This window comes from Patella vulgata, chromosome 4 (genome assembly GCF_932274485.2).
Source record: "Patella vulgata chromosome 4, xgPatVulg1.2, whole genome shotgun sequence".
Taxonomy (NCBI): Eukaryota; Metazoa; Mollusca; class Gastropoda; family Patellidae; genus Patella; species Patella vulgata.
Genome location: NC_065882.2, coordinates 61,674,984 through 61,958,254, shown reverse-complemented (window position 1 = coordinate 61,958,254; position 283,271 = coordinate 61,674,984). Strand labels below are relative to the sequence as shown.

Below are 283,271 nucleotides of genomic sequence, written 5' to 3'. Positions count from 1 at the left end.
AACCCCCAACCCCCACAACGCCTAAGAAATTCTGGGTTAACATACACTCAATGGTTATGAAGAAGTTGTTCTGAAGAAGTCGATAAAGTAAATTGTTTGATATCCATGTTGATAAGTTTGTAGCCCAACTCTGTAATAAAATATTATTAATCTAAACCTACTTTGGGGTTTTAGTAAAGACAAAGAATCTTAACACACCAGCCTGTAGAAAATAATTTTTATTACATAAATAAATATATAACAAGATATATTATCAACAATTCAAAATAAAAAAAGATAGTATTACAATCTGAATATATATGAAATAATGCTTTGTGGGGGATCTTGAATACAAAATGGAATGGAATGTATACTAGTACACACATGGAATGAATATTCCGGCACAAATATGGAATGAATATACCATTACAAATATAGAATGAATATACACAGAGAATAACATAAGGTACATACATACATTGTATGTATATGGAACAATATACTGATAAACACAAGTAGGCCTAATAAAGTACCAATTGCTAGAAACCTTTTGTATTCCAGTACTGATAAGGAATATCATACCAGTACATACCTACATGGGATAATGCGAGATATGTAGGTAGCCAAAAGTTTTATATTTATGTCCCTACATATATTCTTGTTTTAGGTTTGGGTTTATTATCTGGTTTCTTAGACATCATTGTTGCAGTGACCTAGCTGCAAGTAAAAACATGTGAGTGTCTGTATGACTTAATATAGTCAAGAATATTTTACTATGAATGTCCATTGGCTTATAAATTGTTTGGTATTTATTTTTCTCTAAAGCCACATTCTCACGAAATTTGAAAATACAAGAAAACATACAACCAAAAATTTCTAGCTTTCCTAAATGAGCTATTAATTTTGTGGATCATTCGTTAAAGATAATTTGTAATTAACTACTATGATGTTGTTTCAGTTTGTATAATATGACGTATTCTGTCAGCATCTTGTTGTAATTTTTCATTATTTCTATCTATTTTAAGAGCTGCTTCATAATCCATCAAACCTATAACACATAAAGAAACAAGTTGACATAACAATCAAACAAAACCTATAAGAATTACACAAGATATGTATATAATTATCAATTTGTCTGTGCAGATAATGCCTATCTGGATAAAATGATAATTTCTTTTCAGCGGTGTAATTGTCACTTATGCTGTTTTAGACATTTAGGTATTCGCAGTTATTCCTCTTAGCCCGAAGTCTTTTGGTTTTATGAAATCTGTAAAAGATATTCTTCAGTTACAAGGCAACTATTTGCTGAATTCTCGAATGAATTTACTCATATACAGTGATAAAGTAGTATAAAATTGAATAAACATTTCTTAACCTTTTATTTGTACACATAGTGCAAAAGAATAATAGACTTGTGAAATTGTAGATAATGATAATCTTACCTTCAACATACATCTCTAGTTCACAGAAAGCTGTTCCTCTTCTCACATGTGCTTTACATCTACTAGCAGCATTCTGTTGAACAGCAGGAGTTAATAATTCTAATGCCTGAAAAGATAACAAAACAAGATATTATTGCAACCTGAAGGCGATCAACAATTTAATTTTTCCAGGTTATCACAAAAAACACCTTTTTTTAGATAAAATAAAAGTTTGGTGGGTCGATAGATGACTTAATGGAATATGTGTATATTCATATCAGTGTGTTAATTCACTCACCTTAGAACTATCTTCTGCAGCTTTAAAAAAGTTTCTAATCTTTAAATGACATGCAGCTCTGTTAGAATATAAAGCTGGCATCTTAGGATTGAGACGTATTGCATGACTATAGGCATTGATTGCCGACTGATAATCACCCGAAGCAAAGAATGAACTGAAATGAAATATATTAATGAAGTATGAAATAAAATATGAAGGTGGGAACTGGCATTTTTTGTAATTCTATATAAAAAATATTCGGTATTAAAACGTTTCTTGATATATATTCGGTAGTGTACTGTCTAGGCACAGTTATCCAGGTACACAAGCCTGATAAATGTTATTAAGAATTATAAATGTTACTGGTCAATTGGAAATGGACTTATTCATATCAGGCAATGGCAACCATTCATTTTTCTGTTTAATTTTCAAAGATCTTTAAATGCCTTTACATGTAGATCGAGAAATAAATGACTGTATTTAGACTTTATGTGAATGGGAGATTTAAGATTTAAGATTTATACAGAACATCAAAATCTGTGTTTATGTCTGTAGACTGAGATTTGTCTGTATGGTAAATTTTAGCTAAATAACACAATAATTAGTAAATACCTATTCCTATATGATTTGTGTCACAACTCACAAGGTAAATGCAAAGATGCTAAAATCACTTTACTTTTTTTCAAACACACTCTGCAACTTACTTCCCTTTATCTCGTAACCAGACTGGATTTTTCTCTTGTTCTGATAAATCTTTATCTTCTATTTCTACAACTCGTCGTGATTCAGCTTGCTTCTTCAACCATTCATCTTCTAGTGGTGTAGTCGATTCACGAATTGGAGTAGGAAATACACGTGGTGTGAACTTGACTTCTATATGACCATTTTGTCGCACTCCTGATCTGAACATATCATCTTGTATTTCTTCATCTAAAATTAAATAAAATATTTTCATGAAAATTATCTTACTTAATAAATGACCACAAGATTGTGTTTCTCTATTTTCCATATATATAACAAATTTATCACATTTTTATTGGAAATAACCAAAATAAATATTTTCATGGAAATGCATGTTTAATCCAGGTAGCTTTAGTGTCAGTTAATTAATATCATATTTTAATGGGAATGTGTATCTAATTATACTGTTATACTGTTTTTACTGTTTTCTTTGTTATGTCTTTGTTTTGTTGTGCAGTTATCCAGTATCGTATATCAGTAAATTACAATATCTTAAATACCTTGATGTTCTTCTTTCTTGGCTTTTCTTTGAATTTTATCTTCTTTATATTTCTCTTCCAATAATCTCAACTTTTCCTGCAATTATTAGGCAAAAATGATACATGTACATTACACTCTGGGTTTAATTTTTGTTTTCATTATTGTCAGTCTGTTATACATTATAACACTATTTACAGATTACATATCAGAACCTGTGACAATTTTAGTACACCATATAAAGAATATATTTTTCAAGGAATAAATCTGACCATTAACTTGCCAAAATAGATTGAAAATAGATAATGAAAAATGAATGTATTGAAATTTCAGTCAAAATACTTTATCATTCTAAGTAAAGTTTAAAGTTTTGACACAAAAGTCTTGATTGTCAAGTTCCATTGTTAATTTTCCATTTTAACAAAGATATGAAAGACATGTATAATCCACTTAATATCTCAGCCATCCAATGGTCTAGAGCAATCTGTTTCACAGGGGTAATGTGAAAGCCCTCTTCTAACTCTGTGTAAGATGACTGAGCTTTATTATAAGTTCAAATGTCTTCTACCTGTGATGTTACATCACACAGCGTCGACCATTGGCCTCAATAGCATTTACATTGTTTAAAACAGAGTAACATAAACTAGTCCAGATAGAATGGTGCCTTTTACTTGTTTTATGCCCTTGAGTACTATTTAAAATACCCATTTACACTAAATAGGAAATATCTTTGATCCAGATATACTTTAAACACCTTTTTCAAATTTTATTTTACTAATACTTCAAACCAGCGGCTGCCAGGCAGGATACGCCCACATTTTCGAGAGATGGATAGAGAACAAGCTAACAAGAAAGTGATTTTTCCTACAATCAAGGGCCATAATTCAGGAAATTACAGTTCGATATGCGTGAATATCGAAAGGAACCGAGATCTTTGGGTTATAAACTTACATTTCAAGTTTCAACAAAATCGGATAAAAATTGTGACCTCTATAGTGTCCACAACCTTGATATACCATATTTTTACGCTATTTGAGAACGAACGGCGGCCATTTTGTCTGTCAATTTTGGACCGATTTTCACGAAATTCGAACTCAGCCGTCCTTAGGGTGTAACGGTGATATAATAATACGTTTTTTTAAATTGGATAAAAATTATGACCTCTATAGGGTCCACAAGCTAAAAACGCGATTTTTCGTACAATCAGGGGCCATAATTCAGGAAGTTACGGTCCGATATGCGCGAATATCGAAAGGAACCGAGATCTTTGGGTTATAAACTTACATTTCAAGTTTCAACAAAATCGGATAAAAATTGTGACCTCTATAGTGTCCACAACCTTGATATACCATATTTTTACGCTATTTGAGAACGAACGACGGCCATTTTGTCTGTCAATTTTGGGCCGATTTTCACGAAATTCGAACTCAGCCATCCTTAGGGTGTAACGGTGATATAATTGAACGTTTTTTTAAATCGGATAAAAATTATGACCTCTATAGGGTCCACAAGCTAAAAACACGATTTTTGGTACAATCAGGGGCCATAATTCAAGAAGTTACGGTCCGATGTGCACGAATATCGAAAGGAACCGAGATCTTTGGATTATCAACTTAGATTTCAAATTTCAACAAAATTGGATAAAAATTGCGACCTCTATAGTGTCCACAACATTGATATACCATATTTTTACGTTATTTGAGAACAAACGGCAGCCATTTTGTCTGTCAATTTCGGGCCGATTTTCACGAAATTCGTACTCAGCCATCCTTAGGGTGTAACGGTGATATACTTGAACGGTTTTTTAAATCGGATAAAAATTATGACCTCTATAGGGTCCACAAGCTAAAAACACGATTTTTGGTACAATCAGGGGCCATAATTCAGGAAGTTACGGTCCGATATGCGCGAATATCAACTTTGGATTATCAACTTAGATTTCAAGTTTCAACAAAATCGGATAAAAATTGTGACCTCTATAGTGTCCACAAGCTAAAAACGTGATTTTTCGTACAAACAGGGGCCATAATCCATGAAGTTTCGATCCGATACATGCCAATATCGAAGGGAACCAAGATCTTTCGGAGATAAACCTATATTTCAAGTTTCGTCAAAATCGGATAAGAATTGTGACCTGTAGAGTGTCCACAAACAAATTGTGGACAGGGGCGACGGCATAATACGTCCACATGAAAATGTGGGCGTATAAAAAATGTTCTAGAATTTAACTTGCAGAAGGAAAATATTATTGTAAGCCACTTAACTCGCATCTATGTCATCCCTCTCAGCGAATATTCACTGCTAATCAGTTTGGGTCTAGAGAGTTGATCATGGGCTTGTCATGTGAATAAATGTCTACATAATAATTTCTATAACATTTAAAGTCAGATTTTTTAATGGGCAGATTTAATTCTTCCACAATGTATCTTTTAATAATGCACAACTAATAGACAATCCAGAAGAACTACACAACAGAATACAGAGAAATAAAGAAATACTGTTATTAGTAGTGGAATGTCAGCAGACAAAAAAAGAGAAATTTCATTTAATTGAAATAAGATCAGCATTCATATTGGAAATCAATAGAGAGAGAGAGAAATGGTGTTGAATGCCCACTCGACACAAACTAGGTCATTTCGGGACTAAAGCATGGTTCAATTTTATTTCAATAAATCGCTTGCGCATAGGGGTCTTTAGCAGTGGGAGGAAACCGGAGAACCCGGAGAAAACCACAAGGTTGTGCAGGCGACCCTACTCCTTCTCACGTACAACTGGGGAATCGAAACCCCGCCAGTTGACTCAATGACAGACCATATGATACAGTGCGCGCGTGCTAACGATTCAAGCAATAAATCAAATACCTGTTCTGCTTGTTTCATTTGTTCTTCTTTCCACTGCTCTAATTCGTCAGTTGCTTTGTTTCTTTCTGATTGTTTTAAATGTTCAATTCTTTCTCGGTCAGTTTCCTCAATCTGAAGAAATAAACATGAAAATAATGATGTATCTCAGCAGTCGGCAAATAACCTCCTAATTTAACCAAATCAGTACATTCTGCTTTTATGCAAAACATGATTGTTTTTTGCATTTAATCATTGCTTTACGTTACTACGTCGAATGATTAATACATCGCTGTAGATTGGATATATTGCAACAGTGAGAATCTGGAACCGTTCAACTGTTTTGTGAAAATCAAACCAAAACGGTTTACCCCTCCAAAATATCAATTTACTTGGGCATCCTTTTCATTTTGTAGTCTCAACAGATTAATGTTGTTTTAATATAATGGCGGATCCACTGAAAAAATGTTCTTTTAATACAAGGCATCATGGTACATGAAATAGAGGAAAATGTCTATAAATGCATAACTGACTTGCGGCAGATAACTATAACGGTGCTTATGTGTATATAACATCATAAAAATATATACTCTGGTATATAAAAAAAAACATTACTTTGTTAGGTAAACAGTTAACGAATGGCAGCTGACAATTACACAAGAATTACCTGCATCATTTGGTTGATAGAAAATTTCTCAGTTTCACGTTTTTTCTCTTCTTTTGCTTTCTGTTTTTCCTTTGCCCTTGTTTGTGATTTTTCTAAAGCTTCTTCTCGCTTTCGTTTCATTACTTCTTTATTTACTAAAAAAAGAAAAGTTAAAAGATCAAATTATAAATATGGTAGGTGTTATTATTTACATTGACAAACAATAATATTGAATATTTCCCAAATATACTAAGAGAGAACTCCACATCATGTACACTTACTCCTTACTGTATCATGATGATTTTAATAAACATACAACATATAAAGGGAAATATAGCTAAATATAATATATGCATTTTTGAATATTTAATAAAATGCATGTCTCTTAAAATTGGTTTAGATTTTGTGTAGATTTGTTTGAGCATTACAAAAAACAAAAAAAATTAAGTAACACTCCTACTTTTCATCCAAATCAAAGAATTTTACACATGTCCTTTAAAACTGATGTTGTTATGCATGCATATAATTATAAGCTTTATTATACTTCATACCTGCATCATCTGACTGTAATTGTGGCCATTGTGAAGAATCAGTTTTCTTGAGTTTAAATACAACTGCTCCATTGCCCACCTGTGCGGTACTGGCTTCATCGTCCACTGGCTGGTTTAATAAACACTCAAATATATAGGGTGGATAACTGACCTAGAAAATGTACACAGAAATAAACTATTGGCCTACATACATGTATCTTTCTCCTTGTCTATCAATTAGTGCAACTTATTCGAAACTAAAGACAATATTGTTAGGGTAATCAGCAATTCCTAAAAACAACTACAAGTCCTACTGTCTGAGCTAATAATGAAGTCATAATTTTTTGTAAATGACACTTACTTAGTGGATTATTTCAACCAAATTTTGTTTGTGTTTTTGGATCACAAAATTTTACATGAAAATAGTGTTGGATTATTATAAATTTGTGTCGGATGTGGCAAGAAATGATTTTGACGAACAAAGAAGAATCAAGCCAAAAACTAGATGGTAAGGGATCCAAAATAGCCTTTAGAACCGAGATTGGGGAAAAGCCTTAATTTTATATTACTTGTATGATACTGTTATTATTGAATAAAGATATATTATAAAACAGTAGCCTATATTATCACTTAGTTGTGAGGCAGCAGTAGTAGCGATAAGAATCTGTTAATTAAACATACATTATGCAAGAGCTAAATCTGCCTATTGCAGGTCTTTCTTTAGGCCTGAAATGTTATATTAATATAAACTATTAATTACACATTTATTAACAAAACAAGACCATATACTCAAGATTTTAACTAGATTAAAAAAAACGGTTCGCCGTTCAAAACTACAAACAATGATAACTTGACTGAGAATGAAGTAATCTGAATGAAATTTTCAATATTTTCTTTTTTTATCATCTATTTTTGAATTATTATAGATTATACTATTGCAAAGAATGACCAACTCTTTTATAGTTTATTAAACTCTTAAAGGGACAATAACACTCTTGCTGGCTTGAAAGCTAAGTACTAGATGTGTTAGTGTCTTACCTGTTGTGTAAATTATCCATTACATCCTATTTTACTTGTCCAGAGGGTTCGAAAATATTTTTAAATGGAAGTTTCATTTGAAAAGGTTTACGTTAGGCGTTTCAAACCATTTCACACCTAATTTAAAAAATTGGAAAAATTCAACTAAATGATTTGAAAAGCCTAACGTAAAGCTTTTCAAATGTGACTTGGATTTAAAAATATTTTCGAACCCTCTGGATAAGTAAAATAGAATTTAATGGATAATTTACACAACAGGCAGGACACTTAAACATCTAGTACTTAGAATAAGGCTATTATTTAGTTTCTGGAGCTGTCAAGCCAGCAAGAGTGTTATTGTCCCTTTAATGTATCTTTAAGTACCTGTAGCTTATTTATACGGGACACAAACATTTTATTTTTTTAGTATGGCAAATAGACAGACTGTGTTAGTTGAAAGCAGATCATGTCTTTGTTGGAAAGAGTGAATGATAAATTATTAAGTATGGATGGGAATGTTATTTGAATGTAAATTCAACGGGCACCAACCTTGAGATATTCTTCTGAGGAAAAGATGTCGACTTTGTTTGTTTTTACACCTTTTAATGGAACAGTCAAATACACCAGTTTCTCGTTCTGATCCCAGGAGTAATCTTTTACAGCAATCGGCATTTTGAACGTTTAATAACTCACTAAATTACACAAAATATTAAAAAAAAATGTGCCCACTCCGAACTAGAAACATGGCCGACTGTAAACAAAGACTTCGTCCAATCAGAATTTTGCATTTACTTTTAAAGACTTATCAAATGCAAGTACTTCATTTACTCCGCACCTGCTCTGGTTGTCGATGTAAACAAATTTATTTCCGGTGGATCAAATTTACTCATTGAACTATGAAATGAAATGGGGTTTAACGCCCTACTGTTCTGCTCCGACTGGGCTAATGACAACAGGCATACACCATACCGTGTTCTATGCGGGAAATTTTGCCCGGGCAGCGGTACTATGGCCTACTCTTATTTATATCGAATTCCAACTGTCAACGAAGATGTTTTACGTGCATGTCAATTATACACGTGACCTCGGTTTTCCATTCTATCCGAACGACTAAACATATGTCCTTGTCAGGCCCTATTTCCTGCACCACTAATAAGGGGAAACCAAGTAGGAAAACATTGAACTATGATTTACTACACAAAGCAAATGAAATCCATTATAATGCACCATGTTTAAAGACAGGTCAATTCAGATAATTTGAATTGAATTTACTACATGTATTGAAATAAAAAACAATTATAAGCCAAAATATCTTGTCAATGAGTAAGAGCTAACTTCTTCTGCCACCTAGTCTATATGATTGGAAAAATCTACCGATTGATGTGATCTCCTCAAGACCCCAAATCTGTTTAAAAGTCGCTTGGAGTCATACTCATCATACTGCCCCACATTGACTCTAAAATCCAAAATGTTATTGAAAAATTATGAATTAAAAATATAATCCCTTGGGATACTCCCATTTTGACATTTCTATATCTGTTGACTAAGTGAAAATATAGGCTACTGTTTTATAATATTATATCTTTATTCAATAATAACAGTATCATTTTTACATCAAAAGAAAACAGTACATTCTGAAACAAAAATTCTTCACAGTACTGTACACAGTTTTTTTGTTTGTTTTTTTTAAATCTGACAACATAATATTAAGATCAATTAGTCCAAAGGAGAAAGTCAGAAAGATAAGGCCCTTGGATTTGTTTTTTCATATATTCTACACTTTACCTTTCCAAACATGCAGGGTTTTTGATTATTTTCACAGATTCCATCACTAAAATATATTACATTATATGTTTCCAAACATACTTCTGATCTTCCTGCAACTTATTTATTCAAAGTTGTGTACAAAACAATGGGACTAACCTTTTGCCAACATGGGCTATCAAGGTGGGTATTGTTTTGCTCACATCTACCAACATTCAAGTCACAGAAATATCTTGGATACATCTTTGGGTATTTTAATAATCAAGCTTTTGATTGATATATCATGCAATGTGATGAAAAGGGGAAGCATTGTGAAAACTGATCAAAATTCTGAACAGCCGAAGATTCAGAAAACAGAGAAGAAAAGGATCTGTCCTAGCCGCCAGTTTTTAAACAATGGCTAACAAAAAAGTCGGATATTTTGGACTAAATATCAATATGATTAAGATAAATGTGATCTATTAAGAATTATGACACAATAATTAATATATGTCACACATATTTATTTGTTTTCAAAATAAAAGATTATCTGATTTTATCAAACTATTTACAACAATCAGAACAAACTTGATCTTTAACTGGAAACATTTAACATACTTAGGTTAACATTTCAGTGTGAAAACCAGGGCCCTCAGTACATGTATTTTTACCAGTTCTGACCAACTCTCAATGAAAGGTTGGTTTTTATAACATATGAAAACTGATAAAGCATATTATTATGTTACTGATGGTTTAATATGTTTTCTGCCTTTTTCATGTTTAACTGGTGAGGTTCAAAGGACCATAATCTACTAACACTGCATGTGTACAACACCTACATGTATAACGTGTAGTAACATATAGTTAGTTTATAGATTAGGAAAATGCTAAATCAATAGCAAAAATATATCATTATTTTTTAGTGAATTATATATTCACTAATCTATCATTCTTCCCCTGATATTTCACACTTATCTTTTTTACATTGTAACATTCTATACCAAATACCTGAGTCATCTTTATATTTAAATTTTTAAGTTCTAATCAAATGAACCAACTAGGTCCAATGTAACTATCACACGATCATGTTCTATGCACATCCTGGCAATTGATTAAAGACTGTAAAGAATGTTGTACTTTCAGGATGCCCATCAATATGTTCACCTTGAATACAGTTGTTTCTATTATATAGTGGAGCGATTTTACAACAAATATAAATAATAAAGGAATGAAATTGTTTGTTATTTTTCACTATGTTTTATCTTTTGTATTAGATTTAGGATCATTTTTGTTTCGATTACCATTTGTGCTAGATGAAGGTTGTGCAACCGATGATCTTGCTTCAGGAACATCTTCATCATCTAGTCTTTCAGAAAGACTACAAATATCACTGCATACTGGAAAAAATTGGTTAAAAAATTATAATTAATTAACACTACTATATAGGCATTGTAACGGTAATCAATTATCAATTTTAGTTTATAAGTACATACTTAAAGGAGAACAATTAGTCAACCCTGACTTTTTTGTGCCACCCAAACATTGATGTCTCAAAGTATTTTGGGTAGTTTTAGTTTATATTGAAATTCTAAAACATAAATAAGGATAGCTCTAAATACTTTTAAAAAAAAGTACATTGAATTATGATGTTTCTCCTCAAAAATTAACTAATTATAATTTATAAATAAAAAGTCTATACCTGAAAATGCCTCTGGATATGTTTTTCCAAGCCTCTGCTTTAAGACCCTAAAATATAAAGCAAAAACTTTTTTCATTGAACTTCAGGCTACATACTAAGCTCTTCCATTAAACAAGACCAACCAATAACATTATTTATGAAGTTATTGATCCAATTATTGTACCTTCATCGCATGCTTGAGAAAAATGGACAATGGCGTTGAACTGTTTTCATATTAATGCTACATTAAAGCGGTGGACACACTAGCCGAATCAATCGGCGTCAAAATTCACTGTGTGTCAACTGTCATTCGGCCAAATTTCTATTCGACCGAATGATTTGCCCGAATCAAACATGTTTGATATATTCCCCTAGTGTGTCTGCTTCGCCAAAGCATTCACCCGATTGTAGAATTCATTAGCCAATCACCACTCATCATCCACTTATATCGAGACGTCACATGATTGTTTGAAGACATGGTCGCCGCCATGTTTAATCATGTGACGTGACAGGTGATGCCATCGACTGGTGAATCTGGCAAAGGATTTGTGTGTCCACCCATTCAGACAAATAAAATTTGGTGCTGATTGATTCGGCTAATGTGTCTACCGCTGAAAGGAGCAAAATCTCTAGCTCAATATTTTCCATAATATTCGAAATTAAAAACACAAATTAGAATTCTATATTGTTTAATTTCAATCAAAATTAATGTTGTTTTTTTGCTGTGAAAATATAGGATCCTAATATCCAATATTTAAGACACAATTAACATTTTATAATCAGTACACAATTAGTGTTTCGGGTGGCATTTTGTAATGAACAGATAAAAATATATCCTACAAGAAAATGTCAAAGTAATTAGTAAAGGCTGATTCACAAATGACAAAATAATAATAAAAAAAACATGCCAAATGGACTAAGAAGGCATAAATGACTGCCGTTTACTTTGAACTGTTCACATATTTCACTGAACATAAATGACTAGAACTTACAATATTTTTTTCAAACATTTAATATAAATTACTTTACATTCATTCATATTACATTTAATTAATATGTGCTTTTAGAACCATTTTCATTTATTTCAATGTTCCAAAAAATAGAGCCATGCGTCATTTTAAATTGTGCCCAATTTGGCAAAAAGAACTTAAGTATTCATTACAATCATGTGGTATCTGTGGTTGACTGGGTACAAAAAAAAACTCAATTGATTTCAATTTTTCTGGAATTAAAGTATCAAAAGATTGAAAACAATTCTATATGTATGACTGAAAGTTTGCAACTAAATTTCATAAAGTATGTTAAAGATATCTGGAATGGTTTCTGATATGTGCCACAGAACAATATTTATGTTAAAAAAAAATAAGTCAAATGTGTTGCCAACACAAAAATAATATCTTAAATGGTTTATGAGATACAACTATATGCTCTGTGCAATATAATAATTGTGTACCACAAACTAGGTCAAATTTGCTTCCATACAAACTCAAAAATTGTTAAATCTGACTAATTTTCATAAAGATATCATGAATGGTTTACAAGATACATGTATGCTTCAGAAACAAAATTGTATAACAAAAACAAACATAGGCGTACGAGGCAGGGGGGACAGCTGCCCCCCTAACTTTCGGGCAAGCTGACTTTTCGGGCAGACGGGTAAAGTGAAACAATTTTTTTATTTCATCTACTTGGCAAAATAAAGTGCCCGAAATCTAATAAAACATTAATTTTACAGGCTGGAATAGCAGTAAAACGCGTTTGCGGCCGTCAAATATTCCCAAATTTTTCTTGGGGGGTCCTTACAAGGTCAGCTTCGCTTCTTCGCCTCTCGAAGAAAACCGACGCCGCTGTCTGTAAACCTGAAATTTTTTCGGGCATTTCTAGTTTTGCTTCCCTGTCACCGAGCCCTAATAAAACACTAATTTTACTTATCTTCTAATTGAATACCAAGAATTTGTACTGAGTTGACTATGGATTAAAACATTTTGTCTGGAGCCACTCTACTTTGTACGACATTTTTCGGGCATCGATTATCATTTGTGAATGCAGCTGCAACAGTCTAATTGAATGGTTGGAATTCAAAATGGGATTTTAATTAGGTTACAAAACCATTGGATACTGTTGCGAGTTGCTTACACGGGCTAGAATAGCAGAAAACGCATATGCGGTTAAATTTTCAAAATTTTCTCCGGGAGGGTGAGGCCTCCATACTCCGCGACGATTGATTGGTTGGAATTCGGGTCAGCCAGGTGGGCTATATTGGACCAAATTGAGGCTGGAATAGCAGGAAAATGCGTTTGCAGCAGTTAAATTTTCTGCTAACGGCCCCGTCTTCGTGGACTGTAAACGATTGATCTTTTGATTGGAATTCGAGTCAGCCATCTTAATTAGGCTATAATAGACCACTTTGTTCAAGGACTGAAATAGCAGGAAAACGTGTTTGCAGCCGTCAAATATTCCAAAATTTTCATTTGGGCGGGGGTGGGGTCCATGCAAGGTAAGCTCTCGACGCCGCTGTCTGTAAACCCGAAATTTTTTCGGGCATTTCAGGTTCTGCCCCCCTAATTGTCATCGAGCCCGGACGCCTATGAAAACAAAGTCAGATTTTGAAATTTGTTTCCATGGACACACAAAATAGTTAAGCTAAAAAGAAATTTCTAATTAGAAAAGGATGGGAGGATGGATGAATGGACGAAAATCATTTCAATATCGTCCCTAATTTCTTTCAACGAGGAATAGAAATGGTATGCCAACATTAAAGGATAACATCTCATGTATTTTTATTTTGCATCTCATGTATTTTGAACAGGCAATATGCAAAAGCTACTTTTGTCATAATTGCAGGTATTTCTTTAGGCCTTAAATGTTACATTGATTAAGAAATTAATTAATTTAAAAGACCGTAATCAACACTCAATGCCATCGGATGACTCTGATATTAAAATGGATAATCTAGACTTTGTTTATTATCGTAAATAGGTATGAATGACAATCGAGGCTAGACAATAATTGTATTGCCAATAGCTAGGCTCAGAGTGAAGTAATTTGACAGAAATTTCCAACACATTCCATTTTCAGTATCTATTTTTTTTAACTATAATTGCGAGAACTATCAGCTTTTTATCTAATCTTACCTAATGTCACTTTAACGTGTTATTTTGAAAACCAAATAAGATAGTTATGACTACAACTGGCATTAATTTAGTTTTATGTGGTACATTCGTTACTGCTCGTTACTGGTGTAATTTGTATGTGCAGTTCTAATGTGAATGATGTTTCTTCCATCTCAATAGAAGCCATTACTACATCTGGAATGCATGTTAAAGATTGTACCATGTGGTATCGGAGGAACAGAATATTCTTTTTATATGGCCTAAAATAGTTACCTTATTCTTTTAAAGACAGAATCTAAATCTTTTTTCATGTCATAAAGCATAGCTGTGTGTTTTTGAAACTCTTCTGCTGTTACATTAAATCTTGATGAGGATAGCATGTTGAAATTAATCAGCATTTCATTTGTCTTTTCAAAACGTGATAACCTGAAATGAAATTAAAATTAATGACACTTATTATTGTAACTTTTATCCGTACTTCATGTAGGAGTATATTGTCATAATCATTACCCTTGTCTGACCACTATTCTAGTAAATACTTTAGTTTTTCAGATGATTTTTCAAACTTGCTGGGTTTATTCGATTTGTTGTGATTTATTAGTCTACCGTTCCTGTTGTCAAAACCTTGTAAAGTCTCTAGGTTAGAGTTCTTGAAAATTATTATTCTGCTGGTACCAAGGAGGCGAATCCTATTATAACTCAAATTTCACAGAGTAACATACTGTAGCTGACACCAAAACCTTGGAAAAAGATTGTAGTGTTTGAGAGGTTTGTTTTTCATAATGAAATTCATAGTCAGACGACTATGTCACCGAAGCATGGTTACATAGGGCAGAGCTTTTGGTCATCCAAAGACAATGACATGATGATTGGAGTTGTTAGCTGATCGATCATATCAACAGTAGGGTGCAGCTTTGAACCAAACAATGCTTTTTAATTCAGCTCTCACCCCATTTTGATCTATATTATTGGGTTATATCTCCACATTTTGCCTTTGGCATCTGACTTACATACTGGCAAACCCCCAACATTTTAAATTTGAAGTCTTTAACACATAAAAATGATAAAGGCGAGGCCTCGTGTACAATAGCCAAACAAAGTACTATACACCTTAACTATGAATGTCCGTATCAGTTTTGATAAAACCAATGCTTGATTTACTTTATTGTCAATATTTGCTAATAAATGAAAGTTGTTTCACTCAGTAAATTGGGCTGTGTATGTGTAATAATAATATGTTCTAAGTAATACTAATAGTTATAGTAATATAGTATAAAATTAATTTATTCTTAAGATGTTACATGCTTAATAAAGAAATTATGTTTGGCAGGTGAAACTAAAGGCACCCAATCTTAGCGAAAAACAAGCACATCGATCTCAACGATTTTAGCTACGATGTCGTAGTAAACTTAAAACTTGCATTGTAAAACATGGGATTCCCCATTTGAGTGAATACTGAAGTCTGAATTGTGATGTTTTGCACAACATTCATTTATTTGTGGAGATGGAACATTCATACCCATTGACTTACATCTCTCTCTGAATAACTTTCATTGATGCCACATCGTTTGGATTCACCTGGTTTGCTAAACTTTTAGCAAAAACAGTAGAAGCATCCCTTTGGGAAATATCCTGTTCAATTTTGTCTTCTTCTTCTTCCATCTTTGATAATTTTTAATAAAATATTAACTAGAGTTATTTCCCTTACAGAATAAGAAGATAATATGGAGCACCGGTGATGTAGCTCTTTAAAACGATTGGTGGCAAATTTTCTCCCAGTCGTTGTGGTAAAAACTCTAGCAACTCACCAACTGCCCACTCGGTCACTTAGTGGTGGGCCTACTGCCTGCGGAAAATAACGTATCGAGCACTGATGATAAGCCCTTTAGACTAATTGGCAGCGAATTTCCGCGCAGTGGAATTTTCACACGGTCACACTACTTGGGGAAAATTTTTGACAATTAACTACAAGCCCGGAAATGCCATTCCCAGCAATCTGACACAAGAAATATGGCAATGGAATACTCTGATTTTGTAGTGATAACTTATGATTTTCTCCTGAATGCATTACAACTCAAGACAGTTTAACGAGTTTATGATTTATGATGAAGCAAAGACAACAGACATTGAAAGATGCAACTAAAACTTTAAGATTTAAAAGAGTACGTTTTGTTTGACTTCGCGGCTTCTTATCTGCGATTTCTTAATATACTTGTGAAACTCCTGACACGAATATTTAAAGTTTAATTTGATTTGAATTTGACATCTAATAAGTTTTACTAATGACTGGTTTCTGTTGTCTCTCCAATAATTTTTCATCAGTGAAAATATGCGCTCAACATAGGCATTGCAAACAGGCATAGAAAGAAAAAAAAGGAAACTAATTTGATTAAATTTGCTGGTGTAGTGGACGATACATTTGAGGAATTAATCACTTTCATCCATTCCTCGCCAATGTGTGAGGGATCAGAAGCAATGACAGATGTTTAATAGAGGAGAATTCTTTATACAAATCATCTAAATTGATATCAGTTTTCAAACTCAGAGATATAATAATGTTTTTCAAATTGCTGTAACTCAAATTGGGATCAGTCAGAGATAGACATTCAATTTTTTAAAATAGGTTTTCATCACTGAATTGAAACTATCTTTATTTGATAGCATTGGATGGTAGATGGAAGAAGTATGCTGGTAAAATACACGATTCGGCACCACCTTCATCACCATTTTCACAATCCTTGAGATACTTCCAGACTATGTTAGGGCAATCATCCCGACCCAAAGATAGAAAGTATACCTTCACCGCGGGCCAGCATTCACTTAATCCCGACCCAAAGATAGAAAGTATGCCTTCACCGCTGGTCAGCATTCACTTAATCTAGTAAATGTAGGAAAAAGAGACAACCATCTAGTGAAATGCCTCAAAATAGGGGAATAGTCCTGGTCGACAAACTCTGACATTTGTTTCAAGGCATCAACTCTCTTGGCACATGAAGAAAAATGATTACAAATCTTAAAGTAACTATCCCGATTTGAACAGCGTCTCAAAAATAAAACTCCGAGTAAGTGTAAAATTTAAGCGCCAAAAAATAGAGGAATGGTGTATTTACCCTGTCCCAAAATTTCAGCTCAAAATATTGAGTCGTTTGGACGTGAACGTCAAAACTGCTTATCCGGACACGTAACCCTTTTAAGGTTTCGGGTCAGTTTTTTCGTTGGGTGACTCTATAATCTATCGCCGTTCCTTTGGAGGTCTATACAGTGAATGACCCATGTGCCGTACTGGATAACGAAAGGTAAATTTCACCTACACATTGTTTTTATAAAATAAAAGTCTGGTTTTATCCAGACACCGCATAATACAGCTTGGGACACCGGTTTCATTTCCAGATGAAGACTGGCGGGTGTAAGTTGTTTGAAAACATTTCACAAATATTGAATTAGTTGCTGGGTTTTAACACACAATTAAGCAGTTTTATTCTCCAAAATATTATCAGAATTGGCCCTTTAATAATTAAGGTTTCAATATCGATTTGAAGTTTGTCACCGGCATGCTTTGCACAATTATGTATGATATGGGCAGGGCCGTTTGTTTTAACAATTCGGTGATTTTGGAGTTTCAATTTTTGATACACAGAATTGTGTTTTCCATAATTAACGCAACATTATCTGCAGCATACGAAGATACAATTTGAGTGTAGATAGCCTCAGAGAATTCGTTTGAATCCTCAACGAATCTAATACCTTGTTAGATACACCTTCTAAAGGCGACCAATACATCACAGCTATAGGGAAAAGCTTGCCATGAGTCGTAGCATTTAAGGCTATAGAGAAATGTGATATCGATTCAAGATCGCGAAGTGTATCTTCAGCTGATGCTGGAGCAAGGTACTCGGTTACTAAAGCTTCAGTCTTTGTACGACCACATGACATTTTTTTTCCAATCTCACAGTCTTTAAAGATCTGACTGTTTAATTTGATCATACAGTCGAGAGATCTGTAAGACTGTTCATATTGGACAGTTCATATTGGACAGCATGATACACCTGGGACACCTCTGCAGCGGCGATATCATCAAAACCATTGTTATTTTGTGGGGTTAAAAAAGATGACATGACACGATTTTGATTTGTGTCTTTTTGACACTGTGTATGCTGAACTCCTTAAGCGGGTTTTTTGACATCCGATTTTCCACCATGAGTAGGCCTAATAGGGAACGATTTACTGATTTTGCATAACGTGCAGAGTGCCTTTTTATCATCTCCATGAACTTTGTTAATCAATTATGTTTCGGTAGCCATGCTGCTTTGAATTGGATGATTTGGAATAGTTTCAGGATAGGAAGATCGTTTTAAAGACTGGAACATTATCAATCAATAATTAATTTTTCCCTCTAAGATTTTGTATTTCCCACACTAACGGTAAACATAATCAAGATTACCTAGACACGTTTACGAACGAAGATGTGTACTATTGTAATAGGGTGAATTAAGCCCCGATAGTAAATATTTAATATGAACACAGAATTTAAAGAAAATGAGATAAAATGAAATGAGGTTTAACGTCCTACTGTTTTGCTCCGACTGTGTAAAAAAAACGGGCATACACCATACAGTGTGCTATGAGGGAAATTTTGCCCGGACAGCGGCACTACGGCCTACTCTTATATCGAATTCCAACTTCCGAGGGATCTTTTACATGCACGCCAATGTATACACGGGACCTCGGCTTTTCGTCCCATCCGAACGACTAGACAGCTGTCTTTGTCAGGTCCCCCGTCCTGCACCACTGACAAGGGAGAGTTTAAACAAACGTCATACCAATATATGTGTTAAAACGACGACTGACATCAAGTTGTCTGTAATGACAAAAAAGCTCCATACTCCAGCAAACACATGCCTTGTATCGTATTCACCATATTTTGTTTGGTTTGGGCCGAAACAATTTAAAGAGATATGTCCGTGATCTGTAATCAAAAATTTAAAAAATTCTATAGCGTAATTATTCCACATGACCAAATGTACAATACCACCAAATAGTGTCATAAATCATAAAGGTGTTACAAATTATTGCATACAAAAAAAATATATATATATTAACTAAAATATACCTAAAACTTTTTTTTTATCAAAGTTCAATAAATCCAGAAAGAATAATAAAATTTGTCCTTTGCCTTAAAGTCCTGAAGCGCTAAAATATCGAATTACTCACGGTTTTATTTAACAATTAACTCCGAAAACAAAGCCTAAATACAAACGCTAGATATTGTCCCGGCTTGGTTGGATTCAGTCGGATTTAAAGTGGGCTCATCAGGTTTCTTCATTACCCTGCCAAAGATGGCGAGCAGCATAATATATCGATGAAATTTCAATACATTTATCTTTGTAAATACTGTACGGAATTCGGCCATTTTTAAACTGATATTCCTATTATAGAATCATCTTTCACAATATTGTAGTTTTCAAGTGACTTTTATTGTTTAAAATTGCGCATCTGGACTTTAACATGTTCAACAGAAAATCTTCAAGAGTAATGTTACTCTTTGAAGAGCAAATACTTAAAAATAGTTCTTTCGGAGAAATAATATTCACATTCATATTTACAAACAGATCCACTGTGATATCAGAACAAATATCACACCCAGTTACATATATATGAAGTTCGGTTTCGACATACGACAATCACAAATAACACGAGGGTTGAATTAGGGACATACGTTTTACAGCAGCGATCGGTTTCTGTTGATACCGGAAGCACACCACATCTAAGCTTATAAATTACACTTCTTGCAGATCTGATCCACACTTCCCACCTTGACTGCTACTCACGAGCATCTGTATTCAGTTTGTAGGTTTTTTTTAAATATGACACCGATTCGGATCCATACTTTCTGACCTCTCCAATGTATGATTATGAGATGGTCGCTTTAATACCGTACATGGCCAATTAAATCCCAGTTTCCAGATGGTCCCTTAGTCGGTGGCGTGAACTCATAAATTGCCGAAGAAGAAAAGAATATGGATTTCCCCGTCTGTGCTATCATGGCAGCCGAAACACCCGTGGGTGCTGGATCTTTAGATTTGTATGGATTGTGTGAGGTCCTAGCCGATATCATAACAATTCTATTTGTTTTGTAGATCGAGTCATTATATATAATGTAAACTCCTTGATTATCATAGGTGATGTCATCTATAGCAATTGGTAGCGTTAGAAACCCCGAGAAATGCTGGGCGTATGTTTGAGTGAATAGGTGAGCCATACTTGGTAGTTGATAGGTTTTGACTTCAGAATCTTAAGAAAAGGAGAAAATAAATGGAGTAGGTATATGGCAAATTTACATTCCCGGACCTTATTAACAATAACAAGACCTGTTTAAACAGTAGTTCTATCAGGTGGGTAGAAAGTTCTAAAATGTTGATTTTCTATTGAATAAAGTCATTTGAAAATTGACTAACAATTGTTTCGTATACAATCATAGCCAAGTAAAAGGATTTTTATAGCCATAGATAGCAGTTAATTCGACAGGATAAGGGTCAAGCCTTCAAGACATCAAATCTATATCGCGTTCATTAGAAAAAATCCTTTAGAACTTTAGCGTCATGATCTTGGAAAAGGGGGCATAACTTTGGAACTAAAGGTAGTGAAACGTTGCACATTGATAGGTTTTGTCCTCGCATGACCCCAATGCCTCACACCAAATTTAAAAAACAAAACATGCCCACATTCTGCAATATGGCCGGAAAACAAGGAAAATCAATAGACGTACAGCATAATACGTCCACATAAAAACTGTAGCATATATCGCGTTCACAAGGCTTTCGAAAATGGGGGCGTGACGCCGGAACAGAAGGTCGGGGAATAATGAATATCGATAGGGTTCCTCCCTCTATGATCCAAATTAATGCATTACACTAAATGACCGCACTGATTCACGCCAAATTTGAAAGAAAATATGTTTCAAACTGTAGCCTCTTTCGCGTTTACAAGGTTTTCAGCAAAAGCGGGGTGGATAATATCGATATGGTTTAACTTATCTTGGCCCCAAGCCTTCCCAACAAATTTGAAAAACGAATTAATCAAAAATTGTATGCCTCTATTGCGTCAAGGTTTTCGGTTTAGGGGTGGGTACTGGGTCTCGACCTGAAGATAGTGGAACGCTGCATATCGAAATGTTTCATCCGCTTCACGAACATAATGTTTCCAAAATTCTTTTTTAAATTCACAAAAAAACAGGCACATCGCGTTTACAAGTCAAACCTGTAGAGACTATTGCGTTCAGAAGCTATCGTCATCTTGTATAACTGTTATCATTTCTGATATAATTGATTCAATTTAGTGTTTCAGGTTTTATTTTACTCGATTTCAATTAATCAAAACGGCAATGACGAGTAAGTTCACGCTTTTTTGGGAGCCTAATACCATTAGTTAGGATCGTTTGCACTTCCAGTTTGGGAGCATAGATTATAGTCGTTTAGCCGAGTTGGTTAATCATATATAACTAGAATTATTTACCTGTGAGAAAATAAGCAGTTGTATATAAAACATCTGTATAGGCAGCCACAATTTTGCCAGACCATCCGGGTATATACGATGATACAGGTAATGTTTGGTAAGGCCCAATCATTAATGAGTTAGTGTTATTGTAGAAATAAACTTTTGTTCCTGCATTAAAATACAAAAACAGGCGGTTTGTTTATAAACTTTCCGAGCTACCCAAAAAAAACTTTGCCTCTACTGGTCTTTAATCCACAAAATATACATAACATATACATAATGCTCGTATACGTTTAAACACAACATCAGAAAGGGGATGGAATTTAATCATTGGTAGAAATAAAAAATGTGCTCACGCACACATATTTACCTCTTTCCTATCTCGAAAGCCAAAATAATTATGGAAGTTCCTTTAAATAAGCTAAATCGCTAATATTTGGGACATAGAAATTGACACAGATGGGTCTCAATGCATATAATGATGTAACATGAATGTATATAAACTGACATCACTTGTAGAATAAGTCTAGCCTAGTTCTCCGAGTGCCTTGTTACAAATGGCTCTGAAACACATGGATATATATATATATTTCCCGGTAAGATCACAACATCAATGTTGATTTAAATTGACAAATAATTCATGTTTTCAATGTCGAAGATTTTGGGTGATATTGAGTTAGAAAATTAGCTACTTTAATAGTAAGTGCAGGAGGACCACACTACACGCAAAACAAAATATACAAGACAGAATACAGCAAGAAATAAACATGTATCAAATCAAGTGAATGGATCCGGGAATGCAATTAAGACACGAGGTCACAAAGGCTTTTCTTTTCAACATATATTGAAAATTTCTGTCAAATTACTTTATTGTGGTTTTTTTTTTACAAAATGAGGTGTAGATTATAGCAACGGTACATGAAAATCGAGACTAAGTCTCAATTATCTATTTTATCGTTAAACTGTTAAATGGCCGCGTGGTTCTAATCTACTTAAAATTGGAGCCACCCGATGGCACAGGGAGTTGATAATGGGCTTGACATGTTAATAAATGCTTAAATAATAATTATAGAACATTTGGAGCCCGAAAAAAGACCCGAAATAGGCAGATGTAACTCTTGCACAAAACATTTTTGAGAGACGTCTCTTGAAAGAGTCTATTTCGAGACGTGTTTAATTTTCAAAAAGTTGTAGTTAGCAACCGTAACGAATTAAATCGTAAAACGCACGATTTCAGTGTATATTTACATGCTTTCATGTGTTATTCAATTAAAATTTAAAATGTATGTGCTGACTGGCAGTAGGACGACAGGGTCTAATTACTGCCTATGGGTAAATCTATTTCGAAATACGGTAGGTTTTCATAATGGAGGTGGTTAAATTAAGCATTTGATAAGAGGTTGTCGTGTTGTATTTAAATCATCAATCATTAAATAGTTAAACACCTAAGTATATGTCGACTGAAAAGGGTGGGAAATTTGTTTGCATTATATCCGATAGCAGACGAAAAGTTAGTGGGGACATCGAAATAGTGTGCTCTGAGTCCGTCGACCACAAATATTCCTTGGTGTACATGGGCCCTTTAGTTTTAGCCTACCTGAAAACAGTACGAAATAGTTGGACATGGCGAATGCAGCCTCAACGCCACCCGAGGGTGGTGGCAATGGCGTTGTCAAAGCTGTAGTAGTCAACGGATCTTCAGTAATTATCACTGTCGTTTCGCTTGCGACAGACGACGTTGTTACTGCAGAGACTGTCGTTGGTTCATTCACTGCTGACGCTGAATTCCCACAGCAGTGTTTCATCTGATAAATATCTATTCCTTGCTGATCATAAACAACATGTTTAGTATCACCAAACATCAAAGAGCAAACCGCTTTGGTAATATTAAAGGACTGTTTCATCAATCCATATTGAAAGGCAATACATCCTGCCAAGGTTACACACTGGGCTGAACAAGCCAGTTTACTACGAACAGCTTGCCATGAACTTAAATCACTCGCCGTTGCTCGATTTTCGACGATTTTTCGAAATAAAAAACTATCATTATGTGTATCCACGCCCTTTAAGCACAAAATGCATCCTAAAAGAATTGATGTCCACAGGTAACTGCTTGGAACCTCCATTAAGAGATGCGAACGAATTAATCAAAGAGACTGCATCAAATCAAATTTGGTATAACAGATTCTCTTATTCGGCGACTTGAAAACGATGCTGATTTTCTGTAATAAGCTTTTTTTTTCTTAGCTTAATGATTTTTGTTGTCTTTTTTCACACGACCCACAATTTCATCTACATAAAATCACACCGTATCATTGACATATTTCAGATTCAGTTTCGATGAATGCGATGGCATCGCAAGGACATTTAATAGAAAACTCTCTTTGTTTAGTTGTCACGAACTTCAGACCACTTATTTATATTACCATTCTTATTTTCAAGTTTTTAAAGCATTTCACTAACAAACACTTGAAACACAATCTCGATGAACTAAATCAAAATGGTTTGCGTTCACATGGCATAATACACTTATGGTTTCAACTTCAAATACTATGACGGAATGTTCTCAACTGTACGTATTCCACCTATAGAACCATCTGCGTATTCTAACTGTACTTATTTCACCTAGAACCCCCCGAGGATGCTATATACTTATCCCCCTATGACCATTATTGTCAAAGAGACGTTTCCCGTCCATAAACAATAGAAAATAATTTTAAAAATGTATATCTTCAAATAAAAGAAGGTTGTCAGTCTGAGGATTCCGTGAATGTCTCTTTGTTACATCACGGTTCACTAAAGGTAGCAGATACGTTTTATAATCCTAATTAATTAACAAAGTAAAACTGTACCACAGATTCGCAATTTTAAGCATCTTTTAAATTCCACCGTTACGAATTTATACAATGCCTTCGTAGATAGTATGTCAAATAGTGTCTGCTGATGAACCCTTTGACCATTCAAAATGCCCAAAGGGTGTACGCAACAAAATCAAGCTGATCATATTATTAATCGGTTTGCATTATAATAGGCCTACACCTGTATTCTTCTATTAGTGTCACGAGAAATTTAATTTACATATCGTATGTATATAGATCTTTAAAACCGTAAATGAATATCGGATTTAAGCCAAAGGAAGTAACTATTGATTGGGATTTTGTTTAAAACAACAATTGTTTATGAATAATCCTTTCATTGTTTTGTGCGTGGAAATTAGTTTGCTAATGGATTTATATTGTCTGGAAACATTTTCACACGGGCTTAAATATTTTGTGTATACATCATTAAACTCTAATAAATCAATTTATTAAGAAAACACGCAATATTTCAAAGTAGCGGAACGGGAGAGGAGAACTGGTGATAATTCGAATGTTACAGGTGCAAGTAATCGCTAGTTCTTTAAAAGTCCATTTTGTAACCTAATCGCGTGAAATGGTGATAACCGTCATTTTGATTTCGTACGATATACATGTATTTGAATATATTTCAGGATCTCAGTCATAGAAATATACAAATTTATGAAAGAGAAAAGTTTTCGGTCATTTACGCCACTTTAGCTTATAATTAGTTTACATACTTTTTTTTATTAGGCAGTGATGTGCAGATTATTCAAAGTCGACCCCACATCAAACTACAAATACTGCAATAAAAACCTGCGATCGTGAAGTCTTTTGAAAGACTTTCATAATCGAGACTTTTGATCGACAGAAGATCAGAGGTTTTATTAAGCTGTGTTTTTTTTCCAACATAATCTTTATTAATCGGTGACCGTAACGACCCGAAACCCTAAACTCTCACTTCACCAACATTTTGTACTATTCTATTTTTGGGGGGTGTTTCCGCACTTCACTGCAGCTGTTTTTGTTTACATCCTTAATAGAATGGGTAAAGTCAAAACTAATACTATACTTATATTCATACATATTGTGTGTGACCTATGATTTGTAGTAGTCATATGTCAAGGTATTTTCTGTTTATCTTTTGTCATATCTCCTTTGTTATACTGACAGATAAGATCAGATAAGATTTTATTGTATCTAAACATAGACCGGAGGCTCAGTGCGGGGCGTGTCCATCAAATGGGCACAAAACCAGACCCAACTTTTCTATAGTAAAATTTTGCGTAGAATACGATACCGAGTGGTAATCAGTCCGTTGTTGGGGCATTTCAATATATTCGGGGTCAAATGTCAAATGAGGTCATTTGCACTGAAAGTGAATGCGCAGCCATTCTTGTGTCATGCCACTATGATGAAAATGATCGAAGGTAATCACTCTTTCAATATAACTGTAAACTTGCTAAATTCACCTTTGTTCCTAGTGCCCCCGGAGTTCAAAAGGTCAATTTTTCAGTGCACTAGAAAGATTTAAAGCAATAAAATGTCAGCGTAAAATATAAAAACTAAAGCGAAACCTGTTCTAATTAATAGTAGGAACATTTAAAACTTATCTTTAGGTGGTCTTAGCACCCTACATTTCGTTTGGAACGTCGAAAAGGATCTTGCATAACAGAACCAAAACACTTCGAATCCTGTTTCAAAAATACGTAAAAGCTGTCAAATCGAAATCTCCTCGATTTAGTTTAACAACGATTGTTATACATAACGAAACTAGTTGTCCGAAAAACAATTTAATAGTTTAATGGTTGGACTCCAGCCTGCAGGCCGCGTGGATTTCCGGGAATTCCAATCTGGGAAAACCGACGTTAATCTATGATCGGAAAACAGGGTATCTGACGACGTGATTAAAAGTTTGTAAATGTTTTATGAATTTCGCCGGAACATGGACACAGATAAAACCGACGGATGCATTGTACACAATTGCTCATGGGATATAAATGTCCTATTGGTAAATGTTAACGGGGAAAAGTTTGGCAGATGTTGTGGCGCGGCCTGCAGGCTGGAGTCCAGCTATGAAACTATTCAATTGTTTTTTTCAGACAACTAGTTTCATTATGTAAAGCATTCGCTGTGAAACTAAATCGGAGAGATTTTGATTTTACAGTTATACGTATTTTTGAAACAGGTTTCGAGGTGTTTTGGTTCTGTTACGCAAGATCTTTTTTGACGTTCTAAAGTAAAAGTCCGATGCTAAGGCCGCTAAAGATAAGTTTTAAATGTTCCTATTATCAATTTGAACAGATTCGCTTTAGTTTTTAGTTTTTACGTTCACATTTATTGCTTTAAATTTTCCTAAAACTAAAACGGAAAATTTGACCTTTTGATTTCCGGGGTCACAAAGAACAAAGGTGAATTCAGCAAGCTTACATTTTTATTGAAAGGGTTATTACTTTCGACCATTTTCAGCTTATTTTCATGATACAAAAATTGCTGCGCATTCACTTACAGTGCAAATGAACTCATTTAACCTTTGACCCCGAATATCACGAAAACGCCCCAATGGCGGACTGATTACTACTCGGCATTGTATTTTACGCAAAACTTTACTATCTAAAAGTTGGGTGTGGTTTTGTGCCCATTTGATGGACACCCCCTACCCCCGCACTGAGCCTCCAGACTATTAAAGGCAGGATAGCATACAAACAAAACAGTAGGGGAAAATCGAAGACCTCATCTTATTTTGGGGAATTTGCTGACCATCTTATTTTTGCGAATTTGCTGATGCAACAGACAGAGAACACCCAGGTTTTTTTTAGAAAGAGTTAAATACAATGTGTCGCCTATCCAAGGCTTGAGAACTGTTTTCGAAAAGAAAACGACGTGAAAAATAATAACTTTATTTATAAAATAATTAGAATGAAATTATAATACAAAAGATGACAGCACCAAAAGAGAGAGATATATTAACACATAACAAGGAAAAATTACCTATACATAATTTTTATATATGGACATAGAGGGTACAAGTATTATTCTTTGGCAGTAAGATATTTAAAAAGTTGTTTCTTGAAAGAATTTAAGTTAGTGGTCAGTTTTAAGTAAGATGGTAAAGAATTCCATAGGTTTGAGCCTTTAAACTTAACTTTTAGAAAACCTTTGAATACGGACCCAGAGGTGGACATGTAATATACAACCTTAGCAGAACACAGTTTTATGGGAAACAAGCACTGGTTTATAATATAGCATGACATTTCGATAAACATCACGAACATTAGTAAATGACACGTAAAGATTGGTATATTACCTGGTTTTGGCCATTTTCTTTTAAATCCATTCCCGTGACAACTTTCTGGGAAAAAATCACTATGCCCCTCGTGTATATTTTGAATATGGTTACATACTGAATCCCACTATGCCCACATAATAGTCCCATCTCCATCTTCAGTGGAGCCTGCTGACCCATAGAGGTGGTTTATGATGTTTTTTTTATCCACAACCCCACAACCCCACATCTTCACATTTTTTTGTCTTTTGACATTGTACCAATAACGTTTTATGTAGACCTATACAATATAAAAAATAATAAATGTAAACAATGGCCTTAACAAGGCATAGAAAGAAAGTACTTTAATAAATACTGGTTCATGTCTCACAAATCTCGCTTGATCTCAGCTGAGTATTTATCTGAAGTTTGCGGTCCTACTCATCACTGACAAGAACCAACAAGAGCATATTTTAGTCAGTAACACCCACAGTATTGCAAGGAAATATATGTTATAGATTAGCATATTCTACACATCATACCAAGAATTTAAATCATTTCATAAAAAATTGACAAAATTATGGATAATTGAAAATTTGAGACAGAGAGAGAGAAAGAGAGAGAGAGAGTTTAATGTCCACTCGACACAAACCAGGTCATTTCGGGACTATAATAGAAAATGACAAAAAATAACAAAAAAAAACAAAACATTCTTGAGTAGGACCCAAATTTTGAGCCACAATTGGATTAAAGATGGTTATGAGAGACTTTATGATACAGCGCGCGCACGCTAAACATTCAGCCCCCCCCCCCCCCAGATGGTTATGTCATAAAGTAAGTTTAAACTGTGGCTAAATTCCGTGACCTGAATTTAGATTTGTGCATTTGGGTGACAGTTAGGAGGTGCAGTGTGCTAGATTCAAATATCTTTAAAAATAATTCAACCTAATTTTTGCAAACTGTAAAAATGATAGCCTTGCTCACATGCCACACATTACAGAAATGATTTGTGCCTTCTAAATATTCTTGAGTAGGACCCAAATTTTGAGCCACAATTGGATTAAAGATGGTTATGAGAGAGAGAGAAATGGGGTTTAACGTCCACTCGACACAAACTAGGTCATTTCGGGACTAACATATTATGGTTTAATTTTATTTACATAATTCGCTTGCGCGTTGGGGTCTTTAGCAGTGGGAGGAAACCGGAGGACCCGGAGAAAACCCACGAAGTTGGACAGGCGACCCTACTCCTTGTCACGTACAACCGGGGATTCGAAACCACACCAGTCGGCTCAATGACAGACTTTATGATACAGCGCGCGCACGCTAAACATTCAGCCCCCCCCCCCCCAGATGGTTATGTCATAAAGTAAGTTTAAACTGTGGCTAAATTCCGTGACCTGAATTTAGATTTGTGCATTTGGGTGACAGTTAGGAGGTGCAGTGTGCTAGATTCAAATATCTTTAAAAATAATTCAACCTAATTTTTGCAAACTGTAAAAATGATATTAGCCTTGCTCACATGCCACACATTACAGAAATGATTTGTGCCTTCTAAATATTCTCTAACCCACTTTTCGATTTGTAGGTGTCTGTCTGATACAAATGTTCCTATATCTATATTGTAGGTTTTCAGCCAGTCAACACAGCGGATAAGTCCTTCTTTCTCCATATGTACACTGGATTTAACTTCATCACACTGAAATATAGCGATATCAAAAACAGTATAATATAGTGATATCAAAAAATTCAAATGAAAAATTCAAAATGGAAAATAAACTCAGACATAATTATCTTTATTCTGACTACATTAATTGATGTAGAATAACAGATGACCAAGATTACATCATAACACCATAATATTAAAGCATATGCAGTGCACAAAAATAATTTAAGTAAGTTGTATCAATTCTACAGCAAAGATTTTGTTCTCGTCTCGATCCATCATACAATAAGACTCATAATTTCCACTGGGTCACCCCTAACAACAATGGTACTACCTTGCTTTCTCGGTCACAGCTGCGTCTATATATATATATGGAGAACGATATGTGGTTGATGTTCATAAAATCAAAAAATCGTAAAGACTGAGTAGGTAGAGATCCCGAAAATAAAATATCACAAGACATCATCGAATTAGCTGCTGGAATAGTTATAAACATGTCAACAAAAATTGCACGCACTAACAAGTGTGACACATTTGGAAAAGCAGAAAAAATGAGGAAAATGCAACCATTACTTACTTAGACTGACTGGATCAGAAACTTTGCTGATGGACAGTGGGTGACTGAATGGAAGTAATTATAAAATGAATTGGTGTATGAATAAATGAAAGTTAACCTACCTTCCACTGCTAACATCGATTTATTCCCTTCTTCTGTAAGATTTTTATCTTATTTTGTGTCGCCGACTTGCAATACCAATACGTCTACGATATGGTTTAAAACCGTAACTGGTGCCTGTTAATAATTAAACAAATTTTGCAAATATGTTTTAATTGTAATTTAAAGTGTGATAGATCTAACACAAAATATAGACTACTTTATGATCAAAACAGTAATTTTACGATATACTGGCTCATGAATTATGAAATAATGATAATAATGGCATATTCCTGTTTGCTTATATTTACGTCCTGTATTATTTGTATATTTTCTGAGCTTTCATATTCTATGGTCATGGATGAAGCACTAATGTCACATAATAAGCTTACATTAACAGTCTCTTCTGTCACAGTATGACTTGTATTCCTTGGTGAGCCTTCTTTTAAAATCTACAATTTAAAACAAAAAGAAATTAAATAGACATTAGTCTACTTTTTAAAGATATATCAAAAGTCAATTAAAAATTTCAGGTAAAAAATAACAAAGTTATGTCCACCTCATGTCATTATATTAAACACTCTGTGACCAAAGCTTAAAGATACATTATGTAAGATTTAGATAAAGAACTAGCCAATCTTGCTATAATAGTTCGAAAGTAGGTGATGTAAAATGAATAATTTGAAAATTTCATTCAAAGTACTCTATTGCAAGCGAAGATATTAGCCTTTGAAGGTTTGACAGACGTGTGCATAATTTCAACCACCGTACTGGTTAATCGAAGCTAAGTCTCGGTCCTCCATATTTTATTAAATCAAAGTATCGCTGAACCATTCTAATCTATTTAATATCGGAGAAATCTGATGCCATCGAAAGTTGATTAAGGCCTGGGTCAGTTAATTAATGTCTAATTAATACTTTAGAAAACATTCCAGGCCTAAAGAAAGACCTACAATAGACAGATTTAGCTCTTGCATAATGCATTTTTAATATTTAATATTTAAAAATGTACATTGAAGTTAAAAGTTTTACTAGTTCCACGTTGAGAATAATTATTAGTACCGGTACTTAGTTTTTAAAGTTGTGAATATATCAGGATAATTGGTGTACGCGATACACGATTCGGGAACTTCTGGATTGGTACGGTCTTCCTGTAAATAAAAATATCAAGCCCAAGAGGAGTTATCCCTCTTTAGTGCCCAAATTTGGTTCCAGACCACCTTATTATTTACGCTCCCCAACTCTCTGCAGCATTTCCACTGGAAACCTTGCTGCTAATAATAATCACAACCGGATTAGGTTCAAAACACCAGATTCGGTTCCAGGCACCCAGATCATTCAGGCACGCACCAGATTCGGTTCGAAACACCAGGTTTTGTTGCACCAATGACTGGTTGTAATACCACTTTAGGTTCTACGGGCAAAGCTGGTTAATCAATTATATCTCAATGTTCTATATGTTAATATTGCAAAACACCTTGGCTAAAAAGGGCAAGATAGGTGTGTAAATGTATGGAGTCAAAGCCAAACGTCAACTCACAGTTAGGCTAACTGGAGGTCAAAGGACAAACAAAGTCAAAGGCACGGTAGGCCTAATAATGTCGGTAAACACCGAAATTATTATTATAAATCACAAGAAGCTTAATTAAGCTCCCCAACATGCACAGGTTAATCAACCTACTACAATCTCATAATTAATTTCTCACCACTAAAGGTGCATTGAGCCATGGCTATTTTCCGGACTCCAACAATACGTCCGTACACAATGAGTTGCGAAGGCCAACTAACTGGAATGATACGTACAGCGCGCCATATTACGTCACCAAATTTTGACGTCATATTACCCGATGACGTCTATTACCCCACAGAGTAAAAGTGTATTACCCCCATAGAGCTATAATTATATAACTCTATGATTACCCCCATCTATGATTACCCCCAACGTAGTATGGCGGACGGTTAGCTCGTCGACGTTTCAATCGAAAATACGGTAAGATTAGAGGCGGAAATATATTTATTTATATGCAGATATCGATAATTGGGTTTACTAATGTAGCCCATCGACTCATTGGTTCATGACACTCCATTTGTACGGAGCTATGAGGAGTTTTCGGCTACTTGCAGCCGGCGAAGAAAACAGCGCGGAACAAAATGGCGCAGTCGTAAAGGTAAACAAACCAGTGATCTCGTTAACAAAGAAAGGCACGTTCTGATTAAAATACTTCATAACAGTCAACAACTTATAAATTATATAATAATTTATACAACAATAAAAACAATAAATGTATGGTAGGGGTGTTCACAGGATCGTAACACTAGTAGCAAAGTTTCGCCGAAAACGCCCTCCAGTTTCCGATATTGTGAGATCCTCACGAAATGTAGCATTCAATAGTTGTTTGTAGGATTAAGTTCATATGGCTGTTGTAATGAACCATTATCGGATAGTTGAATAGTTGGTGAAGTGATGTTGTCATTACTGGACGAAGTCATAAAACAAATAGATATATTCTTTGGTGACATGCCTTCAGTATCGGAGTTGACACTAGTGTCCGCCAACTTGATTTAGGGAGAACAAAGGAAAAATATAGAAGTATCAAAAGTCCGTTATCCGGTATCACATCACAGCAGTAAATATATACACGAGATCATTTCACGTCAGTTTCATTATAGTCATAAATTTATCCATATTATCGTAAATAAAACCGGTAAACAATCATAAACCTCAGAGAAAAAATCTAAGCGACTCCAATTTGTCACGCGATGGCAACATATTCAATTCTTTAGTTATTATTATCATGTTCAATTTTTATAACTTTATTTACTGTTAGTCAATTGACACGAGGAAGTTGTCATATTTTCAAAGATACTGTGATTATCGTAGTGTGGTTATCCTCAAATTATATATTTATCAAACTGGACAATAACCTGTATATCTGCCAATGTCCGCCAATGATCGTAGCACGAACTGACATTGTTTATTTTCCTTTATTTATTTTAATCTATTGTATACATTATATACTTTTTCAATTCTTGCGGCAATTTTAATTTTTATATTATCTTGATCAATGTCCTTATTTTCACTGGTGTTTTAAAATAACGGATTGTAACTTGAGCACATCAGTTCAGGTTGCCTTAATATACGGTCTCTGATTATCTGTCAGTATCGTAAGGCGTGTGTTCATTTATTTACCGGTATTAAAGAATTGTAGAAATATTCGAAGTTTGTTGAATATGCGGGGCTTTACTAAAATAAACAAGCAACACATTATGAAGATTGCCAATATGATGCATCTCTGTCCACTTGCTGGTTTTGTGGATCGAAAGCCACGATAATTACCGTAAGGGTCAGGGTAACGGTTACGTATTGCCCAAACGCAACAGCTTGGTAAAGGTTTTCTAACCCCTTTACCGAGGGAGCCATGGATATCCTTCGATAATTTTTTATACATATTATGTCGCAGTTCTTGATTTTCTCTTTGCCCGAATTTGTTTGATTTTATCATCTCCTGCAATGTACAAATACATAGAATTAATGGTAGAACTATCTATGCACTGACATCTCCCAAAACATCTTATCATAGCTTTAAAAGATAATAATAAAACCAGAGACTGTAATGCCGGGAAAGTTGGGATATATCAGGCAGGAAACAATAAAATTATACAAAACGACCAAAGATATTTTGGTAAATAGGCAAAAAAGTGTGGGCTGTTCGCAGCCAATGGGTTTGCTTACTACTACTTGAAGAAATAATACTGGAATATTTTAATGACGACTAAAATATTAAAATGGAATAAATAACATATTTGTGCATATTTTTGCTTGATAAAGATTCGTCAAATCCGGTTAAAACGTAGCAGTGTAATAAACCATTTTGTTATCCCATAAAAATTGTGTTATTTGATTATATTATGAATTTTAACTAGACATCTGTTAATTAAATTGCCTATTTGATTTGATTTGATTTGAAGCATGGTTATCACCAGTCAGTGTTTGGTAAACAAATGGAGTTATTCGTAATTAGTTATTCGTAATTGTCTAATTATATTTATATTCGGGACATAATAATATGTCTCACATTCGGAATTCGGATATTACGAAGAATGAGAATTTCGCGGGTCAGTAAAAAGTTATAATGTATTCAAAATTTATTGCAAATGAACATTAAATGCTTAGGGCATGCTTAGTCTTTTTAGAACACCTGATTCCACTTCTCTTTTGAAGAGACCAAATAGAAGGCACTCTTTCGAAATATATTAGTAAACAAAACTGATTTTTATGGTATCCTAAAATTAATCGGTCATACGCCATACAGTGTGCTATAATTTTGCCCGGACAGAGGAATCATTTACGTGCACGCCAATGTGAACAGGGGGTCTCGGTTGTTCGCGTCATCCGAACGACGAGACAGCTGTCCTTGCCAGGCTATCCATCCTGCACCACTGACAAGGGGAAAATCAGTCTTACTGAGACACCGCAGCTCCCTCGACTTCGACGAGGTTGCCTACTAGGGTGTAGGGGGGGGGGGGTGACTATAATATGTCCTCCTTTTCTGAAAAAGTGCCCTCGAATTCATAAGAGTTTTCTTAAATACTCATAGAAAGGCCCGCGTCAATGTGTCATCATTATCCCATTGCCCTAATTCTAACATTGTGTCCTCAGTTCCTGTTGCCCTTCCTTTGTTTCGAACTGATACAGCAATACTAAAAACCAATCGCGTGCAATGTACATATACACCACCAATCAATCATCTTGCTTGTCGGCTATCAGGCCGATCAGTGGGACAGGAAACAAGTTAAGCGATTGTGGCTTGTATAAAATTTTCTTTGAAATCAGTTTCGAGTTTTAAAAAGTTTGCAGTTTGCAACCGTTTATAATCACAATTCCGAATATATTCGCTCGGCAGTAGAATTTTCAGGGGGGGGGGGGGGGCTGGGTAGCTGACTGGTTACCATGGGCCTCTATCGCAATGAAGAATAGATGTCATGGACAGAAAACGAAACTATTCTGCACCTCATTCATTTTTCTCATTGGGATTTAGGTCATTATAGCTTTCAGTGTCTGAAAACAGATGAGTAGTAAGTAGTAACTGTACTCGTTTATCGTCAGAACAACTTGCTTTAGACCAAAATATGTTTGAGTTGGGCACAAATTACTGGAGAAAACGACACGGGCTAATATTTTGTTTAGACTTCACAGTCGGATTAGATTTCACAGTTGGATTAATATATCCATAATATTCAGAATCAATGAATCTGTCTTTGCTTTATTTTTTTCGCTAAACGAACATTAGAGACTTTTGGCAAGCGAATTTTTTCCCATCCGTATCATGTCATTGTAGTTTAAGAGTTTTGGCAGATCACCATCAGTAGGCTACTAGTCAAGTGCCTAGTCTACAAATTCCTAGAGGGAGTAAAGTCGCACGACAGTCGCTGAGCTATTAAAAAACATTTAATTTCGAATATTATTAAAAATCTTAGACTTCGACTCGACAGCATTTTTTGGTTTCACTAATGTATCATTTACCATAGAATCATATCATTTAGAGATTTGCAAGGTCCCACCTCCCTAAAGTTAGCACGTGACGTAGATCAACCAGCATGCAGACAGACAGGAAAAATATGAAAATTCCCATAAAAGCTCATCAAAAATAATGATTAAGTTCCAGTCTTTATCATGGTTAAAATCACATCAAATATACACCTTTGTGTTCTAGGATACACATAGATTCATAAACACGCTATATGCCACAACATTTCAGCGTCTAAAAGTAGCAAAAAGAGGGTAAAAAGATGACGATATTACACGGACCTTTTCCGTATGAAAGCTGTTCGATACGTGCTCAGGATTTTCCGACGTGATTTCCCCTTGTCAGTGGTGCAGAACGGAGGGCCTGACAAGGACAGCTGTCTAGTCTTTCGGATGAGACGAAAAAACGAGGGCCCGTGTATATATTGGAATGCACGTAAAAGATCCCCTGGCAGTTGGAATTCGATATAAGAGTAGGCGATAGTGCCGCTGCCCGGGCAAAATTTCCAATAGCACACTGTATGGCGTATGCCAGTCTTTATTAGCCCAGTATAGAAGCAGAACAGTAGGACGTTAAACCCCATTTCATTTCGATACGTGCTGCCGTATCCGTGTGCCGTATCACGTATGAGAAAACACATACATTGATGACGTCACAAGCATAATCGATATGGATACGTGATACGGACCAGAAATTTTACGCTTGCCAAAAGTCTCTATTGTCATTTATTCTGTCTCCAGTATTTCCTTGGCCGGGCTTAAAGTAAACTTTTTTACACCGGTGTCTAAATCAGGACCATCTTCTCGTTTTTCGGACTGTGTCAGTTTACTCTTTTTAATGGTGAAGAAAACAAAAATAGTAATTTGTTAGCAATGAGTTAGTAAGGCATGTTAAAGCCAAATCTGATAAAGGAAATCCGTCAAAGCTGTAACCTCTATCGCATTATCGACCCAAAAGTTGATGAAAGGACCGACGGACAACCATGACGATATAATGCAGTCACACTGAAATGTGAACCTACAGAAATCCGTCATACCAATACCGGAGCGAAATAGCTTACCAAAGACAACGATCGGCACTCATCCCTTCCTCCGCAGCAAACCCTTTCATCCTTAGTTGGCATATTAGAACACTCACGGCAAACACACCATTCGGGAGGACAGTCTAAAAAAAATACACGTATCGTAATGATTTCTATAAAGTTTCATTCAACAACTTCAAGCTGTATATTGGTGTCTTGATTTTAATGCACAAGGAGCAATATTTAATCGACAAAACACTTTAGTAACGCCACATTCTGCCACTGGTCCTTGCGCGACTACCGCAGATCGCTACGAAATTTGACAAAAGCAAGAATAGACAAGTATAGACAGGTACATTGTATACACTATAAATGTACGTGTATGTGTATCTGTATGTGTATCGAAACGTAGCATGTTAATAAATTCAGAAGTAGTATATCCATATAAGTGTGTTTTATTTTTAGTGAAATCTATTTCTATATGTCTTATAAGGATTATACTATAAATTTTGACCAAAAATATTATCTATAAGTTGTAACATACGTCGTTATAATTGATAGATATATATTATTTATTTCTATCTTATCTTAAAGAGATCAAGTGAGAAAACAATATGATATGTACGTGTAGCCAATGGTTACTATATACACATTAGGGCACGTACACACCAATCTGATTAAAATTATTCGATATATTAACGTATAAGTATCGGACACACGAAAACACTTTAATTTTCAATTACAGCCTTAATCCGGTCAGAGGAACCACACATAGAATATACACTATTATGATCGTATCACTGTTTATACACAGCGTCAGTTGAGTAGTGTTTATTGACGGTTCGATTGTGACTGAAATATTTTAGAGTGAATTTTAAAATGCCGCATTACCATGGAAAGACATAGCCAACTTCCGCGTATTATCATGTATGTTATTGGTTTACGTGACCTTTCAGGGGTATTTCGCGCCCAAAGCAACCATTTTACTAGTTTCGTAATAAGCAGCGCCGTAGGCGATGAATTCCATGCGACAGCAAGATCGTGTGAAAGTGCCACTGCAGATATGAATTTCTGTATTGAGTCTTAAAAGACGTAGTTTCAATACGAGAAAAAGTTAAAGGTGTTAATAGGCAGCGATTCGTAGTTTCCACATGCTGTCGTTTGACTTCAAGGAGATTAAAATGTCCCACAACGCAGAAACCACGAGTTGATCACGCAGATAAAGTAGGCACATGTGGCATTTTTCTTTTGTATGTGTCGATGATTGGGCCGGCGTTATGTATTTTTTTTTTTTCGTCAAGGCCAATATAAAGACTGTACGTGCATCCATTTTTGGGTGCGGGAGGGGCCCGGAAACAACTTATTTAATTTGTATTGCCTAAAACAAAATCTAAATAGGATCTAAATTTAAAATAAACTACAAATCAAATTATCTCGTCGTGAATTGTTTTATTTAATTAGGGGATTAAGGAATCCGTCAGTCTTTAATGAGTACACATTCTGGTGTGTATACGTAATTAGGGAATAACCGTTCCTAATAATAATATGCGTTCGGTCACTGTGGCGTCACTGGCGACTGGGGGGATTAAGAGTGTTCTGATTGGCAAAGTCGTTTTTACGGGAGGTCTATATTGAGTGAAGATGGCTCAATTAATATTATTCAGATTGTTGTCAACTTGCCGTAATACGTACTTCTCTATACTGTACGTACATATAATATTGTTTTTTCACTTGATGTGTCCTTTAACGCCTAGCTCACAACCCGCCGTACGTGTTTGGACACGCACCGGTCGTATGACTTGGTAGCTCGCAGACCAGCCGGAACAAACCGGGCGAAAATTTTGCATGTGCAGGACAAAATTTCTCTACGGCCTGTCTGCGATGTTCTACTGTGCCGAACATACGCAAGTGATGCTTAAGTCTCACGCACGGGTTTACTCAAATTCTCCCGTAGGCTGCCCGTAGTAGCACATACGCCGGGTTGTGAGCTAGGCTTTAAATTTCTTATAAGCATATCCAACCTCGTGGGTTTTCTCCGGGTCCTCCGGTTTCCTCCCACAGCTAAAGACCCCTACGCGCAAGCGAATTATGGAAATAAAATTGAACCATATGTTAGTCCCGAAATGACCTAGTTTGTGTCGAGTGGACGTTAAACCCCATTTCTCTCTCTCTCTTATAAGCATAATGTCACGTATGTCACCAATGGCACGGAAAAGCTCATATATGATACTAAGTAGGCCCACTACCTTGTAACACCGTCTGCAGCCTTTCAGACCAACCAGCATCACCAGTCATCGAAATAACCTTTGTCCTGCTCCTGCTAACAATCTTAATGTATTGGTTGTCTTCGTCGTTTTCTCTTGGCTTTTCCCAAACTAATACACGAATACTCCGTCCCGTATCGTTCACAAACCGACTGTCATCAGTTCCCTGATTTAGAACACGTTCGTGACTAATTTTGAATCCGCTTATTTTCAAGTGATCCTCAATTCTTTGCCTGGTTGTGTCTTCACAAAATATCACAAAATCTTCTTTAATTGTTTCCATTGCAGAGGACTGTATCGTGTAAGACTGAGCTTGTCTCAATATGACTCAATTTATCTCCATTAATTAAATATCTATGTCACAACTGAATATACAGGTCGCTACACTCATTAACAATAGAAGAAGTCATTCGATTAGGGGTGCTTTATACCGTCTTTGATATCATAACAGCTTATCGACTATTTATATCTACAATGTAACCAATAGGCCATACAAATTTGAAATGTAAGCTTATCAGCCAGGTATACTTATAATTTAAACACCAGTTCCTTTTACAGTGGCGTATCCAGACTTGTTTGCAGGGGAAAGTCCATGTGGAGAGATAACGTCACATTTTGCATTAAGTATTGGAGATTACCCGAGAATTTTTATAAAATCGGAAGCTCCCACTGCTATATTTCTTTTAGATGTATAAATCTTTAAAATGTGATTTCTATTTATATTTTGCAGGGGCAGTGAGTTCCGCAAGTCCTTTTCAAATTTAAAGACATTGCCAGCATTTTTTCCTGGAAAGTGGTACTTTAACATGTACTCCGATTAAAAATCTTCCAAGCATATTAGGGCTAAGAACCCCAACAATCTTACAGGAAAGTCCTGACAGATCAAATATATTCCTATCCGTTCAAAGCAAAGAGACAGAGCGTGATGTTCAATCAATCTATGAAAGTATATACATTAAAGAATGTGATCACCTGTATGCGGTAAAATCTGACTACCCCGTCATATTAATGTTTATACCACTTTTTTATATGAGCCAAGCAGCAGCCCACTTGATATCCCTGTTTGGCGAACAAGACATTACTAATTCTTTGTTCTCCATCTTATACTCCAATCAAGACAAGGCGGTAATAGATACAACAATCAAGTCTTTAAAAACTGTGAATCCCAGAATTCGTTTGATTCTTACAACATCAGTTGCCGGCATGGGATTTGATCCAATGTGCGTTGTACGCACAATTATGCATGTCCACCAAGGAGTGTGTCACAATACACAATATTTGCAGGAAATTGGGCGATCTGGACGACAAGGCCAACCATCTCAAGCCATTTTATTTTATAATAACCATGACATTTCAAAAAATCTTACTGGTATCCAGCAAGACATCATAGATTACTGTAAGAATATGGACAATAAATGCTTGAGGAAACTTTTGCTAACAGTGTTTGGATTTGATAAAAACAATACTATTCTTAGTTGCAAGTGTTGTTCTGTTTGCAAGACTACATGTGTACATGCCATGTGTACATGCCATGTGTACATTGACCTCTGTAATTCAATTAGGCGGAACGTTATTGCCTCAGTTGTCATCCAATTATTCCTACGCCGTCACGAAACAAGGGTCAATGCTACTTTTAGTCTTTCTCTCCCATTCGAATCCCCCTTTTGGATGACGATCTTTGTTATGGAAGGGTATCGCTGCCAATATTAAATGCTCTGCTAAAATATCTTTTCTATTGATTACGTGTAAAAAGTACAATGAACAAAGTCTTAATACCGGTAATGATAAAGTCAAATTACCTCTAAGGCCAAAGTTAAATGTAAAACGCCAATAATGCAATGTGTCAAATGTCAATTTTTTTTATTGGAAAATGCTGTTTTTGACGTGTCTACTTTTGACATTTCCCTCATCACATTTTACATTTGCGTTCTGTCGCATCTAAATTGTCCTTCACGCTTTCTACATAACATCTTAAGCAGAAACCAAGTAAAGTTTGATATATGCAAATGTAAGATATCACGTGACTTAACATATACAGGTCACAATTCTATGGAATACAATTACTGCTTTTTACTGAGCGACGTTTCGACTAGGCTTCTCTAGTCATTATCAAGCTATGACTTAACATATACTATTCAAAAAAAGTAGGGGATATTTGATTTTGGGGGCATAATACTAAAATATGCAAATGACTACGAAAAAAGTCACTATAGAACCTAACAGAAGAAACATTTCCAGTTACATGTGACGCCCAAACGCACCAATAGCTACCGCATGGAATGCAGGTGATGCTTGGGATCATCATGGGGGTCCAACCCAAGATTTGCACGACTCTGACTTTGAATGTTACAGTCATTGTGGCATTGAATTCCAGGGTGGAAACATCAGTTTAATTGTTTTAGTGACCAGAAAACAAATTTTGATATGCGTCGGCTTACCCAAAATGAAAGGTTACGTGCCCTTGGCATGCTACAGATCGGCACAACACAGGCGGTTGTGGCGCGGACGATGAATGTTTCTCAGTCTGTCATAAGCAGGCTATGGTCCAGATACCGTGATACACAATCTGTACAGGACAGACCACGCTCAGGTCGACCAAGGGCGACAACTCAAGCCCAGGATCGATTTATCCGTACCTTGGCCTTGAGAAATCGTGTCATCACAGCAAATCAGATCAGCGCTCGTCTTCAAACAGACACTGGTGTGAGAGTGAGTGGCCAGACGATTCGGAATCGACTGCATAGGGGTCACCTTCGCGCCCGACGTCCTCGCGTGATCCCTTGTTTGAGAGATCATCACATTCAGGCAAGACGTCGTTGGTGTAGGGATCGTCAACACTGGGATAATCGACGCTGGAGCAATGTGATGTTTTCAGATGAGTCAAGGTTCACTGTTGATTTTTGGGACAGACGTAGGAGGGTGTGGCGTCGTCGAAACGAGCGCTTCCAAGACGTTAACGTCATCAGACATGATCGATTGGGGGGTGGTTCTGTTATGGTGTGGGGAGGCATCACTGTTGCTGGAAGAACGGCTTTACATGTTGTTGCAGGGCGTGTTACAGGCCAGTACTACCGGGACAACATCTTGGCAGTCCATGTTGTGCCGTTCGCACGACGTCATGGCCGCCGTTTCATCTTCCAGGATGACAACGCAAGATGTCACAGGGCCAGGATCGTTACAGGTTACCTCCAACAACAGAACATCACCACATTACCTTGGCCAGCACTGAGTCCCGACCTCTCCCCCATCGAGCATGTCTGGGACATGCTTGGACAGAGGTTACGTCAACGTCAACAACGTCCTGCCAATGTCCAAGAACTTGCTGCTGCGTTGCAACAGGAATGGGACAATCTGGACCACAATGACCTTAGACGTCTCATTAGGAGTATGCCACGTCGGATCAATGCTTGTTTGGCAAACAGAGGAGGATTTACCCGTTACTGACTTGGTTGTGATGCTGTGGTAACTTTGCTGTTTGACCCCGGGTATCATTTTACCCTTATAATGGTCAGTCTGTGCCTTACTTAGTCTAACGATCATTTGGAATAAATCGATGAATGTGAACTTCATTTCATTTTGTCATTTGTTTCTTCGTCAGTTTCATTAGGTGACTTTAATAACACTTAAAAATCAAATATCCCCTACTTTTTTTGAATAGTATATATGGAAACGAAGCCGAGTTCAAACTGGCACACTAAGCCAAGACTTTATAAGATATATGTACATTGTCTGCGATATCACCTCGGTGGAAGCAGACGTTAAATAAAGCTATTTCACACACACAAGATATTTACCCCACCATATTAAGGCAATCAACTTGGCAACATATAAGAAATTCACGGGACGACCGTACCTGCAATAAAATCACGTGATTGGTTTGGTTAAGCTAGTTTACAGTCAGACAGCGACACATTTCTTTCGACAAATCAAGGAGAACTTTTCTTTCTCTAAAGTACGTAATTATGAATGTGCCAGGAAATAACTTACATGTATAGATCAAAGAGCCATAGAAACATATACTTTCCAGTGATGTATAATACTGGAATTTCGTATTAAGACCCGTATTTTTGGCATTAACTTTAATCCAATTATTAAAAAACGTATAATCATTGTGCCCAGCAAATAATGAATATACATGTAGGCTACTTAAAGAGAGGAAACAGTATACATAAACGTGCTTTTCACTGATGTAACATGATATCGTATTATGACCCGTATTTTGACATTGCATTCCCTCCCCCTATCCGTAATCATGGTAATATAGTTTAGTACCATCCAAATTTGATCGTTTTTTTCAAGGTACCGTAAGTACATTTCTTATAGTGTGCCACCAGGTTGATTTCCCCTTATCGTGTGCTGGCGTAATAGTGTACCGGGTTGATATCGGCCTCGTTTTCGTATATGTTAATAATTCACGTGATATCCTACATTTGCATATCATACTTGCTATCTAGAATTAGAAAGCGTGAATATCAAATGAAATGCGGCAGAACGCAAATGTAAAATGTAATGAGGGAAATGTAAAATGCAGGTCTACACGCTATGCCACAACATTTCAGCGTCTAAAAGTAGCAAACAAGAGGGTAAAAAGATGACGATATTACACGGACCTTTTCCGTATGGAAGCTGTTCGATACGTGCTCAGGATTTTCCGACGTGATTTCCCCTTGTCAGTGGTGCAGAACGGAGGGCCTGACAAGGACAGCTGTCTAGTCTTTCGGATGAGACGAAAAAACGAGGGCCCGTGTATATATTGGAATGCACGTAAAAGATCCCCTGACAGTTGGAATTCGATATAAGAGTAGGCGATAGTGCCGCTGCCCGGGCAAAATTTCCAATAGCACACTGTATGGCGTATGCCAGTCTTTATTAGCCCAGTATAGGAGCAGAACAGTAGGACGTTAAACCCCATTTCATTTCATTTCATTTCGATACGTGCTGCCGTATCCGTGTGCCGTATCACGTATGAGAAAACACATACATTGATGACGTCACAAGCATAATCGATATGGATACGTGATACGGACCAGAAATTTACGCTTGCCAAAAGCCTCTATTGTCATTTATTCTGTCTCCAGTATTTCCTTGGCCGGGCTTAAAGTAAACTTTTTTACACCGGTGTCTAAATCAGGACCATCTTCTCGTTTTTCGGACTGTGTCAGTTTACTCTTTTTAATGGTGAAGAAAACAAAAATAGTAATTTGTTAGCAATGAGTTTGTAAGGCATGTTAAAGCCAAATTTGATAAAGGAAATCCGTTAAAACTGTAACCTATATCGCATTATCGACCCAAAAGTTGATGAAAGGACCGACGGACAACCATGACGATATAATGCAGTCACACTGAAATGTGAACCTACAGAAATCCGTCATACCAATACCGGAGCGAAATAGCTTACCAAAGACAACGATCGGCACTCATCCCTTCCTCCGCAGCAAACCCTTTCATCCTTAGTTGGCATATTAGAACACTCACGGCAAACACACCATTCGGGAGGACAGTCTAAAAAAAATTACACGTATCGTAATGATTTCTATAAAGTTTCATTCAACAACTTCAAGCTGTATATTGGTGTCTTGATTTTAATGCATAAGGAGCAATATTTAATCGACAAAACACTTTAGTAACGCCACATTCTGCCACTGGTCCTTCGCGCGACTACCGCAGATCGCTACGAAATTTGACAAAAGCAAGAATAGACAAGTATAGACAGGTACATTGTATACACTATAAATTTTGACCAAAAATATTATCTATAAGTTGTAACATACGTCGTTATAATTGATAGATATATATTATTTATTTCTATCTTATCTTAAAGAGATCAAGTGAGAAAACAATATGATATGTACGTATAGCCAATGGTTACTATATACACATTAGGGCACGTACACACCAATCTGATTAAAATTATTCGATATATTAACGTATAAGTATCGGACACACGAAAACACTTTAATTTTCAATTACAGCCTTAATCCGGTCAGAGGAACCACACATAGAATATACACTATTATGATCGTATCACTGTTTATACACACCGTCAGTTGAGTAGTGTTTATTGACGGTTCGATTGTGACTGAAATATTTTAGAGTGAATTTTAAAATGCCGCATTATCATGGAAAGACATAGCCAACTTCCGCGTATTACCATGTCTGTTATTGGTTTACGTGACCTTTCAGGGGTATTTCGCGCCCAAAGCAACCATTTTACTAGTTTCGTAATAAGCAGCGCCGTAGGCGATGAATTCCATGCGACAGCAAGATCGTGTGAAAGTGCCACTGCAGATATGAATTTCTGTATTGAGTATTAAAAGACGTAGTTTCAATACGAGAAAAAGTTAAAGGTGTTAATAGGCAGCGATTCGTAGTTTCCACATGCTGTCGTCTGACTTCAAGGAGATTAAAATGTCCCACAACGCAGAAACCACGAGTTGATCACGCAGATAAAGTAGGCACATGTGGCATTTTTCTTTTGTATGTGTCGATGATTGGGCCGGCGTTATGTATTTTTTTTTTTTCGTCAAGGCCAATATAAAGACTGTACGTGCATCCATTTTTGGGTGCGGGAGGGGCCCGGAAACAACTTATTTAATTTGTATTGCCTAAAACAAAATCTCAATAGGATCTAAATTTAAAATAAATTACAAATCAAATTATCTCGTCGTGAATTGTTTTATTTAATTAGGGGATTAAGGAATCCGTCAGTCTTTAATGAGTACACATTCTGGTGTGTATACGTAATTAGGGAATAACCGTTCCTAATAATAATATGCGTTCGGTCACTGTGGCGTCACTGGCGACTGGGGGGATTAAGAGTGTTCTGATTGGCAAAGTCGTTTTTACGGGAGGTCTATATTGAGTGAAGATGGCTCAATTAATATTATTCAGATTGTTGTGAACTTGCCGTAATACGTACCTCTCTATACTGTACGTACATATAATTTTGTTTTTTTCACTTGATGTGTCCTTTAACGCCTAGCTCACAACCCGCCGTACGTGTTTGGACACGTACCGGTCGTATGACTTGGTAGCTCGCAGACTAGCCGGAACAAACCGGGTGAAAATTTTGCATGTGCAGGACAAAATTTCTCTACGGCCTGTCTGCGATGTTCTACTGTGCCGAACATACGCAAGTGATGCTTAAGTCTCACGCACGGGTTTACTCAAATTCCCCCGTAGGCTGCCCGTCGTAGCACATACGCCGGGTTGTGAGCTAGGCTTTAAATTTCTTATAAGCATATCCAACCTCGTGGGTTTTCTCCGGGTCCTCCGGTTTCCTCCCACAGCTAAAGACCCCTACGCGCAAGCGAATTATGGAAATAAAATTGAACCATATGTTAGTCCCGAAATGACCTAGTTTGTGTCGAGTGGACGTTAAACCCCATTTCTCTCTCTCTCTCTCTCTCTCTCTCTCTCTCTCTCTCTCTTATAAGCATAATGTCACGTATGTCACCAATGGCACGGAAAAGCTCATATATGATACTAAGTAGGCCCACTACCTTGTAACACCGTCTGCAGCCTTTCAGACCAACCTCCATCACCAGTCATCGAAATAACCTTTGTCCTGCTCCTGCTAACAATCTTAATAGATTGGGCGTCTACGTCGTTTTCTCTTGGCTTTTCCCAAACTAATACACGAATACTCCGTCCCGTATCGTTCACAAACCGACTGTCATCAGTTCCCTGATTTAGAACACGTTCGCGACTAATTTTGAGTCCGCTTTTTTTCAAGTGATCCTCAATTCTTTGCCTGGTTGTGTCTTCACAAAATATCACAAAATCTTCTTTAATTGTTTCCATTGCAGAGGACTGTATCGTGTAAGACTGAGCTTGTCTCAATATGACTCAATTTATCTCCATTAATTAAATATCTATGTCACAACTGAATATACAGGTCGCTACACTCATTAACAATAGAAGAAGTCATTCGATTAGGGATGCTTTTTACCGCCTTTGATATCATAACAGCTTATCGACTATTTATATCTACAATGTAACCGATAGGCCATACAAATTTGAAATGTAAGCTTATCAGCCAGGTATACTTATAATTTAAACACTAGTTCCTTTTACAGTGGCGTGTCCAGACTTGTTTGCAGGGGAAAGTCCATGTGGAGAGATAACGTCACATTTTGCATTAAGTATTGGAGATTACCCGAGAATTTTTATAAAATCGGAAGCTCCCACTGCTATATTTCTTTTAGATGTATAAATCTTTAAAATGTGATTTCTATTTATATTTTGCAGGGGCAGTGAGTTCCGCAAGTCCTTTTCAAATTTAAAGACATTGCCAGCATTTTTTCCTGAAAAGTGGTACTTTAACATGTACTCCGATTAAAAATCTTCCAAGCATATTAGGGCTAAGAACCCCAACAATCTTACAGGAAAGTCCTGACAGATCAAATATATTCCTATCCGTTCAAAGCAAAGAGACAGAGCGTGATGTTCAATCAATCTATGAAAGTATATACATTAAAGAATGTGATCACCTGTATGCGGTAAAATCTGACTACCCCGTCATATTAATGTTTATACCACTTTTTTATATGAGCCAAGCAGCAGCCTACTTGATATCCCTGTTTGGCGAACAAGACATTACTAATTCTTTGTTCTCCATCTTATACTCCAATCAAGACAAGGCGGTAATAGATACAACAATCAAGTCTTTAAAAACTGTGAATCCCAGAATTCGTTTGATTCTTACAACATCAGTTGCCGGCATGGGATTTGATCCAATGTGCGTTGTACGCACAATTATGCATGTCCACCAAGGAGTGTGTTACAATACACAATATTTGCAGGAAATTGGGCGATCTGGACGACAAGGCCAACCATCTCAAGCCATTTTATTTTATAATAACCATGACATTTCAAAAAATCTTACTGGTATCCAGCAAGACATCATAGATTACTGTAAGAATATGGACAATAAATGCTTGAGGAAACTTTTGCTAACAGTGTTTGGATTTGATAAAAACAATACTATTCTTAGTTGCAAGTGTTGTTCTGTTTGCAAGACTACATGTGTACATGCCATGTGTACATGCCATGTGTACATTGACCTCTGTAATTCAATTAGGCGGAACGTTATTGCCTCAGTTGTCATCCAATTATTCCTACGCCGTCACGAAACAAGGGTCAATGCTACTTTTAGTCTTTCTCTCCCATTCGAATCCCCCTTTTGGATGACGATCTTTGTTATGGAAGGGTATCGCTGCCAATATTAAATGCTCTGCTAAAATATCTTTTCTATTGATTACGTGTAAAAAGTACAATGAACAAAGTCTTAATACCGGTAATGATAAAGTCAAATTACCTCTAAGGCCAAAGTTAAATGTAAAACGCCAATAATGCAATGTGTCAAATGTCAATTTTTTTTATTGGAAAATGCTGTTTTTGACGTGTCTACTTTTGACATTTCCCTCATCACATTTTACATTTGCGTTCTGTCGCATCTAAATTGTCCTTCACGCTTTCTACATAACATCTTAAGCAGAAACCAAGTAAAGTTTGATATATGCAAATGTAAGATATCACGTGACTTAACATATACAGGTCACAATTCTATGGAATACAATTACTGCTTTTTACTGAGCGACGTTTCGACTAGGCTTCTCTAGTCATTATCAAGCTATGACTTAACATATACTATTCAAAAAAAGTAGGGGATATTTGATTTTGGGGGCATAATACTAAAATATGCAAATGACTACGAAAAAAGTCACTATAGAACCTAACAGAAGAAACATTTCCAGTTACATGTGACGCCCAAACGCACCAATAGCTACCGCATGGAATGCAGGTGATGCTTGGGATCATCATGGGGGTCCAACCCAAGATTTGCACGACTCTGACTTTGAATGTTACAGTCATTGTGGCATTGAATTCCAGGGTGGAAACATCAGTTTAATTGTTTTAGTGACCAGAAAACAAATTTTGATATGCGTCGGCTTACCCAAAATGAAAGGTTACGTGCCCTTGGCATGCTACAGATCGGCACAACACAGGCGGTTGTGGCGCGGACGATGAATGTTTCTCAGTCTGTCATAAGCAGGCTATGGTCCAGATACCGTGATACACAATCTGTACAGGACAGACCACGCTCAGGTCGACCAAGGGCGACAACTCAAGCCCAGGATCGATTTATCCGTACCTTGGCCTTGAGAAATCGTGTCATCACAGCAAATCAGATCAGCGCTCGTCTTCAAACAGACACTGGTGTGAGAGTGAGTGGCCAGACGATTCGGAATCGACTGCATAGGGGTCACCTTCGCGCCCGACGTCCTCGCGTGATCCCTTGTTTGAGAGATCATCACATTCAGGCAAGACGTCGTTGGTGTAGGGATCGTCAACACTGGGATAATCGACGCTGGAGCAATGTGATGTTTTCAGATGAGTCAAGGTTCACTGTTGATTTTTTGGACAGACGTAGGAGGGTGTGTCGTCGTCGAAACGAGCGCTTCCAAGACGTTAACGTCATCAAACATGATCGATTTGGGGGTGGTTCTGTTATGGTGTGGGGAGGCATCACTGTTGCTGGAAGAACGGCTTTACATGTTGTTGCAGGGCGTGTTACAGGCCAGTACTACCGGGACAACATCTTGGCAGTCCATGTTGTGCCGTTCGCACGACGTCATGGCCGCCGTTTCATCTTCCAGGATGACAACGCAAGATGTCACAGGGCCAGGATCGTTACAGGTTACCTCCAACAACAGAACATCACCACATTACCTTGGCCAGCACTGAGTCCCGACCTCTCCCCCATCGAGCATGTCTGGGACATGCTTGGACAGAGGTTACGTCAACGTCAACAACGTCCTGCCAATGTCCAAGAACTTGCTGCTGCGTTGCAACAGGAATGGGACAATCTGGACCAAAATGACCTTAGACGTCTCATTAGGAGTATGCCACGTCGGATCAATGCTTGTTTGGCAAACAGAGGAGGATTTACCCGTTACTGACTTGGTTGTGATGCTGTGGTAACTTTGCTGTTTGACCCCGGGTATCATTTTACCCTTATAATGGTCAGTCTGTGCCTTACTTAGTCTAACGATCATTTGGAATAAATCGATGAATGTGAACTTCATTTCATTTTGTCATTTGTTTCTTCGTCAGTTTCATTAGGTGACTTTAATAACACTTAAAAATCAAATATCCCCTACTTTTTTTGAATAGTATATATGGAAACGAAGCCGAGTTCAAACTGGCACACTAAGCCAGCACTTTATAAGATATTTACATTGTCTGCGATATCACCTCGGTGGAAGCAGACGTTAAATAAAGCTATTTCACACACACAAGATATTTACCCCACGATATTAAGGCAATCAACTTGGCAACATATAAGAAATTCACGGGACGACCGTACCTGCAATAAAATCACGTGATTGGTTTGGTTAAGCTAGTTTACTGTCAGACAGCGACACATTTCATTCGACAAATCAAGGAGAACTTTTCTTTCTCTAAAGTACGTAATTATGAATGTGCCAGGAAATAACTTACATGTATAGATCAAAGAGCCATAGAAACATATACTTTCCAGTGATGTATAATACTGGAATTTCGTATTAAGACCCGTATTTTTGGCATTAACTTTAATCCAATTATTAAAAAACGTATAATCATTGTGCCCAACAAATAATGAATTTACATGTAGGCTACTTGAAGAGAGGAAACAGTATACATGAACGTGCTTTTCACTGATGTAACATGATATCGTATTATGACCCGTATTTTGACATTGCATTCCCTCCCCCTATCCGTAATCATGGTAATATAGTTTAGTACCATCCAAATTTGATCGTTTTTTTCAAGGTACCGTAAGTACATTTCTTATAGTGTGCCACCAGGTTGATTTCCCCTTATCGTGTGCTGGCGTAATAGTGTACCGGGTTGATATCGGCCTCGTTTTCGTATATGTTAATAATTCACGTGATATCCTACATTTGCATATCATACTTGCTATCTAGAATTAGAAAGCGTGAATATCAAATGAAATGCGGCAGAACGCAAATGTAAAATGTAATGAGGGAAATGTAAAATGCAGGTCTACACGCCAAAAACAGCCTTTTCCAATCAAACATTTGTCATTTGACACATTGCATTTGACGTTTTATATTTAACTTTGGTCTTAAAGGGAATTTGACTTTATCAATACCTGTATTAAGACTTTGTACATTGTACTTTTTACATAATCAACGGAAAAGATATTTTAGCAGAGCATTTAATATTGGCAGCGATATCCTAATTCCATATTTTGTTGATCTTTTGGTGTAGAATTGAAGAAAAGGGTTTAAATATACATTTTCTGTTAGGTTTTGGTAAATATTCATGTTTTTGAAGCGGAAGGATACACGAGTTAAAAGGTTGGTGAGGTTGAAATGTAGGGCAGAACATTGCACTACATGACATTTGTCTCTACTTTCAGTTTGTGTATCTCAAGTTTTCCAAGATGAACCTCATACGTGCTTTGGAGCAAGAAGTTGACACATGTTACTCCATAGGGGGTAGAAATTATTCTATCAAACAAAAATTTTGGAAAAAGTTACAGCTTGTCTAACAGACGAGAATTAAAACATGAAAGTCAATGGGCAAATCATTGGTGAGCTATGGCCTGCTGATCAATGTTATCTGAGAGTTGTTGCACTTGAAATAAGCGACATCAAAGATTCGACATCTTTGACGACAAAACAGATGATAGACTGACATAGTAGTAAGTGTATCTCTTATAAATTCAGATGATGATGATGAGTATATATATATATATATATAATCACACTACAACTAGTACTAATTAAACCGAAACGGTAAACTCTCCATTGGGCATTGGTAATGATTGATTTACCAGAGTTAGGCCTAATAGTTTTCTACTTCTCATAGATTAGATAGCAATGCAAAAGATTTTTTTTTAAAATTTGAATTAGACTAAAACTGAATATTTTCTAGCATTCCACCCCCCCCCCTCCCATTTAAAGGAGCTAAATCGCTAATATTTTGGACCCAGAAATTGGCACAAATGAGTCGCAACACACATATTTGTAATATCAATTTATATAAACTGTTTACATTCAATCGTGTCCGTTTTACTGTGAATTGTCATAAGTTATGTTCGGCGAAATACCCCAGAAGTCTCAACCGCAAGTCAGTTTCTAGCGTCTGGTTATTCCAGTCAACACTGATATTATTTATTGCGCATGCTCTCCAAATAAGAATATATTATCACCGTTTGACATGACTTGTGGAATATGTTTAACCTCATTCTTTTAGCACCTTGTTACACATGGCGGTGAAACGCATTATGGTACACGATTCGTGTACCAATGGTAAAATGTTTATTTTGTCTTAAATATTGGATATCAAAAGCCCATCTTTTCCAAGTAAGATCACAACACCAATGCTGATTTAAATTGCAAAAAAATTTGTGTTTTCAATGTCGAAGATTTTGGATGTTATTGAGTTACAGACTTAGCTACTTTAAAGTCTCAATACCACGTACTCTTGTTGTAACTGAATAATATGTCCCAATCTTTATTCTATATTCTGGTCAACAAATTGCACTATTTTACAATATTCCAATTTATTGATGATACAAATTTCATCTTAACACAACTAATTTTAAAAAATTGGAAAAATTCAACGAAATGATTTGAAAAGCCTGACGTAAAGCTTTTCAAATGTGACTTGGATTTAAAAATATTTTTGAACCCTCTGGACAAGTAAAATAGGATTTAATGGATAATTTACACAACAGGTAAGACACTAACACATCTAGTAGTAGTACTTTTTTTTTTTCTGGAGCTGTCAAGCCAGCAAGAGTGTTATTGTCCGTTTAAGAAACTAAAAAAAGATCAAAATCGATTAAACATATATTATTTATAATGCAAGAGCTAAATCTGCCAATGGCTATTGCAGGTCTTTCCTTAGGCCTGAAATGTTTAGACCTTAAAGTAAAGATACATTATGGGAGATTTGATAACGAGTTGGCAGTTCTCACTATAATAATAGTTAAAAACTAGATAATGTAAAGGCAATTTGCTGAAAATTTCATTCAAATTGATTCACTATGAACCGAGAACTAAGCGATTGAAAATTCGATCTCCATTACTAAAGTTAGTACGATAAACAGCTTAGATCTAGACTCGATTATCCATTTAATCATTAAATCGTGAAGGAAAGTTATGCAGTAAATCGGCACATAATCAACTAAAGATCGCAGGCTAGCGATGCCATCTAGAGTTGATTGTGGTCTGGATAGGTTAATTAATGTCTAATCAATAATTTAGATAACATTTCAGGCCTAAAGAAAATCCTGGAATAGACAGATTTAGCTCTTGCATAATTAACTTATCCAGACCATAATCAACTCACAATGTCATTGCTAGCCTGGTATATTTATTGGATTAGGATCGGATTTGCTGTTCGCCTTTCATTCATGATTTAATCATGAAATAGATAATCGAGCCTACGGTATGTTTTTTATCGTACCAACTTTAGTAATGATGATCGAAGTTAGGCCGAAAATACAATCGCTAAAATCTTGGTTCAGAGTAGTCGTCATGACACTATTTTAATACAATTTTTGAGTCAAAGAAACATTCAATAGGCAACTAAATGTGTCTAGGACACCAACAGTCCAACACTATATAGGCTACTAACCCGAAAGCGCTGCCAATTATTAGCTAGTTAACGTATATTCTGATAATACTTTATTTTAAAATTATCGCTGATAGGGACATTATCTCACGGTTTCACACGAAAATACTACGCTTTGATTACCATTATAAGGCACCAGGGGTCTGGATACTATATCACCGTTAAACCCTAAGGACGGCTGAGTTCAAATTTCGTGAAAATCGGCCCAAAACTGACAGACAAAATGGCCGCCCTTCGTTCTCAAATAGCATAAAAATAAGGTATATGAAGGTTGTGGACCCTAAAGAGGTCACAATTTTTATCCGATTTTGATGAAACTTGAAATGTCAGTAAATTTGTGTGACGTTATGGAAATATTATAAATTCCCCACCTCTCCGAAGGGCATCTACTCTGCTTTTACCCTGGACATTAACCTTGATAATACAGCAAAAAATAGCGGCATAGTATACATTTAAAGCACAAAGGCCCTGATCTCGAATGAAAATTTGAAGTCAAGGTCACAGCGATATTCACAACTGGTCAACGCCAAATACATGTACATGTAGGCCCTCGTCATTTATGGAAAATGGTGGTCTAGCGCAAAAATTAAAATATACGAAAATTGTTTAGCGTTAGGCAGGATGCTCAGTGTGTTGGAATCTGTCTTTTTACTCTTACAAGTAGTGCCTTGTTATTCAAGTCTAAATAGTCAACAAACCAAATGGCGTTTATCGCATGAACATATCTCTCGACAGAAGCTAAAAGGTTGGTAAATTGAGCAGTTATTGATCGATTAGGCTGAAATTTAGTGTGAGGTCATGACTAGTCCCCCTTAATACCTCATGAAAATTTCAAGGTTCTTCGACCACGGGAACTGGTATAGGTGTGAGAGGGCAATAGCACCTAGGTTGTCCACACGAAAAGTCTACTTCCACAAGTATCAAAATACATTGGTTGAGTCATCCACATGGAATTGGTTGAGTCGTGCACATCGGTTGACTTGTCTACATACCAATGGTGACTACTGGGCAAATGAATTAAACAAATATGCCTTAAAAATACAATGTACATGTATCACGCCGATAACTGTTTTGGTTAATTTGGTTAATATCGTAAATATACAAGTTGATTATTCATAGGAAGTAGGTACAGTAAGTTGCCATTGTGAAAATAGGCCATGGTGGCATGGAGATTGGAGACGATCCAAGCAATTAGTGCATTCAGTATCGAGTTTCTCTCCAAAACAACGATTGAGTACTGGTATTATTATTTATTACATTTCTGCCACACTTCAACTACAATGAATTAATAGTCCTACCTGACACGGGTGCAAATCATCTCTTTTACATTGAAGCAGATACCTTGTTACTATCCTAGATCAGACACTTTTTACTTTGCGTCAAGGACGTCGGGGGGAAAATACAGAATTTCTAAAAAATCTGTGTACAGTGTGTTTTTATTGGCAGTATCGATTTATGAATATACATGGCGATCACAATCATTACTAGATTAATTTAACTTTAATTGATAATTTTTGCAGTTGTGTCACTGAAATGGGTTGAGTATGTTTAATTAGTTATAATAGTATTAGTATAGCATTATCTTATTTCAAATTTGTTCCAGGCATTAATAAACAAATGAGTTTGCAAGGTGAAACTAAGGAGATCGAATCATTTTTAGCGATGTTCTCATAGCTACTCAAAGATCAGCGATTAATTAAAATTTTGTTGGTCCTTGTCAACTACTGTCTGAACCATTATAAATTTTAAACAGATTTCTTTGATCATGAACAAACTGATTATTCATGGAAATTAAAAACTTGCCTATGTGTTTGAAATCTCCGCCAGTTAAATATACATGTATATTCCAACAATTAAAAAATGCCTGTACCCATGAAATTCTCAAACAACACTGAACAATGCAATCATTTCATAATTTAATGTTTTCAGTCAAATCCTTAGAGACAGTTTTCTGCTTACAGGTTTAAGAGTTTGTCAAGATATTCATAGCCTGAAAATATGTACGACCGACCTGTAAGTCTACAGGACTGCTGTGTTGATTTCATCTGTGATAATTTAGAAGATTTATGTGATATCCAGTCATCACCTGAGAGTCCTCATCCCAAACACATACTTAAAGATCCAGATGTGTTTTTTCATACTAGTTTGTCTGAACAATTGCTCTCAACATTGAATCAAAAGGGGAAATTAAATGACAGTACTATTGGTATATTTCAACCATCACACACGTCCCTGAGAAGGGTTTCAATCAAAGATGCACAGCTCACAACAAAAGGTTTACGTGTTTTTAAATCGCATAAACTCTCTGAAGTTGAAATAACTGGACTGAAGAGCGTCACAGTGAATGATTTAATTGGTTGTCTTGGAGAATGGACGCTTGCAAATTTGCGTTTGCTAAATGTTAGTAACAGTACATTTTTGAACAGTGCAAAGTTCTGTGTTGTTGTTTCTCTTTCAAAGTTACAAACTTTACAGTTTCTAAATGTCAGTAATACAGAATTTAACAAACATGGCTTGGAGATAATAGCAGAAGATCTACCTTGTCTAGAAAGTCTGGATATTTCGGGTACCCCAATTAACGATATATCACCACTACGGAAATGTAAAGACAGATTAAAAATGTTATCGATGTATAACCTTATGATTAGTAACACAGAAGAAATGGTCTCCGTTTTATGTGAATTGTCAAAACTGGTATATTTAGACGTATCTGATAATTCATCCGCTCAGCCATTCCTGAATTACCAACAATCAAAGTTTGATATATCACAGCTTTTATGTCGTACAACGTCACATCCCAGTTTATCATCATTAGATATATCCGGTCGAGATGATGTTCCTGAAGATGTTATCAGGTAGTGTGCCATTTATTATTAGGGAGGTTGAGATTTCTCTTCCTTTAAAACTACTGTACAGGTTTATGTAATTACTTCATGTTAAGAGTACCATACACATACACATAGTATGAAGTCGAGACTCACCCTCTTTTGCCTCAATCTCGTGGAATAAAATAAATGTGGGGTGATTAAGAGACCAGAGAAAAGCAAATATCTCAGTAGATACATGTACATGTAGGCTTTAGTACACATAACTTTTGAATCTAATTGTGTTACAGTTGTAGAATTTGACATACATGTAATTACATCAATACATGTACTTAAACTAAGTCAGACATGGAAAAATGAGCATTTTCTGCTGTGAACAATACAGAGAGTTTAAGCCACTTCATGACTCGATGCTTTATAAAAAGATATTTACAAATGTTTTAAGCAATAGAAAAAGATGGGGTTTTGGGCAATATGGCACACATATTTTTTTGTTGATCTCTTGTGTTTTATAATAACCATCTCCTAATTTACTATACCGTTGGGCTGGCTGAGGCTATGTAAGCATTATCAACAGTCTGTCAAATCTTTACCAAATGTTTTATTATACTTTATATTTTTCAGGGAATATATGGAAAGTCATAGAAAATTACGATTCCTTGGTCTGGCATTGACTCATACATGTGAATATTCTATGTTTATGATGGAATCACCAGATTATAGGCCTGGTATTGTTGTAAGTAGGCCTACACATTAAGAATCGGTTGTAGAAAATCACTCCAGTAGCTCACACAGATCTTGATAATTTGTGTTGTGAACTTTGAAATGTGTAGATAAATATATATTTATCCATGACATATTTCTTGTGCATTAATTAACAACACAACTCAGTATAATATGTTGACAACTATGTGTTCAACTCAATAACACCAAATATGCTATTTTTCCGGCATGCAAAATGACCGATGGGTCAGATCTACTAGCCTCAGTCATTTTCCATAGCCCTCGATCTTGACCGGCATATACAGCGTATACTGCCGACACAGAACCTGTTGTGTGGCAGTTAGCCATTGAATACATGTGAAACTTTTTACCAGATTTTTATACTCCCACATAGAAATGTGGACGTTTATTGCCGTCCCCCCCCGCCCGTACTTCCGTCCGTCGTCCACAATTTCTTGTGAACGCTCTAACGCCAAAAGTTATGATCCAATTGTTTTAAAATTGATATATGTTGTTAACATTAGTGAAACGAAGAAGCCTATTTAATTTCAATAATATCGGTTTATAACGTCTAGAGTTATGACCCTTGTTTCACTTTGTTGAACCTTGTGAACGCTCTAATGCCAAAAGTTAACATACGATCTTTGTGAAATTTATATGCAGTATTTAAATTGGGGTAACGAAGAAGTCTATTGAATTTCAGCAATTTCCGTTTTTTACTTTTAGAGTTATGGCCCTTGTTTCACTTTGTTTAACCTTGTGAATGCTGTAACCCCAAAAATTATCATCCTATCTTTCTGAAATTTATATGCATTATTTAAATTAGTGAAACGAAGAAGCCTATTTAATTTCAGCGATTTCTGTGTATGACGTCTAGAGTTATGGCCCTTATTTCACTTTATTGAACCTTGTGAACGCTTTAACACCAAAAGTTATCATCCGATCTTTCTGAAATTTATATGCATTATTTAAATAAGTGAAATAAAGAAGCTTATTGAATTTCAGCAATTTCTGTTTATTACATCTAGAGTTATGGCCTTTCTTTCATTTTATTGAACTTTGTGAATGCTCTCTAACATCAAAAGTTATCTGCCGATCTGTATGAAATTTACATGCGTCATTTAAATTAGTAAAGAGAAGAATCCTATTGAATTTCAGAAATTTCTGTTGATTACTTCTAGAGTTATTGCCCTTGTTTAACTTTGTTCTACCTTGTTAATGCTCGATTGGTGAAAGTTATCATCCGATATGTATGAAATTTATGTACATCATTTAAATTTGTGAAACGAAAAAGCCTGTCAAATTTCAACAATTTCTGTAGATTACTTCCAGAGTTGAGACCCTTGTTTCAATTTGTAGAACCTTGTGAACTGTCTTGTAAAGGCCCCCAATTACCTGCAAAGGAATAAATATGCGACAACCCTTGTCGACCGTTCGGACGATTTAGCTGCTGTGGGCGTATGTTTCGTTGCCTGGCAACCTATCTTTAGCAGATGTTTTGTTATTTGACTTGTGGGTACATAACAATCTGCTTCAGGAATATTCTATCAGAGGTCCATTTTTATCCCCCAGGCAAAAAGTACGGGGGAATGCATCCAAATTATCCACCTTTTTGATATCGGTACTTATAAAAAATATAACATTTACTTTTCCAATCAAGGCCAAATGCTAACAAATGCTGGAGACTTCCTGTGTTGTTGAAAACTTTAAGAATAATACAGGACTAATGTGATATTATTTGTGTATTTTAGGTAACTGGAGAAGCTGATGAGACTCAGTTAAAAGAGACATTAAAACGTTATGTGTCACGTTGCATGTATATACAGAGAGCTTTGTATAGGTTATTTAGTTTCTCACAACATATGACAGAACCTAGAGAAGATATTATCAGGGTATGTATATTGTAGATAGGGCTGGCAATCGATACCGATTTTAAATATCGATATCAGCAACCATTTCGGCAATATTGATATATCGCCATCGGAAAATTTTAAGTTGAAAGAAATAACTGTTTGTATGCTAATAATGCATTTAAATATGTTATTGATCAAATAAAAAAACCTATGATCCTCAAACTATGTTTTCTTAATGTTTGCTTCGTTCACAACTTATCTGATGGTGTTATTAATAAAATAGTATTCGCAGCTTCGTGCTCGCCATCAATCACTGTTGACAATTTTCCTCGGCCGCTTATAACAATAAATAAATTTCTATTAAAATCGATTTATTTCCCATGAACAATTAATTAATTATTCATTGTCATTGTTGTAAATGACCGCAAAATTTACTGGTGCGGTTGTTGTACCTTCCCTAGTGTGCATGTTTTTATGTTTTGTGTGTTTTGAATGATATGACGGTGATTATTTGAAACAAATCATTCCGTTAATTGTATTTTATTGAAGCTCCTTTATTTTTTATACAAGTATTGATATCAAGAACTGAATATCGATATCAATATTTTCCCGTAGTCGCCGACGATTATCGGCTATATAATCGATATTTTTCGCCAGCTCTAATTGTAGATAGATTAATATTAGGGATTCAACCAGATAAATATAAAAGGGTTGCATGACCAATTATTATTTCAAAAAATAAAAAATAACAACATCCTCATTGATTACCACATGTTCTTTATTCCATCGGTAAAAGGGAGTGACTCTTTTAATGAATTCCTCTCAAAATGACAATCTATCTCTCTTAATTTTATTATACAATGTATGTATTATATGTATCAGTTGACTCACATATTTTAATACTGAATTAGTTATAAACTGAAATATTTTGTTGGTCTATTGTATTTTTTAGTTGGTTATTCCTGCAATGAAGGCTCATCCTAAACAGTTAGGTGTACAGATGGCAGCCACAGCTTGTTTGTATAATTTATCTAAGAGTGAACTCGGTCCTAAGATTCACCCTATGTGTTTAAGAGATATTGTTGAATTAACTTTAAAAGCTATGGAACAATTCCCTAGTCACCAACAGGTTAGTTCTTATACATGTTCAGTGTATATAAATTGTATCCCTTTTTAAGCCAGATTTCTCTTTGTAGGATTTCAGAAGGTCTCTTAAAGTGCAACTATACAAGGCAAGCTTAAACATAAGTCAACTGTCACATACTTTGAAATGGTCATAAATTATCACACAACCTATATATTATAAATGATAATTTGGGTCCGACAATGTCAATACATGCCAACATCATGCCACTCCTTTTGGTGTTACAAGAATAAAATATTGTTTTTTTTAGCTACAGAAGAATGCTTTGTTAACTTTATGCAGTGATAGAATGTTACAAGATGTGGTGAGTTGTTTTCTGTGATTATTATTGGTCTAAATTGATATCTATTTATCATGACCTATTCAAGGTTTATCTAAACATTTCACTGATTAGGGTCATTCATGTGACCTCTGGTTGGAAGTTCCTCTAAATGTGATCAAATATACTAAAAACAAAACCAGTTATATCTTCGATACATATTGCAGAAATTGATTTTTAATCTTGTTGTTTATGTTTTTTTTTGGTTTTTTTTAGTCGTTCGATCGTTACAGGTGTGCAAAACTAGTCATGGATTGTTTATGTGCTTTTGATGATCCTAGTATGAACCGAATGTCTGTAGCTATCTGTTCTATTTTAGCTGCTAAAGTGAGTCCATTATGATTTCTTTGTGAAGTGAATACATGTATCATGATAAGAAAAATGAATATGTGGTTATAACTTAACGGAGGTCGACAAACTTGTCGAGAAGTTGCATTCTATGTATTGGACATTGTTAAGGCTATAGTGATAGTGTGATGGACTCTTGTGACCAGAGAGTTTGGAGAAGAACTTTCTGACCCAATTCATCATTGCAGTGCTAGGATAGATCAGAAAAATCAGAGAAGAAGTCAGATTTTTTTTTATTGTTATTTAGTAGGCAATAAAAATTAAATGTCTTATCAGCTAGTTATTCAGGGGGGAGTCACGTGGCTAAGTGGGTAAGACGCTGGCTCGCTAGCCTGGAGGTCGGGTGTTCTATCTCTGCATTGGCCGAGAAAGTTCATCCAGATTTTCCGGCGTGGTTCCCCCTTGTCAGTGATACAGGACGGAGGGCCTGGCAAGGACAACTGTCTAGTCCTTCGGATGACACGAAAAACCGAGGTCCTGTGTATACATTAGAATGCATGTAAAAGATCCCTTGGCATTTGGAATTTGATATAAGAGTAGGCGATAGTGCCGCTGCCTGGGCAAAATTTCCCTCATAGCACACTGTATGGCGTATGCCCGTCTTCATTAGCCTAGCATAGGAGCACAACAGTCGGACGTTAAACCCCATTTCATTTCAGTTATTCAGGGTTCGTTTTTGGGTAGCTGTCTGTTTGTTTAGTATACTTATTGACAGAAGAACTGATCAGTAAGTGATATGTTAACTCGTTGATTAAATTTCCACCTTTATTTATTAATTACAGATATCTACAGAAGAAACTTCAGTACTCGGAGCAAAATCTAGATATATGAAGAAATTACTTGGTCTGGTTAAACAAAAAGTCGATAATCAGTTAATTGATATTACTCTCAAATTCACACTCAGTGCTCTATGGAACCTCACAGGTAAATACTCTCAAATTCACACTCAGTGCTCTATGGAACCTCACAGGTAAATACACTCAGATTTACACTCGGTGCTCTGTGGAACCTAACAGGTAAATACTATCAGATTTACACTCACAGTGTTCTATGGAACCTCACAGGTAAATACTCTAAAATTCACACTCAGTGCTCTATGAATCCTCACAGGTAAATACTCTCAGATTTACACTCGGTGCTCTATTGAACCTCACAGGTAAATACTCTTGGATTTATACTCGGTGCTCTATTGAACCTCACAGGTAAATACTCTTGGATACTCTATGAAACCTTTAGCAGAACAGTAGGACATTAAACCCCATTTCGAATATCCACTTGGTGCTCTACCTAATCTCACAGGAAAATAGTTTCAATGTCCACTCAGTGCTCTGTTAAATCTCACTAAAACTCAAATCTATACTAAGTAGCCTACTCAATGGAGCATAACAGGTAAATAGGACCTATTCTCAAATTTAAACTCAATACATTGTGGATTGTTCCATACTCATTATTTATTATCATGATAGTATGCATGTGTAGAAAGAATTATTTTTTTTGATGCTCTGTGTCATTGACTTGTATTGATCTTCTTTCTTTTTATTTTCAGATGAGTCTCCTCCAACATGTAGAGTTTTTCTTTCAGAAAAGGGCTTGGAACTGTTTATGACAACATTACAGGTATAGATGTACTATTATCTTCAATTTTAATTTTATTTTCCTTACTATATTGATGGTCAGTGTGATAATTGCATTTTTGCATATAGATTATTCAGCTGAAGTAAAACAATGTACTATTATTATAATGGTTACTTGTAACATTTTTAACAGGTTGTTGGAAATCTAGAGACAGAGAATCGAGTTCAGGTTGAAACTAAGATATTAGGATTATTGGTGAGTAACTAAACACTTTTATAGGGATATTTGCTGATCTGTTCAGCATCAATTGTCCTTTAAAACAATGAGGCTTTAATGAAAAGATGAGCTGGGTCCTATTAAAAGGGATATACACAAGTTTTTGTAGTTGAAACAGATATTGATTCCAAGTAGTACCCAGGCAAATAGTGATTTTTGGGTGTCATATATTGGATTATACCCATACTTTTTCTCGACTCTTTGATGAAAATGGGAGTATATAAACCGATACACGGCCACTTTTGAAAAGTGGCCATGTATCAGTTGAAAAGGGACAAAAATAACAAAATCATGATTTACATATTTATTTGAACATCTACAACCCGTTTTGAACATGTTATGGTAAAAAAGTCATCATTTTCAATAGTCTCAGCACTTTTCAAATGTGCGTCACTCTCAGTCAGATTCTTACATTTTGTATCACTTTTCTTTACATTTTGATATCTAGTCGCACTTTCACATTTTGTCGCACTTTCACATTTTGTCGCGGCTTATGCTCATCCTCAGCACATAATCCAAATACTTTACTATTAAATTAATCTCTTGGCATTTTCAACACTAAAAACATTCACATTTTGTCGCGGTTTAAGCTCATCCGCAGCACGTAATCCAAATATATTACTAGTATAAATTAATCCATTGGCATTTTCTACACTACAAACTTGAGAACTCTACAATTCCAACTCGTCTTCATTTAATGGCTGTTCTTGTTTTTGTCTGTCAGTGGTGGATGTCAATACCTCGCGAAGTTAATGAATTGATCTGTGCGGAAATTAGCAAATGTACCTTGCTTATCAAAAAAGTTAAAATCCAATCTTTTGTACTGATCTCGAAGTGTCACCATATTCCTATGCAATTGGTATTTTTCCTCGTGTTTGGCAGAATTAGACTCATCTGCATGGCTTTAATTTCTTGTTCTGTGAAGGATCGGGCTTCTAAATCTTCACGATCATTGAAATCTCTTGCAAAACTGATATTCTCAGTCTTAGAAATATATATCTGTGACATTATAAAGTAGGATTCTTCGACGAATTCACGCATTCATTTCTGCCAGGATGTTGGCAAAACAACAAGAAATGGCTACATGTATTGTACAAAATGATTGGATGACGTTTGCTTTTCTCAACCAATCAATATCCCTGTTATGAACATTTTCCCTGACCTGATTTAAACTGTGAAATGCACGTGCGGTGTACTGACATCATTTAGCTGAGTAGAAATAAGCGTTTGCGATGAGATAATTGGGGGGCTCTAAATGGGAAACTTTGATAAATTTGTGAAATGAAAAATGCTTTTGAAATTGGGAAAAATAGAAAAAATCTCTATTTCTCGAAAAAGTATTTAGTATAAGTCAGTTATCGCCTCGGAGCCCCACTCAAAAAAGAGACGGTGTATCAACCCATACACCTTGAAAACAAGGTATATAACTATTACATATTACTAAATCAGCATATTCACCTTTAATCAAAATATCACAAGTACTAGATTCAAATAAAGTAATCATGTAAAAAAAAAAGCATGAAATAAACCAAGTACACAATGGTTAATTGAATTCATCATGATGAAGAGTTTCTCTCTTGCAAATCAATGATTTACAGAATGGAAATTACCGGTACATAGAAAAAAGTTTCTGGTTTTAATCGATGACCACATTAACCTTAAGAGAACATGTCTTTTCAGAATAATATTGCGGAAGTTAAAGAATTAAGAAAAGCTTTGATGAGGGAAGATTTTATTATGTTAGCAAAGTAAGTTTAATACATTTTGTATTTTGAAATGTGCACTGTTCATCCAGATTTTCCGGCGTGGTTCTCCCTTATTGTTAGTGATGCAGGACAGAGGGCCTGACAAGAACAGCTGTCTAGTTGTTCGGACAGGACAAAAAAAACGAGGTCCCGAGTACACATTGGCATGCACGTAAAAGATCCCTTGACAGTTGGAAATCAATATAAGAGTAGGCTGTAGTGTCGCTGTGCAGGCAAAATTTCCCTCATAGCACACTGTGTGGTGTATGCCCGTCTTCATTAGCTCAGTTATTCAGCTAGGAATTCTGAGACTGCCAACTCTTTTAGTTCTCATACAATAATTGAGATAAAAAATTATACAAAGTTTTCAATTAATAATTTCAATCCATTTGTAACTGTACTGTTTCAGTTTATGGCAAATGGTCTAGCAATATCACAATGGGTTGGGGGGTGGAGGATGGTCTCGTGGTTTAATAAGTGCACGTGAAATCACAAGGCCTGTTATTGAGTGAAGTGGTGTGGTTTCGATTCCTGCTCGAACATGACAAGGAGTAGGGCCGCCTATATAACCTCAGGGTTTCTCTGGGCCCTCAGGCATGCTCCCACAGATAAACACCTCTCTACGCGCCAGTGAATTATTGATATAAAATTGAATCATATGTTAGTCCCAAAATAACTCAGTTTGTGTCAAATGGATGTTGAAACTCTCTCTCTCTCTCTCTCTCTCTCTCTCTCACACACTGGCTCAAGTTCAAACTCATCTATTAAAACACTCCTTTGTTACAAAATGACTGTTTCTCCTAGTCTGTGGTGCAGAAATGTAGGATGTTAAATCCCATTTCATTTATTCATTCAAAAATGACCCGTAAGTAAAGTTACCAATAATATTATCTTATGTTTGTAAGGGTTTATTTATTTCAGTCAGTTATTAGATGCTGAACATATTGATGTAAGTTATTTTGCTGCTGGTATAGTAGCTCATCTTGCCAGTGATGGAGAAGAAACATGGGTGATATCTGGTACATTACGAATAGAGGTCTTGGAAAAACTTGTAAGTTCCTTTTCATACGCCCAATTTTTAATGTGGTCACATTTTATGCTTTCAGTGTATTGTTCACATTTGTTGTTAACATAATAGAGGTTACAATAATCCATATTGAAATCGATATTGCTTGTCTGTCTCATTAACTTTCAGCAATTACAATAATAATGTCCAGATTAGATTACTTTATTATATAAAGATTTCAAATTATGATATTTCTGAAATTGACATTGGCTGCCTATCTTATAGAAAGGAAGAACATTATTTGATTTTATTCCCCCTTCTTACAAAATCTTGTTTGCCCTTTAAAGGTTTCAATTATGATTTTTCTATAAAAAAAATTATGATTCGTTTAACTCACAATGGTTTGGTTGACTTTGCTGTGCAAAATTATTTTTAGCAGAAATATTTTCTTCATTCCATTCCCAACGAAACGTAGTGTCTTCAGTCAATCGATTATGGTCTAAACCTACTTCCTTTGCTTTTTCACATGGGCTACCAAGAACCTTGAACTTGAAATCTTATGCTTCCTATTCATATTGTCACTAGATGTCCTCGCTTTTGCTTCCTTGTAAACATGTAATGTTTGCATGAGGGCGGTGCAGGGTAAAACTTGAAATAAGTTCTGTGCTGACAAATCCTTGACTGTGGTTAGATGTTGTTTATATTTTCAAATTTTGATTTTAATATTTAGATATTATTTATATTGACAGGGTCAAGTAGTTTTAAACTGGGAACAACCACAGGGTGAAATGGTAGCATATAGGTAAGATATTTTCTTTGATTGGCATTTAGTAATTGAACATATTAACACAAAGTACAATTTTATGGGTACACAATTACTGATTTTAATACAAAGCGATGTTTAAACGAGGATACTCTTCACCAGCTGCTTCCATATTTACTGCTGAACTTCTACAGGCTTTGGAGTATATCCAGTCCTCATCTATTTTAAAGGACAATATTGGTGTCAGTCATTATCACATATGTGATAGAACTAATTAAACACGTTCCAAATATAATTTTAACACAGAGATCATTGCTACGATAGCTGAGTAATACAGGTTTCCTGAATCGGAAGTGACGAACGCCAAAGGAAAACACGAGGCATCCCTCTTGAAAACTGACTGAAGTGACGAGTGATAACAGATACATGGGCGAATTTCTGCTCACTAATAATTCCTTCCAAGACCAAAAGTTGTTGTGTGAGACTGTGAGAGGATATCTGACAATTCATAAAAAGAATTGACTGCCACTAGATAAGAGAACACCAAAGAAAAACAGAAAATAGTCTGTGTATTACCATGTTTTTATAAGGTATAGAATGAATATAAACAAGGGAATGTACGGACTATTTCTATTTTCTCGTGTTCTCTGTTTGCCATTTATTACCGTAAAACCCTCAGTGTCGCATCAAGGGAAGCGGGGAAAGCCCTCGCTACAGACAACACATGGTCATAGTGGAATTCCTAATGCATCATGCTTGGCTGGAAAACAAGCCAGTCGGGATAAAGACTTTATTATCTTGGCCGGAAAACTGGCCAGTCGGGTTCAAAAAGTTAATGCTTATGATTCCTATTTCTAATCTTAATCTGCTAGTGTATATATGGTGTATTTTGTATATATTTTCAGATCATTTAGTCCATTCTTTCCCTTGTTAATTTGTTATGATCTACCATCAGTTCAACTGTGGGCAGTTTGGGCCATAAATCATGTTTGTACTAAAAATGGTAAGTGGTATTTATATTATATTAAGCACTACTTATATTTTGGTTTACTAATACTATCCTCCAGTTCTGTTATAAATAATTGGCTAAAATTGTATAGTAAAAACTCAAAAAACTGACTACAGATCAGAATAATATCATGGTGAACAATTTCCCACAACCAGTTTTATTGTACAGGATGGAAAGATACAATATAAAAAGTAAACATTATATTCAATAAAAATCAATGTTATAAACACAGCTTTGTTTGAGATAATGCTGGCACAATATATATCGTTCTCACAATTCGTGTATTGAATCTGAGTTGCTGAATCGATTTTTCACATTTCCTTTTTATGTTTTTATAGATTCAGTAATTACTCTTAATTATCCATAGGTACACAAACCCTTTTGAATTGTTTTGGTCCTCATTTTGATCCACATCACTATCATGATATAAAACAGTTTTGTTTCTTCTGTTAGTTGACATCAGGGTCATCATATATACAAAGGTCAAGGGTCATTTAAAGGTTAGGTCACCAGAGAGAAGGTCAAAAGTCGAACAAAATTTAAAGTGAAACCAGAAGTGAACAAATCGAAATTCAAAAATCGCCTCCCTAAGAATAAAAACCATTACGAAAAGTATATGTGTTTCAGACCTTCGGTCAAAACACGTAATTACAAATCTCTGTCATTCTGTTTGAAAAAAGAAAATTAATCACACCATTGAACATGCGTTGCCAAGACTAGCACAAGCTTGGACTAGAACTGATTGTTCAGATTGTACATTAAAGTTTCATTTAATCTGACTTTGGTAAGTAACACATGAATCGATGACAAAGTCTCAATTTTCATTAGTCCAGTTGGTACTGTATTTCATGACAGTTTCTTGCTTTGGTTCCATCATGTAGGAAATGAGGCAAAAACTGTCAGTTATTTCCGTTACAGATCCGAATTATAAAGTAGTTAGGGCCCTATAATGTATTTGTTAAAGGCTCAATACCACTCTTGTTGTAACTGAATAATATGTCCCAATCTTTATTCTGGTCAACAAATTGTACTATTTTAGAATATTTCAATTAATGGATGATACAAATTTCATCTTAACACACCTTATTTAAAAAAATTTGAAAAATTCAACATAATGGGGGGGGGGGGGTGGATGGCTGAATGGTTAGCGTGCGCGCGCTGTATCATAAAGTCTGTCATTGAGTAGACTGGCGTGGTTTCGAATCCCTGGTTGTACGTGACAAGGAGTAGGGTCGCCTGTCCAACCTCGTGGGTTTTCTCCGGGTCCTCCGGTTTCCTCCCACTGCTAAAGACCCCTATGCGCAAGCGAATTATTGAAATAAAATTAAACCATATGTTAGTCCCGAAATGACCTAGTTGTGTCGAGTGGACGTTAAACCCCATTCTCTCTCTCTCTCAACATAATGGTTTGAAACGTCTAACGTAAACCTTTTCAAATGAAACTTCGGTTTAAAAATATTTTCGAACCCTCTGGACAAGTAAAATAGGATGTAATGGATAATTTACACAACAGGTAGGACACTTAAACATCTAGTACTTAGATAGAGATATTATTTATTTTCTGGAGCTTTCAAGCCAGCAAGAGTGTTATTGTCCCTTTAAATGTACTTGAAAGAATATTTCTCTTTATTCGCAGAGAAACGATATTGTCCATTATTACAAGAAGAGGGAGGTGTGGAGAAACTACAAGCTCTACTAAAGAACGACACAACGCCAGAAGTACAAAAAATATCAAGGAATATTCTCGAACTTTTACACAAACATGCCAAAAGCCAGTGATATATTGTTTAAAAAAGAATATTATACACCAGTCTGATTTGTTCAGGGCCGATGTTTTCTTTATATGTCAATCTTGTTTTAAAATTGGCCAACTGTGTATGAACAACAGACATACGGCCATATAAAAAATAATATTCTCGTTCTCTGATACTACTACACCACTTAATACTGTCTTTACAACCGTTTTTATTTTAAAATGTAAAAAATATAAACATCTTTGGCTTTGATTACAACTTCCCACTGTTAAGGGAAGTAACTCTGTTAGACATGTCCAGTAGGCTGAATTATCAAGTACACAAACTTGCTAAATGTTTGGTAAATGTTATTGACAATCTTCTTTCATGGATGATAATTCTCCTGCTTACTACATCTAGTAATGAGAAGGGAATTACTCGTATTATACACCATTTTGATGGAAGGAGCAGTATTCACATTAGAAATACAAAATTTGTTCTTTCCTTCTGTAGAGAGAAATATTTACGGGTTTTAAATAGAAACCTATATTTAAAGGATTGTCTGAGAACCTGAATTTTTTTGTATGGCCTAAATTCACTTTGTTAACAGAAGCTTATGTTTAGACAATGGTTAAAAATGTCTACATTAATCTAAATGTTTACCATTTCCTAAAATAAGTTACATTCATAAAGCCATAACTCCGCTGTATTAAACCCCATTTCTGTTGTATTCACCTCCCTCCATTTGATATTTTAGTCCCCTTACTATGTTAAATTCCCAAAAATGAACAAATTTGAAGGTCAAATTCATATCTTCCTGCTTGTCACTATAAGAATGCACCAAGAGTTTTTCAGTAAAGACATTTCTAGAAAGTTAGGAACGACTCTTCTTTAGGAACTAACCATGTTTTTGGAAGAATTTCAAAAATCTAATTCACCAAGTCAATGCAGAATATTTTCCTAAGAACAAACATGCCAATTTTCATGCCGATCGGACTTGAATTGATGGAGTCTTAGGCTTTTTCGAAGAGTGTTACCCCCTCAAGTCTGGTCCCCCCCCCCCAAAATACTCTTTTACTTGTTCAGATATGAAAAATACTGACTGGATTTCAAAGCTGCTTTGCAGTTTGAAATGGAAGTATTTGAATATGTGCAAATACTGGCAAATTTTAGTATCTACTGCTGTTTAATTTATTTGACATAAGAATATAAACTAGAAATCCTAAGGAGTACTGACGTGTTTCGGTATATCAAGTCACGTCACACCATGTCACTTCAACATTCAAGTCACACCATGAATTATTGAGTATAGTAACATCCAATACCTATTAAAGTGAAAAAAAACTGTCATTTTGAACTCTTAATAAAACCAGAAGTTATACCAAACTTTTTTATATTAATTGTTAGTAGACATTAGGATCATCATACATACAAAGGTCATAGAAAGGTTAGGTCACCATCTAGATGGTGAAAAGTCGAACAAACTTCAAAGTGAAATCGGAAGTAAACAAAATCGAAATTCAAAAATCGGCTCCCTAAAGATTGTTGCGATTTGGAATAGGTTCAGTACAAAAAAAAAGTTTTCAAAAATCGGAATTAAAATGGCAGCTGAATATCGATTTGAATGTTTTTTGTAAAATCCATTATGGCGGCCAATCAGTTGAAAATGTTATCTAACAAGGTCTTTGAACATGAAGGATATTATCTGGGGCTAACACCACCATTTATATCATTTTTTGTCTATTTTTAAAATGGAGAGAACTATTCATGTTCAGGAAAAATCGGAAGGCATGGTAATTTCCAGAAGTTTCCAGAAGCCGTCACAAAATTTTTTAATATGCTATTTTGAAGGCAGATGTGTTCCTTATTCCTTATTTCAACTTGATACCTCAAATAGTGATGGAGATACGCCATCTTGAATGTCGAAAAAATGCTGAAGAAAACTTTCGCAAATCTTTGATGCTAATATTAATCAAGCAAACTTCCGAATATCAAAAAAACGTCCATCAGAGCCCATATGGGATTCATCCAAAGAAGATCCGTTAGGAAATAACTTAGATATGGGCAATCTGAGATTATTATTTGTTTCATCCGTAAAACACTTCCTGTTCATCAAAAATGACCCAATTTATATTAAATAAATAGACCCACGGAGGCCAACCACATCTACGTTGGCGGAATGTTTGCATCATGTACAGTTTTGGCTGCACAAAAACAGTCGAGACAGTCGAAACGCATTAATTTATGTTTTTTGTTAATTTGACAGTTAGTGTTATTGTCTTGAAACTTGCTATACTTTCTTTTTCCTGCCATATCAAGCTTTGTTTAAAGTGGCTGTTTTTCTTAATTCACCCTATGATTGCTTCATTATAAGCTCATTTGACTCCTATCTTGTGCTGGAGGCACAGTAACTTAATTAGTAAGATGCTGGATTTCTGTTTTCAGTGTTGACAGAGAAAGTTACTTAGGATTTACCATGTCAGTGGTGCAGGATGGCGAGTCTGGCTAGGAAAAACTTCTAATCATTTGGATGTTGATGTGAATGTAAAATAATTGTTGCCGTCCGAGCAAAATGACCATTCAAAGCACACTGCATGGTATCTACCCCTCTTTATTAGCCACTTTAGTTCATAAAAACCCATTTGTCACCTGTTTATATGGTATCAGTAAGTTTAAAAGTAATGAATGGGCACATTTTATATTTAATGAGTATAGTATGATATAGATTACTTGTAATATCATAACTTTGCAGTAGCTCAGATAAACAGTGCAATAATAACTCAATTGCTAAAATATTGCACAGTTAGGATCCAATGTTAAATATAAGCTATTTAGTGGCAGATATTATGATAAGTTATAGTAGAAAGGTTATTTGGAAATAAGAAATCAAAGGATTGTTACTATATAGATAGGTATATTTAATTTGTTATTTTTGATGTAGTTTGTTATTAATAATCTGTTTTGTTATTATTTAAGGTTTTTGTATTCTAAGAAAAATTTATATTTATCTTAAATTTATATGTCAAAGTGCTCTGTTTAATAGTTTAATAATATGAAATATGTTATATAGATATGATAAGTAAATACTGGTACAGCAACAAGAATTTTTATGTACTGGTGACAGTTCCACACAACCATGTTTTTTGTACAGTACATGGTTATTTCATCGGTTAGTGCAGTGTTGACATAAATATGGGTATGGTAGCTCCAATGCAGCTCTTTTACTTACCTGAACTATCACCTTCTCGATTTAAAAAGCATACTATTACAACACAAAAAAGTGAAATCAAAGATTTGATTATTGAGATACATTCATTTCCAAGGATTGAGGAAATCCAAATTCTTTCTTGAAATCTTGAGTTTAGGATGTTACAAATCATTGTTTTCTTGTTAAATTGTCAAATTAATTTAATGTTAAAAACAAATTGGAACTATGACAAATGGCAACTGTTTATTACAATATATCTTATTGAGGTTTTTTCTCTAAAAATAATTATTAACCTATGATTCAATAGATGTGTTTCTGACAATTAGTTAAATGTTTTTTTGGTTTTTTTTACTGGATTGTTATCAAAGTTTCCACTCATCTATAAGAATTATTAGGGTGGGGTAGTGCTAGTAGTGAACACTGTGGTACATGTATGTATACAGTAGCGGTGGTGCTAGGATTTTCACAAATTCTCACCTAAATGCACAATTTGGGGTGTGCGCTTGATAAGAAAGAAACATAAACAACAAAAATAATTGCATCTTGGGGTCGAACTAAAAGGGGGTAAATCAGTTCATGGAATCTTGATATGACTAGCTTGGAATGAATAGTACGTACTTCACTAAATTGCAAATGGTGTTTGTCAGTTAGATGGGGTTGGATGTGTGTGTGAGAGGGGAGGTGTTGGGGGGGGGGGGGGGCATTTGTTAGACATTACCTTGATGGTCATTAATATATCATATTTTATTTAACTTTTACAACTAACAATTTCATATTACAATCTGCTCACAATTGTGTGTCACTCTTTTCATTCTATCCTTTTCGTACACCAGTTTCTGTTAGAAGGAAAATGAATCATACTAATTTAGAACTCTAGATATAATAATTGAGATACAAGCCATAGAAAATAGATATATATTAATTTTCTTGATAAGGTATTAATACCTCCTAATTATCCCTGCCGAACATTATGGTATTTTATTTTCTGATTTATTAGCTTAATGTTTAACACACAGCAGCTGATTGAGGTAGGCACATGTTGTTGCACAAGCTTTACAGGGATTAGCGACCGTACATTGCCGAGGTACTGTAATAAGAGTATGCATCTTTTGACTAGTCCCATTGATACTCCAAGAAGTTGTTTTTCCTTATGCCTTCCAAACAAGTTCAAGGGCGTGGGATGGAAATGACTTGTCATCTTGTTGAAATTTAAACAATCCTAACAAACATATCAGTATTTCACGTCTAAGAATATGATTGACTTATTCATAAAACCACAACATGATAGAATCAACTTCCTCGATCAAACTTAACTTACAGCCATTTCTGTTGATTTCATATACATAAAGTAATAATAATTGTGCCATCTTTTTCGTACGAGACGGCTCGTGAAGGTTTTATTATACTAGGATGTTCTTACTGTAATAACAGTTTTTACATTAAAATATACTGAGATGCAATGAAAACGCACCACTTTTATGAATGGATGATTGTAATTCTTGTTTGTGAGATATACATTAATCTTGCAATTCTTAATGTAATATCTGATTTCGATGATAACATGTAAGAATGTTTTTATGATGGTGTTAACACACCACACACCAGTCCTCATAGGGTCTGGCGATGAGTCTAATGCTGTGGTTTGTTCTGGCAAGGAATAGGGTTACCTGCCAAACTTCGTGGATTTCCATCCACAGCTTAATACCTGTGACAATATGAATTATTGAAGTAAAATTGTGCAATAATGTTTCGAAATTACCTAGTTTGTGTTGTTGAGTGGACGTTTAACCATATTTCTCTCTCTCCTCGGCACTTTCAGTTTAATCGGCGGTGCGTTTACTTTGGGTCTCAGACTAGTATATTTGAGATAATATGTGCACGATCTGGCATAGAAGGCCTTTTATTTTGAATTTAGAACTATATAATTGGTTATTGATTCAAGACAAATTACTAACTTTTTATTATCTTGGACTGTTTAATACAGTATCATTTATAGACTATAATTAACAGGTTGTTCCCTACACGAATAGATATTATATTAAATGATATTAATAAAAAATTAGATAGACTGAATGAATAAAAGTATTATGGAACTTGCCTAGATTATTTATTGTATATTTAGATAAGTTTAAATAGGCATTTATTATACATGTATTCTATAATGGATTGTAATGTTATGTGTTAAACGGTTTATAAAATATATATTGTTATGTATACCTGTTACACATTGTTGTTTTCGTCCGTTCAGAAAAAAATAGATTTGTTTTATTACATTGAATATAATAAGTGTTGGGTTTTATTTTTTGTTACATTAAACAAGGGTCTATTTCTTGGTGGGTATTTCAATTTGTATCTTGTATGCTAAATTTCTAAATGAACTAAATAATCCAGTTGGGTATAATATGGCAAAAGAAAATCGAACTACCGATTAACAATTCAATGAAAAGTCAATCAGTTGCAGATTCTTTAGATTTTATTAATCATCTAGTATTGAAGTGGAGCTGATCGGTAACCTGGAGGTCCCAGTGTTGGCCCAGAAAGTTCCTTTGAATTTTCCGGGGTGGTTTTCACTTGTCAGTGGTACAAGGAGGGGGCCCGGACAAGGAACAACGTCAGGTATTCGGTGGGACGAAAAAAAACCCGAAGATTTGTGTACACTGTTCGGCCAAATTTTCCCTTGTAGCACACCGCATTAGCCCGGGTGGAACAAAAAAGGAGGTTGAACCCAGTTTTGTTAGGTTTTAGCCCCGTCTTCATGTCGTTAAGACGTCAAACCCATTCCATTTTAAAATGTCGGGAAAAGCCAACGTTTTACGCTTCAATTTTATAGAGATGATTTGTATCCGTGTCCGGTAGGATTATATGCTTAATTGTAGTTGGATGTGGCAAAGAAGTTATAAATAACAATAATTAATCGTTGTTTTGATGAAAAAATTAACAGTTTTGCTGTTTGAGTCCCAATGTGATCGCATTGGGGGTTTGCCAGGTAAAACTATAAGAGTACCATCTCTTATGTCGAAACACGGAGGGTTGAGAGATGAGGTTTCTTATCTACATTAGACCGGGTATGTTTAATTAGCTCTATCAGTATCAAATTAACAGATTTTTAAGATTTTACATGCATTATTAATGAAATTAAGTTTGCCACGCGAAACCAAAGGCACCCAATCGTTTTAGCTCGTAGCTAAGGGTTCTATTTTCGGAACCTTGAAATAGATGAAAATGGTTCTAAAAGCACATATTAATATTAAAAGAATGTTTTTAAAGTGATTTATATTCAATTTTTGAAAAAAATATTGTAATTTCTGATCAATTATATTCGTTCAAGTTGAACGGCATCGTTTACGCCGGCTAAGTCCGTTCTACACGTTTTTAGCTCCTTTAACCATGCTGAACCGAAAGTGCAAAACTTTTTATATTAAAATGGCGTCATATAATTATAAACAGACAAATTATAAGCAAGTTCTAAAATTGTCTTCACACAGCTGCTGCTTTTTTCCGCGTATTCTGCATTGCTGAATAATTGAAGTGTGGCTATAACAGCACCGACACATACCGGTGTTTATAAAATGACAGTTACCCCACCGTCGTTAATTTGTTAATTAATGGTTTTGAGTCGTACGTGGCTCAAACTATTTTAACACTAGATACTAAATAATTTTTAAATACTTTTAAGGCCCAAACACTACATTTACAGAGTAGAGCGGAAATACTTTAATAATAAAGGACCCCGAAAATTATGTTCTTTCGGGTAATGTTTTGCCTTTCCGGAATTACAGACTGAAATGGTGAGTGCAGATAGGCAAGAATTTGGAGATGGTTTTATGCGGTTTGATAATTATTTTAAGATTTTGTGCGTCATAAGCAATTAGCTCTATAAACCACAAATTATATCTTGTATCATTACGCGTGCTTAGAAATAACACATATCGGGTATTTATGCTAACTTGCCAGAAAACAGAATTGTGCGTGTTGCGCATTAAATTTGTGTGGATTAAAATTAAACACAATGTGCACATTTTCCTTAAATTTCCCAACAATAGGTGGAGCTGGTCAGAAACAAGAGCGGTACCTTAGTGTAACTGAGCGTCAGTGGAGGTCCGCCTAATATACTATTCAAAAAAAGTAGGGGATATTTGATGTTGGGGGCATAATACTAAAATATGCAAATGACTACGAAAAAAGTCACTATAGAACCTAACAGAAGAAACATTTCCAGTTACATGTGACGCCCAAACGCACCAATAGCTACCGCATGGAATGCAGGTGATGCTTGGGATCATCATGGGGGTCCAACCCAAGATTTGCACGACTCTGACTTTGAATGTTACAGTCATTGTGGCATTGAATTCCAGGGTGGAAACATCAGTTTAATTGTTTTAGTGACCAGAAAACAAATTTTGATATGCGTCGGCTTACCCAAAATGAAAGGTTACGTGCCCTTGGCATGCTACAGATCGGCACAACACAGGCGGTTGTGGCGCGGACGATGAATGTTTCTCAGTCTGTCATAAGCAGGCTATGGTCCAGATACCGTGATACACAATCTGTACAGGACAGACCACGCTCAGGTCGACCAAGGGCGACAACTCAAGCCCAGGATCGATTTATCCGTACCTTGGCCTTGAGAAATCGTGTCATCACAGCAAATCAGATCAGCGCTCGTCTTCAAACAGACACTGGTGTGAGAGTGAGTGGCCAGACGATTCGGAATCGACTGCATAGGGGTCACCTTCGCGCCCGACGTCCTCGCGTGATCCCTTGTTTGAGAGATCATCACATTCAGGCAAGACGTCGTTGGTGTAGGGATCGTCAACACTAAGATAATCGACGCTGGAGCAATGTGATGTTTTCAGATGAGTCAAGGTTCACTGTTGATTTTTTGGACAGACGTAGGAGGGTGTGGCGTCGTCGAAACGAGCGCTTCCAAGACGTTAACGTCATCAGACATGATCGATTTGGGGGTGGTTCTGTTATGGTGTGGGGAGGCATCACTGTTGCTGGAAGAACGGCTTTACATGTTGTTGCAGGGCGTGTTACAGGCCAGTACTACCGGGACAACATCTTGGCAGTCCATGTTGTGCCCTTCGCACGACGTCATGGCCGCCGTTTCATCTTCCAGGATGACAACGCAAGATGTCACAGGGCCAGGATCGTTACAGGTTACCTCCAACAACAGAACATCACCACATTACCTTGGCCAGCACTGAGTCCCGACCTCTCCCCCATCGAGCATGTCTGGGACATGCTTGGACAGAGGTTACGTCAACGTCAACAACGTCCTGCCAATGTCCAAGAACTTGCTGCTGCGTTGCAACAGGAATGGGACAATCTGGACCAAAATGACCTTAGACTTCTCATTAGGAGTATGCCACGTCGGATCAATGCTTGTTTGGCAAACAGAGGAGGATTTACCCGTTACTGACTTGGTTGTGATGCTGTGGTAACTTTGCTGTTTGACCCCGGGTATCATTTTACCCTTATAATGGCCAGTCTGTGCCTTACTTAGTCTAACGATCATTTGGAATAAATCGATGAATGTGAACTTCATTTCATTTTGTCATTTGTTTCTTCGTCAGTTTCATTAGGTGACTTTAATAACACTTAAAAATCAAATATCCCCTACTTTTTTTGAATAGTATAATATGATGATCACTCTTAACCATTTTCCCTAATTGTCGTACGCTATTAGCAGGAGTTTGCTGACAGTCAGGCAGACAACTAAAGACGATTAGAGACGAGCGGAGACGGAGAGACCGGCGTATGGACTCACCCGAGTTCAGCCGCTGCCTTGGCAGAGGGGCAGAATGGTGGATTTAATATAGGTGTTCCTGTATATTAGTTTAAGTTCCTGTATTGTTGTATGTATGTAACTGTAGCTGTTTTATATACCTGGTGTAAATAAATCATATATTTACCAAACTGATCTCTGTTATCACTAAGATAGTGTGACACCTACTTTTCTGCTCCCACTGGGCAATATATCAATTTGAACTATGTTTTAATTCTTTGTAAACTTACGAGTTTTCATAGATTAACTTTCTTACATGTCATCCTTCATTAAACAAAATTTATGCAAAGACGGGATGACATAATGCCGGGTCGGAAATATTCGATTATTGCTGTAAAAGTTGTACAATACAACTGGTATAATCGCTTTTGTCAGATAGGTTATTGATAAATCATCCTGTCGCGAGCTGTGTCCTTGTGGCAGTTTCGATTTAACGGTCTATTGATCCTGTCACTCAAAAGCTGGATTCAAATCCAGAATATCATGATATGTAAGTTCCTTGCCACCTTGCCGGTTACTGTAATTCGACTCAAGGCAAATAGTGACTACGATAATGAGATTTTCCTCGAACAATTGACGGGTTTAAATCCTGGTATTAAATCTGACTAGATCGTTCCCTATCTTGTGGTTAAGGACTATCTTTTATTTTTGATTCGTATTACCAGTTCCACGGAATAAAATCACACAATCTCCAAAATGGTTTAAAATCCATTTATATAATTTAGGCACGTACAATTATACAAAAGGTTGGTACAGTCTCACACACATGACAAATCTATAAAAAATAAAATACTTAAAATTTCGTACGTGCACTGCTTAATTAGCCATGTCAGATTAATTTTATTTCAAGTATTATCCTATGCTCACTCGGCAAACCTCGGCAGATTCCGTTACTCTACATCTAGCCTTGGCTGTATGACGGTAAGTGATATGTACCTACGCCTATACAATTGCGATGCAGCACCGGTTTACTTATTAGGGAAACTTGCCGCTTTTAAAAAGAAGTGTGTAGAATTTTCAGTGCAAAGTTGTCCTTGTTTGAAGAAAATCGGATAAACCTGAAAGAAAAATAGCTGCAGACTTTGAAATATTTGTATGATAAAACATTCTTCAAAGGCGTCGTCATGGGCAACGCCGTTGGTAATCCGGGAACTTGAAAGTAGTTCCAATGGCGGACTTCGTCATACAGCCGAGGCTAGATGTTTGGTACTGGAATCTACTGAGGTTTGCCGAGTCATCCTATGCAAAAGCAAAACTCATATACCGAGACCATTTAAACCTTTCTGTCAATTTGGTAATAAATGACGGGTCAGTACAGAACAAGTCAGTGTAGAAGACAAATTGGTTATAAAACCACCGAAATTAATGGCACAATTTCTGTACACATCACATAAGTTACACGCGTGTATCATTAGACAAATAGAATGTGTCAATTGAGTGATCCCGTAAATGTAGAGTAGTTTATCATTATAATTTGTTTCTTTATATAGCTTTCATGTCTTGCTACAACCACCTGCTGGTCCACGACGTCCTGACTTTTTAAACACTCCTCGGTTCTGAGGTGAATAGTTTTTAAAAAATATTAGTATAAGATGCACATAGATAATAAAATTTATCACCCAATAATACATTCTACAGTAGATATCGCTTGTGTGATAAATTTCATAATCTGTTAAAAACAAACTACTTTTTTTATTTTCAAAGAACAGTTCATTTTTGGTGGAAACACTGGTTGATTTGCTGTCAAAAAATGATGCATCACTACGCCGTAATGCAATCATGTTCAGTAAAAGTTAAATCTATAGCAAAGAATTATATTTATTTATTTGTGCATGTAACAAAGGATTGGGGGATAAATAAAATCTCCTACTCGTCTTTTTCTATATCAAAAAAGATTCGTAGGAGATTCTCTATATAAGAATGTACAAAATATATATTACAACAGATTAACAACATATATAATAATAGCAATACTTAGATATCAAACATTGAACAAGTTCACTATTTTATCACATACAGTTAAGATTATTTTTTTAAATATATCATAACCGTGGCGTTCAAACTTGTCTGATTTACGGATGTCTCGGGAACGTTATTTATGCTATTGCTCAAGGATACCAGGGCATTGGAAATATTAATTAAATTCTCGGATCTAAAAGCTTTCGGTTCCTTGCATGGTATAGTCTTGGTTTAGATCCACAGACACTAAGCTTCCTGTCTTAACTTAATATTGATTTTTAGATAAAATAAAGAATGAATTTAAACATAGTAGAGTGACCCCAACTCTATGGAACATAGGACTTCAGTATTTCTTGGGTCGTGGTGCTAAACTTAAAACTGAATCCTAGATCTTTCACCGAATTATTTTCTAAAGATAGGAAGATCGTTGGGTAGTAATAACATCTATTAGCGAAAGCGTATGAGTATGACGTCTAAAAGTTAGAAAGATCGATGAGTAGTTGTTCATGACACACCGCTTGACTGGTAAAAGAACGAAGTGCATTTAGTTTTTCTATAAATATGTACCAGTAACTAAAATTATGTCAGCGAAGAAATCCGCGTGACAAATCGCACGTCATCCCTCAATTTATTTTTAAATAAATAACATAAATATTGTCCAATAGTTATGACTCTCTGTACTGGTCATCAACCAACAAGTTGCCAAGTTTATCCAAAGGTTTCGGGCTATGAGATAGAAAGAGAAATGGGGTTTAACGTCCACTCGACACAAACTAGGTCATTTCGGACTAACATATGTTTTTTTTTTTTATTTCAATAATTTGCTTGCGCGTAGGGGTCTTTAGCAGTGGGAGGAAACCAGAGGACCCGGAGAAAACCCACGAGGTTGGACAGGCGACCCTACACCTTGTCACGTACATCCGGGGAATCGAAACCCCGCCAGTTGACTCAACGCCTCTCTGTATTCTTAAAACAATAATCGGCAATTCGAGAGAGAAAGAAAATAGAAAATAGCAACGTAAAATTGATAATGAAGTTTTTGAAACAAGTAACAAGGAAAAACAACAATTGTTCCTGTTATTTATTTCATTTAAACACACAGTGACAAGTTGAAAAGACACATTGAAACAATTAAAAACAACATTAATTACAAATTCTACGAAACACCTAAATGTATATAGGGCCTTTATAAATGTATATAGGGCCTTTGACCCACATGATCAGATAAAATACTTTTGGTTTCTCCAAATTATATCTCTAGCCGCAAATCTCAAGCCTTGAATGCAGCATTAAAATTCTTACTGTTGGCGTAAAGTGGTTCCCAGAATTTTAAAAGTACCAAAAAAAAAAAGAGAAAATTGCATCAAAGTTTGCTACCACATTTGCACTAAGTCGTGGGTTCCCAACCTTTAGGTCGCGACAGCACTTTTCGTGGGGTCGTGACGGACTTCTCTGAAACCTTTTTAAAAAAATGTCATGATTTTCATGAAAAGCATATGCCTCTCTGATCTATATACCTCTTGCAACATTGCTAATCGTCTTTCCTCAATTTTTATAAAAGTGGAAAAATGTAAACAATAAGTTGTCAAAAGTGAAACGATAATAAAAGTAAACAATGATGATGTTTCATAGTAAAAGGTGAATTTGTTCTTCGAGGGGTCGCGATCAGATGCTGGTTTCTGGAATGGGGTCGCAACCAAGATAAGGTTGGGAACCACTGAACTAAGTGAGAATATTTCTCACAAAACGTTAATTAAAAATTATTATTCGATTTTCATTTGTCATTTCATAGTACGATGCAAAGAACTACAACTAAGTATCTCGTACCCCCTTTAACAGTCACCAACGAATTGCCTATCCACTGCAATTCACCAATACACATGCACGTAACATAAACTTAGAAAGTTGAATTCGAAGACGACCAGGGGGAAATGACACTGTCCCGCAGATATTCTCTCCGAGCACAGCGCATGTGCTTGTAGTATATAACGGTATGATTGTCTCAATATGACTTCTAGTATAAAGGTTAGTGGGACGTCTGATTTTATCAGTTTCCCTGTCTTTGAACGTGAACATTTTCGCAAACTTTTCGGTCAGGACAACCATAAAACTAACTGCCTTGGATACACATTTTATAAGTTTTGTATTCTAAACTAACGTCAATGAAATAAATTTATCAGCACCATTTTTTTTAGTATCTTCATGATCGTTTTCATCCAGTCATGTAACAATGGTACTTCCGTTAGCATTACTAACAGACGTTAACGCCTCTTGATGAGTGTATGACGTCATTGGCACTGCTTCTGGTGCCGTAGAATCTGATTCTGCGTGTACACAGCAACAGCACGAGAATTTTATCTCTGTAAACAAGAACCAAATGATTGGTCGCACACCGGGTGTTGCCGATCTCAGCCAGCTCAAATTTTTCGGCAAGATGATGGTACCAGATGGTAACTGCATCACAAGGGCACAAAAACTTACAATGCACAAAGCAAGAACAATGCTGTAATGTCGCTCTCTCTGAGCACGCTGGCTAAGGCGATGCTCTTCGAAGGTTACGCTGCTGAATTCGTTGAGATTGGTCGGCATTTGATTAACAACGGTTACTAGCACTAAAACAGTTAACATAATTAATCCCATACAAGGCAAAAACAGGGCGATAACCCACGAAGCCACCATGGCGCTTTCCGTTAAAGCGTAAATGCACATAAAATGTAGCCTAATGGTGTTTACTTCACAAAATAACCATATTGGAACTATAATAATAGAACTCAAAACCCAAGGAATTGCCAGATAGATGCAGCGATGTGGTAGTTGATTAAATAATCTGTAATAGAATGATGGCCTCATGGCGAATATCAATCTGTCAAAATAAAGCAACATGATTCCCAGAAAGGCTGCAAAAGGTAACATCACATCCAGGATTAACCAGGCTTCGCACATCGTTTGTCCTAGCTTCCACTGTTCAAATTCATAATAAATAGTCAGTGTATTCACCAATGCACTTGTTAAGAGATCTATCACGGCAATGTTAGTAATCTGAATCATGACAAATTGTCTCCGAGTTCTACGAAAACATAGAATGAAGAAGATTAAGAGAAGATTAACAGCAATGTTCCACACACAGATTGAGATTCCAACTTTAGCACTATTGATAAATCCGCGCTCATGAGAACTGTTGGCATACGAACTCAGGTCGAATTCTGCCACACCAGGATCTGACTTTAACGTTTTATTCGAATTCATCATCTGAAATAAAAAGAAGAACGAGTTAGAATTACACAACCCCTCCAATAGTACTGAAAATGAAAAGCGTCGAACAGATAGGTCATCACTTTTATATGGTTCTGATTCGTATTTTAGCCCTTAGATGGCTAATCGTGCAAATTTGGAATGAAAGGAAATGGGATTTAACGTCCTACTGCTCTGATCCGACTGGGATAATGATACGCCATACAGTGTGCTAAGGGGAAATTTTGCCCTACTGCCGAGGGTTCTTTTACGCGCACGCCAATTCTTTTACGTGCACCCCAATTCTTGTACATGCCAATTTATATATACTATTCAAAAAAAGTAGGGGATATTTGATTTTGGGGGCATAATACTAAAATATGCAAATGACTACGAAAAAAGTCACTATAGAACCTAACAGAAGAAACATTTCCAGTTACATGTGACGCCCAAACGCTCCAAAAGCTACCGCATGGAATGCAGGTGATGCTTGGGATCATCATGGGGGTCCAACCCAAGATTTGCACGACTCTGACTTTGAATGTTACAGTCATTGTGGCATTGAATTCCAGGGTGGAAACATCAGTTTAATTGTTTTAGTGACCAGAAAACAAATTTTGATATGCGTCGGCTTACCCAAAATGAAAGGTTACGTGCCCTTGGCATGCTACAAATCGGCACAACACAGGCGGTTGTGGCGCGGACGATGAATGTTTCTCAGTCTGTCATAAGCAGGCTATGGTCCAGATACCGTGATACACAATCTGTACAGGACAGACCACGCTCAGGTCGACCAAGGGCGACAACTCAAGCCCAGGATCGATTTATCCGTACCTTGGCCTTGAGAAATCGTGTCATCACAGCAAATCAGATCAGCGCTCGTCTTCAAACAGACACTGGTGTGAGAGTGAGTGGCCAGACGATTCGGAATCGACTGCATAGGGGTCACCTTCGCGCCCGACGTCCTCGCGTGATCCCTTGTTTGAGAGATCATCACATTCAGGCAAGACGTCGTTGGTGTAGGGATCGTCAACACTGGGATAATCGACGCTGGAGCAATGTGATGTTTTCAGATGAGTCAAGGTTCACTGTTGATTTGTTGGACAGACGTAGGAGGGTGTGGCGTCGTCGAAACGAGCGCTTCCAAGACGTTAACGTCATCAGACATGATCGATTTGGGGGTGGTTCTGTTATGGTGTGGGGAGGCATCACTGTTGCTGGAAGAACGGCTTTACATGTTGTTGCAGGGCGTGTTACAGGCCAGTACTACCGGGACAACATCTTGGCAGTCCATGTTGTGCCGTTCGCACGACGTCATGGCCGCCGTTTCATCTTCCAGGATGACAACGCAAGATGTCACAGGGCCAGGATCGTTACAGGTTACCTCCAACAACAGAACATCACCACATTACCTTGGCCAGCACTGAGTCCCGACCTCTCCCCCATCGAGCATGTCTGGGACATGCTTGGACAGAGGTTACGTCAACGTCAACAACGTCCTGCCAATGTCCAAGAACTTGCTGCTGCGTTGCAACAGGAATGGGACAATCTGGACCAAAATGACCTTAGACGTCTCATTAGGAGTATGCCACGTCGGATCAATGCTTGTTTGGCAAACAGAGGAGGATTTACCCGTTACTGACTTGGTTGTGATGCTGTGGTAACTTTGCTGTTTGACCCCGGGTATCATTTTACCCTTATAATGGTCAGTCTGTGCCTTACTTAGTCTAACGATCATTTGGAATAAATCGATGAATGTGAACTTCATTTCATTTTGTCATTTGTTTCTTCGTCAGTTTCATTAGGTGACTTTAATAACACTTAAAAATCAAATATCCCCTACTTTTTTTGAATAGTATATCTATACAAGTGTTTTTAAGAATGGAATGTTAGATTCGTGAATTAGATAGTCAATATGTGCAGATGGTATCAGCGTTCAAACTTGAGGTAGACATTCCAAGTCTCGTTAATATTTGTTTACTTGTTATTGAGTTAAAAAAATCGATAACTGTTCGGAGGTTGTATAATGCAAAATGAATATATTGAAAATTTCATTCAAATTACTTTATTTTGAGCGACGAAGTTATCAATATTTGTAGTTTTGATAAGACGTGTGTATTGATTGTTTATTATCGTAACCATGGTGCTGGTGAGTCAGATTTAGGCTCGCTTTTCCATTCTTAAATTAAATCATTAAAATGGGCGAACCGTTCTAATCTACTTAGAATCGGAACCATCCGATGGCATCGATAGTTGATTATGGTTTTGTCATGTTAATAAATGGCTAATCAATAATCTATATAACATTTAAGGCCCAAAGACAGACATGCAATAGGCCTATGTAGCTCTTGAATAATGCCTTTTTAAGTGAATGTGATAGTCAAAGTCCATTTAATAGAGGGGGGGGGGGGCAAATGGTTAGCACGTGCGTGCTGTATCATTAGGTCTGTCATTGAGTCAACTGGCGTGGTTTCGATTCCCCAGTTGTACATGATAAGGAGTAGAGTCGCCTGTCCAATCTCGTGGGTTTTCTCCTGGTCCTCCGCCCCCCCCCCCCCCACACTGCTGAAGACCCCCTACGCGCAAGCGAATTATTGAAATAAAATTGAACCATATGTTAGTTCCGAAATGGCCTTGTTTTTGTCGAGTGCACGTTAAACCCCATTTCTCCCAACTTAAAGGAGATAAGTTTGTAACTCACTATATTCCATAATATTCGAAATTAAAAACACGTATTAGAATTCATTTTGTAATGAACAAATAAAAACATATCCTACAACTGTTACGTCACTTAAAACAAGGCCAGAAATAACCTATTCATGAAATACGCCCCGGCAGCAGAAATTATAGAAAACGTCAATGTACAATTAATAACATGATTTATTACAGTGAACGATAAACAACAATCACAAACATGGTAATACGAGAGAATCATACAAAAACATAAGTAACGGACTTGTAATGGACATTAAATATTAGACAGTATTATTAATTATATATACTATTCAAAAAAAGTAGGGGATATTTGATTTTTAAGTGTTATTAAAGTCACCTAATGAAACTGACGAAGAAACAAATGACAAAATGAAATGAAGTTCACATTCATCGATTTATTCCAAATGATCGTTAGACTAAGTAAGGCACAGACTGACCATTATAAGGGTAAAATGATACCCGGGGTCAAACAGCAAAGTTACCACAGCATCACAACCAAGTCAGTTACGGGTAAATCCTCCTCTGTTTGCCAAACAAGCATTGATCCGACGTGGCATACTCCTAATGAGACGTATAAGGTCATTTTGGTCCAGCTTGTCCCATTCCTGTTGCAACGCAGCAGCAAGTTCTTGGACATTGGCAGGACGTTGTTGACGTTGACGTAACCTCTGTCCAAGCATGTCCCAGACATGCTCGATGGGGGAGAGGTCGGGACTCAGTGCTGGCCAAGGTAATGTGGTGATGTTCTGTTGTTGGAGGTAACCTGTAACGATCCTGGCCCTGTGACATCTTGCGTTGTCATCCTGGAAGATGAAACGGCGGCCATGACGTCGTGCGAACGGCACAACATGGACTGCCAAGATGTTGTCCCGGTAGTACTGGCCTGTAACACGCCCTGCAACAACATGTAAAGCCGTTCTTCCAGCAACAGTGATGCCTCCCCACACCATAACAGAACCACCCCCAAATCGATCATGTCTGATGACGTTAACGTCTTGGAAGCGCTCGTTTCGACGACGCCACACCCTCCTACGTCTGTCCAAAAAATCAACAGTGAACCTTGACTCATCTGAAAACATCACATTGCTCCAGCGTCGATTATCCCAGTGTTGACGATCCCTACACCAACGACGTCTTGCCTGAATGTGATGATCTCTCAAACAAGGGATCACGCGAGGACGTCGGGCGCGAAAGGTGACACCTATGCAGTCGATTCCGAATCGTCTGGCCACTCACTCTCACACCAGTGTCTGTTTGAAGACGAGCGCTTACCTGATTTGCTGTGATGACACGATTTCTCAAGGCCAAGGTACGGATAAATCGATCCTGGGCTTGAGTTGTCGCCCTTGGTCGACCTGAGCGTGGTCTGTCCTGTACAGGTTGTGTATCACGGTATCTGGACCATAGCCTGCTTATGACAGACTGAGAAACATTCATCGTCCGCGCCACAACCGCCTGTGTTGTGCCGATCTGTAGCATGCAAGAGCACGTAACCTTTCATTTTTGGTAAGCCGACGCATATCAAAATTTGTTTTCTGGTCACTAAAACAATTAAACTGATGTTTCCACCCTGGAATTCAATGCCACAATGACTGTAACATTCAAAGTCAGAGTCGTGCAAATCTTGGGTTGGACCCCCATGATGATCCCAAGCATCACCTGCATTCCATGCGGTAGCTATTGGTGCGTTTGGGCGTCACATGTAACTGGAAATGTTTTTTCTGTTAGGTTCTATAGTGACTTTTTTCGTAGTCATTTGCATATTTTAGTATTATGCCCCCAAAATCAAATATCCCCTACTTTTTTTGAATAGTATATTAAAGAATCAGTTCCTAACACACATGTTTGTCAACACACATTCCGATGTCACGTGGGTCGAACTATTCTGGAATCTGCGTTGATGCTGGAATCTTCTACTCTATCGCGAATTACTTACTATAATCATGAAACGAACTTGATACGAGTTATCAACGATGATTTAGACATATTACCGAACATTCACACGGTATAAAATAATACAATAACTTATATCTAACTATGCAATGAAAGAATTTACACACGAAACTTCACAACAAATCTCCACCATGCCGCTGGTTGCCATGCCTCTGCCGCAACCCCAGCATCACGAATCACACCACAACTTTAGTAACAACAATGAACTGATTATTCATTATAATCATAGAGACAATTATACACACATAACAATATCATGTAATACATGACACCTCCCCCCTTTAAAAAAGTTTAAATGTAATGTAAACTTTAAATGTAACACGTAATTTACTCTAGATAAGGTATCAGGTATAACATTATCTCTACCTTTTATATGTTTAATAACAATGTTGTATTCTTGTAACATTAAACTCCATCTGAGCAACCTCTGGTTCTTATTTTTCATTTTATGAATAAAAGTAAGTGGGTTGTGATCTGTACATACAATTACAGGATATAAAGTTGTTCCCAAATAGAAATCAAAGTGTTGCAGAGACAGTATTAATGCCAAGCATTCTTTTTCAATGGTAGAGTAATTCTTTTGATATCTATTAAATTTCTTTGAAAAATAACATATAGGATGTTCAATGTCATTTACATCATTCTGAGACAAAACTGAACCTGCACCTGTATCACTTGCATCTACCGAAAGTTTAAACTGTTTAGTAAAATCTGGTATGATAAGAATTGGAGAGGTGATTAGTATGGCTTTAAGTTTATCAAACGCTTTCGCACATTGATTAGACCAAATAAATTTAGCATCTTTTTTTAATAAATCTGTCATGGGATTAGCAATAACTGAAAAATTTGGACAAAACTTCCGATAATAACCAGCCATACCTAAAAATCTCATCATTTCTTTCTTATTATTCGGCTGAGTAAAATTTACAATAGCTTCAACTTTTGCTTTAATAGGTTTTACTTGTCCTTGACCTACAATATGGCCTAAATATTCTACAGTAGCATGACAAAATTCACTTTTCATGAGATTTACAGTTAATGTAGCATCAGATAATTTCTTAAATAAAGCATCTGACTGATTCTTGTGCTGTTCCCATGTATCACTATAAGTAATAATGTCGTCAATATACCCCTCACAATTTTGTAAATCGGCAATAATTCCGTTAACTAATCTTTGAAAGGTAGCTGGTGCGTTTTTCATACCAAACGGCATTACTTTATACTGAAAAAGACCATCTGGTGTTACAAAAGCTGATACCCTTTTAGCCCTTTCCGTTAATGGAACCTGCCAATATCCCTTTAAAAGATCGAATCTACTAACAAATTGTGCATCACCAATTTTATCAATACAATCATCTATTCTAGGGATAGGAAATGAATCAGTTATTGAAACAGAATTAACTTTTCTAAAGTCTGTACAAAAACGATATGACTTATCAGGCTTTGGAACTAATATGCATGGTGAACTCCAGTCACTGTAACTGGGTTCAATAATGTCATTTTCCAACATATACTTAACTTCATTTCTCAAATGTTCCAATTTAAGAGGATTTAAACGGTATGGGTGTTGTTTAACAGGTACAGCCCCATCCACGTCAACATCATGATATATAGCCTCCGCTTTACTTGGAACATCAGGAAATAAATGTATGTATTTATGTATTAAAGATTTTAACTCATCTTTTTCAACATCACTTAAATGATTAAGTTTAGTATCTAAATTTGAAAGTATAACAGAATTCTTTAATTTAATATCACATTGTATAGGTTCTATAACTTCTTGTTCATCATTCGACAAAACAGCAGATAAATTAGCAAATGAAATGAAATGAAATGAAATGGGGTTTAACGTCCTACTGTTTTGCTCCGAACTGGGCTAATGAAGACGGGCATACGCCATACAGTGTGCTATGAGGGAAATTTTGCCCGGACAGCGGCACTACGGCCTACTCTTATATCGAATTCCAACTGTCAAGGGATCTTTAACGTGCACGCCAATGTGTACACGGGACCTCGGTTTTTCGTCCCATCCGAACGACTAGACAGCTGTCCTTGTCAGCCCCTCCGTCCTGCATCACAGATAAATTAGCAACAGGTCTACTGATGTTTGAAGTTTCTCTCTCAATATATGGCTTTAACATGTTAATATGACATAACTGGTTTTGTTTTCGACGACCAGGCGTTTTAATAACATAATCTAAGTCACTAACTTTAGATTCAACTTCATAAGGACCGTGATATCGGGCCTGTAGCGGACTACCAGGAATAGGTAAAAAGGCAAGCACCTTGTCACCAGATTTAAAATTACGATTCTTGGCTTTCTTGTCATACCAGTATTTCATTTTGACCTGGCTATTTTTAAGATTTTCTTTGGCAATTTCACATGCTCTTTTAAGTCTTTCTTTAAAACTAACAATATAATCTAACATATTGATATTAGTATCATCACCTAACCATTTCTCTTTAAGAAATGTAAGCGGTCCCCGCACTGAGTGGCCAAATACTAATTCGAATGGGCTGAATCCAAGGGACTCCTGAACGGCTTCTCGAGCGGCAAATAAAAGAAGATGGACGCCTTCGTCCCAATCTCTTTTGTGCTCTAAACAATATGACCGAATCATATTTTTTAAAGTTTGGTGGAAACGTTCAAGCGCCCCCTGCGATTGAGGGTGATATGCACTAGATTTAAATTGATTAATATCTAACTGATGCATGACTTGCTGAAACAAATTAGACATAAAATTAGATCCTTGATCTGACTGTATAGATTTAGGTAAACCAACTAATGTGAAAAATTTAATTAAAGCTTTCACTATATTTGGCGTTTTAATATTTCTAAGAGGAATCGCCTCTGGAAAACGAGTGGAGGCACACATAATTGTTAAAAGGTATTCATTGCCTGTTTTTGTTTTAGGAAGTGGTCCCACACAATCGATAAGTACTCTACTAAAAGGTTCTTCAAATGCTGGGATGGGATACAGAGGCGCGATAGGAATTATCTGATTAGGCTTTCCAACAACCTGACAGTTGTGACATGACTTGCACAATTCAACAACATCCTTTTTCAGATTCGGCCAATAAAAATGGTTTAAGATCCTTTGGTAGGTCTTGTTAACTCCCAAATGACCAGCCATGGGCAAATCATGGGCTAAACTTATAACCTCTTGACGATATAATTTTGGCACAACAATCTGATGAACAACCTTCCACTCATCACTAACATTCGCATCTGGCGGTCTCCATTTCCTCATCAAAACATTATCATTTTTATAAAAACAAATAGGGACATTCTCCACCTCGTCTAAAGATAAACACTGACCATAACAATTGACAAGATCAGGGTCATTTCCTTGTTCAATAATTAATTCAGAACGACTTAAAGGGTCTGGACCTAAACCTTCAAGATTATTAGGGTGAAAAGAGGTACTGTCGTGTAAAATAGGAACTTGGTCCTTATCAAATGAAGCATCAAACTGAATATCAGGAATATTCGCCATAAAAGTGTCCTCTAACACATAAGAATCTTCATTAATAGACATATCCTCATTAAGAGATTTCTTTTCAGACATCTTACTCATAGCCCTAGTAACTGCACAAGCAGGGTAAGTAAATAAATCAGAATCCTGATTATCGTGAACAGGCTTTTCAAAAGAAGGATTATTTGATAGAATCGGGTTAACAATAACTTTATCACCCGCTAAGTCATTCCCTAGTAATAAATCTATACCTTCTACAGGAAGAGTAGGTCTAATACCCACAGTAACACGCCCAGAAACTAAATCTGACTTTAAGTTAATATCATGAAGAGGTACACTAACAAAGCCCAAATCAACACCCTGAATAAGAACATTAGCATCTACAGAAGACTTTGATGAAAAGGGTAAAACTTTTTCTAACATCAAACTTTGTGAAGCTCCTGTATCACGTAATATCCTAAGGGTTTTTAAATTGGCATCGTCACCTACAAGTGACACTAATCCTTCAGACACAAAAGGCTTAAACTCCTCAATAATAAATTCAGACGCAGCATTATCAACAACCTTTTCAGGGAAGTTTAATTTAATTGGCGCTTCAGGGCTTTTTAATGAAACACAAGCACTGGATTTTAAACTAGTATTTTTATTTTATTTTCTTTGAAGAATCCAGCACTCTGAAATAATATGCCCTTTTTTATGACAATAAGAACATACAGGTATTTTATGATGATCCACCCCTTTATATGCTTCTGGCTTAGGCCTAACAGTGCTATCACTATTTGACTTGACTTTATCATAAGTTTGAGGGTTAAAGGGTGATCTACTCTGAATTACTTTATTTGGGGTATAATGAGAGGTAGCGGCATGGGGAGATTTGTCTAGCCTTTGGCTACTTTTAGTAGAAATTAAATCATGTGTGAGTGAATAGTCATCAGCCATTGTAGCTGCTTCACTTAGTGTGCTTACTTTATGTTCGTCTAGAAATGTTCTAATATCAACATGTATACAATGTTTAAATTCTTCTAGTAACATAAGTTGTCTAAGTTTACTAAAGTTTCTATTAATTTCTTTAGAATCAAGCCACCTATCAAATAAGTGTTCTTTTACTCTGGAAAATTCTACATGTGTTTGTTCATTAACTTTGATTGAATTTCTAAATTTTTGTCTATATGCCTCTGGGACTAAAGCATAGGCATTAAGAATTGCATGTTTGACTGTATCATAATTAGAACTTTGTTCAAGGGACATAGCTGAAAATATTTCTCTAGCTTTACCTAATAATACACTTTGTAATAATAGTGTCCAATTTTCTTTTGGCCATTTTAAACTAGCAGCTATCTTTTCAAAATGTAAAAAATACTGATCTATTTCCTTTTCTTGAAATTTAGGAACTAATCTGATATGCTTTGCTGCATCAAAATGATTTAATAATGACTGCTGTGTGGAGTGTGACTGATTTGCCAATTCAATTTCTTTTATCTTAATTTCCTTTTGAATTTCTAATTCTTTAATATGTACTTCTTGCCTTTGTTGTAATTCTAGTCGTTTTAACTGATGTTGAAATTCTAACTCTTTTAATTTTAAAACATCTACATCACCTGGTATCTCACTAATTAAATCTAAGGCATGTTCATCAAAAATATTATTATCAACCAAGGTTTTAAGTACTGCATTTTTAATTATGTTCTTTCTCATAGATTGATTTACTTTAACTTTGAAATGAATGGCAAGTTCTAACAATTCAACCTTCTTTAATCCGTCAAACTCCACCAGAGTTGGTTTTGACAAAAATGTTTGGACAGTAAACACCATATTGACTTTCTACTTTCTGCTGATTTATAAATATACCAAAACACAAATCTGTGTATTATAAATTTCGTTTACATAAGAAATTTAACTAATATCATAAATATATACGGATTATCCCGGACTTAAGCCCCCAATTTCTGTTACGTCACTTAAAACAAGGCCAGAAATAACCTATTCATGAAATACGCCCCGTCAGCAGAAATTATAGACAACGTCAATGTACAATTAATAACATGATTTATTACAGTGAACGGTAAACAACAATCACAAACATGGTAATACGAGAGAATCATACAAAAACATACGTAACGGACTTGTAATGGACATTAAATATTAGACAGTATTATTAATTATATATTAAAGAATCAGTTCCTGACACAAATGTTGGTCAACACACATTCCGATGTCACGTGGGTCGAACTATTCTGGAATCTGCGTTGATGCTGGAATCTTCTACTCTATCGCGAATTACTTACTATAATCATGAAACGAACTTGATACGAGTTATCAACGATGATTTAGACATATTACCGAACATTCACACGGTATAAAATAATGCAATAACTTATATCTAACTATGCAATGAAAGAATTTACACACGAAACTTCACAACAAATCTCCACCATGCCGCTGGTTCCCATGCATCTGCCGCAACCCCGGCATCACGTGGTCACCAGCACGCGCTCGTCTTGATTAAAAAGTCTCTAAATTCTGCAACAATGCTAGCAGACGAATCACACCACAACTATTATTCATTATAATCATAGAGACAATTATACACACATAACAATATCATGTAATACCTGACACAACACAATGTGGAAGTAATTAGTAAAGTCATCTCGAATTTTATCCCTTGCTTTAAGCATTTGGCAAAAAATGGAAAATTGTGACATTTTGGCCGCTATTTTTTGTGTCCTTATCGGGTTTCGGCGACCTCAAAAATCCCGCTTATGTGTCAGACGCTCTAATACACTTTTCAATTTTTCGATTACATACCTAAATACAGAATAAGGCTTATTTGTGTATCATTTTATTAGACACCAACAGTTCACAGTGTGCATGCCAGATCAATATTTAAAACATCGCTTTCTATCCGATCCCAGCAAAAAGTGACCGACATGGAAATATATGTTATAGATTTGCATGTTCTACACATCATATAGATATGTATTTTCAACGCATCACATCCAAAAATCAAATGATTTCATAAATAATTATAATAATTATGGACAATTGAAATATGGACAAAAACAATCTTAGTTATCACCGGAAAGAACTTAAAAGAATGGGGGTGGGGTTATGTATAACTCTTGTGCAATGAAAATGATGTTCGAAGATGTTAGACATTTTTACCGGTCATTTGTCGAAGAGGCAAAGTCACAGCAATAATCCAACATATTAGTATTTGATCTACCTGTTTTTCTAATACCATACTCCCATTAACATCCCGATTGTCTTTGACGATTTATTTTAGCCAACAAATTCTAGAGAATTTTACGATTTCAATGAAAACAAAAGTATGTAGTTTGGTACCAGTCTCACCATGAATGGCGGGTCTGTACAACCGTCTTTTCCGTGCCATTTGGATTGGCCTGCGTAGTGGGAAATTACAGATTTTTTCTAGGAGTTTCTTGAGTTCTATCTTTCAAATATATTTCGATTAATCTTTCACATACTGACAAAAAGGGATGCAAAAATATACGACCATATTTAAATGAGTTCAAATGCAAAATTGTATCTTAAAACATTTGTTTTGTGGACAATGTTCTGTAATATTAAGAGGATCCTAAAATTATTTTTTTTAATATCCGGCATATTGAAGAACTAAAATGCTTTGCCAATTTAATGATTCACATCTAAACACCACAATTGTTTAAAATTGTAGCGCTGTTAAGCCGGAATGAAATCCAATATATCATATGAGAATCGAATGCTTCAAGCAAATATATGTCTGACAATAGGAAATAAATGTGCAAACGTCTATAAATAGCAGAGAAAATTGTAAAATTGAATCAAATTATTCATAATATTAAATACAAATACCTTCAGCACAAACATCCTACACTTTTAATATTGCCGTTTACAATTGTCTATATATAAGAAATACAGTCGGTCTTAATCGTTAGTAAAAACGGACTGAAATGAAATGGGGTTTAGCATACCTAATTGTCAAGGATTCTATTACGTGTACGCCAATGTGTACACGGCACCTCGGTTTTTCGTCCCATCTGTGCTGCACTACTGACAAGGGGAACCACGCCGGAAAACCCAGAGGAAATTTCTCGGCAAACACCGGGATTGAATCCGGGACCTCCAGGTTAGCGAGCCAGCATCTCTTTGTCTACTACTAATTGAGTCACCACGGTTCCTATAGCCTTACTAGATAAAAAAAATCCGAAGTTTCTATGAATAGTTTATTTTGCAAAGAACTTTAGGAATATTGAATCTTCGGCCTATTCTTTAATCCCCTTGATGATGTTCCTATCATTACCATCATCATCAATATATTTACCTGTAATAAGAGGGATAAACACAGGTGCCAGAAGCTAATGATAAAGAACAAACAGGGTATGTCATTATAGATATCTTTGATGTTATTTACGGTATACCTAAATTTAATAAGATTGGGCATATCTTTGATGTCTATATAAATAACTAATGGTATTAAAGTTTAGTGAAAGAAATCGTGCCTGTAGCAAAAAATAACATGTTTATCAGTTTGAATATTTTAATGTGACTCCATACGAAATTCTTTAAACACTTTGGAACAAACGTGAAACGTAATAAGAATGTTGGGGGGGGGGCGTAATTTTGCTACGTATAGGCTTGGGGCGAGGTAGGACTATCATTACATATGGTACATTGTGATCTTTGACTTTGTTCATTAGCTTAGTTGCTCGGCGTTACATAGGTGAAAAATTTTCATTTTTCTAATATCAATAATAACCCAATAATCATTGAGGGCCATTTCATATTTCATCATTAAATACTGTACAGAATACAAAAAGTCATAAATACACAAAACTTCAACTGTTTGGTTTTCTACAGCGAACATTAATATATATGTTATAGAAAATTTATGAAGAATTCTGAGATTGCACGCCTTTATTTTCTACTCGAACACTAATAAATTACCATATGTTTTTCTGTCCATAATCTTTTACACATCGCATCTAAAATATACCAATACGTGTGGCCAATGCAGATATGAGTTTTATAAAGGGCGATTACTTCTTTTAATGTAATAACTTGTTGGATTTTTTAAACAAATAACAAAAACGAAGCCATCAAATAATGTTACTTTCATAGGGTTTTCATAAAGGCCATATTGTTGTATATTCAGTAGTAATTTATAATGCATGCGTTTTGAAAATCCACAATTAGACATCAAATTATATCAATAGTCTAACTATTCAACTATATAACTTTTGGAAATGTCTGTATTGACGACTATGCTATCTAGTAAACTTGTAACTGAAATAAAATAAATTTTAACTTTAAGAATAATACAGGACTAATGTGATATTATTTGTGTATTTTAGGTAACTGGAGAAGCTGATGAGACTCAGTTAAAAGAGACATTAAAACGTTATGTGTCACGTTGCATGTATATACAGAGAGCTTTGTATAGGTTATTTAGTTTCTCACAACATATGACAGAACCTAGAGAAGATATTATCAGGGTATGTATATTGTAGATAGGGCTGGCAATCGATACCGATTTTAAATATCGATATCAGCAACCATTTCGGCAATATTGATATATCGCCATCGGAAAATTTTAAGTTGAAAGAAATAACTGTTTGTATGCTAATAATGCATTTAAATATGTTATTGATCAAATAAAAAAAACCTATGATCCTCGAACTATGTTTTCTTAATGTTTGCTTCGTTCACAACTTATCTGATGGTGTTATTAATAAAAAAAGTATTAGCAGCTTCGTGCTCGCCATCAATCACTGTTGACAATTTTCCTCGGCCGCTTATAACAATAAATAAATTTCTATTAAAATCGATTTATTTCCCATGAACAATTAATTAATTATTCATTGCCATTGTTGTAAATGACCGCAAAATTTACTGGTGCGGTTGTTGTACCTTCCCTAGTGTGCATGTTTTTATGTTTTGTGTGTTTTGAATGATATGACGGTGATTATTTGAAACAAATCATTCCGTTAATTGTATTTTATTGAAGCTCCTTTATTTTTTATACAAGTATTGATATCAAGAACTGAATATCGATATCAATATTTTCCCGTAGTCGCCGACGATTATCGGCTATATAATCGATATTTTTCGCCAGCTCTAATTGTAGATAGATTAATATTAGGGATTCAACCAGATAAATATAAAAGGGTTGCATGACCAATTATTATTTCAAAAAATAAAAAATAACAACATCCTCATTGATTACCACATGTTCTTTATTCCATCGGTAAAAGGGAGTGACTCTTTTAATGAATTCCTCTCAAAATGACAATCTATCTCTCTTAATTTTATTATACAATGTATGTATTATATGTATCAGTTGACTCACATATTTTAATACTGAATTAGTTATAAACTGAAATATTTTGTTGGTCTATTGTATTTTTTAGTTGGTTATTTCTGCAATGAAGGCTCATCCTAAACAGTTAGGTGTACAGATGGCAGCCACAGCTTGTTTGTATAATTTATCTAAGAGTGAACTCGGTCCTAAGATTCACCCTATGTGTTTAAGAGATATTGTTGAATTAACTTTAAAAGCTTTGGAACAATTCCCTAGTCACCAACAGGTTAGTTCTTATACATGTTCAGTGTATATAAATTGTATCCCTTTTTAAGCCAGATTTCTCTTTGTAGGATTTCAGAAGGTCTCTTAAAGTGCAACTATACAAGGCAAGCTTAAACATAAGTCAACTGTCACATACTTTGAAATGGTCATAAATTATCACACAACCTATATATTATAAATGATAATTTGGGTCCGACAATGTCAATACATGCCAACATCATGCCACTCCTTTTGGTGTTACAAGAATAAAATATTGTTTTTTTAGCTACAGAAGAATGCTTTGTTAACTTTATGCAGTGATAGAATGTTACAAGATGTGGTGAGTTGTTTTCTGTGATTATTATTGGTCTAAATTGATATCTATTTATCATGACCTATTCAAGGTTTATCTAAACATTTCACTGATTAGGGTCATTCATGTGACCTCTGGTTGGAAGTTCCTCTAAATGTGATCAAATATACTAAAAACAAAATCAGTTATATCTTCGATACATATTGCAGAAACTGATTTTTAATCTTGTTGTTTATGGTTTTTTTTGGGTTTTTTTTTAGTCGTTCGATCGTTACAAGTGTGCAAAACTAGTCATGGGTTGTTTATGTGCTTTTGATGATCCTAGTATGAACCGAATGTCTGTAGCTATCTGTTCTATTTTAGCTGCTAAAGTGAGTCCATTATGATTTCTTTGTGAAGTGAATACATGTATCATGATAAGAAAAATGAATATGTGGTTATAACTTAACGGAGGTCGACAAACTTGTCGAGAAGTTGCATTCTATGTATTGGACATTGTTAAGGCTATAGTGATAGTGTGATGGACTCTTGTGACCAGAGAGTTTGGAGAAGAACTTTCTGACCCAATTCATCATTGCAGTGCTAGGATAGATCAGAAAAATCAGAGAAGAAGTCAGATTTTTTTTTTATTGTTATTTAGTAGGCAATATTAAATAATGTCTTATCAGCTAGTTATTCAGGGGGGAGTCACGTGGCTAAGTGGGTAAGACGCTGGCTCGCTAGCCTGGAGGTCGGGTGTTCTATCTCTGCATTGGCCGAGAAAGTTCATCCAGATTTTCCGGCGTGGTTCCCCCTTGTGAGTGATACAGGACGGAGGGCCTGGCAAGGACAACTGTCTAGTCCTTCGGATGACACGAAAAACCGAGGTCCTGTGTATACATTAGAATGCATGTAAAAGATCCCTTGGCATTTGGAATTCGATATAAGAGTGGGCGATAGTGCCGCTGCCCGGGCAAAATTCCCCTGATAGCACACTGTATGGCGTATGCCCGTCTTCATTAGCCCAGCATAGGAGCAGAACAGTAGGACGTTAAACCCCATTTCATTTCAGTTATTCAGGGTTCGTTTTTGGGTAGCTGTCTGTTTGTTTAGTATACTTATTGACAGAAGAACTGATCAGTAAGTGATATGTTAACTCGTTGATTAAATTTCCACCTTTATTTATTAATTACAGATATCTACAGAAGAAACTTCAGTACTCGGAGCAAAATCTAGATATATGAAGAAATTACTTGGTCTGGTTAAACAAAAAGTCGATAATCAGTTAATTGATATTACTCTCAAATTCACTCAGTGCTCTATGGAACCTCACAGGTAAATACTCTCAAATTCACACTCAGTGCTCTAGGGAACCTCACAGGTAAATACACTCAGATTTACACTCGGTGCTCTGTGGAACCTAACAGGTAAATACTATCAGATTTACACTCACAGTGGATAATCAGTTAATTGATATTACTCTCAAATTCACACTCAGTGCTCTATGGAACCTCACAGGTAAATACTCTCAAATTCACACTCAGTGCTCTATGGAACCTCACAGGTAAATACACTCAGATTTACACTCGGTGCTCTGTGGAACCTAACAGGTAAATACTATCAGATTTACACTCACAGTGTTCTATGGAACCTCACAGGTAAATACTCTAAAATTCACACTCAGTGCTCTATGAATCCTCACAGGTAAATACTCTCAGATTTACACTCGGTGCTCTATTGAACCTCACAGGTAAATACTCTTGGATTTATACTCGGTGCTCTATTGAACCTCACAGGTAAATACTCTTGGATTTATACTCGGTGCTCTATTGAACCTCACAGGTAAATACTCTTGGATACTCTATGAAACCTTTAGCAGAACAGTAGGACATTAAACCCCATTTCGAATATCCACTTGGTGCTCTACCTAATCTCACAGGAAAATAGTTTCAATGTCCACTCAGTGCTCTGTTAGATCTCACTAAAACTCAAATCTATACTAAGTAGCCTACTCAATGGAGCATAACAGGTAAATAGGACCTATTCTCAAATTTAAACTCAATACATTGTGGATTGTTCCATACTCATTATTTATTATCATGATAGTATGCATGTGTAGAAAGAATTATTTTTTTTGATGCTCTGTGTCATTGACTTGTATTGATCTTCTTTCTTTTTATTTTCAGATGAGTCTCCTCCAACATGTAGAGTTTTTCTTTCAGAAAAGGGCTTGGAACTGTTTATGACAACATTACAGGTATAGATGTACTATTATCTTCAATTTTAATTTTATTTTCCTTACTATATTGATGGTCAGTGTGATAATTGCATTTTTGCATATAGATTATTCAGCTGAAGTAAAACAATGTACTATTATTATAATGGTTACTTGTAACATTTTTAACAGGTTGTTGGAAATCTAGAGACAGAGAATCGAGTTCAGGTTGAAACTAAGATATTAGGATTATTGGTGAGTAACTAAACACTTTTATAGGGATATTTGCTGATCTGTTCAGCATCAGTTGTCCTTTAAAACAATGAGGCTTTAATGAAAAGATGAGCTGGGTCCTATTAAAAGGGATATACACAAGTTTTTGTAGTTGAACAGATATTGATTCCAAGTAGTACCCAGGCAAATAGTGATTTTTGGGTGTCATATATTGGATTATACCCATACTTTTTCTCGACTCTTTGATGAAAATGGGAGGGTATCAGTTGAAAAGTATCAGTTGAAAAGTGGCCGTGTATCAGTTGAAGAGGGACAAAAATAACAAAATCATGATTTACATATTTATTTGAACATCTACAACCCGTTTTGAACATGTTATGGTAAAAAAAGTCATCATTTTCAATAGTCTCAGCACTTTTCAAATGTGCGTCACTCTCAGTCAGATTCTTACATTTTGTATCACTTTTCTTTACATTTTGATATCTAGTCGCACTTTCACATTTTGTCGCACTTTCACATTTTGTCGCGGCTTATGCTCATCCGCAGCACATAATCCAAATACTTTACTATTATAAATTAATCTCTTGGCATTTTGAACACTATTACTAGTATAAATTAATCCATTGGCATTCGCTACACTACAAACTTGAGAACTCTACAATTCCAACTCGTCTTCATTTAATGGCTGTTCTTGTTTTTGTCTGTCAGTGGTGGATGTCAATACCTCGCGAAGTTAATGAATTGATCTGTGCGGAAATTAGCAAATGTACCTTGCTTATCAAAAAAGTTAAAATCCAATCTTTTGTACTGATCTCGAAGTGTCACCATATTCCTATGCAATTGGTATTTTTCCTCGTGTTTGGCAGAATTCGACTCATCTGCATGGCTTTAATTTCTTGTTCTGTGAAGGATCGGGCTTCTAAATCTTCGCGATCATTGAAATCTCTTGCAAAACTGATATTCTCGGTCTTAGAAATATATATCTGTGACATTATAAAGTAGGATTCTTCGACGAATTCCCGCTGTGCAGGCAAAATTTCCCTCATAGCACACTGTATGGTGTATGCCCATCTTCATTAGCTCAGTTATTCAGCTAGGAATTCTGAGACTGCCAACTCTTTTAGTTCTCATACAATAATTGAGATAAAAAATTATACAAAGTTTTCAATTAATAATTTCTATCCATTTGTAATTGTACTGTTTCAGTTTATGGCAAATGGTCTAGCAATATCACAATGGGTTGGGGGTGGAGGATGGTCTCGTGGTTTAATGAGTGCACGTGAAATCACAAGGCCTGTTATTGAGTGAAGTGGTGTGGTTTCGATTCCTGCTCGAACATGACAAGGAGTAGGGCCGCCTATATAACCTCAGGGTTTCTCCGGGCCCCCAGTCTTGCTCCCACAGATAAACACCTCTCTACGCGCCAGTGAATTACTGAAATAAAATTGAATCATATGTTAGTCCCAAAATAACTCAGTTTGTGTCAAATGGATGTTGAAACTCTCTCTCTCTCTCTCTCTCTCTCTCTCTCTCTCTCTCTCACACACACACTGGCTCAAGTTCAAACTCATCTATTAAAACACTCCTTTGTTACAAAATGACTGTTTTCCCTAGTCTGTGGTGCAGAAATGTAGGATGTTAAATCCCATTTCATTTATTCATTCAAAAATGACCCATAAGTAAAGTTACCAATAATATTATCTTATGTTTGTAAGGGTTTATTTATTTCAGTCAGTTATTAGATGCTGAACATATTGATGTAAGTTATTTTGCTGCTGGTATAGTAGCTCATCTTGCCAGTGATGGAGAAGAAACATGGGTGATATCTGGTACATTACGAATAGAGGTCTTGGAAAAACTTGTAAGTTCCTTTTCATACGCCCAATTTTTAATGTGGTCACATTTTATGCTTTCAGTGTATTGTTCACATTTGTTGTTAACATAATAGAGGTTACAATAATCCATATTGAAATCGATATTGCTTGTCTGTCTCATTAACTTTCAGCAATTACAATAATAATGTCCAGATTAGATTACATTATTATATAAAGATTTCAAATTATGATATTTCTGAAATTGACATTGGCTGCCTATCTTATAGAAAGGAAGAACATTATTTGATTTTATTCCCCCTTCTTACAAAATCTTGTTTGCCCTTTAAAGGTTTCAATTATGATTTTTCTATAAAAAAAATTATGATTCGTTTAACTCACAATGGTTTGGTTGACTTTGCTGTACAAAATTATTTTTAGCAGAAATATTTTCTTCATTCCATTCCCAACGAAACGTAGTGTCTTCAGTCAGTCGATTATGGTCTAAACCTACTTCCTTTGGTTTTTCACATGGGCTACCAAGAACCTTGAATTTGAAATCTTATCTTTCCTATTCATATTGTCACTAGATGTCCTCGCTTTTGCTTCCTTGTAAACATGTAATGTTTGCATGAGGGCGGTGCAGGGTAAAACTTGAAATAAGTTCTGTGCTGACAAATCCTTGACTGTGGTTAGATGTTGTTTATATTTTCAAATTTTGATTTTAATATTTAGATATTATTTATATTGACAGGGTCAAGTAGTTTTAAACTGGGAACAACCACAGGGTGAAATGGTAGCATATAGGTAAGATATTTTCTTTGATTGGCATTTAGTAATTGAACATATTAACACAAAGTACAATTTTATGGGTACACAATTACTGATTTTAATACAAAGCGATGTTTAAACGAGGATACTCTTCACCAGCTGCTTCCATATTTACTGCTGAACTTCTACAGGCTTTGGAGTATATCCAGTCCTCATCTATTTTAAAGGACAATATTGGTGTCAGTCATTATCACATATGTGATAGAACTAATTAAACACGTTCGAAATATAATTTTAACACAGAGATCATTGCTATGATAGCTGAGTAATACAGGTTTCCTGAATCGGAAGTGACTAACGCCAAAGGAAAACACGAGGCATCCCTCTTGAAAACTGACTGAAGTGACGAGTGATAACAGATACATGGGCGAATTTCTGCTCACTAATAATTCCTTCCAAGACCAAAAGTTGTTGTGTGAGACTGTGAGAGGATATCTGACAATTCATAAAAAGAATTGACTGCCACTAGATAAGAGAACACCAAAGAAAAACAGAAAAAAGTCTGTGCATTACCATGTTTTTATAAGGTATAGAATGAATATAAACAAGGGAATGTACGGACTATTTCTATTTTCTCGTGTTCTCTGTTTGCCATTTATTACCGTAAAACCCTCAGTGTCGCATCAAGGGAAGCGGGGAAAGCCCTCGCAACAGACAACACATGGTCATAGTGGAATTCCTAATGCATCATGCTTGGCTGGAAAACAAGCCAGTCGGGATAAAGACTTTATTATCTTGGCCGGAAAACTGGCCAGTCGGGTTCAAAAAGTTAATGCTTATGATTCCTATTTCTAATCTTAATCTGCTAGTGTATATATGGTGTATTTTGTATATATTTTCAGATCATTTAGTCCATTCTTTCCCTTGTTAATTTGTTATGATCTACCATCAGTTCAACTGTGGGCAGTTTGGGCCATAAATCATGTTTGTACTAAAAATGGTAAGTGGTATTTATATTATATTAAGCACTACTTATATTTTGGTTTACTAATACTATCCTCCAGTTCTGTTATAAATAATTGGCTAAAATTGTATAGTAAAAACTCAAAAAACTGACTACAGATTAGAATAATATCATGGTGAACAATTTCCCACAACCAGTTTTATTGTACAGGATGGAAAGATACAATATAAAAAGTAAACATTATATTCAATAAAAATCAATGTTATAAACACAGCTTTGTTTGAGATAATGCTGGCACAATATATATCGTTCTCACAATTCGTGTATTGAATCTGAGTTGCTGAATCGATTTTTCACATTTCCTTTTTATGTTTGTATAGATTCAGTAATTACTCTTAATTATCCATAGGTACACAAACCCTTTTGAATTGTTTTGGTCCTCATTTTGATCCACATCACTATCATGATATAAAACAGTTTTGTTTCTTCTGTTAGTTGACATCAGGGTCATCATATATACAAAGGTCAAGGGTCATTTAAAGGTTAGGTCACCAGAGAGAAGGTCAAAAGTCGAACAAAATTTCAAATGAAACCAGGATTGAACAAATCGAAATTCAAAAATCGCCTCCCTAAGAATAAAAACCATTACGAAAAGTATATGTGTTTCAGACCTTCGGTCAAAACACGTAATTACAAATCTCTGTCATTCTGTTTGAAAAAAGAAAATTAATCACACCATTGAACATGCGTTGCCAAGACTAGCACAAGCTTGGGCTAGAACTGATTGTTCAGATTGTACATTAAAGTTTCATTTAATCTGACTTTGGTAAGTAACACATGAATCGATGACAAAGTCTCAATTTTCATTAGTCCAGTTGGTACTGTATTTCATGACAGTTTCTTGCTTTGGTTCCATCATGTAGGAAATGAGGCAAAAACTGTCAGTTATTTCCGTTACAGATCCGAATTATAATGTAGTTAGGGCCCTATAATGTATTTGTTAAAGGCTCAATACCACACTTGTTGTAACTGAATAATATGTCCCAATCTTTATTCTGGTCAACAAATTGTACTATTTTAGAATATTTCAATTAATGGATGATACAAATTTCATCTTAACACACCTTATTTAAAAAATTTGAAAAATTCAACATAAGGGGGGGGGAGGGTGGATGGCTGAATGGTTAGCGTGCGCGCGCTGTATCATAAAGTCTGTCATTGAGTCAACTGGCGTGGTTTCGAATCCCTGGTTGTACGTGACAAGGAGTAGGGTCGCCTGTCCAACCTCGTGGGTTTTCTCCGGGTCCTCCGGTTTCCTCCCACTGCTAAAGACCCCTATGCGCAAGCGAATTATTGAAATAAAATTAAACCATATGTTAGTCCCGAAATGACCTAGTTGTGTCGAGTGGACGTTAAACCCCATTCTCTCTCTCTCTCAACATAATGGTTTGAAACGTCTAACGTAAACCTTTTCAAATGAAACTTCGGTTTAAAAATATTTTCGAACCCTCTGGACAAGTAAAATAGGATGTAATGGATAATTTACACAACAGGTAGGACACTTAAACATCTAGTACTTAGATAGAGATATTATTTATTTTCTGGAGCTTTCAAGCCAGCAAGAGTGTTATTGTCCCTTTGAATGTACTTTAAAGAATATTTCTCTTTATTCGCAGAGAAACGATATTGTCCATTATTACAAGAAGAGGGAGGTGTGGAGAAACTACAAGCTCTACTAAAGAACGACACAACGCCAGAAGTACAAAAAATATCAAGGAATATTCTCGAACTTTTACACAAACATGCCAAAAGCCAGTGATATATTGTTTAAAAAAGAATATTATACACCAGTCTGATTTGTTCAGGGCCGATGTTTTCTTTATATGTCAATCTTGTTTTAAAATTGGCCAACTGTGTATGAACAACAGACATACGGCCATATAAAAAATAATATTCTCGTTCTCTGATACTACTACACCACTTAATACTGTCTTTACAACCGTTTTTTTTTAAAATGTAAAAAATATAAACATCTTTGGCTTTGATTACAACTTCCCACTGTTAAGGGAAGTAACTCTGTTAGACATGTCCAGTAGGCTGAATTATCAAGTACACAAACTTGCTAAATGTTTGGTAAATGTTATTGACAATCTTCTTTCATGGATGATAATTCTCCTGCTTACTATATCTAGTAATGAGAAGGGAATTACTCGTATTATACACCATTTTGATGGAAGGAGCAGTATTCACATTAGAAATACAAAATTTGTTCTTTCCTTCTGTAGAGAGAAATATTTACGGGTTTTAAATAGAAACCTATATTTGAAGGATTGTCTGAGAACCAGAATTTTTTTGTATGGCCTAAATTCACTTTGTTAACAGAAGCTTATGTTTAGACACTGGTTAAAAATGTCTACATTAATCTAAATGTTTACCATTTCCTGAAATAAGTTACATTCATAAAGCCATAACTCCGCTGTATTAAACCCCATTTCTGTTGTATTCACCTCCCTCCATTGGATATTTTAGTCTCCTTACTATGTTAAATTCCCAAAAATGAACAAATTTGAAGGTCAAATTCATATCTTCCTGCTTGTCACTATAAGAATGCACCAAGAGTTTTTCAGTAAAGACATTTCTAGAAAGTTAGGAACGACTCTTCTTTAGGAACTAACCATGTTTTTGGAAGAATTTCAAAAATCTAATTCACCAAGTCAATGCAGAATATTTTCCTAAGAACAAACATGCCAATTTTCATGCCGATCGGACTTGAATTGATGGAGTCTTAGGCTTTTTCGAAGAGTGTTACCCCCTCAAGTCTGGTCCCCCCCCCCCAAAATACTCTTTTACTTGTTCAGATATGAAAAATACTGACTGGATTTCAAAGCTGCTTTGCAGTTTGAAATGGAAGTATTTGAATATGTGCAAATACTGGCAAATTTTAGTATCTACTGCTGTTTAATTTATTTGACATAAGAATATAAACTAGAAATCCTAAGGAGTACTGACGTGTTTCGGTATATCAAGTCACGTCACACCATGTCACTTCAACATTCAAGTCACACCATGAATTATTGAGTATAGTAACATCCAATACCTATTAAAGTGAAAAAAAACTGTCATTTTGAACTCTTAATAAAACCAGAAGTTATACCAAACTTTTTTATATTAATTGTTAGTAGACATTAGGATCATCATACATACAAAGGTCATAGAAAGGTTAGGTCACCATCTAGATGGTGAAAAGTCGAACAAACTTCAAAGTGAAATCGGAAGTAAACAAAATCGAAATTCAAAAATCGGCTCCCTAAAGATTGTTGCGATTTGGAATAGGTTCAGTACAAAAAAAAAGTTTTCAAAAATCGGAATTAAAATGGCAGCTGAATATCGATTTGAATGTTTTTTGTAAAATCCATTATGGCGGCCAATCAGTTGAAAATGTTATCTAACAAGGTCTTTGAACATGAAGGATATTATCTGGGGCTAACACCACCATTTATATCATTTTTTGTCTATTTTTAAAATGGAGAGAACTATTCATGTTCAGGAAAAATCGGAAGGCATGGTAATTTCCAGAAGTTTCCAGAAGCCGTCACAAAATTTTTTAATATGCTATTTTGAAGGCAGATGTGTTCCTTATTCCTTATTTCAACTTGATACCTCAAATAGTGATGGAGATACGCCATCTTGAATGTCGAAAAAATGCTGAAGAAAACTTTCGCAAATCTTTGATGCTAATATTAATCAAGCAAACTTCAGAATATCAAAAAAACGTCCATCAGAGCCCATATGGGATTCATCCAAAGAAGATCCGTTAGGAAATAACTTAGATATGGGCAATCTGAGATTATTATTTGTTTCATCCGTAAAACACTTCCTGTTCATCAAAAATGACCCAATTTATATTAAATAAATAGACCCACGGAGGCCAACCACATCTACGTTGGCGGAATGTTTGCATCATGTACAGTTTTGGCTGCACAAAAACAGTCGAGACAGTCGAAACGCATTAATTTATGTTTTTTGTTAATTTGACAGTTAGTGTTATTGTCTTGAAACTTGCTATACTTTCTTTTTCCTGCCATATCAAGCTTTGTTTAAAGTGGCTGTTTTTCTTAATTCACCCTATGATTGCTTCATTATAAGCTCATTTGACTCCTATCTTGTGCTGGAGGCACAGTAACTTAATTAGTAAGATGCTGGATTTCTGTTTTCAGTGTTGACAGAGAAAGTTACTTAGGATTTACCATGTCAGTGGTGCAGGATGGCGAGTCTGGCTAGGAAAAACTTCTAATCATTTGGATGTTGATGTGAATGTAAAATAATTGTTGCCGTCCGAGCAAAATGACCATTCAAAGCACACTGCATGGTATCTACCCCTCTTTATTAGCCACTTTAGTTCATAAAAACCCATTTGTCACCTGTTTATATGGTATCAGTAAGTTTAAAAGTAATGAATGGGCACATTTTATATTTAATGAGTATAGTATGATATAGATTACTTGTAATATCATAACTTTGCAGTAGCTCAGATAAACAGTGCAATAATAACTCAATTGCTAAAATATTGCACAGTTAGGATCCAATGTTAAATATAAGCTATTAGTGGCAGATATTATGATAAGTTATAGTAGAAAGGTTATTTGGAAATAAGAAATCAAAGGATTGTTACTATATAGATAGGTATATTTAATTTGTTATTTTTGATGTAGTTTGTTATTAATAATCTGTTTTGTTATTATTTAAGGTTTTTGTATTCTAAGAAAAATTTATATTTATCTTAAATTTATATGTCAAAGTGCTCTGTTTAATAGTTTAATAATATGAAATATGTTATATAGATATGATAAGTAAATACTGGTACAGCAACAAGAATTTTTATGTACTGGTGACAGTTCCACACAACCATGTTTTTTGTACAGTACATGGTTATTTCATCGGTTAGTGCAGTGTTGACATAAATATGGGTATGGTAGCTCCAATGCAGCTCTTTTACTTACCTGAACTATCACCTTCTCGATTTAAAAAGCATACTATTACAACACAAAAAAGTGAAATCAAAGATTTGATTATTGAGATACATTCATTTCCAAGGATTGAGGAAATCCAAATTCTTTCTTGAAATCTTGAGTTTAGGATGTTACAAATCATTGTTTTCTTGTTAAATTGTCAAATTAATTTAATGTTAAAAACAAATTGGAACTATGACAAATGGCAACTGTTTATTACAATATATCTTATTGAGGTTTTTTCTCTAAAAATAATTATTAACCTATGATTCAATAGATGTGTTTCTGACAATTAGTTAAATGTTTTTTTGGTTTTTTTTACTGGATTGTTATCAAAGTTTCCACTCATCTATAAGAATTATTAGGGTGGGGTAGTGCTAGTAGTGAACACTGTGGTACATGTATGTATACAGTAGCGGTGGTGCTAGGATTTTCACAAATTCTCACCTAAATGCACAATTTGGGGTGTGCGCTTGATAAGAAAGAAACATAAACAACAAAAATAATTGCATCTTGGGGTCGAACTAAAAGGGGGTAAATCAGTTCATGGAATCTTGATATGACTAGCTTGGAATGAATAGTACGTACTTCACTAAATTGCAAATGGTGTTTGTCAGTTAGATGGGGTTGGATGTGTGTGTGAGAGGGGAGGTGTTGGGGGGGGGGGGGCATTTGTTAGACATTACCTTGATGGTCATTAATATATCATATTTTATTTAACTTTTACAACTAACAATTTCATATTACAATCTGCTCACAATTGTGTGTCACTCTTTTCATTCTATCCTTTTCGTACACCAGTTTCTGTTAGAAGGAAAATGAATCATACTAATTTAGAACTCTAGATATAATAATTGAGATACAAGCCATAGAAAATAGATATATATTAATTTTCTTGATAAGGTATTAATACCTCCTAATTATCCCTGCCGAACATTATGGTATTTTATTTTCTGATTTATTAGCTTAATGTTTAACACACAGCAGCTGATTGAGGTAGGCACATGTTGTTGCACAAGCTTTACAGGGATTAGCGACCGTACATTGCCGAGGTACTGTAATAAGAGTATGCATCTTTTGACTAGTCCCATTGATACTCCAAGAAGTTGTTTTTCCTTATGCCTTCCAAACAAGTTCAAGGGCGTGGGATGGAAATGACTTGTCATCTTGTTGAAATTTAAACAATCCTAACAAACATATCAGTATTTCACGTCTAAGAATATGATTGACTTATTCATAAAACCACAACATGATAGAATCAACTTCCTCGATCAAACTTAACTTACAGCCATTTCTGTTGATTTCATATACATAAAGTAATAATAATTGTGCCATCTTTTTCGTACGAGACGGCTCGTGAAGGTTTTATTATACTAGGATGTTCTTACTGTAATAACAGTTTTTACATTAAAATATACTGAGATGCAATGAAAACGCACCACTTTTATGAATGGATGATTGTAATTCTTGTTTGTGAGATATACATTAATCTTGCAATTCTTAATGTAATATCTGATTTCGATGATAACATGTAAGAATGTTTTTATGATGGTGTTAACACACCACACACCAGTCCTCATAGGGTCTGGCGATGAGTCTAATGCTGTGGTTTGTTCTGGCAAGGAATAGGGTTACCTGCCAAACTTCGTGGATTTCCATCCACAGCTTAATACCTGTGACAATATGAATTATTGAAGTAAAATTGTGCAATAATGTTTCGAAATTACCTAGTTTGTGTTGTTGAGTGGACGTTTAACCATATTTCTCTCTCTCCTCGGCACTTTCAGTTTAATCGGCGGTGCGTTTACTTTGGGTCTCAGACTAGTATATTTGAGATAATATGTGCACGATCTGGCATAGAAGGCCTTTTATTTTGAATTTAGAACTATATAATTGGTTATTGATTCAAGACAAATTACTAACTTTTTATTATCTTGGACTGTTTAATACAGTATCATTTATAGACTATAATTAACAGGTTGTTCCCTACACGAATAGATATTATATTAAATGATATTAATAAAAAATTAGATAGACTGAATGAATAAAAGTATTATGGAACTTGCCTAGATTATTTATTGTATATTTAGATAAGTTTAAATAGGCATTTATTATACATGTATTCTATAATGGATTGTAATGTTATGTGTTAAACGGTTTATAAAATATATATTGTTATGTATACCTGTTACACATTGTTGTTTTCGTCCGTTCAGAAAAAAATAGATTTGTTTTATTACATTGAATATAATAAGTGTTGGGTTTTATTTTTTGTTACATTAAACAAGGGTCTATTTCTTGGTGGGTATTTCAATTTGTATCTTGTATGCTAAATTTCTAAATGAACTAAATAATCCAGTTGGGTATAATATGGCAAAAGAAAATCGAACTACCGATTAACAATTCAATGAAAAGTCAATCAGTTGCAGATTCTTTAGATTTTATTAATCATCTAGTATTGAAGTGGAGCTGATCGGTAACCTGGAGGTCCCAGTGTTGGCCCAGAAAGTTCCTTTGAATTTTCCGGGGTGGTTTTCACTTGTCAGTGGTACAAGGAGGGGGCCCGGACAAGGAACAACGTCAGGTATTCGGTGGGACGAAAAAAAACCCGAAGATTTGTGTACACTTTGGCTTGCAGGTAAAAGAGTAGGCCGTAGCAACACTGTTCGGCCAAATTTTCCCTTGTAGCACACCGCATTAGCCCGGGTGGAACAAAAAAGGAGGTTGAACCCAGTTTTGTTAGGTTTTAGCCCCGTCTTCATGTCGTTAAGACGTCAAACCCATTCCATTTTAAAATGTCGGGAAAAGCCAACGTTTTACGCTTCAATTTTATAGAGATGATTTGTATCCGTGTCCGGTAGGATTATATGCTTAATTGTAGTTGGATGTGGCAAAGAAGTTATAAATAACAATAATTAATCGTTGTTTTGATGAAAAAATTAACAGTTTTGCTGTTTGAGTCCCAATGTGATCGCATTGGGGGTTTGCCAGGTAAAACTATAAGAGTACCATCTCTTATGTCGAAACACGGAGGGTTGAGAGATGAGGTTTCTTATCTACATTAGACCGGGTATGTTTAATTAGCTCTATCAGTATCAAATTAACAGATTTTTAAGATTTTACATGCATTATTAATGAAATTAAGTTTGCCACGCGAAACCAAAGGCACCCAATCGTTTTAGCTCGTAGCTAAGGGTTCTATTTTCGGAACCTTGAAATAGATGAAAATGGTTCTAAAAGCACATATTAATATTAAAAGAATGTTTTTAAAGTGATTTATATTCAATTTTTGAAAAAAATATTGTAATTTCTGATCAATTATATTCGTTCAAGTTGAACGGCATCGTTTACGCCGGCTAAGTCCGTTCTACACGTTTTTAGCTCCTTTAACCATGCTGAACCGAAAGTGCAAAACTTTTTATATTAAAATGGCGTCATATAATTATAAACAGACAAATTATAAGCAAGTTCTAAAATTGTCTTCACACAGCTGCTGCTTTTTTCCGCGTATTCTGCATTGCTGAATAATTGAAGTGTGGCTATAACAGCACCGACACATACCGGTGTTTATAAAATGACAGTTACCCCACCGTCGTTAATTTGTTAATTAATGGTTTTGAGTCGTACGTGGCTCAAACTATTTTAACACTAGATACTAAATAATTTTTAAATACTTTTAAGGCCCAAACACTACATTTACAGAGTAGAGCGGAAATACTTTAATAATAAAGGACCCCGAAAATTATGTTCTTTCGGGTAATGTTTTGCCTTTCCGGAATTACAGACTGAAATGGTGAGTGCAGATAGGCAAGAATTTGGAGATGGTTTTATGCGGTTTGATAATTATGTTAAGATTTTTTGCGTCATAAGCAATTAGCTCTATAAACCACAAATTATATCTTGTATCATTACGCGTGCTCAGAAATAACACATATCGGGTATTTATGCTAACTTGCCAGAAAACAGAATTGTGCGTGTTGCGCATTAAATTTGTGTGGATTAAAATTAAACACAATGTGCACATTTTCCTTAAATTTCCCAACAATAGGTGGAGCTGGTCAGAAACAAGAGCGGTACCTTAGTGTAACTGAGCGTCAGTGGAGGTCCGCCTAATATACTATTCAAAAAAAGTAGGGAATATTTGATGTTGGGGGCATAATACTAAAATATGCAAATGACTACGAAAAAAGTCACTATAGAACCTAACAGAAGAAACATTTCCAGTTACATGTGACGCCCAAACGCACCAATAGCTACCGCATGGAATGCAGGTGATGCTTGGGATCATCATGGGGGTCCAACCCAAGATTTGCACGACTCTGACTTTGAATGTTACAGTCATTGTGGCATTGAATTCCAGGGTGGAAACATCAGTTTAATTGTTTTAGTGACCAGAAAACAAATTTTGATATGCGTCGGCTTACCCAAAATGAAAGGTTACGTGCCCTTGGCATGCTACAGATCGGCACAACACAGGCGGTTGTGGCGCGGACGATGAATGTTTCTCAGTCTGTCATAAGCAGGCTATGGTCCAGATACCGTGATACACAATCTGTACAGGACAGACCACGCTCAGGTCGACCAAGGGCGACAACTCAAGCCCAGGATCGATTTATCCGTACCTTGGCCTTGAGAAATCGTGTCATCACAGCAAATCAGATCAGCGCTCGTCTTCAAACAGACACTGGTGTGAGAGTGAGTGGCCAGACGATTCGGAATCGACTGCATAGGGGTCACCTTCGCGCCCGACGTCCTCGCGTGATCCCTTGTTTGAGAGATCATCACATTCAGGCAAGACGTCGTTGGTGTAGGGATCGTCAACACTAAGATAATCGACGCTGGAGCAATGTGATGTTTTCAGATGAGTCAAGGTTCACTGTTGATTTTTTGGACAGACGTAGGAGGGTGTGGCGTCGTCGAAACGAGCGCTTCCAAGACGTTAACGTCATCAGACATGATCGATTTGGGGGTGGTTCTGTTATGGTGTGGGGAGGCATCACTGTTGCTGGAAGAACGGCTTTACATGTTGTTGCAGGGCGTGTTACAGGCCAGTACTACCGGGACAACATCTTGGCAGTCCATGTTGTGCCCTTCGCACGACGTCATGGCCGCCGTTTCATCTTCCAGGATGACAACGCAAGATGTCACAGGGCCAGGATCGTTACAGGTTACCTCCAACAACAGAACATCACCACATTACCTTGGCCAGCACTGAGTCCCGACCTCTCCCCCATCGAGCATGTCTGGGACATGCTTGGACAGAGGTTACGTCAACGTCAACAACGTCCTGCCAATGTCCAAGAACTTGCTGCTGCGTTGCAACAGGAATGGGACAATCTGGACCAAAATGACCTTAGACTTCTCATTAGGAGTATGCCACGTCGGATCAATGCTTGTTTGGCAAACAGAGGAGGATTTACCCGTTACTGACTTGGTTGTGATGCTGTGGTAACTTTGCTGTTTGACCCCGGGTATCATTTTACCCTTATAATGGCCAGTCTGTGCCTTACTTAGTCTAACGATCATTTGGAATAAATCGATGAATGTGAACTTCATTTCATTTTGTCATTTGTTTCTTCGTCAGTTTCATTAGGTGACTTTAATAACACTTAAAAATCAAATATCCCCTACTTTTTTTTAATAGTATAATATGATGATCACTCTTAACCATTTTCCCTAATTGTCGTACGCTATTAGCAGGAGTTTGCTGACAGTCAGGCAGACAACTAAAGACGATTAGAGACGAGCGGAGACGGAGAGACCGGCGTATGGACTCACCCGAGTTCAGCCGCTGCCTTGGCAGAGGGGCAGAATGGTGGATTTAATATAGGTGTTCCTGTATATTAGTTTAAGTTCCTGTATTGTTGTATGTATGTAACTGTAGCTGTTTTATATACCTGGTGTAAATAAATCATATATTTACCAAACTGATCTCTGTTATCACTAAGATAGTGTGACACCTACTTTTCTGCTCCGACTGGGCAATATATCAATTTGAACTATGTTTTAATTCTTTGTAAACTTACGAGTTTTCATAGATTAACTTTCTTACATGTCATCCTTCATTAAACAAAATTTATGCAAAGACGGGATGACATAATGCCGGGTCGGAAATATTCGATTATTGCTGTAAAAGTTGTACAATACAACTGGTATAATCGCTTTTGTCAGATAGGTTATTGATAAATCATCCTGTCGCGAGCTGTGTCCTTGTGGCAGTTTCGATTTAACGGTCTATTGATCCTGTCACTCAAAAGCTGGATTCAAATCCAGAATATCATGATATGTAAGTTCCTTGCCACCTTGCCGGTTACTGTAATTCGACTCAAGGCAAATAGTGACTACGATAATGAGATTTTCCTCGAACAATTGACGGGTTTAAATCCTGGTATTAAATCTGACTAGATCGTTCCCTATCTTGTGGTTAAGGACTATCTTTTATTTTTGATTCGTATTACCAGTTCCACGGAATAAAATCACACAATCTCCAAAATGGTTTAAAATCCATTTATATAATTTAGGCACGTACAATTATACAAAAGGTTGGTACAGTCTCACACACATGACAAATCTATAAAAAATAAAATACTTAAAATTTCGTACGTGCACTGCTTAATTAGCCATGTCAGATTAATTTTATTTCAAGTATTATCCTATGCTCACTCGGCAAACCTCGGCAGATTCCGTTACTCTACATCTAGCCTTGGCTGTATGACGGTAAGTGATATGTACCTACGCCTATACAATTGCGATGCAGCACCGGTTTACTTATTAGGGAAACTTGCCGCTTTTAAAAAGAAGTGTGTAGAATTTTCAGTGCAAAGTTGTCCTTGTTTGAAGAAAATCGGATAAACCTGAAAGAAAAATAGCTGCAGACTTTGAAATATTTGTATGATAAAACATTCTTCAAAGGCGTCGTCATGGGCAACGCCGTTGGTAATCCGGGAACTTGAAAGTAGTTCCAATGGCGGACTTCGTCATACAGCCGAGGCTAGATGTTTGGTACTGGAATCTACTGAGGTTTGCCGAGTCATCCTATGCAAAAGCAAAACTCATATACCGAGACCATTTAAACCTTTCTGTCAATTTGGTAATAAATGACGGGTCAGTACAGAACAAGTCAGTGTAGAAGACAAATTGGTTATAAAACCACCGAAATTAATGGCACAATTTCTGTACACATCACATAAGTTACACGCGTGTATCATTAGACAAATAGAATGTGTCAATTGAGTGATCCCGTAAATGTAGAGTAGTTTATCATTATAATTTGTTTCTTTATATAGCTTTCATGTCTTGCTACAACCACCTGCTGGTCCACGACGTCCTGACTTTTTAAACACTCCTCGGTTCTGAGGTGAATAGTTTTTAAAAAATATTAGTATAAGATGCACATAGATAATAAAATTTATCACCCAATAATACATTCTACAGTAGATATCGCTTGTGTGATAAATTTCATAATCTGTTAAAAACAAACTACTTTTTTTATTTTCAAAGAACAGTTCATTTTTGGTGGAAACACTGGTTGATTTGCTGTCAAAAAATGATGCATCACTACGCCGTAATGCAATCATGTTCAGTAAAAGTTAAATCTATAGCAAAGAATTATATTTATTTATTTGTGCATGTAACAAAGGATTGGGGGATAAATAAAATCACCTACTCGTCTTTTTCTATATCAAAAAAGATTCGTAGGAGATTCTCTATATAAGAATGTACAAAATATATATTACAACAGATTAACAACATATATAATAATAGCAATACTTAGATATCAAACATTGAACAAGTTCACTATTTTATCACATACAGTTAAGATTATTTTTTTAAATATATCATAACCGTGGCGTTCAAACTTGTCTGATTTACGGATGTCTCGGGAACGTTATTTATGCTATTGCTCAAGGATACCAGGGCATTGGAAATATTAATTAAATTCTCGGATCTAAAAGCTTTCGGTTCCTTGCATGGTATAGTCTTGGTTTAGATCCACAGACACTAAGCTTCCTGTCTTAACTTAATATTGATTTTTAGATAAAATAAAGAATGAATTTAAACATAGTAGAGTGACCCCAACTCTATGGAACATAGGACTTCAGTATTTCTTGGGTCGTGGTGCTAAAATTAAAACTGAATCCTAGATCTTTCACCGAATTATTTTCTAAAGATAGGAAGATCGTTGGGTAGTAATAACATCTATTAGCGAAAGCGTATGAGTATGACGTCTAAAAGTTAGAAAGATCGATGAGTAGTTGTTCATGACACACCGCTTGACTGGTAAAAGAACGAAGTGCATTTAGTTTTTCTATAAATATGTACCAGTAACTAAAATTATGTCAGCGAAGAAATCCGCGTGACAAATCGCACGTCATCCCTCAATTTATTTTTAAATAAATAACATAAATATTGTCCAATAGTTATGACTCTCTGTACTGGTCATCAACCAACAAGTTGCCAAGTTTATCCAAAGGTTTCGGGCTATGAGATAGAAAGAGAAATGGGGTTTAACGTCCACTCGACACAAACTAGGTCATTTCGGACTAACATATGTTTTTTTTTTTATTTCAATAATTTGCTTGCGCGTAGGGGTCTTTAGCAGTGGGAGGAAACCAGAGGACCCGGAGAAAACCCACGAGGTTGGACAGGCGACCCTACACCTTGTCACGTACATCCGGGGAATCGAAACCCCGCCAGTTGACTCAACGCCTCTCTGTATTCTTAAAACAATAATCGGCAATTCGAGAGAGAAAGAAAATAGAAAATAGCAACGTAAAATTGATAATGAAGTTTTTGAAACAAGTAACAAGGAAAAACAACAATTGTTCCTGTTATTTATTTCATTTAAACACACAGTGACAAGTTGAAAAGACACATTGAAACAATTAAAAACAACATTAATTACAAATTCTACGAAACACCTAAATGTATATAGGGCCTTTATAAATGTATATAGGGCCTTTGACCCACATGATCAGATAAAATACTTTTGGTTTCTCCAAATTATATCTCTAGCCGCAAATCTCAAGCCTTGAATGCAGCATTAAAATTCTTACTGTTGGCGTAAAGTGGTTCCCAGAATTTTAAAAGTACCAAAAAAAAAAAGAGAAAATTGCATCAAAGTTTGCTACCACATTTGCACTAAGTCGTGGGTTCCCAACCTTTAGGTCGCGACAGCACTTTTCGTGGGGTCGTGACGGACTTCTCTGAAACCTTTTTAAAAAAATGTCATGATTTTCATGAAAAGCATATGCCTCTCTGATCTATATACCTCTTGCAACATTGCTAATCGTCTTTCCTCAATTTTTATAAAAGTGGAAAAATGTAAACAATAAGTTGTCAAAAGTGAAACGATAATAAAAGTAAACAATGGTGATGTTTCATAGTAAAAGGTGAATTTGTTCTTCGAGGGGTCGCGATCAGATGCTGGTTTCTGGAATGGGGTCGCAACCAAGATAAGGTTGGGAACCACTGAACTAAGTGAGAATATTTCTCACAAAACGTTAATTAAAAATTATTATTCGATTTTCATTTGTCATTTCATAGTACGATGCAAAGAACTACAACTAAGTATCTCGTACCCCCTTTAACAGTCACCAACGAATTGCCTATCCACTGCAATTCACCAATACACATGCACGTAACATAAACTTAGAAAGTTGAATTCGAAGACGACCAGGGGGAAATGACACTGTCCCGCAGATATTCTCTCCGAGCACAGCGCATGTGCTTGTAGTATATAACGGTATGATTGTCTCAATATGACTTCTAGTATAAAGGTTAGTGGGACGTCTGATTTTATCAGTTTCCCTGTCTTTGAACGTGAACATTTTCGCAAACTTTTCGGTCAGGACAACCATAAAACTAACTGCCTTGGATACACATTTTATAAGTTTTGTATTCTAAACTAACGTCAATGAAATAAATTTATCAGCACCATTTTTTTTAGTATCTTCATGATCGTTTTCATCCAGTCATGTAACAATGGTACTTCCGTTAGCATTACTAACAGACGTTAACGCCTCTTGATGAGTGTATGACGTCATTGGCACTGCTTCTGGTGCCGTAGAATCTGATTCTGCGTGTACACAGCAACAGCACGAGAATTTTATCTCTGTAAACAAGAACCAAATGATTGGTCGCACACCGGGTGTTGCCGATCTCAGCCAGCTCAAATTTTTCGGCAAGATGATGGTACCAGATGGTAACTGCATCACAAGGGCACAAAAACTTACAATGCACAAAGCAAGAACAATGCTGTAATGTCGCTCTCTCTGAGCACGCTGGCTAAGGCGATGCTCTTCGAAGGTTACGCTGCTGAATTCGTTGAGATTGGTCGGCATTTGATTAACAACGGTTACTAGCACTAAAACAGTTAACATAATTAATCCCATACAAGGCAAAAACAGGGCGATAACCCACGAAGCCACCATGGCGCTTTCCGTTAAAGCGTAAATGCACATAAAATGTAGCCTAATGGTGTTTACTTCACAAAATAACCATATTGGAACTATAATAATAGAACTCAAAACCCAAGGAATTGCCAGATAGATGCAGCGATGTGGTAGTTGATTAAATAATCTGTAATAGAATGATGGCCTCATGGCGAATATCAATCTGTCAAAATAAAGCAACATGATTCCCAGAAAGGCTGCAAAAGGTAACATCACATCCAGGATTAACCAGGCTTCGCACATCGTTTGTCCTAGCTTCCACTGTTCAAATTCATAATAAATAGTCAGTGTATTCACCAATGCACTTGTTAAGAGATCTATCACGGCAATGTTAGTAATCTGAATCATGACAAATTGTCTCCGAGTTCTACGAAAACATAGAATGAAGAAGATTAAGAGAAGATTAACAGCAATGTTCCACACACAGATTGAGATTCCAACTTTAGCACTATTGATAAATCCGCGCTCATGAGAACTGTTGGCATACGAACTCAGGTCGAATTCTGCCACACCAGGATCTGACTTTAACGTTTTATTCGAATTCATCATCTGAAATAAAAAGAAGAACGAGTTAGAATTACACAACCCCTCCAATAGTACTGAAAATGAAAAGCGTCGAACAGATAGGTCATCACTTTTATATGGTTCTGATTCGTATTTTAGCCCTTAGATGGCTAATCGTGCAAATTTGGAATGAAAGGAAATGGGATTTAACGTCCTACTGCTCTGATCCGACTGGGATAATGATACGCCATACAGTGTGCTAAGGGGAAATTTTGCCCTACTGCCGAGGGTTCTTTTACGCGCACGCCAATTCTTTTACGTGCACCCCAATTCTTGTACATGCCAATTTATATATACTATTCAAAAAAAGTAGGGGATATTTGATTTTGGGGGCATAATACTAAAATATGCAAATGACTACGAAAAATGTCACTATAGAACCTAACAGAAGAAACATTTCCAGTTACATGTGACGCCCAAACGCTCCAATAGCTACCGCATGGAATGCAGGTGATGCTTGGGATCATCATGGGGGTCCAACCCAAGATTTGCACGACTCTGACTTTGAATGTTACAGTCATTGTGGCATTGAATTCCAGGGTGGAAACATCAGTTTAATTGTTTTAGTGACCAGAAAACAAATTTTGATATGCGTCGGCTTACCCAAAATGAAAGGTTACGTGCCCTTGGCATGCTACAAATCGGCACAACACAGGCGGTTGTGGCGCGGACGATGAATGTTTCTCAGTCTGTCATAAGCAGGCTATGGTCCAGATACCGTGATTTTTAAGTGTTATTAAAGTCACCTAATGAAACTGACGAAGAAACAAATGACAAAATGAAATGAAGTTCACATTCATCGATTTATTCCAAATGATCGTTAGACTAAGTAAGGCACAGACTGACCATTATAAGGGTAAAATGATACCCGGGGTCAAACAGCAAAGTTACCACAGCATCACAACCAAGTCAGTAACGGGTAAATCCTCCTCTGTTTGCCAAACAAGCATTGATCCGACGTGGCATACTCCTAATGAGACGTCTAAGGTCATTTTGGTCCAGCTTGTCCCATTCCTGTTGCAACGCAGCAGCAAGTTCTTGGACATTGGCAGGACGTTGTTGACGTTGACGTAACCTCTGTCCAAGCATGTCCCAGACATGCTCGATGGGGGAGAGGTCGGGACTCAGTGCTGGCCAAGGTAATGTGGTGATGTTCTGTTGTTGGAGGTAACCTGTAACGATCCTGGCCCTGTGACATCTTGCGTTGTCATCCTGGAAGATGAAACGGCGGCCATGACGTCGTGCGAACGGCACAACATGGACTGCCAAGATGTTGTCCCGGTAGTACTGGCCTGTAACACGCCCTGCAACAACATGTAAAGCCGTTCTTCCAGCAACAGTGATGCCTCCCCACACCATAACAGAACCACCCCCAAATCGATCATGTCTGATGACGTTAACGTCTTGGAAGCGCTCGTTTCGACGACGCCACACCCTCCTACGTCTGTCCAAAAAATCAACAGTGAACCTTGACTCATCTGAAAACATCACATTGCTCCAGCGTCGATTATCCCAGTGTTGACGATCCCTACACCAACGACGTCTTGCCTGAATGTGATGATCTCTCAAACAAGGGATCACGCGAGGACGTCGGGCGCGAAAGGTGACCCCTATGCAGTCGATTCCGAATCGTCTGGCCACTCACTCTCACACCAGTGTCTGTTTGAAGACGAGCGCTTACCTGATTTGCTGTGATGACACGATTTCTCAAGGCCAAGGTACGGATAAATCGATCCTGGGCTTGAGTTGTCGCCCTTGGTCGACCTGAGCGTGGTCTGTCCTGTACAGGTTGTGTATCACGGTATCTGGACCATAGCCTGCTTATGACAGACTGAGAAACATTCATCGTCCGCGCCACAACCGCCTGTGTTGTGCCGATCTGTAGCATGCAAGAGCACGTAACCTTTCATTTTTGGTAAGCCGACGCATATCAAAATTTGTTTTCTGGTCACTAAAACAATTAAACTGATGTTTCCACCCTGGAATTCAATGCCACAATGACTGTAACATTCAAAGTCAGAGTCGTGCAAATCTTGGGTTGGACCCCCATGATGATCCCAAGCATCACCTGCATTCCATGCGGTAGCTATTGGTGCGTTTGGGCGTCACATGTAACTGGAAATGTTTTTTCTGTTAGGTTCTATAGTGACTTTTTTCGTAGTCATTTGCATATTTTAGTATTATGCCCCCAAAATCAAATATCCCCTACTTTTTTTGAATAGTATATTAAAGAATCAGTTCCTAACACACATGTTTGTCAACACACATTCCGATGTCACGTGGGTCGAACTATTCTGGAATCTGCGTTGATGCTGGAATCTTCTACTCTATCGCGAATTACTTACTATAATCATGAAACGAACTTGATACGAGTTATCAACGATGATTTAGACATATTACCGAACATTCACACGGTATAAAATAATACAATAACTTATATCTAACTATGCAATGAAAGAATTTACACACGAAACTTCACAACAAATCTCCACCATGCCGCTGGTTGCCATGCCTCTGCCGCAACCCCAGCATCACGAATCACACCACAACTTTAGTAACAACAATGAACTGATTATTCATTATAATCATAGAGACAATTATACACACATAACAATATCATGTAATACATGACACCTCCCCCCTTTAAAAAAGTTTAAATGTAATGTAAACTTTAAATGTAACACGTAATTTACTCTAGATAAGGTATCAGGTATAACATTATCTCTACCTTTTATATGTTTAATAACAATGTTGTATTCTTGTAACATTAAACTCCATCTGAGCAACCTCTGGTTCTTATTTTTCATTTTATGAATAAAAGTAAGTGGGTTGTGATCTGTACATACAATTACAGGATATAAAGTTGTTCCCAAATAGAAATCAAAGTGTTGCAGAGACAGTATTAATGCCAAGCATTCTTTTTCAATGGTAGAGTAATTCTTTTGATATCTATTAAATTTCTTTGAAAAATAACATATAGGATGTTCAATGTCATTTACATCATTCTGAGACAAAACTGAACCTGCACCTGTATCACTTGCATCTACCGAAAGTTTAAACTGTTTAGTAAAATCTGGTATGATAAGAATTGGAGAGGTGATTAGTATGGCTTTAAGTTTATCAAACGCTTTCGCACATTGATTAGACCAAATAAATTTAGCATCTTTTTTTAATAAATCTGTCATGGGATTAGCAATAACTGAAAAATTTGGACAAAACTTCCGATAATAACCAGCCATACCTAAAAATCTCATCATTTCTTTCTTATTATTCGGCTGAGTAAAATTTACAATAGCTTCAACTTTTGCTTTAATAGGTTTTACTTGTCCTTGACCTACAATATGGCCTAAATATTCTACAGTAGCATGACAAAATTCACTTTTCATGAGATTTACAGTTAATGTAGCATCAGATAATTTCTTAAATAAAGCATCTGACTGATTCTTGTGCTGTTCCCATGTATCACTATAAGTAATAATGTCGTCAATATACCCCTCACAATTTTGTAAATCGGCAATAATTCCGTTAACTAATCTTTGAAAGGTAGCTGGTGCGTTTTTCATACCAAACGGCATTACTTTATACTGAAAAAGACCATCTGGTGTTACAAAAGCTGATACCCTTTTAGCCCTTTCCGTTAATGGAACCTGCCAATATCCCTTTAAAAGATCGAATCTACTAACAAATTGTGCATCACCAATTTTATCAATACAATCATCTATTCTAGGGATAGGAAATGAATCAGTTATTGAAACAGAATTAACTTTTCTAAAGTCTGTACAAAAACGATATGACTTATCAGGCTTTGGAACTAATATGCATGGTGAACTCCAGTCACTGTAACTGGGTTCAATAATGTCATTTTCCAACATATACTTAACTTCATTTCTCAAATGTTCCAATTTAAGAGGATTTAAACGGTATGGGTGTTGTTTAACAGGTACAGCCCCATCCACGTCAACATCATGATATATAGCCTCCGTTTTACTTGGAACATCAGGAAATAAATGTATGTATTTATGTATTAAAGATTTTAACTCATCTTTTTCAACATCACTTAAATGATTAAGTTTAGTATCTAAATTTGAAAGTATAACAGAATTCTTTAATTTAATATCACATTGTATAGGTTCTATAACTTCTTGTTCATCATTCGACAAAACAGCAGATAAATTAGCAAATGAAATGAAATGAAATGAAATGGGGTTTAACGTCCTACTGTTTTGCTCCGAACTGGGCTAATGAAGACGGGCATACGCCATACAGTGTGCTATGAGGGAAATTTTGCCCGGACAGCGGCACTACGGCCTACTCTTATATCGAATTCCAACTGTCAAGGGATCTTTAACGTGCACGCCAATGTGTACACGGGACCTCGGTTTTTCGTCCCATCCGAACGACTAGACAGCTGTCCTTGTCAGCCCCTCCGTCCTGCATCACAGATAAATTAGCAACAGGTCTACTAATGTTTGAAGTTTCTCTCTCAATATATGGCTTTAACATGTTAATATGACATAACTGGTTTTGTTTTCGACGACCAGGCGTTTTAATAACATAATCTAAGTCACTAACTTTAGATTCAACTTCATAAGGACCGTGATATCGGGCCTGTAGCGGACTACCAGGAATAGGTAAAAAGGCAAGCACCTTGTCACCAGATTTAAAATTACGATTCTTGGCTTTCTTGTCATACCAGTATTTCATTTTGACCTGGCTATTTTTAAGATTTTCTTTGGCAATTTCACATGCTCTTTTAAGTCTTTCTTTAAAACTAACAACATAATCTAACATATTGATATTAGTATCATCACCTAACCATTTCTCTTTAAGAAATGTAAGCGGTCCCCGCACTGAGTGGCCAAATACTAATTCGAATGGGCTGAATCCAAGGGACTCCTGAACGGCTTCTCGAGCGGCAAATAAAAGAAGATGGACGCCTTCGTCCCAATCTCTTTTGTGCTCTAAACAATATGACCGAATCATATTTTTTAAAGTTTGGTGGAAACGTTCAAGCGCCCCCTGCGATTGAGGGTGATATGCACTAGATTTAAATTGATTAATATCTAACTGATGCATGACTTGCTGAAACAAATTAGACATAAAATTAGATCCTTGATCTGACTGTATAGATTTAGGTAAACCAACTAATGTGAAAAATTTAATTAAAGCTTTCACTATATTTGGCGTTTTAATATTTCTAAGAGGAATCGCCTCTGGAAAACGAGTGGAGGCACACATAATTGTTAAAAGGTATTCATTGCCTGTTTTTGTTTTAGGAAGTGGTCCCACACAATCGATAAGTACTCTACTAAAAGGTTCTTCAAATGCTGGGATGGGATACAGAGGCGCGATAGGAATTATCTGATTAGGCTTTCCAACAACCTGACAGTTGTGACATGACTTGCACAATTCAACAACATCCTTTTTCAGATTCGGCCAATAAAAATGGTTTAAGATCCTTTGGTAGGTCTTGTTAACTCCCAAATGACCAGCCATGGGCAAATCATGGGCTAAACTTATAACCTCTTGACGATATAATTTTGGCACAACAATCTGATGAACAACCTTCCACTCAAGATCAGGGTCATTTCCTTGTTCAATAATTAATTCAGAACGACTTAAAGGGTCTGGACCTAAACCTTCAAGATTATTAGGGTGAAAAGAGGTACTGTCGTGTAAAATAGGAACTTGGTCCTTATCAAATGAAGCATCAAACTGAATATCAGGAATATTCGCCATAAAAGTGTCCTCTAACACATAAGAATCTTCATTAATAGACATATCCTCATTAAGAGATTTCTTTTCAGACATCTTACTCATAGCCCTAGTAACTGCACAAGCAGGGTAAGTAAATAAATCAGAATCCTGATTATCGTGAACAGGCTTTTCAAAAGAAGGATTATTTGATAGAATCGGGTTAACAATAACTTTATCACCCGCTAAGTCATTCCCTAGTAATAAATCTATACCTTCTACAGGAAGAGTAGGTCTAATACCCACAGTAACACGCCCAGAAACTAAATCTGACTTTAAGTTAATATCATGAAGAGGTACACTAACAAAGCCCAAATCAACACCCTGAATAAGAACATTAGCATCTACAGAAGACTTTGATGAAAAGGGTAAAACTTTTTCTAACATCAAACTTTGTGAAGCTCCTGTATCACGTAATATCCTAAGGGTTTTTAAATTGGCATCGTCACCTACAAGTGACACTAATCCTTCAGACACAAAAGGCTTAAACTCCTCAATAATAAATTCAGACGCAGCATTATCAACAACCTTTTCAGGGAAGTTTAATTTAATTGGCGCTTCAGGGCTTTTTAATGAAACACAAGCACTGGATTTTAAACTAGTATTTTTATTTTATTTTCTTTGAAGAATCCAGCACTCTGAAATAATATGCCCTTTTTTATGACAATAAGAACATACAGGTATTTTATGATGATCCACCCCTTTATATGCTTCTGGCTTAGGCCTAACAGTGCTATCACTATTTGACTTGACTTTATCATAAGTTTGAGGGTTAAAGGGTGATCTACTCTGAATTACTTTATTTGGGGTATAATGAGAGGTAGCGGCATGGGGAGATTTGTCTAGCCTTTGGCTACTTTTAGTAGAAATTAAATCATGTGTGAGTGAATAGTCATCAGCCATTGTAGCTGCTTCACTTAGTGTGCTTACTTTATGTTCGTCTAGAAATGTTCTAATATCAACATGTATACAATGTTTAAATTCTTCTAGTAACATAAGTTGTCTAAGTTTACTAAAGTTTCTATTAATTTCTTTAGAATCAAGCCACCTATCAAATAAGTGTTCTTTTACTCTGGAAAATTCTACATGTGTTTGTTCATTAACTTTGATTGAATTTCTAAATTTTTGTCTATATGCCTCTGGGACTAAAGCATAGGCATTAAGAATTGCATGTTTGACTGTATCATAATTAGAACTTTGTTCAAGGGACATAGCTGAAAATATTTCTCTAGCTTTACCTAATAATACACTTTGTAATAATAGTGTCCAATTTTCTTTTGGCCATTTTAAACTAGCAGCTATCTTTTCAAAATGTAAAAAATACTGATCTATTTCCTTTTCTTGAAATTTAGGAACTAATCTGATATGCTTTGCTGCATCAAAATGATTTAATAATGACTGCTGTGTGGAGTGTGACTGATTTGCCAATTCAATTTCTTTTATCTTAATTTCCTTTTGAATTTCTAATTCTTTAATATGTACTTCTTGCCTTTGTTGTAATTCTAGTCGTTTTAACTGATGTTGAAATTCTAACTCTTTTAATTTTAAAACATCTACATCACCTGGTATCTCACTAATTAAATCTAAGGCATCTTCATCAAAAATATTATTATCAACCAAGGTTTTAAGTACTGCATTTTTAATTATGTTCTTTCTCATAGATTGATTTACTTTAACTTTGAAATGAATGGCAAGTTCTAACAATTCAACCTTCTTTAATCCGTCAAACTCCACCAGAGTTGGTTTTGACAAAAATGTTTGGACAGTAAACACCATATTGACTTTCTACTTTCTGCTGATTTATAAATATACCAAAACACAAATCTGTGTATTATAAATTTCGTTTACATAAGAAATTTAACTAATATCATAAATATATACGGATTATCCCGGACTTAAGCCCCAATTTCTGTTACGTCACTTAAAACAAGGCCAGAAATAACCTATTCATGAAATACGCCCCGTCAGCAGAAATTATAGACAACGTCAATGTACAATTAATAACATGATTTATTACAGTGAACGGTAAACAACAATCACAAACATGGTAATACGAGAGAATCATACAAAAACATACGTAACGGACTTGTAATGGACATTAAATATTAGACAGTATTATTAATTATATATTAAAGAATCAGTTCCTGACACAAATGTTGGTCAACACACATTCCGATGTCACGTGGGTCGAACTATTCTGGAATCTGCGTTGATGCTGGAATCTTCTACTCTATCGCGAATTACTTACTATAATCATGAAACGAACTTGATACGAGTTATCAACGATGATTTAGACATATTACCGAACATTCACACGGTATAAAATAATGCAATAACTTATATCTAACTATGCAATGAAAGAATTTACACACGAAACTTCACAACAAATCTCCACCATGCCGCTGGTTCCCATGCATCTGCCGCAACCCCGGCATCACGTGGTCACCAGCACGCGCTCGTCTTGATTAAAAAGTCTCTAAATTCTGCAACAATGCTAGCAGACGAATCACACCACAACTATTATTCATTATAATCATAGAGACAATTATACACACATAACAATATCATGTAATACATGACACAACACAATGTGGAAGTAATTAGTAAAGTCATCTCGAATTTTATCCCTTGCTTTAAGCATTTGGCAAAAAATGGAAAATTGTGACATTTTGGCCGCTATTTTTTGTGTCCTTATCGGGTTTCGGCGACCTCAAAAATCCCGCTTATGTGTCAGACGCTCTAATACACTTTTCAATTTTTCGATTACATACCTAAATACAGAATAAGGCTTATTTGTGTATCATTTTATTAGACACCAACAGTTCACAGTGTGCATGCCAGATCAATATTTAAAACATCGCTTTCTATCCGATCCCAGCAAAAAGTGACCGACATGGAAATATATGTTATAGATTTGCATGTTCTACACATCATATAGATATGTATTTTCAACGCATCACATCCAAAAATCAAATGATTTCATAAATAATTATAATAATTATGGACAATTGAAATATGGACAAAAACAATCTTAGTTATCACCGGAAAGAACTTAAAAGAATGGGGGTGGGGTTATGTATAACTCTTGTGCAATGAAAATGATGTTCGAAGATGTTAGACATTTTTACCGGTCATTTGTCGAAGAGGCAAAGTCACAGCAATAATCCAACATATTAGTATTTGATCTACCTGTTTTTCTAATACCATACTCCCATTAACATCCCGATTGTCTTTGACGATTTATTTTAGCCAACAAATTCTAGAAAATTTTACGATTTCAATGAAAACAAAAGTATGTAGTTTGGTACCAGTCTCACCATGAATGGCGGGTCTGTACAACCGTCTTTTCCGTGCCATTTGGATTGGCCTGCGTAGTGGGAAATTACAGATTTTTTCTAGGAGTTTCTTGAGTTCTATCTTTCAAATATATTTCGATTAATCTTTCACATACTGACAAAAAGGGATGCAAAAATATACGACCATATTTAAATGAGTTCAAATGCAAAATTGTATCTTAAAACATTTGTTTTGTGGACAATGTTCTGTAATATTAAGAGGATCCTAAAATTATTTTTTTTAATATCCGGCATATTGAAGAACTAAAATGCTTTGCCAATTTAATGATTCACATCTAAACACCACAATTGTTTAAAATTGTAGCGCTGTTAAGCCGGAATGAAATCCAATATATCATATGAGAATCGAATGCTTCAAGCAAATATATGTCTGACAATAGGAAATAAATGTGCAAACGTCTATAAATAGCAGAGAAAATTGTAAAATTGAATCAAATTATTCATAATATTAAATACAAATACCTTCAGCACAAACATCCTACACTTTTAATATTGCCGTTTACAATTGTCTATATATAAGAAATACAGTCGGTCTTAATCGTTAGTAAAAACGGACTGAAATGAAATGGGGTTTAGCATACCTAATTGTCAAGGATTCTATTACGTGTACGCCAATGTGTACACGGCACCTCGGTTTTTCGTCCCATCTGTGCTGCACTACTGACAAGGGGAACCACGCCGGAAAACCCAGAGGAAATTTCTCGGCAAACACCGGGATTGAATCCGGGACCTTCAGGTTAGCGAGCCAGCATCTCTTTGTCTACTACTAATTGAGTCACCACGGTTCCTATAGCCTTACTAGATAAAAAAAATCCGAAGTTTCTATGAATAGTTTATTTTGCAAAGAACTTTAGGAATATTGAATCTTCGGCCTATTCTTTAATCCCCTTGATGATGTTCCTATCATTACCATCATCATCAATATATTTACCTGTAATAAGAGGGATAAACACAGGTGCCAGAAGCTAATGATAAAGAACAAACAGGGTATGTCATTATAGATATCTTTGATGTTATTTACGGTATACCTAAATTTAATAAGATTGGGCATATCTTTGATGTCTATATAAATAACTAATGGTATTAAAGTTTAGTGAAAGAAATCGTGCCTGTAGCAAAAAATAACATGTTTATCAGTTTGAATATTTTAATGTGACTCCATACGAAATTCTTTAAACACTTTGGAACAAACGTGAAACGTAATAAGAATGTTGGGGGGGGGGGCGTAATTTTGCTACGTATAGGCTTGGGGCGAGGTAGGACTATCATTACATATGGTACATTGTGATCTTTGACTTTGTTCATTAGCTTAGTTGCTCGGCGTTACATAGGTGAAAAATTTTCATTTTTCTAATATCAATAATAACCCAATAATCATTGAGGGCCATTTCATATTTCATCATTAAATACTGTACAGAATACAAAAAGTCATAAATACACAAAACTTCAACTGTTTGGTTTTCTACAGCGAACATTAATATATATGTTATAGAAAATTTATGAAGAATTCTGAGATTGCACGCCTTTATTTTCTACTCGAACACTAATAAATTACCATATGTTTTTCTGTCCATAATCTTTTACACATCGCATCTAAAATATACCAATACGTGTGGCCAATGCAGATATGAGTTTTATAAAGGGCGATTACTTCTTTTAATGTAATAACTTGTTGGATTTTTTAAACAAATAACAAAAACGAAGCCATCAAATAATGTTACTTTCATAGGGTTTTCATAAAGGCCATATTGTTGTATATTCAGTAGTAATTTATAATGCATGCGTTTTGAAAATCCACAATTAGACATCAAATTATATCAATAGTCTAACTATTCAACTATATAACTTTTGGAAATGTCTGTATTGACGACTATGCTATCTAGTAAACTTGTAACTGAAATAAAATAAATTTTAACTTTAAGAATAATACAGGACTAATGTGATATTATTTGTGTATTTTAGGTAACTGGAGAAGCTGATGAGACTCAGTTAAAAGAGACATTAAAACGTTATGTGTCACGTTGCATGTATATACAGAGAGCTTTGTATAGGTTATTTAGTTTCTCACAACATATGACAGAACCTAGAGAAGATATTATCAGGGTATGTATATTGTAGATAGGGCTGGCAATCGATACCGATTTTAAATATCGATATCAGCAACCATTTCGGCAATATTGATATATCGCCATCGGAAAATTTTAAGTTGAAAGAAATAACTGTTTGTATGCTAATAATGCATTTAAATATGTTATTGATCAAATAAAAAAAACCTATGATCCTCGAACTATGTTTTCTTAATGTTTGCTTCGTTCACAACTTATCTGATGGTGTTATTAATAAAAAAGTATTAGCAGCTTCGTGCTCGCCATCAATCACTGTTGACAATTTTCCTCGGCCGCTTATAACAATAAATAAATTTCTATTAAAATCGATTTATTTCCCATGAACAATTAATTAATTATTCATTGTCATTGTTGTAAATGACCGCAAAATTTACTGGTGCGGTTGTTGTACCTTCCCTAGTGTGCATGTTTTTATGTTTTGTGTGTTTTGAATGATATGACGGTGATTATTTGAAACAAATCATTCCGTTAATTGTATTTTATTGAAGCTCCTTTATTTTTTATACAAGTATTGATATCAAGAACTGAATATCGATATCAATATTTTCCCGTAGTCGCCGACGATTATCGGCTATATAATCGATATTTTTCGCCAGCTCTAATTGTAGATAGATTAATATTAGGGATTCAACCAGATAAATATAAAAGGGTTGCATGACCAATTATTATTTCAAAAAATAAAAAATAACAACATCCTCATTGATTACCACATGTTCTTTATTCCATCGGTAAAAGGGAGTGACTCTTTTAATGAATTCCTCTCAAAATGACAATCTATCTCTCTTAATTTTATTATACAATGTATGTATTATATGTATCAGTTGACTCACATATTTTAATACTGAATTAGTTATAAACTGAAATATTTTGTTGGTCTATTGTATTTTTTAGTTGGTTATTCCTGCAATGAAGGCTCATCCTAAACAGTTAGGTGTACAGATGGCAGCCACAGCTTGTTTGTATAATTTATCTAAGAGTGAACTCGGTCCTAAGATTCACCCTATGTGTTTAAGAGATATTGTTGAATTAACTTTAAAAGCTTTGGAACAATTCCCTAGTCACCAACAGGTTAGTTCTTATACATGTTCAGTGTATATAAATTGTATCCCTTTTTAAGCCAGATTTCTCTTTGTAGGATTTCAGAAGGTCTCTTAAAGTGCAACTATACAAGGCAAGCTTAAACATAAGTCAACTGTCACATACTTTGAAATGGTCATAAATTATCACACAACCTATATATTATAAATGATAATTTGGGTCCGACAATGTCAATACATGCCAACATCATGCCACTCCTTTTGGTGTTACAAGAATAAAATATTGTTTTTTTAGCTACAGAAGAATGCTTTGTTAACTTTATACAGTGATAGAATGTTACAAGATGTGGTGAGTTGTTTTCTGTGATTATTATTGGTCTAAATTGATATCTATTTATCATGACCTATTCAAGGTTTATCTAAACATTTCACTGATTAGGGTCATTCATGTGACCTCTGGTTGGAAGTTCCTCTAAATGTGATCAAATATACTAAAAACAAAATCAGTTATATCTTCGATACATATTGCAGAAATTGATTTTTAATCTTGTTGTTTATGGTTTTTTTTGGTTTTTTTTTTAGTCGTTCGATCGTTACAAGTGTGCAAAACTAGTCATGGGTTGTTTATGTGCTTTTGATGATCCTAGTATGAACCGAATGTCTGTAGCTATCTGTTCTATTTTAGCTGCTAAAGTGAGTCCATTATGATTTCTTTGTGAAGTGAATACATGTATCATGATAAGAAAAATGAATATGTGGTTATAACTTAACGGAGGTCGACAAACTTGTCGAGAAGTTGCATTCTATGTATTGGACATTGTTAAGGCTATAGTGATAGTGTGATGGACTCTTGTGACCAGAGAGTTTGGAGAAGAACTTTCTGACCCAATTCATCATTGCAGTGCTAGGATAGATCAGAAAAATCAGAGAAGAAGTCAGATTTTTTTTTTATTGTTATTTAGTAGGCAATATTAAATAATGTCTTATCAGCTAGTTATTCAGGGGGTGTCACGTGGCTAAGTGGGTAAGACGCTGGCTCGCTAGCCTGGAGGTCGGGTGTTCTATCTCTGCATTGGCCGAGAAAGTTCATCCAGATTTTCCGGCGTGGTTCCCCCTTGTGAGTGATACAGGACGGAGGGCCTGGCAAGAACAACTGTCTAGTCCTTCGGATGACACGAAAAACCGAGGTCCTGTGTATACATTAGAATGCATGTAAAAGATCCCTTGGCATTTGGAATTCGATATAAGAGTGGGCGATAGTGCCGCTGCCCGGGCAAAATTCCCCTGATAGCACACTGTATGGCGTATGCCCGTCTTCATTAGCCCAGCATAGGAGCAGAACAGTAGGACGTTAAACCCCATTTCATTTCAGTTATTCAGGGTTCGTTTTTGGGTAGCTGTCTGTTTGTTTAGTATACTTATTGACAGAAGAACTGATCAGTAAGTGATATGTTAACTCGTTGATTAAATTTCCACCTTTATTTATTAATTACAGATATCTACAGAAGAAACTTCAGTACTCGGAGCAAAATCTAGATATATGAAGAAATTACTTGGTCTGGTTAAACAAAAAGTCGATAATCAGTTAATTGATATTACTCTCAAATTCACTCAGTGCTCTATGGAACCTCACAGGTAAATACTCTCAAATTCACACTCAGTGCTCTATGGAACCTCACAGGTAAATACACTCAGTTTTACACTCGGTGCTCTGTGGAACCTAACAGGTAAATACTATCAGATTTACACTCACAGTGGATAATCAGTTAATTGATATTACTCTCAAATTCACACTCAGTGCTCTATGGAACCTCACAGGTAAATACTCTCAAATTCACACTCAGTGCTCTATGGAACCTCACAGGTAAATACACTCAGATTTACACTCGGTGCTCTGTGGAACCTAACAGGTAAATACTATCAGATTTACACTCACAGTGTTCTATGGAACCTCACAGGTAAATACTCTAAAATTCACACTCAGTGCTCTATGAATCCTCACAGGTAAATACTCTCAGATTTACACTCGGTGCTCTATTGAACCTCACAGGTAAATACTCTTGGATTTATACTCGGTGCTCTATTGAACCTCACAGGTAAATACTCTTGGATTTATACTCGGTGCTCTATTGAACCTCACAGGTAAATACTCTTGGATACTCTATGAAACCTTTAGCAGAACAGTAGGACATTAAACCCCATTTCGAATATCCACTTGGTGCTCTACCTAATCTCACAGGAAAATAGTTTCAATGTCCACTCAGTGCTCTGTTAGATCTCACTAAAACTCAAATCTATACTAAGTAGCCTACTCAATGGAGCATAACAGGTAAATAGGACCTATTCTCAAATTTAAATTCAATACATTGTGGATTGTTCCATACTCATTATTTATTATCATGATAGTATGCATGTGTAGAAAGAATTATTTTTTTTGATGCTCTGTGTCATTGACTTGTATTGATCTTCTTTCTTTTTATTTTCAGATGAGTCTCCTCCAACATGTAGAGTTTTTCTTTCAGAAAAGGACTTGGAACTGTTTATGACAACATTATAGGTATAGATGTACTATTATCTTCAATTTTAATTTTATTTTCCTTACTATATTGATGGTCAGTGTGATAATTGCATTTTTGCATATAGATTATTCAGCTGAAGTAAAACAATGTACTATTATTATAATGGTTACTTGTAACATTTTTAACAGGTTGTTGGAAATCTAGAGACAGAGAATCGAGTTCAGGTTGAAACTAAGATATTAGGATTATTGGTGAGTAACTAAACACTTTTATAGGGATATTTGCTGATCTGTTCAGCATCAGTTGTCCTTTAAAACAATGAGGCTTTAATGAAAAGATGAGCTGGGTCCTATTAAAAGGGATATACACAAGTTTTTGTAGTTGAACAGATATTGATTCCAAGTAGTACCCAGGCAAATAGTGATTTTTGGGTGTCATATATTGGATTATACCCATACTTTTTCTCGACTCTTTGATGAAAATGGGAGGGTATCAGTTGAAAAGTATCAGTTGAAAAGTGGCCGTGTATCAGTTGAAGAGGGACAAAAATAACAAAATCATGATTTACATATTTATTTGAACATCTACAACCCGTTTTGAACATGTTATGGTAAAAAAGTCATCATTTTCAATAGTCTCAGCACTTTTCAAATGTGCGTCACTCTCAGTCAGATTCTTACATTTTGTATCACTTTTCTTTACATTTTGATATCTAGTCGCACTTTCACATTTTGTCGCACTTTCACATTTTGTCGCGGCTTATGCTCATCCGCAGCACATAATCCAAATACTTTACTATTATAAATTAATCTCTTGGCATTTTGAACACTATTACTAGTATAAATTAATCCATTGGCATTCGCTACACTACAAACTTGAGAACTCTACAATTCCAACTCGTCTTCATTTAATGGCTGTTCTTGTTTTTGTCTGTCAGTGGTGGATGTCAATACCTCGCGAAGTTAATGAATTGATCTGTGCGGAAATTAGCAAATGTACCTTGCTTATCAAAAAAGTTAAAATCCAATCTTTTGTACTGATCTCGAAGTGTCACCATATTCCTATGCAATTGGTATTTTTCCTCGTGTTTGGCAGAATTCGACTCATCTGCATGGCTTTAATTTCTTGTTCTGTGAAGGATCGGGCTTCTAAATCTTCGCGATCATTGAAATCTCTTGCAAAACTGATATTCTCGGTCTTAGAAATATATATCTGTGACATTATAAAGTAGGATTCTTCGACGAATTCCCGCTGTGCAGGCAAAATTTCCCTCATAGCACACTGTATGGTGTATGCCCATCTTCATTAGCTCAGTTATTCAGCTAGGAATTCTGAGACTGCCAACTCTTTTAGTTCTCATACAATAATTGAGATAAAAAATTATACAAAGTTTTCAATTAATAATTTCTATCCATTTGTAATTGTACTGTTTCAGTTTATGGCAAATGGTCTAGCAATATCACAATGGGTTGGGGGTGGAGGATGGTCTCGTGGTTTAATGAGTGCACGTGAAATCACAAGGCCTGTTATTGAGTGAAGTGGTGTGGTTTCGATTCCTGCTCGAACATGACAAGGAGTAGGGCCGCCTATATAACCTCAGGGTTTCTCCGGGCCCTCAGTCTTGCTCCCACAGATAAACACCTCTCTACGCGCCAGTGAATTACTGAAATAAAATTGAATCATATGTTAGTCCCAAAATAACTCAGTTTGTGTCAAATGGATGTTGAAACTCTCTCTCTCTCTCTCTCTCTCTCACACACACACACTGGCTCAAGTTCAAACTCATCTATTAAAACACTCCTTTGTTACAAAATGACTGTTTTCCCTAGTCTGTGGTGCAGAAATGTAGGATGTTAAATCCCATTTCATTTATTCATTCAAAAATGACCCATAAGTAAAGTTACCAATAATATTATCTTATGTTTGTAAGGGTTTATTTATTTCAGTCAGTTATTAGATGCTGAACATATTGATGTAAGTTATTTTGCTGCTGGTATAGTAGCTCATCTTGCCAGTGATGGAGAAGAAACATGGGTGATATCTGGTACATTACGAATAGAGGTCTTGGAAAAACTTGTAAGTTCCTTTTCATACGCCCAATTTTTAATGTGGTCACATTTTATGCTTTCAGTGTATTGTTCACATTTGTTGTTAACATAATAGAGGTTACAATAATCCATATTGAAATCGATATTGCTTGTCTGTCTCATTAACTTTCAGCAATTACAATAATAATGTCCAGATTAGATTACATTATTATATAAAGATTTCAAATTATGATATTTCTGAAATTGACATTGGCTGCCTATCTTATAGAAAGGAAGAACATTATTTGATTTTATTCCCCCTTCTTACAAAATCTTGTTTGCCCTTTAAAGGTTTCAATTATGATTTTTCTATAAAAAAAATTATGATTCGTTTAACTCACAATGGTTTGGTTGACTTTGCTGTACAAAATTATTTTTAGCAGAAATATTTTCTTCATTCCATTCCCAACGAAACGTAGTGTCTTCAGTCAGTCGATTATGGTCTAAACCTACTTCCTTTGGTTTTTCACATGGGCTACCAAGAACCTTGAATTTGAAATCTTATCTTTCCTATTCATATTGTCACTAGATGTCCTCGCTTTTGCTTCCTTGTAAACATGTAATGTTTGGATGAGGGCGGTGCAGGGTAAAACTTGAAATAAGTTCTGTGCTGACAAATCCTTGACTGTGGTTAGATGTTGTTTATATTTTCAAATTTTGATTTTAATATTTAGATATTATTTATATTGACAGGGTCAAGTAGTTTTAAACTGGGAACAACCACAGGGTGAAATGGTAGCATATAGGTAAGATATTTTCTTTGATTGGCATTTAGTAATTGAACATATTAACACAAAGTACAATTTTATGGGTACACAATTACTGATTTTAATACAAAGCGATGTTTAAACGAGGATACTCTTCACCAGCTGCTTCCATATTTACTGCTGAACTTCTACAGGCTTTGGAGTATATCCAGTCCTCATCTATTTTAAAGGACAATATTGGTGTCAGTCATTATCACATATGTGATAGAACTAATTAAACACGTTCCAAATATAATTTTAACACAGAGATCATTGCTACGATAGCTGAGTAATACAGGTTTCCTGAGGCGGAAGTGACGAACGCCAAAGGAAAACACGAGGCATCCCTCTTGAAAACTGACTGAAGTGACGAGTGATAACAGATACATGGGCGAATTTCTGCTCACTAATAATTCCTTCCAAGACCAAAAGTTGTTGTGTGAGACTGTGAGAGGATATCTGACAATTCATAAAAAGAATTGACTGCCACTAGATAAGAGAACACCAAAGAAAAACAGAAAAAGTCTGTGCATTACCATGTTTTTATAAGGTATAGAATGAATATAAACAAGGGAATGTACGGACTATTTCTATTTTCTCGTGTTCTCTGTTTGCCCTCGCTACAGACAACACATGGTCATAGTGGAATTCCTAATGCATCATGCTTGGCTGGAAAACAAGCCAGTCGGGATAAAGACTTTATTATCTTGGCCGGAAAACTGGCCAGTCGGGTTCAAAAAGTTAATGCTTATGATTCCTATTTCTAATCTTAATCTGCTAGTGTATATATGGTGTATTTTGTATATATTTTCAGATCATTTAGTCCATTCTTTCCCTTGTTAATTTGTTATGATCTACCATCAGTTCAACTGTGGGCAGTTTGGGCCATAAATCATGTTTGTACTAAAAATGGTAAGTGGTATTTATATTATATTAAGCACTACTTATATTTTGGTTTACTAATACTATCCTCCAGTTCTGTTATAAATAATTGGCTAAAATTGTATAGTAAAAACTCAAAAAACTGACTACAGATCAGAATAATATCATGGTGAACAATTTCCCACAACCAGTTTTATTGTACAGGATGGAAAGATACAATATAAAAAGTAAACATTATATTCAATAAAAATCAATGTTATAAACACAGCTTTGTTTGAGATAATGCTGGCACAATATATATCGTTCTCACAATTCGTGTATTGAATCTGAGTTGCTGAATCGATTTTTCACATTTCCTTTTTATGTTTTTATAGATTCAGTAATTACTCTTAATTATCCATAGGTACACAAACCCTTTTGAATTGTTTTGGTCCTCATTTTGATCCACATCACTATCATGATATAAAACAGTTTTGTTTCTTCTGTTAGTTGACATCAGGGTCATCATATATACAAAGGTCAAGGGTCATTTAAAGGTTAGGTCACCAGAGAGAAGGTCAAAAGTCGAACAAAATTTCAAATGAAACCAGGATTGAACAAATCGAAATTCAAAAATCGCCTCCCTAAGAATAAAAACCATTACGAAAAGTATATGTGTTTCAGACCTTCGGTCAAAACACGTAATTACAAATCTCTGTCATTCTGTTTGAAAAAAGAAAATTAATCACACCATTGAACATGCGTTGCCAAGACTAGCACAAGCTTGGGCTAGAACTGATTGTTCAGATTGTACATTAAAGTTTCATTTAATCTGACTTTGGTAAGTAACACATGAATCGATGACAAAGTTTCAATTTTCATTAGTCCAGTTGGTACTGTATTTCATGACAGTTTCTTGCTTTGGTTCCATCATGTAGGAAATGAGGCAAAAACTGTCAGTTATTTCCGTTACAGATCCGAATTATAATGTAGTTAGGGCCCTATAATGTATTTGTTAAAGGCTCAATACCACACTTGTTGTAACTGAATAATATGTCCCAATCTTTATTCTGGTCAACAAATTGTACTATTTTAGAATATTTCAATTAATGGATGATACAAATTTCATCTTAAAACACCTTATTTAAAAAATTTGAAAAATTCAACATAATGGGGGGGGGGGGTGGATGGCTGAATGGTTAGCGTGCGCGCGCTGTTCTGTGCTGACAAATCCTTGACTGTGGTTAGATGTTGTTTATATTTTCAAATTTTGATTTTAATATTTAGATATTATTTATATTGACAGGGTCAAGTAGTTTTAAACTGGGAACAACCACAGGGTGAAATGGTAGCATATAGGTAAGATATTTTCTTTGATTGGCATTTAGTAATTGAACATATTAACACAAAGTACAATTTTATGGGTACACAATTACTGATTTTAATACAAAGCGATGTTTAAACGAGGATACTCTTCACCAGCTGCTTCCATATTTACTGCTGAACTTCTACAGGCTTTGGAGTATATCCAGTCCTCATCTATTTTAAAGGACAATATTGGTGTCAGTCATTATCACATATGTGATAGAACTAATTAAACACGTTCCAAATATAATTTTAACACAGAGATCATTGCTACGATAGCTGAGTAATACAGGTTTCCTGAGGCGGAAGTGACGAACGCCAAAGGAAAACACGAGGCATCCCTCTTGAAAACTGACTGAAGTGACGAGTGATAACAGATACATGGGCGAATTTCTGCTCACTAATAATTCCTTCCAAGACCAAAAGTTGTTGTGTGAGACTGTGAGAGGATATCTGACAATTCATAAAAAGAATTGACTGCCACTAGATAAGAGAACACCAAAGAAAAACAGAAAAAGTCTGTGCATTACCATGTTTTTATAAGGTATAGAATGAATATAAACAAGGGAATGTACGGACTATTTCTATTTTCTCGTGTTCTCTGTTTGCCCTCGCTACAGACAACACATGGTCATAGTGGAATTCCTAATGCATCATGCTTGGCTGGAAAACAAGCCAGTCGGGATAAAGACTTTATTATCTTGGCCGGAAAACTGGCCAGTCGGGTTCAAAAAGTTAATGCTTATGATTCCTATTTCTAATCTTAATCTGCTAGTGTATATATGGTGTATTTTGTATATATTTTCAGATCATTTAGTCCATTCTTTCCCTTGTTAATTTGTTATGATCTACCATCAGTTCAACTGTGGGCAGTTTGGGCCATAAATCATGTTTGTACTAAAAATGGTAAGTGGTATTTATATTATATTAAGCACTACTTATATTTTGGTTTACTAATACTATCCTCCAGTTCTGTTATAAATAATTGGCTAAAATTGTATAGTAAAAACTCAAAAAACTGACTACAGATCAGAATAATATCATGGTGAACAATTTCCCACAACCAGTTTTATTGTACAGGATGGAAAGATACAATATAAAAAGTAAACATTATATTCAATAAAAATCAATGTTATAAACACAGCTTTGTTTGAGATAATGCTGGCACAATATATATCGTTCTCACAATTCGTGTATTGAATCTGAGTTGCTGAATCGATTTTTCACATTTCCTTTTTATGTTTTTATAGATTCAGTAATTACTCTTAATTATCCATAGGTACACAAACCCTTTTGAATTGTTTTGGTCCTCATTTTGATCCACATCACTATCATGATATAAAACAGTTTTGTTTCTTCTGTTAGTTGACATCAGGGTCATCATATATACAAAGGTCAAGGGTCATTTAAAGGTTAGGTCACCAGAGAGAAGGTCAAAAGTCGAACAAAATTTAAAGTGAAACCAGAAGTGAACAAATCGAAATTCAAAAATCGCCTCCCTAAGAATAAAAACCATTACGAAAAGTATATGTGTTTCAGACCTTCGGTCAAAACACGTAATTACAAATCTCTGTCATTCTGTTTGAAAAAAGAAAATTAATCACACCATTGAACATGCGTTGCCAAGACTAGCACAAGCTTGGACTAGAACTGATTGTTCAGATTGTACATTAAAGTTTCATTTAATCTGACTTTGGTAAGTAACACATGAATCGATGACAAAGTCTCAATTTTCATTAGTCCAGTTGGTACTGTATTTCATGACAGTTTCTTGCTTTGGTTCCATCATGTAGGAAATGAGGCAAAAACTGTCAGTTATTTCCGTTACAGATCCGAATTATAATGTAGTTAGGGCCCTATAATGTATTTGTTAAAGGCTCAATACCACTCTTGTTGTAACTGAATAATATGTCCCAATCTTTATTCTGGTCAACAAATTGTACTATTTTAGAATATTTCAATTAATGGATGATACAAATTTCATCTTAACACACCTTATTTAAAAAAATTTGAAAAATTCAACATAATGGGGGGGGGGGGGGGTGGATGGCTGAATGGTTAGCGTGCGCGCGCTGTATCATAAAGTCTGTCATTGAGTAGACTGGCGTGGTTTCGAATCCCTGGTTGTACGTGACAAGGAGTAGGGTCGCCTGTCCAACCTCGTGGGTTTTCTCCGGGTCCTCCGGTTTCCTCCCACTGCTAAAGACCCCTATGCGCAAGCGAATTATTGAAATAAAATTAAACCATATGTTAGTCCCGAAATGACCTAGTTGTGTCGAGTGGAAGTTAAACCCCATTCTCTCTCTCTCTCAACATAATGGTTTGAAACGTCTAACGTAAACCTTTTCAAATGAAACTTCGGTTTAAAAATATTTTCGAACCCTCTGGACAAGTAAAATAGGATGTAATGGATAATTTACACAACAGGTAGGACACTTAAACATCTAGTACTTAGATAGAGATATTATTTATTTTCTGGAGCTTTCAAGCCAGCAAGAGTGTTATTGTCCCTTTAAATGTACTTGAAAGAATATTTCTCTTTATTCGCAGAGAAACGATATTGTCCATTATTACAAGAAGAGGGAGGTGTGGAGAAACTACAAGCTCTACTAAAGAACGACACAACGCCAGAAGTACAAAAAATATCAAGGAATATTCTCGAACTTTTACACAAACATGCCAAAAGCCAGTGATATATTGTTTAAAAAAGAATATTATACACCAGTCTGATTTGTTCAGGGCCGATGTTTTCTTTATATGTCAATCTTGTTTTAAAATTGGCCAACTGTGTATGAACAACAGACATACGGCCATATAAAAAATAATATTCTCGTTCTCTGATACTACTACACCACTTAATACTGTCTTTACAACCGTTTTTATTTTAAAATGTAAAAAATATAAACATCTTTGGCTTTGATTACAACTTCCCACTGTTAAGGGAAGTAACTCTGTTAGACATGTCCAGTAGGCTGAATTATCAAGTACACAAACTTGCTAAATGTTTGGTAAATGTTATTGACAATCTTCTTTCATGGATGATAATTCTCCTGCTTACTACATCTAGTAATGAGAAGGGAATTACTCGTATTATACACCATTTTGATGGAAGGAGCAGTATTCACATTAGAAATACAAAATTTGTTCTTTCCTTCTGTAGAGAGAAATATTTACGGGTTTTAAATAGAAACCTATATTTAAAGGATTGTCTGAGAACCTGAATTTTTTTGTATGGCCTAAATTCACTTTGTTAACAGAAGCTTATGTTTAGACAATGGTTAAAAATGTCTACATTAATCTAAATGTTTACCATTTCCTAAAATAAGTTACATTCATAAAGCCATAACTCCGCTGTATTAAACCCCATTTCTGTTGTATTCACCTCCCTCCATTTGATATTTTAGTCCCCTTACTATGTTAAATTCCCAAAAATGAACAAATTTGAAGGTCAAATTCATATCTTCCTGCTTGTCACTATAAGAATGCACCAAGAGTTTTTCAGTAAAGACATTTCTAGAAAGTTAGGAACGACTCTTCTTTAGGAACTAACCATGTTTTTGGAAGAATTTCAAAAATCTAATTCACCAAGTCAATGCAGAATATTTTCCTAAGAACAAACATGCCAATTTTCATGCCGATCGGACTTGAATTGATGGAGTCTTAGGCTTTTTCGAAGAGTGTTACCCCCTCAAGTCTGGTCCCCCCCCCCAAAATACTCTTTTACTTGTTCAGATATGAAAAATACTGACTGGATTTCAAAGCTGCTTTGCAGTTTGAAATGGAAGTATTTGAATATGTGCAAATACTGGCAAATTTTAGTATCTACTGCTGTTTAATTTATTTGACATAAGAATATAAACTAGAAATCCTAAGGAGTACTGACGTGTTTCGGTATATCAAGTCACGTCACACCATGTCACTTCAACATTCAAGTCACACCATGAATTATTGAGTATAGTAACATCCAATACCTATTAAAGTGAAAAAAAACTGTCATTTTGAACTCTTAATAAAACCAGAAGTTATACCAAACTTTTTTATATTAATTGTTAGTAGACATTAGGATCATCATACATACAAAGGTCATAGAAAGGTTAGGTCACCATCTAGATGGTGAAAAGTCGAACAAACTTCAAAGTGAAATCGGAAGTAAACAAAATCGAAATTCAAAAATCGGCTCCCTAAAGATTGTTGCGATTTGGAATAGGTTCAGTACAAAAAAAAAGTTTTCAAAAATCGGAATTAAAATGGCAGCTGAATATCGATTTGAATGTTTTTTGTAAAATCCATTATGGCGGCCAATCAGTTGAAAATGTTATCTAACAAGGTCTTTGAACATGAAGGATATTATCTGGGGCTAACACCACCATTTATATCATTTTTTGTCTATTTTTAAAATGGAGAGAACTATTCATGTTCAGGAAAAATCGGAAGGCATGGTAATTTCCAGAAGTTTCCAGAAGCCGTCACAAAATTTTTTAATATGCTATTTTGAAGGCAGATGTGTTCCTTATTCCTTATTTCAACTTGATACCTCAAATAGTGATGGAGATACGCCATCTTGAATGTCGAAAAAATGCTGAAGAAAACTTTCGCAAATCTTTGATGCTAATATTAATCAAGCAAACTTCAGAATATCAAAAAAACGTCCATCAGAGCCCATATGGGATTCATCCAAAGAAGATCCGTTAGGAAATAACTTAGATATGGGCAATCTGAGATTATTATTTGTTTCATCCGTAAAACACTTCCTGTTCATCAAAAATGACCCAATTTATATTAAATAAATAGACCCACGGAGGCCAACCACATCTACGTTGGCGGAATGTTTGCATCATGTACAGTTTTGGCTGCACAAAAACAGTCGAGACAGTCGAAACGCATTAATTTATGTTTTTTGTTAATTTGACAGTTAGTGTTATTGTCTTGAAACTTGCTATACTTTCTTTTTCCTGCCATATCAAGCTTTGTTTAAAGTGGCTGTTTTTCTTAATTCACCCTATGATTGCTTCATTATAAGCTCATTTGACTCCTATCTTGTGCTGGAGGCACAGTAACTTAATTAGTAAGATGCTGGATTTCTGTTTTCAGTGTTGACAGAGAAAGTTACTTAGGATTTACCATGTCAGTGGTGCAGGATGGCGAGTCTGGCTAGGAAAAACTTCTAATCATTTGGATGTTGATGTGAATGTAAAATAATTGTTGCCGTCCGAGCAAAATGACCATTCAAAGCACACTGCATGGTATCTACCCCTCTTTATTAGCCACTTTAGTTCATAAAAACCCATTTGTCACCTGTTTATATGGTATCAGTAAGTTTAAAAGTAATGAATGGGCACATTTTATATTTAATGAGTATAGTATGATATAGATTACTTGTAATATCATAACTTTGCAGTAGCTCAGATAAACAGTGCAATAATAACTCAATTGCTAAAATATTGCACAGTTAGGATCCAATGTTAAATATAAGCTATTTAGTGGCAGATATTATGATAAGTTATAGTAGAAAGGTTATTTGGAAATAAGAAATCAAAGGATTGTTACTATATAGATAGGTATATTTAATTTGTTATTTTTGATGTAGTTTGTTATTAATAATCTGTTTTGTTATTATTTAAGGTTTTTGTATTCTAAGAAAAATTTATATTTATCTTAAATTTATATGTCAAAGTGCTCTGTTTAATAGTTTAATAATATGAAATATGTTATATAGATATGATAAGTAAATACTGGTACAGCAACAAGAATTTTTATGTACTGGTGACAGTTCCACACAACCATGTTTTTTGTACAGTACATGGTTATTTCATCGGTTAGTGCAGTGTTGACATAAATATGGGTATGGTAGCTCCAATGCAGCTCTTTTACTTACCTGAACTATCACCTTCTCGATTTAAAAAGCATACTATTACAACACAAAAAAGTGAAATCAAAGATTTGATTATTGAGATACATTCATTTCCAAGGATTGAGGAAATCCAAATTCTTTCTTGAAATCTTGAGTTTAGGATGTTACAAATCATTGTTTTCTTGTTAAATTGTCAAATTAATTTAATGTTAAAAACAAATTGGAACTATGACAAATGGCAACTGTTTATTACAATATATCTTATTGAGGTTTTTTCTCTAAAAATAATTATTAACCTATGATTCAATAGATGTGTTTCTGACAATTAGTTAAATGTTTTTTTGGTTTTTTTTACTGGATTGTTATCAAAGTTTCCACTCATCTATAAGAATTATTAGGGTGGGGTAGTGCTAGTAGTGAACACTGTGGTACATGTATGTATACAGTAGCGGTGGTGCTAGGATTTTCACAAATTCTCACCTAAATGCACAATTTGGGGTGTGCGCTTGATAAGAAAGAAACATAAACAACAAAAATAATTGCATCTTGGGGTCGAACTAAAAGGGGGTAAATCAGTTCATGGAATCTTGATATGACTAGCTTGGAATGAATAGTACGTACTTCACTAAATTGCAAATGGTGTTTGTCAGTTAGATGGGGTTGGATGTGTGTGTGAGAGGGGAGGTGTTGGGGGGGGGGGGGGCATTTGTTAGACATTACCTTGATGGTCATTAATATATCATATTTTATTTAACTTTTACAACTAACAATTTCATATTACAATCTGCTCACAATTGTGTGTCACTCTTTTCATTCTATCCTTTTCGTACACCAGTTTCTGTTAGAAGGAAAATGAATCATACTAATTTAGAACTCTAGATATAATAATTGAGATACAAGCCATAGAAAATAGATATATATTAATTTTCTTGATAAGGTATTAATACCTCCTAATTATCCCTGCCGAACATTATGGTATTTTATTTTCTGATTTATTAGCTTAATGTTTAACACACAGCAGCTGATTGAGGTAGGCACATGTTGTTGCACAAGCTTTACAGGGATTAGCGACCGTACATTGCCGAGGTACTGTAATAAGAGTATGCATCTTTTGACTAGTCCCATTGATACTCCAAGAAGTTGTTTTTCCTTATGCCTTCCAAACAAGTTCAAGGGCGTGGGATGGAAATGACTTGTCATCTTGTTGAAATTTAAACAATCCTAACAAACATATCAGTATTTCACGTCTAAGAATATGATTGACTTATTCATAAAACCACAACATGATAGAATCAACTTCCTCGATCAAACTTAACTTACAGCCATTTCTGTTGATTTCATATACATAAAGTAATAATAATTGTGCCATCTTTTTCGTACGAGACGGCTCGTGAAGGTTTTATTATACTAGGATGTTCTTACTGTAATAACAGTTTTTACATTAAAATATACTGAGATGCAATGAAAACGCACCACTTTTATGAATGGATGATTGTAATTCTTGTTTGTGAGATATACATTAATCTTGCAATTCTTAATGTAATATCTGATTTCGATGATAACATGTAAGAATGTTTTTATGATGGTGTTAACACACCACACACCAGTCCTCATAGGGTCTGGCGATGAGTCTAATGCTGTGGTTTGTTCTGGCAAGGAATAGGGTTACCTGCCAAACTTCGTGGATTTCCATCCACAGCTTAATACCTGTGACAATATGAATTATTGAAGTAAAATTGTGCAATAATGTTTCGAAATTACCTAGTTTGTGTTGTTGAGTGGACGTTTAACCATATTTCTCTCTCTCCTCGGCACTTTCAGTTTAATCGGCGGTGCGTTTACTTTGGGTCTCAGACTAGTATATTTGAGATAATATGTGCACGATCTGGCATAGAAGGCCTTTTATTTTGAATTTAGAACTATATAATTGGTTATTGATTCAAGACAAATTACTAACTTTTTATTATCTTGGACTGTTTAATACAGTATCATTTATAGACTATAATTAACAGGTTGTTCCCTACACGAATAGATATTATATTAAATGATATTAATAAAAAATTAGATAGACTGAATGAATAAAAGTATTATGGAACTTGCCTAGATTATTTATTGTATATTTAGATAAGTTTAAATAGGCATTTATTATACATGTATTCTATAATGGATTGTAATGTTATGTGTTAAACGGTTTATAAAATATATATTGTTATGTATACCTGTTACACATTGTTGTTTTCGTCCGTTCAGAAAAAAATAGATTTGTTTTATTACATTGAATATAATAAGTGTTGGGTTTTATTTTTTGTTACATTAAACAAGGGTCTATTTCTTGGTGGGTATTTCAATTTGTATCTTGTATGCTAAATTTCTAAATGAACTAAATAATCCAGTTGGGTATAATATGGCAAAAGAAAATCAAACTACCGATTAACAATTCAATGAAAAGTCAATCAGTTGCAGATTCTTTAGATTTTATTAATCATCTAGTATTGAAGTGGAGCTGATCGGTAACCTGGAGGTCCCAGTGTTGGCCCAGAAAGTTCCTTTGAATTTTCCGGGGTGGTTTTCACTTGTCAGTGGTACAAGGAGGGGGCCCGGACAAGGAACAACGTCAGGTATTCGGTGGGACGAAAAAAAACCCGAAGATTTGTGTACACTTTGGCTTGCAGGTAAAAGAGTAGGCCGTAGCAACACTGTTCGGCCAAATTTTCCCTTGTAGCACACCGCATTAGCCCGGGTGGAACAAAAAAGGAGGTTGAACCCAGTTTTGTTAGGTTTTAGCCCCGTCTTCATGTCGTTAAGACGTCAAACCCATTCCATTTTAAAATGTCGGGAAAAGCCAACGTTTTACGCTTCAATTTTATAGAGATGATTTGTATCCGTGTCCGGTAGGATTATATGCTTAATTGTAGTTGGATGTGGCAAAGAAGTTATAAATAACAATAATTAATCGTTGTTTTGATGAAAAAATTAACAGTTTTGCTGTTTGAGTCCCAATGTGATCGCATTGGGGGTTTGCCAGGTAAAACTATAAGAGTACCATCTCTTATGTCGAAACACGGAGGGTTGAGAGATGAGGTTTCTTATCTACATTAGACCGGGTATGTTTAATTAGCTCTATCAGTATCAAATTAACAGATTTTTAAGATTTTACATGCATTATTAATGAAATTAAGTTTGCCACGCGAAACCAAAGGCACCCAATCGTTTTAGCTCGTAGCTAAGGGTTCTATTTTCGGAACCTTGAAATAGATGAAAATGGTTCTAAAAGCACATATTAATATTAAAAGAATGTTTTTAAAGTGATTTATATTCAATTTTTGAAAAAAATATTGTAATTTCTGATCAATTATATTCGTTCAAGTTGAACGGCATCGTTTACGCCGGCTAAGTCCGTTCTACACGTTTTTAGCTCCTTTAACCATGCTGAACCGAAAGTGCAAAACTTTTTATATTAAAATGGCGTCATATAATTATAAACAGACAAATTATAAGCAAGTTCTAAAATTGTCTTCACACAGCTGCTGCTTTTTTCCGCGTATTCTGCATTGCTGAATAATTGAAGTGTGGCTATAACAGCACCGACACATACCGGTGTTTATAAAATGACAGTTACCCCACCGTCGTTAATTTGTTAATTAATGGTTTTGAGTCGTACGTAGATACTAAATAATTTTTAAATACTTTTAAGGCCCAAACACTACATTTACAGAGTAGAGCGGAAATACTTTAATAATAAAGGACCCCGAAAATTATGTTCTTTCGGGTAATGTTTTGCCTTTCCGGAATTACAGACTGAAATGGTGAGTGCAGATAGGCAAGAATTTGGAGATGGTTTTATGCGGTTTGATAATTATTTTAAGATTTTTTGCGTCATAAGCAATTAGCTCTATAAACCACAAATTATATCTTGTATCATTACGCGTGCTCAGAAATAACACATATCGGGTATTTATGCTAACTTGCCAGAAAACAGAATTGTGCGTGTTGCGCATTAAATTTGTGTGGATTAAAATTAAACACAATGTGCACATTTTCCTTAAATTTCCCAACAATAGGTGGAGCTGGTCAGAAACAAGAGCGGTACCTTAGTGTAACTGAGCGTCAGTGGAGGTCCGCCTAATTTACTATTCAAAAAAAGTAGGGAATATTTGATGTTGGGGGCATAATACTAAAATATGCAAATGACTACGAAAAAAGTCACTATAGAACCTAACAGAAGAAACATTTCCAGTTACATGTGACGCCCAAACGCACCAATAGCTACCGCATGGAATGCAGGTGATGCTTGGGATCATCATGGGGGTCCAACCCAAGATTTGCACGACTCTGACTTTGAATGTTACAGTCATTGTGGCATTGAATTCCAGGGTGGAAACATCAGTTTAATTGTTTTAGTGACCAGAAAACAAATTTTGATATGCGTCGGCTTACCCAAAATGAAAGGTTACGTGCCCTTGGCATGCTACAGATCGGCACAACACAGGCGGTTGTGGCGCGGACGATGAATGTTTCTCAGTCTGTCATAAGCAGGCTATGGTCCAGATACCGTGATACACAATCTGTACAGGACAGACCACGCTCAGGTCGACCAAGGGCGACAACTCAAGCCCAGGATCGATTTATCCGTACCTTGGCCTTGAGAAATCGTGTCATCACAGCAAATCAGATCAGCGCTCGTCTTCAAACAGACACTGGTGTGAGAGTGAGTGGCCAGACGATTCGGAATCGACTGCATAGGGGTCACCTTCGCGCCCGACGTCCTCGCGTGATCCCTTGTTTGAGAGATCATCACATTCAGGCAAGACGTCGTTGGTGTAGGGATCGTCAACACTAAGATAATCGACGCTGGAGCAATGTGATGTTTTCAGATGAGTCAAGGTTCACTGTTGATTTTTTGGACAGACGTAGGAGGGTGTGGCGTCGTCGAAACGAGCGCTTCCAAGACGTTAACGTCATCAGACATGATCGATTTGGGGGTGGTTCTGTTATGGTGTGGGGAGGCATCACTGTTGCTGGAAGAACGGCTTTACATGTTGTTGCAGGGCGTGTTACAGGCCAGTACTACCGGGACAACATCTTGGCAGTCCATGTTGTGCCCTTCGCACGACATCATGGCCGCCGTTTCATCTTCCAGGATGACAACGCAAGATGTCACAGGGCCAGGATCGTTACAGGTTACCTCCAACAACAGAACATCACCACATTACCTTGGCCAGCACTGAGTCCCGACCTCTCCCCCATCGAGCATGTCTGGGACATGCTTGGACAGAGGTTACGTCAACGTCAACAACGTCCTGCCAATGTCCAAGAACTTGCTGCTGCGTTGCAACAGGAATGGGACAATCTGGACCAAAATGACCTTAGACTTCTCATTAGGAGTATGCCACGTCGGATCAATGCTTGTTTGGCAAACAGAGGAGGATTTACCCGTTACTGACTTGGTTGTGATGCTGTGGTAACTTTGCTGTTTGACCCCGGGTATCATTTTACCCTTATAATGGCCAGTCTGTGCCTTACTTAGTCTAACGATCATTTGGAATAAATCGATGAATGTGAACTTCATTTCATTTTGTCATTTGTTTCTTCGTCAGTTTCATTAGGTGACTTTAATAACACTTAAAAATCAAATATCCCCTACTTTTTTTGAATAGTATAATATGATGATCACTCTTAACCATTTTCCCTAATTGTCGTACGCTATTAGCAGGAGTTTGCTGACAGTCAGGCAGACAACTAAAGACGATTAGAGACGAGCGGAGACGGAGAGACCGGCGTATGGACTCACCCGAGTTCAGCCGCTGCCTTGGCAGAGGGGCAGAATGGTGGATTTAATATAGGTGTTCCTGTATATTAGTTTAAGTTCCTGTATTGTTGTATGTATGTAACTGTAGCTGTTTTATATACCTGGTGTAAATAAATCATATATTTACCAAACTGATCTCTGTTATCACTAAGATAGTGTGACACCTACTTTTCTGCTCCGACTGTGCGATATATCAATTTGAACTATGTTTTAATTCTTTGTAAACTTACGAGTTTTCATAGATTAACTTTCTTACATGTCATCCTTCATTAAACAAAATTTATGCAAAGACGGGATGACATAATGCCGGGTCGGAAATATTCGATTATTGCTGTAAAAGTTGTACAATACAACTGGTATAATCGCTTTTGTCAGATAGGTTATTGATAAATCATCCTGTCGCGAGCTGTGTCCTTGTGGCAGTTTCGATTTAACGGTCTATTGATCCTGTCACTCAAAAGCTGGATTCAAATCCAGAATATCATGATATGTAAGTTCCTTGCCACCTTGCCGGTTACTGTAATTCGACTCAAGGCAAATAGTGACTACGATAATGAGATTTTCCTCGAACAATTGACGGGTTTAAATCCTGGTATTAAATCTGACTAGATCGTTCCCTATCTTGTGGTTAAGGACTATCTTTTATTTTTGATTCGTATTACCAGTTCCACGGAATAAAATCACACAATCTCCAAAATGGTTTAAAATCCATTTATATCATTTAGGCACGTACAATTATACAAAAGGTTGGTACAGTCTCACACACATGACAAATCTATAAAAAATAAAATACTTAAAATTTCGTACGTGCACTGCTTAATTAGCCATGTCAGATTAATTTTATTTCAAGTATTATCCTATGCTCACTCGGCAAACCTCGGCAGATTCCGTTACTCTACATCTAGCCTTGGCTGTATGACGGTAAGTGATATGTACCTACGCCTATACAATTGCGATGCAGCACCGGTTTACTTATTAGGGAAACTTGCCGCTTTTAAAAAGAAGTGTGTAGAATTTTCAGTGCAAAGTTGTCCTTGTTTGAAGAAAATCGGATAAACCTGAAAGAAAAATAGCTGCAGACTTTGAAATATTTGTATGATAAAACATTCTTCAAAGGCGTCGTCATGGGCAACGCCGTTGGTAATCCGGGAACTTGAAAGTAGTTCCAATGGCGGACTTCGTCATACAGCCGAGGCTAGATGTTTGGTACTGGAATCTACTGAGGTTTGCCGAGTCATCCTATGCAAAAGCAAAACTCATATACCGAGACCATTTAAACCTTTCTGTCAATTTGGTAATAAATGACGGGTCAGTACAGAACAAGTCAGTGTAGAAGACAAATTGGTTATAAAACCACCGAAATTAATGGCACAATTTCTGTACACATCACATAAGTTACACGCGTGTATCATTAGACAAATAGAATGTGTCAATTGAGTGATCCCGTAAATGTAGAGTAGTTTATCATTATAATTTGTTTCTTTATATAGCTTTCATGTCTTGCTACAACCACCTGCTGGTCCACGACGTCCTGACTTTTTAAACACTCCTCGGTTCTGAGGTGAATAGTTTTTAAAAAATATTAGTATAAGATGCACATAGATAATAAAATTTATCACCCAATAATACATTCTACAGTAGATATCGCTTGTGTGATAAATTTCATAATCTGTTAAAAACAAACTACTTTTTTTATTTTCAAAGAACAGTTCATTTTTGGTGGAAACACTGGTTGATTTGCTGTCAAAAAATGATGCATCACTACGCCGTAATGCAATCATGTTCAGTAAAAGTTAAATCTATAGCAAAGAATTATATTTATTTATTTGTGCATGTAACAAAGGATTGGGGGATAAATAAAATCTCCTACTCGTCTTTTTCTATATCAAAAAAGATTCGTAGGAGATTCTCTATATAAGAATGTACAAAATATATATTACAACAGATTAACAACATATATAATAATAGCAATACTTAGATATCAAACATTGAACAAGTTCACTATTTTATCACATACAGTTAAGATTATTTTTTTAAATATATCATAACCGTGGCGTTCAAACTTGTCTGATTTACGGATGTCTCGGGAACGTTATTTATGCTATTGCTCAAGGATACCAGGGCATTGGAAATATTAATTAAATTCTCGGATCTAAAAGCTTTCGGTTCCTTGCATGGTATAGTCTTGGTTTAGATCCACAGACACTAAGCTTCCTGTCTTAACTTAATATTGATTTTTAGATAAAATAAAGAATGAATTTAAACATAGTAGAGTGACCCCAACTCTATGGAACATAGGACTTCAGTATTTATTGGGTCGTGGTGCTAAAATTAAAACTGAATCCTAGATCTTTCACCGAATTATTTTCTAAAGATAGGAAGATCGTTGGGTAGTAATAACATCTATTAGCGAAAGCGTATGAGTATGACGTCTAAAAGTTAGAAAGATCGATGAGTAGTTGTTCATGACACACCGCTTGACTGGTAAAAGAACGAAGTGCATTTAGTTTTTCTATAAATATGTACCAGTAACTAAAATTATGTCAGCGAAGAAATCCGCGTGACAAATCGCACGTCATCCCTCAATTTATTTTTAAATAAATAACATAAATATTGTCCAATAGTTATGACTCTCTGTACTGGTCATCAACCAACAAGTTGCCAAGTTTATCCAAAGGTTTCGGGCTATGAGATAGAAAGAGAAATGGGGTTTAACGTCCACTCGACACAAACTAGGTCATTTCGGACTAACATATGTTTTTTTTTTTTATTTCAATAATTTGCTTGCGCGTAGGGGTCTTTAGCAGTGGGAGGAAACCAGAGGACCCGGAGAAAACCCACGAGGTTGGACAGGCGACCCTACACCTTGTCACGTACATCCGGGGAATCGAAACCCCGCCAGTTGACTCAACGCCTCTCTGTATTCTTAAAACAATAATCGGCAATTCGAGAGAGAAAGAAAATAGAAAATAGCAACGTAAAATTAATAATGAAGTTTTTGAAACAAGTAACAAGGAAAAACAACAATTGTTCCTGTTATTTATTTCATTTAAACACACAGTGACAAGTTGAAAAGACACATTGAAACAATTAAAAACAACATTAATTACAAATTCTACGAAACACCTAAATGTATATAGGGCCTTTATAAATGTATATAGGGCCTTTGACCCACATGATCAGATAAAATACTTTTGGTTTCTCCAAATTATATCTCTAGCCGCAAATCTCAAGCCTTGAATGCAGCATTAAAATTCTTACTGTTGGCGTAAAGTGGTTCCCAGAATTTTAAAAGTACCAAAAAAAAAAAGAGAAAATTGCATCAAAGTTTGCTACCACATTTGCACTAAGTCGTGGGTTCCCATCCTTTAGGTCGCGACAGCACTTTTCGTGGGGTCGTGACGGACTTCTCTGAAACCTTTTTAAAAAAATGTCATGATTTTCATGAAAAGCATATGCCTCTCTGATCTATATACCTCTTGCAACATTGCTAATCGTCTTTCCTCAATTTTTATAAAAGTGGAAAAATGTAAACAATAAGTTGTCAAAAGTGAAACGATAATAAAAGTAAACAATGATGATGTTTCATAGTAAAAGGTGAATTTGTTCTTCGAGGGGTCGCGATCAGATGCTGGTTTCTGGAATGGGGTCGCAACCAAGATAAGGTTGGGAACCACTGAACTAAGTGAGAATATTTCTCACAAAACGTTAATTAAAAATTATTATTCGATTTTCATTTGTCATTTCATAGTACGATGCAAAGAACTACAACTAAGTATCTCGTACCCCCTTTAACAGTCACCAACGAATTGCCTATCCACTGCAATTCACCAATACACATGCACGTAACATAAACTTAGAAAGTTGAATTCGAAGACGACCAGGGGGAAATGACACTGTCCCGCAGATATTCTCTCCGAGCACAGCGCATGTGCTTGTAGTATATAACGGTATGATTGTCTCAATATGACTTCTAGTATAAAGGTTAGTGGGACGTCTGATTTTATCAGTTTCCCTGTCTTTGAACGTGAACATTTTCGCAAACTTTTCGGTCAGGACAACCATAAAACTAACTGCCTTGGATACACATTTTATAAGTTTTGTATTCTAAACTAACGTCAATGAAATAAATTTATCAGCACCATTTTTTTTAGTATCTTCATGATCGTTTTCATCCAGTCATGTAACAATGGTACTTCCGTTAGCATTACTAACAGACGTTAACGCCTCTTGATGAGTGTATGACGTCATTGGCACTGCTTCTGGTGCCGTAGAATCTGATTCTGCGTGTACACAGCAACAGCACGAGAATTTTATCTCTGTAAACAAGAACCAAATGATTGGTCGCACACCGGGTGTTGCCGATCTCAGCCAGCTCAAATTTTTCGGCAAGATGATGGTACCAGATGGTAACTGCATCACAAGGGCACAAAAACTTACAATGCACAAAGCAAGAACAATGCTGTAATGTCGCTCTCTCTGAGCACGCTGGCTAAGGCGATGCTCTTCGAAGGTTACGCTGCTGAATTCGTTGAGATTGGTCGGCATTTGATTAACAACGGTTACTAGCACTAAAACAGTTAACATAATTAATCCCATACAAGGCAAAAACAGGGCGATAACCCACGAAGCCACCATGGCGCTTTCCGTTAAAGCGTAAATGCACATAAAATGTAGCCTAATGGTGTTTACTTCACAAAATAACCATATTGGAACTATAATAATAGAACTCAAAACCCAAGGAATTGCCAGATAGATGCAGCGATGTGGTAGTTGATTAAATAATCTGTAATAGAATGATGGCCTCATGGCGAATATCAATCTGTCAAAATAAAGCAACATGATTCCCAGAAAGGCTGCAAAAGGTAACATCACATCCAGGATTAACCAGGCTTCGCACATCGTTTGTCCTAGCTTCCACTGTTCAAATTCATAATAAATAGTCAGTGTATTCACCAATGCACTTGTTAAGAGATCTATCACGGCAATGTTAGTAATCTGAATCATGACAAATTGTCTCCGAGTTCTACGAAAACATAGAATGAAGAAGATTAAGAGAAGATTAACAGCAATGTTCCACACACAGATTGAGATTCCAACTTTAGCACTATTGATAAATCCGCGCTCATGAGAACTGTTGGCATACGAACTCAGGTCGAATTCTGCCACACCAGGATCTGACTTTAACGTTTTATTCGAATTCATCATCTGAAATAAAAAGAAGAACGAGTTAGAATTACACAACCCCTCCAATAGTACTGAAAATGAAAAGCGTCGAACAGATAGGTCATCACTTTTATATGGTTCTGATTCGTATTTTAGCCCTTAGATGGCTAATCGTGCAAATTTGGAATGAAAGGAAATGGGATTTAACGTCCTACTGCTCTGATCCGACTGGGATAATGATACGCCATACAGTGTGCTAAGGGGAAATTTTGCCCTACTGCCGAGGGTTCTTTTACGCGCACGCCAATTCTTTTACGTGCACCCCAATTCTTGTACATGCCAATTTATATATACTATTCAAAAAAAGTAGGGGATATTTGATTTTGGGGGCATAATACTAAAATATGCAAATGACTACGAAAAAAGTCACTATAGAACCTAACAGAAGAAACATTTCCAGTTACATGTGACGCCCAAACGCTCCAATAGCTACCGCATGGAATGCAGGTGATGCTTGGGATCATCATGGGGGTCCAACCCAAGATTTGCACGACTCTGACTTTGAATGTTACAGTCATTGTGGCATTGAATTCCAGGGTGGAAACATCAGTTTAATTGTTTTAGTGACCAGAAAACAAATTTTGATATGCGTCGGCTTACCCAAAATGAAAGGTTACGTGCCCTTGGCATGCTACAAATCGGCACAACACAGGCGGTTGTGGCGCGGACGATGAATGTTTCTCAGTCTGTCATAAGCAGGCTATGGTCCAGATACCGTGATACACAATCTGTACAGGACAGACCACGCTCAGGTCGACCAAGGGCGACAACTCAAGCCCAGGATCGATTTATCCGTACCTTGGCCTTGAGAAATCGTGTCATCACAGCAAATCAGATCAGCGCTCGTCTTCAAACAGACACTGGTGTGAGAGTGAGTGGCCAGACGATTCGGAATCGACTGCATAGGGGTCACCTTCGCGCCCGACGTCCTCGCGTGATCCCTTGTTTGAGAGATCATCACATTCAGGCAAGACGTCGTTGGTGTAGGGATCGTCAACACTGGGATAATCGACGCTGGAGCAATGTGATGTTTTCAGATGAGTCAAGGTTCACTGTTGATTTGTTGGACAGACGTAGGAGGGTGTGGCGTCGTCGAAACGAGCGCTTCCAAGACGTTAACGTCATCAGACATGATCGATTTGGGGGTGGTTCTGTTATGGTGTGGGGAGGCATCACTGTTGCTGGAAGAACGGCTTTACATGTTGTTGCAGGGCGTGTTACAGGCCAGTACTACCGGGACAACATCTTGGCAGTCCATGTTGTGCCGTTCGCACGACGTCATGGCCGCCGTTTCATCTTCCAGGATGACAACGCAAGATGTCACAGGGCCAGGATCGTTACAGGTTACCTCCAACAACAGAACATCACCACATTACCTTGGCCAGCACTGAGTCCCGACCTCTCCCCCATCGAGCATGTCTGGGACATGCTTGGACAGAGGTTACGTCAACGTCAACAACGTCCTGCCAATGTCCAAGAACTTGCTGCTGCGTTGCAACAGGAATGGGACAATCTGGACCAAAATGACCTTAGACGTCTCATTAGGAGTATGCCACGTCGGATCAATGCTTGTTTGGCAAACAGAGGAGGATTTACCCGTTACTGACTTGGTTGTGATGCTGTGGTAACTTTGCTGTTTGACCCCGGGTATCATTTTACCCTTATAATGGTCAGTCTGTGCCTTACTTAGTCTAACGATCATTTGGAATAAATCAATGAATGTGAACTTCATTTCATTTTGTCATTTGTTTCTTCGTCAGTTTCATTAGGTGACTTTAATAACACTTAAAAATCAAATATCCCCTACTTTTTTTGAATAGTATATCTATACAAGTGTTTTTAAGAATGGAATGTTAGATTCGTGAATTAGATAGTCAATATGTGCAGATGGTATCAGCGTTCAAACTTGAGGTAGACATTCCAAGTCTCGTTAATATTTGTTTACTTGTTATTGAGTTAAAAAAATCGATAACTGTTCGGAGGTTGTATAATGCAAAATGAATATATTGAAAATTTCATTCAAATTACTTTATTTTGAGCGACGAAGTTATCAATATTTGTAGTTTTGATAAGACGTGTGTATTGATTGTTTATTATCGTAACCATGGTGCTGGTGAGTCAGATTTAGGCTCGCTTTTCCATTCTTAAATTAAATCATTAAAATGGGCGAACCGTTCTAATCTACTTAGAATCGGAACCATCCGATGGCATCGATAGTTGATTATGGTTTTGTCATGTTAATAAATGGCTAATCAATAATCTATATAACATTTAAGGCCCAAAGACAGACATGCAATAGGCCTATGTAGCTCTTGAATAATGCCTTTTTAAGTGAATGTGATAGTCAAAGTCCATTTAATAGAGGGGGGGGGGCAAATGGTTAGCACGTGCGTGCTGTATCATTAGGTCTGTCATTGAGTCAACTGGCGTGGTTTCGATTCCCCAGTTGTACATGATAAGGAGTAGAGTCGCCTGTCCAATCTCGTGGGTTTTCTCCTGGTCCTCCGCCCCCCCCCCCCCCCACACTGCTGAAGACCCCCTACGCGCAAGCGAATTATTGAAATAAAATTGAACCATATGTTAGTTCCGAAATGGCCTTGTTTTTGTCGAGTGCACGTTAAACCCCATTTCTCCCAACTTAAAGGAGATAAGTTTGTAACTCACTATATTCCATAATATTCGAAATTAAAAACACGAATTAGAATTCATTTTGTAATGAACAAATAAAAACATATCCTACAACTGTTACGTCACTTAAAACAAGGCCAGAAATAACCTATTCATGAAATACGCCCCGGCAGCAGAAATTATAGAAAACGTCAATGTACAATTAATAACATGATTTATTACAGTGAACGATAAACAACAATCACAAACATGGTAATACGAGAGAATCATACAAAAACATAAGTAACGGACTTGTAATGGACATTAAATATTAGACAGTATTATTAATTATATATACTATTCAAAAAAAGTAGGGGATATTTGATTTTTAAGTGTTATTAAAGTCACCTAATGAAACTGACGAAGAAACAAATGACAAAATGAAATGAAGTTCACATTCATCGATTTATTCCAAATGATCGTTAGACTAAGTAAGGCACAGACTGACCATTATAAGGGTAAAATGATACCCGGGGTCAAACAGCAAAGTTACCACAGCATCACAACCAAGTCAGTTACGGGTAAATCCTCCTCTGTTTGCCAAACAAGCATTGATCCGACGTGGCATACTCCTAATGAGACGTATAAGGTCATTTTGGTCCAGCTTGTCCCATTCCTGTTGCAACGCAGCAGCAAGTTCTTGGACATTGGCAGGACGTTGTTGACGTTGACGTAACCTCTGTCCAAGCATGTCCCAGACATGCTCGATGGGGGAGAGGTCGGGACTCAGTGCTGGCCAAGGTAATGTGGTGATGTTCTGTTGTTGGAGGTAACCTGTAACGATCCTGGCCCTGTGACATCTTGCGTTGTCATCCTGGAAGATGAAACGGCGGCCATGACGTCGTGCGAACGGCACAACATGGACTGCCAAGATGTTGTCCCGGTAGTACTGGCCTGTAACACGCCCTGCAACAACATGTAAAGCCGTTCTTCCAGCAACAGTGATGCCTCCCCACACCATAACAGAACCACCCCCAAATCGATCATGTCTGATGACGTTAACGTCTTGGAAGCGCTCGTTTCGACGACGCCACACCCTCCTACGTCTGTCCAAAAAATCAACAGTGAACCTTGACTCATCTGAAAACATCACATTGCTCCAGCGTCGATTATCCCAGTGTTGACGATCCCTACACCAACGACGTCTTGCCTGAATGTGATGATCTCTCAAACAAGGGATCACGCGAGGACGTCGGGCGCGAAAGGTGACCCCTATGCAGTCGATTCCGAATCGTCTGGCCACTCACTCTCACACCAGTGTCTGTTTGAAGACGAGCGCTTACCTGATTTGCTGTGATGACACGATTTCTCAAGGCCAAGGTACGGATAAATCGATCCTGGGCTTGAGTTGTCGCCCTTGGTCGACCTGAGCGTGGTCTGTCCTGTACAGGTTGTGTATCACGGTATCTGGACCATAGCCTGCTTATGACAGACTGAGAAACATTCATCGTCCGCGCCACAACCGCCTGTGTTGTGCCGATCTGTAGCATGCAAGAGCACGTAACCTTTCATTTTTGGTAAGCCGACGCATATCAAAATTTGTTTTCTGGTCACTAAAACAATTAAACTGATGTTTCCACCCTGGAATTCAATGCCACAATGACTGTAACATTCAAAGTCAGAGTCGTGCAAATCTTGGGTTGGACCCCCATGATGATCCCAAGCATCACCTGCATTCCATGCGGTAGCTATTGGTGCGTTTGGGCGTCACATGTAACTGGAAATGTTTTTTCTGTTAGGTTCTATAGTGACTTTTTTCGTAGTCATTTGCATATTTTAGTATTATGCCCCCAAAATCAAATATCCCCTACTTTTTTTGAATAGTATATTAAAGAATCAGTTCCTAACACACATGTTTGTCAACACACATTCCGATGTCACGTGGGTCGAACTATTCTGGAATCTGCGTTGATGCTGGAATCTTCTACTCTATCGCGAATTACTTACTATAATCATGAAACGAACTTGATACGAGTTATCAACGATGATTTAGACATATTACCGAACATTCACACGGTATAAAATAATACAATAACTTATATCTAACTATGCAATGAAAGAATTTACACACGAAACTTCACAACAAATCTCCACCATGCCGCTGGTTGCCATGCCTCTGCCGCAACCCCAGCATCACGAATCACACCACAACTTTAGTAACAACAATGAACTGATTATTCATTATAATCATAGAGACAATTATACACACATAACAATATCATGTAATACATGACACCTCCCCCCTTTAAAAAAGTTTAAATGTAATGTAAACTTTAAATGTAACACGTAATTTACTCTAGATAAGGTATCAGGTATAACATTATCTCTACCTTTTATATGTTTAATAACAATGTTGTATTCTTGTAACATTAAACTCCATCTGAGCAACCTCTGGTTCTTATTTTTCATTTTATGAATAAAAGTAAGTGGGTTGTGATCTGTACATACAATTACAGGATATAAAGTTGTTCCCAAATAGAAATCAAAGTGTTGCAGAGACAGTATTAATGCCAAGCATTCTTTTTCAATGGTAGAGTAATTCTTTTGATATCTATTAAATTTCTTTGAAAAATAACATATAGGATGTTCAATGTCATTTACATCATTCTGAGACAAAACTGAACCTGCACCTGTATCACTTGCATCTACCGAAAGTTTAAACTGTTTAGTAAAATCTGGTATGATAAGAATTGGAGAGGTGATTAGTATGGCTTTAAGTTTATCAAACGCTTTCGCACATTGATTAGACCAAATAAATTTAGCATCTTTTTTTAATAAATCTGTCATGGGATTAGCAATAACTGAAAAATTTGGACAAAACTTCCGATAATAACCAGCCATACCTAAAAATCTCATCATTTCTTTCTTATTATTCGGCTGAGTAAAATTTACAATAGCTTCAACTTTTGCTTTAATAGGTTTTACTTGTCCTTGACCTACAATATGGCCTAAATATTCTACAGTAGCATGACAAAATTCACTTTTCATGAGATTTACAGTTAATGTAGCATCAGATAATTTCTTAAATAAAGCATCTGACTGATTCTTGTGCTGTTCCCATGTATCACTATAAGTAATAATGTCGTCAATATACCCCTCACAATTTTGTAAATCGGCAATAATTCCGTTAACTAATCTTTGAAAGGTAGGTGGTGCGTTTTTCATACCAAACGGCATTACTTTATACTGAAAAAGACCATCTGGTGTTACAAAAGCTGATACCCTTTTAGCCCTTTCCGTTAATGGAACCTGCCAATATCCCTTTAAAAGATCGAATCTACTAACAAATTGTGCATCACCAATTTTATCAATACAATCATCTATTCTAGGGATAGGAAATGAATCAGTTATTGAAACAGAATTAACTTTTCTAAAGTCTGTACAAAAACGATATGACTTATCAGGCTTTGGAACTAATATGCATGGTGAACTCCAGTCACTGTAACTGGGTTCAATAATGTCATTTTCCAACATATACTTAACTTCATTTCTCAAATGTTCCAATTTAAGAGGATTTAAACGGTATGGGTGTTGTTTAACAGGTACAGCCCCATCCACGTCAACATCATGATATATAGCCTCCGTTTTACTTGGAACATCAGGAAATAAATGTATGTATTTATGTATTAAAGATTTTAACTCATCTTTTTCAACATCACTTAAATGATTAAGTTTAGTATCTAAATTTGAAAGTATAACAGAATTCTTTAATTTAATATCACATTGTATAGGTTCTATAACTTCTTGTTCATCATTCGACAAAACAGCAGATAAATTAGCAAATGAAATGAAATGAAATGAAATGGGGTTTAACGTCCTACTGTTTTGCTCCGAACTGGGCTAATGAAGACGGGCATACGCCATACAGTGTGCTATGAGGGAAATTTTGCCCGGACAGCGGCACTACGGCCTACTCTTATATCGAATTCCAACTGTCAAGGGATCTTTAACGTGCACGCCAATGTGTACACGGGACCTCGGTTTTTCGTCCCATCCGAACGACTAGACAGCTGTCCTTGTCAGCCCCTCCGTCCTGCATCACAGATAAATTAGCAACAGGTCTACTAATGTTTGAAGTTTCTCTCTCAATATATGGCTTTAACATGTTAATATGACATAACTGGTTTTGTTTTCGACGACCAGGCGTTTTAATAACATAATCTAAGTCACTAACTTTAGATTCAACTTCATAAGGACCGTGATATCGGGCCTGTAGCGGACTACCAGGAATAGGTAAAAAGGCAAGCACCTTGTCACCAGATTTAAAATTACGATTCTTGGCTTTCTTGTCATACCAGTATTTCATTTTGACCTGGCTATTTTTAAGATTTTCTTTGGCAATTTCACATGCTCTTTTAAGTCTTTCTTTAAAACTAACAACATAATCTAACATATTGATATTAGTATCATCACCTAACCATTTCTCTTTAAGAAATGTAAGCGGTCCCCGCACTGAGTGGCCAAATACTAATTCGAATGGGCTGAATCCAAGGGACTCCTGAACGGCTTCTCGAGCGGCAAATAAAAGAAGATGGACGCCTTCGTCCCAATCTCTTTTGTGCTCTAAACAATATGACCGAATCATATTTTTTAAAGTTTGGTGGAAACGTTCAAGCGCCCCCTGCGATTGAGGGTGATATGCACTAGATTTAAATTGATTAATATCTAACTGATGCATGACTTGCTGAAACAAATTAGACATAAAATTAGATCCTTGATCTGACTGTATAGATTTAGGTAAACCAACTAATGTGAAAAATTTAATTAAAGCTTTCACTATATTTGGCGTTTTAATATTTCTAAGAGGAATCGCCTCTGGAAAACGAGTGGAGGCACACATAATTGTTAAAAGGTATTCATTGCCTGTTTTTGTTTTAGGAAGTGGTCCCACACAATCGATAAGTACTCTACTAAAAGGTTCTTCAAATGCTGGGATGGGATACAGAGGCGCGATAGGAATTATCTGATTAGGCTTTCCAACAACCTGACAGTTGTGACATGACTTGCACAATTCAACAACATCCTTTTTCAGATTCGGCCAATAAAAATGGTTTAAGATCCTTTGGTAGGTCTTGTTAACTCCCAAATGACCAGCCATGGGCAAATCATGGGCTAAACTTATAACCTCTTGACGATATAATTTTGGCACAACAATCTGATGAACAACCTTCCACTCATCACTAACATTCGCATCTGGCGGTCTCCATTTCCTCATCAAAACATTATCATTTTTATAAAAACAAATAGGGACATTCTCCACCTCGTCTAAAGATAAACACTGACCATAACAATTGACAAGATCAGGGTCATTTCCTTGTTCAATAATTAATTCAGAACGACTTAAAGGGTCTGGACCTAAACCTTCAAGATTATTAGGGTGAAAAGAGGTACTGTCGTGTAAAATAGGAACTTGGTCCTTATCAAATGAAGCATCAAACTGAATATCAGGAATATTCGCCATAAAAGTGTCCTCTAACACATAAGAATCTTCATTAATAGACATATCCTCATTAAGAGATTTCTTTTCAGACATCTTACTCATAGCCCTAGTAACTGCACAAGCAGGGTAAGTAAATAAATCAGAATCCTGATTATCGTGAACAGGCTTTTCAAAAGAAGGATTATTTGATAGAATCGGGTTAACAATAACTTTATCACCCGCTAAGTCATTCCCTAGTAATAAATCTATACCTTCTACAGGAAGAGTAGGTCTAATACCCACAGTAACACGCCCAGAAACTAAATCTGACTTTAAGTTAATATCATGAAGAGGTACACTAACAAAGCCCAAATGAACACCCTGAATAAGAACATTAGCATCTACAGAAGACTTTGATGAAAAGGGTAAAACTTTTTCTAACATCAAACTTTGTGAAGCTCCTGTATCACGTAATATCCTAAGGGTTTTTAAATTGGCATCGTCACCTACAAGTGACACTAATCCTTCAGACACAAAAGGCTTAAACTCCTCAATAATAAATTCAGACGCAGCATTATCAACAACCTTTTCAGGGAAGTTTAATTTAATTGGCGCTTCAGGGCTTTTTAATGAAACACAAGCACTGGATTTTAAACTAGTATTTTTATTTTATTTTCTTTGAAGAATCCAGCACTCTGAAATAATATGCCCTTTTTTATGACAATAAGAACATACAGGTATTTTATGATGATCCACCCCTTTATATGCTTCTGGCTTAGGCCTAACAGTGCTATCACTATTTGACTTGACTTTATCATAAGTTTGAGGGTTAAAGGGTGATCTACTCTGAATTACTTTATTTGGGGTATAATGAGAGGTAGCGGCATGGGGAGATTTGTCTAGCCTTTGGCTACTTTTAGTAGAAATTAAATCATGTGTGAGTGAATAGTCATCAGCCATTGTAGCTGCTTCACTTAGTGTGCTTACTTTATGTTCGTCTAGAAATGTTCTAATATCAACATGTATACAATGTTTAAATTCTTCTAGTAACATAAGTTGTCTAAGTTTACTAAAGTTTCTATTAATTTCTTTAGAATCAAGCCACCTATCAAATAAGTGTTCTTTTACTCTGGAAAATTCTACATGTGTTTGTTCATTAACTTTGATTGAATTTCTAAATTTTTGTCTATATGCCTCTGGGACTAAAGCATAGGCATTAAGAATTGCATGTTTGACTGTATCATAATTAGAACTTTGTTCAAGGGACATAGCTGAAAATATTTCTCTAGCTTTACCTAATAATACACTTTGTAATAATAGTGTCCAATTTTCTTTTGGCCATTTTAAACTAGCAGCTATCTTTTCAAAATGTAAAAAATACTGATCTATTTCCTTTTCTTGAAATTTAGGAACTAATCTGATATGCTTTGCTGCATCAAAATGATTTAATAATGACTGCTGTGTGGAGTGTGACTGATTTGCCAATTCAATTTCTTTTATCTTAATTTCCTTTTGAATTTCTAATTCTTTAATATGTACTTCTTGCCTTTGTTGTAATTCTAGTCGTTTTAACTGATGTTGAAATTCTAACTCTTTTAATTTTAAAACATCTACATCACCTGGTATCTCACTAATTAAATCTAAGGCATCTTCATCAAAAATATTATTATCAACCAAGGTTTTAAGTACTGCATTTTTAATTATGTTCTTTCTCATAGATTGATTTACTTTAACTTTGAAATGAATGGCAAGTTCTAACAATTCAACCTTCTTTAATCCGTCAAACTCCACCAGAGTTGGTTTTGACAAAAATGTTTGGACAGTAAACACCATATTGACTTTCTACTTTCTGCTGATTTATAAATATACCAAAACACAAATCTGTGTATTATAAATTTCGTTTACATAAGAAATTTAACTAATATCATAAATATATACGGATTATCCCGGACTTAAGCCCCCAATTTCTGTTACGTCACTTAAAACAAGGCCAGAAATAACCTATTCATGAAATACGCCCCGTCAGCAGAAATTATAGACAACGTCAATGTACAATTAATAACATGATTTATTACAGTGAACGGTAAACAACAATCACAAACATGGTAATACGAGAGAATCATACAAAAACATACGTAACGGACTTGTAATGGACATTAAATATTAGACAGTATTATTAATTATATATTAAAGAATCAGTTCCTGACACAAATGTTGGTCAACACACATTCCGATGTCACGTGGGTCGAACTATTCTGGAATCTGCGTTGATGCTGGAATCTTCTACTCTATCGCGAATTACTTACTATAATCATGAAACGAACTTGATACGAGTTATCAACGATGATTTAGACATATTACCGAACATTCACACGGTATAAAATAATGCAATAACTTATATCTAACTATGCAATGAAAGAATTTACACACGAAACTTCACAACAAATCTCCACCATGCCGCTGGTTCCCATGCATCTGCCGCAACCCCGGCATCACGTGGTCACCAGCACGCGCTCGTCTTGATTAAAAAGTCTCTAAATTCTGCAACAATGCTAGCAGACGAATCACACCACAACTATTATTCATTATAATCATAGAGACAATTATACACACATAACAATATCATGTAATACATGACACAACACAATGTGGAAGTAATTAGTAAAGTCATCTCGAATTTTATCCCTTGCTTTAAGCATTTGGCAAAAAATGGAAAATTGTGACATTTTGGCCGCTATTTTTTGTGTCCTTATCGGGTTTCGGCGACCTCAAAAATCCCGCTTATGTGTCAGACGCTCTAATACACTTTTCAATTTTTCGATTACATACCTAAATACAGAATAAGGCTTATTTGTGTATCATTTTATTAGACACCAACAGTTCACAGTGTGCATGCCAGATCAATATTTAAAACATCGCTTTCTATCCGATCCCAGCAAAAAGTGACCGACATGGAAATATATGTTATAGATTTGCATGTTCTACACATCATATAGATATGTATTTTCAACGCATCACATCCAAAAATCAAATGATTTCATAAATAATTATAATAATTATGGACAATTGAAATATGGACAAAAACAATCTTAGTTATCACCGGAAAGAACTTAAAAGAATGGGGGTGGGGTTATGTATAACTCTTGTGCAATGAAAATGATGTTCGAAGATGTTAGACATTTTTACCGGTCATTTGTCGAAGAGGCAAAGTCACAGCAATAATCCAACATATTAGTATTTGATCTACCTGTTTTTCTAATACCATACTCCCATTAACATCCCGATTGTCTTTGACGATTTATTTTAGCCAACAAATTCTAGAAAATTTTACGATTTCAATGAAAACAAAAGTATGTAGTTTGGTACCAGTCTCACCATGAATGGCGGGTCTGTACAACCGTCTTTTCCGTGCCATTTGGATTGGCCTGCGTAGTGGGAAATTACAGATTTTTTCTAGGAGTTTCTTGAGTTCTATCTTTCAAATATATTTCGATTAATCTTTCACATACTGACAAAAAGGGATGCAAAAATATACGACCATATTTAAATGAGTTCAAATGCAAAATTGTATCTTAAAACATTTGTTTTGTGGACAATGTTCTGTAATATTAAGAGGATCCTAAAATTATTTTTTTTAATATCCGGCATATTGAAGAACTAAAATGCTTTGCCAATTTAATGATTCACATCTAAACACCACAATTGTTTAAAATTGTAGCGCTGTTAAGCCGGAATGAAATCCAATATATCATATGAGAATCGAATGCTTCAAGCAAATATATGTCTGACAATAGGAAATAAATGTGCAAACGTCTATAAATAGCAGAGAAAATTGTAAAATTGAATCAAATTATTCATAATATTAAATACAAATACCTTCAGCACAAACATCCTACACTTTTAATATTGCCGTTTACAATTGTCTATATATAAGAAATACAGTCGGTCTTAATCGTTAGTAAAAACGGACTGAAATGAAATGGGGTTTAGCATACCTAATTGTCAAGGATTCTATTACGTGTACGCCAATGTGTACACGGCACCTCGGTTTTTCGTCCCATCTGTGCTGCACTACTGACAAGGGGAACCACGCCGGAAAACCCAGAGGAAATTTCTCGGCAAACACCGGGATTGAATCCGGGACCTCCAGGTTAGCGAGCCAGCATCTCTTTGTCTACTACTAATTGAGTCACCACGGTTCCTATAGCCTTACTAGATAAAAAAAATCCGAAGTTTCTATGAATAGTTTATTTTGCAAAGAACTTTAGGAATATTGAATCTTCGGCCTATTCTTTAATCCCCTTGATGATGTTCCTATCATTACCATCATCATCAATATATTTACCTGTAATAAGAGGGATAAACACAGGTGCCAGAAGCTAATGATAAAGAACAAACAGGGTATGTCATTATAGATATCTTTGATGTTATTTACGGTATACCTAAATTTAATAAGATTGGGCATATCTTTGATGTCTATATAAATAACTAATGGTATTAAAGTTTAGTGAAAGAAATCGTGCCTGTAGCAAAAAATAACATGTTTATCAGTTTGAATATTTTAATGTGACTCCATACGAAATTCTTTAAACACTTTGGAACAAACGTGAAACGTAATAAGAATGTTGGGGGGGGGGGGCGTAATTTTGCTACGTATAGGCTTGGGGCGAGGTAGGACTATCATTACATATGGTACATTGTGATCTTTGACTTTGTTCATTAGCTTAGTTGCTCGGCATTACATAGGTGAAAAATTTTCATTTTTCTAATATCAATAATAACCCAATAATCATTGAGGGCCATTTCATATTTCATCATTAAATACTGTACAGAATACAAAAAGTCATAAATACACAAAACTTCAACTGTTTGGTTTTCTACAGCGAACATTAATATATATGTTATAGAAAATTTATGAAGAATTCTGAGATTGCACGCCTTTATTTTCTACTCGAACACTAATAAATTACCATATGTTTTTCTGTCCATAATCTTTTACACATCGCATCTAAAATATACCAATACGTGTGGCCAATGCAGATATGAGTTTTATAAAGGGCGATTACTTCTTTTAATGTAATAACTTGTTGGATTTTTTAAACAAATAACAAAAACGAAGCCATCAAATAATGTTACTTTCATAGGGTTTTCATAAAGGCCATATTGTTGTATATTCAGTAGTAATTTATAATGCATGCGTTTTGAAAATCCACAATTAGACATCAAATTATATCAATAGTCTAACTATTCAACTATATAACTTTTGGAAATGTCTGTATTGACGACTATGCTATCTAGTAAACTTGTAACTGAAATAAAATAAATTTTAACTTTAAGAATAATACAGGACTAATGTGATATTATTTGTGTATTTTAGGTAACTGGAGAAGCTGATGAGACTCAGTTAAAAGAGACATTAAAACGTTATGTGTCACGTTGCATGTATATACAGAGAGCTTTGTATAGGTTATTTAGTTTCTCACAACATATGACAGAACCTAGAGAAGATATTATCAGGGTATGTATATTGTAGATAGGGCTGGCAATCGATACCGATTTTAAATATCGATATCAGCAACCATTTCGGCAATATTGATATATCGCCATCGGAAAATTTTAAGTTGAAAGAAATAACTGTTTGTATGCTAATAATGCATTTAAATATGTTATTGATCAAATAAAAAAAAACTATGATCCTCAAACTATGTTTTCTTAATGTTTGCTTCATTGACAACTTATCTGATGGTGTTATTAATAAAATAGTATTCGCAGCTTCGTGCTCGCCATCAATCACTGTTGACAATTTTCCTCGGCCGCTTATAACAATAAATAAATTTCTATTAAAATCGATTTATTTCCCATGAACAATTAATTAATTATTCATTGTCATTGTTGTAAATGACCGCAAAATTTACTGGTGCGGTTGTTGTACCTTCCCTAGTGTGCATGTTTTTATGTTTTGTGTGTTTTGAATGATATGACGGTGATTATTTGAAACAAATCATTCCGTTAATTGTATTTTATTGAAGCTCCTTTATTTTTTATACAAGTATTGATATCAAGAACTGAATATCGATATCAATATTTTCCCGTAGTCGCCGACGATTATCGGCTATATAATCGATATTTTTCGCCAGCTCTAATTGTAGATAGATTAATATTAGGGATTCAACCAGATAAATATAAAAGGGTTGCATGACCAATTATTATTTCAAAAAATAAAAAATAACAACATCCTCATTGATTACCACATGTTCTTTATTCCATCGGTAAAAGGGAGTGACTCTTTTAATGAATTCCTCTCAAAATGACAATCTATCTCTCTTAATTTTATTATACAATGTATGTATTATATGTATCAGTTGACTCACATATTTTAATACTGAATTAGTTATAAACTGAAATATTTTGTTGGTCTATTGTATTTTTTAGTTGGTTATTCCTGCAATGAAGGCTCATCCTAAACAGTTAGGTGTACAGATGGCAGCCACAGCTTGTTTGTATAATTTATCTAAGAGTGAACTCGGTCCTAAGATTCACCCTATGTGTTTAAGAGATATTGTTGAATTAACTTTAAAAGCTTTGGAACAATTCCCTAGTCACCAACAGGTTAGTTCTTATACATGTTCAGTGTATATAAATTGTATCCCTTTTGAAGCCAGATTTCTCTTTGTAGGATTTCAGAAGGTCTCTTAAAGTGCAACTATACAAGGCAAGCTTAAACATAAGTCAACTGTCACATACTTTGAAATGGTCATAAATTATCACACAACCTATATATTATAAATGATAATTTGGGTCCGACAATGTCAATACATGCCAACATCATGCCACTCCTTTTGGTGTTACAAGAATAAAATATTGTTTTTTTAGCTACAGAAGAATGCTTTGTTAACTTTATGCAGTGATAGAATGTTACAAGATGTGGTGAGTTGTTTTCTGTGATTATTATTGGTCTAAATTGATATCTATTTATCATGACCTATTCAAGGTTTATCTAAACATTTCACTGATTAGGGTCATTCATGTGACCTCTGGTTGGAAGTTCCTCTAAATGTGATCAAATATACTAAAAACAAAATCAGTTATATCTTCGATACATATTGCAGAAATTGATTTTTAATCTTGTTGTTTATGTTTTTTTTTGCGTTTTTTTTTAGTCGTTCGATCGTTACAAGTGTGCAAAACTAGTCATGGGTTGTTTATGTGCTTTTGATGATCCTAGTATGAACCGAATGTCTGTAGCTATCTGTTCTATTTTAGCTGCTAAAGTGAGTCCATTATGATTTCTTTGTGAAGTGAATACATGTATCATGATAAGAAAAATGAATATGTGGTTATAACTTAACGGAGGTCGACAAACTTGTCGAGAAGTTGCATTCTATGTATTGGACATTGTTAAGGCTATAGTGATAGTGTGATGGACTCTTGTGACCAGAGAGTTTGGAGAAGAACTTTCTGACCCAATTCATCATTGCAGTGCTAGGATAGATCAGAAAAATCAGAGAAGAAGTCAGATTTTTTTTTTATTGTTATTTAGTAGGCAATATTAAATAATGTCTTATCAGCTAGTTATTCAGGGGGGAGTCACGTGGCTAAGTGGGTAAGACGCTGGCTCGCTAGCCTGGAGGTCGGGTGTTCTATCTCTGCATTGGCCGAGAAAGTTCATCCAGATTTTCCGGCGTGGTTCCCCCTTGTGAGTGATACAGGACGGAGGGCCTGGCAAGGACAACTGTCTAGTCCTTCGGATGACACGAAAAACCGAGGTCCTGTGTATACATTAGAATGCATGTAAAAGATCCCTTGGCATTTGGAATTCGATATAAGAGTGGGCGATAGTGCCGCTGCCCGGGCAAAATTCCCCTGATAGCACACTGTATGGCGTATGCCCGTCTTCATTAGCCCAGCATAGGAGCAGAACAGTAGGACGTTAAACCCCATTTCATTTCAGTTATTCAGGGTTCGTTTTTGGGTAGCTGTCTGTTTGTTTAGTATACTTATTGACAGAAGAACTGATCAGTAAGTGATATGTTAACTCGTTGATTAAATTTCCACCTTTATTTATTAATTACAGATATCTACAGAAGAAACTTCAGTACTCGGAGCAAAATCTAGATATATGAAGAAATTACTTGGTCTGGTTAAACAAAAAGTCGATAATCAGTTAATTGATATTACTCTCAAATTCACTCAGTGCTCTATGGAACCTCACAGGTAAATACTCTCAAATTCACACTCAGTGCTCTATGGAACCTCACAGGTAAATACACTCAGATTTACACTCGGTGCTCTGTGGAACCTAACAGGTAAATACTATCAGATTTACACTCACAGTGGATAATCAGTTAATTGATATTACTCTCAAATTCACACTCAGTGCTCTATGGAACCTCACAGGTAAATACTCTCAAATTCACACTCAGTGCTCTATGGAACCTCACAGGTAAATACACTCAGATTTACACTCGGTGCTCTGTGGAACCTAACAGGTAAACACTATCAGATTTACACTCACAGTGTTCTATGGAACCTCACAGGTAAATACTCTAAAATTCACACTCAGTGCTCTATGAATCCTCACAGGTAAATACTCTCAGATTTACACTCGGTGCTCTATTGAACCTCACAGGTAAATACTCTTGGATTTATACTCGGTGCTCTATTGAACCTCACAGGTAAATACTCTTGGATTTATACTCGGTGCTCTATTGAACCTCACAGGTAAATACTCTTGGATACTCTATGAAACCTTTAGCAGAACAGTAGGACATTAAACCCCATTTCGAATATCCACTTGGTGCTCTACCTAATCTCACAGGAAAATAGTTTCAATGTCCACTCAGTGCTCTGTTAGATCTCACTAAAACTCAAATCTATACTAAGTAGCCTACTCAATGGAGCATAACAGGTAAATAGGACCTATTCTCAAATTTAAACTCAATACATTGTGGATTGTTCCATACTCATTATTTATTATCATGATAGTATGCATGTGTAGAAAGAATTATTTTTTTTGATGCTCTGTGTCATTGACTTGTATTGATCTTCTTTCTTTTTATTTTCAGATGAGTCTCCTCCAACATGTAGAGTTTTTCTTTCAGAAAAGGGCTTGGAACTGTTTATGACAACATTACAGGTATAGATGTACTATTATCTTCAATTTTAATTTTATTTTCCTTACTATATTGATGGTCAGTGTGATAATTGCATTTTTGCATATAGATTATTCAGCTGAAGTAAAACAATGTACTATTATTATAATGGTTACTTGTAACATTTTTAACAGGTTGTTGGAAATCTAGAGACAGAGAATCGAGTTCAGGTTGAAACTAAGATATTAGGATTATTGGTGAGTAACTAAACACTTTTATAGGGATATTTGCTGATCTGTTCAGCATCAGTTGTCCTTTAAAACAATGAGGCTTTAATGAAAAGATGAGCTGGGTCCTATTAAAAGGGATATACACAAGTTTTTGTAGTTGAACAGATATTGATTCCAAGTAGTACCCAGGCAAATAGTGATTTTTGGGTGTCATATATTGGATTATACCCATACTTTTTCTCGACTCTTTGATGAAAATGGGAGGGTATCAGTTGAAAAGTATCAGTTGAAAAGTGGCCGTGTATCAGTTGAAGAGGGACAAAAATAACAAAATCATGATTTACATATTTATTTGAACATCTACAACCCGTTTTGAACATGTTATGGTAAAAAAGTCATCATTTTCAATAGTCTCAGCACTTTTCAAATGTGCGTCACTCTCAGTCAGATTCTTACATTTTGTATCACTTTTCTTTACATTTTGATATCTAGTCGCACTTTCACATTTTGTCGCACTTTCACATTTTGTCGCGGCTTATGCTCATCCGCAGCACATAATCCAAATACTTTACTATTATAAATTAATCTCTTGGCATTTTGAACACTATTACTAGTATAAATTAATCCATTGGCATTCGCTACACTACAAACTTGAGAACTCTACAATTCCAACTCGTCTTCATTTAATGGCTGTTCTTGTTTTTGTCTGTCAGTGGTGGATGTCAATACCTCGCGAAGTTAATGAATTGATCTGTGCGGAAATTAGCAAATGTACCTTGCTTATCAAAAAAGTTAAAATCCAATCTTTTGTACTGATCTCGAAGTGTCACCATATTCCTATGCAATTGGTATTTTTCCTCGTGTTTGGCAGAATTCGACTCATCTGCATGGCTTTAATTTCTTGTTCTGTGAAGGATCGGGCTTCTAAATCTTCGCGATCATTGAAATCTCTTGCAAAACTGATATTCTCGGTCTTAGAAATATATATCTGTGACATTATAAAGTAGGATTCTTCGACGAATTCCCGCTGTGCAGGCAAAATTTCCCTCATAGCACATTGTATGGTGTATGCCCATCTTCATTAGCTCAGTTATTCAGCTAGGAATTCTGAGACTGCCAACTCTTTTAGTTCTCATACAATAATTGAGATAAAAAATTATACAAAGTTTTCAATTAATAATTTCTATCCATTTGTAATTGTACTGTTTCAGTTTATGGCAAATGGTCTAGCAATATCACAATGGGTTGGGGGTGGAGGATGGTCTCGTGGTTTAATGAGTGCACGTGAAATCACAAGGCCTGTTATTGAGTGAAGTGGTGTGGTTTCGATTCCTGCTCGAACATGACAAGGAGTAGGGCCGCCTATATAACCTCAGGGTTTCTCCGGGCCCTCAGTCTTGCTCCCACAGATAAACACCTCTCTACGCGCCAGTGAATTACTGAAATAAAATTGAATCATATGTTAGTCCCAAAATAACTCAGTTTGTGTCAAATGGATGTTGAAACTCTCTCTCTCTCTCTCTCTCTCTCTCACACACACACACTGGCTCAAGTTCAAACTCATCTATTAAAACACTCCTTTGTTACAAAATGACTGTTTTCCCTAGTCTGTGGTGCAGAAATGTAGGATGTTAAATCCCATTTCATTTATTCATTCAAAAATGACCCATAAGTAAAGTTACCAATAATATTATCTTATGTTTGTAAGGGTTTATTTATTTCAGTCAGTTATTAGATGCTGAACATATTGATGTAAGTTATTTTGCTGCTGGTATAGTAGCTCATCTTGCCAGTGATGGAGAAGAAACATGGGTGATATCTGGTACATTACGAATAGAGGTCTTGGAAAAACTTGTAAGTTCCTTTTCATACGCCCAATTTTTAATGTGGTCACATTTTATGCTTTCAGTGTATTGTTCACATTTGTTGTTAACATAATAGAGGTTACAATAATCCATATTGAAATCGATATTGCTTGTCTGTCTCATTAACTTTCAGCAATTACAATAATAATGTCCAGATTAGATTACATTATTATATAAAGATTTCAAATTATGATATTTCTGAAATTGACATTGGCTGCCTATCTTATAGAAAGGAAGAACATTATTTGATTTTATTCCCCCTTCTTACAAAATCTTGTTTGCCCTTTAAAGGTTTCAATTATGATTTTTCTATAAAACAAATTATGATTCGTTTAACTCACAATGGTTTGGTTGACTTTGCTGTACAAAATTATTTTTAGCAGAAATATTTTCTTCATTCCATTCCCAACGAAACGTAGTGTCTTCAGTCAGTCGATTATGGTCTAAACCTACTTCCTTTGGTTTTTCACATGGGCTACCAAGAACCTTGAATTTGAAATCTTATCTTTCCTATTCATATTGTCACTAGATGTCCTCGCTTTTGCTTCCTTGTAAACATGTAATGTTTGCATGAGGGCGGTGCAGGGTAAAACTTGAAATAAGTTCTGTGCTGACAAATCCTTGACTGTGGTTAGATGTTGTTTATATTTTCAAATTTTGATTTTAATATTTAGATATTATTTATATTGACAGGGTCAAGTAGTTTTAAACTGGGAACAACCACAGGGTGAAATGGTAGCATATAGGTAAGATATTTTCTTTGATTGGCATTTAGTAATTGAACATATTAACACAAAGTACAATTTTATGGGTACACAATTACTGATTTTAATACAAAGCGATGTTTAAACGAGGATACTCTTCACCAGCTGCTTCCATATTTACTGCTGAACTTCTACAGGCTTTGGAGTATATCCAGTCCTCATCTATTTCAAAGGAGAATATTGGTGTCAGTCATTATCACATATGTGATAGAACTAATTAAACACGTTCCAAATATAATTTTAACACAGAGATCATTGCTATGATAGCTGAGTAATACAGGTTTCCTGAATCGGAAGTGACTAACGCCAAAGGAAAACACGAGGCATCCCTCTTGAAAACTGACTGAAGTGACGAGTGATAACAGATACATGGGCGAATTTCTGCTCACTAATAATTCCTTCCAAGACCAAAAGTTGTTGTGTGAGACTGTGAGAGGATATCTGACAATTCATAAAAAGAATTGACTGCCACTAGATAAGAGAACACCAAAGAAAAACAGAAAAAAGTCTGTGCATTACCATGTTTTTATAAGGTATAGAATGAATATAAACAAGGGAATGTACGGACTATTTCTATTTTCTCGTGTTCTCTGTTTGCCATTTATTACCGTAAAACCCTCAGTGTCGCATCAAGGGAAGCGGGGAAAGCCCTCGCAACAGACAACACATGGTCATAGTGGAATTCCTAATGCATCATGCTTGGCTGGAAAACAAGCCAGTCGGGATAAAGACTTTATTATCTTGGCCGGAAAACTGGCCAGTCGGGTTCAAAAAGTTAATGCTTATGATTCCTATTTCTAATCTTAATCTGCTAGTGTATATATGGTGTATTTTGTATATATTTTCAGATCATTTAGTCCATTCTTTCCCTTGTTAATTTGTTATGATCTACCATCAGTTCAACTGTGGGCAGTTTGGGCCATAAATCATGTTTGTACTAAAAATGGTAAGTGGTATTTATATTATATTAAGCACTACTTATATTTTGGTTTACTAATACTATCCTCCAGTTCTGTTATAAATAATTGGCTAAAATTGTATAGTAAAAACTCAAAAAACTGACTACAGATTAGAATAATATCATGGTGAACAATTTCCCACAACCAGTTTTATTGTACAGGATGGAAAGATACAATATAAAAAGTAAACATTATATTCAATAAAAATCAATGTTATAAACACAGCTTTGTTTGAGATAATGCTGGCACAATATATATCGTTCTCACAATTCGTGTATTGAATCTGAGTTGCTGAATCGATTTTTCACATTTCCTTTTTATGTTTTTATAGATTCAGTAATTACTCTTAATTATCCATAGGTACACAAACCCTTTTGAATTGTTTTGGTCCTCATTTTGATCCACATCACTATCATGATATAAAACAGTTTTGTTTCTTCTGTTAGTTGACATCAGGGTCATCATATATACAAAGGTCAAGGGTCATTTAAAGGTTAGGTCACCAGAGAGAAGGTCAAAAGTCGAACAAAATTTCAAATGAAACCAGGATTGAACAAATCGAAATTCAAAAATCGCCTCCCTAAGAATAAAAACCATTACGAAAAGTATATGTGTTTCAGACCTTCGGTCAAAACACGTAATTACAAATCTCTGTCATTCTGTTTGAAAAAAGAAAATTAATCACACCATTGAACATGCGTTGCCAAGACTAGCACAAGCTTGGGCTAGAACTGATTGTTCAGATTGTACATTAAAGTTTCATTTAATCTGACTTTGGTAAGTAACACATGAATCGATGACAAAGTCTCAATTTTCATTAGTCCAGTTGGTACTGTATTTCATGACAGTTTCTTGCTTTGGTTCCATCATGTAGGAAATGAGGCAAAAACTGTCAGTTATTTCCGTTACAGATCCGAATTATAATGTAGTTAGGGCCCTATAATGTATTTGTTAAAGGCTCAATACCACACTTGTTGTAACTGAATAATATGTCCCAATCTTTATTCTGGTCAACAAATTGTACTATTTTAGAATATTTCAATTAATGGATGATACAAATTTCATCTTAACACACCTTATTTAAAAAATTTGAAAAATTCAACATAATGGGGGGGGGGGGGGGGTGGATGGCTGAATGGTTAGCGTGCGCGCGCTGTATCATAAAGTCTGTCATTGAGTCGACTGGCGTGGTTTCGAATCCCTGGTTGTACGTGACAAGGAGTAGGGTCGCCCGTCCAACCTCGTGGGTTTTCTCCGGGTCCTCCAGTTTCCTCCCACTGCTAAAGACCCCTATGCGCAAGCGAATTATTGAAATAAAATTAAACCATATGTTAGTCCCGAAATGACCTAGTTGTGTCGAGTGGACGTTAAACCCCATTCTCTCTCTCTCTCAACATAATGGTTTGAAACGTCTAACGTAAACCTTTTCAAATGAAACTTCGGTTTAAAAATATTTTCGAACCCTCTGGACAAGTAAAATAGGATGTAATGGATAATTTACACAACAGGTAGGACACTTAAACATCTAGTACTTAGATAGAGATATTATTTATTTTCTGGAGCTTTCAAGCCAGCAAGAGTGTTATTGTCCCTTTAAATGTACTTTAAAGAATATTTCTCTTTATTCGCAGAGAAACGATATTGTCCATTATTACAAGAAGAGGGAGGTGTGGAGAAACTACAAGCTCTACTAAAGAACGACACAACGCCAGAAGTACAAAAAATATCAAGGAATATTCTCGAACTTTTACACAAACATGCCAAAAGCCAGTGATATATTGTTTAAAAAAGAATATTATACACCAGTCTGATTTGTTCAGGGCCGATGTTTTCTTTATATGTCAATCTTGTTTTAAAATTGGCCAACTGTGTATGAACAACAGACATACGGCCATATAAAAAATAATATTCTCGTTCTCTGATACTACTACACCACTTAATACTGTCTTTACAACCGTTTTTTTTTAAAATGTAAAAAATATAAACATCTTTGGCTTTGATTACAACTTCCCACTGTTAAGGGAAGTAACTCTGTTAGACATGTCCAGTAGGCTGAATTATCAAGTACACAAACTTGCTAAATGTTTGGTAAATGTTATTGACAATCTTCTTTCATGGATGATAATTCTCCTGCTTACTACATCTAGTAATGAGAAGGGAATTACTCGTATTATACACCATTTTGATGGAAGGAGCAGTATTCACATTAGAAATACAAAATTTGTTCTTTCCTTCTGTAGAGAGAAATATTTACGGGTTTTAAATAGAAACCTATATTTGAAGGATTGTCTGAGAACCAGAATTTTTTTGTATGGCCTAAATTCACTTTGTTAACAGAAGCTTATGTTTAGACACTGGTTAAAAATGTCTACATTAATCTAAATGTTTACCATTTCCTGAAATAAGTTACATTCATAAAGCCATAACTCCGCTGTATTAAACCCCATTTCTGTTGTATTCACCTCCCTCCATTGGATATTTTAGTCTCCTTACTATGTTAAATTCCCAAAAATGAACAAATTTGAAGGTCAAATTCATATCTTCCTGCTTGTCACTATAAGAATGCACCAAGAGTTTTTCAGTAAAGACATTTCTAGAAAGTTAGGAACGACTCTTCTTTAGGAACTAACCATGTTTTTGGAAGAATTTCAAAAATCTAATTCACCAAGTCAATGCAGAATATTTTCCTAAGAACAAATATGCCAATTTTCATGCCGATCGGACTTGAATTGATGGAGTCTTAGGCTTTTTCGAAGAGTGTTACCCCCTCAAGTCTGGCCCCCCCCCAAAATACTCTTTTACTTGTTCAGATATGAAAAATACTGACTGGATTTCAAAGCTGCTTTGCAGTTTGAAATGGAAGTATTTGAATATGTGCAAATACTGGCAAATTTTAGTATCTACTGCTGTTTAATTTATTTGACATAAGAATATAAACTAGAAATCCTAAGGAGTACTGACGTGTTTCGGTATATCAAGTCACGTCACACCATGTCACTTCAACATTCAAGTCACACCATCAATTATTGAGTATAGTAACATCCAATACCTATTAAAGTGAAAAAAAACTGTCATTTTGAACTCTTAATAAAACCAGAAGTTATACCAAACTTTTTTATATTAATTGTTAGTAGACATTAGGATCATCATACATACAAAGGTCATAGAAAGGTTAGGTCACCATCTAGATGGTGAAAAGTCGAACAAACTTCAAAGTGAAATCGGAAGTAAACAAAATCGAAATTCAAAAATCGGCTCCCTAAAGATTGTTGCGATTTGGAATAGGTTCAGTACAAAAAAAAAGTTTTCAAAAATCGGAATTAAAATGGCAGCTGAATATCGATTTGAATGTTTTTTGTAAAATCCACTATGGCGGCCAATCAGTTGAAAATGTTATCTAACAAGGTCTTTGAACATGAAGGATATTATCTGGGGCTAACACCACCATTTATATCATTTTTTGTCTATTTTTAAAATGGAGAGAACTATTCATGTTCAGGAAAAATCGGAAGGCATGGTAATTTCCAGAAGTTTCCAGAAGCCGTCACAAAATTTTTTAATATGCTATTTTGAAGGCAGATGTGTTCCTTATTCCTTATTTCAACTTGATACCTCAAATAGTGATGGAGATACGCCATCTTGAATGTCGAAAAAATGCTGAAGAAAACTTTCGCAAATCTTTGATGCTAATATTAATCAAGCAAACTTCAGAATATCAAAAAAACGTCCATCAGAGCCCATATGGGATTCATCCAAAGAAGATCCGTTAGGAAATAACTTAGATATGGGCAATCTGAGATTATTATTTGTTTCATCCGTAAAACACTTCCTGTTCATCAAAAATGACCCAATTTATATTAAATAAATAGACCCACGGAGGCCAACCACATCTACGTTGGCGGAATGTTTGCATCATGTACAGTTTTGGCTGCACAAAAACAGTCGAGACAGTCGAAACGCATTAATTTATGTTTTTTGTTAATTTGACAGTTAGTGTTATTGTCTTGAAACTTGCTATACTTTCTTTTTCCTGCCATATCAAGCTTTGTTTAAAGTGGCTGTTTTTCTTAATTCACCCTATGATTGCTTCATTATAAGCTCATTTGACTCCTATCTTGTGCTGGAGGCACAGTAACTTAATTAGTAAGATGCTGGATTTCTGTTTTCAGTGTTGACAGAGAAAGTTACTTAGGATTTACCATGTCAGTGGTGCAGGATGGCGAGTCTGGCTAGGAAAAACTTCTAATCATTTGGATGTTGATGTGAATGTAAAATAATTGTTGCCGTCCGAGCAAAATGACCATTCAAAGCACACTGCATGGTATCTACCCCTCTTTATTAGCCACTTTAGTTCATAAAAACCCATTTGTCACCTGTTTATATGGTATCAGTAAGTTTAAAAGTAATGAATGGGCACATTTTATATTTAATGAGTATAGTATGATATAGATTACTTGTAATATCATAACTTTGCAGTAGCTCAGATAAACAGTGCAATAATAACTCAATTGCTAAAATATTGCACAGTTAGGATCCAATGTTAAATATAAGCTATTTAGTGGCAGATATTATGATAAGTTATAGTAGAAAGGTTATTTGGAAATAAGAAATCAAAGGATTGTTACTATATAGATAGGTATATTTAATTTGTTATTTTTGATGTAGTTTGTTATTAATAATCTGTTTTGTTATTATTTAAGGTTTTTGTATTCTAAGAAAAATTTATATTTATCTTAAATTTATATGTCAAAGTGCTCTGTTTAATAGTTTAATAATATGAAATATGTTATATAGATATGATAAGTAAATACTGGTACAGCAACAAGAATTTTTATGTACTGGTGACAGTTCCACACAACCATGTTTTTTGTACAGTACATGGTTATTTCATCGGTTAGTGCAGTGTTGACATAAATATGGGTATGGTAGCTCCAATGCAGCTCTTTTACTTACCTGAACTATCACCTTCTCGATTTAAAAAGCATACTATTACAACACAAAAAAGCGAAATCAAAGATTTGATTATTGAGATACATTCATTTCCAAGGATTGAGGAAATCCAAATTCTTTCTTGAAATCTTGAGTTTAGGATGTTACAAATCATTGTTTTCTTGTTAAATTGTCAAATTAATTTAATGTTAAAAACAAATTGGAACTATGACAAATGGCAACTGTTTATTACAATATATCTTATTGAGGTTTTTTCTCTAAAAATAATTATTAACCTATGATTCAATAGATGTGTTTCTGACAATTAGTTAAATGTTTTTTTGGTTTTTTTTACTGGATTGTTATCAAAGTTTCCACTCATCTATAAGAATTATTAGGGTGGGGTAGTGCTAGTAGTGAACACTGTGGTACATGTATGTATACAGTAGCGGTGGTGCTAGGATTTTCACAAATTCTCACCTAAATGCACAATTTGGGGTGTGCGCTTGATAAGAAAGAAACATAAACAACAAAAATAATTGCATCTTGGGGTCGAACTAAAAGGGGGTAAATCAGTTCATGGAATCTTGATATGACTAGCTTGGAATGAATAGTACGTACCTCACTAAATTGCAAATGGTGTTTGTCAGTTAGATGGGGTTGGATGTGTGTGTGAGAGGGGAGGTGTTGGGGGGGGGGGCATTTGTTAGACATTACCTTGATGGTCATTAATATATCATATTTTATTTAACTTTTACAACTAACAATTTCATATTACAATCTGCTCACAATTGTGTGTCACTCTTTTCATTCTATCCTTTTCGTACACCAGTTTCTGTTAGAAGGAAAATGAATCATACTAATTTAGAACTCTAGATATAATAATTGAGATACAAGCCATAGAAAATAGATATATATTAATTTTCTTGATAAGGTATTAATACCTCCTAATTATCCCTGCCGAACATTATGGTATTTTATTTTCTGATTTATTAGCTTAATGTTTAACACACAGCAGCTGATTGAGGTAGGCACATGTTGTTGCACAAGCTTTACAGGGATTAGCGACCGTACATTGCCGAGGTACTGTAATAAGAGTATGCTTCTTTTGACTAGTCCCATTGATACTCCAAGAAGTTGTTTTTCCTTATGCCTTCCAAACAAGTTCAAGGGCGTGGGATGGAAATGACTTGTCATCTTGTTGAAATTTAAACAATCCTAACAAACATATCAGTATTTCACGTCTAAGAATATGATTGACTTATTCATAAAACCACAACATGATAGAATCAACTTCCTCGATCAAACTTAACTTACAGCCATTTCTGTTGATTTCATATACATAAAGTAATAATAATTGTGCCATCTTTTTCGTACGAGACGGCTCGTGAAGGTTTTATTATACTAGGATGTTCTTACTGTAATAACAGTTTTTACATTAAAATATACTGAGATGCAATGAAAACGCACCACTTTTATGAATGGATGATTGTAATTCTTGTTTGTGAGATATACATTAATCTTGCAATTCTTAATGTAATATCTGATTTCGAGGATAACATGTAAGAATGTTTTTATGATGGTGTTAACACACCACACACCAGTCCTCATAGGGTCTGGCGATGAGTCTAATGCTGTGGTTTGTACTGGCAAGGAATAGGGTTACCTGCCAAACTTCGTGGATTTCCATCCACAGCTTAATACCTGTGAGAATATGAATTATTGAAGTAAAATTGTGCCATAATGTTTCGAAATTACCTAGTTTGTGTTGTTGAGTGGACGTTTAACCATATTTCTCTCTCTCCTCGGCACTTTCAGTTTAATCGGCGGTGCGTTTACTTTGGGTCTCAGACTAGTATATTTGAGATAATATGTGCACGATCTGGCATAGAAGGCCTTTTATTTTGAATTTAGAACTATATAATTGGTTATTGATTCAAGACAAATTACTAACTTTTTATTATCTTGGACTGTTTAATACAGTATCATTTATAGACTATAATTAACAGGTTGTTCCCTACACGAATAGATATTATATTAAATGATATTAATAAAAAATTAGATAGACTGAATGAATAAAAGTATTATGGAACTTGCCTAGATTATTTATTGTATATTTAGATAAGTTTAAATAGGCATTTATTATACATGTATTCTATAATGGATTGTAATGTTATGTGTTAAACGGTTTATAAAATATATATTGTTATGTATACCTGTTACACATTGTTGTTTTCGTCCGTTCAGAAAAAAATAGATTTGTTTTATTACATTGAATATAATAAGTGTTGGGTTTTATTTTTTGTTACATTAAACAAGGGTCTATTTCTTGGTGGGTATTTCAATTTGTATCTTGTATGCTAAATTTCTAAATGAACTAAATAATCCAGTTGGGTATAATATGGCAAAAGAAAATCGAACTACCGATTAACAATTCAATGAAAAGTCAATCAGTTGCAGATTCTTTAGATTTTATTAATCATCTAGTATTGAAGTGGAGCTGATCGGTAACCTGGAGGTCCCAGTGTTGGCCCAGAAAGTTCCTTTGAATTTTCCGGGGTGGTTTTCACTTGTCAGTGGTACAAGGAGGGGGCCCGGACAAGGAACAACGTCAGGTATTCGGTGGGACGAAAAAAAACCCGAAGATTTGTGTACACTTTGGTTTGCAGGTAAAAGAGTAGGCCGTAGCATCACTGTTCGGGCAAATTTTCCCTTGTAGCACACCGCATTAGCCCGGGTGGAACAAAAAAGGAGGTTGAACCCAGTTTTGTTAGGTTTTAGCCCCGTCTTCATGTCGTTAAGACGTCAAACCCATTCCATTTTAAAATGTCGGGAAAAGCCAACGTTTTACGCTTCAATTTTATAGAGATGATTTGTATCCGTGTCCGGTAGGATTATATGCTTAATTGTAGTTGGATGTGGCAAAGAAGTTATAAATAACAATAATTAATCGTTGTTTTGATGAAAAAATTAACAGTTTTGCTGTTTGAATCCCAATGTGATCGCATTGGGGTTTTGCCAGGTAAAACTATAAGAGTACCATCTCTTATGTCGAAACACGGAGGGTTGAGAGATGAGGTTTCTTATCTACATTAGACCGGGTATGTTTAATTAGCTCTATCAGTATCAAATTAACAGATTTTTAAGATTTTACATGCATTATTAATGAAATTAAGTTTGCCACGCGAAACCAAAGGCACCCAATCGTTTTAGCTCGTAGCTAAGGGTTCTATTTTCGGAACCTTGAAATAGATGAAAATGGTTCTAAAAGCACATATTAATATTAAAAGAATGTTTTTAAAGTGATTTATATTCAATTTTTGAAAAAAATATTGTAATTTCTGATCAATTATATTCGTTCAAGTTGAACGGCATCGTTTACGCCGGCTAAGTCCGTTCTACACGTTTTTAGCTCCTTTAACCATGCTGAACCGAAAGTGCAAAACTTTTTATCTTAATTAACATATTAAAATGGCGTCATATAATTATAAACAGACAAATTATAAGCAAGTTCTAAAATTGTCTTCACACAGCTGCTGCTTTTTTCCGCGTATTCTGCATTGCTGAATAATTGAAGTGTGGCTATAACAGCACCGACACATACCGGTGTTTATAAAATGACAGTTACCCCACCGTCGTTAATTTGTTAATTAATGGTTTTGAGTCGTACGTGGCTCAAACTATTTTAACACTAGATACTAAATAATTTTTAAATACTTTTAAGGCCCAAACCCTACATTTACAGAGTAGAGCGGAAATACTTTAATAATAAAGGACCCCGAAAATTATGTTCTTTCGGGTAATGTTTTGCCTTTCCGGAATTACAGACTGAAATGGTGAGTGCAGATAGGCAAGAATTTGGAGATGGTTTTATGCGGTTTGATAATTATTTTAAGATTTTGTGCGTCATAAGCAATTAGCTCTATAAACCACAAATTATATCTTGTATCATTACGCGTGCTCAGAAATAACACATATCGGGTATTTATGCTAACTTGCCAGAAAACAGAATTGTGCGTGTTGCGCATTAAATTTGTGTGGATTAAAATTAAACACAATGTGCACATTTTCCTTAAATTTCCCAACAATAGGTGGAGCTGGTCAGAAACAAGAGCGGTACCTTAGTGTAACTGAGCGTCAGTGGAGGTCCGCCTAATATACTATTCCAAAAAAGTAGGGGATATTTGATGTTGGGGGCATAATACTAAAATATGCAAATGACTACGAAAAAAGTCACTATAGAACCTAACAGAAGAAACATTTCCAGTTACATGTGACGCCCAAACGCACCAATAGCTACCGCATGGAATGCAGGTGATGCTTGGGATCATCATGGGGGTCCAACCCAAGATTTGCACGACTCTGACTTTGAATGTTACAGTCATTGTGGCATTGAATTCCAGGGTGGAAACATCAGTTTAATTGTTTTAGTGACCAGAAAACAAATTTTGATATGCGTCGGCTTACCCAAAATGAAAGGTTACGTGCCCTTGGCATGCTACAGATCGGCACAACACAGGCGGTTGTGGCGCGGACGATGAATGTTTCTCAGTCTGTCATAAGCAGGCTATGGTCCAGATACCGTGATACACAATCTGTACAGGACAGACCACGCTCAGGTCGACCAAGGGCGACAACTCAAGCCCAGGATCGATTTATCCGTACCTTGGCCTTGAGAAATCGTGTCATCACAGCAAATCAGATCAGCGCTCGTCTTCAAACAGACACTGGTGTGAGAGTGAGTGGCCAGACGATTCGGAATCGACTGCATAGGGGTCACCTTCGCGCCCGACGTCCTCGCGTGATCCCTTGTTTGAGAGATCATCACATTCAGGCAAGACGTCGTTGGTGTAGGGATCGTCAACACTAAGATAATCGACGCTGGAGCAATGTGATGTTTTCAGATGAGTCAAGGTTCACTGTTGATTTTTTGGACAGACGTAGGAGGGTGTGGCGTCGTCGAAACGAGCGCTTCCAAGACGTTAACGTCATCAGACATGATCGATTTGGGGGTGGTTCTGTTATGGTGTGGGGAGGCATCACTGTTGCTGGAAGAACGGCTTTACATGTTGTTGCAGGGCGTGTTACAGGCCAGTACTACCGGGACAACATCTTGGCAGTCCATGTTGTGCCGTTCGCACGACGTCATGGCCGCCGTTTCATCTTCCAGGATGACAACGCAAGATGTCACAGGGCCAGGATCGTTACAGGTTACCTCCAACAACAGAACATCACCACATTACCTTGGCCAGCACTGAGTCCCGACCTCTCCCCCATCGAGCATGTCTGGGACATGCTTGGACAGAGGTTACGTCAACGTCAACAACGTCCTGCCAATGTCCAAGAACTTGCTGCTGCGTTGCAACAGGAATGGGACAATCTGGACCAAAATGACCTTAGACTTCTCATTAGGAGTATGCCACGTCGGATCAATGCTTGTTTGGCAAACAGAGGAGGATTTACCCGTTACTGACTTGGTTGTGATGCTGTGGTAACTTTGCTGTTTGACCCCGGGTATCATTTTACCCTTATAATGGTCAGTCTGTGCCTTACTTAGTCTAACGATCATTTGGAATAAATCGATGAATGTGAACTTCATTTCATTTTGTCATTTGTTTCTTCGTCAGTTTCATTAGGTGACTTTAATAACACTTAAAAATCAAATATCCCCTACTTTTTTTGAATAGTATAATATGATGATCACTCTTAACCATTTCCCTAATTGTCGTACGCTATTAGCAGGAGTTTGCTGACAGTCAGGCAGACAACTAAAGACGATTAGAGACGAGCGGAGACGGAGAGACCGGCGTATGGACTCACCCGAGTTCAGCCGCTGCCTTGGCAGAGGGGCAGAATGGTGGATTTAATATAGGTGTTCCTGTATATTAGTTTAAGTTCCTGTATTGTTGTATGTATGTAACTGTAGCTGTTTTATATACCTGGTGTAAATAAATCATATATTTACCAAACTGATCTCTGTTATCAGTAAGATAGTGTGACACCTACTTTTCTGCTCCGACTGGGCAATATATCAATTTGAACTATGTTTTAATTCTTTGTAAACTTACGAGTTTTCATAGATTAACTTTCTTACATGTCATCCTTCATTAAACAAAATTTATGCAAAGACGGGATGACATAATGCCGGGTCGGAAATATTCGATTATTGCTGTAAAAGTTGTACAATACAACTGGTATAATCGCTTTTGTCAGATAGGTTATTGATAAATCATCCTGTCGCGAGCTGTGTCCTTGTGGCAGTTTCGATTTAACGGTCTATTGATCCTGTCACTCAAAAGCTGGATTCAAATCCAGAATATCATGATATGTAAGTTCCTTGTCACCTTGCCGGTTACTCAAGGCAAATAGTGACTACGATAATGAGATTTTCCTCGAACAATTGACGGGTTTAAATCCTGGTATTAAATCTGACTAGATCGTTCCCTATCTTGTGGTTAAGGACTATATTTTATTTTTGATTCGTATTACCAGTTCCACGGAATAAAATCACACAATCTCCAAAATGGTTTAAAATCCATTTATATAATTTAGGCACGTACAATTATACAAAAGGTTGGTACAGTCTCACACACATGACAAATCTATAAAAAATAAAATACTTAAAATTTCGTACGTGCACTGCTTAATTAGCCATGTCAGATTAATTTTATTTCAAGTATTATCCTATGCTCACCTCGGCAGATTCCGTTACTCTACATCTATCTACGCCTATACAATTGCGATGCAGCACCGGTTTACTTATTAGGGAAACTTGCCGCTTTTAAAAAGAAGTGTGTAGAATTTTCAGTGCAAAGTTGTCCTTGTTTGAAGAAAATCGGATAAACTTGAAAGAAAAATAGCTGCAGACTTTGAAATATTTGTATGATAAAACATTCTTCAAAGGCGTCGTCATGGGCAACGCCGTTGGTAATCCGGGAACTTGAAAGTAGTTCCAATGGCGGACTTCGTCATACAGCCGAGGCTAGATGTTTGGTACTGGAATCTACTGAGGTTTGCCGAGTCATCCTATGCAAAATGCAAAACTCATATACCGAGACCATTTAAACCTTTCTGTCAATTTGGTAATAAATGACGGGTCAGTACAGAACAAGTCAGTGTAGAAGACAAATTGGTTATAAAACCACCGAAATTAATGGCACAATTTCTGTACACATCACATAAGTTACACGCGTGTATCATTAGACAAATAGAATGTGTCAATTGAGTGATCCCGTAAATGTAGAGTAGTTTATCATTATAATTTGTTTCTTTATATAGCTTTCATGTCTTGCTACAACCACCTGCTGGTCCACGACGTACTGACTTTTTAAACACTCCTCGGTTCTGAGGTGAATAGTTTTTAAAAAATATTAGTATAAGATGCACATAGATAATAAAATTTATCACCCAATAATACATTCTACAGTAGATATCGCTTGTGTGATAAATTTCATAATCTGTTAAAAACAAACTACTTTTTTTATTTTCAAAGAACAGTTCATTTTTGGTGGAAACACTGGTTGATTTGCTGTCAAAAAATGATGCATCACTACGCCGTAATGCAATCATGTTCAGTAAAAGTTAAATCTATAGCAAAGAATTATATTTATTTATTTGTGCATGTAACAAAGGATTGGGGGATAAATAAAATCTCCTACTCGTCTTTTTCTATATCAAAAAAGATTCGTAGGAGATTCTCTATATAAGAATGTACAAAATATATATTACAACAGATTAACAACATATATAATAATAGCAATAATTAGATATCAAACATTGAACAAGTTCACTATTTTATCACATACAGTTAAGATTATTTTTTTAAATATATCATAACCGTGGCGTTCAAACTTGTCTGATTTACGGATGTCTCGGGAACGTTATTTATGCTATTGCTCAAGGATACCAGGGCATTGGATCTAAAAGCTTTCGGTTCCTTGCATGGTATAGTCTTGGTTTAGATCCACAGACACTAAGCTTCCTGTCTTAACTTAATATTGATTTTTAGATAAAATAAAGAATGAATTTAAACATAGTAGAGTGACCCCAACTCTATGGAACATAGGACTTCAGTATTTCTTGGGTCGTGGTGCTAAAATTAAAACTGAATCCTAGATCTTTCACCGAATTATTTTCTAAAGATAGGAAGGTCGTGGGGTAGTAATAACATCTATTAGCGAAAGCGTATGGGTATGACGTCTAAAAGTTAGAAAGATCGATGAGTAGTTGTTCATGACACACCGCTTGACTGGTAAAAGAACGAAGTGCATTTAGTTTTTCTATAAATATGTACCAGTAACTAAAATTATGTCAGCGAAGAAATCCGCGTGACAAATCGCACGTCATCCCTCAATTTATTTTTAAATAAATAACATAAATATTGTCCAATAGTTATGACTCTCTGTACTGGCCATCAACCAACAAGTTGCCAAGTTTATCCAAAGGTTTCGGGCTATGAGATAGAAAGAGAAATGGGGTTTAACGTCCACTCGACACAAACTAGGTCATTTCGGGACTAACATATGGTTTATTTTTTTTATTTCAATAATTCGCTTGCGCGCAGGGGTCTTTAGCAGTGGGAGGAAACCGGAGGACCCGGAGAAAACCCACGAGGTTGGACAGGCGACCCTACACCCTGTCATGTACATCCGGGGAATCGAAACCCCGCCAGTTGACTCAACGCCTCTCTGTATTCTTAAAACAATAATCGGCAATTCGAGAGAGAAAGAAAATAGAAAATAGCAACGTAAAATTGATAATGAAGTTTTTGAAACAAGTAACAAGGAAAAACAACAATTGTTCCTGTTATTTATTTCATTTAAACACACAGTGACAAGTTGAAAAGACACATTGAAACAATTAAAAACAACATTAATTACAAATTCTACGAAACACCTAAATGTATATAGGGCCTTTATAAATGTATATAGGGCCTTTAACCCACATGATAGATATAATACTTTTGGTTTCTCCAAATTATATCTCTAGCCACAAATCTCAAGCCTTGAATGCAGCATTAAAATTCTTACTGTTGGCGTAAAGTGGTTCCCAGAATTTTAAAAGTACCAAAAAAAAAATGTGCTTGTAGTATATAACGGTATGGTTGTCTCAATATGACTTCTAGTATAAAGGTTAGTGGGACGTCTGATTTTATCAGTTTCCCTGTCTTTGAACGTGAACATTTTCGCACTGGCTGGTCATGAATGTACCACGTTTCGGTCGCAAACTTTTCGGTCAGGACAACCATAAAACTAACTGCCTTGGATACACATTTTATAAGTTTTGTATTCTAAACTAACGTCAATGAAATAAATTTACCAGCACCATTTTTTTTAGTATCTTCATGATCGTTTTCATCCAGTCATGTAACAATGGTACTTCCGTTAGCATTACTAACAGACGTTAACGCCTCTTGATGAGTGTATGACGTCATTGGCACTGCTTCTGGTGCCGTAGAATCTGATTCTGCGTGTACACAGCAACAGCACGAGAATTTTATCTCTGTAAACAAGAACCAAATGATTGGTCGCACACCGGGTGTTGCCGATCTCAGCCAGCTCAAATTTTGTAAAAGTTCCAATACGGACGTACATGGTTCTTCAATACACTGTGGCTGTAGCAAGCTGATGGTACCAAATGGTAACTGCATCACAAGGGCACAAAAACTTACAATGCACAAAGCAAGAACAATGCTGTAATGTCGCTTTCTCAGAGCACGCTGGCTAAGGCGATGCTCTTCGAAGGTTACGCTGCTGAATTCGTTGAGATTGGTCGGCATTTGACTAACAACGGTTACTAGCACTAAAACAGTTAACACAATTAAACCCATACAAGGCAAAAACAGGGAGATAACCGACGAAGCCACCATGGCCCTTTCCGTTAAAGCGTAAATGCACATAAAATGTAGCCCAATGGTGTTTACCGGGACTTCACAAAATAACCATATTGGAACTATAATAATAGAACTCAAAACCCAAGGAATTGCCAGATAGATGCAGCGATGTGGTAGTTGATTAAATAATGTGTAATAGAATGATGGCCTCATGGCGAATATCAATCTGTCAAAATTAAGCAACATGATTCCCAGAAACGCTGCAAAAGGTAACATCACATCCAGGATTAACCAGGCTTCGCACATCGTTTGTCCTAGCTTCCACTGTCCAAATTCATAATAAATAGTCAGTGTATCCACCAATGCACTTGTTAAGAGATCTATCACGGCAATGTTAGTAATCTGAATCATGACAAATTGTCTCCGAGTTCTACGAAAACATAGAATGAAGAAGATTAAGAGAAGATTAACAGCAATGTTCCACACACAGATTGAGATTCCAACTTTAGCACTATTGATAAATCCGCGCTCATGAGAACTGTTGGCATACGAACTCAGGTCGAATTCTGCCACACCAGGATCTGACTTTAACGTTTTATTCGAATTCATCATCTGAAATAAAAAGAAGAACGAGTTAGAATTACACAACCCCTCCAATAGTACTGAAAATGAAAAGCGTCGAACAGATAGGTCATCACTTTTATATGGTTCTGATTCGTATTTTAGCCCTTAGATGGCTAATCGTGCAAATTTGGAATGTAAGGAAATGGGATTTAACGTCCTACTGCTCTGATCCGACTGGGATAATGATACGCCATACAGTGTGCTAAGAGGAAATTTTGCCCTACTGCCGAGGGTTCTTTTACGCGCACGCCAATTCTTTTACGTGCACCCCAATTCTTGTAAATGCCAATTTATATATCTATACAAGTGTTTTTAAGAATGGAATGTTAGATTCGTGAATAAGATAGTCAATATGTGCAGATGGTATCAGCGTTCAAACTTGAGGTAGACATTCCAAGTCTCGTTAATATTTGTTTACTTGTTATTGAGTTAAAAAAATCGATAACTGTTCGTAGGTTGTATAATGCAAAATGAATATATTGAAAATTTCATTCAAATTACTTTATTCTGAGCGACGAAGTTATCAATATTTGTAGTTTTGATAAGACGTGTGTATTGATTGTTTATTATCGTAACCATGGTGCTGGTGAGTCAGATTTAGGCTCGCTTTTCCATTCTTAAATTAAATCATTAAAATGGCAGAACCGTTCTAATCTACTTAGAATCGGAACCATCCGATGGCATCGATAGTTGATTATGGTTTTGTCATGTTTATAAATGGCTAATCAATAATCTATATAACATTTAAGGCCCAAAGACAGACATGCAATAGGCCTATGTAGCTCTTGAATAATGCCTTTTTAAGTGAATGTGATAGTCAAAGTCCATTTAATAGAGGGTGGGGGGGCAAATGGTTAGCACGTGCGCGCTAGATCATTAGGTCTGTCATTGAGTCAACTGGCGTGGTTTCGATTCCCCGGTTGTACATGACAAGGAGTAGAGTCGCCTGTCCAATCTCGTGGGTTTTCTCCTGGTCCTCCGGTCCCCCCCCCCACACACACACACTGCTGAAGACCCCCTACGCGCAAGCGAATTATTGAAATAAAATTGAACCATATGTTAGTTCCGAAATGGCCTTGTTTGTGTCGAGTGCACGTTAAACCCCATTTCTCCCTACTTAAAGGAGATAAGTCTGTAACTCACTATATTCCATAATATTCGAAATTAAAAACACGAATTAGAATTCAATATTGATCAATTTCAATCAATATTGATGTTGTTATCTTGCCGTGAAACTATAGGATCCTAATATTCAATATTTAAGACACAATTAACATTTTATAATCAGTACACGAGTCGTGTGTCATTTTGTAATGAACAAATAAAAACATATCCTACAACACAATGTGGAAGTAATTAGTAAAGTCATCTCGAATTTTATCCCTTGCTTTAAGCATTTGGCAAAAAATGGAAAATTGTGACATTTTGGCCGCTATCTTTTGTGTCCTTATCGGGTTTCGGCGACCTCAAAAATCCCATGTTAGACCCAATGAAATCTATGTATAAAGTGATCCGGACATGATATATAGGAATTTTCATTTTTTCCGTTGTGGCTGCCATTTTGAAAAATAGCACTGCACCACCATAAAAATTAAATTTTCGAGAAAAATTCTTTCAGATTCTTTTGTTTTTTTCAGCCAATTTGACATTAGAAAATACCCGCCGTTTACAAACTTATATTATTGTCTCATCCCTAGTTGAAGTACTTAGTAAAGGCTGATTCACAAACGATAAAATAATAATTCTAAACAACGTGTAGAATGCACTAAGCAGGCGTAAATGATTGCCGTTCCATTTGAACTGTTTATGTAATTTCACCGAACATAATTGATTAGAAATTACTTTTATTTCGTCTAATTAGTAAAAATATGTACCTGATCAGGCATAATAATTGTGTAGCAATAATATTTTCAGTAAACTGATAATGAAAACACGTCAGTCAGGAGATAATTGGTAGTTAAAATATTGCCAGCCGGATGTGGACAGTGTGGTTGAAAAGGTGTATACTGCATGTGGGCGTGGCCTGCCTCTATTTTCGTACGCCGTACAATCACCATGCTTGTTCTAAAAATTGAAAACAAGTATGGCGATTATGTACGGCGGTAATTTTTTTTTATTTAATTATTTCTGTAGTTTTGTAATCTGAGTTCAGCTGGACAGACACACATCAGATCAAAACAAAAATAATAACTTAGGTTACTTCCTAAATTAGTTCATTAGAATAAAGTACTGTTTCCCGTGAGGAATATAATTCATTGTCATTCCAAAAGACTGTTACCTTTTATAAAGAGAAACCCAGTTTCAAACATAATTATGGCTTTATTTCAGGCTGTAGAACTTGTGTGTGCCAAGACATTATATTTTAATGAGCAGTCCCTGGTATACCTTTATATAAAACAGCTTAATTCCGAGTGAAAAACTGCTGCAAATCTTTACAATAGTCCGGTGCTACTACATGAAACTCTGCTACGTATTGCTTCGGCGAATAAAATATGCTACAGTTTTGGGGCTACAAACTCAAATGCTCTATCGCCACACGAAGACACAAAAATGGATTTCTCCTCCTCAAGAAGATACTAATCATTAGGAATATCTATACCAAATAACAAAGAATTAAACGGATCTAAACGATTATCTAGTCGCCCATATAATTGCAGAATAAACCCCGTTTAATACATCCGAAAGCATCAATAATTTTATTGGGAATGTTCTGACATGGTAAATAGGTTGTAATCATCTTCACATTTCACGTAGAAACTGCCGATTTAAAAATGTCAAGAAAGTCAGATTACACATAGAGGAAACCAAGAGATATCTAAAGTACCTGTCAAAGTCATTCTGTCGAATTCTTTTCAAAAAATGTATTTTCCTATGATTTTTAAGAGCCAGAGAATGTCATTCAATTTCATGATGTCAAGAAAGGGATGTTATAGATGGAAGACATCTTGGATATAGAGTTAGTGGTTAAAAACTGCCTGTTACCCGGTTTTTAAGTTGGGCATGGTCGACCACACCCCAACCCAAACCCCACAAAAACAAATGGCTTCAGCGGGGCGATTTACTCTGGTAATTCTATTAAACATTTTAATCCAGGAAAATTAAACTATCACGTAGTTGGAGAATATAACTGACAGAGACAGGTTTTATTTAGCTTGAAAGTTGAAATGTCATAAACAAAGCCGTCCCAGACAATAGTGATCTGTGTGAATATTAAATTATAGCCTATATAATATATGAATGTGTCTATTTTTAAAAGAAATTACAAATCACTCGCCGCTTGCTATGTCTGTAAATGGAATGAAAACCAGCCTGTATATTAGTTAGGTCAAAATACAGTTTAACCCCAACAAAAGGTTCCTCAACTGATTCTGGCAGGGTTTGGTGTACTTTATAACATACTAAAAGTTTACCAAAGTAGGACCCCGGAAAAGTGGGGGTTTTTTAAAGATGGCGTCAAAGATGCCCACCGAAACGTCTTCATGATCATAATTATGTAACTATCAACTCAAATTTGATGATCTTGGGGTCTATTCCTAGGTTTTGGGGGACAAAGAACTCATTAAGAAAATCAAAAATGATGTTGGCCTATTATGTCAAAAATGACCGCCAACACCCCCAAATGACCGCAAGTCCATAACTATTGACTCAGATTTGATGATCTTGATGTCTATCCCCAGATTTTTGGGGATAAGGAACATATTAAGACAAGTTTCGATGTCACTGAGCTGTTCAATCATTACGAAATTGAATTCATGACCTTCAGCTGTCCACTATCACCTATTGCACAAACACCCCTATCCATAGAATAAGTTTCAGAGCCTTCAGTTTTTAGTATCATCCTTCACCTAAATATTGACCTATTGGATGTTGTTTGAATTGTCACAGTTTTCAGTTTGACAAGGGCCACAAACAGCAGTGTAGGGAAGTCCATAGCGTTTGCAGCTGCATCGAGAGGACTTGCATCCCCCCGAACAGTTGCAATGGATAAGTTTCAAGAGTTCGCCAGGCGCAGTATTATTTTGGGTCATAATTCAAATTAACTGATCATTTTCCTGCTTCCACCCCTATTCAGTTGGGTCCATTCCATTTGCCATCCCCCGTACATACCATAATTTGAAAGTACACACATTGGCTATGAAATCTTGTTGCAGGTAATGTTGGGGGAAGCCGTTAAGGAATGACAGATGCTTCAGCAGTTGCCACTTTCTTGGTGAAAATGATATGGCACAATGATGATAGCGTATCATTCGATTTGCCACATAATAGATCAACCATCAGCTCTTTGCCAAGATCTGATATGTCCCCTTGAGATTCGTTTTGAAGGGTGAATGCACTAGCACATGACTTCAGGACAGGATCAGATTTCACTAATTTCTGGCAGGCGGTCTTTTTTCCGATGCCTAAAATCCTTGAAGTTGAATCACAGCCTGAGTAGAGATGTACAAAGAGCAACTCGTTGCATGAATCGTCTCCTAAAGTTTCTTACAACAGGTTAATGTTATACACTTTGTGTGTTTTTTTTTTTTGGTTTTTTTTTTGGGGGGGGGGGGGATTTGACTGGTTGTTTGAACGGAAGTAGATGATCTCATTGTCTGTTCTGGAGTAATGAAGGAGCAAGATCAGCAAATCTGTGACAATTCAAACAACACTCAAGAGGTCGATACGCTCTGAAACTTATTCTGTGATAGTGGGCAGCTGAAGGTCATGAATTCAATTTCATAATGATTCAACAGCTCAGTGATATCCAAAGTTCTCTTAATGTGTTCCTTGTCTCCCAAAACCTAGGGATAGACATCAGATCATCAAATTTGAGTCAATAGTTATGGACTTGCGGTCATTTGGAGGTGTTGGCAGCCATTTTTGACATAATAGGCCAACCTCATTTTTAATGATCTTAATGTGTCCTTTGCCCCCCCCCCCAAAAAAAAAAAACTAGGGAAAGACACCAAGATCATCAAATTTGAGTTGATAGTTACATAGTTATGATCATTTTAAGACGTTTCGGTGGCCATTTTTGACGCCATCTTGAAACAATACTTTTCCGGGGTCCTACTTTGGTAAACTTTTAGTATATTATAAAGTACACTAAACCCTACCAGAATCAGTTGAGAAACCTTTTGTAGCAATTTTTAAGGGGTTGAGGGGGTATTTTCCATATATTGACCTGACTATATCTTATAATCTTCTTATTGCTACAAAATTTTAAGCAGCTGTGGTTTATAGCTGTAAGATGGAGATATAATTAGTCACATGTATAAATAATTACAATGCTGAACCTTTATTAGTAATAGTATGTGACATAGTATGTCAGTACGTGTAATTAACTCTCCGTTGATACCTATAGTTGACATGTTGTACAATTAATTACATGTGTATAATCCATCGACAGCCAAGCTGTGGTAGCGTGGTGGCAAGGGGCGACGGTGGTTCGCTAACCTGGAGGTCGGGTATTCGATACCTGCATTGGACCGAGATAGTTCATTCAGATTTTTCGGCGTGGTTCCCCCTTGTCAGTGGTACAGAACAGAGGGCCTGACATGGGACAGCGTATAGTCGTTCGGGTGGGACGAACAACCGAAGTCCCGTGTACACATTGGCGTGCACGTAAAAGATCCCTTGGCAGTTGGAATTCGATATAAGAGTAGACCGTAGTGCCGCTGTCCGGGCAAAATTCCCCTCATAGCACACTGTATGGCGTATGCCCGTCTTCATTAGCCCGGTCAGGAGCAAAACAGTAAGACGTTAAACCCCATTTTATTTTAGTTTGGTGGCAATGGAACTACAACCAACCTGATATGTAGAATACCTAATAGTTATTATATTATCACAGAATTACAATCCCTGTATTTGTGTAATAAATCAGATGAAACCACAACCAGCTTTATTAGGTACCGTTATCAACAACCTCATTAGTATTTAACAACAATTTACAAGTCAGAATAGATACATATTAGTAGCCATCATTTATAACAGGCAATTATATGATAGTATCTAATAATATGAGAAGATAATGACTAATTAACTAACTTAATTAATACACATGTAACATATAAATAATTATAAGACTAATTGTACTGCCCGACACCTCTGTCCACACGTCATTGTTTTACAGAATTTCTATATTTACTCATTACGATGTTTTAAGAAAGTAAAAGAAAGGCGACCAAATAAGGTATCTCATGTTTCTTGATGCACTTGTCGTTTACGGGTCACCTTCTCTCATAAAATTAATAAGCATTTATCGCTGTAGATGTTTGGTTATTTACCGCTTTGCAGACCGTTAAGGTGCAACGAGATTTCACACCAATTATTGCGCCGATTGTCCAATTACCCCAATACTGTGTTATAATGATGGAAAATGGCAGTCTATCATGCTTGGTTACATGAAAAATAGACACTTGACGTATAATAAAGATTTCGATTATAAAAAAGATTGTTCTATAATCTTTTGATCGTTCTCATTTTACATCCTTAATTGACATCTATATTGTATTCGCCGGTATTTTGGAATTACAAATGATGAGCATAAAACTGAGAAGTCTATGAATTCTATGGAACGCCATTCACGCACTGGTAACTATTATATGCTCTGATTTGGGATTATGTAAAACAGTGAAACCACCGTGAAAGCTTTTCAGAATTCTGGTAAGCCTCATTAATATTAGCTTCAATTAAATACCATTTCATAATCGCATATTAATAAAAGTTGGAACATGTTGAAAGTCCAACTTGAAGTGACTCTTAAGGGATCAATAAAAGACAGGGATCATAAATGAGTGTTTTGCACAAATTATCCTATTTTCTCCGTGTCGCGTTTGAATTACTACTTGTCTCTTGGTTGGATGTGAAGTAAGAACCAGAGAGAAAGATCTAATCAAGTTTTTGCAGCGTAATTTACATTCAATGGTTTTTGTTCTTACTGTAATTTCTAATCAGTTATGTTCGGCGAAATACGCCAGAAGTCTCAATGGAATGGCAATCTCTAGCGTCTGGTTTTCCAGTCAACATCGGAAAGTAATTTTTGTCCATGCTCTCAAGATAAGGATATAGAGTCACCGTTTGGCATGACTTATGGAATATGTCTAGCCTCGTTCTTCGAGTCCCTTGATACAAATGACGCTGAAACACATTATGGTACACGATTCGTGTACAAATGGTAAAATGTTTATTTTGTCTTAAATATTGGATATCAGAAGCCCATCTTTTCCCGGTAAGATTACATCAGTGTTGATTTAAATTGACAAATAATTCGTGTTTTTAATGTCGAACACTTTGGATGATATTGAGTTAGAGACTTAGCTACTTTAAAACGGACTCCTGGTGAGAACGAGACATTCAGATTAAAATAGGAGCGTCTATTGCCTTTATTTATATTTCCAGGTGTAAGTTAAACTGTCATAAAAATGTCCCATATGGAAATGTACGTTGGTAATAAGATAGATGATTAATTATTTATTTGTCATTGTTGAATAACGGCTTTGTATTTTCATATTTAGAGAAAATAATTTTAATGGCTTTGCGTATCTTTTGAAAGCGTGACAAACGGTAATTTCACACAGAGTGTATTTTTTGAGAACTTAGTAACCACAACCTCACCAGATCAGCACACTGGTTAGTGCTGTTAGAGTTGGTGGCAGTAAAAGACTTAGCCCGAGTCCCCTAATCTGATTAGCAAAAAGATTAAGCTTTGGAAAAATATTTCAAATTTTTAAAATTGAAATCAATAATTAGATGTATGATCTATTTTCATGTGAGTACATTATCAGTGAATAATTATATGATTCATGTGAGACAAGCAGTTAAAACTTTATTTTAACTTAATTATTTACCTTAAAACTTAACACCAACTCACTGCTTTGACCTCAACCAAATTTGTAACACTACCAAAGTGAAGTGAATACAACACAAGTGTCATTCTAGTGTTTCCATAATCTCAGATCATGGAAGTTTTTCTATTTTTTTAAACATGGGCTCCAATAGGACAGTACCTATATCCCCCTAGGGGTTAAAGTAGCTAAATCTCTAACTCGATATAATCCAATGTCTTCGACATTGAAAACACGAATTATTGGTCTATTTAAATCAACATTGATGTTGTGATCTTACCGGAAAAAGATAATCTTCCGATATCCACTATTTAAGACAAAATAAACATTTTACCACTGGTACACGAATCATGTCCCATAATGCGTTTCAGTCCAATTTTTATCAAGGGACTCGAAGAAGGAGGCTAGACATATTCCACGAGTCATGTCAAACGGTGACGCTATGTTCTTTTCTTGAGTCAATGCGCAATGAATACTATCGATGTAGACGCTAGAGATTGCCATTCCATTGAGACAATTTTCTAGGTCCTAAATATTAGCGATTTAGCTCCTGTAACCCCCGCTCCACCAACCTCTTTCCGATTTCCAAATGTTGTTTGATTAAAAGCCAATTCAAGAAAACACTTATCATCATAAAATTAAACATCTGCAATTGTCAGAAATATAATTGAACACCGAATCGCGTGATTCCAATCATCAATGTATATCCATATCCATTTGACAATATTGGATGTGAAACGCGAAAACAAAATCTAGATTTTGTTGTTTCTTTATACTGGAGCACAAGCCTCTGGAAGATTTGATCCAGTGGCTTCATATTTATATCACGTTTATCTACTCTACTGTCGTTCTGAAAGTGAAATGAAATAGGATTTAACGTCTTACTTTTTACACCGACTGGACTAATGATTCCTAGAAAATTCTTAAGCACGTTCTTGTGCTTAGATTTTAAGTAGACTTTGCATTTAAGTAAACTTATCTTATTTTGTGTTCTCAGAAAATACTTAAGAACGTTCTTGTACTTTGATTTTAAGCAGACTTCAGTGTAAGCACAAGCACGTTATTATGTGTTCCAAGAAAAAACTTAAGCACAACTTCATTCTTAAACATTGTCAATCTAAGAACAAGTCCCAAAAGTAAGGTAGGCTTATACGGCTTGCTTACCAACCTTAAGCCTGTTTTTGCTTCAAACAAGATGGCTGACCGTAGAGTTATTCGACGGCATTTCCTACATCTTTTGATACCAAAAAGACAATAGAAAGACAGAGAAAATCCTTTAGAAACATATATTCTCGAGAAGAATGCTACAGAAAATTTCGCTTCTACCCTGAAACCATTTTATTTATTTACCAATTAGTAAACACACGGGCTACTTTAAGATCAGGCGCTCTCACAATTATCAGTCTGTTTGCATGTCCTTGCGGTTTGTTTTTTTTATATGTGTATAGGGGTCATGTCAAATGCATTTAATTAGACCATTTAATTTTGCCGGAAAGTAGACGACCCAAATTTATGACGTAATTGCATACCAAAATTGTTTTTATGACGTTAGAGAGCATCGTAGTCTCAGTTTACCAGTCACAATGTGCTTAGACTCATTCTTGACTTGTGCTTACGTAAGAGTGGTCTAGAGAATATTCTAGAGACGGTATTTTATCAAGTTTCTTATTTAAGAAAAAGTGAAGCATGACTTTTCCTTACTTTAAGATTTTTTTAGGAACCGGGTGGTGATATCTCATTTGCAATCTACTAGATACAGAAAAGGATTTTTTTTTAATAATAATAAATACATATATATTTATAAATAATGATTTGAAATAACATAAATTATTCTAATCTAGAAGGTAAGATATAAAAAACCATCACATTTCAGTAGCAATTTGGAAATGCGCCAAGAAGTGATCAATTTGAAATAAAAAAAAACAACAAACACCCCCCCCCCCCAAGAACCAGCGTACAATAGACCAGGGACCGAGTATGACGTCATCACAGTCATCTTGGAAGTTTGGCAATCGATGCGGCACACGGCAAACCTCGACAGATTCCGGTACTCTACATCTAGTCTCGGTTACACCTATACATTTGCGACGCGGCACCGGTTTACTTATTAGGAAAACGTGCCGCTTTTATAAAGAAGTTCTCGAAATTGCGTCGTTCGAAGAGTGTGTAGAATTTTGAGAGCAAGGTTGTCCCTGTTTAAAGAAAATCGGATAATCCTGGAACTTGAAAGTAGTTTCAATGGCGGACTTCGTCATACAGCTGAGACTAGATGTAGAGTACTTGAGCCTGCTGAAGTTTGCCAAGTGTCGATGCGGAAGTGTCCAAGGAACAAACATGCCAAGCATTAAAGATAGGTTCCCAGAAAAGTATTTACCGTTGGTTATTTCCAATAAAAGTATGGCAATTTTGGTATATATGGAAAATAGAAATATCCAATCTTACTAGAAAATTACTGGATTCCCTGAAAAACACTCATGGGGCGTATACAGGACAAAAATGTAAGTGTTCCCCTAATCGACAGCCCGACGAGTAGCAATATATGCACGCGTGACGTCAAAGATTGCACGATCAGATTGAGCGCTTGATGTACATGTTGATAGACTTTATGAAGACGTACAACACTTTCTAAGATAAAAATCACGGAAAAAGACGCGGGCAGTGGATAATCCGAGAATTTAATTAGGATTCGATATTGTAATAAATAGTAAGCGATTAAAGACAACATCGTCTTATGTGCCGTATGCAATGAATTCTCCTCCGACTTCGCACCCGTTGCTAGGTACCGAGAGAGGTAAATCAGGTGACAGAAACATGACCACTTTTCATCGATTTTTTTATAGCAGGGATATTCCTTGGCAATTACAATGTTTTGAGAAGAATTTGAAGCAAAATTATGATTATGATAAATTAATTAGTTTGAATATGTTTTTAGTCCAAATATACCATTAAATCACCCAGTTTGTACGCGGGAATGTATCTTTAAGCTTTTTTTCGAAGAGCATCGCTCCAAGAACAACAAGATAAGTAGCGGTTGGGGTCATCACAGCTATCTTGGACGTCTGGCAATCGATGCGGAAGTGTCCAAGGAACACACATACCAAGCATTGGGCTTTTATTCGAAGAGCAACGCAACCAAGAACAAAAACAACACGATGAGTAGCGGTAGGGGCCCCATTCCTGGTCCAAAAAGTAACGAACGCCGAGTATAATGGTGAGTGAACCCAATGGCAGTTGGCAAAAGTAATCAAAGCACAATCTGTTAAATGAAGCAATTAATTGAAGTGAACATTTGAAAGTCAAGCCTCGTCTCATATTGATCGACTTATTGAAAAAGAAAGATACATTCAGTTCAAATCAAAAATCATTGAGCAATATCTGTAGCATTATTGCTTTTCTACAGAATTTATTGTCTAGAAAGATAATTGGTTTCGATTCAAAGAGCTATAAATACTACCTAAAATTGCTTGGGTTTATTACATTTGACAAAAGTGTTTATTAGTTTCGACAGAAACATAAAAGCTTGAAAAACAGTTCAGAGGTAATTTAGAATAAGCAATCCTATCAGCTTTATCGTTTTAATATAAAAGTCAAATATTCATGAAGATTGGCATTTTGTTTTATCCGATATATTTTGGAGGTGTTTTTTATAGATATTTATTTGTACATAAATAAATACACTTGTACTATATTTTAGTAGTATTCCACACCCGTAATAATAATAATTCTCTATTTATATAGCGCGATAATACTAAAACAGAAGTTTCCATTGGGCTTTTAAAGTTTTCTCTATTGAACTATGGAAAACGCTTCTGTAGGAACGTCTTTAGCTGAGATTTAAATGCATTTAAGGGGTCAATGGTCCAAAAGAGAGGGGCTGAGAATGCGAATGATCTTTTTGCGATTTCAAATCCACTGATCGTTGATGCAGATTTTTTTTTATCTGTGGATCCAAGAGTTCTGGTGGATTTATATGGAGTGATCAGATCTTTGATATATTTTGAAAGTCAACAGTAATATTTTCTGTGCAAGAAATTGGTTTTAAGCACAGTTTCTATTTGTCTGGGATAGCCCCTTCGAGGCTCACAAGTACGAAAATCGAAGGGTCCACAATTTGCTCTTATATAAAAGAGCTCTTGACTGCTGAAATTCGATAAAGTCTAACCATAATTCAGCCCCTAACCATAGATAAACATTAATGCGTTAGTCTTAATATGGCCATAGAATTGTATTGTGTTGACGATGTTGAACTTAATGTCATTCCATTCTAAATGCCTATTAAAGTAACACGATTTAAGTGTGTATTATCACATCGTGCTTTGAAAGTCGGATATTCGAATAATTCATCTAAATCGCTTCGATCCTTATCTTGGACTATAGCTTACACACTAGACTTCCATCTACTTCACTTGCAGTCGGCTATTTTCAAAACTTTTTTATATTGCCGTTTTTGTTAATATTCCGTCTATACACCCACTTGTCCGTTTTACGGTAGTCCTCCATACCATCGAGCTCTATTTTTTTTTTACGATGGCGATGCTTCTTATTTAACATTGCCCTGCGTGTCTATGTTTAAGTAATTGTGATGATTTTATTGATTAATGGCATCCGACTCGATAATAATTTAGTTTATGACCAATTTTTTTCTCTACAGGGTAATACAACGTCATCTTAAATTGGTTAAAAGGGGTCGCTAGTTAAACTTCCATTAATAGCAAATGTCGCACAGGGAATCTCTTTGGTTATTTAGGCATGTAAATCTCAGCACGACTCGTTGAATACGTGACTAATAAAATAAGTTATATTACGGAACTTTTGGCTCACTTGGTACAACATCATTATAGAAAAAAAATAATCACCATTTCCGTGCTCCTTTATTAAATATAGTCCCAATCAAATTGCATTTCTGTTACTATTTTGAAGTGAAACTAATTAGACACGCGGGTAAAAGCATCGGCCATTAGCGTTTTAATTCTTGTAAAAAAATATCACGTTCGCTACAATATATTTACGCGCGTAAACATCAAATTGAAATAGTGTCATGGTTTATTGTAATAATTTTGCTTGTTGTAATAATTATTATACTAGCGAATGGTGTTTCATTATAAATAAATAAATAAGACAACACCAGTACATACTGAAAATTATCGAAAATTCTATAGACCCTAATCGCGTACGTCAACAAAGGGAACTTGATCCTGTGGAGTTATTGGAAGGGTCCCTTGCACAGAAAGCCTCCTGGGTTACGAGCAGAATAAACCTTTTACGGATCAGTAGTGGCAAAGCCGATTTATCCAGCCTCTCTCAACTGACGGTACAAATTTGCATTGTTATATACCTGAATGGGCCTCCTCAATAATAAAATTGGCTCCACGATATTAAAGACTTTTGTCACAAAAACGACTTTCACGATGTCGAAACTAACACCAGTGTGATTAGATGGGACGTTCTCTCAAACAAGGCATGTGGCGTTATTTTACATATCGGATCACACAACGTTATGTCGACAGTGACCGAAACAGTGCCAAGGATTGTCCTAACCCAAACATAGCACTTCCGGTAAACTGCTTTTGGTTCAGTAGAACTCTGGAAAGGTTTCCATTAGCTTCAACAATGCGCAGCGATTGATGTCATTGCGCACGTGATGTATTGCAACAAACCTTTCAGGTGCCAAGTGTGAAAAGGTCCAATACCTGTTCCACATTCGCCGGACCGGTTTTTAAGAATGGAGAAAAATTACGGATGACGATGCCGATCTCAACTATGCCAGTAAATTTGTCATCATTCCATACATGGATTTATTCCAAATACCCTGGGAAATTTAGTTATCTTCCTTGATTATATGAAGGGCTACATCCGGCTTTGTTTTGATTTGACCGAAGGGTCAACTTTGCCTACCAGGCAGTAGTTCAGCTCTTAATGTAGGTCTCATTACACTCGACCTGTACGTTCAGGAACTCACCTATTGAATCCTTGTCGAAACTGAGATCCGCTCCAGTCAATCTTACTGGGCAACTTTTTACTGCTAAACGGTGGAGTGTCAATCTGTGTAAACGCCTGTACAATGTAAAGGAACATCTTAGTGAGAAAATAAGACCTTGCTTACCTCGCTAGAGAAAAAAATTAAAATCTTTGAAAAGTTGAGAATCTTCAGTCATTTATTGCTTTGCCTAGCCAAATTACAATAATTTACAATCAAATTCTTTCAAAAATCTCAATTTTTTTCCCCCAGGCTTGCCTAAATTTCGTTTCATCTTATATGGCCGAATTAGTAAATTTGGGCGTTACCCTTTCAATGAAGTCCGCCAAGTCGGCTAGAAGACGAAGACGTATTTTTAACAGCGTGTTGTGTCGCTCATACTGACTCTAGCGAGGTAAGCAAGGTCTTATTTTCTCACTAAGATGTTCATTTATATTGTTCATGCGTTCACAGGGACTGACACGCGACCGTTTAGCAGTAAAAAGTTGCCCAGTAAAATTGACTGGGAAGCCATTGGAATTTCGACAAGGATTCAATAGGAGAGTTCCTGAACGTACAGGCCGAGTGTAATGGGACCTACGTTCAGAGCTGAACTAACCAGGCAGCACTCGGCAACACCCTCAATCAAAAGTTTGGAATTCGATTTTAACTGGACTATCACCCTGGATTGGTAGTTCGCTATCGATCTGTGCACTACCATGTTTTTATTAAGTACAGAATGAATAAAAACAAGTGAATGTACAGATCTTTTCTTTTTATCTAGTGACATTCACTTTTTTTTTTTAATTGTCAGATATCCTCTCACAGTCTCATATAACAACTTTTCGTCTTCGAAGGAATTGTCAGTGAGCAGAAATTCGACCGTGTATCTGTTATCGCTCGTTATTTCAGTCAGTTATATAGAAGGATAACTCTTGTTGTCCATTTTTTGTGTCACTTCCGTTTCTTCAAATCTTCGGTACGCACCTACCGTAGCCATAATGTGTGTTCAAATTATATGTGTAATGTATTTAACCGAAAACCTTTTTTCAGGGGATGGGATGTGTAGTTTAATATTCCCCCAATAATTGCCACCTAAAGTCAGCGAATTAATATTAACATCATTCATATTCTAGATATTTTCCTATATATAGCATTTTACATTGTTATGTAAATATCTAGTTTTATTGTTAAAGATAAAAAAAAACATTTGTACTGTACACGAGTTACCATGATAACAAATTTATATTCGGATAAGTACAACCGAGTACAAATTCATTATATCAATAATAACCTTTGTATTATGTTAATTATATAGTTAATTAATAACCTTTCCGGTTTCACGTCAAAATATTGCATGATTACTTATTTAAACAGATTATCTTAGAATTAATTAACGTGTTTTCATTACGATATCTGCGACAACATTGTTTGGGCAGGCTAATAGTAATTAATATTATAGAAAAACAGATGTGGTAAAACCTATAATGAACCCATTACATATATCATAGTAACTTCATGAACGTTAATTGAGTAAACCAACACGAACTCATGATTTACAAAGTCCAGTGTATAATTCCACCACCTGGGGGGTTTTCTGATTGTGTTTTGTTTGTTTGTTTGGTTTTTTTTTTGGGGGGGGGGGGGGTGCAGGTGGATTTGGTGAGTCTTTTCAGGGTTTCGATATGAAAGGTCCAACAACTACGCTAGAGAATAATTGGATAGGGTCCCCGCTAAAGACCAGCCGAACAATGCTAATCATATATTTTTTTTCTATTGTATTTTTCTAGAACTTTAAATTACTTGTAGACAGAATATGGGTGTTTAGGGGGCGCAATTTTCATTATTCCAAGTGTAATCAGGGTTTAAGGAATTATGTTCCTATTGAATAGGATGAGTGATGGGTTTTTGCATTAATTTATTTCTTCCATGTGTTAACAATATAGCAAACATTTCAATAAAAGAATATATTTGTGGTGTAATCTGTCATGGAGGAACAACCCTCACTGAAGAAGATTACGATGCTGATTGCGGAGGGTCCTAATAAAATTTCGACCTGAATATCTTAGGAAGTTGTTTTATTTATAAATATCTACCAGAACCTAACATGAACCGAACACGAACAAGTGTCATGCATCGAACACTAGCTCTTAGACCGTGTCATGGTGCTTAAATAGTAAATTAGCTATTGGATGTTAAATAACGCCATTGTTTCAAAGATGTTTTGTAATTCATTTGGGAAAGGTAATATTTCGTTGAACGTGGTTTTATTATTTTATATCGTTGGTGATCTGGAATACGAATTTCTAATTTGTCAGATAGACAAATATGCTACGCAAGGATCCAGATCCAGAAGTATTCTGAAGAGGCAATGGGGAGGTCCAACAGAAAACCGGCACATTTGCTGTACGCCGGGCGGAGATATGTGAAAATTATTTTGGAAGCTGGCCCACAACTCATTGAAAAGGGCCATTAGCCTTTCTAATTGACCGAAATTTAGTAGATATTTGTTATTTTCATTTAGGAAATCTTTTTACCAAATAATTCGGAATGTGACAAAATGGTAGCGAAATTGTGGTGAATAGAATGACTTACCATTATGTGTTTCATGAAGATGTCATCAACGACAGTCATTTTTATCTTTTCTACTAACTTTCAATTGCCAGTGAATATGTCATGGGCACTTCCAATGTATGTACACTGTGCCGAAACTAACCCTAACTAGCAAACAGATATACATACATTGAAGCCCCTGAATGTTCTTCTGGGATTGGGAGCCAACGGTGTTTGATAGTTAACGCGATGGTTCAATAACAACGCGTCTAGTTGTTCGGATGGGACAAAAAGCCAAGGTACCGTGTACACGTTGGCATTCACGTAAAAGAACTCTAGACAGTTGGAATTCAATTGTTGTCTGGGCAAAATATCCTTCATGCGTAATATAGCATTTGTCATTAATATGCCCGAACTCATTATCCCGGTTGCCGTTTCCATGTCAACCAGATATACGAGCACCGAAACCCCTGAATGTTCTTCTAGGATCGGAAGCCAGAGTTGCTCGTTTGGATGGGACGAAAAGCCAAGATCCCGTGTATATGTTGGCATGCACGTAAAATAACTCCCGACAATTGGAATGTAATTGCTGTCTGGGCAAAATTTCTTCATTAACCCTACTGCCGCTGGTGAAGAGAAATACTCATTACCTGAAAGGGTGTATGTTTTTGGAACCTTGAAATGGACGAAAATGGTTCTAAAAGCATTAATGTACATGTAATTATGAATGTATGTAAAGTGATTTATATTCAATTTTTTAAACAAATATTATAATTTCTAATCAATCACGTGAATAGTTTACTTCTTGTAGGATATATTTTTATTTGTTCATTACAAAATAGCACCCGATACCATAGAATTCACGACTCGTGTACTGATTGTAAAATGTTAATTGTGTCTTAAATATTGAATATTAGGATCGTGTATTTTCACAGCAACATAATAACATCATTTTTAGATTGAAATTAACCAATATTGAATTCTAATTCGTGTTTTCAATTTCGAATATTATGGAAAATATTGTGTAAGAGATTTAGCTCCATTTAATTCATTCAATATTCTCGGATCTGATTTGGATTGAAATATTCTAGTCAACTAACACCCAAACCCCCTACCTTGCGTGTTACTATTTTCATTAAATGTCGATTAAATACGACATCAACTATCAACATATTTCATATATAAAATCTGAAGTTATAGTACTGTAATCAAAATATTAAACAAACTTCATACATAAAATCATAAATAGTTTTGAATAGATAATACTTACTGTAGACAATCTGGGCTTATTTATACATAGAGATATCCGTAATGTTGAGAAACTTGTCTTATCACCGCACAGTGACTATGACTGGCGTCGTTCCGCTATAGGCTGTAAATATAATCAGAGAAATGTGTAGATTTCAATCCATCAAATGTGTAAAATAGGCAAATTCTTGTATTTACCCAGTCTAGCGTTTGTGTTATGTGGCTCCTAGCACCCCTGTACCACGCACGTTATACCTATGAATTTACTAGTGTTCTCTCGTGTAAATGAAAAAAGACAAGAAATATCTCGCAGCGGTTAACACAGCTTTAGGAAAGCAGCGCGCTTTGTCCGATTTAAACTCGGTTCAGTCTTTGTAACTCTCCCTGAACATCCTATCGCAAAATTGGTCTTGTATCGATGATGTACAAATCAGTATTTGATAGCAAGCTTTATTACTGCTGTATTTAATATATCAAGTTCCTTATTGATTCATCAGGGACGTGCCTATTATTATGGTAGGTATATTAAGCTCACCGTCACACTCTCTACACACAACACTTAATTTATGGGCTAGATTATTAACAACTTTTACCATATTAATATTAATATTATACGTTTACTATATTAACTTGAATCTAACGGGCAAAAAATGTCGAGTATTCTATAAAATACTATCTTTAGTGTTTCTCCCATTAAAGGGACATTATGGAAGATTATATAACGAGCTGTCAGTTAAAAGCTATATAATGTAAAGGGAATATGTTCACTCTGAACCGAGATATTAGCGATTGAATTTTAGGCCTAGCCTCCATCATCATTACTAAAGCCAGTATGATAAAAACATAGTTTCGATTATCCAGTTTTGCATTTAATCATCAATAAGCGTTGAGCAGCAGATCGGATTCAAATCCAGTGAAAATTCGACAAATAAGAAAGACCTACAATAGACAGATTTAGCTCTTGCATAATGTATGTTCAACATTTAGGTTGTTATTTACAAAACTGATTTCTCCTAATCTTCAGTCAGTGTATATTTCAAACTATGAATATGTGGAATGTTTGCTTATTTGCTGCCATTGTCTATTTTCAGGCCCTGATTTAAGATGGGTTAGGAGCGGCGGAGGGGGCATCGTGAGACCAAGTAGCACCCCTAAAGGTTCAGAAAAAAATAATAACAAAATCAATAACAATCATATTATACATGAACTTTAAGTCAAGTTGAATAACGATGGATAACCTTGGATTTCTAAAAGTGGGGCTGTAGGCGTACTTTCCATGTAATCAGTATCCCTTAGCTAAGGGGCGGGGATAAAACAATAAAAAAGAATCAATGCTTTGGTCTTACAAAAACATAAAGTTGTCTGGCAAGCTATTTTTCATAGAGGGTGTGGCGTACATAACGATTTCGTTTGGGGGGTGTTTAGCAAAAATGCGACCGGCTGATGCATATGCCCCTAATACGAGTGACGCAGTCAGGATCCGAACACCGCCGGTGCTAGTTTTCTAGCGGGTCCGAATGCACTTATTTAGCGACCGACTGTACTTATTTTGCGACCGACTTTTTTTTTTTTCACCCCCACCCCTTACACATTTACGCCCCTGGGTAATACAATATTTTTATGACAAAAGACAATTTAATTGTCCGAATTATGATTACCAATTACAGGCAAGGATACGTTTCATTTAACACACTATTTCTTGTTATGATTTAAGCAGTAACACTCGATTACCAAAACGATGATTTCCATATAATTATATACCAATTAAATAGAAAAACAAGAAACACATTATACTATTGCAGCAGCCACCACCGTTTTCGTTCGTTAGAAGTAGAGGACAATCTAGTTATGAAACATGGAACCGTTTAAGAAGCAGACATTATTTTGCCCTGTTTTGCTTTAATCCGGCTCACGTTGGATGTGTATAGCGGAATACCAGTTGTTGGGAAGGCTACATTGTAATAGTAAAATCAAATAAACACATTTTAAATCAATTTTTATATTCTATTATTGATCAAATAAATGTAAAGATGTATGCCGATCATCTGGAATAAATGTAGTCTATTGGACTATTATCCTAGAATGATGGATGGGGTTATCAAACCTGTACAATATGTTGACTTCGATAACAGACAGAAATTGTCTGATAAACACAAAACTAATACATCTTTCTGATTCATATAAATATTCGGATCTGTAATCTAATATGAAACGTAAATCATAAATCAAATTTCATAACATAACTCTTTCGGCAATTACGCTTTCATGGAATAACGTCTAAGAGTCACAGTTAAAATGTCTGTTTATTTAGAGCGTTTAGTCCGATAAAAATTACATATCGTCGCTGTGACGGCAGAAATTCTCTGGCTTTAAAAACTCTTATTTTACAGGAACTTAAAGAAATCTAATTAACACATTGAATTCTACATGTATGAGTGCAAATTTTGAACTAGGTCATCTATTCAGTAAAAGAAACACACTGAAAGAGTGTTTATTCGGTTCTCAACCGTAAACTGTGCTTCAGGATATAGGAGGTAGTTGTTTCCTTTCTGGTAGAAAAACATAGACCATCGTCAAATAGACTTTATTCAACTACAACTTTAAATTTACAAATTTCCACCAGGCTGGTGTTCAACAATTAGAGGGGGGGTGGGACAAAGAGTAGGGTCGCTTGTCCAACCTCGTGGATTTTCTCCGGGTACTCCGGTTTTCTCCCACTGCTAAAGGCCCCTACGCTCAAGCGAATTATCGAATTAAAATTGAACCATATGTTGGTCCCGAAATGAGCTAGTTTGTATCCAGTGGAAGTTACCCCCCCCCCTCTCTCTCTCTCTCTCTCTCTCTCTCTCTCTCACACAACAATTAGACCGTTATACCTTTATGTACAATCCAATACATGCGACCAATATAACTTTATGTACAATCAATATATGCGCACTAATAGGTGTATAATGTAATTTACTCATTTATGCATGTTATCTAAATTTAAAAAAAAAAAAGAAAATATAATCAATACACCATAATATTCGGTGCATAAATACGCTAAAATGAGTTACAATTGAGCAATTATTAATTTGGATGATTAATTACAGTTCTTTATACGATGCATATTTCCCCATTTTAAATTATACCTTTAGACATAATTGAAGAAAGGGTTGGTGGGGGGGGGGGATCGCCTGGTGGGCTAGAGTGCCGCGCTTCGACCTCTAGCTGGCTGGTCAGCTATGGCTTGCGGTTAGGTTATGGTTTCGATCCCTGTTGTGAGCGTATGTGATTTGGAGATAGGGGCGCCTTCTCAACCTCGTGGGTTTACTCCGGGTACTCCGGTTTCCTCCAACAGGAAAAACCCCTGCTAGTGCGCTAAGATAATAAAAATGAAAATAAGACAACTTTATTGCGATATCACCTTTGGTGGAAGCGGACATTAAACACTAAGAACAACAACATTATTGCGGTATACACACATAGGGGCATAGTTCATCTAAAACACATTTCAAGCCGTCGGTGTCTACAATTATACATGATCGTTTATTTAGTATCTGTTACACGTGATGGATGTATCTGAATCGCAAACTGCTTATGGTTTTAACTGCACCGATCTTTTACAGTGTATGGTTACTTTCCAATTATTAGATATCAATTTAATAATTTGTCTTTCCTTTTAGAAATACAGCAATCATTTATATTCAACGTAATATAGTAAATTAATATTGGGATATCCACAAGTGAATGAAAGCTATATGTATATTATGGACTTGTCATAAATAATATGATATATGCCGAAAACTTCACTAATATAAAAGAACAAATTAAAAAACGACACTACTCAAAAATGAAAAAAAAAACTCACCAAAACTGAGTTGTCACCGCCCCGGGACAGGTTACAAATAAAAACAAATCGCCGTATAACAAAATATAAATGAAATGAAATGAAACGGGGTTTAACGTCCTGCTGTTCTGCACCAAACTGGGCTAATGAAGACGGGCATACGCCAAACAGTGTGTGCTATGAGAGCCATTTTGCCCGGACAGCGACAGTACGGACTACTCTTATATCGAATTCCAACTGTCAGTGGATCTTTTACGTGCACGCCAATGTGTGAACGGGGCCTCGGTTTCTCGGTTTTTCGTCCAATCCGAACGACTAGACAGCTGTCCTTGTCAGGCACTCCGTCCTGCATCACTGACAAGGGAGAAACCACGCCGGAAAATCTGGATGAACTTTCTCGGCCAATGCAGGGATTGAACACCCGATCTTGTATGAAAGATATATTATGTAAGATTTGATAAAATCCTGGACGTTCTACCTATAATAGTTCAAAAATAGATAATGAAAAATGAATATATTGAACATTTCATTCAAATTACTTTATACTGAGCGATGTTATGACTGACTGTTTGAAGATATATCGCAGATTGTTCATTGTCCAATGGTTCTTGAAAACCGCGATTGTATCGTTAAAAGTTTTAAATTTCGAGGGTTGATTATAGGCTTGTTATTTTAATAAATAATAATTCATATAACATTTGAAGCTAAAAGAAAGACCTGCAATAGTCAAGTTTATCTCTGACATCTTTAAGTGATTTAATATACATTTATATTAAAATGTAACTCCATCCAAATACTGCCTACAAGTCCCACTATAATAACTTCAACCAATAGGAAACTCGTGGGTGAGAACGTAACCAATTTGAAATATATGAAGGCGTAGAGAAATTAAAGACTCAAAGAGAACCATCTGAATGAATCAATAAAAATTAATGGACTTATAGGACACTTCCTGTGATCAGAACATCTGGGTTTAAAACAAAGTAGCAAGTACTGACAAAATATAGGCTAACATTAGGCAGGCTTAAAATATACCATCGATTTCTAAAGATATACTTCATTGACGCGTTGGCTGTATATTACACAGGTATAATACTGTTAATTTGGTTTAAATTACCTTACTTGAAAATGGATTCAAAAAAACAGTTGAACCGATTCAAGAAAAAAAACAAAACCCGTTTGAAGCGATTCAAAATTATCCATTAAGTTGTTTGAAGTATTTTTAGGCAGTAATAGAATTTGATCAACTATAGATAGCAACAGAATGTGATTGACAATTGAATTTCAGTAACTCTGCCCATTTAAGAACGTGATTTCCTTGGTCCTGGTTTTACCGATGTTGATGTAAATCTAGAACGTGGACACAAACAGCCTATTTAAGACTTGAATAGATTTCATTTACGACGCGCCATTCTGGAAAATAACACCCTAAAGTTAGACAGTGTTAGGTCTCGGATTGGAGCCACTTGTTAAAAGGTCTATTATTAAAATTATCCTTAATGTTGCAAAAACCAGCTTTGGCCTAAGGCATTAGACATCAAGCAATGTCATAAATAAATGAAATAGATTATTTTAAGTGGACCTGATAGTACATAATTTGTACTATTACAAGAGTGCTAGAAACATGTGTATGAACTCCTAGAATGGGAAATTAGATCAAGTTATATTACGCATGCTCAGTCAAATACACGACACAGGTTACTACGACATGCATTTCAGAAGTAGGAGCCATGTTAAGACGTTGCCTCGCTAACATGGAGATCCGGTGTTCGACCTCTGTGTTGGCCGAGAAAGTTCATCGGGGTTTTCTGGCGTGTCCCCCCCCCCCTCCTTGTCAGTAATGCAGAATGGAGGGCCTGACAAGGGACAACCTATGGTCGTTCAAACGGGACGGAAAACCGAGGTCCTGTGAACGCTAAGAGCCATTGGCAGTAGGGCGATGTCCAGACAAAATTTCCCTCATAGCGTATGCCCGTCTTCATTAGCCTAGTTAGTTGGAGCAGAACAGTAGAACACCCCATTTCATTTCATTTCAGAAGTAGAAGCTAATGTTCCGTTTAAAGAGAAGAGTGCGAACACGTATTCATTTTTCCCTCTCTTCTCGTGTTATTAAATACACGCGCAATACCCAATATTGGTTAAACTGAACAAACATGTGATTTTAGCGATTGTGATAATAGCTAGGTATCCAAGACGGGCTCCTTTATTTACAATCAAGATGTTCACAATAGAGTGTTCGGATTTTTCAGCTTGGAATTACTTTCGTGCGTACTATTCATATGGTGCCGTATTGGGAATTGGTATTGAAATCTACCCAGAAAAAGAATCAACGTTTGATTATAACGATATGACTGTTATATTCAGTCCGGTTCGATGTATCGAATAAATTGTTTAAACTAATTATAAAGGATTAGGATCAGCTTCTATCAAGCCTGACACAAGGTTCCAGAATCTGTGATACACATGTTGAACAAACAACATAATCTGATTATCATTTAGGAAACAAGTTAGTCAATGAGATAATCGACATTAGGAAACAGTTTCTATCATTTGAACATCAGAAAAACACGTACTCATTCTTTAATAATTCCTAGTTTTGAAGCAGCCGGTGACAGATTAGATCTAGCTACCGCTGTTCGGACAGGAAATGACCAGTTCTACTTCCTACCGGAAGTCGTTTTGATTAATCATTTGAACCTAAGAAAAACAGTTTTGAAACCAGTGGCAGATCAGGTCTAGCTACCGCTGCTCGGACAGTGAATTATAAGTTCTACTTCCTACCGGAAGTCGTTATAAATAATTGTAACCGAACACGATAATAGATATCAATTTACTTCTGGTCATCTTATTAAAACATTAATATACCAATGGTATCTTGATCACGGATCTGCTGTGACAAGCCAAGACTATCCCGACTATATTGGTATTGGATCTTTCTCCAGCCCCAGGGGGGTTGGATGGCCGAATGGTTAGCACGTGCGTGCTGTATCATACGGCCTGTCATTGAGTCCACTGGCGTGGTTTCGAATCCCCGGTTGTACGTGACAAGGAGTAGGGTCGCCTTTCCAACCTCGTGGGTTTTCTCCGGGTCCTCCGGTTTCCTCCCACTGCTAAAGACCCCTACGCGCAAGCGAATTATTGAAATAAAATTAAACCATATGTTAGTCCCGAAATGACCTAGTTTGTGTCGGGTGGACGTTAAACCCCATCTCTCTCTCTCTCTCTCTCTCTCTCTCTCTCTAGCCCCACAAGACCTGTCACATCAACAATACACAGGGAAACAATAACAATATTTTCAGTTTTAATAATGTCGATCTTGTGTCATCATTATTAGAAATCTATATCAGATTACCGTGTTATATCTTCTTTTTCAGCGTTAGTTTTTTAAGTAATCAATCGACGAATTCACAAAAACGCTGGCAGTTTGGGTGATTCAAGAATGTAATTGCTTGATGGCTTACAAACCAGACACACCGGAGTTGTATTCCCGTGAATTAAACGTCCAATAGTAATCTGTTTAATTTCAGAAAAAGATTCATTTTTCAGGGAATATTGAATTTATCAAGATTTATATGGGTTTTAACAGAAGTTTATGTCATAATAACTTGAAACATTATCCATGTTTATTCGGACAGTTCGGTAATATTGGAATTTTGCCAGCTAGATATTTAATAGTACATGTACGAGGGCACCAAGAATTGAAATAAAATGAACGAAATGAAATGATGAAATGGAGTTTAAATAACGTCCTATTGTTCTGCTCCATCCGAGCATACACAATGCAATGGGCTATGCGCTACACGGTCTATTCTTATTTCGAATTCCAACTGTCAAGGGTTCTTTCACGTGTACCACAATGCAGACGGGGCCTTGGTTTTTCGTCGCATACGAACTACTAGGCTCTCTGTATGCCCTGCACCACTGACAAGGGGATGTCACGCCGGATCGATCCGGGTTAGCGAGCCAGCGCAGGCCAAACCAAGAAATGGGATTGAGAGGTAAGTGGGGTGGGGGGGGGGTGTAAAATCATAAATCTAAATGTATTTCTTGATAACATGATAAATTACAATTCACGATACTATGATTATACTGGATAATATACAATTCGTGTAATACGATTGTCTTTATAGGTGGAACAGTCTCCAATGGATTACATAAAATATATCATTTAGTCATTAAGCATCATTCACTTGTTCCTAAAATCAAATTCTATTTTAATACACTACCTTGTTTGAATCACCCAACAAGTTAAATGTTCCAATGCATTAAGTTCGGAGATTGACTGTAAATGAGGTGGTTATCAGTAATTGTATTAAAGAAATATTACAGTTCAAATCATGTCAGTAGTACATGTTATATTAGTTATTCTGATCACACCAAGTCGTACAACAGCTAATAATCACAGCTAGAATTCATCTAATTACTCAATCTAATCTTAATGTACAATATGACCTGCTTAGCTTGTTAATGCTCTCAAATCAAAGCATGTCTTAATAACAAAGTCATTTCGTTTGATTTATTGAAGAAAACGAGCACGATTCTATGCTGATTTGCCGTTAACTCGAATCACGACAATCATACAAGAGCTCTAACCAGGCACGTGTGTTGCTTATTGCCACAAATTTCAATACAGTTACTTACATTATTTAATCTGGTTCCAATGCCATCATTAAGTCAAGGGGTATAGTAGTTGACAATTAATGTGAAAAAGTCCGTATGTTTGGCAAATCTAAAACAGAGTTTGTATAATTTAAATTTTCAACGTCTTGGCATGCTTGATTCCAGACATACAACAAAGTCACTAAAAACCAAAACTACAATCTAAAAATAGTGAATTACAAAGTAGTTATTAAAAGGAATGTTCTTGAGAATCGATTGACAAAGTTCCTCCTTATGTCCAAAAGAGTAATCCCAATCAATAGGTTTTTGCGTTCAAAAAAAGATTAAACAAGGAGATAACTATATTCTAAATATTTCTGACTTTCAATGGGATACTTCATAGGATACGACCCCACCCGGTTTCAATTAATAAATATAATTGGTAACAGAAGGTTCGGGTTTCAAAACGTAAAAGAGAGGCGTACTCGGAGGTGGGGATCTAAGAGTTGTTCTTTAACAACAAACCAGGTATGGCTGTGTTTCCATTAGCCTAAAGCATACACAACTCTAGATATCTCGGCAAGTTCAGAATTTTAATGCATTTGGGGGTTTCATGCAATCTTGGTTAATACAGATGCCCTGCTGTAGCCAAATTTGTTCTTTTGGTAGCATCTTAAAAATAGATAATATTCTATCTCTTTATCTTGATTTTTTTTAGAGCCAAACGATTTTTACACCTGCTGACCCAGGACACATCATCCATTAAAATCTTGCCATGATGTTGCTATACATTTATTTCATTTAATGAGCTATTAGTCGATAAAATAATTAATTTTAGCTTTGAAGGCTGTTTACGAAAGTAATAATAATTGAAGATATCTAGGGGTATTATTCTGGCAGTGAGAAGGAAAATGTTGTTATCTCGGTGGGAACGCTAAAATAACGAAGATAGAAATATTCTATGATGTTTAACGGTTATTTTAGGGTGCTAATAATGTTACAAAATTCGTTTATCACAAAAGATTGGAAAGTAATGAAACTAGACAAATAATGACCGTGATAACCTTTGTGATGTGACCTGCAGTCGATTTCTACATAAAAAGATATTAATCCTTTTATGGTTACCATTTTTTTACTTTATTTGTTTAAAATCCGAACGGTATAAATCAGATAGAATTTAGACCAAGAAAGTTCCTTTTATATAATGTTGAATATTTTTAAAGGGATGGTGGTATTTTAAAGTGCAAGAATAGATTAATGATTGTGCTGTAATAGTGTCACGTTTTAGTGTCTTGCCATCATGTGTGCAAAATCCAATTCTCTGACGTACTCAATTGGTAATCTGTTGAGGACTGGATAAGAGAGAGAGAGAGAGAGAGAGAGGGAGGGAGGGGGGATAACGTCCACTCGACACAAACTAGGTCATTTAGGGACTAACATATGGTTTAATTTTATTTCAATAATTCGCTTGCGCGTAGGGGTCTTTAACAGTGGGAGGAAACCAGAGGAGCCGGAGAAAACCCACGAGGATAGACATGCGACCCAACTCCTTGTCACGTACAACCGGGGAATCGAAACCAGGACGGGATATTCTAATTGTAGGCCGGTTGGGGAGGTTTGAGAATTTCTGGTGTCCCCAGAATGGCCGCTTTATATAAATGAGTATGGGAATACTAACCCTAACCCCTTTTAAGAGGGGTAGAAGGTAAATTGGATTCAAGTTCAGTCTTCTAAAAAGGATTAGGGTTAGTATTCCCCCAAAATACTCATTTGCATAAAGCGGCCTATAATTAGCATCTCCCTTTGAGGACAAGTGCTATTTGCCCGTGCGTATGCGTGCCAGTTGTGATCCGGGTAATAACGTATTGAACGTGTTTCAATTTATCGAGAAGCTGTTCCCGGATTCTAATATAAACAATATACATGGGTGTTTTCGGAGAAATGAAATGAAATGGGGTTTCACGTTCTACTGTTCTGCTCCGACTGGGTAAATGAAGACGGACTGTTTTCGGATAAGTAAGTTGGGGAAAGGTATCACCTATGTAAAACATTTTCCATATAATTGTATCCTGTTATATACATTTTAACAGGGTTTGTAATCTAGTAGAATGCAACATTACGATATCAGTCATGATATTAAAGACATAAATAAGAAAAAAATATTCAGATAATAGATTGTCTTTCAACATATTGGACAATACGCTGATAATGAAGGCGAGATCAACACTGACGGGAAACGTCAAAACGGAAAATGTTCTATTAATTAAACCCTTTTATAGATGGTGATAAGTAGATATCCATCATAACATAATAATAATAATAGTTTATTCATAATGAGAGTCTAGTGAAATAATGATATAATTATATTCCATAATATAACAACCTATACTAAACTGATGACCATTTAGTACCCAACGGAAACGCGTTCATTTTCCACGGGCTTCAGACGGCTGTGTATTATAGTTCATGAAAGCGTTAATCAATGTTTCTTCAAGTTTCAACATTCAGCGTAAAAACAAAGAAATTGGGGTTATAACTGTGAAGACTGACTCGTTTATTTCTGTAACACGGGGGATAATCATATACTCACCGCCTACGTGGATGTATGGTATAAAAAATTTAAAACATTCATGAGCATCTACTTACGGTGGACAAAAACAGCAGACACGAATATAATTTTTCTTAAGAAGGTTCGGTAAAACTAAAGGAGCACCCCATATCTATCTTTTCAGTTTAAAATATATCCTAACTGATACATTAGCACTTAATTAAAGATGCATTATACAAGAGCAGGTCTTTATTTTGGATTTATATGTTGTATAAACTAATATTTAGACATTTAATCACATATTTTGCTCTTGCATGATGCTTGTTTAATTACTGTCTTCACAGATATGTTCGGGTGGTGGTGGTGGGGTTGGGGCGTGGTTACAAACACTTAATTGCCCATTCTAAGTTATCAAAAAACAAACAACCTGAGAGTATTTATGTCCCTACCGGCTTCATCAGAGACTGAATAATCCAAATACGTATAGCTGGAACAAATTCTATTAACTGCTCTCTTGATCTCTGCTGTGTAAAACAGTGTACCGAATTTCCATTAAATACCTCAAAGTTTGACCTAAAGTAATCAATTGCAAATTTATCTTTTTAATCAATCAAGTTGCTTATCGCTACTTAGTTCAAGGTATTGATATAATGAATCTATACTCGGGAGTTTCATCGCTCACACCCAATTAGGTTATCGTGTTTCTTTGTCTCAACAAACCAAATTGCTTATCTCTGCTTAGAACATGCGCATGATCGAACTCTGTCAAGGAATTCGCCTAGTAAAGACCTTCACCAAGTTTAACATTCTACCTCAATTAGAAGGAGAGTGATTGTGTTCCAAAGTCCATTGAACTCTCTACTTTGCCTAAGCAGAAAATGTTCAGCATCGAACTTTGTTAAGTAAGCTATTGGTGTAATAAATACACGAAGTTTCACTACTATCACTCAATTAGAATCAAAGTTGTATCCCAAAGCACCAACCACTCAAATAGCTTATCTCTACTTACCCTAAGCAGAAAATGCTCATCTTCGAACTCTATCAAGGCATTCACGTAAAGAACGCCTACACCAAGTTAAAACATTCTACCTAAATTAGGAGAGTTATTGCGTTTCAAAGTCTCGACCAATCAAATTGCTTACCGTTCTGCTTACCCTGATCAGTAAATGTTCATTATTGATCTTAGTCAAGGTATTGATGTAATGAAATCACACACCAAGTTTCATCAATCTCACTTAATTAGAACTAAAGTTATCGTGTCCCAAAGCATCTACCAATCAAATTACTTATCTCTGCTTATACTCATCTTCGGGCTCCATCAAGGCGATCACCTAATATACACCTACACCAAGTTTGAACATTCTAGCTCAATTAGAAGGAGAGTTATTGTGCCCCCAAAAGTGTGACGGACAGACAGACGCACAGACAGACAGACGAGCAGATAGATCAATTTTAATAGTCGCCTGTTTTCCTCGAAAGGCGGGGGACAAAAAAATAATGGAACCTCACGAAACTCTGTTATAAATCGTGTAACAACCTTCAGTCATATATCTCAAAGTTTATAACAAAAAATAATTTCATTTGTTTAATTTTTTAAGAAAAAATAATAACTCTATAAGTAATAGTCTCATATAATTCGTGATTATAATTGGTCATTACGAAATCCATACCAAATTCTTAATAAATGTAATTTTACCTTAAATTATCTGTCTGTGAATAAGTCCCAACTGTTCATGGCAGACATATCGACACTAAACGAATCATTTTCAAGCAGAATCTGGGTTATGGTAAAAAATAAAAAAAAAAGATTAAACGAGGAAAACCAAGAAGTGTAGAGATTTACATAATGTAATTTGCTCATTATAAAAATCTGGAGGCTATAGCCTAGACAGTCTGTGTAATAAAAAGGTTAGGACTGAATTCAAGAACTTTGTCCGTAATTGTGTAATATCTATACATTCAGACAGGACAAACTACAGACGAATTCACCACAAGTCAAACTTACGTTTTAATTGGCCTTTAACGAACTCGCAATTTATTTTCTGTTGGGTATTCCATTGTATTTAGTCTGGTAGATCGGTAGTTCTCTAAATGTATAATTTTCAATTGGTGTAAAAACTGTAATCTTAGTTTAAAGGATTTTTAAAATTGGTCTATAAAGAAATTGTGATCTTTTATTCACTTCCTTTGAATAGTGAACGGTACTAGACGGTGGTTATCTGAGAATAATGAACGGTATCAGACCCTGGTTATCTGAGAATAATGGTTATCTGAGAATAATGAACGGTATTAGACCTTGGTTACCTGAGAATAATGAACGGTAGAAGACCACGAGTACTATAAGCATCTGAGAATTGTGACTTTACCTTTGTTTTGGTCTGATTGGTTTAACAAAAAGAAATATACGTATTGAAAAGAAATGAAATGAGGTTCAACGTCCTACTGTTAGGCACCGACTGGGCTATTAAAGATGGGCATATGACATACAGTGTGCACTGGGGAAAGCTTTGCCTGGACAGCGTCACTGTGGCCTTGTTTACATGTACGCCAACGTGTATATATAGGGACTTTGGCTTTTTGTCATATCCAAACGGCTATTTATGTTGTATGTTGTCCCTTGCCAGACCCTCCGTCCTGCACCAGTGACAAGGGAGAACACCGGCGAAAAATTCCGATGAACTTTCTTTTCCAGCACCGGGATCGAAGACCGGACCTTAGAGTAGCGAGTCAGTGTCTTACACAGAGTCACCGCTGCTCCCCAAACTTACTGAACTATTCATCTTTTTCTGCTTTGTCGAATCCCGATATCTGCTAGACCGAGAATGTGTTTGAAATGCCATTGATGTTTTCAAATAATTGGGTCACTAGAAATGGTCCCACTGCTGATAACTTCCGTCTAGAATGAAAAGTATCAGAGGGTAAGTCTAAACGAATTAAACTACTAAATGTACACCAACCTCCTTTATGCGGGATGACGTTAGCATACTTTATAATTTTCTGAGGAAATGACCATGCGATTAAGTTTTATTATATGATAGTTCACTTGTTTCTTTCTGTCAGCGTCAATTTCATGGTTAAGTAAAGGGTGATATACAATTGATCCTTCATTGACAGATAAATGGTGGTTTTAATGTAGAAGTCCACAGGTGGTTTTATAAATTATATTATATACTCAGTGTGACAAATTTATATTAGTCAATTTGATGGTTTAGAATCTTATACTGATGACGTCAAGGCTTAATTTGATATTGTTTTATCAGCCATTTTGATGCATTATGTCAAATTTAGAAAGAGAGCTGATTGTTATCGCTATAATAGTTTAAAAAAAGAAAATGAAAAAAGAATATATTGAAATCAACAAAGGATCATAGTTCATTCGAGGATATTACGGAATCGTATGAAACGCGAACTACGTCTGTAGCTGGTACTATATACAGCAATTACCAACCTTCAATCAAGTATCTCAACCTAAAAACAGAATTTTCACTGCTTTTACGTCAACAAAGGAACATAATTCAGTATAAAAAGAAACACCATTTCTGTTTCCATTTCTTTCAAATCGTTTCTTTATTTAAAAGTTACAAAAATAATTAAACTGGTTAAAGAGTTGTCTGTTAACCCATTTGACATGAATTCCATTTAATTGGCCTTTAACAGTCCAATTTCTAGACAGTAACGCTTAACGTCAATAAATCTATAAACCAAATTTCAGTAATTATTTCCATTTCTTTGATTTCGTTTCTTATTTTAAAACTTTAAGTACAGAGTTAAACCGAACTAAATAATCCTTAATTGACCAATTGACGAATTTCAGTAATTATTGCCATTTCTTTGATATCATTTCTTAATTTAAAACTTTAAATACAGAGTTAAACGGAACTAAATAACTCTTAATTGACTAATTAAGTTCAATCTTCTTTTTCTGCGTCGCATTTATTTTAAAAATTTTATTATTATTATATTTTGTTTTATTGGGTGGTGTTTATTTTATTTCGTTATAATTTAAAATGTTATATGGTAAATACTCTATCCTGGTATATTTAACGAGGAATGTACTATATTAGGGTGTGTGCGGGGGGGGGGGGTGCGTGTGTGTGGGTGGGAGGGGGTAATATGTAAACCGGGGTCATCATTTAATTCCATATATCTCAGGATTTATTGCTCTGGTAAATCTATGAGGAGAACAGTTCTTCTAAATGAATAATTTTCAATTGGCCTAATAAAATACTCTATAGTTTATGTTTAAAGGGGTTTTGTTTACAAAAATTTGGTATAAAAAAAGAAATTGTGATCTTTCAAGCACTTCCTCTGAATAATGAACGGTACTAGACGGTGATCATCTGAGAATAATGGTACTAGACGACGAGTATCTGAGAATAATGAAAGGTGCTAGAAGATGAGTATCTGAGAATAATGAACGGTACTAGAAGATAGTGTCTGAGAACAATGAATGGTACTAGACGACGAGTATCTGAGAATAATGAAAGGTATTAGACGATGAGTATCTGAGAATAACGAACGGTGCTAGAAGATGAGTATTTGAGAATAATGAAAGGTGCTAGAAGATAGTATCTGAGAATAATGAACGGTACTAAAAGATAGTGTCTGAGAATAATGAATGGTACTAGACGACGAGTATCTGAGAATAATGAATGGTACTAGACGACGAGTATCTGAGAATAATGAATGGTGCTAGACGAAAAGTATCTGAGAATAATGAATGGTGCTAGAAGATGAGTATCTGAGAATAATGAACGGTACTAAAAGATGAGTATCTGAGAATAATGAATGGTACTATACGACGAGTATGGTGCTAGACGATGAGTATCTGAGGATAATGAATGGTGTTAGACAGTGACTTCACCTTTCTTTCGGTCTGCGAAAAAAAATATACTTACTGAAATTGGATTTAACGTTCCACAGTTCTGTGCCGACTGGGCTAATGAAGACGGGCGTGTGCCATGCAGTGTGCTAAAGGAGTGTGGGGGTGGGGCAGACAGCGACACTACGGCCTACTCTGTCATGGGTTGATTTACGAACACGCCAACGTGTACACGGGATCTCGGTTTTTCGTCCGATCCCAACAACTATACATTGTCCCTTACTAGGCCATCCGTACTGCACCACTGATAAGACGGAACCACGACTGGAAATCCCAACCAACTTTCTCGGCCAATACCGGAATCAACACAGGACCTCCAGGTTATATTAGTGGGCAACGTCTTACTCACTGAGCCACCGCGGTTAACTACACTATTTATCTATTTCAGCTATGTTGAATCACGATATCTGCCAGTACACGGATGTCATTGATGACAGAATCGGGTCACTATAAATGGTTCCACAACTAATAACTTCCGTCTTTACTTCGGGCCACTTGGATCTAAAAGGCCTTCCTTTAAGCAACTGTTTCTGGGTTTATTTACAAATCAGTTGGGCAATTACTCGTACCAAAAATGCCCCGAGATCAAACGTGTCAGCTTTACGTCCAACGATGGAACAGTGAGCACAATATAGACTGCAGACAAGTGTGTTCTAACAAGCAAACCTTGTTGACAAATTAAAAACTTTGCGTGAAGAATGTTACATTTCGGCACTTTGTGTTTCAAAGTACGACACTGGGTCATTGACAATACATTGGTTCCATTATGTGTGGCGGAAAATGTGCTGCGACTCTCTCTTCACGAAAGATCGTTGACTTTTTTTGTCCAACACAGCTCTAAATCGATTTTAGTACACCTTTGAATGTCTCGCATTTGATAATCTTGACAAATTGGATATTGGAAAAATATATAGCAAATTCAAGAATGTGTGTTCATGCGACTGAACTACCCGCATTATAGAGGGTAAATTCAAAATAAACCATTACCTTTAAATAACATGCTGATAAAAAAGGTGTTTCACAGTAGATTGTATCTCAGTTTTAGAAAAAGTCGTAAAAAAATTCAAATACACCGTTAAGATCAAACACCATTAACGGTACTAGTGGAAATAGTTATTTAAATCGACCATTTCTGAAACAAGTTATTAGCTCCTGTTGATTTCACGTGTCAATCTTAATACGACTGTAGTCATTTTAAACATGCTTGTTTCCACCAACAATAAGTTTACTGAGTTTATGTAACCTATATATACCTCTATAAACAATGGTTGCCATATAATTGGTGATTCAAATATCACATCCCAAATTCAGTTAATAAATTAAATTAATGGCGTCTTGTATGGATGTCTAAGGTATTCTTTTTACGAGAATAAGTCTTCCAGGGAAGACATTTCGACTCTTAAATGAATCATTTTCAAGCTTCATGTGATTTAAGTGAAGCAGAAACTCACGAATTGTCCAAAATAAAAAGAGTTAAACGATCCAAACCAAGGCGTCTAGAGATTTACGTAATGCCCATTAAAAACATCTGGATGCTAGCTGAGACAATCTGTATAATAAAAGGATACGATTGAATTCAAGAACTATGTCCGTAATTTTATTGTGTAATATCTATTCAGACAGAACCAATTCGACATAATGAAGTACTACAAAATAATTTACTTCATATCGATATGTAAACCAAAACAAACTTAGATTTTAATTGTCCTTAAACGATTTATTTTTATAGTTAGTTTTCCATTGTATTTAGATTAGATCTATAGGGAGAGAGAGAGAAAAATGGGGTTTAACGTCCACTCGACACAAACTAGGTCATTTCGGGACTAACATATGGTTTAATTGTCACGTACAACCGGGGATTCGAAACCACGCCATTTGACTCAATGACAGCCCGTATGATACAGCACGCACGTGCTAACCATTCGGCCACCCAACCCCCCTCTATAGGGAGAACAGTTCTTCTAAATGTGTAATTTTCAATTTGTCTAATAAAATACTCTAAATTTAAATGATTTTTACAATTGGTCTAAAAAAGAAATTTTGATCTTTTACAATTGGTCTAAAAAAGAAATTTTGATCTTTTATTCACTTCTTTTGAAATGTGAACGGTACTAGACGATGGTTACCAGACCATGGTTATCAAGTATATTGACTTGGCATGTTTAATGTTTCTGTCTGATTGATTTGAGAAAGAATATATTTGTTGAACTTTTTATCTTTTTCAGTAATGTCGAATAACTACATGTATATCTACCAGACCGCAGGTATCTTTGAAATCACAATGATACTCTGATTTATAAGTCTTAAACGGATACAATACTAAATGGATTTCTTCAGCTATTAAGAGCAGCAGACATTTATGTACATCGACCTGCAGCATTTAAGATACAGACGTTGCCATATTATTACCGGAAGAAATGGTAGTTTACGAATTATCTGGTGGGTTTTATTGCGTTTAGTTTAACGACTATTTCTTACCCTAACTAAAGTTTCAATATTATTCGATGTGATTTAAGTGTTATTATGAATAGATCACTCACTGTTTCTTGCCTTCAGCATCAATCACATGGTTCAGTAAAGAGTAATATACGGTTGATCCTTCATTTAGAACCTTGACAGATAAATGGTGATTTTAATATTGAAGTCCACAGGTGATTTTATGAATTATATTATATGCTCAGAGTGAAAAATCTTCATTAATAAGTTTGATGGTTTAGACTCTTATATTGATGACATCAAGGCTTATATATCATATCATGTTAGATATATAATATGTGTCTCGCAATTAAACGTCAGAAGATCTAACTATTATGATTTATATTATGAAGTGAAGCCAGTCTCCTCATTTCTGACAGGAGCCACAGTGACTCAGTTGTTAAGACGTTGGTTCGCTAACCTCGGGGTCCCGTGTTCGATCCCTACGTTGGCCGAGAAAGTTCATCGGGGTGGTTCCTTCTTGTCAGTGGTGCGGGACCGAGGGCCTGGCAAAGAACAACGTATAGTCGTTCGGATGGGACGAAAATTTGAGCTCCCGTGTACACGTTGGCGTGCACGTTAAAGATCCCTTGGCAGTTGGAATTCGATATAAGTAGGCCGTAGCGCCGCCGTCCGGCCAAAATGTTCCTCATAAAACACTGTATAGCGTATGCCCGTCTTCATTAGCCCAGTCGGAGCAGAATAGTAGGACGTTAAATCCTATTTCATTTCATTTCTGACAAAACAAACCCCATAAAACTCGTGTATAAAAGGATCTAGGATAATCACCAGTCAAGCCCAGGTGTGAATGACTTATAGAAGATATACCTATTGAAACGTGTGTTCGGTTCAATCAATCATCATCAAGTAATAACCATCAAACAGATGAAAAAACAGATGAGCAGGCTTCATAAAGACTAGAGAAATCTATGCGAAACGTCGCTTGGTAATAGGAAGTAATGGTATTATATAGACCCGTGTAGATGAACACAAAATCAACTATTTTGATTTCGTAAATCATCGTATGAGATTTATGCGTAGAGAATGAATGTGTTTGAATAGATTTGCTCTGACCATATCAGCATGCCTTTGATTGAATTAACCATTTATAACAAGACCTAACTGGGTATGAAGATGCTTGATTGAATTAACCATACAATATCTAACTAGGTATGAAGATGTTTGATTGAATTAACCATACAAGATCTAACTAGGTATGAAGATGTTTTAATTAACCATACAAGATCTAAAGATGTTTGATTGAATTAACCATCTATAACAAGTTATAAGTAAGTATGAAGATGTTCGATTGAATTGAACATACAAGACATCACTAGGTATGAAGATGCTTGATTGAGTTAACCATACAAGAGCCAACTGGGTATGAAGATGTTTGATTTAATTAATTATACGATACTAAACTAGGTATGACGATCTTTGATTTAATTAATCATGCCCGAACTAGGTATGAAGATGTTTGATTGAATACCAGAACCAGCGGTTGCCAGGCAAGATACGCTCTCATTTTGTAAGAGATGTGTAGAGAACAAGCTAAAGAAAAAAGCGATTTTTCGTACAGTCAGGGGGCCATAATCCAGGAAGTTATTGTCTGAAATGCGCGAATATCGAAATGGACTAAGATATTTGGGATATAAAGAAATATTTTATGTTTCATTAAAATCAAATATTGTGAATTCTAGAGTGTCCAAAACCTTGGTATTATATACTTTTACAATATTTGCTTACAAGGAGTGGCCATTTTGTCAGGCAGTTTCGGTCCGATTTTCACGAAATTCGAACTCAACCGTCATTAGGGTGTAAAGGTGATGCATTTAAACTTTTTTTTTTAAATCGGACAGAAATTGTGACCTCTAGGGTCCACGAGCTAAAAACATGATTTTTCGTACAATCAGGGCTATAATCCATCAGGTAACGGCTCGATATGCGCTAACATGGACAGGAACCAAGATCTTTGGATCATTATCATACATTTCAAGTTTCATCAAACTCGGATAAAAATTGTGACTTCTAAAGTGTCCACAACCTGGGTATTACATACTTTTTACACTATTTGCGTAAAAGTAGCGGCCATTTTGTACGGCAGTTTGGGTCAGATTTTTACGAAATTCGAACTCAACTTTGATGTGTAATTGTAATATATTTAAACTTTTTTAATAATTGAATACAAATTGTGACTTCTAGCGAATTTTCGAACAATCAGGGGCCATAACCCAAGAAATTACGTTCGGATATGTGCGATTATCACAAGGAAACAATATCTGTGTGATATAAACATAAAGTTAAAGTTTCATCAAAAACGGATCAAAATTGTAGCCTCTATCCACAACCTTGATATATACCATATATTTACACTATTTGCGTACGAGGGGCGGCCAGTTTTGGTCCGATTTTCATGAAATCAAGGTATAACGGTGATGTATTCAAAGGTTTTTTTTTTTTAAATCGGATTAAAATTGTGACCCCTAGAGGGACTTCGTACAATCAAGGGCCACAGGAAGTTACGATTCGATATGCGCGAATATCCAAAGGAACCAAGATCCTTGGGTTATAAACATGTATTTAACGTTTATTCAAAATCGTGCAAAAATTAAGACCTCTAAGGGGTCCACAACCTTGATATACCCTATTTTTTAAAAACTATTTGCGTACGAGGGGTGGCTATTTTGTCCGGCAGTTCTGGTCCGATTTTCACGAAATCGAACTCAACCGACATTACGGTGTAACGGTGATATACTTAAATGGGTTTTTATATCGAATAATAATTGTGAACTCTAGAGGGGCCACAAGCTAAAAACGCGATTTTTTGTACAATCAGGGGCAATAATTCAGGAAGTTACGATCCGAAATGCGCAAATATTGAAAGGAACCAAGATCTTTGGGTTATAAACATGCATTTCAATTTTCATCAAAATCAGATGGAAATTGTGACCTGTAGACCGTCCACAATCAGGGGCCACAATCCATGAAGTTTCTATTCGATACATGCCAATACCGAACGCAACCGAGATCTTTTGGGGATAAACCTATATTTCAAGTGTCGTCAAAATCGGATAAGAATTGTGGTCTGTAGAGTGTCCACAAACAAATTGTAGAATGACGGACGGACGGACGGACGGACGGATAGGGGCAACGACAATATACGTCCACATGAAAATGTGGGCGTATAAAAACTCCACTCATTTCTTTAACACACCCATTTGATAGTTTCAAAAGGAATATTTGATTTTTATAATGTATAGTCAAATAAATCTGTTAGATGTCCTGCTCGATAAAACTGTCGTGACAGAGATTTATAATGAAACCATATTCACTATCTAGATTTCATTTATGTTTTTTTATTACATAATTAAACAAATTAATCATATAAATAAGGAAATGAAAGATTACACGTTTCCAGTAATATAGAAAAAGGCACACTGTATACATACAACCTTCGAGTATAATCTATACGTTAACAAATCTATAAACTGGATTTCGATATCGTTTCTTAATTTAAACCTTAAAAAAAACAAGGTAAAACTGAACAAAGAGTTCTCTTGTGTCCAATTTATCTCGAAATAACCGTCAGTTAACCTTTAGAATCTCAATTTTCTGTTTGTTTTACTTTTTCTCTTTCATTTACGTTTTGCCTTTACTTTTAGCAACCCTTGAAACTTGGATACTGAAATAGGATAAATTATTTGAACCACTGACTTTATCCTGATATGCCCAACAACTAAAACACTATATAAATTACGGAAGGTTATCGGCCACCCTGAAAACTAATTTACAAGGTTTGGCTGAAAAGTTCTAAGCCTTTCAGTGAAAGACCTGTATAAAGTCGGTGGTTTCCATTTACTTTTCTACATATTCCCCCGCGAGGTGTATACACGTTTGCCAACGATGCTGCAGGGTCTGGATACCGGTCAGGAAGACATTTTCTTAGGTCAACTTAAAAAAAAAATGTCGTTCATGACGACCGGCTAGTTCCTTTCTCATTTTTCGAAACATGTGGACGTCTGACGGGACAAATTCGGGTGAGTAAGGTGGATGGTCAATGAGTTCGAAGCCACAATCATGGATCGCTGACATGACAATCACCGTGGAACAGCGCGCCTTTAGTGATAGCTTCACACAACTGCCTAAGCAGATCATCATAATATCTTCCAATGATATTATAGTCTTGCCTTTTTCAAGTTATGTCTATCAGCAGAATACCATTGGTCTCGCAAAAGACTGAAGTGTGCGTTCCAGCAGAAGGAATCGACTTGGCTTTTTTGGGTACTGGCCAAAAAATTAACAGGATCTGCTTCAAAAAGGCGTAGATTGTCATGGAACGTCAGGAATCTGACACGTTCTGATCCGCAGTCAAGTGCTTTGGCACCCTACATGCAGATACTTTTGTTATTCCTCACTCGTTGGCAATAATGTGTTCAACCTTCTCACGAGAGATAACCACATTGCTTGCAATATGCGAGAGGTCAATAATCGATCAGTCATCACCAAGTCATGCACCCGGGTAATGTTTTCTTGAGTATTTGTTGTTAATGACCTTCTGGGCCGCGGGTCATCGTCAAGATTCTCCCCGCCACGCTTAAATTCGACAGCCCACTTCTTTACTGTGGAAAAGGAAGGGGCATTATCTCCTAAAGTGGAGACCATGTCGGCATGTATCTTGTGCTGGGGTTAGTCCTTTCAGTTGCAGGTACTTGATGACTGCCCTATAGCAATGTTTTCTGGGGATTTCGATGGGTAAGTTCACAAGAGGGGTAGAGGGGTTGTATATAGGCTAAGCCTGTTCCCCAAATCCTTTTCAGACATCTTGAATAAAAAATATTGTTTTATGAAAGACAATCATAACACTACAGTTGCAGTTCTTATGTCTATGATTCATTCAATGATTGTACTTGTTAGTGGCAAAAGTTTGTTTCAACTTAACTTGTCTACCCTTATTAGGCTTGGAGCTTAGACCTTTTCAGAAATGAAATGAAATGAAACTAACCTGATTAAAACGCAATGAAATAGACGGTCTACTCGACCAACAGAGAAACGTTTTAACTCCATCAAATAAAATCTCGTTTGTTTAACAGCGATGCAATTTTGGCATAGGTCGTCTTTAATGTACCGGGGCATTCGGTCTCCGAATGGTTAATAAGACCTGTCACTAAGTCAAGTGGCGTGGTTTCGATTCCCCGCTTGTACGTGGCAAGGAGTAGGGTCGTCTGCTATCCTCGTGGATATTCTCCCGATTCTCCGGTTTTCCCCCTACTCGCAAGCGAATCATTGAAATAAAATTGAAACATATGTTAGTCCCGAAATGACCTATCTTGTTTAAACTCTCTCTCTCTCTCTCTCTCTCTCTCTCTCTCTCTCTCATGTACCACGTTCATCACCTATTTATGTGGCCTAAACCACTGCCCACCTCACATCTTATTATCGTCACAAGTATTAGAAATGCCCCAATACCTCACAAAAACATAACATTTTCTAGTAACGTTATATCTCAAATCTACAATTTTCAGATACCTGCAATGTAAAGCTACGAGAATGTAATGTATCAATGATTCCGTGCCACTAGCTCTTTGATTCTGTAAAACTCATTTACATAGCAAAAAAACTTCAATACGGACATCACAAAATTAGATACAAGAAAAAAAAATATAGCAAATTCAATGGGTTTTGAACTCAAAATACCCCACCACCTATATAATAACATGCTGATACCTGGGCAAATTACGACAATAAGTAGCAAAAATCAAATCATCTGCTGTTGGATCCAGGATCCAAAACAATCATTTCTATCCGACTGTACCGATTTGAAATATATTTTGATTGGTATACATGAACAACAACTTTACTGAGGTTACAACCCACTTATACTCGTTGCCACTGGCAACCTTTGATAAAACTGTCCTGTTTAATTGCAGTACATGCAGAAAAGTATCCGTGTATCAGAAATGTTCAGAAAGAGTACTGTTCATTTCTGATGCACGGATACTTTTATACCGTTTTAGATACCTATCAAGCAATAAGTAGCGGACGTTTAGTCCGACCCAAATCGCAATTGATAACGACGGCTCTGTACAATGTCCACGAAACGACTAGTCAAAATCATAGTAACAAAACAAAATGGGGGGAACTACATGGCAGTTCAAAAACATATACAATGACATTAAATTAACATAACAACATATTACAAAAATCAATTATTATACATATCAATTGGCATCTATTTCCTAATTTGGTTTGATTTATATTAATATGCAAAATATATAAATTAGAATTTTGAATAATTATTTTAATTAATTGTGATGATAGAAGGCGCAGTTCTCTTGCTTGACACTTCACAGGCATTGAAAATAAGCAGGATGAAAAAAAAACGCCTAGAAAGTCATAAACTTTATTACAAATAAATTTCAACGGAAGAACCATCCGCCGATGCATACTTTCACCAGGAATGACCCACGTTTCGCATTTCCTTTACACTACATTTAATAATATCGCATTCCTCTACGCCATAGACAAGTTTGTTTTGACGATGTGGTCTAAACAAACACGTGAATGTTTTACGCTCAGAGTATCATAGCAAGACGCACGTGTAAATACTACTCAGGTCGTCTCTCCACTGCGAAATCATTCTACCATGAAATGTAACGTGAGGCTCATAAAGGGATAAATAATGAAAGAGCAGAAAGTATTTGTCACTTTTCGGTTGAAACGACTCGATAATAAATACTATTTTTCACATTTTGCTTCACAATACTCGATAGAAATGTGATGTAAGTAACTTATTAGCACCTTTCCTCGGTGTATCGGTGAATATCAGGACAGTTTTGGTCGGGAGCCGCCTCGGCACCGCCTCGGCTGGGCCCCTCGACCAAAACTGTCCTGATATTCACCGATACACCTCGGAAAGGGTGCTAATAACTACTACTTATCTAACCTATATTTTTTAAACTAACAAAACACAATGCCTTTTGGCTTTAAGGCATTTTGTGTTTAACTTGAAATAACCAACGTTACTGGCTTCTGTCATACCACTTCTATAAAAAGACAATATCTATATACCGACTTCAGATCTCGTATATAACCAATACAAAAAAATAATATAGCCATATATTAAATTATCAGCGTCTAGTAGTATCCTTTCGTGAATACATTCCCGTATTTCTTTGGCTGATATATCGACTCTTAAACGAATCATTTTCAAGCTTCATGTGATTTAAGTGAAGCAGAATCTCACGAATTGTCAAAAATTAAAAAAAAGTTAAATGAGGCAAACATCTAGAGATTTGCGTAATGTAATTAGCTCATTAAAAAAATTCTGGGCCTAGAAATAATTATATAACTTTAAGAACTAATTAAATATAATTGTATAATATATAATACTAATTGACAGGACGCTGTGAAATACTTCGAAAACTGTTGATATTCATACCACGATATACGCAAAAAACATACACTTCTGTATTTCAAGCAAAACGAAAATACGACAACTGACGGCGCGATCTATGGAGACATAAGTTCTACCAAATCAAACGATGCTCCTATAGGTATAGCTAAATAAAATAGCAAACTGAAAAATAAACTGTAAATGTAAATATTAATGTAATTCAGACTCCTTAACATTTGAGTTTTTAAGTGTTTCAATATCTAAAAAAAATTTATCTACCAGGCTGTGGGTCACGAAGCTGTTTTTCAAAAGGACAGATTATAAAACTTTTAGAAAATGAAAATTGCGGTTGTTTGGGTTTTTTTTAGACATGAATACTATTTGACATGATTAAGTGTTATTATAAATAATTCACTGTTTCCTGCTTTTCTGCATCAATTGCATGGTTAAGTAAAGAGTGATAGATGGTTGGGCCTTTATTTGGAACTTTGACAGATAAAATAAATTGGTGGTTTTAATATAGAATTCCAGCCATTCAAGAAAAACATTACTCGAGTGCATGACGTGACGGTTGGTGACAAATTTAGTCTTACACCGATGCCGTCAATGTTCTTTCTTGCATTATTTTAACAGCCATTTTCAGACATTAAAACAAATAGCTTATAGTGCATTCCAGATTAGCAAATAAGTTATAATTGGTAGTATTCTAGCACGTGGACCATATATTTCGCGTTTTCTTTCCTATTCTCTATTTAAGGTTAAGCTAGGTTGCTAGACAACGAAACATACACCCACACCAGGTAAATCGTCCAAGCAGTCCACAGGACTGTCAGGAAGACATTTTCTTCGGCACCCTAAAAAAAGTCGTTCACAACTGACATGACGTCTTCATTACATGTACTTGGTATATGACTGAATTATATTTTGGATTCTTGTTGGTTACAAATCAGATCAAAACATTATCAGGATCTGATTCAAAACGGCGCAGATTGTCACGCGACGTCAGGAATCTGACACGTTTCTGATCCGGTTTCTGATTCGGAGTCAAGGACTTTGACATCCACCTTGCAGAAATATTTGTTATTCTTTCGTTGGTGATAATGTGCTCAGCCCTTTCTTGAAGGATGCTCACAACACTGGCAATATGTCGAGTGGCCAATCGTCGACCAGCCGTCACCATGTCATGCACTCGGGTAATGTTTTTCTTGAATGGCTGCTGTTGATGACCTTCCAGGACGCGGTTGGAAAAGGAAGGGGCTTCATCTCTTAAAGTGGAGACCATGTCGGCATGTATCTGTGTAGGGGTTAATCCTTTCAGTTGCAGGTACTTGATGACTGCCCTATAGCAATGTTTTGTCCATTTCTGGGGATTTCAATGGGTAAGTTCACCAAAGGCGGATAGGGGTTTTACAAAGGCTAACCCTTTTCCCCAAACCCATTTCATGCATCTTGAATAAAAATATTGTTTTAAAAAAGACAATAATAACACTACAGTTGCAGCTATTATGTCTATAATTCATTCAATGATTGTGCTTGTTGGTCGCAAAAGTTTGTTTCAACCTAATTGATCAATACTTTTCAGGCTTAGAACTGTTTAGCCAGCCCTCGTAATATCGTGCATATTTGAGAACTAAAAATATTTTCGTCCAGCACTATTGCCATTGATTATTCGTCATTAATCAAGGTTAATACAAATAAATTATCTATAGCAAGACAAAGAGTCGGTCTAAACCGTTAGTCATATACAAATACCTACCTAATAACCTGGTCAGATGTTTGATTGAGTTAATCAGATGAATAGGCGTATAAATCAACAATCTATTAGGGGGAATGTCTAGGTGAGAAGGTTATCGATGTCTAGAACTATCCACTATTCTTGAAGAACAAACCAACAGAGATTGCGTTTAACATCTTAAAGGTCTGGCTATTTCACCACACAAGGTATGCAGATGGTTTATATGTTTGATTGAATTAACCATCAATAACAAGATCTAACTAGGTATGAAGATGGTTGATTGAAGTAATCCACCTAGCTAGGTATGGAGGTGTTTAATTGAATTAAACTTCTATAGCAAGATCTTACTTGGTATAAAGATGTTTGATTGAATTAAACTTCTATAGCAAGATCTAAAAAGGTATGAAGATGTTTGATTGAATTAAACTTCTATAGCAAGGTCTAACTAGGTATGACGATGCTTGGTTGAATTAACTGAATGTTTGAATTCTAGAAAGATCTAACTAGGTATGAAGATGTTTGATTGAATAAAAAGACCTAAATGAGTATGAAGATGCCAACCATCTCTAACTAGGTGTGAAAAGGTTTGATTGAATTAGCCATCCATTTTCGTAAGTTAATAACAACCATCGTCATTCATAATCACACATAAAATATTTCAAAAAGTATATCTGATTTCTATAATGTATAGTCTAATAAATCATTTAGAAAAAAGTATATCTGATTTCTATAATTTATAGTCTAATAAATCATTTAGAAAAAAGTATATCTGATTTCTATTATGTATAGTCTAATAAATCATTTAGAAAAAAATGTCTTAAAGAGTGATTTATTTATATCACATTTAGAGTTTTTCTTAACAAAATGCAAAATATCAACCATATTGGGGTTTTAAAAAAAAACAAAAAAACCCACAAAATGACAGATTAAAATTTTCCAGTAATACAGAATGAAAAACACTGTTTACCAATTTCCTTGGAGTATAACGTGAACAAATCTATAAACTGAATTTCTGTCATTATTTCTTTGATATCGTTTCTTAAATTAAAACAGAGTTAAACTGAACAAAGTGTTCTCCTGTGTCCAATTTGATTTATATATCCACTAGCAACAAGGTATTTTTTGAAAAAAATGCCTTTCAGTTATTGTGTGTTTTTCACTTTAAAATGCAAAATGATTTTTGCCTTCTGCCATATTGCCGCAATAGAAGGTAATGGCTGTCATATAATTGATGATTCCAATACCCATACCATCTTCATTTCTAAAACTAATTCAAAGACGTAATATTACCTTAAATTAAATTATCAGTGTCTAGGTGGGATTTCAAGGGTATTCTCCATCCATGAATAATTCCTCACTTTTAATATATCGACTCTAAGCAATTCATTTTCAAGCTTCAAGCGATCTAAATGAAGCAGAATGTCAGAAATTGTCAAAAAAAAACCAGTTAAACGAGGCAAACCAAGACGTCTAGAGGCTTACATAATGTAATTTGACCATTTTAAAAAACGATAAACTGGAGACTAGCCTAGACAATCTGTGTAATAAATAGTTATAACGATTGATTCAAGAACCAATTCGGTAACTGTATAATTTATATACTGTCAGACGAGGTCAATTAGACATAATCAGGTCCTACTACATGTCGATATGACGTAAGCCAAAGTCACTACCCAATTGTAAACGTCCTTCAATAGTGGTTTATTATCTATTTAATATTCCAGTTACTGGTAGAGCTCAGGAGAAAAAAAATCTTCTAAATAAACGATTTTCAATTGGTCTAACAGAATACTCTAAATGATTTTTAATATTGGTTGGAAGAATTGTTATCTTTTAATCACCTCCTATGGTCGGTACCAGTCCATGAGAATCTGGGATTATTGATCAAAATTTACTGCTGATAACTGGATAAACATATTTACAAACAAAAACTCTAGGAATATTAAACGAATCATCGTGGAGGTGGATGCAACAGTGTGTCAGATAATCAAGAAAGTTTTTGGAAATAAACTAAAATAGAAAATTTTAAAAGTGAGTTATATACTATATACAGACATTAACTTGCCATGTTCGATGTTTCTGCCTGACTAATTTGAGAAAGAATATACTTGCTGAACTTTTTACAGTTATGTCGAATCACGATATCTACTAGACCGTGGGTCATTGAAATCTCAAAGGACAGAATTCTACGTTTTTAGAATATTATTCGATATGATTAAGCGCTTATATAAATAATCATTCACAATTAAACTTTTCTTGCTCTCAGCATCATTTTTACGGTTAAGTAAAGAGTGACATACGGTGATCCTTCATTTGGAACAATGACAGATAAATGTTGGTTTTAATGTAAAAGTCCGTAGGTGGTTTTATAACTCAGTTTGACAAATTTAGAGCACATAAAGTGACCAAACAAAGTTACATGTACTTAAAACTAATGTTTACTATATACACAATACAACAATTCCGCTCCAATCTGATTAAAATATTTCGATAAATTGTCGCTTATGTGTCAGACGCTCTAATACACTTTTCAATTTTTCGATTACATACCTAAATACAGAATAAGGCTTATTTGTGTATCATTTTATTAGACACCAACAGTTCACAGTGTGCATGCCAGATCAATATTTAAAACATCGCTTTCTATCCGGTCCCATTATTACCGAGAAAAATCGACAAGGTCAATAACAGCAAAAAGTGGCCGACATCGAAATATATGTTATAGATTTGCATGTTCTACACATCATATAGATATGTATTTTCAACGCATCACATCCAAAAATCAAATGATTTCATAAATAATTATAATAATTATGGACAATTGAAATATGGACAAAAACAATCTTAGTTATCACCGGAAAGAACTTAAAAGAATGGGGGTGGGGTTATGTATAACTCTTGTGCAATGAAAATGATGTTCGAAGCAATAATCCAACATATTAGTATTTGGTCTACCTGTTTTTCTAATACCATACTCCCATTAACATCCCGATTGTCTTTTACGATTTATTTTAGCCAACAAATTCTAGAAAATTTTACGATTTCAATGAAAACAAAAGTATGTAGTTTGGTACCAGTCTCACCATGAATGGCGGGTCTGTACAACCGTCTTTTCCGTGCCATTTGGATTGGCCTGCGTAGTGGGAAATTACAGATTTTTTCTATGAGTTTCTTGAGTTCTATCTTCCAAATATATTTCGATTAATCTTTCACATACTGACAAAAAGGGATGCAAAAATATACGACCATATTTAAATGAGTTCAAATGCAAAATTGTATCTTAAAACATTTGTTTTGTGGACAATGTTCTGTAATATTAAGAGGATCCTAAAATTATTTTTTTTAATATCCGGCATATTGAAGATTTAAAATGCTTTGCCAATTTAATGATTCACATCTAAACACCACAATTGTTTAAAATTGTAGCGCTGTTAAGCCGGAATGAAATCCAATATATCATATGAGAATCGAATGCTTCAAGTAAATATATGTCTGACAATAGGAAATAAATGTGCAAACGTCTATAAATAGCAGAGAAAACTGTAAAATTGAATCAAATTATTCATAATATTAAATACAAATACCTTCAGCACAAACATCCCACACTTTTAATATTGCCGTTAACAATTGTCTATATATAAGAAATACAGTCGGTCTTAATCGTTAGTAAAAACGGAGTGAAATGAAATGGGGTTTAGCATCCTACTTTTCTGCTCCAACCGGGAATACCTAATTGTCAAGGATTCTATTACGTGTACGCCAATGTGTACACGGCACCTCGGTTTTTCGTCCCATCTGTGCTGCACTACTGACAAGGGGAACCACGCCGGAAAACCCAGAGGAAATTTCTCGGCAAACACCGGGATTGAATCCGGGACCTCCAGGTTAGCGAGCCAGCGTCTCTTTGTCTTCTACTAACTGAGTCACCACGGTTCCTATAGCCTTACTAGATAAAAAAAATCCGAAATTTCTATGAATAGTTTATTTTGCAAAGAACTTTAGGAATATTGAATCTTCGGCCTATAGAACCGTCTGAACATAGGAATTAATGAAATGTGGAATATCTTCCTACTTTTCTGCTTTGAAATAGTCACATTTGTTTCTTAAAGATAAAAAAAAATGCCACGGGAAATAAAGACACATCTTTAATATAGTTATTTCTTTAATCCCCTTGATGATGTTCCTATCATTACCATCATCATCAATATATTTACCTGTAATAAGAGGGATAAACACAGGTGCCAGAAGCTAATGATAAAGAACAAACAGGGTATGTCATTATAGATATCTTTGATGTTATTTACGGTATACCTAAATTTAATAAGATTGGGCATATCTTTGATGTCTATATAAATAACTAATGGTATTAAAGTTTAGTGAAAGAAATCGTGCCTGTAGCAAAAAATAACATGTTTATCAGTTTGAATATTTTAATGTGACTCCATACGAAATTCTTTAAACACTTTGGAACAAACGTGAAACGTAATAAGAATGTTGGGGGGGGGGGCGTAATTTTGCTACGTATAGGCTTGGGGCGAAGTAGGCCTATCATTAAATATGGTACATTGTGATCTTTGACTTTGTTCATTAGCTTAGTTGCTCGGCGTTACATAGGTGAAAAATTTTCATTTTTCTAATATCAATAACAACCCAATAATCATTAAGGGCCATTTCATATTTCATCATTAAATACTGTACAGAATACAAAAAGTCATAAATACACAAAACTTCAACTGTTTGGTTTTCTACAGCGAAAATTAATATATATTAATGTTATAGAAAATTTATGAAGAATTCTGAGATTGCACGCCTTTATTTTCTACTCGAACACTAATAAATTACCATATGTTTTTCTGTCCATAATCTTTTACACGTTGCATCTAAAATATACCAATACGTGTGGCCAATGCAGATATGAGTTTTATAAAGGGCGATTACTTCTTTTAATGTAATAACTTGTTGGATTTTTTAAACAAATAACAAAAACGAAGCCATCAAATAATGTTACTTTCATAGGTTTTTATAAAGGCCATATTGTTGTATATTCAGTAGTAATTTATAATGCATGCGTTTTGAAAATCCACAATTAGACATCAAATTATATCAATAGTCTAACTATTCAACTATATAACTTTTGGAAATTTCTGTATTGACGACTATGCTATCTAGTAAACTTGTAACTGAAATAAAATAAAATTTTGCTGGACCAGGACAAAAACGATCTTTGACCAGGTTCAGTGGCACCCAAGGCTATCTTTATATTGTATTGATTCCGTTCAAATTGTTTGGCTTCATCTTTCACGTCATCTTTGCCAAATACAATAAAAACAAATCCGATCACTTTCGATGTTTGATTATATTTTATTTTAAAGGTGACTCTGTTTCCTGTTACATCGACAAGAACAGATTGTACAACTTCTTTATATCCGCTATTCTGGTCTCTACTGATTGACTTGTACTTTTTGTCTGTCAACCATTTTGAAATGCATCCAACAAATAAAGGCAATCTTCTGTCAGGGAGCTATTATCATTCTAAATGATGCCAGGTCTTTTCCGGCTGAAGAAGACAATGAAACAACCGTGTTATTAGATTGGAGGAGAAATCGACTCCTTGAAATAAAAAAATGTTACATGATATGAAATGAAATGGGGTTTAACGTCCTAGTTTTCGGTATGCTACTTTCGATAAACGAGAATATTGACTCACAGAATGTGAGGTGGGACAGCTGATTATCAAGATGTTTTAAGACTAATACATGGTTTATTTTTATGGTCACTTGTGCAATGCGGTAATTTATCAATGTGTACGTTGGGAGAGTGGGGCGGGGGGGGGGGGGGGCAGAAATAGGCCAAGAAAAGTTTACAAGATTTGAAAAACTTCGAGGGTTCTTCACAACAGTTTTATTTTCACTGGGAGCATTACGTTTGTATTATTTTATCTCATTGAAATTGTCATTATATGATGCTTGATTGCCGTCGCCTTTCAGTAGTACAGAAGGAACGCGAAAGCGTGACTGCGCAGATACGAAGTTAACTATTATTTATAGAACGCATTGCACACACAAACTGTATGCACCACACTGATCCGCGGTGAATATTCGCTAGGCCGCGACAATCACTGATAAGGATGACATCGATGCGACTTAATGAGCCACAAATATTAACTTTTTTCCTTCGACAAATTAAATTCTAAAACATTTTATTTTTATGTATTAGAAAAATAAATAAAGACTTTTGAAGTATAGTAGGTAAAAATTATTTCCTATTTTAGTGTAAATGGCTATTAAAATGAGTAAAAGGCGCCATTCTGCTCGAATCAGTAACGTCTTATGTAAACAATGCACGCGCCATTGAGCCAATGTTTGACGCCGCGTGATATGACGTCATGTGTTGAAGGCAGTCATCTTTTACAGAGATATTAGAATACTTTCGTAATACTTTGTGAAACAGATTGTGTATGCACATCACACGTTTTCGATTTATAACTTTGGCACTTCTTAGTAACATTTATCAGTTGACATCAGGATGTGAGTGGTGTGCGGGATAGAGCATTATAACAGTTTTTGACTGCCCCCTGTTTAATAGGACTGTGAATAGAACCAATGTTCATATTCAGAAACCAATAATTTAATATTATAAAATGATTACTGAAAGGACACCATGGTGTTTGCTGTTCTGTGTTTCTGTTGGATTGTCATTGTCTATTATGTAGATTATCCAGAGTGATGAATTACATTTGACAATAAGGGCAGTTTTACAACACTGAAAGTTTGTTGGTAGAGTTTGAGAGAATATCATGAAAATGACAAATTACCATCACTATTTCAATATACATACATCAAAAGCATTACTGTGGAAATACATGTATTACGGAAATCCGAGGCCAGCCACCGTGAGTAAGAAGTTGACTCGCTAACCCAAAGGTCCCTGTGTGGCAAGGGACAATGTACAGTCGTTCAGATTGAAAAAAAACGAGGCCCCGTGTACACATTAGCGTGCACATAGAGATCCCTTCTTTGCAGATGGAATTCGATATACATGTAAGAGTAGGTAGTAGCGCCGCTGTCAGGCAAAATTTCCCTTGTAGCACACTATGATGTATATCCGTCTTCATTAGCTCAGTCGGAGCAGAACAGTAGGACGTGAACAATACAGTTGCTTCTTGATTAAAGAATATAATGACAGTGAAATGGTATCCTCTGAAGTTGATTCTATAGCGAAACAAATTATTAACCTCAGTTTTTATAATTTAAGACCATTCTTTATAATAGAGAGTTAGGTTTATTTAGAATTGTATGATAGGACATACATTTAAAAATCAATATTGGTCAAATAAAGAAATTAGAACATTGGTAGTAAATCAGAACACATATACATTTAAATCAGACGACAAATATAGATTTTAATGCGTTCCCAGTTTTATCTTAAAGGAGCTAAATCGCTAATATTTTGGACCTAGAAATTTACACAAATAGGTCGCAACGCATATAATAACGTAATATGAATGTAAATGAACTGATTTACATTCAATCGTTTCCGTTCTTACGCTAATTTCAAAACAGTTATGTTCGGCAAAATACGCCAGAAGTCTCAATCGAATGGCAACATCTAGCGTCTGGTTATTCCAGTCTACACCGATAGAATTTATTGTGCATGCTCTTCAGAAAAGAATACGAGTCACCGTTTGATATGATTAAATTGTGGAATACGTCTAGTCTCGTTTTTCGAGTTCCTTGTTACAAATGGCACTGAAACGCATTATGTTACACGATTCGTGTACCAATGGTAAAATGTTTATTTTGTCTTACATGTTGGATATCAGAAGCCCATCTTTTCCCGGTAAGATCCAAACATCAATTTTGATTTATATTGACAAATAATTCGTGTTTTCAATGTCGAAGACTTTGGATGATATTGAGTTAGAGACTTAGCTACTTTAAGACTATGTCAAGGATGATTTTAACTGACAAACTGCGTCCAGATTCATTAAAAATGTATGAATAATGTGGAATCCAGTGCATCCCGAGTGTCAGTTTGGGCGGACCCACAACTCAAAGCCGAACGCGAGGGATGACAATATACGTTGAAATTAAGTACAATTAAAATATGCAAATTACTGAACATTTTCTTAAATATTTATCACTGACACTGAAATCCCCTGGTATATCCATTTTAACAAGAAAATGGCCATGAAGAATTCCTAATATATACTGAGTAGTGCTTTCTTCAGTTTCACAAGTCACAAATTGGTAGTAAATCGTTTTTAGTTGGCGGCTTTTGTCGATTTTCATGAATATTTTATCGACTTTAGACGACAAGTAAAACAAACTACAACCAAATCGACAAGATGGGTTCTAAACTAATCAAATACCACATACGTCACGCTCAAAGAGAGAAAAGTGATACCATTCAACGGCAAATAAATAAAAGAAATCAATGGGGTCTATTTCAAAGAAAATTAATTCAAATTGACGAAAATAACCCGTTCAGTTCTATTCTTGGATTAATACAGAGTTGAAATCAAGCCGGTTGCAGATATCTATAAGATTTAGAGTTCTTCGTGATTTCGATCTCTTGAAATTACAAAAATTGTTATTTTGACCAAGTAGATAGGAATTTAGGAATGAATAAAGACATAAAAGTGGGGTTAAGAATACATTCTAACACTATATTCTCGTTCTCACATTATTTTCATATTATTTTCTCACACCCAGTGGTTTCATAATACATTCTCAATGTATTAAATAATATGAAAACGACGGATTTAACTCAACTTTATGTGTAACTTCGCTGAATTTCAATGGCCCATTTCGTATTGCTTGGTAAACAGCGGCGTTGACGTTTACTGTTGGAACCAGTCAGTTTCCAAATTAATCATCTAGATTCTATATGTACTGTAGCTTCACGAATTAATTGCAGGGACATTATTCGGTATCACGAACGGACGCTATGTTATTATCTTTGTTGTCTAGCACGAATGGCTGTTGTTGTTTTAACTAATCACCGGATAACATATACTGGTACAGTGAAAGGCGTTTTCCTTTCTGGTGTCTGGTATTTATCGTATCGGTATCTGCTACTGACAAAAGTAGAGGGATAGGGTCAAGGTGGTACTTCTGTGCTCCATTAGGGCATACACAGTGTAATTTGCTTTGAAGGAACCTTTGCCCGAACAGCGGCAATGCTGCCTACTCTTATTTCGAATTCCAACTGCCAGGTGTTATTGTACTTGAATACCAATGTGTACACGGTGTTTCTTCCCATCCCATCAGACTAGACGCTGTTCTTTGACAGACCTTTCGCCAATCCCAAATGACAAGGGGAAACCAAGGGTTCCGAGAAACTCATCCAAGTTACTCAGTTTGCAACCGCGACCCCCAGAGTAGTAGGTCAAACGCTAACCGAAGACGAGCATCCAGTTAGAGGTTGCTTCAGTCAAATTATAAAATAATTATACTTATGCTGAAATAATCTGTGCCCTAAAAAAAGTAGCTTACACTCATTCTGAAATAAGCTGTGCTCTAAAATAATTACACTAAATGCTGAAATATTGGTTTAACAGAGGTACTGGATAGTGCCAATACAAGCGGCTGTCATATTTGCATAGGATGTCCAAGTAATTTTTGTTAGAAAACGGAGGCTGTTGGGCTTTAATAAACAGTGAGAAAGGAGACAACAGAAGAGAGGCCATTTGAATACAGATCCCTGATTAACCACAATATCAATTTGACCTATAGCTTTAATGGTGCCGCGCTTTATAATCTTCTAGACTTAGTCTAGATACCTCTCTACTCGATTAGTCACAACTTGTCTGTCCATAATGATGTATAACGATTAATCTAGGTTGTTCCACAGAATCAAATATTTACAAAATCTGGTCATTAGATGGATTATACCATGTTCGCACTGAGTGTCAATGTCTGGAAAGATACGTTTCTCGACCGATATTTCTAGTGCCAACTATATTAAAATACTGCTGTCCAGGTGTTTTAGGTCATTAAAATATTTTTTCTTAACCAATACAGATCTTTCGTTTGACCTCAAATTTAATATAAATCACTAGTTAGATATTTATTCACATTCCAAGCCCATAATCAACTCCCTAAATCATTGGATAGTTTTGATTTTCAATAGATTTAAACACGATTATCGAAACTTTATTATCGCAACAACGATCTAGTAATGGCAATCGAGACTGCATTGTTATTCAAACGGCCACAACTCGGCTCAAAATAAAAAAAATTGACTGAAATGTTCAACATACTCTCTTTTCATTTTCTAATTTTTAATCTATTACAGCGAGAACTGTCAGCTCCTTATCTGAATCTTACATAATGCGATGTCCATTGTTTCTATCGTTTTAAGATCATATCAATAATTTGATCATTTGAAAGCCACAACGTACGATTATATGTCTAATTTAATTTAAGAAAGCGTTTAGAAAAAATAAAATAAAGAACTATTTCAACAGCCTTTATACTGGAAATCTTTCATGATCGCATTGTGTTACTTTGTTAAACCAAAGGTGTCATACAGAGTTTAGCAACACACGGGTATTCAGTATGAATATGATAAATTGATAGTTAATATTTAGCAGTAGAATTGATGACCTCCTTCATCAGATTTTTACTTCTGCGACTGATATATTTTTAGGTTAACCACGGCTCCTGTATCTATGTATTTGTGTCGGCGGTACAATTGATCTAGAAAGGTTAATGACAGGACATATGAAATCACTGATTCCTTTTAGCTTAAATGGATTAAATGGATCAGGTTAAGTGGACAAAGAAAGGAGGCTAACAACCTTATTGAATAGTATTATACCGAGGATAAAAATGAATAATAATCCCTGTAATATATATACATCCAAAATTATTAGCACAACCGTAAAGCTGCAATACTTTGTTTCACGGTAAACGATGAAAAGATAAAAGGTATGGCGACACAAACTGATTTCAACACGGCGACACAAACTGATTTCAACACTGGTTTAATAACATTTTAACATTTTAAAGTACTTTTCGTCCGTCTTGGGACTATTCATAAATAATGTCATATTGATCTATATATAAATCTCTAGTCTTATTTCTGGACATTTTCTAATATAAATACCCAAAAAAATTAATTCAACTTTCATGACGCAAAATAGTTATCTTTGTGGATATGTTTTATTTAAAGGACATTGGCGCCATTTTGAAATCGAACCGAAAACTTGTTAGACACCATGTCATATATCTTTTTAAAAACTGACCACAAGGCTGTTTTCATTTATAAAGTTAACATTGTAGCTATTTCCTTTTCATGTACACTTATTCACGTCTAGCAGAAAGAATATTGCAAGAACTATAAAAGCCTCTTAAATCTCCCCCAAGTCAAAATAAATGAATATATAAAGAGAAATTAATTGGGCAAAGTGGTCGTATAACAATTTAGACACAATATAAAAGTTATTGTTGCGTGATATGACTTGTCAAAAAATCATTATTTAAAGCGGCATTGGGTAAGATTAGATAAAGAGCTGGCAATTTTCGCTATTATAATAGCTAAAAAGTTTGATAATGAAAAGAAAATATTTTGAAAATTTCCGTCAATTACTTCACTCTGATCCAAGGAATCGGCGATATGATTATAATCTAGCCACGATCGTCATTACCATTGTTACGATAATAAATATTTTTTTACGGTTACAGCATCTACCATAAAACGTATTTGAATCCACTAAATATAGCAGGCTTCCGATGACATCGAGAGTTGATTATGGTCTTGGTAAGTTAATTAATGTCTAATTAATAATTTAGATAACATTTCAGCCCCCCCCCCCCAAAAAAAAACAACAAAAAAAACCTGCAATAGGCAAATTTACCTCTTGCATAATGCATGTTTAAATGATAATATAACTGTCATTCAAGATGATAGACATGGGTCATTTCCTTAAATCTAAATAATATATTATTATTAAATATGTAATCGGGTAACGTACATAGTATGCTGCTTTCCACTTCGAAACTCTTGATACCAGTTTCCTTTAACTACTACTGAAATTTGTAAAATTATGTTTCTGGAGGGAGCCACGGTGGCTAAGTGGGTAAGACGCTGGCTCGCTAGCACTGGCCGAGAAAGTTCATCGGGATTTTCCGGCGTGGTTTCCACTTGTCAGTGATGCAGGACGGAGGGCCTGACAAGTACAGCTGTCTAGTGCACGTAAAAGATCCCTTGACAGTTGGAATTCCCTCATAGCACACAGTATGGTGTATGCCCGTCTTTATTAGCCCAGTTGGAACAGAACAGTAGGACATTAAACCCCATTTCATTTCATGTTTCGGGGTCATTTTACTAATCGTGCGCCTTTGTTATGTATCACAACGTACTGTAACACCTGACAATGTATACCGGAACACCTGACACTAGAAGTGTGTATAACGGGACATCTGACTCTAGATATGTATCTATGACGGGACGTCTGACCCTAGTACATGTATCTGTAATGGAACACCTGACTCTAGCATGTGTCTATAACGGAACATCTTACTAGACGATTTTAAAGAAATGAATAGTTCTGTGTTGTATTGGAATTGTATTATTATTCTAAAGATGGTAATAAAGATATACATAGTTCTATATTGTATTGGAATTATGTGGAATGTTGAAAGATAACAACTGATCCTTAATAATACTGCTGTGGAATTCTGAAGAACTGGTGGTTGTTCTAAAAAAAATGAAAACTTTTATTTTCCTGTGTGGAATGCTGAAGAATAATAGCTCAAAAGTTTTTTTTTATGAAACGATGATCACTAAAACTAATCATGGTCTTAAATAAATAATCAATTAATATTCTAGTTGTGGACCATGCTCGAGACCAACGGAACGTGGTCATGTCATAAACAATTAAACATTTTGGTTTTGATTGTTGACCCATATAACTGGTTAGTACAGTTTAGTTGTAGAACAAACTATTCTAAGCAATTTTTTCTGTTTCTGACGAGGATAGATCTTGAAGCAAAACAATCTACCACAACTGAACTGAACCCAAACCACCCACATGTGGCAATAAAATTGTAAAAGCGTGATCGTGAATGGCCTGTCTGTCTCTGTATTTGACTGTCTGTCAGTTTTGTTAGAAATGATGACACAGTGACATTTTGTAAAGGTCACTAAAACAGGTGTTTCATAATATTAGTAGTCTCAACAAAACACAGTCACCATTGTTAAATAATCAATTTATCACACAGTTTATGTAAACAAGCCAACAGCAATACATAAAACAGAGAACGTATTCTTGTATAAGGTCATATTCTATCTATACAATTAAAAGCATATACATAAATACACCAGAAGCGTCCCACTGCACTCACCGATAACAAATCGGCATTGTCATACTGGTGACAGAAGAGGGAAAATGAATGCATCAAGGATGTGGTGACCTTTGCTTTTGCACGAGGAAAAAGTGCCCGTGGGGGCAAAAAAAACTCAATATCTATATCGACTCTGTCTACTGAAAATAAATCTTTGGATCCGGTAGTTGCATTGATAACCGGGACAGTACATAAGAATACACGGAATTATTACGAAAATAAGATTTAATTGGTCTTATATCTTAATAAAGCAGTCATGTTACGAGGTCTGAGTCTGTATATCCATGAATAATTAGTTCTATGTAGCCAACCGAAATTTTTTTATAAAGCTTATAAGGTCCCCCTGGAATTGATGATAATTTTAATTAAAACTTGTCTTACCTTGTGTATAATAGAGTTGAAATGAAACTGACAACTGTTTTGGTCCAACATAGGCGTATACAACAATGACCTTCAGTCTGTCACTGTTAACTGTTCTCGGCTTATTAAATCATTTACATCTCTTATGAACTTCACAGTTTTTACAAGAATATAATTTACAGCTAACCTTTTCCTATTCAACGACGCAAATAGGAAACAACCGACAATGAATAACAGTGGATGACTAAAGAAAAAGATCCTGATTGACTGATTGAATGGATGACATGAATAAAATACATTCGAAATATAAATTGCCATATTGCTAGCATTGTCGTTGTCGTCATTGACATCATTTTCTACATCATCATCGGGATTGGTAACATTGTAAATCTTAATCAGTCGTTCCAATCATCTTTAACCATGATTATAGCCCTTCGCGAAAAGTTGTTATCGGAAACGAAAAGACCATCAAGACCAGTATGTTTGATCAATGTTTGCACTCCACTCAGATTTAAGGTTGAAGAATTCTCATTCATAATTTACTTTACTTTTCTGTTAATTCTCCACTAGATTAAATTAACAATGCTATTTACTATCTGATCTGTACAATACAACCACCTGCTTTTCCTTTTCTCGGGACACCCTGGCAGCTGGTCGAGTGATGTATCGTTACTGAAGGACACAAACTAATCTGTCGAACCCCATGAAATTCCATCTCACACCTAGGTTAGGATCCGACCATCATGACGTACAGCTAAATCACCTTTCATCATGGTTATCGTTCTCGGAACCCCTTTCTTGTGACGATGGGTTTTGGAGAATGCATATACATCTCGGCCATCAATAGACCAGCCATTTTATGATATTTCCACTAAATAAACGTTTTTATGCATTATTGCGTTTATTTAGGTATACTTAATAACATCCCAAAAGTTTACCAAATTTTGGTATCCGGAAAGCTCTAAAACATTGTACAATTCAAGATGGCCGATATTCGCATAATCAATGTACAAGAAAATAATTAACGGTTGGTTATTATGAACATATAGAAATATGATATCAAAATGTCTAATGAGTCCATTAAAAGTAGTATGACGTCATGTAGCCATACAATGACATACTATGGCCACCGGCATTATCCACTTACTAAACCATTTAAATGTTTGACTTTATACTAACATTTGTGACTGTCGTTTGTTGTTTGTCTGTTCAGGGTTGGCGGCTACACTAGGGCTGTCCCAAGGATGAAATTTGGTGTGTTGGGGTAGCTTGGACCAGGGAATAACATAGACCTGCTGGCGATGGCCCACTACTTACCGGAACATGAAACCAATGGATCTTTGGAACATAAAAATTACAGCGAAAGTTTATCGGGATTTTCAGCCTGGTTTCCCCTTATCAGTGAGGTAGGACAGAGGGCTGGGTAAGGAACGAAAACCATGGGCCCGTTGACGTGCACGTAATAGAGACCTTGACAGTTGAATTCGGGTGCTGTCTGGGAAAAGTTTCCCACTAGCACAATGTATGTCAAATGCCCATCTTAATTAGCTCGGTTGGTGTAGAAAAGTAGGCCGTTAAACCATATTTCATTCATTCATTCATATTGGTCAATGAGGGAGACAAAACTGTTTTATTGCTTGTGGTGGGATTTCATGGAAATCGTTGACCTGTATTAAAAGCGGCATTTAAAAGCTCTTGAAGACAGTCTAAAGCTGGCTGGTTACATTTGTCATTATTCAATAAGTAATTGAGATGTGTCTTGGTATGTAATTACAGTTAACATTGATCTTACATTAAGTTTCTTCTATACAATCAGACATATCCATTCTCTTGAATTATCACGCATCTCCCCAATTACTTTCGTATCTGACTGACACGGCGTGTAAATTAACTAGAAAATAAATGATGCTATTAGCCGCTAATTTTAATCAGAGAAATGCAAACACAAGCACAACAGAAATTAAAGCTCAAGGCCCAGCTTCACAAAGCACACATAAGACGTGGCGTAACTGCAGAGTCCGGGGCCCTAGGCGAAAGTTGGCCTATTTTGGGGCGGGACTTGTCAAATTTTGATTTTTAGCTTTTCTTTTTTATGATTATTTATTTATTATTATTATTTTTTTTTCTTAGCTTTTCATTCACAAAATTATTCCATAACATTGCGTTGTATATGTAATCATGACTGTATAACTTTTCAAATGCCTTATTTTACTATATTAGTATTAAAATTTCTCACAACGAGCTTTAGCTTTAGAAAAGATAATTATCAATAATATTATTTATATCCATCGCTTTGGCGTCTGCATTTTCAATTGATAAAATAGCTAATCCACCTAGTCTCTCTTGTGACATGGTCGACGGCAAGTAAGTCTTTATCCGTTTAAATTTCGAAAAGGAAAGCTCTGTCATGGCAAAGGTTACGGGCAAGAAAACAAACAATGCACAAACTGTTGTCAATTCGGGCATTGAAGACATTACCTGAGAAGAAATCAAAAGTTTTAAAAAGTTCAGTACGGTGTTCTTCAAAGCTAACTCTTGACTAATTTATCGACAAAAAGATCACAATAAAATCATTGCTAAAAACTGTAAAGTGCTATGATTTTAGATGCTTAAAGAGTCTAATTCTTCATCTGATAGCTTTTTTAAAAAAGTATGTGGACTATAAATGAGATACTTGTTAGATGCGAGGAAAATATTAGTGAATAATTTGCTTTCAATTTGTACGCAAGACCGAATTAATATATTAGGTTGTTTCGGGGGGGGGGGGGTGTAAATTCGGTGGAGGCCCAATGGAGGTTACTGGCCCCTGGCCTGGCATTTTGCTACCCTCGCCCAATGCGGCTGTGACGCCACTATTATGTAAATCTTAATAATAGCTCTCACAGTAATTATTTTTCTTAAAAACATTGGTTATTTCCTAATAGATTGCCAGCTCATTAACCATGTCTACATCAGATAAATGCAGTTACTATAACGATCGTTTACGATTGACCATAAAGTTCCCTTATCGACTAATCAAAACCATGAGACAAGTAAAAGAGAAAAACAAAATTCTCTCTGTTTTGTAAACAATCAACCAATATTCTTCTGAAGTTATTTTTAGTTGGCAATCATTTTTTGAGGAATATCATTTTTTTCTTACAGAAAAGTTTCTGGTTAAACAATGGTTGTACTTTCGAGCACGAAAAATACAATTCTAGGTACCATTTTGACAGCCCCTTAATACTTATTGATTTAATCGCACTTAATCTAAGAAACTACTTCGAAAGTACACATATTAATATAATTAATTCATCGTTTAGATCTACTTAATAGTAAGTGCAGGAGGACCGCACTACACACAAAACAAAAATCTACAAGATAAACCTGCGGACAAGACAGAAAATAGACATTGCACCAAATAAACAAATATCAAATCAAGTGAATGGATCCGGGGGCCAGCCGTAAGCGTCCACTGCGCTGTACAATTCCGGGCCTGTAGTGACACAGACTTCACTCAAATTTTAAAACAATCAGGAATACAAAAAAGACGTAACAGAAATAATGCGACCAATCTTGACAGTGGTCGTCTCCTCAATGGCCATACCATACATACGCGTGCAGCATGGATTATTACTCGACCGTAAAAGCGCGTATGGCTCTGTTCTAATGAACCTTAAAATAAACGAAATTAGGTCTAAAAGCACATATTAATGTAATATGAATTATATAAAGTGATCTAAATATATATATTGTATTTTCTAAACGGCGGTCTTTTGCGTCTATTCTACACGTTTTTTAATTATTATTTTTGTCGTCAGGTAATAACTTCCACAGTGTCTTGTAGGATATGTTTGTCTTTGTTCATTGCAAACACTAGAGTACGGTACACGACTCGTGTACTGATTTTAAAATGGTTACTATGTCTTAAATATGGGATAATTGAACCAAGTGTTAATCCCGAAATGACCTAGTGTGTGGCGCAGTTCCAGGGTTACCGCCTCAAGCCCGACCGCATATCGATAACGATAGAAACCACGATTGTTTTCAAATTCGGTGTTTGGAGCATTAATATTTTGTTATAACGAATTAATAGGTAATTTCGGGATTAACACATGGTTCAATTTTATCTCAATAAACCTCGTGGGTTTTCATCGGGTCCACCCGTTTTCTTCAACTGCTAAATACCCCTAAGCTAAAGCGAATTATTGAAATAAAACTGAACCATGTGTTAGTTCCGAAATGACCTAGTTTGTATCGCAGTTGCAAGATTAACGCCTAAAGTCCGATCGCATTTCGATAAAGATATAGACCACGATTTTAAGATTATTTTATTTTCAAATTCGGTGATTGGATCATTGGGGTCATTAGTCGACGTGTTAAATCGTAAATCGATTAATTTGATCAATCTAAACAATTAATTCGTTAAAACGAAACAATTAATTCGCTTAAACGAAACAATTAATTCGTTTAAACGAAATATGTCGTTTAAACCAATTAATTATTTCGTTTAAACCAGTTATTTCGTTATAACTAATTAGTATTTCGTTTGAACGAAAAAATTATATAAGAGTGGAATCGTGCACGTTACCTATTAATCAAGACTCAGCCTCGCTTCTCAATTTTAAGTTAAATCATTAAATGGCGACCATATTTTAATCTGTTTACATTTCCGCCACCCGATGGCCTAGAGCAGTGGTTCTCAACCTTTTTTGCCAACGGCACATCTTGGAACACATGAAAAAATAGCGGCACACCTGGCTAAATATTTATGAAAAATATTTGAATTTTGCAAAATAAAAACATGGCAAGTCATAATAGACAGCATACAACCGTAGACCGAGACTAGTCATGGACACATAGAATGACGCAAACTAAATAAAAAAAAAACAGCTATGAACTTCCCAGTAGACACCAGTGAATACTCAAAATCGCATTTTCTTAGTGTGCCCTTCAGAATTTCGCGGCACACTTAGGAAGATCTGGTTGAAAATCAGTAAACTCACAGTAGACACCAGTGCATACTCAATTGGGATCACGTGGTTTTTCGCATTTTCTTAGTGTGCCGTTCAAAATTTCGCGACACACTTAGGAACATTGTTGGTTGAGAATCACTGACGTAGAGAGTTGATTATAAGTTTGTCATGTGAATTATAAATGTCTAAATAATAATTTATATATCACTTGAAGCCAAAAAAAAATAACCTATTATATGCAGATTTAACATCAAAACTCGCTCTCACAAATAAGTACACTCCGAGCACTTACAGACACTTCCTTGTCATATAAAATGTTTTTCAGCCTACTTGCTTTGCTTGTCACACAAATGGTTTGGGACTTTTTGTTGTTCGGTTTCATTTTGTCTGGCTTTGCTCTGAACACGATTTACTTGACATATAACATAATAGTAAGTGCAGGGGGACCGCACTACACTAAAAAAATAATCTACCAGATAAACCTTTGGACAGAACAGAATACATAGACATTGCACCAAATAAACAAATATCAAATCAAGTGAATTGATCCGGGGGCCAGTCGTAAGTGTCCACTGTGCTGTACATTCCCGGGTCTGTAATGGTACAGGCTTCACCCAAAATGAAAAAGGAAAAATATTTACATGTACAAGGAAGACGTAAAAGAAATAATGCGACCGATCTTGACAGTGGTCGTCAGGTAGTGAAAATAAGACCGTATACAAAAGAGCAGAAATATATTTTTCTTTTGTTTTTTTGCTTTGTTTCACTTGAAATCAACCCACACGAATATAATCCGAATTCGAAGCTTCTAATGAGTAACATGAAGTAATTCTTTATTTCCATGGAATTAGCTGTGGGTGAACATTGAAGAAACATGTTAGAAATTCTGAGGGTGTTCAGGTGATCCAGGCGCTTATCCAGTACAATCCTAGGATAGATAAAACTTCTGACATACCCGAATAAAAGTTCCCCACTCCTAACCAATATTTGTAGAACATTTTTAAAATGCACAACTTAATATAAAGACAGGTTGCCAGAAACAATTCGCCCAAAACATGTGTATGGTCTGTTGGTTCTACAAGCTGTTCATACAGGTATTGTGATTCTTTAGGAAAGACAAAATCTGTACCTTCACTAGATCCTTGACAAGATGCTATAAGATAAACAAGGGCACTAACTCTAGAAGTAATTATCAGAAATTTTATTAATGTATTGCATTGGTTCGAGCTGATTTAAACCAAGAATATCAGTTTCAAGTAGATTAGATGATGACTTTTGCTACTACAGAAATCACATGATCACAAGGGCAATGACTTAAAAATAATATATATAAACTTCAAATAGATCAGATAACATTTTGTCAGGTTCTAGAAAGTAAAACAAGCGGTTGCCATGCAAGATACGCCCACATTTTGCAACTTTTCGTATAATCTGGAGCCGTAATCGAGGATGTTACGGTCCGATACGCACAAGCATCGACAAGAACCCAATCTTTGGGATATAAAATATATATTTGAAGTGTGATCAAAATCGTATAAAAATTGTGATCTCTAGAGGATCCACAAGCTAAACACGATTTTTCGTCATATCAGTGGCCATAATTCATGAGGTTACGGTCCAATACATGCCAATGTCGACAGGAACCCAGATCCTTGAGATATAAATCTGTATTTTGAGTTTCGTCAAAATCGGGTAATAATTGTGACCTGTAGAGTGACCACAAACATATGTGAACGTATAAAAAGTAGAAGTATAAGTAATTATTAGAAGTCACTGAAATTCTAAGGGATGGTTTGCTTCACTAATTAAAACAATGCATATAATATAGAGTTCACAACACTCTAGAAAGTAAGCAAGAGCAATATACCCCTGAGTTAATTATCCCTGACATTTCGTTGACTTCTTTGTCTCACTAGTTTAAACAGTTCCGATGACAACATTTGTCATTTGTTACTAGAGGGTTCACCAGATTCTATAGAGTGAGCAACCTTAAAACATCTCGACACAAACTAGATCATATGGTTTTTTAATTTTTATTTCAATAATTCGCTTGCGCGTAGGGGTCTTTAGCAGTGGGAGGAAACCGGAGGACCCGGAGAAAACCCACGAGGTCATCTAGAATTAATAATCACTGAAAATTAGGCCAGTCAATTTATGATTTTACCCCAAGAAAATTGCAAGAAATGGTTTTAATGCATTTTTACGTTTATTTGAGTGTACTCTAAAACATCCCAAAAGTTTACCAAATACCTTAACCGTGTCGACGTATTAAGCATTTGCAGATGCTTGTACAACATGTCAACTCCCTCTTAACAGCAGCCACGTGTATTGAACTTTTGCCTTTCCTCTAGTTTCTACATCGGATGCAAACTATAATGCTGTATAGCCCAGTTAACCGATATTGACGCGCGGATGTTAGCAAAAGTTGCCCATTTAAAGAAAAGCAACCCCATGTGTCTTAGAAATCATTTAAATGACAGCACACTTCATTCTATATAGAGCAATTTGGTCAATGATTCCTTACACATCTATTTGCTTGTCCTGCAGGTAGGGGTATTCCCTCAAAACATAGACATACTAAATATGCCAGAATGCGATGAGGTACCCAGAAAATGGTATAAGGAACGAGTTAACACCACTGGTCACATCTACAAACGAGAGAATGACCAAATTTGCTACTTTATGACGAAACAGTGCAGAATTATACCGTTTCGGATATATGGGTTCTCGGTCATAGGTTTTTTAGGGTAGGGGTACCTTCGAAAATAGCACAAGGGAGAATCGGATATCTATTAAAACCATCTATGATTGACATGACAACCTAAGGTCAATTCTCAGTTTCATTTGTTTCGCTTAAAAAATAATGACCTTATGCTTAACTGAAGTTTTACCTTTTAAAGGAAAATAACTTTAAAAACTTAGCATTTACCCTCAACATTTGCACTTTCCGGTACTCCGATTTTGGTCAACTTTTAGGATGTCATTCAGTACACCCAACTCTACCAGAAACCATGAAAACACATTTTCTTGCAATTGTTTGGGGGTTGGCCTCACTTTTTTCATAAAATGACTGATGTATTAGAAGATCTGACAATAAATCTCAAATTTAGGGACTTTCCGGTACTCCCATTTTGGTAAACAACCATCAAAAAACCTTGTCTTGCAATTCTTTAAGGATTGACCAACTTTTTGTCATAAATTGACTGGACTAATAATAATGTGTTGAGGTGATTCATAACTGCCTATTATAAACTGGACAACCTCATCCTCAAATAATCTAGAAGTTATTAACAATGGAAGACATAAAAATATAGAGCTAAAATTCAGTAGGATTCTTCATATGATTGATAAAACACAGAATATTCACGAGAAATTATGGGCGACAAACACACAGCAATATACAATCACATTTCAATGTTGGCATCTGTCCGAGGCTGAAATTTGGTGTATAGCTTGGACCGGGAAGTAACCATACTCCTCGCGGTGTTTTGTTTGATTATATCTAATCCCACTTAACACTGCTGTAAAGGAAGCAAATTTCTGTTCCAAATTATGACTGGTAAATAGTCTGATTAACAACCAATAACTAACTGTGTAACAAATTCATTATGCTTTAAACAAAGCTCCAAATTGGACCAAATATGTTTACATAACGTTACGTCATGACTCACGATTTTCTTATGTCCAATTAACCAGTGCATAGCAGAATATTGCAGAAAAATTAATTGCGTGACAAACGAGGCTATCAAAACGAATACAATGTAAACAATACTGTTTGGAGACGAACAATACTTTCACCGTTTTAGTACCTTAAATCACTGTCCAAAGTTTTAGGGAAGACCCCAGATTGAACGAAGGGCTGTCATGTTGCTGTTCTTGGGATAGATTTGATTGAAGGGATAGATTTGATTGAAGGGGAAGAATAGATACACTCCCTCAAAAGTTCAAGTATCAGAAGCCAATCCAGCAATGGCCAGAGAGGGATTTCTCGGCCATTGCTTCAGGAATATGAGGAATAACATATGCCTGGTGGCAATGGTCTACCTCTTCTGTTTTCGGAGTTATGCTACTTAGGTTCATGGCTACTCAGGGTCATCCGCTAGTATAAAATAAATGTAAAATAATATAATATATTTTTATTATATAAAACAACAAATAAATATAATATGAGCATACTAACACTTTTACACACAAAACACATAGTTATAACAAACAATGTGGATATACTGATATTGTGCTTAACAGTCCAAACTATATTAAAGGCCACTATAAATAAAGTGGATTTACATCAAAATATTGAGCTGTTTGGAAATGATTGTATGATTTGTTAACAGTATTACATAACTCTTATGGAATTTTATTCTGCATATGAGTGACTTGGCAATCACTACTATTTATAGATATAACTTTGGCAACTATATAAGACATAGTTAACCAGACACAGGTGGAATTTGGAGACTCACTGCCAACTCCACATAAAAATGCCAGACTTGAAATGGTTTCCCAAGACTAGTATAAAGATTTGTAAGTGTCTTTCACCCAAACTTAACCAGTTTTATTCACTAAAATATATCTGGGTGCCCTCCTTTAAATAGGCAGTATATAATAATATATAAGATAATGTTCTTTGGTTACATAAATAAATGATTCACAGTCAGGGAACCAATATTCTCAACTTTTCTATTAACTGCAATAAAAAAGTATAGCAAATATTTTGAAGATATATTTATATTAGTAAGAAGTGGAAAACATGTAGCATACAATGCCTTTTGTAAATTCTAAACATGTATATTTTATATCTAAGTGGCCCTATAGTTAAATAATGCTTATTCTTGTCAGCAGTAATATTAGTAATATGACATATAAATGTACATGCAGTAATAATGTGGTCATGGTGCAATACTATGATATAGTCAATATTTACATACTACATGTATATACTTGTAAACACATATGTTTATAAGGTAAATAAATTTAAAATATATTATATTTATTTAATTCTAGTCTCTCTTCCAGGTTATTTAAATCTAGTGTTCTTTTCCAGTTATTTTTAGGTGGAAGATTTTCCCCTACATTTATTTAAAGAAAGAAATTTTGACAGCTTTAATTTTAATTTACCATTTTTCCGAATCTGTAAAAACTTAAATTGTAATGTTCTAAATATTATCATCGGGTTATAACTAACAATTTTGAGATAAAGAAACTTGTATTTTTAGGTCCATCATTAAAGGAAGCAGTCAGTGGAGTTTTGGCTAATTCTTAAATTTTATAAAAAAACCAAAAAAAACAGCATGAACTCTAGTGTCCGAATTGATTTTAATGTTATTTTGTCACGAGGATGACACAGGTCTCTCCAAATCCCTTTGGATTTTTTTCATATATTCTTAATCACAGCAGTAATAAAAAGAAGAAAGGTAGGATAGAAAATAGAAAGCCATAAAATTTTATGCCCATCATCAAGTTTAGAGCTGACAATTAAATGAAGGGAGCTTACTCCTATTAAAAGCTTTTAATCAAGCAGTATAAAATGTCTATGTTGGCCTGTTGCCAGAACCAAGTTTTACGATACTAAATCTATGGATAAAATGTGAGAGAAAACGTTTTTATCATCCAGTTAGTACCTTTTTAGTAACATGTCTCTGGTCGTTTGCTTTAAAGAAGGATAACAATTTAGATGTTCACTATTCAAATTTTGTCAGTCTTTTTATACCAGATATGACCTTTTGCCAAAAATATTTTAAAACAACTAATTTTTCAAAATTAAAATGCTATGCTGTGTAAATTGATCAAATGTCCCATTTTGGCAGCACCAAATGAATGAAATATTACTGATGGACTAACAGTTTATGTTACAAATCACAATATTTTAATAGTTATGTATATAAACAACACTAAAAGATTTATTAAATGATAAATAACATAATCATCAAGGCACTGGAGAAATGATAAGTTATTTGCAAAGCACATGTAACACTTATGTCATAAAACGGGCCTCAGAATAATATAAAATAGATACAAAAATAGATTTGACAATCTGTAGTACTTTGATTAACAAAAAGAAACAAATGAAAACATTTTAAATCCAAATAAACTAGAAAAATATTTTGAGCAAAAACATATGAGAATATCATATAAAATGCTGTTGTAGGTAGAGAAAAATAGGAATGCTTTGTTATTTAAAGATACATTAGTTAAGAGTTTAAGAAAGAGTTGGCCATTCTTGCTATAATAATTCAAAAATAGATGATAAAAAAAGAAAATATTGAACATTTCAGTCCAATTACTTTATTCTAAACGGAGTTGTCGCTGTTGGAAGTTTGTGCTAGAAATAGGCATCAACTGTGTCCGCACCGTCTTAAGAGAATTGTTTGATTGACAGACGATAACTCCACCCACATATCCACGATTATCAAGTAATATTCTCAATGGCTATGGTACCCTCGCTTGGTAGGCCTTTCAAAACCAGTTTCCAGTGGTAACTAACAGTAAGTGTTAGCGTGGTCGGCCATTTCTTGATTTAATTTTAAATGGACGACTGTTTAAATCCAAGCTGTACCAAGCCATCCAAGGGTCCACAGAGTTGATTTTGAGCATAAAGGATCAAAAACTTTTGATTTACATTATGATTAATAGGATAACTTTTGGTATTAATTTATACCCCCCAATAATACAGTATAAATATAAATGCATTGAAGTACAAGATGACTATGATTAATAACATAAATTTTGATACTGATACAAAAAAATAGATGTATCGCATAAAGATAAATGCATCAAAGTATTAGATCACTACTTACATGTAGCCAAGCTTGTTTTTATTTGGATATTATGAATTTCATTTGAAATAGTTTTAAATGCTTATTCAGGGAAATACATTTTAAACTTCTATTATAAAATGTCTGATTATATTTAATTTAAAATAAATAGCTACAGATGTATGCAACAGACTAGAAAAAAAATGGACCTATTTGTTAACACAATTGTTGCCCCCCCTCCACAGTAAAACATTTGTTATTTTGGGAATGACTGTGAATAACTAAAGGAATAATATAAGAGATTATGGTTTTTTTACACACTTGCATAATTTTTTTTCAATAAGTAATGCTTGATTCATACATGTTATCTCCTTGGAGAAGATGGTGCACTATGGGAAGACTTCTCTAATACTGATTCTTCTTGGAGTTGTTCTTTTTTGTCCACTAGACTTTTTAACCGTGACAAATGAACCAATGCTCTGAAAGTACAATAATTAATAATATATTTTAACTTATTAATTCAAATTAGGTGGACTTTCTAATGGTCCAAAAATGACTTAATCCCAAAACCTTTGCTTAAAAATAGAATGAAATAACCTCAAAACTACAATAAGTATGATGGATCAATAAAAAAAGAGAGAAAGAATTGGCGATTATGCATTAATAAAGAAGGAAGGAAGCTTCACATTTTCACGACACAATAAAGTTAAACTTACTTTTCTAATGAATGTCCACCTGGTTCAGAATTAAAATTATAACCTTTTAAAGCTGGCATATTTAATGACACATGACTTGTATCACTCTGTTCTGATATTACCTAAAAAAACAAACAACAGTAACCAATATGACAAAATGTTTGAAGTGAAATGGGGATTAACGTCCTACTTTTCTGCACCGACTGGGTTAATGAAGACACGTAAACCATATAATGTGATACGAGGGAAATTCTGCCCAGACAGGTTTTTTTATGTGTATATGGAACCTCTGGTTTTTGTCCCATCTGAATGACTAGATGCCACCCTTGCAAGGTCCTCAGTCCTGTGCCACCAGCAAACACAAATCATCCTGGAAAATCCTGGGGAATTTTCTCAACAGTGGTTAACGAGCCAGCGTCTCACCCACTGAGCCACCACGGCTCCCCAATATAGTTGACTACAAGTTACAGATCTATAAATTGTGGACTACAAGTCTATAAATTGTGGACTACAAGTCTATAAATCGTGGACTACAAGTCTATGTTATTCAGAATGTGGACTACCAAGTCTATGTTATTTGTAATATGGACTGCAAGTCTATGTTATTCATAATATGGACTACAAGTCTATGGTATTTGGAATATGGACTACAGTGTTATGTTTCTCGGAATGTGGACTTCAAGTCTATGTTATTCGGAATATGGACATCAAGTCTTATGTTCTTCAGAATATGGACTACAAGTGGATGTTATTCGTAATATGGACTACAAGAAGTATGCATGAAATAAATCAGTTATTGATCCAGTATACAATCCACATGTATAATTCATATTCAGAAGTTTTATAATTTTTAACTAACAGGATAATAATTTTTCTATCAGTTGACAGACATTGAAATCATAAAATTAAAAAATATTCAGCTTTCTTTAATATGTGCAAGTTAGGGATTTTTTGTTCAACTAAAGGACTTAAATTCCCAGATCTTCCGAAATCTCAGGCAAGAAGTGAAATTTATGAGATGTCAACAAATACTTTGCTAAACAGACAGGCAGATATATCTCCTATGATCAGTTTGTCAACCTGCAACCCTAAGCAATTTCAATGTGTTAAAATGATACATTTCAAAATTTGCAAAAGACATGAGGAAAACAAAGATTGATTAATTTGTCAATCTATGTACATGTATGCACTTACTGATTTTGTTTCCCCATTGGGATCTTCAGCCTGTAGTTTAAATAATATTTTTTTCAAGGCTTCCATGCTACCTGGCTGCTGACCTCCGCTGAATGTTGGTGACCCTGACAATTTTGACTGTAATAACAAATGTTACATTTACTCCATACATTTTCATTTTCATCTATATATTCTAAATTATCTTTCTAGGATGTACATATACATCAATATCAATAACACTAAAAGTATCAATGTCGCTCGGTGACCATGACAATTTTGACTGTAATAGCAAAACAAATGTTACATTTACTCATTAACTATATCCCAAAAGTTTCGTTTTAAGCTATGTATTCTAAATTATCTTTCTAGCATCTACATACATCAATGTCATTTACACTAAAGGCATCATCAAAACTCGAAGATGTCCCACCTGAAGCAGAAGGATATTTCCTTATCTTTTTTTCTAAATAAAGTTGATACCTTTCTAATTCTTAATGTTTAAAGCTTAAAGCATTATTTGTTTACCTTGTGTGATGTAGTAGATGGACTTGTATGATTACCAACATAAACTGGGGGCTTTCTGAAATGTCAAGAAATGTATTCCAATATTATGCTGACAAGTGGATGTTTTGATATTCAGACTGACTGTATATACATGTATGTACCATAGCTTATCAGAGGAAATTCAATAATACATTTACTCTATTCCTACTAATCAAATACATCCTTTGGGGTTTCTTTTTTAGCAAAACGTATCTGCAGTATATTTCATGTTGAATGCCATCATGTTTAAAAATATTGAACCCCAAAACCACTGCTATTCATGGAACAGATCATGACTTCACAAACAAACATTCACAAAGACAAATGAATAGAATAGACAACTTACAATGGACAATGCTGTTCCCATGGCCTGTCACCATCTAATATAATACTGGAATCAGGGCTTTTACCTTTACCAATATGAGGACTAAATGTTACTGTCTGTCGACCAACTTTCTTAGGTGTTGCTAAAAATATTAAATACAGAAGTTATTCCAAACCTTGCTGTGAGTTTATAAACCAAAATATGAGAAACAGTTTTCATGTCAACATTGATTGTAATCATTATGTTAATATACTGAGAAGCAACATTCGTTGTAAGGTAAATAATATTCACTTAGAAGATAGCAATCCCACGTCATATTATTGTATTTTTTATTTGTCTATATCAAGAAAGTAAGATTTTGAGCAGGCCTAACGAAGAAAGCTTGCTTGCAGAAGTTTATTTTAGCATTTGGATATATTTTTTTTGTTAGCTATACAAGGAGGATTAACTGGCAAGTCATGCTTACCTTTTACCAACGTCAAAATAGCATTTCAAATCCAGATATGTCGACAATTAATTAAAATATCTCATATTTGATAGATAATGTTTTAAAGACAGACAATAAGCCGAGTGAAACAGACAGTAGTTCTCCTTCTATCACCTCATCACTCACAACTCCATAAATGAGATAATTATATATAAATGTACATACCTGTGGCACTAAGTAAAGGAATCGAACTGGCTCCAGTTATATCTGATTTAGGTAAGGTATTTTCACCTAACATCATATCCATACTGGAGCATCTTGGCATATTCTCTATAGAACTACTGCTGGCTTTCTGACCAGAGAATGGACTTGAGATATCAGCTATATATTTATCTAATGTGGTATGAAGAACTTTAGGTTGATGGTTATTCACTTTATCTGTTTCCAATTCAATCAAAGAATCACTTTCATTACCCTTCCCTAAATCGGTTTCTTCTAAAAACTTATCAACATCTGAAATGACTTTAGCAGTGTACATTCGTAGATCAGAATACGGTTGAGGATTAAAGCTTATACTTTTACTACTAAGGTCAGAATAGTTCAAACCAGGAGGTTGGGAATTAGAAAAATTAGAGCTTTCCTCCTTCAAAGATTTTAACTTTCCATCTTCTGTTCTTGGATAGGATTTTTGAGTTTGACTTTTGTCAGTCCATAAAGAATCAGATATATCAGATGGTGTGAGGCCATCTATCCAACTGGGTGGACCTTTACTGGATGTATCTAACTCTTGGACCCAACTTGGTGTTTTAAACTGAGTTTTTCCCGAAGTTGGTGAAACAGAACGACTACGCATTTGGCGCAACTTTTGCTTATAGCTTGGATCTTGAGGATTAATGGTTACTTTTGATTTATTCAAAGAAAAGCTTGGATCTGGAAAACTTTTCTCTACGTCAAAGGAAGAACTAGTTTGGTCAGTAATGACATCTTTGTTTTGATATCTGCTATTGTTATTAGATTTGTTTGATTCACGAGATCTGTTTCTTGGCGTTCTGTGATATGAAAACACATGGTTTGATTCTGATGGTTTTAATGCTTGGTAAGGATTCACAGAGAGTAAGACGTCCGTTGTTAAACTACCGATATCACTAGGACATTGTGGTACAGAATCATCTGATGTATTAAGTTTATCTAGTAATTCTCCAGACTTTGCTAAAGCGTCATCAACTGTAAGTGGAAACAAACAAATAGTAAAGAATGGTTGAAAGAAGCAAAATCTGTACATGCCTGTAATTGGAGTAGCTTGAGAGCATATTTGTCAGGGGGCAAATGTAGACATTAAAAAAAAAACCCTCGAAAATCCTGTGGAATGTGGCACCACACGAGGAGATAAGGGGGTCTGCAATAACACACAAAAGCACCCATACATGATAGACCCTTGTGTACATATTATTATGGTACTACATCAAGAGATTATTTAATCACTTGCCTTTGATAGTAAGGTCTGGTAATGGCAAGACAGGGAAAATTGAAAATGTTACATGTACAATCAATTTACTGAAATAATTTTGGCATTATTCCCTGATGAAATACATGTATTTGGTTGGTTGATGTTGATGAAACTGCTAACTACTCACCTTCTTGTTGCAGATAACTTTGTTCTCGTTTTTGTGATTTATCTAATGCTTTTTTCAATAAATGTATTTTTAAATCTTGTTTTGCTTTTTGTATTTCATCATTGATAATTTTTTGTCTCTGGATTCGTGACACTGTGGTTTCTAATTCACTAGATGATTTGGTGAATGAGGAATGATGGGTAGAATTTGTGGAACTGGTTAGTTGGTAGTCAAATTGGTCTAAATAGGCATCCAAAGCCTCAGATGCTGACTGGAATTCCTTCTGACCTATCTTTATACATCCTGGTTTACACTGTATACGACAAGAAGGCAGTAAATCAGCAGGTAGATCATCCAAGACACTTGACTTCTCCATATTTGCCTTTCTACCCGTCATCTTCTGGAAGCTCTCTCAGCGATGACCTCTCCCACTTTAAGCACATTGATTACTAATAATTTTCGAGAATTTTCTTCTAGTTTCTTACAGTATCCTACATCTGAAACATTATCATTTTCTACAACAGCCTAAAAGCAAAAAAAAAAGAAATAATTAAATAAATAAAACCATTTAAAAAATAAAGAATTTATATAATTTGTACATTTAAATCATTTATGAGCTATCCAAAGCAATTTTTTTGTCAGTTTAACATTCTAAATTGTACTCAGTATGGTACATAGAAAAATAGTTTTTTGCCATAAGCTTACACTATTAAAATGAGGCCCCCCAGAGAGGATTATAGTGTCAGATTTAAAATGAGCTATATTATAGGAAACATAATATATTGTTTAATCCTATATAAGTTCAATGGTCGGGTATGATCATTTTATTGAGAATTATTCAGTAGACATGTAATAATACTGTATATACCGGTATATACATCTAATTTATGAAAGCCAAATTTTTAATATCTATAAATACTTTCATAGACATTTTCTTTCCTTTTCTGCAAATATATATTTCAATCTTTAATTATTAAAATCTTGTTTAATTTTGGGAAACAATTTTTGATTGATAATTCATTTTGTTGCTTTCATTTGTCCAGTTGTTACTTCTAATGTCATTTCATTCATTTCTAAACATTTTTTATACTATAACATGCAGTGCAATGCAGTGAATGCACATTGTCATTAGCTCAATAAAATACAAAATTTCATACATGTATATATTGCAATCAGCTTGCATATATTTTACTGCTTTATAATGAGTAGAAATATTGCAATATTGTTTCCAGCTGCAAGACGCAGCCCTAGAATATTATTATGTATGCCTTATACAAGTATGCCTCTTAGATGATTAAGTTAACCAGATTTAAAAACACTGGCGTTTGTTATACCAGTTTCTTTGAGAAATCCTATCTTGGCCGTCTGAATGGATTGACATACAAAAAAATGACATTTTTAAAATACCTCAGATATATAAGTATATGAATACCATAATAGTTTAAGCTAGAGGCCTACATGTGAAAATCATTCTTTGAATTATGACCTTGCAATCAATGCCATATTTGACATTGTCTTAATTACGATACTTCCTCAAAATGTTATTTGTTACATGGATCTGTATGATTGTTTGGATCAACAATTAATCATCCTCAAAACACTTCTTACACTATATATTATTATAGTATAATAAAGAGCCATCCCTGATAACTTCTAGTATTAATAGTAACTGTATTCTCAATACATTTCTCTGTATACATCGCCAAACAATTTTGAGGAGCAATTAGTCTCAATCGAATTTTAATCTTCTTTCTTGCAATGTTAATTACCACATAAAACTGGCAAATACAACAATTCGGAGAGTAAAAAAAAACGTATAGACTATAGATAGAGGTCAAAACAATCATGATATTGTACAGTAAAGTCAATTAATTGTTGAACGAAACGGTTTTCTCAAATATTTCTGTAAAAGATGTAAGGGTAGCTATCTGCACATATTGGGCTATCTGCACATATTGGGCAGTACAGAAATAAGGAGTAAAAGTTAGTAATTTACATTTTATACAGCAAAGACGTATCTTGGAAATAGATTCTCCTCTGCCTGCTTGAATTTCATAGATATCTCACCTAGAGACTCAACAATAATTTCAACGGATACATAACCAATCATAAAACAATAAGTGCTACTTTGGGTTTGCTTGAAATACTTTGGTAAGTCACAAACTACAAAGTTAGTTTTATCAAAGAAATACAGCATTTTTGCTCTTGTTACATACACATGTACATAGCAAACTGTTACAAGGTTTACTTTCCAACCAACCTCCAGTAGAGTAGTGAAGTTATCAATAATGCTTCTTGAGACAATTACACATACTTACACTTGATTAAATTCAATATTACTATCAAGAAAATGAAATAAATGTTTTCTGTATATTTCTGTATAAGCTTACAATCTAAGTTTTCAATTAAACAAAAAATGTCATGTTTAACAATGGATTCACAAAATACCAATACAATCCATTTAGTAATTTTTGTAATATTAGATTACTAGATGAAATAAATAAATACAAGCTTGATTCTCAAATTAATTTCCATATTTTTGGAAGTTATTTAAACTATCAAAATGATCAAAAATAATGAAATTTACCTTCTGTCTGAAAATATAATGGAGTACTACGGGTAACAGTTGGAGCCTAACGTCCTACTGTGTTGCCATTAAACAATGGATTAAGATCTGTTCCCAGTATAATTCTATTAATATGGAGATCAATAACTCAGATTAAATCAACTTAAACTGCCAAAAGAGGATTAAATCAACAATACTACTCATCATGCTATAAATTTACCCAGTTACAGTGGGTATAATAGGTGAGATTAAACTTAAATATCACTTTGATATTCTTAAATCTAACATGTACACAGTTATTGCCATGATAATTTCAATGGCTGTATAGGTATCTGTGTGAGCTTATTCAGTTTTGAATAATGTTTTAGATATTAGGACATGATTAGGCATGTGAAATACAGAAATTGTGAATTTATAAAATTACACCAAAAGATGATCTAAATTCATTATTTTATTCACTTCAGTTTGTATTTTCTCAGAGGTACATGTACAATATTCCAAAAGAGAGAGAGAGAGAGAGAAATGGGGTTTAACATCCACTCGACACAAACTAGGTCTTTTCCGGACTAACATATGGTTCAATTTTATTTCCATAATTTACTTGCGCGTAGGGGTCTTTAGCAGTGGGAGGAAACAGGAGGACCCGGAGAAAACCCACAAGGTTGGACAGGCGACCCTACTCCTTGTCACGTACAACCGCAGATCGAAACCACGCCAGTTGATATTCCAAAAGACAAATACTGACAATCAGATCATTTTACATGTATACAATAAAAAGGAGTTTTATTAAAAGAATATTAGTGCGAAATGAAATGGGGTTTAACGTCCTACTGTTCTGCTCCGAACTGGGCTAATGAAGAAGAACATACACCATACAGTGTGCTATGAGGGAAATTTTGCCCGGACAGCGGCACTACGGCCTACTCTTATATTGAATTCCAACTGTCAAGGAATCTTTTACGTGCATGCCAATTTGTAAACGGGACCTCGGTTTTCCATCCCATACGAACAATTAGACATCTGTCCTTGTCAGGCCCTACAACCTGCACAACTGACAAGGAGGAACCATGCCAGAAAATCTGGATGAACTTTCTCGGCCAATGCAGGGATCAAAAACCCGACCTCCAGGCTAGCGAGCCAGCATCTTACCCACTTAGCTACCGTGACCCTCGAATATTAGTGCAAAGTATAATTCAATCTGTATGTCAATTATTTATGGCCATCTAAAGTTCCTATTACTTTCTCTATTCATTATGCAAGAACTAAATCTGCCTATTGCACTGCAGGTCTTTCTTTGGGTCTGAAAAGTTATTGAAATTATTACACGTACTAATTAAAGACATTAATTAATTTATCTAGACCGTAATCAACTCTCGATGCCATCGTTAGCTTGCGATATTTACTGTATCTAAATACATTTTGCGATGGATAAGTTAACCTAAAAATGGATAAACAAGACTATGTTTATAATCATACCAGTGTTAGTAATGACGACTGAGACTAGCCTAAAATTAAATCGCTAATATCTTGGTTCAGAGTGAAGCAATATGAAATTTTCATCTTATTTTGTTTTCATTATCTATTTTCTAGCTATTATAACGAGAACTGCCCGCTCTTTATCTAATCTTACCTAAGGCCCCTTAGTTTAATGCAGTCACCTTGTTTTTTCCATGTAGTTGATACCTGGACAAAACTTCATTTGTCTCCATGAGATATCTAACCTATATGTTGTTTTAAAATTTAATCATTGAGATTACTATGTAAAGAATATTTTTATCTAAGTCCTTATTTTTGTTCAGCTTCACTACTATATTGGGGCTTTAATAAAAGCTAATAATAATGAAACAATAAGGCGGTTACATGTACCATGTAATGAAATAGAGAGAGAGAGAGAACATGTAGGTCATTTCAATAATTCACTTGTCTGTAGGGTTCTTTAGTCCTGGAAGGGAAACCGGAGAAAACCCACAAGGTTTGACAGGCAACCCTACTCCTTGACCTTGTCATGTTCAAGCAAGGAATTGAAACCATGCCATATCATTCAATGCAGTTGATACTGATAGACCTTCTGATCCAACGTACACCTATTAATCCTTCGTCCACCCTATCCTCTACCATGCAATCAAACATAAATACACATGTACCCTTCCAGTTGCTCATGTAGTTGGCGCTACATGTATTCAGACTGAGTTTTGAAAAGGATATCACTAGAACTTTACATACAGGTAATGAAAACATTGACCTTTACACATGTAATGCCTTTAAAGATTGGATACTAGCACTTTGTGATATTTATCTTTTTCGATAAACACCATATCACTGAAAAAATATTGTTGTGTTTATTATATTGACCAGAAACTTGAATATTGTAAACATAAAATATCCTGATTTATTGTGGTATGATCCACAGGCAAGGTATATACATGTACAGTACTTTGGGCTTCTTCATGGAAATCAAGGCATTTTGATTTGAATACAAGTCTTACCGGTATGTTCATATTAAGATTTATATAATTGTTTTAAAAATCCCTCACTCTAGTCTAACTTAGGTTTTGATATTTGATAACTAGGTGGGTCTAAATTTGAATTCATGCATATCAAAATCAATTACATTTAGCTTTATGATGAAAGTGTTATCCCTTTATTTTTATAATGAATTGTGCCATTTTAATTCATTGAGTCACAGTGAGTTAGTTGTCAGTGAGTTGTCAGTGAAAGAATATAGCCTATAGTAGAGATCTAGTCTTTAATCTGGCTCTTTTGATGTTTGATGACTATCGATCGAGCCATCTATTTATGTAACTTGAGGATCATCAAATAAATTCGAACAAAAGGATTATCGAGCCATCCCATAAATGAAATAACGGGCGAACAGCTAGAGTAAAGCACCGACCCCTACGAAAATTATTATTATGAACTGCAGCGTTAGGCACAGTCACCAGTGTGTAGGAATTCGTCTTAGACCTGGCTAGTGTGTTGATATTCGGATCTAAATTGTCAACAAGTACAAACATACATTATTATGTATTATCTTATCAGGTCGATAAAATAAAAGGTTATTGATCGAATCGGCTGAAATTCGCTGTGAGTCTCTAGTCAACCTTTATAAATTATATCAAAAACGTCAAATAAAGTTGTCACTGGAGTCTAGACTGACAGTGACAACAAACAAGTCAAAACCTGAATTTCGTTGCACTGCTGGCAGACGAATTTTCAAGAGAAGTTGAAATATAGGTCTTTCTTTGACTTGAAAATACTGTTATTTCATCTATTTCTGATGGTGCCGATGGTGTGAAAAAGTCACTCTTGGAAATTTCTAATTTTAAATGGGATCTACCAAGAAACATCTTTACAAACCTACGAAAGATAAAATGTAAACACAATAAACACCACCGGAAGCATTCAAAGATGGCGCATTTGATAAAGCGCATGCGCATCTTTATCCCCGCCTCCACTACAATTATGGAAGACATGACGAGACATTGTAAATCTTGTTTGTTAATTAATGATAAGAGCTCCGGGGCCTTAGTGAGAATATGAATACCTATAACATTAGATAATTTATCACGTGTCTTTTTATTGATGTAATCAACCATTTTCAAAAACGCGATACAAAGGCATATGTTAAAAATTTCAAAATTGCACTCTTTCTTTTTCGTTACATCTTAAGGGAACAAGAACTTCATTTTAACAAATCCTGGCAATACATTCTAAATTTAGCAGATTAACCAAAATTAATTTTTACCCTTGCGCAACCTTCCGTTACGTTTTTTTTTTCAGATTTGGTGTGAAGCATTATGGTCGTGAGCAGACGAACCCTTATATTATCGATATTCAGAGTTCCGTGGACATACCCCAAGCTTTTTCAAAGACTTTCCGAACGCGATTTTTTTTTCATAGTGAAGTATTGGGGCAATGGGAGGATGAGCCCAGTCTTAGGCGAAATTTGGGAGTATGTTGCATGGCAACCGCTTGCTTATAATTAAGCTACACACTACTGACAGTAATATTTACTGAGGTGGAGAACTTTAATCGTCAATAAAAAAAAGATATATATATATATCAGACAAGAATGCAATTGTTTCTAACAAATCATGATTTAATGTACTGTAAAATAATCTTCCAGTAGCCTACTGTTGGGAGTCGCGGTGACTCAGTGAGTAAGACGTTGCCATGCTAACTTGGGGGTCCCGTGCCACCAGGTAATATTGGGCTGTGTGGAACATGCTAGAGTCGTTTTGTAGATTATCTGACATTATGTTTGACACTGGTTACGCATTATGTTTATGATTGTAATGTTGAAACCGGGGGGCGCCAAAACTCAAAACGATGACGCAAAGCTCGTCATTGTGTTTCTCTCACTTCGCCCCTGGTGGGCAGTGTGAGGAAATAGTTTGGAAAATTTGTTCTAATGCTGTTGCAAATGGCATTTTGTTCTCAAATTATACCAATATTCTGCAATATTTGTCAAAATCAGAATAATTTTGGACCCTACCGTTAATAGAGGGGTTATTTTTATATATTTTGCAGTTTCCCAAATTGTGTGTATTCACAGTAAACATGAGGGAATTACCGATTTGACACGCTGAATATCGAAGTCGTTATTTTTTAAGCTATCTCAGTCAGATTATGATTCATGTTATTTCTATTGTTGTCTGTTTACAATATATATATCCTAGTCAAATGTTCAACCAGGGGTTTTAGGCCTACATATCGATTCTCGGGAGACATATCTGAGATGAGTCCCTGAAATGCCATTTCCTGGACTTTGGGGTAAGATTTTGCAGAATTCTGAGTAGGCTATAAACAGGGGAATTAATTGTTGGTATTTATTAGGAAATTTGCAAGAACGTACAAAGTAGCCTACTGTGAATCTGTGACCACTTCTGAGGGTGATAATAATTCATTTACATGAACCTATTAATAATATCTTTGATATATTGTTGTGGTGAATATACAGAAATTAGCGCTAATTTTAAGTCAAGTTTGACCACCGATCGGCGATTTTGTCGAGATCGACCATGTCCGTCATTGCGTTGTTCCTGCTTCTAATTACTGAAAGCATAACAGATTTTTTTACTAATTTGAGCTTTGAAAAACTGTGATATTGTGATATCGAATCAAAGCAATTATACGTATATACACACATTTGCAATTTTGCCTTCTATTTTGGCATTTTTTGTTTACGGTAGCCCAATGGGCAATTTTGCGACCAACTGCACTTATTTTGCGACCCACTATTTTTTTTTCCTGGGGTGTTCTACACCCCCCCCCCCACACACACACACATTTACGCACCTGTAGTCAACGTTTATAGTTTATTTCACCCGTTTATTTCAGAAGACGTAAATTAATACATCATGTAGGCCTATAATAAAGAACTTTTTAATGAAGCTGCAATTTGTGTTTCCCTGCATAAATTTTAATAGCGTTTCATTCTACCGCCCTGATCCAAAATTTATTAGGTTTATTGTTATTGTGTACATCCTATCCAATTTTATTTTTAAAGAGTCGGGTATAACCTTTAGATTTATATGAGAATATTATAAGCAGGCGTCGAAAGCCACTATATAATAGGCTACATCTATTATAATAGACCGGTATCTCGACTGGTATCTCGTGGACTTTAGAAATCACGTGACTTACATCAAGCTGAACAAAATGGCGACAGAAGACGTGCATCCTTACAACTCTCTGCTGAAATCCATTTCAGTTGACGGAAAGGACTTTAAATATTATGATTTGACTAATCTAAAAGATGAACGATACGATAAACTTCCATTCTCTATTCGGGTGTTGTTAGAATCCGCTGTCCGTAACTGTGACGAGTTCACCGTCAAAAAATCGGATGTTGAAAACATTCTCGACTGGTCGACAAAACAAAATGAAAAGGTGGAAATACCTTTCAAACCGGCTAGAGTTATTCTCCAAGATTTTACCGGAGTTCCCGCTGTCGTTGATTTTGCTGCCATGCGAGATGCTGTGAAGAAAATGGGTGGAGATCCGGAGAAAATTAACCCTATTTGTCCAGCCGATTTGGTGATCGATCATTCTGTTCAGGTTGATGTGGCAAGAAGTAGTGATGCACTGGAGAAAAATCAAGAATTAGAATTTGAACGCAACAAAGAAAGATTCCAATTCTTGAAATGGGGTGCCAAGGCACTGAAAAACATGCTGATTGTTCCACCAGGCTCTGGTATTGTACATCAAGTTAACTTGGAATATTTGGCAAGAGTGGTGTTCAATTCAAATGGAACCCTGTATCCAGATAGTTTAGTTGGAACAGATTCCCATACAACAATGATCAATGGTCTTGGAGTAGCTGGATGGGGTGTAGGAGGTATAGAAGCAGAAGCAGTTATGCTTGGTCAGTCTATAAGCATGGTCCTACCCGAGGTCATTGGTTACAAATTGATTGGAAAGCCAGGGCCATACATCACCTCGACCGACGTGGTATTAACAGTCACCAAACATTTAAGACAAGTTGGAGTAGTTGGGAAATTTGTTGAATTTTTTGGACCAGGTGTGACTGCCCTCTCCATTGCAGACAGAGCTACCATTTCCAATATGTGCCCAGAATATGGAGCAACTGTAGGATTTTTTCCAGTGGACGAATCAAGTCTAACATACCTAAGACAAACTGGTCGAGAGACAGAACAATTAAACATTATAGAAAACTACCTAAAAACAAACAAAATGTTTCGAAATTACTCCAATTCTGAAGAAGACCCAGTCTTCACAAAGGTTATTGAACTTGACCTCGGGAGCGTTGTTCCTTGTTGCTCTGGTCCCAAACGACCTCACGACAAAGTTCCAGTAACAGAAATGAAATCAGATTTTCAAACTTGTCTTAACAATAAAGTAAGCTTTAAAGGCTTTGCAATTCCTGCTGATAAACAAGAAACAAAGGTTCCAATCATTTATGATAATCAAGAACATATATTGACCCATGGTTCTGTTGTTATTGCTGCCATTACCAGTTGTACAAATACAAGCAACCCATCTGTAATGTTAGGCGCTGGTCTATTGGCACGGAACGCTGTTGAAGCAGGTCTTACAATCAAACCATATATCAAAACCAGCTTGTCTCCAGGTAGCGGAGTTGTGACCTATTATCTGCGGGAGAGTGGTGTCACACCATATCTAGAGAAACTTGGTTTTGATATAGTGGGCTATGGTTGTATGACGTGTATTGGAAACAGTGGTCCGTTGCCAGAACCAGTAGCTGAAGGCATTGAGAAAGGAGATTTAGTCGCATGTGGTGTTTTATCTGGTAATCGTAACTTTGAGGGAAGAATCCATCCATTAACTCGTGCCAACTACTTGGCTTCACCACCATTAGTCATCGCATATGCCATTGCAGGAACAGTCTGTATTGATTTTGAAACTGAACCTTTAGCCAAGAAAGAAGATGGAACCCCCATTTTTCTGCGAGATATCTGGCCTTCAAGAGAGGACATCATGAAAGTAGAAAAAGAATTTGTTGTTCCTTCCATGTTTAAAGATGTGTATTCCAAAATCACAGAAGGAAATAAAAGGTGGAACTCATTGGAGGTACCAGACAGTATGCTGTATCCATGGGATGAGAAGTCCACATATATAAAATCACCTCCTTTCTTTGAAAAAATGACAAAAGAAATCCAACCTCCATCTAGTATTGAAAATGCCCACGTTTTACTGAACCTTGGGGATTCGGTCACAACAGATCATATTTCTCCAGCAGGCAGCATTGCCAGAAATAGTCCAGCTGCAAGATATCTCGCCAGTAGAGGTCTAGTCCCCCGAGAGTTCAACTCCTATGGATCCCGCAGAGGTCATGACTCTGTCATGGCAAGAGGTACATTTGCTAATATCCGACTATTGAATAAGTTCATTGGTAAGCCTGGGCCTAAAACCATCTACATACCAAGCGGAGAAGAGATGGATATATTTGAAGCAGCAGAAAGATATCAAAAAGAAAATAAGCAAGTTATAGTTTTAGCTGGCAAAGATTATGGAGCAGGATCGTCAAGAGATTGGGCAGCTAAAGGCCCTTGGATGCTTGGAATTAAGGCTGTTATCGCGGAAAGTTATGAAAGAATTCACCGAAGTAATCTTGTCGGAATGGGAATCATTCCATTTCAGTACTTGGAAGGACAAAATGCAGCTAGTCTTGGTCTGACCGGTAAAGAGACATTTTCTATCAATGTCCCAGCCGATGTTAAGGCAGGTCAGAATTTGACCATTAATATAAGCTCCGGAAAATCATTCGAAGTGAAGACCAGATTTGATACAGAAGTTGAGCTGGCTTATTTCAGACATGGTGGAATTCTTAATTTTATGATCCGAAGTATGGTTTAGAAAATTGAACAATGAAATAAAAGAAAAATTGTGAAATTTGTGATTAAATGCAGTTCATTAATACACAGGCTACATGTAATAATATTAGAACATTGTTTTTCTTCAAAATACTAAAAGCCAAAACAATCCCAAATTGTGTGAAATGTTTAAAACATGATGATCTTGTTTTAATGCTGAGTAAATGTATGGATGAAGAAATAAAATGTTTGAGCCAATAGTAAACATTTATAGTGTTGTCAAGTACCAGAGTGTAAAATGTGTGTTCGAGAGAATCCAGATAATCATTATTATACATATGGTGATTGTACAAACTCTTCTACTGCGCAACTGATAAAACATGTCTTCTATTATAAAGTTAAACAAATCTACAAATAGAACTTTGTTGTTATGGTTAACAATGTTAAAACTGATAAACAAGAAACAGTTATTGAAAAAAATATAAGCTTTAAATATAAAGTAATCCAGATTTAAAGTAAAAATGTGTCATATATCTGTTAATTGGTAATTATACTGTACTCTTCTTTACTGTATCTTAAAATAGAATGATAACAAAGATTAAAATAAAGATGCGACGTCATTCTTTGAAGTTGACGTATTATTATTTCAATTCATGATAATCATAATAATGTACAGGCAACGGGCCATTCGTGCATTATTTATACAATGGTATATGAATTACTGGACTTGTGTGACGATTTCATTGAAATGCACATGGAAGGTAGTGTTTGTATTTGTTGTTTAATGGTCTCGAGCAAGACATTGCATCCCACGTAATATATTGATACAACACTCTTGACTAATGCCCTTGTGAAGTATAAATATTGCTTTAAATGCATTTAAATCTCCGCTAAAGACGTTCCTGTTTACATAAGCGTTTCCAGTGTTCAATGGAGAAAACTTGAAAAGCGCAATAGAAACTTCTGTTTTAGTATTATTGCGCTATATAAATACAGGATTATTATTTTTAATGGGTATGCCTTGATCTCGACCCTTCAATTACAATTAGATTAAGATTCATTTTTTGTCACTTATTTAATTCCTCCTTGGATGTAGAAAATAAAGATAAGATCAATAAGCTTACATATTGAATAATTATTTACCTGTAAAATATTAATTAGTTTTTCTTTTCTAAAAATTAAAATTATTCAGATATAGAACCTTGATGAAATAATGTTACCTTTAGAATACTGGTAATGAATCTTTTGATATCAATGTGTTTATTAGCTTTATTACATGGATACTGGATACCCTTAAATATAATTATTTTTCAATAACTGTGTAACAGAATAAGGCAATATCCTTGAAATGTAGATATAGTATCATGTATAAATGAAGAAGCAAACACTAATCAATTGCAATTGTCAAATCCTTCCCTAGGTACACACGTATGTTATTTATCCCTATCCCTGGTAATGTCTTTCATACATGTTAGGGATAGGCATGTTAGTTGAGAAACTTTTTATTCCATCGCGCCAAAAATAAAAGCTATCTGTATGTTATTGATATTAAATGTCATATCTGATAATTTGTGTACATTTATGGATCTTCTAATGCTATAAGTACAGTAATAGTTTTGCGAGCCAATAGTAAAAGGTGTAACAAAAATTACCAAAGCTACTGTGCAAGTTGCTCTGTAACCCTGGTATCATTTAATATCAAATCTTTATTTAAAAATTTCTAAAAATCGTTTAAAATCACCCAAAATCATCTAATTTGTTATTGTGTCTAATTTAAAACTGACCATTCAGTTTTGATAATGAGTGTCTAATTTACAAGTGTTTAATTTCTCAATCACTGTTAAAAAATAAACAACCCAATTGGATATTGATGTATAACGATTAATTTTTAAATAGTGGTTAGGAAATTGAATACTTGTAAATTGGTGATTTTAAATAATTTTAAAATTTTTTAAAGAAAGGTTTGATATTAAACAAATGTGAAATAAATTAGTGATAGATATACAAGATTAAATGATACCTGGGTTACAGTGTTGATTCATACCATGGTTAACTATGTACATGTACTGAGAATTCAATCTTTATTTAACAATAGGTGAAAAACTTGATTCGATTTATTATCACATAGTGTTAACTAGAATTGCAATGAGACGGTGAAGTTTGTACAAATTTACAAGTTAAAATCTTTAACACAAGTTAGTGCAATGTTTACATATGACAGAGATAGCTAATGCAGAATTTCAAGTTAACACTTTATAAAAATAAACATTTTTAAAGATTATATTGAACTAGCAGTAGAGACCTGTGTGAAGTTGTTGTATTAAGAAGTCTTGTGGACTTGCAAATTCACATGAACTCTTTTGGGTGTTTTTGGATGACAATATCTGAAATGTTGTTAATGTCACGAACAGGACTTGAAGCTTTTTGTTTAAAATAAAATTCAGTGAATCAAAAATGAAATGAAATGTACTTGATGTTACAATTGAAGAAGGCAGAAAATTTCACCCCCAAAATAGGGTAAATTTGTTGTGAATAGTCCGCTACATCAATCTATTGTCAGTAAGAAATAGTAGTGTATACTGTATCAGTGATACAAATTTAAAAGTTTATTAAAAAAAATATTGATTTGTTGTATGTATTATATACTGGATAACCTGATTCTTTTTACATTTGTTCTAAAAATTATAGTTGTATTTTGTCAGGTACTGCTGAAACTATATTAATAATATCAGTAAAAAGTATGATTTGTTGTCAAATTTGTGACAGGCAAATTGACATTCACTAGAGAAATAGTGTCTGACAAAGCCTGATCTGTGCCTAACATTGTCTGTGACATATGGCTTATTTCCAGGTGTGATTGTTTATCTTGATCCTTTGTCTAGACATATATTTTGGAACACCAATTTCTTTAATTTTAGCTTTATGGTATATATTATACTATATTATATAAAATTTACATTATTTGACTGACTTTAATAAGCTGTACTGTAATATCTAAAGCACTTTAATGCTTCATAAAAATTCTCTAAAATTTATTATTTTTTGGAATACATTCACCTTCTCTAATCAATATTTCAGAAAGGGTATATATTGACTGTAGATTATCTAGCATGATTTCATAACCAGGTAGATTTAGCAAGCAAATAGAACCATTTCTTCCAGTTGTATCTGTACAAAATTCATTTGATTGAATTGAATTATGAATATATTTGTACTATGATTAAAATGAATGAATGTATTGTCTCGACATGGCCAGTTGATAAGTGAGAAAATAACTTACGAGACATCGTAATAGATTTGAAGGCATTTATGTCGATATAAAATTATTCAATCAACAAGCTTAGTATTATAGTATTTATTGTTTTCCACGGGGGGGGGGGGGGGGGGGGGGGGGGGTGTATTAAAAGTGGGTCTACCTGTCCTGAGTATTAAAAGCATCCAGAGAGTGAAGTTTTGTTTCAAATCTTCATATTAGAATTACATTTAGGCCTACTGAGGCAGTGACTACATAGCAAAGGCTTTAATATGCAATAGCTTTTCTTCTGGTATTTTGATCAAACTTGAACTATACCATCAGTATCAGTTACCAAAGTTTGACTACTTTCAATGGTCTTTTAACATGCAGGCTAATATGTACACAGGACCTTTCTTTTCTTCCATGCAACTGAGTAGA

The 283,271-nt window shown here is 35.6% G+C and overlaps 8 protein-coding genes, 2 long non-coding RNA genes and 1 pseudogene across 17 annotated transcripts; 6 read left to right on the top strand and 5 right to left on the bottom strand.

Annotated features, from left to right (window-relative positions):
• Positions 1-1,011: 1,011 nt before the first annotated feature.
• LOC126817973 (dynein axonemal assembly factor 4) lies at positions 1,012-8,687 on the bottom strand. The gene is made up of 5 exons (XM_056100257.1): positions 8,475-8,687; positions 6,930-7,080; positions 6,400-6,533; positions 5,734-5,867; positions 1,012-1,027 (listed from the first exon to the last, which is right to left on the bottom strand). The coding sequence occupies exons 1-5, from the start codon at positions 8,595-8,597 to the stop codon at positions 1,012-1,014; spliced, it is 558 nt and encodes a 185-aa protein (XP_055956232.1). The 5' UTR covers positions 8,598-8,687.
• Positions 8,688-29,730: 21,043 nt separating this feature from the next.
• LOC126817328 (uncharacterized) lies at positions 29,731-39,603 on the bottom strand. Its single transcript, XR_007678976.1, has 5 exons — positions 39,172-39,603; positions 36,965-37,068; positions 30,769-33,882; positions 30,400-30,514; positions 29,731-29,754 (listed from the first exon to the last, which is right to left on the bottom strand). It is a non-coding gene; the product is annotated as an uncharacterized LOC126817328 (long non-coding RNA).
• Positions 39,604-51,810: 12,207 nt separating this feature from the next.
• LOC126817971 (protein zyg-11 homolog B) lies at positions 51,811-73,046 on the top strand. Of its 2 annotated transcripts, XM_056100558.1 has the most exons (15): positions 51,811-51,904; positions 55,806-56,699; positions 57,294-57,405; positions 59,144-59,284; positions 60,198-60,374; positions 60,640-60,693; positions 60,925-61,035; positions 61,839-61,980; positions 62,603-62,673; positions 62,824-62,886; positions 64,588-64,655; positions 65,574-65,703; positions 66,408-66,460; positions 67,327-67,424; positions 69,067-73,046. In XM_056100558.1, the coding sequence occupies exons 2-15, from the start codon at positions 55,843-55,845 to the stop codon at positions 69,207-69,209; spliced, it is 2,220 nt and encodes a 739-aa protein (XP_055956533.1). In that variant the 5' UTR covers positions 51,811-51,904; positions 55,806-55,842; the 3' UTR covers positions 69,210-73,046. The 2 variants fall into 2 exon arrangements, with proteins under 2 accessions (XP_055956533.1, XP_055956534.1); XM_056100559.1 differs by lacking the exons at positions 64,588-64,655; positions 67,327-67,424; positions 69,067-73,046.
• Positions 73,047-78,859: 5,813 nt separating this feature from the next.
• On the bottom strand, positions 78,860-93,986 carry LOC126818995 (retrovirus-related Pol polyprotein from transposon 297). Of its 7 annotated transcripts, none has more exons than XM_050546744.2 (2): positions 93,902-93,986; positions 78,860-83,370 (listed from the first exon to the last, which is right to left on the bottom strand). In XM_050546744.2, the coding sequence occupies exons 1-2, from the start codon at positions 93,944-93,946 to the stop codon at positions 82,342-82,344; spliced, it is 1,074 nt and encodes a 357-aa protein (XP_050402701.1). In that variant the 5' UTR covers positions 93,947-93,986; the 3' UTR covers positions 78,860-82,341. The 7 variants fall into 7 exon arrangements, with proteins under 7 accessions (XP_050402701.1, XP_050402741.1, XP_050402737.2 ...); XM_050546784.2 differs by having other exon boundaries at positions 93,906-93,986; XM_050546780.2 differs by lacking the exon at positions 93,902-93,986 and adding an exon at positions 87,925-89,629.
• Positions 93,987-94,631: 645 nt separating this feature from the next.
• Positions 94,632-111,625, top strand: LOC130012404 (protein zyg-11 homolog B-like). The gene is made up of 13 exons (XM_056100256.1): positions 94,632-94,646; positions 96,851-96,991; positions 97,907-98,083; positions 98,348-98,401; positions 98,635-98,745; positions 99,549-99,626; positions 99,781-99,871; positions 100,540-100,610; positions 100,761-100,823; positions 102,534-102,663; positions 103,368-103,420; positions 104,287-104,384; positions 106,025-111,625. Exons 1-10 carry the CDS (start codon positions 94,632-94,634, stop codon positions 102,549-102,551), a joined length of 819 nt encoding a protein of 272 aa, XP_055956231.1. The 3' UTR covers positions 102,552-102,663; positions 103,368-103,420; positions 104,287-104,384; positions 106,025-111,625.
• Positions 111,626-129,227: 17,602 nt separating this feature from the next.
• LOC130012403 (protein zyg-11 homolog B-like) lies at positions 129,228-138,906 on the top strand (annotated as a pseudogene).
• A 1,261-nt stretch (positions 138,907-140,167) lies between these two features.
• On the top strand, positions 140,168-146,755 carry LOC130012517 (uncharacterized). Its single transcript, XR_008787956.1, has 3 exons — positions 140,168-140,220; positions 141,035-141,132; positions 142,777-146,755. It is a non-coding gene; the product is annotated as an uncharacterized LOC130012517 (long non-coding RNA).
• A 5,856-nt stretch (positions 146,756-152,611) lies between these two features.
• On the bottom strand, positions 152,612-252,363 carry LOC130012394 (5-hydroxytryptamine receptor 1B-like). The gene is made up of 5 exons (XM_056100230.1): positions 252,271-252,363; positions 223,749-223,829; positions 211,099-211,200; positions 189,732-193,481; positions 152,612-152,762 (listed from the first exon to the last, which is right to left on the bottom strand). Exon 4 carries the CDS (start codon positions 193,479-193,481, stop codon positions 192,399-192,401), a length of 1,083 nt encoding a protein of 360 aa, XP_055956205.1. The 5' UTR covers positions 211,099-211,200; positions 223,749-223,829; positions 252,271-252,363; the 3' UTR covers positions 152,612-152,762; positions 189,732-192,398.
• On the top strand, positions 168,355-181,469 carry LOC126819592 (protein zyg-11 homolog B-like). The gene is made up of 13 exons (XM_056100255.1): positions 168,355-168,369; positions 170,576-170,716; positions 171,631-171,807; positions 172,072-172,125; positions 172,359-172,469; positions 173,273-173,357; positions 173,527-173,595; positions 174,264-174,334; positions 174,485-174,547; positions 176,249-176,374; positions 177,079-177,131; positions 177,998-178,095; positions 179,740-181,469. Exons 1-13 carry the CDS (start codon positions 168,355-168,357, stop codon positions 179,880-179,882), a joined length of 1,206 nt encoding a protein of 401 aa, XP_055956230.1. The 3' UTR covers positions 179,883-181,469.
• Positions 252,364-261,359: 8,996 nt separating the features above from the next.
• Positions 261,360-274,716, bottom strand: LOC126818282 (uncharacterized). The gene is made up of 8 exons (XM_050545603.2): positions 274,659-274,716; positions 268,757-269,260; positions 267,348-268,346; positions 266,717-266,837; positions 266,353-266,407; positions 265,849-265,965; positions 264,676-264,776; positions 261,360-264,438 (listed from the first exon to the last, which is right to left on the bottom strand). The coding sequence occupies exons 2-8, from the start codon at positions 269,130-269,132 to the stop codon at positions 264,324-264,326; spliced, it is 1,884 nt and encodes a 627-aa protein (XP_050401560.1). The 5' UTR covers positions 269,133-269,260; positions 274,659-274,716; the 3' UTR covers positions 261,360-264,323.
• Positions 274,717-276,926: 2,210 nt separating this feature from the next.
• On the top strand, positions 276,927-282,936 carry LOC126817301 (cytoplasmic aconitate hydratase). Its single transcript, XM_050544151.1, has one exon. The coding sequence runs from the start codon at positions 276,963-276,965 to the stop codon at positions 279,639-279,641; it is 2,679 nt and encodes an 892-aa protein (XP_050400108.1). The 5' UTR covers positions 276,927-276,962; the 3' UTR covers positions 279,642-282,936.
• The last annotated feature ends 335 nt before the right edge of the window (positions 282,937-283,271 follow it).

What these genes read in the sequence shown, in the direction of transcription:
- LOC126817973 (XM_056100257.1), bottom strand. Translation starts at nt 8,597, where the DNA reads ATGCCGATTGCTGTAAAAGATTACTCCTGGGATCAGAACGAGAAACTG. An exon ending in CCTCAGAAGAATATCTCAAG is followed by an intron (nt 7,081 to 8,474) that starts GTTGGTGCCCGT and finishes TACATTTTCTAG; the next exon opens with GTCAGTTATCCACCCTATAT. An exon ending in ATTACAGTCAGATGATGCAG is followed by an intron (nt 6,534 to 6,929) that starts GTATGAAGTATA and finishes TTCTTTTTTTAG; the next exon opens with TAAATAAAGAAGTAATGAAA.
- LOC126817971 (XM_056100558.1), top strand. Translation starts at nt 55,843, where the DNA reads ATGTACGACCGACCTGTAAGTCTACAGGACTGCTGTGTTGATTTCATC. An exon ending in AATTCCCTAGTCACCAACAG is followed by an intron (nt 60,375 to 60,639) that starts GTTAGTTCTTAT and finishes TGTTTTTTTTAG; the next exon opens with CTACAGAAGAATGCTTTGTT. An exon ending in GATTTTATTATGTTAGCAAA is followed by an intron (nt 64,656 to 65,573) that starts GTAAGTTTAATA and finishes TATTTATTTCAG; the next exon opens with TCAGTTATTAGATGCTGAAC.
- LOC126818995 (XM_050546780.2), bottom strand. Translation starts at nt 89,530, where the DNA reads ATGTTGGAAAATGACATTATTGAACCCAGTTACAGTGACTGGAGTTCA.
- LOC130012404 (XM_056100256.1), top strand. An exon ending in AATTCCCTAGTCACCAACAG is followed by an intron (nt 98,084 to 98,347) that starts GTTAGTTCTTAT and finishes TTGTTTTTTTAG; the next exon opens with CTACAGAAGAATGCTTTGTT. An exon ending in TTGGTCTGGTTAAACAAAAA is followed by an intron (nt 99,627 to 99,780) that starts GTCGATAATCAG and finishes GGAACCTAACAG; the next exon opens with GTAAATACTATCAGATTTAC.
- LOC126819592 (XM_056100255.1), top strand. An exon ending in GTTCTATTTTAGCTGCTAAA is followed by an intron (nt 172,470 to 173,272) that starts GTGAGTCCATTA and finishes TATTAATTACAG; the next exon opens with ATATCTACAGAAGAAACTTC. An exon ending in GGTTAAACAAAAAGTCGATA is followed by an intron (nt 173,358 to 173,526) that starts ATCAGTTAATTG and finishes TCAGATTTACAC; the next exon opens with TCACAGTGGATAATCAGTTA.
- LOC130012394 (XM_056100230.1), bottom strand. Translation starts at nt 193,481, where the DNA reads ATGATGAATTCGAATAAAACGTTAAAGTCAGATCCTGGTGTGGCAGAA.
- LOC126818282 (XM_050545603.2), bottom strand. Translation starts at nt 269,132, where the DNA reads ATGACGGGTAGAAAGGCAAATATGGAGAAGTCAAGTGTCTTGGATGAT. An exon ending in TGGGAACAGCATTGTCCATT is followed by an intron (nt 266,408 to 266,716) that starts GTAAGTTGTCTA and finishes TTGACATTTCAG; the next exon opens with AAAGCCCCCAGTTTATGTTG. An exon ending in CCAATGGGGAAACAAAATCA is followed by an intron (nt 264,777 to 265,848) that starts GTAAGTGCATAC and finishes TTGTTTTTTTAG; the next exon opens with GTAATATCAGAACAGAGTGA.
- LOC126817301 (XM_050544151.1), top strand. Translation starts at nt 276,963, where the DNA reads ATGGCGACAGAAGACGTGCATCCTTACAACTCTCTGCTGAAATCCATT.